Genomic DNA, 287,142 nt, shown 5'->3' with positions numbered 1-287,142 from the left:
TATTTTAGAGAGGACAGAAAACCTCCTGAACCTATTGGAACAGGCTCTGGGCAGTCTCTGCTATGTGAAGAGAAGTTTCTGCTAGCTACAGAGAGGAATTCTGATCCTAGACAGGTTTTCTAACTCCTTTTAGAATCAAGAGTTTTACAGAGTGACTAATTCACCACTTCTTTCTGGAAATAAGCATAGTCTAAGTTTTGCAAGGTTCCAAGGACAAAACTGTGAGATACTTGATAAATATTTACTTCCAACAGTGAGAAAAGGGTTTAGAAATGAAGATTCCCAGGAGGTGTAATTTCACAAAGCCACATAAGACACATATTTCAGTTCCTGAGTGAATCTCAGCTCCCAGAGCAGGAAGGGTGAGAAGAGTCAAAGAGGAAATACACTTGGACCTTAAGGAAGGGTGTTCCTTGCAACAATGACCCTTCTTCCCAATCCAGGAGCAATGGTGACTAATGGAAAGAACTGACCTTATAACAGAACCATAGGAGTTGTAAAACAAAGAGAAAACACAGGGTGGGAGGTACAAAGAAAGCTCTAAGACCAGCTACCACACCCTTAACCTATAAGGCCAGGAGGAGAGGAAATGCCAGGGCCTTCGTGGGAACCTCTCCATGGAAAGTTCAGGATGTTGGACTGAGTGTGAATAGGTGCCTTTTGTTTCCAGTATGCATAAGCGAGGGCATATGCCAGTACCCTCTGTGAAAACCAGCCTGAAGCTGGGCTCCCATGCCCTGTTTTTCACAGGTAAAAAGACCTGGGAGAGGAACAGGATTTGAAAAAGTACATGAATGAGCTGTCCAGAATTCTCCTACTTAACCTGACTGACTGGGTCCCCTCCCACAGCAGGGCTGATAAGAGACACAACAGAAAGAAGGAACTATTTTCTTGAATAAAGGGAGAATAAGAGAAATGAGAATAGGTAAAACTGCATAAATGTAAAAACACGGAACAATCACGTTTCAGCTTCCGATATTTTAAAAGAATTTTGTTTGCTGGCATTAGCATGTTTTTTGATCTGCAGCAAAGCCCATTCCCTGTTTTCATCTATACATCATCTTCAGTGGGCAGATGCTCATTTTTTCACTGACATCTGCCTTGCCAAGGCCATCAGTGATACAAGTTGTACTCACTACCATCAGATGAAGAAACCCTACAGATTAAAGAGCTTCTTAACTGGAAGATAAACACAGTGCCAGGTGATGCTGAATTGTTCTCTTCTCAGTAACCAGGGCAGGGAATCCTTAGACAAACCAATAATGCTCAGATAATCAGTGATAAAACTCAGGAGAAATTCCAGAACTTCATGGGTTTGCAAGGTTTTTGAGCAACTGAATATCTGGGCATTATCATTCCTAGTTCTGGATGAATACTAATCATCAAAACAACTCTGATAATTCTGTTATTGTGACAGTGCTAATCCTGTTTTGCAGATGAATAAACTGAGGGAGAAAGTTTAATGACAACAGTCAAAGTCAACAACAGAGCTGGGATTAAATTCAGAAGAATCATGGTTTTTAACAAAGTTAACAGAATTAACACACACAGATAAGGATCACAACTGGCTACCACTTCCACAGGAATGCTCCAGACACTACTGGCTTTCCAAAGATCACAGGGATCCCACTCCACCAACAAACATCAGGGTACTGTCACACTTGTCCCATACTGTGATTTCATCTGATCCAGAAACCAGCCTTGGTCTGTGCCTCTTTGCAGACATTCTCAAGGCATCTTGAAGAGACTTTCTGCTCTTTCATGAAGCCAGACATTCTCTGCTCACTACTCTTTATCAAGCTACTCAGAAGTTACTCTTTCAAATTTCTCATATTTTCAATTATGCAGCTAAAATTAAATTTCATATGTATCAGTGGATTGATAGTCTACACACCTCACCCATAATTCAGCTGGTGCTATCTTTATCCGGACTTACTGGTTCACACTCAGGACACAGCATTAATGCTTTAGGACACAGAAGCATATATCATATATAACTGGAAATACCCCTGTCTATTTACACAGGTTGGATATGAATAATGCACCCAATGTAGACAAGGTAATGACAGAGGCAGCCTCCTCAAAAAAAATACAGAGGTAGCCTGACATTACATTTTTGCAAATTATCCCTTTGCTTAATAAGAATTGCACATGTCTGTATTTGAAGATCAATATCTCAATGGAATTTGTTGAAAATATTGTGCTATTTGTAGAAAAAACACATGATCTTTACAATAAGGAAGGATCTTCCTTCAGATCATCAGTTTCGGGTTGTTTAGGATTTTTTTGCTCCAAATCAGTTTTATGCCATGTACACCTTGATTCTCCAGACAGGAGAATTACTCTGGCTTTTCAACCCCACAACTTCTTAGTGGCTAGAGAGATGTACAGTCCTGAAGATTCATAAGCAGAGATGTTGTTTGCTGTTATCTCCCACTTGATCTAAACATGTTTTTCTAACAAATCAAGGATGGAAAAAGCCAGGACTTAATCAAACAGACTTTTCTGCTTTGTTCCCACTATCCTACAACTAAAACAAGGATGGGGAATTCACTGCCTACATCAATGCTGCAGGTGGTCACTAATGAACATATTTAAACAATGAAATGTGCCATGTAAGTTGATGGCAACTACATAACCTCAAGTTTTATTGATTGCAATTTAGGGATATTGTCTCCTCAGCTTGTAACCAAATATTGCCCCAAAAATTCCCATCAATCTGATATCCAGTTGACCAGGACTAATAAGGTTTCTTATATACCACTATATTTGTAACAAGTTAATAGGATTCCTATGGATTATACTGGCTTTAGAGCCTTGAGACTCCCAAAGTCGCTGCCTGTATTTTAAATGCTGGAAAGAGGATGAATGGGGATCCCATATCTATAAAAAGGGATTTAAATTATCCTCTGTCTAGACAATAGAGTGTGACCACAAATCTTACCTGTAGGTTTCAATTTCAAGGATGAGGCCTGCTTTCACCTGCAGGAGTTCTTGGTAGTCCCTCAGGTAATCTGTGATTGACATAGTCAGGAACTGCTTTTCTTCTTCCAGGGCATCAATTATTCTCTGAACAGAAACAAATTATTTTTAGTTTTGAAAGAACATAAAAATCTGTACACTTGAATGCCTTGAAACACAAAATTTGTAGTTAAAAAAAATCTGATACAAAAATACGTCAATGTTCTATCACTTCAGAAGAAATCAGCTCTACGACCGCCCCATATAAAATACATTGTTCCTGAAGCAAGTTCTATGCTAAGTTCATTTTATGCCTTACTAAGCTGGTTAAATGTTTCAGAAAACCTATTCAGAGGCCCTGTACAAAATTACTAAGCACACATAGCAAGGAAAATACACTTCTTTATAAATGCGGCTTGAATGTCACTCATTTGGTCATTTTAAGACAAGCTTAAACCACACTTGAAATCAGAAATTCCAGCAACTGCTTTGCCTTGGAAAGCTTTTCAGTATTTCCAGTTCCACAGAGGGGTGGGTCCAAACCAGTTTTGGAATTGGAGCATCTGAAGATACTCACAGTGCCCATAAGGTGAAGGATGAACATCCAGTGCTTCCTTAACTTTCCACAGTATTTGGATACCTGCTTTTAGGTCCACCCAGCTCTGTCCAATTGCTGCTCAGAAGATTGATAAGAGATTGCTCATTTTCATCTCAATAACTAAATATGACCTTATACAATACAACTTAATATATAAAGTTGTATATATTTACACTAAATGGTATAAGGAAGAAAAGAACAGAGTAAAAAGTGCTTTAATCACTGGTGTTACTTCTCACATGAAGGGTAAATTGTCATTTGTATATATATTTGTATTAAATCTAACCTTGCTAACTAAAATGCTATAGATTTCACTTTGTTCTGGGGGATGGGAAGACAGAAATTAAGTATCAACAAAGACTCAATTCTGTTTTGTTCACATCACCCTGCACTATGCAGAGACTCTGAAACGTCATTTACAAAGCAAAATCTCATACACATGTACAACACTGAACAGGAATTCACAACAGTGTATTTTTGATTGCATCCTAACAACTGCTTTGCAATCAAACTGGAAAATCAAGGCACTGATAGTCTAATTTTTAAAAATTCAAACTATATCACTTACATGCAGCAAGTGCTCCAGTATTACAGTATGAGCAACAGCATAAAAATGAAGATACAGCAGGGGACTCTGCTGTTAATGCCAGCATGATGTGCTAGGCAGAAGTAAGAACTAAGAATATAAAGTGCTGGTATGTCAAACATTAATAGTTTTGGGTTTTTTTAAGTAAAACTAAAAAGAAAGCTCTTGGAAGGAAGCTGCCTGTTATTTGCCTATACATGTGGGTACAGTTCTCTATATAACACATTAATCTTTCTTCATTTGCCTTTGCAGCTCTTGTTAAATTATTACACTGATGTTTTCCTTGACATGACTATCCTTGCCCACAGCCTTCAGTGTACTTCAGATTGCCTTTTCATGGCAGAAGACAAATCATATCTGAAACAGCACCACAAACCACCCAACAGCCTCCTGTAGACCCCAGCGGAGGTACCATCCTATGGCCATGCAGACCTTTAGCAGCTCTGAAGTAACAATCCTGTTCAAGAACAGCACAGACACAAAGGAAAATTCCAAGGTGAGAAGGGAAGAAAAGTACAAGGCCTTGCTTTTAAAAGGAAAAGTCTATCCAGAAAGAATGGCTGGGGTGCAACAGAACCAGGAGTCAACAAAAGATGCAGAAGAAAACCAATCCCTCTAAGAGCTCTGATACAAAAATTAAATTATTCAGATGTTTCTTGCCTCCCCAATTAAATACAGAATAACCTATACATGTGCATGCATTTCTTAAAAAGATTTTTATAATGCTGCAGTCCCAGAAAAATCCGTACAGTGTGGGGAGCTCTGAAAGACTGGGGCTGTTCAGACCTATCTAAAAACACAGGAGCTTCAGTCCCTCACACCCAAGTTCTCTAGTCTGGGTTTGAAAAGCCACCTAGATTCTACCCACTGGGTTTGGAGAGCACTGGGAATCCGAGAGTTTGAGTTAATGATTACCATAAGGGGCCACATAACTCAGCCAGCTGTGCAGTAATTCCAAAGGACTTCATTCCAGCGGGAACAGACACTCTATAGACTGGAAGGCAGACAGCCAGTCATCCAGCCCTCCATCACTGATGCTCAAACACAAAAGAGGACAACTGGCCTCAAGTCCTGTCTCCAAGCATGCCCAAAAGCACATAAACCAATCCATCAAAGTTCAGGAGATTAAAAGCCAACAAACCCATTTTGCAAATGTAACCTGTACTTGGCAAATCTTGTGTTTTCTTCACACAGGACTCTTTTGGAAAGATCTGTTTCCCAGACACATCAACCACATGCCCCCAAATCCCAGTGATGTCCTACTAGGACTAAGTAACAGAATTGAAACTGTTCTCTCACCCTTCATATGTTCCTTTCCAGGCAGCACTGGGAAATTTTAGAAGGACAGTAGAGGGGAAAGAATTTACTTGGGTTGTCCAAGCTGTACCTACTGAGGGAATAAAGAGAGGATTCCAGGCCCCAGCCCTTTCCATCTAGTACTCTTTACTGATCCCACAGCTCATTCAGTGGCTCAGCAGGGGAGGAACGCACACTGAACTTGGCTGGCTCGAAACTGGTATACAGAAAAAGGCACACGACATATCAACATTAAATGTTCATTTGACAAGATGTTTTCTCCTTCTCTGGAGCTCCCAACACTGACACAGGAACTGATCCTAAACCCACTCTTATCAGTGAAAAATATCTGCCTTGCTTCAGAGCAGCAGGATGGGCCATGGATGGTTTTACATCCAAATAATACAGGGTTTTCAAATCACCAGCAGTTTTTGCATCAGTATTCTCATAGCACACAGCTAAAATTATGGAAGTAAGAGACCTACTGAGTTCATCCCTTTAACACTCAGGACCAGTGAAAATTTTCCAGTGTATGATTTACTGCTTGCCTGGTTCAGCTACATTACAATTCCAAATACTTATTTCTATTTAACATTGCTGAAAGCTTCACTGAGGATAAGGGCAGTTCAGGAGGCAAAGATGAACATATAAGGCAACTGGATGATATATGGAAAATGTGAATAAATCTAATTACCATTGCAGCTGCAATGAACAATAATAACTTGACTTTAATCTGTACATACATATCATTTCTACATGACACTCTACAATAAATAAGGATGGAATTGATGCTCTTTAAAGAGTAGTTTAAAACCCATGTTGAACATACTTTAACCAGTAAAAGAAACGAGTGAGAAAAAAAAAAGCTTCGATCACAAGAACAAAACCTGAAACAGCTGCTCCTACATATTCTAAAATTTTTCTTCCTGGATATAAGCAAAACATTTTATTTCTTACAGCAGAAGACTGGCAACTGCAAAAAGGCCTTTCTCAAACCCAAACATAAGACCATTCAGAATTAATAAACCTTATGATATCTTTGAATATATATCTAGTAATATTTAATCTCTGGTGATAATGGTCAGACATTTTCAACACTTTTTTCTTCTTCTTGTATTACTAAGATTTGAAACTACTTTTCCTGTAAAATCTAAAAATGCCAAATGCTCATGAGAGTAATAGAGAAGTCTGTGATGTTGGTATCAAAATAATCCATTCTGGAGCATTGCATCAGGACAATTCAAGGGCATCCATTGATTTTGATTATCTGACTTCAGCAACAGATTGTTGTCATCTACAATGGGTTGCTCCAATTGCTCTTCTAAATAAAATTCTTTAAAAATACAACCAGATACAGAGATAACTGGTTTAAAAACACCTTGCTGAGCTGAAAAAGTTAAATAAAAGCCATTTTAACTGGCTTTAGAAGAAAAACTTGGGCATGGATAGCAAGATATACAAAATGCTCTCTTTACTCCATATTTAGATGTTTTCAGTTTGAGCAATTATGACTTTCATTATAAATCCCTAGTAAAAATATAGACAGCAAGGACAACGTATTTTGGAAACCAAAGAAAACTTTAAATATAAAATGGAAAAAATGAAGATGTTTCTTTCTTCTTTACATTTTCACCTGGTTTTGACTGTTGGATAGATTAATGAGAGATTTACATATGACATCTTCTAAAGCTTTGGAAATGTTTATATATGTGATTGGAAGAATGAATTGTCCTGTCAAAAATGGAAAAAAAAAATATTTAAAAGTTAAGAGCCTTTCTGATTCCTTCTTACATACCTAATCTGTCTCAGTTCACAGCATCTGCAAACTATGCAACTTCCAAACAATCTAGCAGAGTACGAAAACCAGACACACACACAGCAACAGGTCCCAGTCCCTTCCAGTTGCCAACATCTCCATAATCTACCAGGGCTGCGGAACACAAAGCTGGACAAAGCACACAGGGTTCAGGCACACACCGAGCTCCAGCAGGGTGTTAATAAAGGGTCTAATAATGAACAAAAGAAATGCTGCCCTCAGGAAATGGACCGATGGGCTGCATGATCTAATATGCGCTCTCCACTCCGAGCTGGATGAGCGGATACTCTGCTGTTCCGGCAGGAGCTGATCCCTTCCCACGGACAGGGGGATTGCACATTACACCAAACATCATCCTGACAGCAAACAAATCCTCAGCTGCAGATGCTGTAACCCTCTGTTTGACAACACCAACATCCACCTCCAACACCTTCTTGCCATTAAAACCACTCAAAGTTTTCTTAACTACGCCGGGAACCACAAGCTCTTCCCGAGGCTCAAGGAATGTGTGTAAAACAAGAAGAAATTTCGGATTAGTTCTCTGATTGGGACAGGCCACCCTCAAAGCCTCAGGCTGGAGGGGATGAGCTGAGTCCCACGGCCTCGGGACTCGGTTCATTTGCTCCCAGGGACTGCTCCGTGTCCCAAGCGCTCCTGTCAACCCTGCCAGGAGCCCTGGCAAGCCCGTGCGCCAGCTCCATGCTCTTGGGCACTTGCCCAAGGGCAGGAGCAGGTTGGGAAGGGAGCACCTGTCACCGGGATGATGTCCTCAGGGTCAGGGTCTCCCTTCTGATTCACACCATTCGCACCCACCTCTCCCCAGACTCCCCGCCCCACACAGAGAAGGGCTCGGCAGCAAAAGGCTCCTGCTGGGCCACCTCCTCTTCCAGCCTGCGGAAAACCCACAGCCAGGAGGCAAAGTGGCAAGCCCTGGACCACGAGTCAGAGGGGCTTTAGCACCGCCCGGAGCAGAGGGAGGAGGAGAGATGGGGAAACTGGGCTCACATCGCGCGATGGACCACAGCTGAAGGGAAAACGCGAGTGGCAGGAGTCTCGGGAGCCCCAAAACAGGCGTCGCAGGGCAGGAAGGCAGCGGGAGAGTCCCGGGACCGGGGGACATGTGCCACCCACCTGGTACTCCTCCAGCTCGGCGCCGTGGCGGTCCTGCAGGGCCAGCAGCTCCTGCTCCAGCCGCTCCCGCAGCGCGCACAGCTCCTGGCCCTGGCGGTGGAGATCCTCCAGGTGCTGCCGGCACTGCCGGCTCTCCTCCCGCAGCAGCTCTAGGTTCTCACGGTTGCGCTGCGCCTCCTGCTCCTGCAGCACCTGGATCTGCTCCTGGTAGCGCAGCAGGGTCTCCCGGCAGCTCTGGCTGAGCAGCATCTCGTAGGTCTCCTCCAGCTCCTCCAGGCTCAGCCCGGCCAAGGGGGGCGGCAAGGCTGCCAAGTTCAGCCGCAGCTCCCGCATCTCCACCGCCTCCCGCCGCTGCCGCTCCGCCATATGCCCGTGCTCGGCCTGCAGCTCCAGCAGCAGCTCCTCCAGGGCCACGCACTCGCCCCGCAGCCGCTCCAGCAGCGCCTGCTGCCCGGCCAGCTCGGGCTCCAGGCGCCGCCGCATCCCCAGCACCTCCGCGCCCAGCGCCCGCAGCTCCTCCAGCTCCCGCCGCAGCCCGTCCCGCTCCAGCTCCGCTTCCAGCTTCGCCCGGCTCAGCTCCTCCAGCTGCATCCGCAGCCAGGCCAGCTCCTGCTCCGGCACCCGGAGCCCGATCAACTCCTGCTCCCGCAGCTCCGCCAGTTCCCGCGCCAGAAAGCGGTTCTCCTCCTCCAGCTCCCGCACGCGGGTCACGAAGACCCGCAGGCGGGAGTTGAGCTCCTGCAGCTCCCTCTTCTCGTCCCATCCCGCTTCCCAGCGCCGCCACATCTTGCCGGGACCGCGGGGTCGGGGCACAGCAGCCCCGGAGCTGCGGGCGCTGCGCGGGTGCTGCGGGATGTGCGCGGCACCGGGACGGGCCCCGCCCCTCAGCCCCGGCCCGGCCCCGGGCACGCGGCCCCGCCCCGCTCCGCCCCGCGCCGGTGCGCTGCGGCGCCCCCTGCTGGGCTCCTGGCGGCTCCCGCCAAATTCCTGCGCGGGAATCGGAGCCCGCCTCAGGGAGCAAAGCCCGCCTTAAGGAGCCAAGTCCCGCCCGGGGAGCAAAGCCGGGCTCGGGGAGCAAAGCCTCGTTCAGAGAGCGAAGCCCTACTCAGGGAACAAAGCCGCGCTCGGGAAGCAAAGCCGGGCTCAGGGAACGAAGCCAAGCTCGGGGAGCTGAGTCTCGCTCAGGGAGCAAAGCCAGGCTTGGGAAGTAAAGTCAAGCTCAGGGAGCCAAATCCTGCTCGGAGAACAAAGCTCCGTTTAGTGGGGAGCCAAGCCCCGCTTAGGGAGCTCCCAGCATTACTCTCCTGATCCCCCTTCCTTTGGCATCCTCGTCCTACTCCCGGCTGGGACCGCGATGCTGGGGCTCATCCCGCGCTCTCAGCACAGCCCCGGGCACTTTGCTCCCCACAAGGCATTTCTGGATTTACCGTGTCTGCCATCACCTGCTGCTGTTACCGCACCATGGCTGGCCTTGTGTTTATAGAAAGTGTCGAATGCCACTTCATAACACTATTTTTGAGTGGAACACCTCCAATTTTGTCCTCGTGTCACAACTCATAAACCTTTGCCCAGCAGAAGAACATCTCACCTCAGGGCTGAGGCGCCCACAGCCTGCGTGTCCCTGTGCCCGCTTCTCCCGGCCTCATTTTGCACCATATAAGGGCTGGATCCAGCTGGATCCTTTCATTGACTGCCTGGAACTCAGCGAGGAGGCAGTGAAGCATCACACCCTGTATTATCTACCAAATTAGACAAAAAAGACGAGGAGTGACTCATTTCAGCCTTTCTCATCTCCCCAGGCATTCTTCTCTCCCTCTCCCTCCCTGACACGCACATTTATATTTCACCCAGTGCTGCAGCACTGGGAGTTTTGCAGAGATTTGCTGCTTCACATAAGGCAGCACAGCTCCCACCTCTGTGTTTGCCCCTCAGGACTACTCCCAGCCAAAGCTCTTGCATGGGAAGGACTGGAATTTGGCACAAGCCCCACAAAGCTGGGATCAGGGCACAGATGCACTACACTGACCTGCTCTGGGCACTGCAATCCCTTCGCTGCTCTGTCTCACCCTTCCCAAAGCCTTCCCACAGCACCACACCTCCCTGCCCTCAGAAAGGCCAAATTTTGGCTGCTACTTTGCTCTCTGCTGAGTAAGTTTTCTTCTAATCTCAATAAAGCCTCCAGGACTTGAGCCTAACCAACACAGATAAATCATTGGCTTTGGCCTAAAAGTCAGCCAGTTTAGCCTTGGCAGATTTGCTTTGTCAGAGGTCACTGAGAAGCTGAGATTTACTAAAGGCACTTAACGTTTTCTTGGCTTTGTGGTCAAAGTCAAGTCCCTTGGTGACACTCTAACACCTGCTGTTCTTTTATGAGGGAAACCACTATGCTTCTGGGAAGAGGTACCTTCCTGTGGTTTACGAGGCTTTTTTTTCCTTCTGATGTCACTGTTGTCCTAAAAACCCTGAGCGACACTGATGTCCACACAGAGCAGCACTGCTGCACCGGCTGGAGCCAGGCGGCCGGACTAAACAAACTCCCAGGGGTCCACTGCGGGTGTCCAGCCAAATGTCCAGCTCTCAGTGCCTTGTCATCTCTTACTGACAATTTGACTGCTTTCTTGCTGCAACTGCATTCATAAATTTTTATTATTTCATCATTGAGAACAGTAGATGCTGAATCTCTGCTTTTAACTTTCTTGAAAAAACACCATAAATAAATCTCTCTAGATGTGGGACAGCTTTCCAGGCTGGGGGATCTACTTGTCCATCGACTGTGTATGGTGTCTGGTAATCCTGGGCCTGGATCTGCAATTGAGCAAGGAATTTGTGGACTAGGGCAGGGAATGTGTAAAGGGGCAAAGTTTAGGCAAGTAGTTTCTGAGACAGATCTTGAAGTTTTGTTACTGGGTTCCAGCATTCAGTGGACCATCGAGAATCACCTGATTGGTGCAAATATGTGAACACCTGAAATGCCCAATGAATCACTGCAGTCCTTCTTCCTGAAAATTTTAATGAATTCATTTGCACCTGCAGCAAAAGGGAAAGAAACTTGACCTAATCAACCAATGGTGGGCAAATTAAAAATTGCTAAAGGCTTTTTCTTCCACAGTTATTTCTCCTTCTCTGTGGGAAGAAACATGTTGGAGACCTTGATAGAAGGGAAAGTGAAGACCTTCAGCACTTCCAAGGTGGAGGCGTGGAGCATCCCTCTTCTCCAGGTAAGTCCCTGGTGCAAGGGGCCACATCCTGCCCCTAGGAATTAACCTGTAATGCACAGGTAATATTATCAAAGACCTGGGGAGCAGGAATTTACAATCTTCTTTGCCACTTAAGTGACAACTGAGGCAAATTGGGTCTCTGTGTTGCTTCAGCTCCAGTGAAGGTCTTGTGCCTTTGTGAGTCTCCTTGTCAGCATCCTCCAAACTACAAAGTGTCACCCTGGTAACTCTTAATCCTGCCTCAGCACAGCCTGTTCCGCGTGCTCTCTCATCTGTAGAGTTTAAAGGATGAAGCTGTCACTGGGGAAATGTTCTGATTCCGACATTCCTGAGATGGATTGACGCGAAGAAAACAGGGTTCATTAAAATGGTGCAAGATGTTGTGATTGCTATTTATATGGGAGTTTCAAAACAGGTTTTTGTTTACAGATAGTTCCTGCAATTAGATCAGTGGAGGAATATTCTGCTGTGGTGGGTGGGAGGGAGTGTGAAGCGCAGTATTTCCCATCCTCACCTTCTGGCTTTCATGGCCACTCTGCTTTATAACAGAGAAAATAAAGCAAACACCAGCGATTCCTTATTTAGTGAATACCAGCTACATCCCCAATACCAGGAAAAGCTGGACTTCAGGTCTCTGCATCCTCTTTCTGGGGCTCTGCAAAGCCTGGAGACTCTCAAAAACTGGCTGAAATATCACCAGGGCAGGGAATGATTCTCCATGGGCTGGAACTGAGGCTCCTATCTGCTTCCAGACCAGGGGAATGCCTTGCCACTCCCACAATCCCTGCAGCACCTACACGATCCTTTCTGACTTCATTGGGAGTTTTGCAGTTTATGGATTTATTCTTTTAGGAAGATCAGTTCCCTATACACCATCCTATCATATTTGCACCCCTTTGGATAAATCTTTGTAGAGCTATAACCTGAAAGAAAGAGCGTGTCGCCAGAGGCATCTGTGCATCCCTACCTGCCACAGCCCCCAGAGCAAAGCGCGTCCTCCTGTGACCTTCAGATATTCGAGGCACGAGCAGTGACCTGGTTTTCTTTCTGAAAGGCCTTTGAAAATAGGAACCTTATTTGACTTGGTGCAGAAGGGCCTTTTTTTAGAAATTCCATCGGAAATATTCATTTCAAAGAGTGCAGAGATTCTGATTAAGGCACTTTGTTGGTTCTGTCAAGGTGATTTTCCTTCTCGGTGAGCGGTTTAGTCACTTCTGCCTGCATTTTATTGAGGAGCACTTGCAGAAGCGGTGGCCACCTCTAGATGGTGCATTTTACTCAGGAGAACTTTGTGCCCGGCCCTTTACATAACTTTTGCTCCTTGTCTGGGGTTGCAGACACTCTCCAACCAAACCACACAGATTTTAGTATTTCCTTGTTTTCTTAACTTGAGAACCTGGCTGCAGTAGTGCAAAAATAATAAAAACATATGCCTTAGCTACTTAAAAAAAGGTGTATTATGTGGCACATTTGGTTGGACATGTGAGGTATCTACTATGTGGCATATCTGCTACTTAACTGTTGGCATTCCCTGTCTTCTGGGTTCATTCCTGTGCTAATTAAATTAAAACAGAATCTAATTTTTTTTTTTTAATACAAAACTCTGCTCTTGTACTTGAATGCAAAGAAAGACGGAAGGAACAAAGTTGGGTAAATACCACAGAGATAAAATGATGGTGATGTTGCAATAACTTACTCCATCTATGGTATTTATGCTTCTTTTCTCTGGACAGCATTTCCCTGCTTGAAGGAACAACACAAGATAATTTAACTGCCCCAGTTTTGGCCACTTTAGAAAAGTCATGAGGAAGACATAGAGAATTAATGTAACTAGTTTGGGGCTGAGGATTAAGGCCATTTGGTTTTGCTGCTTTTTGTTGTGGGTATTTTATTTTATTTTACTTTATTTTATTTTTATTTAATTTATTTTCTTTTACTTTTAAGAAATTGAAAGAGCATGTAGTTGTCTTCAGTGTTCTTAGGCATAGGAATGGTACAGTTAAATTGTCCAGGAGCAGAAAAGACACCAACCTGCTTGCACTGTCCAACTCTACAGAAAGTAAGCAAAATGGAATAAATGATAAAAAACAAATTAGATCAAAAAATCTGCTGGGCTTTCATAAGCTAAGATGTTCTTCATAACACAGGTAAGGAAATTGGTTGTGCCAAATTCAATGGGTCCCAGGTTTTCTCCATGATTTCTAACCTGAAATTGCTGCTTTAGAAGCTTATGAAGATGCCATGTATGGAATAAACTCTTCCAGTGCATTATGAGTAATATCTACTGCTCCTGTTTTACATCTCAGCCTAGCGACAGAACTTTCTTGTAAATAAGGGTTATTTCCACTAAAAGGCTATTATGAAATTATCTTTGATGCCGAGGCTACAGTCTCAGCTCCCAAGCGTAAAAGAACACTTTAGGATATAAATAGCTTTGTTCCACCTGCTTAAATACCCTGTTTTCCCCAGGAGCAGCCCGGGGAGGAGCGAGGACGCAACCTGGGCTGCTTGGCTGCTGCGTGCGACATTCCACGCTGCCCCGGCAGCTCCCCGACAAAAGGCCACCGGGCAGGACCCGGGCTTTCATGTGGTTATCGCAGGGTGTTGCTACAGGGTTTCACTGGGCTTTACGAGGAGATTGCTCCTCCTGATAGCCGAGAGGCCCATAAATGCCATCAGAAGCACCTCTCCCGGCAGCCCCTCTCCAGTTTTGTTTGATGTCACTGGGACTGAGCAGCATCGTGGCTGTTGCTGGGTCCTGATCTAATGTGATGCTCTCCTTCACTGGTTTTCGATGCTGGAGGTGGGAGTTGAGATTCATTCTTACATCGTTTGAGTTTTTTCTTTTTTTTTTTTTTTTTCTGATTTATATCCCCCAGTTTTAGTGTGGATGACGGATACTCCTTGCTGTAACACAGGAGCCATTGGGAAAATATGGCACTTGCAGCCTTCTTGGAGGACACTTCTGTCCCCCTCCCACTTCTTTTTGGTCTCCTGGTCTTCTTCAACTTCCCACCCTCTGCCAGCGTCTCACTCTTCCCGACTTCCCACTACTTTTGGGTCTCCCATTCACTCTCCTTGGAACCCCAACCCCTCCTGGTCTCCAATTGTTTTGCAAACTCCCACTGCCTCCAGGCCTCCCACTATTTTTTGGCCTCTCACCCATCTTTGGTCCCCTGGTGTCCCACCCTCCCATTCTGGCCTCCCACCCCACTATTCAGCCTCCCACCCACCACTAGCTTCCAACCCCTTTTCTGCATCACAACCCTTCCTAAACTCCCACTTCTCTTTTTGGCCTGACACTCTCATTTTTGGTCTGACACCCCCTTTTACAGCTGGACACTCCTCTTACACCCCTTTTTGAACCTCCCATCATTTTTTAACCTCCCTCCCCTTCTGGGACTGCAGTCCTGTTTTCCTTTTGCTGTCTTTTTTTTTTCTGCCTGCAACCCTGTTTTTAGCCTGGCACCCTATTTCAGCTGTTTTTCATCCTCTCACCCCTTTTTAGCCTTCTACACTGTTTTGGCCTCCAGCCTTCTCCTCCTGTCCTCCCACCTATGTTTTGGCTGCCCCAGTTTGGGGGTTGGTGAAGGGCAGCACTGCATCTGGGCTATTTTAGATTCTGGAAAACACACCTGAGAGGCTGTTGATCACATTTTTTAACAGCAGGTTGTTTGCAAGGAAACTGCTGAGAGCATTTGCACTTGGAATTTAATCAGTCCCAAAATATTCAGAGGAGCCTCAGCAACAGCGCTGCTCTTCTGCTGTCTGTCAGCCAGGCGTCTGTGCAGGGAGAAGTGGTAGATCTGCTCACACAGATGCACCACCTCTGACTTCAGCTGTATCATCCTGTTTTTCCTGTGTCCCCATGATCTTCTGGCTGTGTGTAACCATCAGCTATAATTCTTGTTTAAGGTTGAAAGCCCATGTACTCCTGGGAGAGGGTGGTAGCTCTGAGGTGGTGGTCCTGCCTCAGCTGGAGCGGTGGCACAGGGACAGGAGAGCCTGGTAAGGGCATCTCACAGAGGTCAGGGTGGTCTCTCATCTCTTCTTAGCCTTGGCAGCTTGAGTTAAACCTTCAAAATGGAAGTTTCCAGCCCATATGTTGATACAACATCTTCCCCAAATTTTCCACACGCCATTCCACCCTCCGTGTCATTCTGGTTGGGAACACACTGGCTGTTTCCACATAGAAAACATGTTTTAAAGCTCTTCATGCACAAGCAAATGCATTTCTCAAGCTGTGCAGTGATTTTCAGTGTTTTATAAAGCAGTGCTAGAACAAGACTTCTCAAATTTATCCCAGTTTTATCTCAGACTTGTCTAAACTTCAAGCAATTGGATTGGCAGGACAAATCTTAGTGCTCCTCCTCCCACGCCCTTGCCCATTTTGATGGTCAGCTAAGGGAGATGAGTTTAATTTGTTATTCCAGTCATACTGACCATTAACCCATCCTCATTTAGGAAAATATTTAATCACAAGCTCAAAAAGCCTTGAAAGGAGTAATTTTTATAAATGATAGTCTGAGCCATTTGTCCTGCTCAAGGCCTTGAGGGTTAACAACAGGAACATCTGCAAGGCAGTTATTGTGGCAATCAGTCCCAAAATACAAATAACTCAATAATTTATAACAGACCCCCACCATTAAATTGTACTGCGCTATTTTCATTTATCTCAGTGCTTATTATGGTGTTACACTGATTTTTAATAATCTCTCTGGCCTTTTCATTTGCCTGCTGGTGCTCATCAGATTCAGCTCTGGTTTGGTATTGGAGAGCCTGTGAGCCAGGCTGGATCTACCATTTTAATTATTCCAATTCAGTGGATGAAACAAATCCGAATTAGGAAGTAACATTTAGCCATGTCAGAGTGATGAATTCTTGTCATTCAGAGGAACAAATACATGCAGTTATTTTGTCTTTTCAGGGTTCGGAGTTCCAGTCCAAATATTAATTTTTGCCCCCATTTTCTACCTTATTAAGTCAGTCTCAGAGAAGAAAGTCACCTGGTCGTTACCTCACCTTTGCTAGCACCTCTGAAGCAGCACTTTTTTGGTGCATTCAGAACCAAAACAATGATCACCTGGCTCCTGCTCTGAGATCTTTTATAACACCAAAGCTCTCAACATTCCTGTGCCCTGCACACAGCCTCAGCTCTCTAGTGAAATCTTCTGCTCTGTGGTTGGAGGGTGCAGAACTGGAAACTCAGAAACTCAGCCCTGTGCAGCGGGTGCGAGGATAAGCAGACAGGAAAGAGGCACCAAGATACTGTGATTTTTGGGCACTGATGCAGTTCCTCTACAGCCTGAGGGCATCTGCATCCTTAGTCATGCAGCAGAGGTGGCTTGTGCAGGGAACATGGTTCCTGTATTTCCCTGTGTTGGGGTTCTGTCAGGTTTTCCTCGCTAGACAACATCAAAATGAGGCAGGCGTAGGGTAAAAGCCCTGGGACAAACGTGTCATGTGGTGCCAGAGGTTTCACAGGTGACACTTGTTATTTCTGAGTGAGAGCAGAGGCGGTGTTGGGAAGGGTGTTGTGTTGTGCTGGCTGGGGTGAGTTGGGAAAACGAGGTCATTGGGGATGTTGTGCAGCACCAGGAAGGTTTTACAGTTCAGTCGGGTGTGCAGCTCCGCAGCCTCGCCTGGGCTTTTTGGCTCTTACAGATTAAGAAGCTTCATGCAAACTCTCATTTCCCAGAGGATTCAGATCAGGTGCTTGCTCAGGAGGATTCAGTGATTTGGTTTTTAGCCATCTTTCACGAGAGTTATACAAATCCAGTTTTTAGAAGGGAGGTCTTTTCGCAGACAGACTTCCTCATACTCTCCCCGGTTTCCATCTCCCAGCAGTCAAGGCTGTGCTCCTGCTCCCTTGGCATTTTGGAGGGGTGGGCTAATCCCCGCCGCTGTTCGAGGAGAGGGCTGCGCTTCAGTCCCCATGGAAACAATTTGGAGAGTTTTCCAGCTTGTGTAGCATCGCTGAGCAGTGTTTTGCCTTCCTTTTCATTTCCATCAGGAGGGCGGCAAAGCTTTAACGAATTCATGTTTGAAAAGCACTTTGAGGTGCTTGAAGAAGGCGCTACAGAGGAGCGAAGTGTTATTATCTAGATTAACTGTTTCTGTTTTGCCCTGGAGTCACAGCTGTGAGTGTTGCCTGTGCCCGGTGGAAGCAGCATAAGGGAGTGAGGTCGTCGTGTACCCATGGCCTTCTGGAGAGCTCTTCTGCAGAGTCACCCTGACACCAGTGGAAGGCTGAGCAGAACTTCCACAGCTGCAGTCAGGCAGGGAATACATTCTGGAAAGCTCAATGGCCTGATTTACACAGGCAAAATGGAGGGAATTCATCACAAGAAATGGCTCCACATTTTTCAGGTGCAACAGGAGCGCAGACCAGGCGAGAGCTCACAGCAGGGGAAACTGGGGATCCAGTGCTGCCTTGGATGTGAGGGGCCCCCCCAAAGCTCTATTAGGAGACACTATTTATGCTGTTAAAATACTCACATCAGGGGTGTTTATCCACTCCAGGCAGCTGCAGCTAGGCCAGTTCCTGCTCCTGAGTGTGTGAGTGCGGAGCGCTCTGGGACTGCTCCAAGCAGGCTGCACCCCGATGCTGTGGCGGGGTAAAACCACATACTTGTCTGGAACTCAGGAATGTAACATGCTATGGCCTAAGGGATTTTACATTTCTATTCCCTACCAAGTACCTCAGCACCTTCCAAGTATCTGATGCACTCCAGACACATCTAAACTCTGCTAAACCCCTCTGTACTTGGGAATCACTGCACAGCTCTGGCCACTTCTGCATCTTTTAACTGGGCTCGTTTCCCCATCCCTCACTCCTCTACCTGCTTCCTATAGGGTGGGTCCCCTGCAAAATCCTCTCCAGTTTCTAGGCACACTGGCCCTCCCAGCTCTGGAAGAGGAGCCTGGGGCTGATGACAAGGATTCCTGAGGATCCTGCCAAGGAGTATTTTGTCTGGGCTGCCTTTTTCCTCCCCTTCTTCAATTCAGGTTTGGTTTTGTCATTTTTGAGGGGGAGGGGGGGTGCTTGGTGGTTGTTTGCATTTTTCTAAATTATTTTTCTAAACCTATTATTTGTAACTTCCTGAAAAACAACATTATTGACAAACACCAGCTGAATCTACACTGCCTGCCTTGTGAAGGGCACAGTGAGCTGGGACCACATTACCCCATCTCTGCTCTTAGTTCCAGCAACCATTAAAAAATCCAGTTATAAACTGCTTGTTTTAACATTTAGAACAAACCTTTTTCCATACATGCCCTCTCCAGTTCAGTGTCATCAGCTGAAAACAAACCATACAAAAAAGGGGTTGATTTCCATCTGTCAGGTCCTCACCTGCCAGGCTGCCCAAACCCTTAGAAGGGAAAGGCCATGGGACACACAGAGTGAGTGCAGCCAGAAGGGGCTCTTTCTGTCGCAGCAAGCTTTAGTCAGCTTGAGCCACCCGCGAGTACACCCTCACTTCATTCTCATCTTCCCTGGAAAAGCCCTGTCCCCTTCCAGCTTCTCCCCTTCCTCCTGGCCCTCAGTGGTGCCAGGAGCTCCTGGCCCTCAGGGTGCTGGCTGCTCCCTCTGCCTGACCTGCCTCAGTTCCCCTTCCCCCTTCCATACGTCCTCTCTGCGCTGTTGCTGTGATTCATTAACGCTTCAGAGACACCAATCTGAATGGAAAAAACCCAACCAAGCACCAGGTTGTGCCTCTCTGTACATTTTCTATAGTGACTCACAAGCCTGACCAGGTAACTCCCCTTCCCTCTCACTTAGTCACTCTCTCCCTCCCGGATAGGCTGGTCTGACTCCTCACTTCACTTATTGCTCTGTTTTCTTTGCTCTTCCCTCCCCAGCCCATGCTCTACGTGTGAGCTTGAGGATGGGAAGTTCTCCCTCGCTGACCCGTGGCACACAATGAAGTGCAAAGGAAAACACTGACTGCAGCAACTTTGCCTCTGGAGGGACCATACAGCAGAACTGCCCCCTGGCCCCCCCTTACCCACTTGGGCTACGCACAAATTACTTTGTCATTGTGGCGAAACAAATAAGGCTTCATTCTCATTACCATCCTGATGGGAGTAAACAAGTTTATTTACACTTGAGCACTGCTGAAGAATAAAGTCATAGAGAAAAGTTCAGGGTAGGTGGCCTGTCTTTGTCATTAGGGCCAGCTTTTACAAAATCACTGCCCACTCGGCCAGACAGGCTGCTATTCAGGCAGGCCCGGGTTAATGAAAGTACGGTGTGTGCTTGTTAAAAGGAGGACTACAACACTTGTAATCATGGGTGGTCACATTTTTATTTAATGATACGTATCTTTCCTTTCTCCAGCCTTCCCTTGTAACCCTTTGCCTCCCACTCCCCTATCCTTCTGCAGTGACTAATTATGAATTACCAACTAAAATCTGATACCAGGGCCACAACCAGCTAAACACATGTAACAAGTGATTTTTATTTTAAAATAATCTTTCCATTAACAGCCCTGGGATTTTGTCAAAGCAAAAAGCCCTCAAAGCATGAGGGGCCCCACATGTGTAATCGCTAAGATAATAATAAAAGGACAACTGCAAACAAACTTTCGGGAAGAAAGGGCTGCGAAACAGAACTGCTTCCTTTCTTTCAAGGCCTTCGTGTGGCCCCGGTGATAAATCTGTTGGGACAAGGATACTTCAAAGCCAGAGGTCGAACTCTGCTCTCATTTGTGCAAGTCTCACAACTCGTGTCAATGGAGTTTCACCCAGGCAGGAGGCTCAGGCCTGCTGTTCTGCTCTCATGAATGCAGTGAAAGGCAAAGCCAGCCATGATGAGGAAAAATACTTACTTATCTATAATATGACCTTACTGAAGTGCTAGGTACCATCAAGCTACACTAAAAACCTCCCAACATCTCCCAACTTTCCTGCTATTTCTAAAGACTAACAGTCTGAAGTGCTCATGTCTGGGCTGAGGAGCAGTTCAAGCTCAAATATGTTTTTGTGGCATCTCCTGGGTGTATTACGAGCCACACAGAAGGATGTGCTCACACAAAGGCATCACTTACCCAGCATCATCACCTGCCTGTTACAGGCTGTTGCTTCTTTCTGTGGTTGTGGATGGAAAGTTTGTCTGCCTATACCCCACAGTCATTCTTGAACTTCACAGTCATTTTTGACAGAGGAGCAGAGATGTGAAGACACTAAATTTTTCCAATTTTTAGAAAAGCTGCAGCTGTGTGAGAAGCTGATGCTTTGGTAAATGTAAATTCCCACTGTCACTTGGGTATCTTATTCACAGACATTTTCCACTGCAGCTTAGGAATCTAAAAACCCAAATTACAGGCAGTTTTGGGAATGGGGAAGGGTCCCTCCTCAGTCAGACTTTCCATCTGCTGGTCACTCCCATCCACTGAGGACAGGGAGAGCAAAATGCTTAAGACAAAGTGTGGTGCAATGATGTTACTGAGCTACAGCCCATCCCTTGTCTTTAGGAGGTAGGGAAGGACCTTCTCACCATGGTTCATGCCCTACCTCATGTTTCCCTCACTAAGGAGGGGCCAAAATGTCAGTCCTCACATCCCCATCTGAGGCCTGGGGCAGCACTCGAGCGGGAAGAGCTGCCTCTGATACAGAGAGGAGAAGGAGCAACACAAACGTGTCACTGCCTGCCCCAGTGCTCCCAGCACTCCCTGGCCCTATTTTAACCTCTGTTTCAAGGCATGTTTATTATTTGAGAGGAAACAGCCTTTTGGCTCTATAAGTTATGATAAGAGGGTGAAGGAAGGACTTCCAAACTTGGGTCAGCCTGAGCCTCAGCCTATTTCAGGTTCATCAAGGAAACCTCAGGTGACTGAAGGTACAATTCAGTAGTGTTGCCACAAGTCAGTGGGAATTAACTCCAGCAAGGTTCCCATTATGTTCCAAAGAGCTCAGGAACACTGTCAGTGATGAGCATCATCCAGGGTGGAGGTGGTGAGGCTGTGCCTGTGTCCCAGGCAGGACAGGGAAGGAGAGCACTGCTGAGGCTGCAGGTGACAAACAGGGCAGTGTGGCCTCTGGAGTAGTGCACACTGATATAGGTATGCTGAGATAACAGGCAATGCTGAAACAATGTGCATAACTAATACTAGTGGCTTGAAAATCATCAACCTCCTCAAGTGCTTTGCACATACTAGTGAGCAACCCGTGCAGCACCACTGCTCTCCCCAGTGGGAGGCAAACTGAGATCCAGAGGGTGAAGGATTCCATTCCCTGATGATGTCCCTCAGTCTGGGAGCCCAATATGAGCCCCTTTAAACACAAGGAAATGCTTTAAAAACAGGAGATGAGAACAAGGGGCTTAATGTGGAGTGACAGCAGCTGTGTCTCTGCATTCGCAACAGGGGTTAATTTGGGTGAAGACATTTCAAAGTGATAACGTGAACCTCTCCCTTTATTTTTTCTGCTTCATGCTCAGAGACGGAAACAAACCCAAGCAGGGAATCAGGAATAGCCAAGCCAAGGCCAGGTTGGATGGGGCTTTGGGCACCCTGGTCTAGTGGAATGTGATCCTGCCCATGACAGGGGTGTGGAACGAGATGATCTTTAAGGTCCCTCCCATCCCAAACCAGTCTAGAATTCCATGATTCTATGATTCAAAGCCCTCCCCCGAGCTCTGCAGCTACTAAAGGCATCTCTGAGTGTTTTCCTTCACCTTTTCTTTCTTATTCCCTGTCCTTTTCCTTGTCGTTTACAGAAAACTTTACCGGTGGTGCGAGGGTTAATGAACGCTCGCACCTTGCTACAGCAAGGCAAAAACTTATGAGTCTTCATGTCATCATGAAGGTATTGCTGAGCTTACGCTGCATGAAATATCCCAGAACTCCTGCAAACTGTGGGATTTAAATTCACAGGCTATAATTACAGAGTCTCCGGCACCCTCCCACACTTTGCAATGCCTTCACAAGCGGGAGCAGCAGGAACACCTGTCCTGGGCTCCTGTGGGCTTGTAGGTCCTTGCCCACAGCCAGGCAGGGCTTACTCCCTGGCAGGAGGTTCCCAGCAAAGTCTCCTGCCACACTGGGGTGATGGGCTGGGAGTCTGAACTCTCCCGGGTGCGTCTAGGGAACACCCCAAATCAGAGTCAGCATGGTCACGTTTGCAAACAGGTGCTCACAGCCAGGTTAATTCGATGCCATTTCATAGTCAGCTTGATGACAGGCTTAAACACAAGGTTTGGAGTATTTAGAGAAGCAAGGAAAGGAAAACAGCTTTCCTGGGATTGCTGCTTCCCAAGCGAGCCTGGGGAACATCACAGGTGTGAACCCCAGCAAGGCTCCCGAGACTCTTGGGGCTCCCCCAGAGCAGAATCAGCACACCAGATATGGTACTAAACTGGTTCCCAGGGTGGGGATCAGTTCTGGTCATGGATGCTGTGGTGTAAATCAGGTGCACATAGAAGGGGCAGGTTCACTGGGGGGTGAGAGAATAGTTAAATTGGTATAAAATTCCCATTTACCAAAAATGCTGTCCTGAGGTGATCTTAGCCTTTGTTAGGCCAGTACTGCTTGAGGTGGGGATCACCTCCATGCACAGAGCAGCATCTCCTGTGCCCTGGCAGGGATCTGGGTGGTAGACAGAGTCCCAGGGGTTCTGGGGACGGAGCAGAGAGTCCCTCTGAGGTTCCAGGCTGTCTGGTTTGCAGTGTGGATCCACCACAGCCAGAGCAGGTTCCCTCCATGGCGTACAGCAGGGTCTCCTCACAGTGTTGTGGAGCTGGTTGGGAGCTGATGTCATGAGGGCTCTGCCCGGACTGGCACAGGCAGGCTTTGCACAGAGGTGGTTCTCTCTGCCTCCAGGGCACTTTTGGAGAGCCTTCCACAGCATCCTCCCCTCCCTGCCCCCCCAGCCAAGCAGCAAGGCAAGGAGGAGAGCTTCCCAGGGCCACCTCAGGAACGTGGCTACAGCCTTACCCAACAAATCCTCCTGCCAAGTGGGTAAATGTAGAGGCTGGAACTGCCAAGGATATCCACAGCCACCAGCCAAAATGCAGCAGCTCTGGTGATGGTGGAGCCTTGGGTTGTGTGGGGACAGGGACACCCCCATTGCGTGGGGTAAGTGCATTCATGCTGAAAAATCTCCTCAGTTCCTTCTCTATCCTTATGTGCTTAATTTTTTTTTATCCTGTGCTGATGCTTATCTCATCCCATAGTGATACGGGAGGGTATTTCTCTCCATAATGAGTTTGAGAATTAATATTGGGTCCTCCTTTGTGGCAGAAGGTGCCTTTAGTGCAGCCTTGCAGCAATTCCTGTCCCTGCATCTGTGTTTGCCTTCCCCCTCCACCCCTTGTCCCCTGCTGCAGCCCATCCTGCCAGGACCTCTACATCTGGGATGAGCCTGTTACTCCTCAACCTTCAGCCCACCTCTGCCCACAGCCATCTGCTCTCCCACCCCCTGGCTGCTCTAGCAACGAGTCTTGGAGCTGCAGGAAGGACCCGTTCAACCCCTCTGACACCCATATGCACAAACATCCTCTGCATCCCAGAGGAGCAGAACTGACGTGGAGCCTCCTCAGTGGGAGCAAGGGTCCTCTGTGGCCTCTGCTCCAGCTTGTCCTGGTGGGACACGTGCTGTGTCATCACAGTGGCTGACTGCAACCCTTGAGCAGCTCTTGCTCAGTCTGTGCTGGCGTGACCCTGCCTGCCTGAGCTTTCCACCACTTGTGTCTCTGAGTCCTCTCTGCCCAGATTTGGGCTGACACAGAATACCCCAAACACAACTCTCATTTACTGGCATCCGTTATCACTGGAGCTTATTAGCCCTTAGCAGTTGCTCCTCTGTGGTCTCACTCCGAGGTGGCTGATGCAGAATCTGATAAAGGGCACCTGATATCACTGTGAATAACTGATGTAAACTTAGTAGACAGTCCTTTGACACATCATGTGGGCAAATTAATAAACCCCTTCCCAATAAATTCAGCATATGTCCTATAATCCCAGTTCAAGGGCATCTCTTATGTCAACATTACTAAGTTAGCTACTCTGCTCCCCTGGGAATGCAGCACCGGGACTTTTCTGGTCAGAGGAATTCCCCCTCTTGCTGCCACAACCACAGAACAGCAGCTCTGGCTGCTGTGGGAGTCAGGTTTGTGCTGGGAGATTGGATAGCTCAGGGATGGAGGACAGGGACCCTGTCAGGGACAGGGGTCTGGTTCCTGCAGGATAAGTGTTGCATTGCTGGGCTAAGACCCCAGCAGCACGTGGGACACCAGAGTCCCCACCTGCCAGTGGGGTGTTCAGGGGAATGGCACCGTTGGGACCAGCATTTCCCACTGGTTTCTCATCCCTATTGCTGAGGTTCCATCCTGCAGAGCTCCCATGCTGCCACCAAGGTGGCTGAGACCCCAATGACCTCAAGTGCTCTGGGGGTTTCCCAACAGGATCCCTGCGTGGCCTGGGTGCTGCTGCTGCGAGACGGTGACCCCAGCCCCACTGGACTGCTCAGGGTCTGCTCTGAGCACCCAGTGCCTCAGCTGTGCTTTTCTGTGGAAATCACATCCAATCCTCTGTGTGCTGGAGCAATGGGCAGCATCCCTCACATGCCAGACATCAGACATGCTCCCCCTTCAAAGAGGGCTTGTTCTGCCCCCACATTCCCTTTGAGATCAACATACTGTGGCTCCTCAAATGAGCTATTTCAGTGATTACTTTGCCCTTGCCCAAACAAAAAAGGGACCAGAGGGATATGAAAAAGGCAGAAATAGTGTTTTGTTTTTCAGAGTCCTCAGATGATCTGATTGAGGAACCAAAACATTTAAAGGAGGACTCTAACCCATTCACTTGGCTCTGCATTTCTCACAGGACCGAGACATCGTTTGTTACGCTGCTCCAAATCGCCCTCCCATCAGCCAGCAGCTCTCCCGGGAAGCAGCACAACGCGGCATGGGGGCAACCCCACGGGGGCCAAGGGCCACCCACGGAGCCTCCGCCTGCGTCATGCTCGCTCCAGAGGGCTGAGCCCAGCCCTGGGTGTCCCATCTAAGCTCCTTCAGGAGCAGCTCTGAGGTCCAAGGCTCTCTGCAAAGCACGACCATGGTCCCTGCTCAGCCCTCACATCCTCCCCTGTGCTCTGAGATCCTCCCTCAGCCCTGTTTGCTCTCCAGGACCTCCTTCTGTAACCACACCACCCCCAGTAATCCTTCCCTGCACACTCCGCTTGCTCCTCTGCATTGTTCCCCAGTGCATATTTATTTGAAGGGTTTCATTAAATTATCGCACAACATCACTTGGTACACAACTACAAATTAATTTAGTCAGTTTGCATTTGGCTGACCTAATATTCATTATATTCCAGTCAAGTGGATGTGTTTGCTATTTGACGGGTTGTTCCACGATAAGATACGTGGTCCAAAGTACCATACTTAGAACTAGAGGTAATATTTACAGACACTCCATGCAAAAACTGCAATTACCTGATTAATTATAGCCCTTCTGTTTGGTTCTGCAGATCAACTCTTATCCCTCCATTCCCCATTGCCATATTTGTCTATAGTATGTGGGAATAGTCTTTAGATCTATACAAAGCAAAACTGGCTGTTTTTTAAAGCCTAAACACTCTGTGGTCACTCCGAGCCCTCCTCTCCCCAGTGCTACGCCCGTCTGCAGTGGTTTGTTGTGGGTGGAATCCATGGAGCATTACCAGTGGTGCATCTTAATAACAATCTCAGTCCAGGAGATTGGAAATTGGAATCTAAACACAGCCCTGAAGAAGGATGAAAAAGGAAGTCAAGAGGGACTTGGAAATAGTGTTAAACATGCGGGAGTGCCGTAACTGCAGCTCTCCTTAACTGCGGGAATAAACACACTCAGACCATGCTCTGGAGATGGACAGACAGACAGATATACAAAGAAGTGTTACTGTTATACAGCACTTTTCATCCTGGGATCAAAAACACTTTAAAAATTCTGTGTAATTGAGCAAAATGCAGCTGCTGCAGTCACCTGTCCCTGCAGCAAACGCAGGGACTGGTCACACCAGCCCAGCACACATTATCAGCTGGTGCATCTGCCCATGGTTTAATTTTTTTTTTAATTTAAGGTTAATTAGAGGGAAAGATTCAGGCATCAACATTTGGCTTCATTCTTGTCTGACACTCTGTTTTGCCCTTCCAATGTCAATGAAGTAATTCCTGATGGAGTGGAGTCACTCCTCCAGTTTAGGAGGGCCTGGAGATGGGTGTTTTTGGCAACCCAAGCAAAGGCAGAGATGTTTTCTCTGGCTCAGGGGGGCAGATGGGACTACCCCACATTCCGCTGATGTTCTTCACGGGGCAGGCTGGGCAGAGGTGATCACCTTGACCCAGTGGAGGAACCCAAAGCAGAGTAGTGGGATGGAGCTCTGCCCCGAGCAGTGGCCAGTGGCACTTGGCACATCACCATTCCAGTAAAACCCTGTGTAGCTCAAGAGCTGTAACTGCTCCGAGGTCCGACATTCCCTATCCATTCTCCTCAGAGCACAGTGTGACACTGGGGCAGAACAGAGGGGAACTGTGCCCCTGGTTTGGTCACGTTTCCAAATCCCTTTTCTTCATGGGAGAGCCACAGCACCTCTGTCCACTTAAGAAAAAAGGTGATGGGAAGGGCTGGAGGACTGGAAACTGCTCCCAGCTTGATGGCAATGGCACAGGAGTGGGATTTGCTTAGGAGATGTCCACTTGAAAAAAGGAAGCAATGGAAAGGAGCACTTGAGCTCAAACTGGCTCCATCACTCGGCTCAGTCTTTTAATTACCTTTGTAGCATCACCTCATCCTCCCTCTGCCACTTCATCATCCCCTTGCCCAACTGGGACTAGGCACCATCAGCCTCTGCTCTTTTTCACCTGCTTGCAGATACAACTTTTTCCCTGCTACCTGTTCCTGTGATCCCTGCCCGGTGCCGGGCTTCCTGCCTCCTGCCAGGAGGTTTCCTAGGGGCTTCCTTTTGTGCTTAAGCACCTTGCAGTCAGGGACCCTACAGCAATGCAGTCTCATTATCTGCCTGCCAAACCCATCAATGACAGGATCTCCAAGGTGAAATAAAACCATGCATTACAAATGAAATGCTCTGTTGCTCTCCTTTGCCTCCTGCCATCACCGGAGATCTTTGTGGTTAGTCTGCAAGACAGCTCTTCCCTGCTAATTAACATTTAAAAGTCTTCCTCTCTCACCCTGCCACCATGACACAGGGGCTGCTATCACCCAGGTTGTTCCTTGAAATAATTCATCACTTGGGAAACATCAGAGGCTCATTGTAATCCCACAGACCTGGCCTAAAACCAAATATCTCCTCCTTCGTTCCATACTATAGTCTGTGCAAGGACTGGCTTTGGGTGTCAACCAGATTTCATTCTCAGAAAACACCTTTCCCAATTGTGTGTGTCTGATTTTACAAGCAGGATTTTGTTTTTCACACCAGTAAATAGTCTGAGCAAAAAACCACTCTGGTGTGTGTGTGACCTGTGAGAAATCACCAAATATATGCGTTTCCACCTCCCTGTTGCAATTCCCCCCTTTTTTTTGTAGCCGGGGAGAGAAACTGCCCTTTACTTTGCATATTTGTAGTGCAAGGGCCTAATTCCTCAAAGCTTGTCCTAAAAATCACATCAAGTATAATCTACCTACATCTGCAGCTCTCATAGAAGGGCACAGGAACCTGGGGGATAAAGGGACTTGCTGAGTCCCCATTTCTGTGGGGCTGTGCTGCTGCTGTCAGGTCGTGGTGTGCATTGCAAAAGGGCCCTCATGCCCCACTGGGCACCAACATCAGAGGCTCACCTTGTCCCCATCCTGGTACAAACCTGCAGAATCAGGGAAAACCCAATCTCTCCAGCTCAGCTCCCATATCCTCAGTGCCTCAAACCAAGCTGACAGATGCTCCTGTTCTCTCTGTTCATGGACTCTTGCAGCAGCAATGAACTCTGCAGGTCTTAACAGTTCTGGTCCTGCCTCTTTCTTTTCCTTCCAGTGATATTCCCGCTGCCAGATGGAGAACAGATTGGTTTTCAGTGTAACCCAGCCATTACCCACCAACCGCTCCTGCCACGGAGCTGGTTGTGCTCAGGCTTTGTGCAAACACCTCTGAGGCTTTTATCAGCAGACACCAGGGGATTTTGTACTTGGACCTGTGCTTCATTTAGTTAGGGAAAAAACAAGAGTGGATATACACAGCACTGGCTCAGCCTTGGAAGGTAGAGGAAAAGTATTAAATCAATGCTTGTCAATGTCTCTGGCCTAAAGCAGCAATCCCCAAACTCACTTTGCTAAGGGACTATTGACATGACAGCAGGGGTGCTCTGGGGTTTGCTCCAGCCATGCACCTCTGTTGATTTGCCATGGGATGTGATGTGAGGATCTGCAGGCAGGACCACGCATGGGTCTGACAGAGCAGGGTGTCTGTGCCACAGCATGTGCCAAGGGTGGGCAACTGTCACCTCAGGAACAGCCTTGCAAGGAAGCCTCTCTTGTTTTTTATGTTCTTCAGCCTGGTTTTGGTCTTGCAGTGCTGGCCTACAGCAAGAGCCCTTGAAGACTACTGGAAATAATCTCATAAATAGTGCAGTAGCCTCCAGCAACGTCCGCCTGGCTCCCCTCAGGCACAGCAAGCCCCATGGCTGCTTTCATGGGATGTGCTGCTTGGACCAACAACCCTGTCTGAGAAGAAGGATCTTGCATCTACATGTGGTGCACAGGAGCCAAAATCTGGGCTGTCCCACCAGGAGCTGCCTCTTGCTCCCCTTAACACACTGGGAAGCCGGGTTTCATCCAAACCAGCCACACCTGTAAAGATCCTGTTCATGATCTAAGATGTAAAGGGCCAAGCCTTGATCATTACTTGTATCCCTGGAAATGTGAGCCTTGGAGAAAGAGTCACGGTTTTGGGAGCGGATGATGACAGAACGGTAAATTACATAATGTCCCATAAATGGAGCCCATTCGTAGCCCAATTACCCGTCCCAGCAGCCCCATGCAGTTGATTGCAGAATTATATAAAGGGCTTTTCATTAGTCAGAGAGTCACAAAGGGAGCTCTTTCCACGTCCTCCTTAGGATTACTTAACCATCACTCTGGACAAGACCAGCAGAGCATTATTTGGATGTGCCAGAACAATATCCACCAACCTTTCCTCAAGCACGTCCGCTCCACTCAAGCATCATCCCGCAGAGGGTACAGGGACATGGTGGTGTGCTTCAAGACAGGGTTGCCCACACACCGTGTCCTGGGATGGAGGGAGGTATGCTGTGCCTCTGCCAGGGCAAGACATCTCCAGCTTGGAGCACCTGGAACACTGCTGTGGGCAGAGCAAGGGCAGTGAAACCCATCCTGCACCCAAAAACTGCCCCCCATGCGTTAGCGAGCTGGTGGAGCTCCTCTACTGTCACAGCCAAACAAATGCAGTGGCAGCACTTTGCAGATATCCCTCCCTTGTTCCCGCAACCCAGAGATTGACAGGCTTTTCCAATTTCCCCTGACCTGGTGTATATAATAAAGATGCAGAGCACTTGTGACAGCAGCACTGGAATCATGGTGCTGTCACCACACTGGAGGATGTGGCCAAGGCAGCAGGTCCTAATCACGTCCTTATCACTGCCTGCTGATGTGACCTTAGAGAAGTTGCCTAATATAGCTCGTCCGCATTTCCCTCTCTCTGTGGCAGAGATAATAACAGTTCCTGGGTGTTGCAGAACTCATTCATTCCCATTTGTTTCTGGTATCTCAGATTATCAAAGAGCAGTCAGGAGGAAGACTGGCAAAGAACGAGCTCTTATTCACTTGTCAGTTAGAAACAGTAACCTATTTTAGACTAAAAAAGGGGAAAAAAATAATCCTGAGAGGTTGTTCCTTGGCTTTTCCTGCCACTCAATTTAAAATCTCCCCCAGCCTCCACCCTGCCATGGCTGGGGTGAAATGTTGACCATTTCACAGAGCACCAAATTGGTGTCCTCCCTCCCCTGGCAGGAATGACAATGCAAACAAAAATAGATAATGCATTTAAAAAATCTCCAGTGGATTGTCATGGCGATAAATAATTGTAGCATGTTGCCATAGTAACTCTGGCTGTAATAAAGAGAGGCCTATCTGCAGCTTAGCTAAATTTAGTTGTTCCAAACTATTAAAAATATTTTCAAATACTCTGGTAACTCTTTTAAACATTTTCTGGGGTTGGAAGCAAGAGTTAATCTTCATTCATGCCTTTGTGTTGTCTCCATATTCCAAATACACTTCATCACTGAAATAATCAATGCCATCCAATTAAAAAGTTGTTAAACTGAGGAGATTGCTGAGGATTTTTCTGTTTCCCACCTTGTCAAGCCTTTTCACCTGGAAATGTAAAACCTGTCCATAGGAGATTCCCATTCTGCCAGGCCTGGCAGGAGCCCAGGATCCAGCCCCAGCATGTACTGGTGGGCACTGGGAGATGAGAGGGGAAAGAGCTTGTGTATGGGGTTTTTGGGGGGGAAATGGATTTGGGGGCCTCAGCCAGCATGGAGAAGTGCGGGGGTGCTGTGCAAACAGATGGGATCTCTCCAGCCCCAAACTGGGCTTGGTGTAACTTTCCCAGTTACCCGTCTTGTTTAAAACAAAGCCACATCTGATGAGATTTAAACACTGCTCAGATGTCCCAAATCCCTCCTTGCCTCCCTCAGCTCACTGCCTCTTTGCACGGGCAGCTACATCCTGTCTGGAAACCCTTCCTCTGCCAAATGGGCTTTATTTTACTAGAAGGGAGCCTTAGCACCTGTAATTCCTATTTTTTTCAGGCTTTGACACAAGTTGGTCTCTTCCAACTGCATCTCTCTGGAAGGAGGAATGGCAACACCCTGCCTGGGATATTAAATTTATTCATTTTCTTGGTGGTGCTACCTTTGCGCTGAAAAATCCCGAGTTCCCCCTCAGCCCCATTGTTCTGCTCCTCCTCAGCGGAAAGGAGCTTCACCACTTGTCCCCAGGGACAGGGTTTCCAGGTTGCCAGCTCTCAAAGGCACTTACTGGCTGTCTGATTCTGACTCCTTGGCTTCATGTTTCTGAGCGCATCTGGCTCCATGACAGCAAAACTTCCGGAACTGGAGACTTTAATGCGAGCGCTCGATAACCGGCGCTGCGGTTTCCCCAAAAGCCATCGGCAAAGCCACGTGGGACTGAGAGCCACAGCTTGAGGGATGGGGCCTCCTCCCCACCTCCCACTGGGGACCCTCCGCTGCAGCTTTTTGCAGGGTCAGGTTGCTGGAGCTATCTGAGATTTCCTCATTCCTCAGTGAAAAGGTGGTTTCCAGCTGCACTAATGTAGGTTTTTCCTGCAGAGGATGCATTTAAGCCTCATGTCTGACATGTCTGCAGAGCAGCAAGGGAGTCTGTGCCGTGGCCTGGGCTCTGTCCTGCACGTCCTGGCAGCAGATCTCCCTCGTGGTGGTGGGACCTGCTGGGTTGCCCAGGACATCTCTCTGTCCACCCCAGGAAGGTTAAAATCAGCCCCTGCTGTTTTTCTTGGATTTTCTAAGCCACAGAATCATAGAATCCCAGAATGGTTTATGTTGGAAGGGACCTCAAAGCTCATCTCTAATCCCCTGCCACGGGCAGGGACACCTTCCCCTAGACCAGCGTGTTTAAAGCCTCATCCAGCCTGGCCTTGAAACATGTTAGACCCTCTTCCACAAGCAAAGCCATGTTTCTAAAAGGCACTTTGTAGTGCACTAGTATCATGTTCTGTGTCTGAAAAGAAACAAAAGCAAGTCATTCCGTTGTTTTCTTACTGAAAAGAGACTGCAGCCTATGGCTCAAAAACAACACAGCATAAAAACAGGATGAGCAGCTCTGTAGGCAGAAACACTTAAATTCCAAATAACCGCATGATTTAGGAAAAAAGAAACTATGCATGCCTGCTTGCTCCGGTGCAAAAACAGAGGAAAGCATTTGGAGTGCTCTTAACACATCAGTGCTTGTAATTATGGAAGTTTTCCTCCCCGAGTGCACTAAAAATCCACTGAAGTCGAGGAGAGGGCAGGAAATGCAGCCGCCAGCTCAAGGCAGGGAGAAGTGCAGGTGATCACGGTGCTGAACAGCCCCAGAGGTTTGTTCAACCTTTATCTTGGACTTTTAGTAGGACCTTGGGGAAAATCACCTGTCAATGTGCTGCTGCTGCTGCCAAGCTGCAGAACAAGACTAATGCATTTCTCTCTCATCCTTCGGGGTCCCTGAGAGTGTCAGTGCAGCAGGGGTGGTGTGGGCTGGTGCCTTTGTTCACCCAGCCCAGGCTCCAGCCAAGCCTCGGCCACACCGTAAGGGACAGTTAATGACAACTCTTGGGTCCTGTTTTCCCTGGGCTGTGCAACAGCATCGTTTTCCCCATCAGGATCCTGCTGACTTCCTGCTCCAAGCACCCACAGGCTTTGGGGAAATTATTGGGATGTGTGTCTAAGCACTTGTCTGAACTAAAAAATGGCAACATTTGCTGCTGCGTGAAGCAGTCCCGGGGTTGGAGCCTTCACCCTTTGGCAGGTGTTGCTCATTCCCATGTGCCCACAGCCACGGGGAGCTCCCTGGAAGTGCAGGCTCATCCCTCCCAACCTCTGTGTTATCACTTCCCCCTCCTTGTCCTTCCCCTCCTCTCCTCGCGTGCAGTGACACCCCAGCAGCGACATCCCACCTTCCTCGTGGTGCTGCCAGGAGCTCCCAGGGCTGGACCCCAAATCCCTTGTGAGGGAGCAGGAAGGGATGCACTGCCTTTACCGTGGGACAAGGTCAATTTTTAGGAACAAGCCAGAACGCGGCACATGGATGTAAAGGCTCTGCCCTGGGCAGGGCAGGAAAATCTGTTGCTGTGGGAGTCGTTGGGGATGACACAATGGAACCACCTGCAATGTGGGCAAGACAAAGGCTGGCGGCTCCCTCTTCTCAGCCCTGCCCAGCGGGGCTCCCGGTGCCCTCATTTCCATGAAAAACTATGGAGAAGGGAGCATAATCCTGCCTCATTCATGCTCTGTTGTGACTGATATTTTGGATACCAGCTCTAAATTAGATTTTAAAAATAGACCAGTGGTCTTTTTTTTTTTTTTTTTCTTTCTTGTTATAAACAGAAATTCTTCTCTCATGGAAACATTTAACCTCAAATGGAACCTCATCTAATTTTTGCTGTGTTTATTATAGCCTGTGAAATAGGAATGAGCATCACTGATAGAACTCCATATGATTATGGAGCTGCAATGGGGCAGCTGGAAAAGCCTCGGCTGTTCAGATAAAGAACTGAAAGTTTTGATACTATCCTGATCTTTATTTGAGTGATCCCAACCTCTGAGGCAGAGAATATTGGCTCAGAAAGCTCTGGGAATTGTCCCTTCTCGTTGAATTTTATTGTTTCTGACCCTGGTCATGGCTACAATCAGGAAACACAAGTGTCAATGGGAAAAATGCATGGCAGGTTGAAAAGTTCCTAATTTACTTGCAAAAAAACCCCCCAAAAAAGCTAATCAAAAATCATTAGGTTTACACTTTTTTTTCAGATTATTAAAAATTTCTGTAATGCAGTGTGTTGGAGTTCATATTTCCCGTTTTGATGCAACTCTAAGTAATATATTTACTATTATATTATATAAATATTTATTTATAATATGATATACTGAATATATGAAGTAGATAATAAATATTCCACATTAAATTGAATGTGGGTCCCTTCCAACTCAGGGTATGCTATGACTCTGTGAATACAGACAACATATAAAATACATAAAACTGCAATGGGAAAATGTTGCCTGATCCTACAGAAAAGTATGATTTTGTTTTCCTTTCATTTGAGTCAGTAGTTTTGACATTATAAATTTAAAATCAAAATAATACTTTAAGCAAATCTTACCAATCCTGCAAACAGTTCCTGAAAACCACTGTGACTTAATCAGGTTGGGGAATTCAAGGATTATCTTTTTGGCTCTGGATCTCTTCAGCTCCTGCGACACTGGCATCACATTTCATAGCTGGGTTTTCCAGACATTATTCTAAGAATCATCGAATCAGGGACTCGTGTAGGTTGGAAAAGACCTCTAAGATCTTTAATCCCAATGATCATAATCCTAACCAAGGCTGTTAGTGCTATGTAAGGACAGTACTGAGCTATCAGAAAGGAGGAAAAGAAGTTTTTAAGAAGTTTTTTTAATTTTTAAGGCTCTTTAAACTTTGAAGAATTTTTTAAGACTCCTCACTTACATCTACAAATCAGTTTATGCAACTGGGAAAAAAAAGGTGTGTTAATAAAACTGTACAAAGTCTGCCACATATTCCTTTAATTTTTTTTAGGTGGAACAGGCAAAGACTGTGCCATAGGATCAACTCCAATATCCAGAGGCTAGGACAGACCCTGCCACCATGAGAGCCACCACTGCTCCTCTACAACTCATATTTTGGTTACTCCTTGTGCCATGTGTTCCAAATCACTCCGAGTTTTTTACCATAGCCCTGGTCACCCATGGGATAGACACAGAGGGACAGAATCTACCTCCTTTAAAAACAGCCCCAGCACCACTGTGGGGAATGTCCCAGGAGTGGGTGCTGGTTGGAAATTTGGAGGCTGCAAATAGCAGGGAGGTTTTAAAAATAAAGGGGTACAAATTCCAGGGAGTGAATCAGAGAAAATCAGTTTTCCAGTTGGATTGCTGTTAAGAAAACTGCACTTCTGATGCACTCACCCTCCAGTGTTCCTTGCAGTGACTTTACACAAACACAACCCCACTGGGTGCAGCAGTTACACCTGATTTACTCTCGTAGTATGAGGTGGAAATTGGATCTATCTCAAGACAAAGTCTGATGCCTATTTTCAGATAAATTCCTTTACACTCAGAGGAAAACTAACTTTGTGAACAATCCATGTACAGGATACATTTTCACAAAGCCTCTGCAGAAGCCTATTGGAAAATGTAATAGGTTTAATTCCACTTACTGGATATTCCCTTAAAAATCCTCAATCGGAAAACCCCAGGATTTTTCTAAAGGAAGAAGAGAAAACACCAAAATATCCTGTTAGTCTGAAAAACAAAAAAAGAATGATCAGTACAGTTCTCTGGTCAATTGACTGGTGCATCCTTTGTAACATGGTTTCACTATAGAAATTGATGGTAGTCCTGGTAAGTTTTACATTAAATCTGTGTTTTAAATAATTCAACTTCTAAAAGAAAATATTAAAGTAAGTTACTATTATTAAAAATGTTTAAATAGTTACAATTAATTCCTCTTCATGAAATGAACAGATAAATATTTCCATTGAAAATGGCAAAACTCTTCTGAAGCATAAATAAAACATTGCAAATAAAAGACCAGTTCTATTGGTTTCTTTCCATTGGAGTTTTCCTACTTTTACATATGGTACTTTTAGGGTAGAAATAATGAAACTTAATTTCAGCAATGCATTAAAAAAAATTAATTTCATTTGTTGGCAAGGTGTTTTAATATGGAAATAACTAAATAAAATTGTGTTGGTTTTTTTTTTTTCAAGCATGAAAATACAACATTTGAATAATCAAAAAGCTACATATGATGAAAACAGAGATAATTCTGTGGGACATCCTTATTATTAATGTTATTTAATAATTATATTGCTTTTTAGGTGCCCAGCATTTAATTTTTGAGTGGTATGTTCTCTGCTTAGCTAAATAGAGATTAATTTATATTCCACAATAAAATGTTATCTACTATCATGGGGGTTTTTATTGTCTGTTTAAAATCACCCAGAGATGAGAAATCGCTCAGTGTCTCATGTTCATTTAACACAGCATATAATTTAAAGTACATGCAGGGGCTGAGCTCTCTTTGTAGGTTCCCAAATACCCAATACCCATGATTACTTTGAGGTAATAATAATAAAAAATTGCCATTAAGCCATTTGGATGCCAGAATCATCCTGTGAGGGAAATGATTCTACACACCCGTGGGGAGGGGAGCAGCCTTTGGGGTGACACCACCCCTGGTTTCTTCAGGCAGTCTCCAGTCTCTTTTTCCTCTTGGCATCTTGAATCTCCATCCCAATAGTCCCGTATTTTCCTGGATCTCCCCTATGGTGCCTCACAGGCTCAGCAGGACCAAGAAGTCATTGCTGCCTCTCCAGGGAGTGGGGAAGAGCAGCAGAGTTTTCACGTACAGATAGACAGGAAAGGGTTAATGATGAGAAGCATGTGCTTGATCTTCCTGTCCTCAGAGCTAAAAAAAAATTGAAAAGTAAAAAAAGAGGTTTATGAGCAATTACAGAATTGCAGAATTGTTAAGGTTATTTCATCAAGTTTAAGTTCATTAAGTTTATCAAGTCCAACCATGAAATGCTGCTCAGAGCTCTCAGGTCCCCCTGGCTAAACCAGGGAGAGGGTGAGCACGATTTGAGAAGGGGATGAAGACAGCAAGAACAAAATTTAAAGCACCCACATGGTGTGTGACTGGTCTGTGCCCTGTTAAAAATATAAATTTTATTTTGTGAGCATCCCAGGCTGCAGAGGTGAGCAAGGTACCGAGGGGCAGAGTTGAGAGAGCAGCTGAGGGAGTACAGAGCTGGTGTTCAGGAAAAGCTGCCTCCACCCCAACCTCATTCACATCAGAAGACATGCAGAGTGGCTTTGAACATGCCCTGTACCTCCAGGGCTCCTGGAAATTTGCCAGCATTTGTCTTGATGTCAGAAATCGTGAGTGCTACATCATAAAAATAGCAGAATCATTGAATCATTAGAGTCAGAAAAGACCCCCAAATCATCAATTCCAGCCTTCGATCTGATGTAGGAAGCAATCCAGCTAAAGTAAAATGTAAAAAGAGAATGGTTTTTAGATTTCTTTTTTTCATCAGCCTGATGCAGAAAAATTTAAGAAAGAAACAAACTTTGGGTCACCCCCAGAGACAGCTCCAGATGAAAGGAAGTCTGGGCTATACCGAAGTATAAGCTCTGGCTCATGGTAGCTGTAGGAAAGAGGTGAGGAGGAGCACAGGGAGTGAGCTGCTACCTGCAGCAAGTGATAATCAATGATAAACAGCGTCTTGCTGATCCCCACATTTAATTTGGGAGGATCCCTTACAGGCAGTGGGAGGCTCAGATGCAGAGGGAACCTGCTTTCCAGTGCTGCCAGTACAGTATTCATAAGGCAGTGCTGATGGCCCAGTATTTAAACATTTCATTGATGGTCTTTTAATTAAGAAGGAGAGGGTGGAGGCTGGGCTGCCCCGGGCTCTTCGTCCCAGGCTCTTCCCTGGATTTGCCAAGCACTTGAGCATTTGCTGACTTCCCTTATGGGGTTAGGGAAGGTGGAGGCACCGAAAGAGCCTCATTGACTCATTATATTTTTCCAGCCTGGCTTGTTTGTTTTCATTGTGCACACAAGTCCTGTTTACCTGGATCAAAGATGGCAAAAACAACAACAACACTATGCAGACAGGGACTTGCAAAATTCCTACCAAAGGCATGACTGTGCCCAGACCTGCAGCTCCTGCTCTTCCCCCCATCCTCTCTCTTTCTGCCATCGCATCGTTTCTGCCTCACCCAGCCCTCACTGAGCCCTGTCTGCCAGGAAGGCCCCCCCCAGCCTCCAGCTGTTTTTCTCAAGAGTGACAAAATGAAATCCAAATTTCCCTGGCAGGACCAGCAGCAGGAGATGGGAAGCAGGAGGTGCACAGGCATTGCAAGCTCCTGTTGCCCTGCTCATGGTGTACCTGCTCCTCTCACCCCTCTGGACTCGGCAGCCACCACTGGACTTTCAGCCTTGCAGTAACACCTCCTTGTCATGATTTATGGAATGAGGCGGCCACAGGAGTGTATTCCCCACTAAGGGGCTCCCCTGGCAAAGCACACAGCTGGCAGCCTGCCTTCCCTACTTTGGGGTCTGCTCAGCTTTTGGGGATCAGGGAAAAGCAGAAATTAATCAGGGCAGTCCTGAAACTGCAAGCTTACAATTGGTCCCAAGCAAGTTTCTGCACAGCCCCAGAGCACAAACCCTTCACCACCCAGATTAGGATCTTCTGTCTGCTCCAGCCTCTGGAAAGCTTGCTCGTGTACTCCCTGGAGGAGCCATCACAGACAACCAGAGCATGGGGTAACAACAGAATTACAAGTGGAGAGTTGTGCAAAATCCATCCGCAGCTCACAGCTGTGATGCAATGGTGCAGCCTCGAGCAGCTCTTGCACAGGTTTGTGCAGTGGTTGCAATTCCAAGGACCCAACCTTGGGCAACGTGAGCAGCCTAAAGCAGCTCTGCCAGCCCTCAGAGAGAAGGCAGAAGGAAAAAAAGTCTTTTTGTAAAAAAAATTCGTTGCTCCCTAGGCTCAATTTTAATTGTTTAAAGGCCAACTAATACTTTAGTCTAGGTTCCCTCTGTCCAGCTGAAACCTGTGGCAGCTTCTCCATCTGATCACAAGGGTGATTTGTATGGGAAAGGCATTGGGAAAAGTCGTGCTCATGCTAAGGAAGACTTTTTGAAGAGGATGCCCACCTGTGGTCTTGTCTCAAGACTTTACAACTCTGAATAATTCACACCGTATACCTTTCATTTCGTTTCCCCTCAGCATCCCATCTTGGAAGATTTTATCAATAATTCCACATCTCAAAGCAAAACAAAGGGACCAAGGCAGAGGCTGCTGGCATCAGCATCCAGGGCAGAACTCTCCCGCTCCGGAGGAATTGGCTGCAATAAATCGGTATAAGATAAGCAGCACCTCTTTGCAGCGGAGCAGAGCCTGGGTTGTTTGGGTTTTTTGCCTCTCTTCGCTCGGAATGAATGAGTTTCCCGGTGAGGCTCCAGGTTTCCCCCATCAGAGTCCACCCCGCGTCTTGGCGCGAGCCCCCGCCGCATGTAATGGGCAAAGTATGCGGCGCCCCAAAAACCGGAGCGGATCTCGCCCGTGGGATCGGGACCTGGCGGGAGCAGCCGGGGGCAGTCCTGGGGCAGGGAGCCGGGGGAGCCACCCAGGAGCATCCCAACATCCCGGCATCCCGCTCCCGACGGAGCTGCGGGCGCCTCTCGCAGCCCCCCGAGCACCGGCTTGGCCTGCGCTGGTGGTGCCCCCACACTCGGAGCGCCGGGCAGACACGCTCAGACGCACACACACATGCGAGCAAAATGATTTCCATGCTTCCACGGCTCCCATCGGATGTGGGTGGTCCCGGCGTCAGGAATGCGAACGATGGGATTAGCGTAGCACCGCGCTGGGATCCTTCTGGAGGCGACTGACCCCGGAGCATCCCGGCTCCGGCGCGTTTTCCACACGCTTCTGATCAAATTGATTTCTCCCAAAGTAAACATCCTAAAATCACAACAGAGAGGTGTTTTGGGGCTTTTTGCGGCCCCCACACCAACAAAAAAGACGGAAAGAATAAAGCGTGGCGAACCCCCCCCCCCCCGGTGCCTCCCCACGACACAGATTTACATCTCTGAGTCAGATCTCTGCAGCTCCCTGCATATGGTCCGCATGAGATGCAGTTCCTGGCTAGTGACTCACTCAATACCAATAGAAAGGAACCGTTTCAGACGGAGCAAGCAAACATCCCGAATTTTGCCATCTGAGGCTCCGCGGGATGAGGGACGCAGCCCGAGCCGGTCCAGCCCGACCCAGCCTCTCCTGGGATGAGTCAGGAGCGGCTCCGCCTGAGTCCTCTCACAGCTCTTGAAGAGTTTCTTAAAATCGCCTTTCTGCCTGATTTTTGCTGTCGTCAAAACTGATGTCTAAGGCTACAAAAATTGAAAGAGATAAGAAGAATGGGTTTATCTCTTTCTTTGCAGGTTGTTTACTTGGTTCATTCGATATCACTTTGCGGAGAGGGTGTTTGGTTTCAGTGTTTCCACTGTGTGGTCACTCGGGGAGTTTCCTTTTGTTCTTCGTCTGGTTTTTTGGTTTGTTTTTTTTTTTCATAGTGATGTAAAGAGAGTGAGAGGGAAAAGCCTTTTAAATCTGGTGGTTAAAGCCACAAAAACTGGCAGGTGGACTCACAGAAACCAAATCCAATCATGTACTCATTAATAAAATAAGAATTTATTAAATTTCCGGTGGACATTATGCTAGATGAGCTCAGGGTCAGATCTGTGGTGTCAGGTTTGCAGGACAGTTAGACTGCATTTTTTTTTTTTTTTTTTTTGGCAGGGGGTAGTTTTGAAAGTTTTAAGTCACTTTAAATACACACAATTCAACTGTCCTTATAAAAGAAAAATAATCATGGTAGGGAAAATTGCTGAAATCACGTCATCTAGAATTTTTCACAAAGATGGTTATCAGAAACCCCACAGAAAATTGTCTCTTGATTTTGTGGGCTGTGCTGGTTCCCTGCACTTTTTCCCTTTGTACACTCAAGAATTCCAAATTCAGAACCTGGAAATAATCCTCTGTAACTGAGCAAACAGACTGAAAAAAAGTCTCAAGAATCCCAGAATTAATTCACGAAGCTGTCTTTAACCTCTTTTTATTTAAAAGAGTAATATGAGATCCAAAGCCATTTAATTAATTGAAAATTGTTACACTTAAGCTTGTAGAAAAGAGGGATCAAAAGGGATGCCACAGCCATTAAATAATCAAATACAATACCATTAAGTAAGTGATTAGTATGTGCAATAAATGGCCAGACTGTGCTAATGAGATCTCCCATATATCCTAAATCGGGTCTGATCCTTTGCACAGGAAAGATCACCTCGTATGTTGATTCTCTGTTGAGGGATGAGAGCATTTCCTTTCCTTTTCCAAGATGTGGAAAACATCTTCTATCCAGCCTCAAGTCCCAGCATTTGCATTCTCAGCTGTCCTTTGTCTAGGAAAGACACCCAGAAAGTTCCTGGGGATTCTGACTGGGAAGAAAATCTGGATCCTTTTTGTCTAAGATAATTCAGGGATGAAGCACTACCATACTCCTGGATGGTGGGCAGGTGATTTCTGTATTCAAGTCCCGAGCCAGTGACTGGTACTGAAGAAACAGAATATCTTCACTCCCCTGATGGCTCTTCCATAGCCATGTGCAGGAAAAGCCGTAGGAATAACAGCTGATGACATAAGCAGGTGTGATAGATTAGGTGAATAAAGGAACATAAAAATAAAAGAGATGAAAAGCACACGGTGATTTTGACCATAAGATCTTTGGAAGAATTCCTGGCAGTGTTAAGAGGAGGATGCTTCGAACTGTGCCCAGATGAGACGGTCCTGGAACCTCCTCAGACTTGGTTCCATGTGCTTGTACCCCCTGAGCTGCAGCAGCACCTCGGTATGCCTGGCTCCTGTACAGGTTAGTACACCTGCGGAGCCCCAGGACCAGGAAAATGAAGTTTAGAGAGTAGGAGCAAGGACAGGAGAAGTGTCTTGGCTAAGGTTGCCAGACAGGTCCAAAATGAGCTTAACAGAAAACCCCAGGACTTTGAAATCCTCCTCTGGAGATGGTTCCTTGGACCACACTGCTTTCACATAAACAGCCCCACAGACAGAGGATAAATGACAATTTTTCGTATAAAAAACCTGGACCCCATGATAATGCAGGCACAGCTGTTATTGGACAGAACCAGTTCTTTTCTGCTCACCAGTAAAAAAGCCCTCAGGAAAAGAGATTTAAAAGCAACCCAACTCCCCTTACAAGTGATTTCCTGATCTTGCCTGCTTACAGTCTGCCACCCTGGCTCTGGAAAAGTTAATCCAGGCTATGCACATTCCTGGGAGTGGATCCCACCAGACAATGTAACACTCTAATTAGTACCAAGGCAACTGTTTACAAGTCTGTTCCAAATGCCTCCCTTGCGTTTGCACCCTCCTACTACACCAGCAATATTTAGTAGAAGCGTCCTAGGTATAACTCTCCTGGGGCTTATTCACATGTCAGTCAGCTCAGCACAAGTACACTGTGAAAATGGATGAAAACAAAAGAGGATGAGTTTTTGCCTTCCTTGGGAAGTAGCGGGTTTGTTGGGAGAAGGTTTTGGATGCATCAGTGAATGTTCTCTAGCAGAGGTTGCCAGAAATAGAACAGGAGCCCATCATGGGAAGGGCTGCCCTGAAACCTGAATTTGTTGCCCAGGCCATATTCCCAGTGAATACTCACATCCCTGTCCCACCAGTCCCTTCCTACCGTGGCTGCTTGGTTGTAACACTGCATAAAAGAGGATAGGAAAGCACAGCCACTCTCTCCAATGTTTCCTCTATAGCCACGATGCATCGGCTTTTCTTGCTTTTGGAAGTGGGTTCTACTGAGCTGGGACTGAAATGAAGCAGAAGATGGGATGTCTGAGCTGCTTGAGGGACACTGAGAGTGCTCCTGTCACTGCACATCCCGGCAAGGAGGAGTTGGTGAGAGATGGAGAGACAGGAAAATGCTGCTCTGGGAGGCTCAGGGTGTGATGGATGAGGCTCTGCTGTGGCTGCCTGCAATACTCTCCTTTTCATCCACCTCACACCATATGCTCTTGGCAAAATAGCTGTGATATAAAGGAATCACTTCACTTCCATTGAAATGCAGCTGCATTAGACTACTCAGCTGTAATCAATGGAAGAAAAATACCCAGTGCCTTTTAAGCTGTAAGGGGAATTTACAGAGGCATAATGAAATTATTCAGTATGAATTCAGCTGGGCTGCAAGTATGGGCAAAAGCTTTCCCTTCCAAATCAGAAAGCAAAACTTTATCCAGGAGTTACTTTGGTTTTTGTGATCACCAGAAGGAAAATGACACTAAAAGGTCACGGATATTTCTGAGCTGATATGACTAGGTCTGACTCAGACCAGTGGAAATTACAGGATATTGTCTTGGAGGGCTCTTGTGAGTTAATATAAAGTTTCCTGGAATGATTTACAAATCTGAATTGCACAAAGGGATACAATGAAGGGAAATGGGGAAACTCAGGTTACACAAAGCACTGCAGAACATTTGTGAAAGTCATTTTCTAACAGTCATGAGTAAAGAGTGGAAGTCTATGAGTTTCTGGCATTTTGTACACTGCTAAGTACTTATTTACCTTAATATGTAACATTTTGTTACTAAAATAAGTACTTTCACCTCTCAAGTTTGGTTTGGCTGGTTTGTTTTTTTTTTTTAAAGGAGCTTTCTTAAATGTGTTTCCAACTGAACCAGCTTGTGCTTCATTGTCAGGCTGGTGCATTCTTTTAGAGAAGAGGGTTGGATTAGAACTGCAGGGCTCGCCTTGAAAATAAGTTGACCCTCAAACACTTGTTTGGGTAAGGCATGGAATAGCTGAGGAGGTAATGGAGGGCTGGAAGAAAAGCCTGGTTGGTAGAATCTTCAAGGAATAACAGAATAATGATCCTAACATCTGGCTTGCAACTCTAATGCAAATAGCATGACAATAAAACATGTCGTTAAGTTTTTACAATGGAATATCCAGGAAGATCATCAGACAGGTGACTTCAATGGATCTCTGATGGGTTATGACAGCTGGGAAGCTCCTCTTACTTGTAGCACAGGGAGAGGTTTGTGAAGAGAACGTGCAGGTGTGGAGGGTTTGCAGCAATCCCAGCCAGAGGGACGAGCAGCGGGAAATGAGTTTACCTCTGTATGGGAAAGGAACGGAGCAGGGGGTGTTTCTCTCTAGGACCAAAATGTGAGGAGTACAGAGGACATCTAAAGTGACAATTATTGGTTCAGAGTGAATGTGAATAGCAGCTGAGAGCCCAGAGGCTGACAGTGATGGGGTAGGATGCCGCCGGTGGGATAGGGCTGGCAGGTAACATAAAGCTGCACCTTTCCCCCAGCATGTCTGCAATTATTTTGTTTAACTTCCCATGGGAGGCCCCTGAAAACTGCTGTTAGGCTGCTACCGGTGAGGTTTCACTGGGAGGAACTGGGCTCATGGAGTTTCTTGTGGCTGAAATGGCCTCAAAAGCTCCTGCTACCTCCTCTGCATTTGGGAAGGTGTATCCCAGCTGTTCACTCAATCTCTACAGAAGACTTGTGTGTGTTTTCTTCTCCTTTTCTAATCACTCGAATTCAATAACAGTCAGATAATAGCTGTAAAATATTAACCTGTTATACAACATGCTCTGTGGCAGTCAGTCCTGGTATGAAGGGAATTTCTTCAGTGTTACACACTGGTGAGAAACACCAGGCTTACAATTAAGAGGAAAAAACGACTGAAAGAATGGAGTAACACAGCTGGATATTCCTCTTTTTATTTAGAAGTAGGCAGCTAACATTGGACTATTCAGGATTCTGGCATTACTATAGAAAAGCCCTAATTAATATGCATGAAAGTTTTTTCATGGGTTTGTGGTGACAAATTTATATAAGTTTATCTAGAAGATTTCTAAAACTAATAGCATTTGTCGTATGAATATTATACAATTAATGTCTAGCTGAAATACCAGCAGTCTACTATTAATTTTAACATAAGAATGGAAACGTTAACATTATCTGAATTCCAATTAGTGTGGGAAGGAGCAAAATACCATTAATGGGGAGAAAACCTGGTCTCTACTATTCCCTTCTGTCCTGTGCTCACTGCTTAGGTGCTGGGACATGTCTGCTGCCAGGGAGCTGCTTCAAGACACTGGGAAATCAAAATGAAAAAGAGTTTTTGAACAGGATGATCTCAATTTGAAAATGTGATGACATTTGGTGTATCACAGACTTAATTTGTGTTAGCCCTGCATATGTGACAGTTTATTACCAGTACCCAAATTTTACAAAGTGCCAATGCATTGTACAAACACTGTTCCTGTCATTTTCCACTGCTGTTCACACACCTCTTACTGATGGCAAATAAGGGATGCATTGCAGTCACAGTGCTGCTTCTTGCTCAGTCATCCTTCCAAAAAAAAATCTGGGAAAAAGAGTAATTTAACCCCCACTTTTCCTAAGTGCAGGAACATCCCATAAAACCACATGGGCAATGCAAGCTGAGCTTGGTCCTACCCTCCAGTAGTGACCTCAGAAACCTTCTCCAGCTGTTTTTTTTGGGGGGTTGTTTAGTTTTGGGTGTTTCTAGATTGGTTTAGGGGTTTTTTGCGAGTCATTCCACAGGAATGGAATGTCAGGAAAATATTTCAGGCACACCAGCCTGTGATCAGCTGCTAAGGCTTGTGTAGTGCCAGGAGGCTGCTCTAGGCATGATGCTCCTGTGACTCCTATAGAGAGGCAGAGGAAAGTAAAGCCCAAAGGCAAGGCAGTTTTTAACCTTAATTTCCAGCTATTTTCAGAGAGCAGATGGGAAGATGGAGACATGTTCTGTTCTCTGGACCCTCACAAGAATCTGGAGGCTGCAGAAGTGCCAAATGCCAGAGCTGAGAAGAGCATCATCCATGTTGAGTGAGGAGAAGGTTGTAATACAGCTAAAACCTTGATTATTCCCTTGCAGGAACATGGACAAGCTGATTTTGAGGAGTGGTCTCATTGGGGCAGAAGGGAAATAAGTTCTCAAGAATGTTGATTTGTGGAAGAACATTGATTTGATCTGGGGTGTTGGGTACACACTGTGGGATGTGCCACACTGGAGGTGGCCTTGAGTCCTGACTTGGGGTTAAAATGTGGAGGAGAGCTTGTTCTTAGAGAAGAAACCTGGATGGGTGCCATGAGCAAAGAAAACTTATTCTTCCTTTGAAAATGTCTCTTCTACTGCAATGTAGGTCATCCCTAGCAGCAAAAAAGCCAAATTCCCATCTTTGGCTACACCTGCACCACTGCAGAAAGCTCCCCCTCAGCTACACTGACACCACTGCAATCCTGAGCAGCACTGCCCAGCTCCCACTGGGGAGGATGACACTGATCCTGGGGACTGGGAGTGCTGGAAATCACTCTCTGGTGTGTGAGAATTCAGGAGTAGCAGCACTGCTCATTATCTGATGCTAATAGTGTGATTTGAAGAGGCCACTGCTGCATTTGGGCTCTGAAGTTATACAGCACCAGAAGCTACTGAACACATAAAAACATATAATCCTTTAAGACCTTGATTGTCCTTAGTTTACTGTGCCTGCCTGCTCCACAGTGCTGGGCTTTACAAGGGACAATATTACAGCACATGGGATAAAACTCCTGTATCATCACTACAGCCAGAGTGGCTCGTGCTGGGCTCTGTGGGGACATGACCATGTGGAGAAACCAGGAGGTTTCAGTGCTTAAATGCCAGGATTAATACCTGGGATCCAGGAGAAAAAAAAGTGACTATATAGACCTGTTCTTGTTCTTCAGGAGCAATGACCCCCCCCACTGAAAGCTGATATTCTTCAAAGCCTCTTCCTGAGGTGTTTCAGGCTTGGTAAAATCAGAAGACGCTTCTCACAGTGATTTATAAAATACTTTTCTCCCCATTCCAGTCTCTGCACAAATATTTTGAGCAAAATCTTTGGTTTGAACTGATGCAGGATGGTGTTTAGGACCATGAGCAGAAAGTTTGAAAGGCTCCTTTATGGACCACATCTTCTGGCATTGCCTGCTCCATCTTTTAACTCAGAAAAGTTACAGCTTTTTTTCCCCATGGCATTTTGTTCATGGTTCTTCTGGCTTTGTTGAAGAAGTTGATATTTCTTTAATATATTTTATCAGTTAAATGGTGTATTTGAGGTGCATGATGCACCAAGTGACACTGCTGAATGACGCAGTCTTGCCCTCTGGTTCCTTGTAGGAAGGTGCTTTGTAGAAATCCCTTTTCCTGCTCCAGGCTCCTTTCTCCTGCTCTCCAAACCTTTGCCATGATTTCCTCTCAACACACTGGGCAGGGATGCAACTTCTATGCATTTGTTCATGGTTCTTGAGACTGTAGAGCTAATGTGTTACACCAGAAATCTGCTCTGAGTGGTCCACCATAAAAGACAATAATCTGTATTAATAGCAATTTAGAAGATCCCACAGTTATGGTGTTTTGTTTGATTTGTGTGCAATGACTGCTACTGTGAGTATTTGGAGTGAAGCAAAAGCCACCACCTAGAAAGAAAAAAAAGGGAGAAAATACCTCGAGTCTCCCTGGCACCCCTGCCATGCATCTCTCTCTGATGGAACTGCCCTGCTGCCTCCTCAGGAAAATTCCTGCAGTTTTGCTTGTTGGAAAGTGAAAATAACATTTCATAAACGTCCATGGGCAGATTTCTGCCAGCTAGAAGCCTACAAGAGGATTTTTCAAAGGCATGTTTGACAGTGAGTGTAGTGGGACTAAACGATGGGAAGAACATTTTGACAACTCCACTTAAGCAGGTAAGGACATGGCCTCGTCTCGGTTATTTCTATCTGGATTGAGAAGGTGGAGAAAGTAGCCAGGCATCCTCCTATCTCACTCAGCAGTTTATCTCGAATTTACATAAACTAATCTATGGCAAACTCCTGTGAGAACAGCCCTCTCTGATAAGATCCTGCCCCTACAATGATGGACATCCCCCTGAAAAATCTGCTCTCACCAGATTTCGCTGACAAATCGGAATCTCATGCCTTAACCCACACATCATTTTGCCTGGAGATTATAATGCTATTTTAATTTTTCTACACTTGCTGTTGCAAATACTACAAAATGCAAATCCTCTGGTATGAAGATACAGTTATGTAAGACCTCATTCAAAGGGTCTTATTTAAGAATGTACTTAAGCATATGTTCAGTTTCAGCGACACATCCTAAAATGTGAGGGTCTTAAAAATGCACCTGAGAGTTTTCCCTCCCCTCTCAGGGATTTAAATAAAGTGTTATCTGATGCTATTTTGCTCTGTAGGATGACTTAGCAGAAAGAGCATTTCTTCAGACAAAATCGCGTTCCTTTTCAAGAGAGATTCTTTCTGAAATTATTTGCATTAGAAGGTTTTTACACCGATGTTTAAAAATCGTTGCATAAGAAATACTGTGTCATAAAGAGAAAAAAAAGACAAAATGAATTCTGCCTTTTAAGCCTCAAATAAAAAAGAAAAGGCATATCTTGGACAGACCATCTTTAAACAAGGGGAAGTGTGAGTTCATGAGAACATGTCAGATATTCACACTGGGGCACAATGGCAAAAGCAGCCCTGCAAGACTGGCAGGTATTTTTTTCTCTACAATCTGTTGAAAAGACAGACTGATTCCTTTCCTAGGGACAGCAGAGAAGTGTATTAAGCTTTGGTTCATTCCCAGCATTCAGTGAAGAGAGTTTTTGGGAAAGGTGCCAGATACTATGGACCAAGTTCAGCTCCAGCCTAAGCAGACAGAATTCCCACTGAAATCAATGGGAGCTGCACCTGCTGACTTTGGAGTTGAATATGGCCCAATATGTGGATACTATAAAGGTTCTGTTTCCAAAGTTTCTTCTGGCTTGTTTTATGGGAATGCAGACCTGGCGCCAGGAACGTCAGAAGACCAATAAATTCACTATGGGAACTTCCAGGCAAATGACAACTCTCCCGCACAAAACAAATCCAGAAGCTCACACGATGCTTGAAGGACAAATTGTCAGTGTTCCCCCAGTTCATTTGCATGAATACCAGTTCCAGAAATGCTGTGAGAGAAGAAAATGGGGAGTGTGTGGCTGGGAGAGATATGAGGGGAAATGCTTTGATTGGTTTGTCCAAATTATTTGGATAAATATTTAAATTATCCCAAATGTTTGTTAACTTGCAGGAAAAGTGGTCCTAAGTCACTAAGGAGGGTACATTATATTTATACAAGCTATTTGATGGCTGGTCTCAAGAGCTGCTATTCTACATCTTCCCAATTTGGATGGAATTCTAGCTGTGACTGTCTCCAAGGGCAGAATAAAACTCCAGACAGGCTAGAGGAGTCCATCCAGAAAAAAAGCAGTAGCCTGAATGTATCCACGTGGCATTGAATACAGAGGAGTTAACAAAGGCATTATGTAAAGGAGCCAGTTTGTCTCTGTTGGGGTTATAATGGGCTGGTAACTGGGATTTAAACAACTGAGATTCAAAGTCCATTTTTTGAGTAATTGCTGTATAATGGAACCAGTCTCCTCGCAAAGCACATGTGTTCTTGGCAAGTGGTTTGTAGGTAGTGGAAGCACAGGAAGAGAAAGTTAAAAGCACAACACAAGAAATAATCTTGGAGCCCCTGCATTAAAAAATAGTCAGTTTTAATTCTTTTAAAATTCTAAATAAAACCAGCATTAGATCCACAGCCTGTATTCTGATTTAACCTAAAGTTTGAAAGTGTTTGAAGTTGGTATTTCTAGTCCAAGTTCATTGCCTTGATACACAAACCAAGAATCTTCTATATTTGACTAGTTTATTTAAATGCAGTAGTTTTCTAAACAAGGTATGGAGAAGGAGACATTTCATTTCACGGGCACTGTGCCCACTCTGAACACTCACATGGGAAAAGGGCAAAGGCAGAGGAAGGGGCTAAAGGCAGCAAGTGCACAGGTGCTGATCTGATGGAAACCCATCTTTCAAAAGAATATTGTGACTTCTTGGATTTGGCATGTCCTGGAAAAAAACTGTTTTAAGCTTCCTTTCCCAAGCTGCTTATGATTAACAACCTTCTTTCCATGTCCTCCATCTCTAGACCAATATTCCTTCTTCTACCACTAAACCCATATGAGTCATCCGTTTTAAAATCCGTGGTGGTCACACAGTGAACTCACAGACACACACAGAGCAAATTAGGGGAAAATTGATGTCAAGACCTATTGAGTATGAAGGGCCTTTTAAAACCAACCTTCAGAATGTGCTAATATTTACACATTCCCAAACCACCTGGAAATATGTTCCAACAGCTTTAAAGCGTTTGCAGTACCATTTAGATGTATATGCAGCCATTCAGGGTTGCACATTAATTTACCCTAAAATCCAATATGATCCAATTCATAATTTGATGTCTTTGAAAAAATACTTGCCTAACCCTGGATTTTATAGGAAGTCAAAAATCTCATTTCAGCTAAGAAGGAGTCAGGGGCTTTTTTTCTTCAACAATTTTCAGATTTTTTTTTTCTTTTTATGCTGCAGATACAATTTATTAGTCTTAAGGCTGTGCTTTTCCATAATGTTTTCGAAAAAACTTTTTCTTTCTTCTTGTAAATATGAGATAGTTTGGAGTTCCTTAGGTTTGAAGGAATTTTGATGATAGCATGTTACTGTATTGATGGAAATGTGGATAAATAAAAACATATAATTTTGTATGCATTGTGCTCATATAACGTTTAGGTCCTTTTATTCTGTATAGAACTCTATCAAACATTTGATATAAATGGATATCTACAGTCTATAATTCCATTGTTTAATCCTATTTAATCCTCTATTTACTTTATTTTGGGTTCCATTTACATGTTCTGCCAAACTACAACAAATAATCTTATCTTTCATATATTCAGCTCCATCTTGAGTCAACTGCAAATGCAGAGACAAACAAGAAGTTTATTTTGAAATCTGTCATAAATAAATGATTGTATACCTGAGGTTTAATAAAAACCCCAAACACCGCCCCCCTCCCCCCCCCCCCCACCAAAACAGAAGCACGTTGGGCCCTTTTAATTCTCCTGCAGATAAAAGGGGTGAGCTTAAAGTCACTGGGGTCAATCTGCACCTGTGTTTTCTTCTTCACAGCAGCAATAATTATTCTTACGAATGAACGGTGACATTTAATTGCCTATAAACACATTTTAAGATCTAGTGATGATGTTACTAATCAATTGGAAAATGCAGCAAGCTTCTTCCAGATATTGATATGATTAGAGCACGTCCCTCTTGCTGCTGTGGGTCAGCATCACATCATCCATCACATTACAGAATCCTGGAATGGTTTGTGTTGGAAGGGACTTTAAACATCATCTCTTTCCTACCTTTTGCCATGGGCTGTGACACCTTCCACTAGACCAGGTTGCTTCATGTTCCATAGGGTTCATGGACGTCCATATTTAAGTTTAAGATGTGAAAAGCCGAAGTGGTCAATGCAAATATCACATAATATAGTAGGGACAGATCCTTTCTGCACAGTACATGGGGCAAAAATCAGATTCCTCTCCTGGTTAGCTTGGTGGAATTCTTGCTGGTGATGTTAAAGTTCAAATAAAGTTGCTTTGAAAGAGTTAATAATACAAGATTAATAGCTGTTATAAGCACGTTGCAGATATCAGGAGTTAGTGCTATAAAATGTAATAAGCACATCAACAGATGGCCTGGTGGATGGTCATAAGCCACGGTTACAAGCACGTGATTGACCTGTTGGACTCTGCACCAATCTCCACAACCAACTGGCCACGTCTTCCAACACCTCCCAGCCACTCATTAACTCTTTGTAAACTATTTACACACACGCTGTTAACATGTAGCGTGATCTCCTCGCCACTGCCTGCAACAGGAGCAATTACTTGCAACAGTTTATTAATACAATTAATGGGAGGCAGGTTCTGACAGCCGGAGTGGAGAACCAGCAGGCGCTGGACGCAGCTGTTCCCCGGCACCTCTGGCTCACTGCTCACCTTCGAGGTGCCTTTTGTCACTAATTATTCACACCCAGAAGCACAAGAGGGAACCCAGACACAGGGTTTGGTAGGGAAGGGGTTTGGCCGCTGTGCCACACCACGAAGGCTCAGCGTGGTTGCAGAGTGCATCGACAGCCCTTTAAAACCCTGTCAAAAAGGCACAAACATCAGCATAATTTATCGGTGGCTATTTTAGGCAGGTGCACGGGAACTCTAAATATATGGCATTCACTGCTTGCTGCAGTTGCTATGGATATGATATCTCAGGCCTGTAACTAGGGTTATAAATGCTGTTGTGTGCTTATTATTGTTGTTGTTATTAAAACATGAATTTTATAGTTATTCCTGCTCAGCTGCTGCTCTTAAATCATCCATGTAACTGCTTATTCTTTGTTTGAAGGAAGGATGTGTATAGGAAAGAGGTAATAAACAATACCCTTTCTTCCTTCTGCTTTTTCTTTGCTCCAGAAGGGAACAATCTTCAGCTCCTGTTTGCAGCAGTATTAGGGCCAGGAGAAATAGAAATCACTCAGAGCCAAAGAAATGTCCTTCATGTGAATCTATCTGATTAGCACTCTGATAGTTAAATCTTGCACACATCAAATGTGTCCAATTGGGTTTTTTTCCTTCTCTTTGTCTGAAGAGGTTGTTCTCCTGCAGCTGCAGAATTCTGCACAGCCCTCTCAATATTACAGTGTGATGGTCACTTCTACCCAAATCCTGCAGATCTAGGAAAGAGAAGATGGTCAGAGGCCAGAGAGGCTCTACAGAGAGAGGAGTTAATGTCAACCTGCCCACCCAGTGTCCATCTGAGGTGTGCTGTGCTCCTGTCCGTTTGCCACGATGAGACTGAGCATCCTCCTGCAGTCGGGAGCCTGTGAAGGTCATTGATATAGGGTGCAATTCAGTGCAGAGCAAAAACTGGCAAAAAGTGAAAAACGTGGTAAAAATGGGCAACCCACATTTTGCCTGGCTTGTTACGAGTCTATACAATACAGCTTATAAGGGGAGATTTGGAGGGGAAAAAGAGTGAATTCCAAGGATTTCAGTTTGTCTTTCAGGTGTACAAAACCCACTCACCCAGGCTGTGTAAAAGATGTATCCCTCACCCAGGCATGATTCCCACCTGGAACTCTTACCTACCCACACCTCCTCACAACGAGAACGTTCAGCCTGAAGCAGAGGCTGAACAAAGCGAGCTGGCAGCACCAGCAGCCCCTGGAGCAGAGGAGGTGGCTGCAGTGGGTGCTCTCAGCTGCTGGACCGTGGCAAAGGCCGCACCAGGAGCTGCAGAGACCTTCCAAAAAGCAGCCCCTCAAGCAGACACAGGCAGTGCTCTGTGATGGCTGACCTTTGTCCCCGGGAGCTGACATGGCTGGAGAAGGCAGCAGAATAAATTTCAGCAGTTCCCTTCTGCCGGTAATACAAAATGTTCAGATGCATAAAGGTTATGACAAGCGAGCATCTGGTAAAGAGGTCAGGCTGCCCTGAACGTGCTACAGAAGCCAAAATAAAGTCTAGGCAAGCCTATACAGAGTCCGAGCACCGAGGCAGGGGAATGAGTGAGGCCTCTTCCTCCCCAGTGGTGGCCCCAGAAAGCAGTGGTGAGGCTGCCGTTAAAACTAAAGTACGGCTGAGTATATTTGCCTTGGGCAGATATATGTTTTGGGAGACCGGGGTCAGTGGCTGTTTTAACCGCGTTGTTTCATCCCCACTGCCACACTTCCTGAGTTTTCCACTTAAGCGGCATTTTAAGCAGGACACAGGTATGCTGGTGGCATTCAGCATCACACTCCAGAGGGTAAAATGTGTGTGTGTGTGTAACCAGGTGTTTCTTTTTGCCCATCTATCTCAAGGACCACAAACCAGCAGTGGAAAAAGGGGAAGCATGAAACCCAGTGCTGAATGGAGAGGAGGAATGACAGGAGAACCAACAGGACAGAGAAGAAGAGCCATCATGTCATGATTTCATCACGAAGCACAATGTTATGAAAATTAACTTTAATTTGTCCAAACTATAACTTTAATTTTGCACATGGTACAAGTACAGTGTGCTTGAGGTTTTCATTGTCAAAGATATGACCATGGTGTGCTTGTACATGTTGAAAAATCCTGATTTAAATATCTCCACTGAAAATGACAGGAGCCCTCCTGGAGAAAGACGACAACATACAGGAGCCAAATCTGATTAAAAGGGAGCACTGAAGCCGAGCACGTGCATGTGCATGGCTGGCACTGGAAGCTGCTGAACATGGGAAAGCACGAGGAAAGCTGAACACTGGGCACAGCTCTCCTCTTAAGAAGTTAAGAGAACAGAGCTATGGGCATCTTGGCATTCACAGAAAAAGGGATTCCTCCCACGTACCTCCACAGAATAAAAGGTAATGACAGCCTGGCAGAATCCAGTCAGATAATTACAAATTATGAATTTCACATCAGCAGCTCAGGAGGACGGAGAGCACTGCAAATGCCTCCTGTTCAACAGTGTGCTGTTATTACCATATTTTTAAAAAAAACTTTTAAAAAGAACCTGACAGATTGCAGAAACAAACTACGTTACGACACCTATAGGACTGTTTATATGAGACTGGAAGCTCTTTGGAGGCACAGCACATCTTTCTGCTCTCTGCCTGTACCAGTGCAAACCCAGTGCAACGGGCTTGTCCATGACTTACCCTATTTGCCAAAGTAATGAAAGAAAGACTATTTGACAAAAATAAAAGTTCTTTATGACAGCAAAATGATGAACGATAAACATGCAGTTTCCACTTCAGCTCTGCCTTTACACAACAATACGTTAATTGGTAAATAAGACATTACAATTTATGCTGCATCAATGCCATGACACACAGAGAAAGGACACTTGTTCTGCTCTGAACCGGCGTCTGTAGCAGCCACAGCTGTACCCAGCAACAGTAAAAATTTACGGAACATGAAGATCTCTCTGGTTCAATTTGAGGACATGAAAGCCTGTGTGTGGTTGATAAAATCTACAGTAGACACACACATGGCAGTCCAGGATGGTTTCATGTGTAAATGCCTGATTTTCCTGCAGGGAATCTCAGAAGGGTTGTGCTTCCACCCAAATGGGCACAGACCCGTACTTTGAGTTATTCTTGAATTATTGACAGAGTCCTGCATAGGTATGCATATGTGGCAATTCTGGCCCTGTTGTAGTCAGTGATGATCTTTCCTTCAATTTCTGTGACACAGAATTGAACCTTTCCATCTTTCCTAAGGGGTATAAGAGCCAACAAGTAACTCAGACAACTGGACCATTCTCACAGGGCAAACGGTACAAGAAAGGACAGAGAAACTACAAGAAGAAAAACATGTACAGTACAAGGTTGTGGGAAATGATGGGGTAGCATCAATGAAGGATATTGTAATACAAGATGTTCAAGAAGAATTTAGGTTTAAATGTAAAAACTTAATTTTGACATTTGCATTAATAATGTGATATTTTCGAATTTCTTAATGTACTTTTTTTTTTTTTTAACCCCTAGAATATAGCTAATTCTTGCAGATGTCTGCTTTCTTATACTTCAGCATCATTTTTCCATCTCCCCATGCCAAAGTATTGCAACAAATCTGTGATTACTCAGGACACCCATATGCCGTGCAGCATGGCGACTACGAGCTCCGGCGAAACAGCGGGAACACGGCCCACGTCTTCCGATTCTGAAAAGCCCAAACCTTTTCTGCTTCAACTCATCCCATGTCCCCACCATTTGGGGCTCGGCTGTCCAATGTCATTGAGGGATATGAGCGAACAGCTCAGAAACAGAATGACAATGTTGGAGTGTTGGATGGGGACGATAAGTGCGCAAGGGGAGGGCGTTGAGTGTGGATGGGGACGTGTTCTACTGTGGTTTGTCCTCTGCACTGAGCCAAGCCTTGGCACCCCTGTCCCTCGCTCCTGACCTGCATCCCTGGGAGCAGCGCTCCAGAGTTGGCCCTTGGCCCTGTTCTCAGTGTGAAACTGAGGAGCAGCTTCCATTAAATGCCTTAAATAAATAAACACGCCATGCAAAAATCGCAGATACGGACTTCTCCTTTCTCCTAACCCCATCCCAGCCTTTTTTATATGTTTTATTTTATTTATTTATTTGTTTGTCAGGAACACAGCGGTGTTTCCACTAGCAGTGCTTGCTCGTGGGCTCTCGCACCGCCCCGCAGGAAGCTCGCTGCACATCCATCAGGTCTCCTTCTCCCTTTTCCTCGTTAGGGAAGGCCAGGGCAGAGGCAGGAGCGGCGGCGGCGGCCCCGCAGCATCCCGGGGTGCAGCATCCTCCCGGTCCCGCTCCCGTCCCGGTCCGCTCCGGGTTTTTCCCGGCGCCCGCTCGCGCTGCCGCCGCCTCCGCGCGCGCCGCCGGCGCCGCCGCCTGGGCGAGGGGAGCCCGCGGCGGGGGGGGAGCGGGAGCGCGCGCGCGGGAGGGAAGGGAAGGGAAGGAGAGGGAAGGGAGGGAAAGGAAAGGAAGGGAAGGGAAGGGAGGAAAGGGAAGAGAGGGAAGGGGAGGGCGGGCGCGAGCCCCGTCCCCGCGCGGCCGCAGAGCGGAGAAGCGGCGGCGGAGCGACGCCGGGCTCTTGTTTACCAGCGCTCACTCTCCGTCGTGCACAGGGAGCCAGCGCGGAGGAGGAGGAGGATAAGGGGGGGGGGGGGCGGCAGACGCGGCAGCAGAGTGCTGCGAGCCCCGCTGCAAGCCAGCGGCGAATTAATCGGGAGGAGCAGCAGAGCAGCAGACCCTTCCCTCCCCCCCCCTCCCTCCCCGCCCCGTTCCCTCCCCGGAGGAATTACAGACCCTTCGCAACAAGCTCCTGGGCTTTGACCTTCAGCAAACCGGATCGCCTTCCTCGCCCCCCGCAGCCCCCCCTGCTCACACACACACACCCCCCCACACACACACCTCTCCCGGATCCCCCTCCCCCTGCCTTGGGCTGGGCAGCGCCGGGGGAAGGTTCGCAGCGCGCGCGCACCCAGAGGAGGAGGGAAAAGAGGAGGAAAGGAAGGAAAAAAAAAAGAAAAAAAAAAAAAGGAAAAGGATTTACAAATTCGCTGGGTGGTTTTTGTTGTTGTTGTTGTTGTCGTCGTCCTCCTCCCCCCCGCCCCCGCCGCGATGGCAAGGCGGCTCGGAGGGATGCGAGGAGAGCTGCGGGGGGAGGAGGCGGGGTGCTGAGCGCTCCGCTCGCCCCGCTGCTGCTGCTGCTGCTGCTGCTGCTGCTTTGTGTGTGTGTCCTGGATTCGGCTTTTTTTTTTTTTTTTTTTTTTTTTTTTTTTTTTTTTTTTTGGAGAAGGAGCTTGTGGCAGCCGCGCCGAGGAGAGGAAGAGGAGGAGTAGGGGGGAAGCCTTTTTAATTCATTTTCGATACAAATTCTGCATTTCGAGCCTCTGCAGGCAGCCGGACTCGTGGTGGCGGCGGCGGTGTTGTTGTGGGTGGTGGTTGTGCGTGGGGTGTCCCCTCCACCCTCCCCGGTGGAGCGGGGAGCGGAGCCGCGGGGATCCCGCCGGGGCAGCCCCGTCCCCGCGCGGGGGGACGGCGGAGCTGTTGTTGTTTTGTAATAGGATTGTCTGGGTCGCGCCCCCCCCCCCCCTTCCCCTCCCTCCGCGGCCCTCCCAGTTTTTGTCTCTCTGTGTGTGTGCGTGTGTGCGGTGTTTGAAAATGGAGGTTGAAGATGCCGACTGCCAGCCCCGATGTGCCTCGTGTTTGCGGCTCCTGTGCACGATGTACCACCGCAGCCAGCGCTGAGGGGAGACGGCGGCGCCCCCCGCCCGCCGCCCCGAGCCCGCCCCGCCGCCCCGGAGACAGCGTCGCCCCGGGGCTTCCATGCCTTGTTGTTGTTGCCGTTAATACATCGTGAATATCTGTGTATTTTTGGTGTGGTTGCTCCGGAAGATCAACACCCAGGGACCTCAACAACCCTCCGGTTTGCCGCTCCGAAGGGTCTCGTGTTTTGGTTTTTTTTTTCCTTCATTTCTTGAGGCAACGTGGATTTATTTACCCTGCCCCGCTTCTCCTCCGCCGCTCGTTATTTTTAGAGGACGGGGAGAGGAAAGAAAGCGAACAATTTTGGACTTTTTTTTGTTTTGTTTTGTTTTCGGAAAGGGGGTTTTTGTCCAATTAAAGAAAGAGGAATGAAGTCTGGCGCTGGAGGAGGGTCCCTCGCCGTCGTCTGGGGGTTCCTGCTCGTCTTCGCCGCACTTTGTCTGTGGCCAACAAATGGGGAAAGTGAGTACAGTGCTTGCCGGGGGGGCGGTGAGGGAGCCCCCGAGTGAGGGGCTGCCGGGGAGGGGGCGAGGGCGGCGGCTGTGTTTGGGGGGGCGTGAGGGGGTCCCTGTGTTTGTGTGTGTGAGGGGGGGTTCCCTGTGTGTGTGTGTGAGTCCCTCCGTGATCGTACGTGTGTGTGTTTATGTGGGTGTTGTGTGTGTGTGTCGAGGGGTCCCTGTATGAACGTGTGTGAGTGGGTTGGTGGTGCGGGGGGCTCCCTGCGTGTGTTTGGATGCTAGAGAGGCTCCCTGTCTTTGGAGGTGTGTGTGTGAGGGGCTCCCTGTGTGTGTGCGGGGGCTGCCGGGGGTGTTCCCCGCGTGTGTGAGGGGGTTCCCTCTGTGTGTGAGGGGTTCCCTGTGCGAGGGGCTCCCTCGCCGTGTGTGCGTGTGAGGGGCTTCCCTGCGTGTCTGGGGTGTATGCGAGGGGCTCCCTGTCCTTGGGGGTGTGGTATGAGGGGTCCCTGTGCGTACCCGGGGTCCGTGTGAGGGGCTCCCTGCCCGGGGATGTGAGAGGGGCTCCCGGGGCTCGCGCCGTTTCCCGCCGCGGCGCCGAGCGGGTGTCGCCCCTGCCCGCGGGGCTCTGCGTGTTTTCCTCCTGTTACGCGTCTGCTTCTCGAGCACGTTTAACAACCCGGGGCTGCGCGTCTCCCTCCCTGCCATGCCCGCCTTCCTTCCCCGGGGGCGGCTGCCTGGTTGTACACACGGATCGGCACCGCCGCAGCCCCGAGCTCGGCGGAGGGGGCCGTGCCCCTCCTTTGTGTCCCCCCCGAGCGCGGGGCAGCGCTCAGACGCCGCAGCCAGGGCTGCGAGCTGCGTAGTAAACACTCGCAGACTGGGAAGGACTCCGCTCGCTTTCCCCGCATGGAAGGAGCTTGATCTCTGTCAATATTTAGAGGCTGTATGCAATAACCTGCTATAGTGAGTGAGGAATTCCTGGAAATGAGCGCCTTGCCTTTTATTGCCGCTTTACCGCCGAGGAGGGGTTTCACTCGCTGTGCGCGGGGTGCGGAATTACGGCGGCATCCCGTAATCTAAAGGTCATGGGCTGCCGTTCACTTAAAAAAAAAAAAAAAATCGCACATTGACACTTTACATTTGTGCTAAATAGAAAGATTTGATGGCCGAACGGGCAGCGATCTTAAAGGTGATGCATTTTTCTAAGCGGCCGTGTTGCACCTAGCGCCGAGGTTTGAGCAGCGTGCGAGCCGCTTCCCCGGGAGCACCGGGAGAACGGAGATGGTGGTGCGGGGCCCGGGCCCGTCCTGCCGCGGACCTTCAGCCCATCCCCACGGCCGCCCGCCTCGCTCGGGAACTGCCAGAGCCCCGACTTTGTTTTTGTGCGTTTCCAACCTGTGATTGTGTTGCAGTGCCCGCCCCTCTCGGGCGCAGGGGGAATCGAGGGGGCAGGGAGGGCTGCGCTGCCATTGATTACACTGCAATCATCGCCGGATTAATCCCGGGGCTGATCGGTTTTCTCCTGGTATGTCGGGCTCACGCTGGATTGAGGATCTCTTGCATGAAATTAGCCTTCCCTTGTTTCCTCGAGTATCTCTGTAGACCGGGAGATGGTAAATGTGCCTTGGAGCCCAACCATTTTAAACAGTGCTCCCTCTCCTTCAGCGTCTGCAGAAACAGGGATGTTCCTGTACTGCATCCTGATGCTTTAATTTCTTCCGCCGTGTGTTTTTCAGCACACTCCTGGAGCTGTTGTTGTGTGCCTCTCCCTTTCAGAAAGATACGCGTTGTTGGAGGGAAGGAACGAGGAGATCAAATTTCTCCATTTTAAATGTAAAGGGAAAGAATTTAGGAGGCAGGAAGGCTTTTCTAGAAGTAGTGGTTTCAGATTGAAAAGAAAAGGAAGTTCTTTGGATGCACTGGCGTTGAGGCTAAGTACACAAAAAAAGATAAGTGAGCAAGAAGCAAGCACATAGATAGAGCCTGTAATGCATGTTGAGTAGTAATTATATTTTGTTAGGCAGTAAATGCCTGTTAACTCCTTGCAAATTAAGGCCCAGTTTAGGCTTTTGGGCCAGCTAGGGCTGGAGGGCTGCAGTCTTACTTCCATGAGTTGAACTTTCTGGCTAGAGCTGTTTTCAAGAGGGACGATTAATCTTTAAGTTTAAAAACAAAACCTCCGTGCCCTTCTTCAGGGAAGGGCTTACAAAGGATCCAGTAGCGTGGAGAAACAGAACAGGAGGAGGAGGAGGAGATCTGGTGTGTTCTCAAACTGCTAGGATACACATTTAGAATTGTTTTCCTTGTCTTACCTGGTACAAAGTACCTTGAAATAAAAATGCTCATCCAGCTCTGGCAATGAAGTAGTGCAGGAAGAGTATGTTAGGATTTTAGGTTCTAGTCCTCTCAAGTGTTTGTGGTTACCACTTACCTAAAATGAGCATCCCAAATGAAATATCTTCTGAAGAAGATCCAGGCATTTAAATATGGGAAGATATGCTGAAAAACTTGTCTTAGCGGAATACTGCCTCTAATCGATTGTCTTTGTAGTTTGCAGTTTAATAGCCTTTGTTTTCACGAGTTATTGCTGAAAGAATTTTGCTGTTAGGGGGAAAAATGATCTCCAGAGCAGATGTTTTACATCTCTTCATATTCTTCTCTCTCCCCACAATAGTGGAAGGAAGATTAATCTTAATTTTTATTTGTTTTTCATATATACTGTGTCATAGCTAAAAGGCACTTCCATTTTCGGTCAAACAAGCAAGGCATTCCTAAATAGGAATACAAAGGAGTTACAACTGGAGGGGAGAGACCCATCCCTTTAATGCTAAATTATATAAAATGTGTTTGTGGTTATGTGACAGAAACTTCTTTAAAATGCAGGTAGCTTCAGTGGAGAGCTTCTGATTTAGAAAAAGTCATTAAAAAATGCTGAGAATTCCCTGAGATTGTGTTAGAACGGCACAAAAATGGAAATGAGAAGACCTTCCATTAAAAAAGAGTTTGTGGTGGTGTACCCGTGCGTTTGATGTGTAAAGCTACAACTGTTGGAGGCTGTTTGATGCTGGGGGTGGGTTTAACATGAGGAGTAAACATGGTGTTTTCTTCCTTTTCTCCCTTGAGCACGATGGGGTTTTGATTTTCAGCCTTTTGTGTATTTACAGAGGGAATGTCTAGGAGGGAATGGGTTAAACAGTTAGAAGAAAAATAATAGTTTTAGGTGTGATAATACTTCAGATTGATGGATATCTTGATGGGTTTGCTCATGTTAGCACCGAGCTTTTGTTTGTCTGTCCAGGCTGGATGTTGTGTTTCTGATAATGAACAGTAGCTCATGTTGATGCTTAATCTCTCACAGGTTGCTTAGTAAAAGCCCTCATGACCTGCTGAGTGTCGGCGTTACACACACCTCGCTTTTGCATCAGCATTTTCCGGTACGCCCAGTGGTTAGGGAATGTTGGTAACTGGGAGTTGGATAATTCCTGCTGTAATTGAGGTTGTGAATAGAAAATGCCAGAGCCAGTAAGGAATTGGCGTCAGGCGGGTTCAGCAGAAAGGGGAGAGGAGGGAAGTGTGCAGGGAGTGATGGTGCCTGGAGTTCGGGGGGAAGGAGAGTGAGTCCTACTTGGACTTTTTTTTGATTGTGTGGGGTTGGACTTCTGGTTTGCAAAGCAGAACTGGAGCAAAGGCTTGTGTGAGTCAGAAACTGAGAGGGTTAGGAAATGGAAGTGACTTAGCTAATATCAGGCAAAATGTGTTGAGAATGTGAGGAAGCAAAGGGATGGATGGGTGTGGAAAAAAAAGGTGTGTTCGAAGTTTCAGTGTTGAACCAACATTTGAGAGGGAAACACTGGGGTTTTTGTGTGTGTGTGAAGTTCTTATGTTCTGAGAAGTGAGGGAAGGAAGGGGCTGCAGAGAGCAAGAAGACAGATCAATTAGTTTGACTTCAGCACAACAGAAGACATGATTTATTTGGTTTAATGGGGAAATTGCTCAGATTTGATCAACTGCTGTGTTAATTTTTGTGTCAGCTTTTCCCTGACGTGTTGCTCCTCCAAACTAATTCTAGGGTATAGTTAAAGCACACGTCAGTGATGCTGAAATTGTTTTCATCTTGAAAGATACACACAAAATCTAGTGTTAAAGATCATCCATGTGATGAGTTTTGAATCTATCTTCATTGGTAAATAATTCATTTCTATCAGTATGTGTTACCATGGGAAAAGTTGTTTCAAATCCTGTTTAATTTTCTGCTAAACTGGCATTTACTAAGGAAATCTTGGAGGAGAAATTTTTTTAAGCATCTAACATGTAAAATTAAAATCCATTAAGATCCACTATTAGCTTTAAAGGACAATTTCAGTTCATGTCTAACCAATGCTTTTTCTCTTCCCCAGTAATTTTTGTTTTCTTTTTACTCTGAAGAAGATTTTACCAGTGATCACTGGAACGATTATCTCAGTGAGAGCAGAAGAGGCAGTTTTGTTAAATGATTAATTATGTTGTGTGTATATTCCATCTGTGTGAATTGTGAGCTACTGCAAACTTCATTGTAGAGAAGTTTGTTTATGGTCCTGAACTTTGAGAGAGAGAGAGAGAGAGAGAGAAAGGCAATAATATATGCAGGAAACCTGTTTTTCTCACAGTGGATGTTAACTTTGTGATCCCACACAGCAAACAAGTTATCTAGCTCATCATCTGTAATGGCTCTAAAGTTCATAACTTACAAAATGTGCTGAATTAAATTATTTTTAAGAAGTTAGTGTATTTATCTGAATTATCTGTAGTTAAATTAATAAACTTCATGAGAATTATTGTACTTGAAAAGCTGATGGCAACTTGCTGAAAAATTCCTGAAACTTTGGTTTATGAAATTAAATGCATTCTTACTTGAATTTTAGTGTAGAGCTTTCACATTTGGAAATGCTTTTGGATGTTATCAAGTAGCAGCTGTTTTTTATTTATGTGTGAATGTGTACATAGGAATGGGTAAACTGCAGTTTATTATTGAAAACTATTGTGGATGCTAAATTTTTTAAAAAGCTGCTGTTTAAGTAATTGTCTCGGGAGTCTCATAATTAAAGTTTTTGCAGATTTGTAGTTGCAGTTGAATTCGGATCTTCCTGAAAGAGCTGAGCTTTTGAGGTTTCTGGGCTTTGGTGCTAATGGAACGTGCTGCTTTTAAGAGTTTGTGTGCAGAAAGACTTTGGGAATGCAGTGATGTGTTTGAAAGGTAGAAATACTGTTTTAGTATTTTGATCTATTTGACATGTATAATTTTTCTATCACTGTAAATTGTATAGACAGCTTCTTTGTGTAGGTTAGTTGGATTAGTTTTTATGATTTATGAAAGCCACTTTAAAAAGAATAGTTTCACATTTTTTTTTTATTGTACAAAAGCAGAACTCAACAAACAGCAGTTGATGAAGACACATTGGTGGTTGTTAGCCAGCCTGTCTTGTGTGTGGTTTTTTTGGGCTGCTTTTTTTCCCTCTTAGCCAAGTCATGACAGGTACAATCTGGACTGATTTCTGGAGTACTATATTTGTCTTTTTTTGTGTCCAGAACTGTCTGAGAGAAACTTTGAGGACCGGCAAACGATCAGCAACACACAGTGTTCATTCATATGTTTCTGTGCTCTGAAACAGAGCTGTACCAAGTCCTCAAACTCAAAGATAGGCTCTGGTTCCTTTAGACAGGACTTGTTAGTTTTGATCACTAAGTTTGATAATAGTTTGCTTTATTAATTAATTAAGGAGATGCATTCTGGCAAGCCCGGGTGTGTTGTGAAGATTTAACTTGCCCTTATCGCTGAAAGTTTTGCTTTCTAACCTTTGCAAATGCAAAACATGAGCCGTTCCCTTAGGATATCTTGTAGGACACTAATTAACTTCTTCAGTGTTGATATCCTCAAGAAGTTGCTGTTGTGGCACAAGATTGTTTAAAATGTGCTGAAAAGCAAAATTGTTGTTTCTATATTTACAGATTGGTTTGCATATGACTCCTAAGCTTTAATGTAACAGAACTTTATTTATTCATTTGTTTTTGAATATCCAGACCTGTACATTTCTGGTTAGTCTGTTTCTTTCTTGGTAAACTTGATGGTATGAGCAGAAACAAACATCTGTATATTTCAGTATATTCACAGATAATTTTTTCAATGAGATTGTTACCTTTGACCTATCTGAGAGAAGTGATCTCACACCCCAATAAAGTACTAAGATTAGTCCTTTAGAGGACCAAATCCACTAGTAAATAATTGAGTAGAACATCAAATGTACACTTTTGCAGCAGCACAAAGTCATTTTAATAATAACTTAGAGCAATAATTCCTGTTGTCACTGAAGTGCTGACCAGGTTAGGTTTTAAGACTTATATTGTTGTACATGATGCAAATAAATCTTTTAAAGCAGGAAATAGGCAAATGTGCTTTACTGTCATAATTCATAAATTCGGTGTGCGTGTCCTGCTTTTGTGAATACTTGGTTTGTGAAGGTGTATGTTTGGGGCAGGTCCCCTGACTGAATGAGTTTGTTTGCCTGTGTTGCCAGCGAGGCACATGTTGCTGCAATAGCTCTGTGACCGGTCAGGGAATTTTATCTCCAACCCCTTATTGGTGCCATTACATGCTGTAAAGATAGCTCTGTTTACTTGGAAGTGTGAGCATCAACTGATCAAAACACTTTCTCTTAACAGGTGGGCTCTTTTTGGAGTTCTTTGTCGAACATCCCTTCTGCCTGTGCTGGGAGCAGTGCCAGAATGTGACAACATCAGGCAGATGCAGGAAATATTAAGAGTTTTTAATGACAGAGGCAAACTTTGCACAAGTGGTTTTCCCCTGCTGTTGAATTGGTGATGGGTCATTCTTACTGACTGTTTCCAGCAGCTTTGTAGTTTTTTTCCTTTAATACGAACAGTTTGCAAATTATTACACTGCTCATTTAAGTGAGCTCCTTACACAATACTGTTCAAATAGCAGAGGGTTTGATTGGAGGCAGGAAAGAAAAAATTTTTGAAGTTCAGAATGCATGAAATGAATACATGCTGAAGTAGTCAAAGATCCCTTGTACTTTATCAGAGAGCAGTCTGCTTGAATGAAAGGTACTGTACCTGCTGTTAAGTTTATAAACTTGGTTTATACAGATTACTTTTTAAATTATTCATGATGCTACATTACAAGTATATCTGACAGGTTTAAAATAAATGGCTTGATGGTAAGAGGGAGCATGCATAAATTAGAGCTGGGATAATGTGCTCTTTGAAGTATCTCTCCCATTTGTTACTACTGGAATACAGTAGGTAGCTGCAGCTGAGTGTGTGATTCTCAAGTGAGAGTACATCATTATCTTCAAACTGTGGTGTAGTGGCAATTCTTATGTAAGACAGATGAGACGAAGCGGCAGGGAGGACCAAGGTGCTCGCTTTGTTTTTAGTTAACAGACATTTCTGCTGAACCAGGGAGAGAGAGCATTTATGGGATGAAGAGTTGTAAGCACAGCAGTTGAAAGGGTCTGCTGGTAGCTGTGTGTTGCTAAGGTTAGGGTGGCGTTGCTTTGTTTTATTTACTCTTCTCTGTTAGCATTGCTGTGGGTTTGTAAGAGGTGTTTTAGCAAGGTGCTTGTACTTAAAGGGATGCTGTGTCTGATTTGCATATGGATCGTGGTACTCAGCTTGAAAAGTCTTCCTGGGATGTGTGCACGGGAAAACTTTGCAAGAGCCGAGCTGTTGTGTTTGGAGAGGGTTATTGGTGGGGAAAGAGAATTCCAGATCTCTTGGATGCAGAAACAGCTTCCCCAAACACAAATTGACATCGTGCTGATTTTCCTGATTCTGTTGACAGGCACTCATTATATTTGAGAAGCAAGGTCCTGAAGGAATTTATGGGATAGGGGAAAAAACCCCCAGAATGATGTGTGAAAGAGCAGCCATAAAAATGATCACAAGTTTCTCTGAAAGTGGAAGGTCTTCTTGTAGACAGGGATAGTTCAAATCTTAAGCCTTAGTCAAAGTGATAACAGCATTTTGGAGAAAGATCTGGTGACAGCTTCCCCTGGAAACTTGTCTATAACCAACCTTCTACGAGAGAATTGGCTTGTGCTTGCAGGGAAGGGCTTTATCCCTGGATTCACTGGGGCTGGTTTCCTTATTATTCCATTGGCTTCAGTTTAGAGTTGCCTCCACATTTTGACCTTCTACGAGTAGTACTTTTTACTTTCCTGCTGCTCTTCTCACATCCCCTTGGGTCTGTCTGTGTGAGAGTCGCCTTGAAAGGCTTGGGAAGTGCACTCTGTTCATGTTGGGCAGGGAGCGAGGAGCCAGCCCTGCACGGTAGGAATGGACACGTGTTTGCTCAGCTCAGCTGACCTTAGAGTAACACTTGGCTGAAGTGTGAAGAGTTGAAATGGCAATGGAAATTCCTTGTTTGTCCTGTCCCCATGCTCTTTTCCAGGACAGAAATTAGTTTTATTGTGGTCTTTTTTGCTCTTTCCTGGGATTTTTGATGTGTAATTAAATTGTTGTCTTCCCTAGTCAAATTTCATGTGTCCCGCTGGGGATTTGGTTTGTTCTCCAAAATACTGTTGGGCTTACATAGCATGGATTGTTCTTTTTAAGCTTTCAGGTGGTTCTACCTTTCTATTAGCTGAGAACCAACTTAAGAGAGACTCAGCAGGGTGATGATACAAACTTAAAGAGTTCAGAGTTCCACTGGGATTAGAAGAGGGAGCCCGCTGGAATTGCCATGGTGCCTGATTTCCACTACTGGATTAGCTGTTGCTTCTTTCTGGTTGTTCTGAACCCCAGCATATGGAAGCAGCTTGTGATGCAGTTAACATCATCTTTCAGTTCATTGTGGCTGAAGCTTTTGTCTTGTTGTTTGTTTGTGAGATTAATGTAAATTTATCGGTTTCTTGCAAGCACTGTGTCTCCTGGGATGTATGGAATGAGTGAATATCCAGCTGTGTTAAGAGATACATGTAAGTCACTTATTGTTACTCTGTGCACTTTGCTTCTCTTCCTCAGACCTGCGAGATGGGAGACTGGGGAAAGCTGCAAACTAGAAGGATGTATGGCCAGTTGTATGTGGAAGAGGATGCAAAAAGTCCAAGGGTCTGTTAGTTCTGTCGCTTGTGCACCTTGGATGTGGAGATGTTTTATTAAGTGATGTTGATATTCCCTGCAGCTCTTCCAGCGGCTATGCCTGTGATGGAGCTGGAGTCTCTGCAGTTGTCCCTGCAGAAAAGAGCAGAAATAAGGTGTAAGAAAAGCACGTTTGTTGTTTCAAACTTGAGACTTGGCTTGGTTAGAGACTGACTTGAGCCTGCCAGGGTCCTGCCTGGGAGTGACTGAAGGCTTGTTTCTTTTTTTCTGTGAGCTCTAATAAAATGTTTATCTTTTTGTCACATTGGAGTAGGCTGACTATGTGGACAAATATTTTCATTGATACTATGTCTCAACAAAAGGCATGACGTATGTATTAAATATTTAAATTCTGGTATGAGAGTCTCTTTTAAGATTCAAGCTTAGATATTCTTAGATGGGTTGTGGTTCTGAAGTGGCCGGTGAAGGAACAAAGACCCTTCCAAGTCGGTGCAGTTGTTGTCCTGCAGAAATCAGGCACAGAGAAGTGCAGTGGAGTGTGGGTGGTGGAGGTTCTGGGCTGCAGCAGGGCACACATGAAACACACATCTGTTTGTACACGGGCTGTGCAGCTCTTTGGGTAGTTCATTGTTTAAATAAACATGTTGCATTAGCTGTGAGGCTTCAGTGCCAAATGCCCACTGATGAGATGTATGAGGGTTTTGTTGTTCCCAAGCCGCACTGAGGAACACAACAGTTTTATAATTCAACACGTTTGAGGAAGATTACAAAAAGAATTTGGGGTGGATCGCAATCAGCACTTCAAAAGCAACAGCTTTAGAGTAACTCCGCTACAGCACAGCCTATGGAAAAACACTGTCATCTTAACAGATGCAGTGTTATTTTGGAGATTCCACTGTATAAATACATGGACTGTGGTTAAATTGTGATGGCAACAGATGCAATCTCAGTTCTCAAATCTTTCATCTCTTTAATATTTAAAAATACCCCACAAAGTAAAAAAAAACCCAGCCAACATCAAGGCTGAGAATATTCCTTCTCTACATTGCTGGGGCTGTACCTTTTGGGCCCGATATCAGTTTGGGTATGTCAGTGCAGATGAAACTTGGGCAGAGTAACTGTTCATCTCTGTGAGGGAGCTGCAAATGCTGCTACTCACGACTTATTGTACCATTTGCATATGAATGGAATTATTCAGCTGTACTTAAGAAATGTCAGTGAGATTGAAGTCAGAGTTGGTTAACCTGGCAAAAAGATATTTCCAGTATTTTTCATGAAAGAAGGTGATAGTATGTAGACAAGAATTACACATTTCACTGGCTAAGCCAACACCATCTGAGGATTTTCTTGGTGTCTTTGTAGTTGATATCAGTGACTTTATTTTTAAATTTGTCTGTAATACATTGCAGTGTTGAAGAGCAAGAGAGTTGGAATGTGGGAATCAGATGCTGTATCTTAATCCTGCACTGTTGTGTTCACATTTGTTTTTCTTTCCAGATTTTATTTTGTTTAAATACTGATTTGAAAAACATAAATTCAGAGCAAGGGTCTTCTTTTTAATGAAGAACAAATAAAGCATAGCAAGATGTTTTTACTAGTGCATTCACCTTTATCCATCCACTAGTTGGATAGAAAAGCCTCAAGTTAAATACTGTAATTTTAAATACGGGATTTTAAAAGGAACCAGATAATTTGTGTGAGCATTTGTAGTCACGCATGCTAAAATAGGGAGTGATCACATCTCGTGCTTCAGGAGCTGCCAGTATTGAAGGGTTGGGAAGAAATTGTATTCCTCCTCCGGGTGTCTGTATTTCCCTCTCCATTTGTAAAATACAGAAAGTGCTGTGCTTGGGGGGTGTTTAAAGGCTTAGTTTTTGCAGCACGGACGTGACTTGGGATGCTCGTGTGACTCTGTCATCCAGGTGACAGCACTTTCACTGGGAAGCTGCTCCTTGCCAGGCGTTGGATGACTGTACTCTGAACAGAAGTGTGAGGATGGGGGTGTTGGCATCAGCTGACTGATAAGGAGATAGTATATTACACTAAAAATAAACCCAGATCTTCACAGGCAACTGTGAACATTACCTGGTGTCACGTGCAGCTAGAATGAAACAGAAGTTGAGGTGGGTTGAGCGTGGCTTGGCCTCCCTGGGAGGATGTGTTGGGATGTTCTCTGTTTGTTCCATAGGGCTTCTCTCTCTTCAGGAGCAGCTGCTCACAGAAGTGTGCAGCTATTCAGTGTTCGTGCTTGTTGCACATGTGGCCACAGCCCTTGTTCACTGCAGTATCAAAAAACTGCTCTGAGCTCGGGATGACTGTCCCTGCTCCCAGTGTCTCATGACTTGAGTTTGTGTTTAATGCCCTTGCAGCTTCTCCCAGAGCTGGTGACATGGGAAGAGGTGAACCCTGTGTAATGGGGAGAAGGGGAGAGTGGAGGGGCTGAGGATATAATTGTCATGTTTACTGATTTTTGCAGGGGGGGGGAGGAATGCTCCATTTAGGATGTCTGCACGCTCTGGTTGTGTGCATTCCCCTCTGTTCTTCCTCTCCATCAATATTACACCTTCCAGTGGTGTCACACACTCGCCTTGTGGCTCCTTGATGTCTTGGTTGGCTTTGCTGGTGTCAAGCCTGGTGCTCAGAACATGAACGCGTAGTTCGAAGTTCATTTCTTCCTTAGTATGAAGGCCTCAGAGCACTACTAGTATAACATTTTTTTCTTTTATTGAGATGAAGGATTTTCATAGTGACTTACAACAGCAAGGAGGAAGAGCTTGCTCCAAATACCCAGTTTTAATCTCATTTTGCATATTTTTAGTTGGATTTTTTTAATGACTGACAGCTGTTAGAACTGATTCACAAACAAACCTTTTTGAAAGTGCAGACCTCTTTGCTAGTGAATAGCAATGTCTTTCTACAAGTTCATGTAAATAATTAGATGCCTTGGATGCATTGGCTCAGATCTTTAATTTTCACATTTTTAAGTGACAAAATGGCAAATGATGTATTTTCTGGTAGATTACTTCTCATTTGTGTTATTTTTTTATTTGGATGGAAAATGGAATTTTAATTGAAATGCAGAAGATCTGAGTTTTGAGACTTAATTAAAACTCCAAGTGTGAAGGAGAGGCATGATTTAAAAAAAAAATAAACAGAAAAAATAGTTTGTCATTGTTTCTCAAAAGTTTAGAGTTCACAGATCTTGCCCACTGACTGTTTCACAGGTTTCTATGCAGGAGTCCTTTTTAATTTGGGATTAAGAGCTTGTTGAACCGAACCATTTGAGTAAACTGAAATGAGGCACTGCAGAAGTAGCTGTTGAATCTAAAAGCTCTCTGAGCATTTCATCAAAGGGTGGCTCCAAGAGAGCACTGAACAGCAAATTCACCAGTCCCAACTTTTTTTTGGTGTAAATTATATCTTACTATTTTTATTTTATTTAAATTACAGTAGGCATTTGCCCTAATATATGCTGTTACAATTTCATGTTAGATTTGTAATTAAGTTTATTTTTAGAAGAATGCATTAAAGTGATTTATATAAAATGATTTTCTATTTTTGTAAATGAAATAATTGTTTTTTATTGACTTTCGATTTCATGCAAATGCGGGGTTTTTTTTTTGCCTTGAAGGTTGTGTAAGCAGAAAGAAATTAATGATTTGAGAGTATTTTCATAATACAAAGAGTAGAGGATTCGTTGTCAGTAGCCAGGGACATTGACAGGCAGAGTTAACTCTTATTTAGACGTTCAAATTGAGTGATGGATGTTAGAGGGTGTGGTCCAGTGGGTTTATATAATAAATTTTCCTATTGATTGTTTTTCCTGCTTGAGTTGGGAAAGGCAGATTGTGAGTGCATTTGGCATCTGACGCAAGATGGTCAGAATGTCGCAATCCTGAAAATGTCGCAATCCGGGGCAAATCTGATGGACAAGTGAGTGTTAATTGTGAGCAAGCCAGTTTTGTTATTTTTAATTTGGCCTTGCTATCACGTCTCTTCACAGATAAATTTGAAGGCTACAGGGAGTTGAATGATGAGTCACTATTGAGTTAGTAAAATCACAATTGATCTCCATTTCCTGTTGATTCCAAAATTACTGAAGTGTGAAAGCCGAGAGTGACTGATCACTTCTTGGAGGGGAGTTTGAGGGTGGAATGTGGAAGTGATTCTCTCTGAAGTAACTCAACGCTGCCCTGGGTTTCAGGACAGGGATGTCTGCAGTGAGAACAGGTGTGTGTGTGGTGGTCTGGCCGGCTGAGTTTCCTCCAAGGAATGATAATCCGCACACTAAAATACGCTCACTCTGCAGCAAGGTGGAGGGAAGAGGTGCTTTAAGTGGCTAATGATAGAAGCTGAAGATTAAACTTTTCATTAGTCTGCTTGGTACTGGAGTTCTTTCTGATTGACCTGTGTTTCTGTTGCTTAGCTCAGGCCATTCTCTCCTGAAATCCCCATGCTCCCAGTTCTGTTTGCTGTGGCAGTGCCCTGCTCCTCTGCAGCGAGGCTGCAGCACGAGCTCTGCACAGTGGCAGAGGGGAGGATGCAGGGGCAGTGGTGGGGCGGGACATAGAACATTTTGTGTGTCTGTTGTTGTTTGCACTTACCTTTTGATGAATGGCAAATCGTCTGTCATTCTGCAGCTTTGTTCTTTTCTTGTGATGGAGATGCTCTTTTGACATATTAATTAGAAACACTGTGGTAATGTGGAGGTAAGATTTAAAATTTCTTTTTTTCCTTCCTAGAACTTACTGTTAGCAAAACCTTTTTTTTTTTTTTTAGATAGAAGCTATTAAGTCACTTTACTAGACTCTGCCCACGTTGCATATGTCAGAGTAAATTCTGCTGAAAGGGGATTTATTGGAAGAAATTAAAGGGAGGGATGTACACTGCTCTGAGTTATATTGGAAGCAAGTATAAAGGAACCTTGAAGTATCACTTCAGGAAGAGAGAACTTCATTTAGTTCCTTGGAGGACCAAGAGGAGGTGGGAGGATGCTACTCTGCTGCATCCTTCACAAAATTCTGATTTTAAAGAATTTTTCTGAAGGGGTAGTCTCAAAGAGGATGTAACAACCTTCTGTTGTTCTGCCTTACAACTGTTCAGATGGTCTTTGAACCATTGAAACTTGTCCTGGCTGTACTCTCTGATACACTGTGTTAAAACAGAAATAAAGAACTAGGAGAAGGAGAAATACAATTTTGACTTGGAAAACATGTAGAGGTTTTCCCCAATGTTGCCACAATTAGGATTGTAGAAAACTGGGAAGGGAGGGAAAAAGAGATGGCTGATCGTGCTGTCTGAGAATAGCTCAGTTTTCGAATTTGTAAACAAAACAGGAATAAAATTCCTGCAAGCTTCCTGACAGTCAGGGTGTGCAGTTTTCAGTCAGAGGAGCTGATTCAGTTGGTCTGGCTTCTGCAAGAGAACAACGAGAGGAATAAATTGCTCTGTGAGGGTGTAAAGAACTTTCCTTTCCTCTAGAAAAAGTTGAGCAAACATGGAGCACTGAGTTGCATGGTTGAAATTTCGTGAGGCGTGGAAAGGACACTGGTTTTCAGCAACATATGATGTTTGTTCAGGGTGTTGTGAATTCAGGAGTAAGAGTTGCCACACTTAAAAGACACCTCTCAGTCATACTGAGGTTTAAAGGAGCTGCAAGAAGCTTTATGAGGAGGCATCTTGGCAGTTCTCAATGCTGTCGCTTGCAGAGAATCTTCAACGCTGCGCTTGCAGAGAATCTTCAAATACTTACAGCCACACCTTGATAACTTATATCTTGTCTTGTAGGATCTCTGTTGATGTGCCCCACTACAAGAGCACTTTGTTAGACCAATTAAATGTATAATATTCTTATAATACTTGTGTTTTGGAAAAATCAATATGACCAGTTTCCCTTTGAAATGACAAGAAGCCTGTTGTGCTGACAGAGTAGAACGCATTAGGAAGTGGTGCTTTGTATCCTCTCAAGTGTAATGTGCTCTTGTTTTCTCTTAATCAGCAGGATGTTCTCCTGTATGTCAGATGTCTTAGTTGTTTTTGTGATCTCTATCAGAGAAGAGTGAAGGGGGGAAAAATGTCAGAGGAACAGGATAGGTTTAAAAGCTTTATCGCAGAGAAAGCCTGCAGCCCTGCATTTCTGTTTTAGTAAAAGTGGTAATCACCACCTTAGGGTTGGACACTTTGTGTTTATGTTTGTGCTTTAAACAATAAATAAAAGAACAACTTGCCCTTCAGAAGAACATAATGCGTAGCCTACTGAAATACTCTGGAGCATAAGGGATATAATTAACCCTTTTCCCTTCAGCTTGGTTGTGTTTCAGAAGCAAGATGTCTAACACATCTGAAATTGCTTATTTGCCAGTTCACTGAAGTAAGGATTTTTCAAGTTGATTGTCTGAAAATCAGACCTCTTCTTCCTCCCTCCATTGCCTTCTCCTCCTTCCCTATTTTCTGAGCTGCAGTTTCCAAATTCGTAGTAGATCTAGTAGTGGTTGCCTTTTTTTTTTTTTTTTTTTTAAACTTAAAAGTAGCCATTGAGAAGGAAAGCTTATTTCCCATCACTCTTGCTCAAGGCTATAGAGAATAGATCTTGGAAGTTCAGGCACCTGTCCAGGCTTTTCAGAGGAATTTTTAAGAGATGCTTTTGATGCAGTGGAAGGAAGGGCAAAGACTTGAAAGGACTGACAGCACAACCAGGATTTGGCTCAATGCATGAATGAAATCTCTTCCTGTGATCCTTGAATATTTTGCTTTACTGATCAGGTCTTGGGTAGCACAAATCAATTCTGAACTGTTCCCTCAGATAGTTTTGGTATGATTCAGTGAAAATGGGCTGAAAGGAGACAGAACCTGAAATGCTTCCAACTCTTTTTTTCCCATCTTGACTCTCCTTGAAGTATGTGAATTAGTGTGAGAAAGTGTCTGTAGCTCCCACTGGGTCAAACGGAGGTTGAGATAAAAATACTCATCTCTGTGTGTATTGTAATATTGATCGTAGTGTGGTAAGTAATTCCTTGGCAGCAGGATTGCCAAGTCTGATGTTTTACACTTTTATTTGTAAGTTTTGGTGCAGTCTTGCTCCTGGCTCTGTGCTTAAACCTGCCTTTTGTTCTTTGATGGATATCTGCTTCATTACTTCCTTTTGACCAGCCTTTCCTTTCTGATAAAACATCATCCTTTGGATTGGTTTAGCTGCCCAGAGCTCACTGGCTCTGTTCACAGCTACTCTCTTTTCGTTGTGGCATTTTAGTAAATTAACGGTCTCCATGAAGACCCATTTCTGTTTCTCACCTCTCCCAGCATGGGTGTGCACCAGTTCACATCAAAACAAAGATTGCTTCCCGGTCTCTTTCTTTGAATTTCTTTGTTTTTATCTGTTCCATTGTACATGTCTTTACATAGTGTTACCCAACACAGTCATTCCTGTCACTTGAGGACCTCCTTCTTTGGGCACTTACGTTTTCCAAAGCGGACTAGGAAGTTTTCTGTTAAAAGGCCGTGTGGCACTTTCACAGACCTGGAGGCGGTTCGCAAGTTCAGGACTTTCTCTGTGTCCTAAATTGCTGGTTAACTGTGGAGGCAATAAGGAGACTGAGTCCTGGTTTCTGACTCTGAAGCTGAATGAAGCTGGCATGTGGTAAAGCAAAGCGCTGTCGGCTCAGATGTGTTTTCTTAACATGGAACCAACTAGCCTTGCACAAATACCGTGGTTTTCTTTCACAACAGTGGAGCGAGGCCGGCAGAGCTGTCAGACGGGTGAGGCGAGGCCGAGGGCTGTCCGTCACCTCTGCTCCCGCACCAGCTCACCTTCAAGCTGGCAGCTGGAGAGTGTTCGTGTCCAAAGCCTTTTTACCTGTGTTCTTTTCCCTTCTGTTACTTTATGTTTTTCTTTCTCTGACTTGGTTTAAAGCTTTGTGTTTGGATGTGGACGTGACACCGTTAGCCAGCGCAGTTGCGCCACTGAACACCCGTCCCGGCGGCACAGCTTGTGTTGGCAGGAGCTGTTTGGCTGATGGGACTTAATGTTGTTTGGGCAGGCAAATCATAACTACAGGCAGAAGAATGCCTTTTTTGGGGTGGCTGTAGTGGCACTGTGAAGATTAGATTCTTCTTTCACCTCACACATTGGCAGCTGGTTTTGCTGTTGATGATGGTGGGGAAGGATGTGGGGTGCTATAATTAGTTGTGGGATTTCAGAGCTTGGTGAAACCTTCCTTGTGTCCGAAGGGAACAGTCTCACCAAAACTTTTTTGAATGTGGTCTGGGTCCAGAGAGAGGTTTGCTTTGGTGCAGTCATGTAGCCTAATTCTAAAGTCTTGTGAGCAGCTTCTGCCTGTGCACCCGTTTCCTTCTCATGAGGAGATGTGCAGAATTATATTTTTGGATGGTCCCTCTGTTTGAGAGATGGTGGCTATTGAGCATGAGCTAATATTTTTTTGTCTATCTTGAAGAATGTTAAGTGTCTGTATTGTTGTCATGATAAAAGGGTTTCTGAAGGCAATGAAACTAAAGAATATGTCATTTAGGTTTATGTATTTAGGAGTGTATTACAGGGTTCATGTGGTTTCTCTTGCTTCCCTTTGTCTAGTTCCTCTTTTATTTGTTGCAGTGGATAAAGTTCACTGTTTAATTTTTAATCAAAGTTCTCTAAGGAAAGATTTCTTATCATAGGTTAATTATAAATATATTTTCTATAATAATTTAAATATTAAGTAGTACCCATTTGTTAACTCTTTGCTGAAGAAACACACCTGCTTACAGGCTGAGGTTCCAGGTGTTCTAGTACTAAACCACCTTTTGACAGCAGTTGCCCACGCCACAGTTCCTCCAGGGAGGATATTTTTATTTTAATTCTGTCAGCCAGGTCCTGGCAGTTAAGTTCCATTGCAGTTAAGAAAATTTGAGTCTAAAAACTTTCAGTGTGTCGTGCCCCCCGCCCAAGATGAAAATTGATTTTTAAGAGGATGACATCTTTTAAGATAGCGATCTTTCCAAAAATTGTGCTTTGCAAGAGTCAGTTCAGGTTAAACCTAGAAAAGCATGTTTAGATCCACTTTTTCCTGGTGAATGTAACAAGCTAATTTTAAAAATGACTTTAAAGTTGTGTGTCTAAGTTAAAATCTTGTTTAGTACATCTGTAGATACCCCCTATAAAAAGAAAGCAAAACTTTCACTTGGTCGTTTTTCTCTCCTTGATGTTATCCATCTTTTTGACTCACATTTTTTCTAATTTCTTACTCTATCTTCATGACCAGAACAAATTGTGAAATAGTATCAGGGAGCTGGCTAAAGTCAGGTTAAGTGGTTGTTCTTCATCTATGCCTTTAGGTAGCACTGGAGTGTGTATACAAGGTAAAGGGTAAAAACAATGAGCAAGACTGAGCTCTCCATCTTGGGCTTGCCTTGATTTACCTTCTGGAATAAATATATGCTGCTGCAGATCCCAGTGAGGGGAGGTTCCTGAAGTTGGGAGTGTCTAGAGCAGCATCTGGGTTTGATGTTGCTGCTTGATTTGCCCGAGTCCCATCTCCTGTAACTTCCTGCATCCTCTTCACTCCCAAAGTCTTGCAACAGCCTTCTTGCAACACTCTTCCCCCCAGTTTTGGCTGAGAAGGGGGGTGGAGTAGGTAATCCCTGATGAGGAGCTGCTGAATGAAAGGTGCCATGGATTTATTTGTCTTGCCCAGTTGGACCCAGTGCTTTCTCACGGGGGGAATTTGTTAGAAATGCGTCGGGGTAACCCGTTGCACCCCAGGCTCTCCAGAAGTACCTAGCAAAGGGTGAACAGTAATTCTCCTGCTTGCTCTGCCATTCCAGTGCTCTTCTGATAAAAGTGGATATTGTGACAGGAATTGCAGTTGCCAAGCAATAGAACTTAGCAGAGCCTGGCTGGTTAAACACCCAAACTGCTCTGCTCACCAGAATTGCAGCATCATGGATCACCCACAGCGCTTCTATGCAGTGTCAAAAAACTCTGTATGAGGTTGGAAATCCCATGTCTCGGGCAGTATGTGAATGTAAAATAGTACGGGCTGAAATCTCACCTTGAATGTAAGTGTGGAAAGCGGCTGGGAGTAAGTCACTGTTGGCCCTTCTCTTTTTAACAAGGTATATATATTTAGGTTTTTTAATTTTATTTTTTATTTTTACTGTTTTACTGTAAGGTTCAATTAATTGTTAATTAGAACATCTGCATAGATACGTTGAAAATCCTATACTCAGGCTTTCCTTGTATTTTCAGATAAATGAAACTCCTGGACTTCCAGCTGTCGACTGTGCCTAAAGAGCTCTAGTTTCCCATGCTTAACCCTGTTTATCTGGTAGCTTCTCACCTGTGTGCATTAAGGGTGCTTTGTCTGAGGAGAGACTCACCTTGCGTGGTATCACAGAGGTGTTTGGTTCTCTTTTTCTGTGGTTATTGTGCTGTGATGCCTCTGAGACAATAAATACCGTGTGAATGCTACCCTTGTGGTATAAAGGACACTTCCCTTGGTTGGGCTGTGTTTGTGATATTAAAAGCGAGTCAGAAGCATCTGATTCACCAGAAAAGTGAGTTCACGTCAGAAGTCCTCCTGGTATAGCTGCTTTGGTTTATATTTGCCTTAAATTGTGTTCTGGTGCAAGTGTTTTTGGTTGATAAGGCCTGAACTACGTTACCTTGTCTCTGGTGCCAGCCCACGTGTTTTACCTTGTATTTGGAGAGGAAGGTTCTTTTTTCAATCTAGTTAGCTCATGGCTGGAAAGCCCCACAGCACCTGCATATATGTAATTTAATACCTTTAAAGCCCTTTTTGAGGATTGCAAGCTGGTCGTATTTTAACTGCCTTGAGAAAGCAGGTTACGGCATGACCTTTGTGATTTTTAAGCTCTGTAGCTGCCGTGTGAAGGGAGGAGTGGGAGGGCTCCCTGTTGTGTTAAATGAAGTTTGATAGCGTTAACTTTTTCTTCTGTTCAGTTAGATCATTATTTTTTTTTTAGCACTGTTAAATTTCCGTTTTGGAGAAATACAGGACTAATGGAAGTCTTAGTTCAGTTTGTTAAAACAGAAACATCGCTGTGGAAGGCCAGAGAACGTGGGATTTCTGTTTGATTGCTTAAGAGCTGGTTAGCACAGCATAGTAGGGCCCTGTGTTGCATATTGTTAAGAGTAATTGCATCAGACTTGTAATTTTTCCGTGGATCTATGACTCATTATTAAATCCTTTGCTGACCATTATGGATGCAATTGTATGTTATGATACTATTTTGTCAGTTTGCTTCTAATGAAGTATGAATGATCTGTCCTGATTAGCTAGCCATTTTTGGAAAATAGTAATACAAAAAAAATTCCCCAAAAGCTTTTAAAGAGTGACAGGTTTCCTAGATTACTGCAGGGTGGCAACCTGGCAGGCAGCAAAGAGCATGGTAAAGTCTTCCGAAGTGTGAGTTGCTGAGTCCAGCCACATGATGAATTTTCATTCTGGAAGAATTTGGCTGCTTATCCCGGCTACCTAAGTGTATATCCCATAGGTTTCTGTCAGCCAATTGCTGAGTCACTTGGATGTGCAGACAACTGTTTTAAAAACAAATAAATAAAATCATGCGCACAACTATTTTTTTTTAAAGGTGGAAAGAACAGTCCCCAGGAGAGACAATTTTTGCTAAGCTCTATTGTCATCACAGATTGTGAAACATAAATTCAGTGTTATAAACAGCTTGTAATTTCAGTCTTCCATTTTTGCTTTAGCAGGCATTAGACTGAAGCTGCTGGCATTGGGTTTAAACATTATTAACACCGTTAAAAAAATGTTTTACTCTCATCGTTATTGATCATAACATGCCACCTACTCACTTGTACGTTACATGTTTTGTGTAGAATGGCACGTGCTCATTTTGTGGTGCTGTCAGGGAAGTTACAGTGTGGGATAAGAAAGCATGCAGAAGTTTTAAAGTCTGTCGCCTGTGAGGAGAGGGCTCATCTTTAGTGATTTAGGCATTACCTGCTTTCTTCTGCAGGTTTTTTTGTTGTTTGAGGCTTTTCTCACAAGCTGGCAAACTCGACCAGGCTGTGACTCTGCAGTGTTGCAGGGAATTATCCTGGAATTGCATTCAGCTGGTGCTTCTAACAGCTTTCCCTTCCACGTAAATGCACAGGAGCACCGTGCCAGAGGTTTGAGCCTTCAGCTTCAGCCACGGTAAGGTTCAAACAATGGCTTTCAGTGTTTGACACCTACCGGGTGTTAATGGGTGAGGAATTTGCTGGTGAGGTTCATCTTCTAGTTAGCTCTTTGTCTTCTTTTCTTCTTTGGCAGAGAGTTTTACAGGCATTGCTCATAACCTGGGCACTACAGATCAGGGTTGAAAGTTCGGTGCTTGTTTTTCTGGATTTGATAGCTGGGGCTTCTGGACTGGATGTTTTCCTTCCTCCATTCCTGCCCTGTGCACCCATGAGGATGAGCAGGAATCCATGCCAGCTGAGCCACTGATGTGCTATTTCAGCAGCAGGAGGTAATGGATGTGGCTTCACTGGAACCCCTGAGGGTGTTCAGTGTAGTGGTGTATCAGTGTAGTGGTGTATCAGTGTAGTCTTGGTCAGAGAGGATTAATTTGAGGATGACTTGTCATGAGGATGCTTTCACGTGAGCTGGGCTAATTCTAGACCTACATGCTCGGGTGAGCTGTGTAGAGAAGGCATCAATCAGTATTATTAAAGGGATTCAGTTCATCTTGTTGGCTCCATTTTTGCTAAACTGCTGTTCCTGTTGACATTCAAAGTAAAATGTTGGCAGAGAGAAAGCAAGAGAGATGAGGGACAAAAACGTGATTTATTCTGAAATTTTATTTGTGTAAACTTATGGGGAAGTTGGAGGAAGTTCATGGAAAGTAACAATGCCAGGGATATCTTTAGCCAATGACAGCTGAAAATTGCAAGAACAAAAAGGCAGAGACAGTTTGAGTTTGTGATGTGGGTTGTAGCCCTTTTGTGTGTTATTTTTGTGAATGTTTTGGTTTGGTCAGCGTGGTAACACAGTGGCCCTTGGATTTGGAATATATAGTTAGTAGAGTGGCAGAAGAGAAAATTAAAGTAGGATGTGTTTTTTTTTTTCTAAGGGCTGTGGGAGACAAGGAGAATGTGGAGAAGGGGAATCTAGTTGCTTTTTAAAGTATTTGCACCAAATTTGATTAGCCTCCTGTGACACCACTTTTTCCTTCCAAATCTGGGTGAAAATAACTCTGTAAAAGGTTGATAGGAGTGATGAGTGGCACGAGGTAAATGAATGATAATAGACTATGTTTCTCAGAAATTACAAGCTACGTTGCAATATAATCTCCAATCCCATGAGTGTTTTGAAGATCGTAGTGGTCTGGCTTTGTCCTCCAAAGCTTAACTTGTAATTAAATGAAAAAAAAAACCCCAAGCCCTCCTTCTTGGCCTCAGATATGTTATCAAGAAAGTTCTCAGGACTTACATTCAAGTGGAAACAGTGGGGTTTTGTTTGGGTTTGAGTATTCCCTTTCATGTTTTGAGAGCCAAAGATGGCAGCGTTGTGCTAGTGCTGGAAATACAGAGGTTGAAATTCAATTATGGACTTGCTTAGCAAAATCTAAAATGATTGACATTTCCTGGATTGTGGGGTGCCTTTTATCTATCTCCTCCCCACCCTGAGAGATGTAGCTTCATAAAATCTTGGTAAATGTAAAGAGATTTATGTAGCATATTCAGTGAAGAGAAATAGTTCAGTGGGTAGGGAAGCAGCTTGAATCGTGATGTAGATTTAGTTCCCTCCTTGTTACTGGTTCTGACATCCCAAGAGGTAACACAGAAGCTGGCTTCCCTGGGAAGAGATCTAGTGATTGATGTGACACATACAGGATAGGTGAGCTTAGAGAGTACAGAAATTTTGTGGGAGGTTGTGTAAGTACATTAAAGACACTAAAATATATATCTCATTCATAGTGTCACTACGGAGGCAAAACCAAGAGCTCAGTGGGTGGTGGAATCCTGTGTTAATGTAAAGTGTCATAAGCAATCTCTCCAACCACTGATTTCTGTGAACTCCACATTTAATTTCTTTGCAGAGTATGCAATTAAAGAATCCTGAGACTTCAGTAGTAATTTTTTTTCCCTTACGTCTGCAAATGGTGCAACTGTACTGAAACTTTTCATGGGCTCGCAGGGAAATTGTGGTTGCTAAGCTGTTCCTTCTCAGACTTCCTACCTTTGCCTTCCATGTCATTGAAGCTACAGGAGCAAAGAAGGCTTAGGCCCAGGCCGTGGACTGTAGTGACTCTGTTCAGTGATGACTGAATAACACTTAAAAGTTTTTTCTTTAGGGCTTTATGATAGTTTCCTCAAAACATGCACAATTCTTAGGAGTAAGAATGAAAAGAGAGATTAAGGTCAAGTTATATTTTCCCCTGTTTATAGTCTGTATGGGCATCACGTTTTCTGACTGTTCCTTCTGTTTTCACTGATGTGTCCTTCTGTACTCTTCGGAGCAATTACAGTCGTGTAAGAGGCTCCTTTTAAACCTGCTGATTTGCTTTATCCTAAGTTGAGTTCCTTTTTCCTATGATTCAACCTTTTAGTGTCTTCAAGGAATTTTTTTGGAGCCCTAGGGTTTTTCCCAATGTGCCAGACAACCCCTCCATTGAGTCGATCCAGTAGATAGTAAACATGTCAATATGCAGGCCATGATACATTATGCAGATCTAAATCCACCCAGTGCAATAAACATGTTTTGTTGTTGTGAGAGAGGGATGGGAACTCTGGAGATGCTTGCCTGAAAAAGGATGCTGCATGCTGGGAATCTGGGATGAGGGCAGCTGGACTGCAGCCACATTCAGTAGCTGTTTTGGACTCTTTCTTTATAAGGACCTGCCATAGATTAAAACTAAAAAGCACATGATGAAAAGGAAGTGGCTCCATTGGGAATAAATAACAGCACTGTTCAGAAGATGTGCTGATCTCCCAGAAAGACCCACAGCTCTGAGCTGACATTAGTGAGGGGTGATGTGGTCAGGCCTCTTTCATTAGAGCAGTTTGGGAGAGAGCAGTGTTCCCGTGCTCAGTAACATCAGCTCTCTGCTGACCAGAGAGCAGCAGTAGCTGTCTGGGGAAGCCGACCTCTCCTTGGAGTGGAGTGTGCTCAGAAAAGCCATTATTGGCAAAGTGAGCTGTGGTGGTGTGAGCAAGCTACTCTCTAAAAGTAGAACCAGCCACAATTGTGTTTTTGTATTAAGCCTTGTAGTTCTTTCTTTGTGTGGGAATTCATCCAGCACCGATGGTAACACACTGTGCTTGTTACCAACTGTGCAGAATTTCAGGGTAGATGAGAAGTTGAGCAACCTCATACCCTCCCTTAAAAAAGAACCCTTTGGAACCTTGTAGATCTTGTTTCCCTGGACAGGAAAACAGTATGGATTTAAAACAATTTCTGCACCTTTAGTGCTTTTTTTCAGCAACCAGTGTAAGGGGATGCTCTTTGTAAAACTGAAACACTGAAGGTACCCTCATTTATGATAAACTTTGCATTTCTACTGTGAAATAAAGGAAACAGTTCTCACAGAAGGGAAGTCAGAAGAGGGGAAACAAAGGGAGGGCAGGAAAAAGGTGAGTGTGAGTTGACATTGAGGTTGCTGGTGAGATGCTCATGGCAGGCTGTCTATCCTCATTCTCGTTTCAGAGATGTGACTGCTCACGCTGAACAAGTGTCTGTTGCTAGGGAAAGCCTAACCCAGCTGGAGTAGACCTGTGTTGAAGAGGGTTCAGGATTGTGAAAGGGATGTACTGGATTGACTCGGTGACTCAGAGCTGCCTTGGTGCTGCTTTGTCTGAGACCTTTTGGTGTTGAGAGAGCCAGATAATGGTGATTGCTCTGTCTTTAACTTCTGGTTATTTGAGAGGATATTGAGACTGTGCAGTGTAATACAGCCTTTTAATGTCATCCAAAAAAGTAAAGGGTCAAAGGCAAGGCTTAAAATGTCGAGGAGTGTGGGTTTTTTCAAGAAAAACATATGTAGTTACATTTCCTTAGAACTCCTAATGGAGCAACCTGGAGGAATACAAAATTTGTAACTACACCATGATGAAATAACTTCTTGTAGGAAATGAATCCTTCTCTTACTAAAACCAGTGAATGTGTGAGCTGTCAATGCTGCCCCTAACACCTTGGCATTGATAGTGAATTAGCTGTGCTGAATTTATGTCCAGCTGGGATGTGGTGTAGCAAGCAGAAGCTGTAGTGTAGGGTGAATGTTGAACAGAAAGCCTTCTGCTGCTTTGTCTGTGCTAGCATGAGATTTTGCAGAAAGGAGGAAAGTGTTCCTTCCAAACACTGACGGGCAACGTCCAAGTCCTTTTAGGAGTCACCAGTGACCTGAAGTAACTGGTAGATATAAGAAAAGAGTGAGGAGCTGCTGTGTGGAGTAAATGACTTTGTAAATAGATGGTGATGAGATAGCAGGTGTTTCTCAAGGTGACAAGGCAGTTCTCCATGGCAGAATGGTTTTAATGATTCCAGTAAGCTTTGGCAAATCATAGTTAAGGTCGAGAGGAATCTGCTGGATTGCTGCACTCTGTGACACAGCTTGTTTGGAGCCTGCCCAGCCTGTGTCCTCAGCAGTGGTGCAGTGTGTGTGTGTGTGTGTGTGTGTGTTCACAGCCCCAGCTCTGCTCCGTGGTGTCCCAGCCAGAGCACCACTTAGACAGAGACCTGCCAGGAGGCTCTGCCAGATCAAGGAGCATTAATTACTCTCATATGAACCTGTTATGTGCAATCACTTTTCCTGGTAGTTCATTGACCCCATCTCAGTTACATGAGTAGGCTTGGATCTATCCTCTGACTAGGAATGGGCTGCAGGTTGTTTGGGAGACTGCAGTGTGGAGTGGGTATTTCTATTCCCTTTGGAAGTTTACATGCCCTGCAGCTTGCCAATGGGATGCTTCCAGAAAAAAAGAGCACAAGTGGGCTTCTTGTTGAATACCAGGTGGAGCTCAGGACTTCTGGCCTAAAGAGCTGTTTCCAGGGAGGCATTTGTGTTTGTCTAGGTAAAGAGTGCAGTGCTTCTCTTCAGTATTTTACCATATTGGGGAATTATCTTTTAAACAAATAAATACATTTGTCTTTAAAGAACAAATTTCTGACTCTGAATTAGGTACTTGGTTTAGGCTGAGTCTGATAATGATAGGCAGTTTAAGGAAAGGCTTGGAAATCTGTAGGCAGCTGAATGAAAACAGCATGAATCTGACTATTGGTAATTATCCTGGGCGTTTATAATCTACCCAGAGCTAGTGAGGCAGGGTAATAAACAGCTGTTGCATTTTTATGTTCTGTTAGTGAGCAAAATAAATACATAATAGTTAATTTCCAATTCTGAATTGAACGTGAAACAAAGGCAAGTTATCCTAGTCATATTTAAGAAATTCTCTGAACTGGAATGTCCAAAACTGTTAAATGGAGTATAAGTGCTCTAAAGAGCATTTTCTGTGCACTTCATTGTGTCTGACAGACCAGTTTATATTGTTAGTCCATATATGCTTTCTCTCAAATGGGATCCAAAGAAAACACAGCACAGCCAGATGGAAATTGGAGTTGACTTTGAGCTCTGATTAATTTGTTTTTCATATAATCCTTTTCAGGGCAGCAAGAAAAACGTGAGAAAAAGATGATGTATTGTGGTATAATTAAGTCTGGTGAACAATGTGAACTTAAAAAGAAATTTCTTTTAAAAAAGAATCTGCTTTAATGGGAACTGTTTTTTCCAAGTGTCAGGATGGCCTACCATGCTTGTTCTATTTCCCATTTGTGTCTCTGCAGTTCTCATTATATGTGTGAAGTTTTGCAAAGCGTAACTCACTAGATGAACTAATAAGTTCCTAAATCAAAAATGTCAACAGCCACTCATCTGTCATCAGTTTCTAATGTGGGACCCCACTGGACTTCATCCTTTTCCATATTAAGAGGATGATGTTTCATAACTGAGGCAAATGAGTGCATACTTTTGCCATAAAGCTCTAGAAATTTCATTGATTTATAAAAGCATTAAATATCTAAAATTAAGTAACTTTCAAGCTGAAACAAACATAAAACTAAAAGCAATACGACTTTGAAAGCCCAGCCTCAAACAGAGACATGAACAGATATATAATGCTTTAGTTAACGGTTGCTGCCATTTCTCTTACAAATTGTTCTTTGGGGTATTGTAACTCAGCTGTTTTTAAACCCATCACTCTGGAACCTTGCCTGCAAAATGTCAGCGCAAGTGCAAATTTTATTTCTTTAACAAAATAAAGGGCTTGGAGCAGTTAGGCTTTCTAAACTTTTATGGCAGGAAAATAAATTCTGCGACTTTTGCTTTGCCATAGCAGGAGCCATACTGTTCACCTTGGCCTGCCAGGAGGCAGAGATAGAAACCAAAAGGCTTTAATGGGAAACACTCTGTGTGTTCTGACTTGCTTTTCAAAACAAGAGAAGCCCAGTGTCAAGAGTGTAAATACCCTTTGGGCAGAGGGCACAGTCCCTAGGGTGGATGGAGGGATGGTGGCTTTAGAAGATGATTTCTGAAGTTGAAAGCAAGATGTGGGTACCAGCTCATTAAAGGAATTTAATAGAGCTTGAGGTTGTCTTTCCTACAGGTTCAGGGGAGAACCCCTCACTTCTTCTGCACTAACCAGTGCATCTCTTACCAGATCTACTATCTTGGAGTTCTTTAACATTCCCCCTCTTCCGTCTGGCTTCTAAAGCTGGGTAGTGCCAACCCATTCACCCTTTTTAATGTCTTCCTGAAGTTCAAGCCTCGACACATGTTCCAGCAGTAGTGACCAATTTTCCTGGAGTCAGTATGTATGAAAATGGGGATTTACTGTCTCACTGCTCATGAGGACCAAGTGTTCCTGGTGGTACATTAGTCTTGGTGTTTATTATTTTTTTTGAAGGTCTAGGGAATGAACTTTCTTGCACATAGCTACTTCAGTGCAGCGAGTCAGATTTAATAGCCTTTGCTTTCAGCTTGAATCTTCACAGAAAGAAGATTAGGTAATAGTTTGTGTAGGAACATCTGTTTCCTAACAGAGTTCTCGCCCTATTTTATTTTTTTATGCTGTCCCTCTAACCAGAAAGTCCTTTAGTCTTTTTAAGACTTAGAAGTCTTTAAGTCCTTGTTGGGTATTAGAGTTGCTGTGGTTTTAGCATGCTCATGCTCTGGATCCTTTGTTAGCTTAAGTTATTAGCCTTAGATAAGTGTTGTGGGATGGAAAGACTGCTTTCTATTGTCAGTGCAATTTCTGAATCTCTGGACAATTTGTCTGGGTTAGAATTTAAGTTTTTTGGCTCCAGTGCTTGTTTAGACCTTTCCCTTATCTGAGGAAAAGATGTTGTTAAAATAATTAAGCCTAGCATGCATTAAAAGAGAACCTTTCCACAAAATTGAATTACTTGGGGTTTATTTGAGTTTTGGGTTGCTTAAATAAATAGGCATTTTGCTTTGTTTGCTTACAAGCAACTTAGTATCTCTTATGGGGAATCTTTTTTCCATGTTTTCCAAAGAAGACCAGCTCTGAGGGTTTTGAAGAACAGCAGCTCTCTACACTCTGTAGTTCTTTGTTTTGCATCCAAGTGGATTGTGTGTGTCTAAATATTACATTATTAACACACCTCTTCCAGCCCCTTTAACCAGCCATTGTTATTGTGATATGTCTCTAATATGGAAAGACTTAATACATAGATTTATTAGGGGATAATCATTTTGGTCATTGTTTTCTTGAGAGTTCATAGAGTTCAATCTGCTGTTTTCAAGGAAAGATTCTTCACTGTGATGGTGTGTGTTCTTGTAAATAAATTTATCCTGTGTTTCTTAGAACTCAAGAGACTTTTTTATATCTTGGTGCCAAAATTAGTGAAACTTGGTTTACTGGAACATGCAAACAGGAATTCAGTGCTGTAAGTCCAAGCACTTTGTTTTCTTCCCAGTCACAGAGCAGGAAGTGCTTACCAGCTTTCTGTGGATTTAGTGTTATTGCTGACCTACTGCAAGACTAGTATTCCAAGAATTAAAGCTTGTTTGGCATGTGACCCTGGAAAGAAAGAGTGATTTGAGGCCAAAGTTGTAATTTTCTGGGAAGTGCCCTCTTTGTGTGCATGTGTCTTAAGCAGGGTGGGGAGTGAATTAGTAACGTAATGACCAGTGGATCCCTTCTGTGTTACCTGACTGGTCTGAAGTGATGGGGCTCAAGCCCTGCTCTGGGCACACACATCAGGATCTAATTTGAAGCAGGGTGTGCAAATGCATTTGGTTTATCTTTGTATTCCTCAGTGTAGTCGAGCTCTTGTCATCAGCAGTAATAAACCAACATTTCTTTGTGTGCTGCAGAATAGAGAGAGAGCTGCCATCCCATGCTGCTCCTGGTAGTGCTCAGGGTGATAGGTTAAATGAAATGAATATTCCATGTAGGTGTAAATTAAGCACTCTTTTTCTATTTTAACACTGCAACCTAATTAAAAGTTAAAAATTTTATGGCCATCAAAATATCCTTCTTGTGTTCCAGTTTCAAAAGGCTTAGGAATGCCTTATTTACTAACTTTTCTTCCTCCTTTTCCATTTCAGTTTGCGGGCCAAATGTCGACATTCGCAATGATATCCATGAGCTGAAGCGCTTGGAGAACTGCACGGTGATCGAGGGTTTCCTGCAGATCCTGCTCATCTCCAAAGCAGAGGATTACCGCAACTTCCGCTTCCCAAAGCTCACTGTCATCACCGACTATTTGCTGCTGTTCCGTGTGGCAGGCTTGGAAAGCCTCAGTGATCTCTTCCCCAACCTCACAGTCATTCGTGGAAGAAACCTCTTCTACAACTATGCCTTGGTTATCTTTGAAATGACAAATCTTAAAGAGATTGGGCTTCACAACTTGAGGAACATCACCCGTGGGGCCATACGGATCGAGAAGAACTCTGACCTGTGTTACCTCTCCACGGTGGACTGGTCTCTCATCCTAGATGCAGTGTCCAATAACTACATCGTTGGGAATAAACCTCCAAAGGAATGTGGGGACTTGTGTCCAGGAACAATGGAAGAGAAGCCGTTGTGTGAGAAGACATCTATTAACAATGAGTACAACTACCGCTGCTGGACCACCAACCACTGCCAGAAAAGTAAGACTTGAGTAGATATCTTGTTTTTGTTACTTCTTTTGGAAGTAAAGATTTAATTTTGTGGTTTTATTTTAAGCTCTTCAGCAACTGAAACTTTTATTCTAGTTGTTTATAGTTTACATGAGTTACCCAGTTGCCACACAAATAGATTCTTCCCCAATCAGTAAAGGTTCATCTCACTTAAATTAAAAAACAAAAAAGAGAAACCAACAAATCAACAACTGTGAAACAAAACCCAATGAACTCCCTGAGTTACTTCCCCATGGAAAAGGTGGAAAATATAAGTGTGGAACCAATGCCATTATAACAAAGCTGGAGGCAGCTTTACCTCCCTTGAGGACTTTGGCAGGAGGTGGCCATCGAATGCCGTCTGCTCCTTGCTGAAGTGACATTACGTGTGTGCCAGAGCTGTTGCCTTGCTGAAGCTGTTAACTGGACTTTGTTTTTTGCTTCCCTTGGCATGCACCTCCAGACATTCCTGTAATGGTAAATTCTGTACATAAGGACTTGTTTATTGACATGAATTTTCACAGTGCAGTCTGTAGAGTTGAAGAGTCCATGGATATCTTGACTCCTGATGAAGTTATCTTTGTCTGTTTTGTTCTTATCTGGCAGATTTATGTCTTTCTGGTAGCAAGTATTAGCAAAAACAAAACCTGATCTCTCCTCACTTTTTAAAAATAGAGTAAACAAACACATAGTTTACTCAGGTAACATGATTACATGGCAGGCTTTTTGAGTTCATCCTGTAACTTTACGAAAGCTGAGCCCTGCAGTATCAGTAGGACTTAATTACAAGCAGTCATCACTGGGAGGAACAGTTCCTAAATTCCACATGCAGTCTTGACCAAAGCTGCTGTAATGATAGGAAACACCACAGTGTGAGAGAAATCAGGACTACATTCAGGTTACCTTCATCTGGGGATGTTTATTCTAAAGTGGCTCGTCAGTTGCTTGTGGAGCCCTCCTGTTCAATTAGAACTGCAATTAAAGTAGCTCGTGGGGCAGTTTCAGTCAACACATGCCAAAAATACCTCTGCAAAAAGGCATTTGGAGTATGTGCTTTTATCAATACTTACAGGAAATAAAGTTCATTTTTTAAACAAAGCAAAGAAACCCCCTCAGCCTGTTACTGGGAGACTTTGTGCTTTGCCCAGGGCGAGGGGAGTGTTGCTATGAGTCCTGCAGGCCAAATTTATGTCTTCATTAACAGAGTGTAACTCTGTTGTCTAGAGAGGGTGACCAGGGTGATTCCTGTGCAACCTCATTGCCCTCAGTGGTTTGAATGGATGTAGCGAGAGTGTATTTAATAAGATATAACAACTTACTTGCTTTTTGTTGTGTGCTCTGCCTATTTGGAGTAGACAAAGGTAATGTGCAAAAAACTTTTTTTTGGCATCTAAGGGACTGTTAAAATAATTTGGATCCCAAATACACATGAGAAAAGATTTGTTTAAATAAAATGAGGTCATAGTTAGACTGCGATAGTAGGACTTTGAAGGCAAGGGTGTAGGTAATGGGGTTGTTTTTCCATATATGCTTTCATCTCCTTTCATGGGAGATTTTGGAGAAGAAAGCAAGTATTGGAAAAGAGCCTTGAAAGGCTTGTTAAGAGCATTACAGTGTGGAAAAACAATTAGGTTTAGAGTATTTTAGGATGCAGAGCATATAAAGAAATTATCAAGTTCTAATCAATAAAAAGAGTGAGAACGTTGGACCTGTTTTAATCTGTTTGTTGTGATAAGCCACTGACTTGAAGTGAGATGACTTTAAATTTGTGGGCCATTCGTCTAAAGAGAAAACAACCCTGAAGTACTCCTGCTCTGAAGAAAAACAAGCGAGGTATAAAAGTGCAGTTGTTCCAAAGGAAGCTTTTTGTCTCCCCTGCTAGATTGCTCAGGCACTTTGGCAATGAACTCCTGATCAGGAGAGGACTCTTGCAGTACAGAATCACACAAGACATGAAAAAGAATAGAAGCAAGGACTTTTCAGTTACTGAGTGTTTCAGTTGGCATTTTCCTACCAGTAGAGATACGACACCTATGTTATTTTCCAGGGAATATTTTTCTAGTGCAGTATCTGATTTAACCCTGACATTCTCCTTGTGCGTCACAGTAATGTTAAACTGAAAATGCTCTCTATCATTCAGGATTTCTTTGTGCCTTTTTATTTTTCTTGCTCTGGCTCTGTGGAGGAGTGTGTATTAAATCTCTCTTGTCCTTGTTTAGGTTTTACGCTGAAAGATCTGAAGTTGGTGGGTAAATGTTGTGTGGGAACACTTGGTACTTTAAGTAGCCTGGCTTCTGTTTAGTTTTGCTGTTGAGTGGAAGTTGTTTTTTTCCTCCTTTTTCTTTCTCACAAAAAAAGGAAGAAGCTTGTGCTTCCTTCAATATAACTTGTGCAGGAACAATGCTGAAGGAGGAGGGAGGGAAGCGTATGCTGTGTCTGACTTAGAATAATCCATGGACATTTCTATAGAAGAGCAAGCTACAAAGAAACTGTAACTTCTAAATTTTTTTGGGTATTTTTAAGGTTCAGCGTAAAGCGTCAGCAGTTCTCCTGCCAGTTTGGTTGCCCTGGTTTCTGTGTAGTGTACATTCCTTTACCTTTGAGTGCCCCAAGGCAGCAGCAATACTAGTTTGCTCTCTTTGGAGCTGCAGCATGTTGTGTTGGGCTTGGCATGCTCTCTTCTCTCTGACTTGCACCTACTTTTATGTTAGTGTATTAAATGCCAGCTGTGCCTCACTGGGGTTGCAGATTTAGTAGAAGAATCCTTCGAGATAAAAGGAGAGTACTGAAGCTGTTTGTTTCTATCAGTGCTTGTGCTTTGGGGCACAGGTAGAGATGGAAAAGATAAAAACTGAGTGTCCAGACATACAAATAAGACTATGGCCTTCTGTGTTTTTCTTTTTTTCTGGCAGTTGTGACTGCTGGAAAGGTTTATGGAAGCTGCCTGCATCTCCCTCAGAAATTGATGTGAGAACCAGAAAAACTGTTCCTGCTGTACCCCTTGCAAGACTTGTGTCTGATGACACACTTGCTCTGCCTGTCCAGTGATCTGCTCTAAAGAAAACTTTGGTTGTTTTCTATATTCCTCGTGCTGATGACTAACTTTTGAGGTCTGCTGCCTTAGTCACTAGACCTTTCCAAGCCTGCAGAAACCAAATGTAAAGTACACCCTTGAAAGCCTGCCTGAAAGTTCAGGATCCCTTGTCTGCCATAACCTTTGTGTTCTTTTTCAGGCAAGTCCAGCTAATGCTTCCTAAGACACTTTTGCTATTGCTGGGGCCATAAGAAATGAACTGGGCAAACTATTCGGCAAAGTAATAGCAAAACTGGCAGTGATCTGTATATGAGACCTATGGTGCCCTGTTGGGTTTTTTCTCCCTATCTTAATTATTTGTCTTCTTTCCCTCAATTAAACTGGAGATGCTCAGTGTCAAATATTAGCTGAAACTTTTCCTACTCAGAAAAGAGACAAGGATCTGGTTATGGGGGAGACAGGCTGTTAGTGTCTGTGGGGAAAGGGGTGTTGGCTTCAGCTGCTGCTACTGTGGGACAGGATGAGAGCACAGTCTGGGTCCTCCCCTTGTGAGAGAGTGAATTAGAGCTCCAATATTTCCCAAATGTGGTGGAATAGCTATGCTTCCCATAAAAACAATGATGGGGAGTATCGGAAGTGCATGAGGGAGCTTTAAGATTAGAGTTTAGGCATTAAAAAAAGGATGTGTAAGCTGGCATTGTAGAGAGGACACAGGTTAGGGCTGTAAGCATTAAGCACTTGGTTCAAAAGAGGTGAATTTGACATGAAACAATATTTCATGTAGACCTCACTGCACGATACAACAGGAGAAAACTTTCAGCTTCTGAATGTGTGAAACTGAGGACCACAGAAAAGGCATGTGAGGATTTGGAGGCCGATGAAGCAGATGGCAGCTAAGCACAAAATGTTTTTAATGAAAATGTATCCTTATTCGTTTTTGAATTGGTTTGACAATGGCCCGAAAAGATACGGTGTATGAGGATCAGGAGAGAGAGAATGACAGTGAGTGGGAAGAGTGGTCCATATGTGCCTTCTACTAAAATGTTTAAACATATGGAGACAGTAACATGATGTATTCTCACAAATATTCGGAATCTGCTCCTGTTTGTTTACACGGAGCTCAGAAGATAATGCAGTTGAGTGGTATCATTTGACATGGCTCCATTGACTTGTGCAGTGCTTACAGTGTGCACCAGCTGGGAATCTGCTCCCTGTTGATTCAGCAGAGTAGTGCTGAAGACCATGTGCTGCACTTTTTTCCCCCCCCCCTTTTCTCTCCTTATCTTCCCTTCTCTGAGGAATATTCACTGTATTCCCCTGTCCTTTAGAAATAGCGAACATACGTGAACTATGTAGGCAGGAAGAGAGTGGAAGAAGTTGGGAGCCAGAGATGCTGAATCAAATTACTTTTTTGCTTTAAATTATGTTTGCATGCTTTTTTCTGAAACACTGAAATATAGTTGATATTACATGTGTCAGCAGAGGACAACATGTTTTAAGTTTTACTCTTGCAGTAAGCAAATTAGATGTGGTATAATGTTAAGTGAAGCTGGTCTATGTAACACTAATCCTACCTTTGTTGGTTTAAAAAAAAATTAGGTATAAACCTGAGCATATTTTGAAATGGACAGGTTGTTTGTTGGTTGTATTTGCTTGGTATGTAAACTCTCCAGGAAATAAACATCTTCTGAAAGGAATAAACAGACAAAAAAATAATAATTGTAAAAGGCACAGTTGGTGTCACTGAGTTAGAAAAATCTGGAGCATGTTAAAAAAAATTTATTAGTGTTTTCCTTCTGAATGAAGTTTTTTGCTGACTTTCGCTCCCCTCCTGAGAAGTTTGCTCTCCAGCCAGAGGTTTCCTAGAATTTTTATTATGGCTGTGAGAGCATATTTAATTAGTAAGCTGGAATGGCCGCAGAGCAGTTTAGGCCAATCTGCAGTTAATTACTGTAGCAGTGGTTTATATTCTGAGAAAAGGGCTAAAATTAAACAAATGTATACTTGCCATTTTTCTTTGTTCTATTATAAAATGGCATAACCTGGGAAGAATCTTGCAGCCAATGCTAGCCACCAAAAACTTTGTGATAATGTTAAGTACTCATCGTGGCTTCCTAGTTTCTTTTGGCACAAAGGTTTGTAGAGGACTGTTTGTTTTGAGAGGTCTTTAAATTTGGGAGTTTCGTTTTCCAGTATGAAAAGACAATGCAGTGAGCTCAGTCCATCACTTTGCTACGTGTTTCAAAAAAAGGGAAACAATGAACTTTTAAAAATACTCTGAAAAGATTTAGAACTTTTCCCCACATTTTGGAATAAAGAATGAAAAAAAGTTTGAATTTTTTGAAAAGACTCCTTGTCTTTTCTACTTACACTTTCATCTTCTGAAGACATCGCGTTTTACACTTGCTTCAACTTGCTTTATCTGTCAGTCCAAAGGTGTGTTTATGGTCACCAAGTGATGTGTAGCCACATTTTAATGGCCATCCATGCTGTTGGAGAATGGAGAATTTTTTTTTTTTTTTTTTTTTTTTTTTTTTTTTTTTTAGTGTTGTTTGAGATGATGGGAAGGGATAATCTGTGTATTGTGAAATGACACAGTTAATGTCACCATGATTTCAGTGGCACTACAATTCCTTGTAAGTGGTGGGGTGATTAAATATATGTGCCCAGTTACTCTGAGTAATATAAACTCTGTTTTACATAGAGATCATTCTAATGGATTTTCTTGAATTGTCTTGTGCCAAGAAACTGTTTCATTGTCAGAAAAATGTCCTGTAGAAATGCAGTTGGAGGTCACTGATAGGAAATGGTAATTCCCTGGTTTTCTGGGTTGTGTGTGTGTTCATTCCTCAGTTTGGTTTCTCTGATGCTGTGTGGTAAAGGCTGGGGAAGAAAAGAGTGCCAGTTCTTCCTTACAGGAGAATACAAAAGCATCACCAGATTGCACACTGTGTGCCTGACGACCTTCTAACAGGGAGTGCTTGAAAGGAAGTCCTGGTCTAACCTCACATTATGTGGAAGCTCATGGGAGAAGGGAATGACTGCAGCCCAAAGGGCCGGAGGCTGTGGAGCAGAGGGGGAGAGGGAAATGATGGCTATGATCACATTCAATGAGGATTTCTGAGATGTTGTTTATTTATTTTGAACTTAAGACAAATAAAAGGAAGTGCTTGAAAACTTCAGTAACATCCTAAATTTACTTTTAGAGGTACTGTGTGTTAGTGATGTTTCAGAAATCTGATAGTCTGGTGCTAGCTAGGGCTGGAAGTGGAATGCTTTTGGTTTTATTTGCAACACTTTGCTGTTCTTAGCAATATGCTTTCATCCTGGAGCAGACTGAGGGTGATGCCTTGTTTAGAGAATTTTTTGGTTTACTTTCCTGTGCAGCAGTGCCACATTAAATCTGCAATTAAATACCCATCTAAACTTGAACCAAATCTTCCGTTAACATGCTTAACATGGATTTCCAGGCCCCACTGATACATCTATTAGACAAATGTTTGTTAATAGAATAGACAATTGTATTGGATAGTTAATTAGATGTAATGTAAGGCTTTAATTTTATGATGAATTTGCAAAACAACTGGGAGCTGGGAATAGCTAGCAGTGTTATAGGGAAAATGTCAGGGAAATGTCAAGTGTAAAACTAAAAGAAAGCTGTGTTTTTGCTGTGTTCTTGCAGATGTTGCAGGGACAAGGCAAACTCAGCCTGGCTTAGCATTTTCTGCAGTTCTCTGTGGCTCTTACCCATGCAATGAGTCCAGCTTGGAGTGGGTTGCTAGTTTTCCTAGGGATTTCAGTTTTCACAGGTAATGCTTGTATGGATGTCAGACAAGGGGTGAACTTGAGCTGCAGTCTTCTTATTTTGGTGGGGAGCCCTAAAATGATCTGTCCTTCACCTGTCCAGTTGTCCAATTTTCATGGAATGCATAGAAATACATCTTTTGTGATGATTGATCTGCAATTAAATTTGAAATGGGCTGAAGGGAAACTTAGGCTCAATCCTGCATAGGAATCATGATGTTCTCTAAAAATTTTGAATAGGAGGAACCATTTTCTTATTTTTCCTTTCCTAAACACACATGAATGTAGGAATGAATTGTCCTCAAGCATTTTTGTAAATCGTTTTTATGTGGCGAACAAGTTTTTCAGTGTTTAACAGTCATGAAGCAGCCTTTGTTTAGCTGTCTTTCTCACTAATAGTGGGATTTCCTTCTCAAGTCTGTTTATGACTCTGAGACCTAACTTCTAATAAAAAGATGCGCGGATAATAATATGTTAATACAGATTGTTGAACTGCCTTTTTCTTCTGAGGTGAGCTCAGCCTTGTTCAGTTGTCCACTCTCTTCCTCCCCCTCCTTTTGAGCATTGGGAATGGAATGTGCATGTGCTATCAGCCAAGCGCTAAAAATTATTTAGCAACAAGTTTGCCCACCATAAAGTGGGGAGGGTCTGAGGTGTCCCAGAGCCTGGCTTTTTAAAGCTGGAAAGCATGTGCCATTCTCTCCTTTTTTTTTTTTTTCTTTTTTTTTTTGTTTGTTTGTTTACTGTTTCTTGCTGGGCAAAGTGAACATGTAGTTACCTGCCCAAAGCACAGTTCTGTATGCCCAGGCTAATTATTAAATGTATTTGTGTAGCCCTTGACAGTATAGGCGAGAATGAATTCAGCACATGACTCTTGGGAAAGACTGGTGGTTTTTTTGGAATTCGGTTGCTGAGAGGGGTTTGAGGGGCAACTCAGAAGTTCTCAGTTGTTGCTAGTTAAAGCTCAGCTTATGCTCATAGGTGGATCAACACCTTCTACTTTGTATGCCAGTGTAACCCTCCTGATGTGTTTTTCCCTGGTTGCAACATCTTGGGTTTATAGGCACTTAACTCTTCCCTCCTTAATAAACAGTGCTCCATAGCTGTCCGGCTCATCTCTTCCCAGCGCAGTCATCTTCCCCCATTAATGGCTTCTCTAGCTTTTCACTCAATTATGGGGTCAGTTTGTCTTTTTTTTTTTTTTTTTTCCTGGTTGATGTGCAAGGGATATAGATGGATGATTAAAGGTTATAGTTTTGGGAAATGATGCCATTTAGGAAGCATGTTTGAAGTGTTGGGCGCGCAGAGAAAGTCTTTTATATCAACACAGGCCTTGGGAGGAGGAGATGTTTTTCTATGTATAGAAACTTCCCGTATAGGATAGCAAGGGAAGGTTGCAGGGGGGTTGCCTGTCTCTTTAAGTGGGTTTATAATTGGCTAGGAATTTTTGTCAGCTTAGTCACTGCAGCATTCAGCGGATGAGGGAAAAAAACCACAGGCCCCAACCGTTAGGGCCGTGGATAGGCTCTGTCATCCCAAAGGAATGCATGTGAACAAAACACTTTGTGCGGTGCAACCGTTGGCCTAAACAGTATTGCATTCTTAAAGCAGGCTCTGAGTCACATGGAGCAGATGGATTGTTTCACTAAAATGGAAGTTATGTATCACTGAGCGCTCCGATAGAGCTTTCAAGTGTGCTTCCAATAGGTCACGATAGGCGAGGGTGATGAAAGGGTAAAAAAAATTAGCTCCTTCTTGTGTGGTTGAAATAGTTTCTGTGGCGTTGAAAAGGTAAGAAAGTGTTTCACTTTGTTAATTACTGGGCTGGCACACCGGCCTCAAGGTTTTGTCCTAGATTTCAGACCAGCATGGTCTTAATTCTGAGGCACTTTTTTTTCCTGCTGCCCAAACTAATCTGAAGAAACTCCCTGCTTTGAGGGGCACAAGGAGAGGAGAAAAACCCCAAACTAAGCCCCAAACCTATTGGCTCTTCTCCCAATGCAACCAGCTGCTCTGCTCTGCCCCACCCTGACAGCCTTTTGCCCCGAAATACTTCTTGAAGCCGTTCTCTCTAGAGCCCAGAGTATACTGATCAGTGTGGGAGTAGCTCTCTTCTCTGAGGATGCCCTATCCCTTTATTTGGTTTTATCTCTTCCCTTTGAGGGATTTGAAAGGATCTGATAGGAGCGTTTCCAGTCTCCAGCCTTCAAAGTGTGCAGGGGAGGAGCTGTGACTTCTGACTAAACAAATTCAGAGCTGTCAAGTAGGGTGTTTTTTCTATTTTTTTTCCCTTCCTGTTTTGTGGGGAATCCTCTTTAAAGAGTGCTCTAGGATTTAGCGGAAAACCCGACTTCCAGTTGGTCGATATTGACAACTGTTGTCATTTGGCAGGCTGGCACTGGTAGGAGTGCAGCAAGTTTGGAGGTCTTAATCCAGTTATCACGAAGGCAGGTGTTTTGGAATTAGTGCCTCCTCGTGTTGTATTAATTGAATCTTAAATCATTACAGCACAAAGGGGAAACATTGACTAAATTCCCTTCCATCTCTGGAGCTTTCCTCATGAAGTCAGCATATGAATAGGCACTCTTTCTTAGAGAAGCTGGTTTACTTTGAGTGCCTGTGAAGGGTGTTTGGCAGAATCAGAATTGACTGGTCCACGTGAAGCGCTACATGCAGAACTGAAATTGCAGTGAGTCACTGTCTGCTCTGTCTTTTGTGATCTGAGAGTCTGGGATAAAGTACTGCAGTGGGTGTTACAGATAAAACCAGTACGCAAATTCCTAATTCAGAGATGAAGCCTTCTTCCTCTTCTGCTCACTGCAGTTGTTTGTCTGTGTGCATCCATTTCTCTTCTGTAGAAAAGAAATTAAAATAATCAGTAATACCTTGCACCAGGAGATGAAGAGAGTAGTGGCAGGGAAAATAAATACTGCTTCCAGCAAACCAGCTGTAGAGAGATTTTAAATTCAAGGGCTGCTTTAGGATCAAGTGGTTTACAGGAGAATGAATATAAGTAATTGGAATTTATCTTACAGATGAAAAAAATCATAGTCTTCCTAGGCAAAAATTTTATTCTTTTCTACCCTTAGGATGCTTCTTTGAATGGTTAGAGTTATCTGCACCTGTCAGATGATCTTTTTAGGAGAAGAGGTGTGAGAGAGGGCGAGGGCATTTTTGGAGTGGAGAATGCAGTGGAAATATTTCAGCATGTTCCTGGTGACAGTGGGAGGCCCCTGAAGTCTGTGATGATCACAGGTCCCAGTCTCCAGCTTCTTGCCTTGTCTAAAATGAACATTTTGCTCTGTGAACTGGCATTGCTGTTTTAATCATGGCACTGTTTTAATGGTACTCAGGTCAGTGTGCTGTACCTGTCCTGTGCTGTTCATGCTCTGGGTTCTGGATACAGTGTCCATATGCTTTCCAGGAGATAAATTCAACATCATGTGTGTAGTACCTGAAAACCTCAAGCTGTGAAGCTTTCTCGGTTTTCTTGTCTACTTATTAAATATTTATTGAAATGGTAGCTGGCGTGGGATGACGGAGGAGGAAATGTTGTTCAACAACACGGGGCTCACCCATCACCATAAATGGTGCAAAGCTCTGTTTACATTAAGTGTGTTGTAATGGGGTTACTTCAAGGAAATTGCATAGCAAGAAGTAAAAACTTTTGCTTTTCTATGTGTGCTGAGTGGGCTGCATGATCTGACCTGTATGTGAGGGTGCTGTCTGGACAAAGAATGTCATGAGCAAGTGGACAGCTATTTTGCAATGTTATCCTACTCATTCTTCTAGTATCCAGGAGACACTGGAATTGCTGTGAGTAACTGTGCCGTGCCTGGTTAAACACAATGCCCTAAAGAAGGAGTTAAAAAAACCCTAAAGGATGACATCCCCACCCCCAAATCTTATAGCAGAGGGAAGGGAGAGTTTCCTCCCAGCTTGTGTTCCCACAACAGCAGCAAGTGTGGCACTAACTTGCCTGGGTTCTCGTGAGCTGTCTTTCTTTTCAAACCTCTGCTTTTCCATCCTCCCTTCCCCATATGTATTTGGGAAACTGGGAGCCTTCTTTTTCTTCCCTTCTCTGTTCTCTGCAGCAGCAGCACAGAAATGATGTGCTTGTCCAGTTCATTCTGCTGCTGCTTGGTAAACTAATGAGCAGAGGCACTGCAGCTGCCAGGAGGAATTCCTTTCCAGCAGTTTTGCGAGAAAAGTCAGCCAGATTAGGGCCTGGTTCAAACTTGATTGTTCAGCATATCTGCTATGCAAACCATTTGGATGAGGGAGAGAGCAACCAGAGTGGCAACCAACTTTGCTTGAGGCAGAAACGAACTGTGGGAACAAGGAGGAGACTGTCTTGTTCTCTATAAACCATAGTCTGCTTAGAGCATTTTGGTGTGCTTGAGTACAGACATATATATGTGTGTGTATATATACATATATATATGTACTTTTTTCTTCTCTGCAATAACACCCCAAGTTAGTGTCTATTCTGGCTTAGAGGAAACAATTATTTCAAAACCTTTCTTAATAGCTTTCTTAATCGCCTTTTGAGCTGCTCTCATGTTTTGCTACTTGGATGTGCCCGCTCGTGCCAGATCGTGCACTGGATCTCACAGTTCTGGAGCACCTACTTAGTTATCTATCTAGGCAGGGAATATTGGGGCACCTCCCAGGTATTTAAAAATAGAAATAAACATCTCATGCTTGCTCTTCCTTCCTTGATTAAATTTATAGGGTTTGTGCTGGGCTTGTTTTCCTTTGTGTGGGTGAGTGGGTGTGTCTTGTGGATGAAAAATTAGTTGCGAGAGAGCTGGAGTCAAAGGAATATGTTTGTACATTAGTTTGGAAGCTGTAAGGTCTTTGGTCATTTTGCTTTCTGGAGTCAGTTTACATGAAGGTTCCACTTTCTATGCTTTTAAGTTTATTCTGGGGTTTTTTTTTGATTCCCAGTGACTATCTAGTGAAATGCTGCTGCTGTGGGAGGCTGCAGTCCCAGCAGTGAGTGGTGATCTCTTGGGTAACTTGAGCCATTTCCATGAAGCATTTGAAGTATCTGGAGAGAGACTTTGAACTGTATTACCTGGAGCTGCAGGTACAGAAGGTTGATTTTGTCGCCATACTGTTGGAAAGATAGTCTGGAAACAGGAACTTCCTGGGATATGATAGCTGAAATGTAGTAACTGCAGTGGGAACAGAGGAAGAGTCTACAGATGTGATTACAGTAATGTGTTCTTGAGTGGAATTAGGTGAAGGAGGTATTCAACTCAGTTAATTTTCCTGTTAAGTGCTTTGTTGGGCTAGTAATTTTTTTTCCCCATTCTTGTGAAGCAGGTGTGGTTTAACCTACCCACATGTTGGAGTAACAAACACTTAGTGTTGTATGTAATACATGGAAAATAAGATTAGCAGAAATAATGAAAACACAGTGTTTGTGCTGCTGCAGATGTGAGAGCTAATGGGACAGCCAGGGGCAAGTGATGAACCAGTTAAACAGGGACCAGGAACTCTGGTTTAGCAAGCCCTTCTCCTCAGAACACAAACATGGATACAAGTTACACTCCGATTGCAAACTTGTTTGTTTGACTTTGCGTCTCTGCTCCCTGAGCCAAGCTGCTTTAATTATACGAGGGAATTGCTTCTCAAAATGACTTCCAGATAAATCATTATCTGTACTTGAATGACTCTTACATCTGTAGCAGTCTTGTCTCCAGGTGAGGAAAGCATTCCTGAGGGTCTGTTCTAAGTGCATTTCCTTTGGAAGGCTTCTACTGGCGTGCTTTAGTCTGTTTCCTCACTGCCTCTAGTGTAGGACTAGGCAAGAAAATAGTAATTGTAGAGAAAAATATTCTGGGCCAGATGGTTTGCTTTGTAGCATGGAGTATAGAGAGCTGCTTTATTTCTTGCATCTTTTACTCGTGCTACTTTGGGCTGTGCCTTGGGTGGAGAAACTCTGCTAGCTTGAGCCACAGTGGTGCAGGTATCGGCAGCTTCAGGTAAAGCCTAGACTGGGGTGAGTTTTAGAGGCCTGTCCTGATCAAGTGAACTTTGATTAAGGAATCATCTCATGTTCTTACTCTCTGGATATTCTGTCAAAATGGGTTTGCAAACCAGGGCTTCTAAATTAAAGCTGAGTATTTCTCTGTGAGTGCATCACTCCATCCTAAGGCTATATTGATAAAATAAAGCGTCCTCCAATTTATAGGAAGGATTTTTGTATATATTAGCTTTCTGTCACTGATAGAACTGTGCTACAGCCTTGCCACTGATTTCTTATCTTGTTCCGTATTCCTTATGTCATCAGTGTAGTTTTTTTCTATGAAGCAGTGGCATCATATTCTAACATAATGTCTGGATTCTTATTTTAACAATTCACATGCATTATCAACATTTTCTGTGAATGAAAAAGAAAAAAAGGTGAAATTTGGTGATGTCAGCGAGATACCCTGATTGATTAACAGGTTTTATTTCTCTTAAGAAGTGTTCTGGTCCACAGCTCTCTAGTGGGTGGTCTCACAAATCAAATGTAAGGTGCCTGAAACCAGTAGTCCTATTTGAAAATCTAGGCCAGAGGATTTTGCCAAGTGTAAACATTGTCTCATGGTGTGAAAAACAACCAAACAATTTTGGTTCATTAATATAATTTACTTGAAGACAGACAATGCACTTGACATGGCTGTTTATACCCAGTCTTTTATGCCATTCATATATCTGATGGGTTTTTAAATTGGTTGGTTTAGAGCAGGCCAACCAGAAGTGGCTTTTTTAATCCATGGTAGTAATTTCTAGATTCTGCAATTACACTGGATTTATTTATTTAAGAAGGCACCTTATAATTAATCTTCTAGCTGGCTCTGACAGCAATTTTACTGGGTCTTTCCATTGCTTTTTTTTCTAAGCCTGGAAGTCAGAGAGCCTTTGATTATTGCAGCTATTTCTGTAGGTAGCTACAAAAAAATCCCCAGCTTAGCTGTGGAATTGGGTTCCATTCCATTCCTGTTGGAGCCAGTGGTGGGCACTCATGATTTCACTGTGCTTCATGGGAGAAGCTCCAAACCCAGCATTTGCATCTCGATGATCTGCCCTGGAAGCACAGAGAGATGGGAAAGATGCTGCATGTGTGTCCCAGCATGGGGAAATCTCCATTCCTCCCACCTCCCACATCAGCCTGGTTGGTGACAGAGCAGCACACCTGGGCCGTGTCTGTCTTGTGCTCCATTCACAGAAAGGAGGTGGAAATGCCAGGCTGTTGCCGTGTCTCTTCCTGTGGGTGAATCCCCATGGATTTTGTGGGCTCGAGATCAATTTCACCCCGCGTGGATCACGTGGCTCTAATTGGGTTGGTGGAATCTCCACAGTCCTGTGTGTTCCCCAGGGTTTGTTGTTGTCAGACCTCATTTTACCCCCCACACCCTTCATCCTCTTTTGTTAATCCATGAGTTTGGGAATGTCTGAATAGTGTTTATTACTTTTATTGTTTGGGTGGGAAAATGGCCATGGAGTTTTGATTGTTTTATGGCAGGAGAAAGGCCTCGTGGAACCCCAGGCACTTTGTTGTTTTTGTTTTGTTTTTGTTTTTGTTTTTTTTTTTTATTTAACCCTAACAAGGAGTGCAGAAAAGTAACCAGTAATTTAATTGTAAGTGAAGAATTTCTTGCTGGTTATAGCCTAGGGACATGTTTTATTTGAATTCAAAAATCAACCAGAAAATAAATTTAATTACTTTCTAATATGTCTTGTTAAAGCATGGATCAGTCTGTGCTGCAAATGAGCTTTGGAGGTTCTGGTGAGAGAGAATGCAGACTACAGTTTTGCTGGTAGATTAAATGCTGGATGTCAGCGCTTTCTCTGATAACAATGTTGTTGAGAGCTGCTCTGGCACACCAGATTTCCCTGAATGCCTGTAGTTAACTCAGGACTTCAGCTTGTTCTGTCATGCTCCATTTGGAAAGTTTGGATTTTAGAAGGGGGAAAATAATGCTGCCTGCTTTTAGTATCTAAAACAAAAGTGTAGAAAGCTGGAGCAGCTGATTTGAAGCGTGTGAAAGAAGCCTTACATATCTTTCTTCAAAGAATAACTTAGTTTTATCTTGTATCTTTCAAAAGCTCAATCATTAGATCATTGGTATCATTAAAATATCAACAGATAAATGATGAATGTCTTGTCTTGCAGTATTTTTATTGAGTTGTTTATTTTAGGTTTGTTCTTTTTTTAAGATATTTTTCTGCAATATGAAGCCATTTCTCCCAGCATATATGACGTGTATTAAATATATTAATTTTAGGAAGATGCTGAGCAGTGGTTCTTATGCTCTGTGTTTTCCTTTTACTGTGGGCAAAGAGAAAAAAAAATATTTACTGTGTTCTAAGCAGTTTAAATGTTTGTAGACGCTTTGTGTCTTTGTCAATTTACATGCTGAACTCTGTTGATAATGATGGGAAACAGTCAGTTGAATGTTTCCTGTATACAGAAATTTACATGGTTAGGGGTTTAAAATTGTTGTGACTACTCCTAGTAAGAGAAGTAAGGTAATTGCTCTCTTTGTAAAATACATTGAAAAATCCTTAAACTGATTTTTTGTTCTCTTTTTCAGTATTTTTAAATCTTCAATTATAATCTCTCACATATCTAAATTTTGAAGGACTTTGCGTGATGCTTTGTGTCTGTGTCTGCCTGTGTTACATGTCTGTGTGGGCAGCTCTTTAAAATGGTTTTGCATTTTAAGGTGTTAGATTTGACTTGGTTTATACCTCTCCCCTGTGCTTGTTTTATGGGACAGTCACATAAGTTGTAGTGCTCCATCAGTCCCTCAAGGAGGATAATCTTATTTAACATGAGTATTGTGGTGCACCAGTGTTTGTGAGTGGCTGCAGGTACCTTTTATCTACAACATAAGAATTAATGAACATCTTGCTTGGAAATCTTGTTAAAGGCATTTTTGTTACTATGTAACCCTCTTTTCTTGCATTTCCCTGGACCAGTGATGTATAGAACTATATATTGCATATTTCAGCTTGCTCCTTCTGGAAAAGAAATTTGTTTGGGTGGGTATGCTGGAGTTGTTTTGGAAGCACATGTAAAGCACATTAAGCAAAACAGACTTAAATTCATCACTTGAGTATAAATATCCAACAGGACAGCTTACAGATTTTTCTTCCAGCTTGCTGCCTAGGGAGTTGAGGTGTTGTAGAAGAAGGAAACGTACACAAGAAGGAATACCCATTTCTTTTTTAATTTTTAAGTTCTTTTTTTTATGTCTCTACTCATATATATATATATATATAGCAAGAACAAAATGCATCGAGTTTTTTTAAAGTAAGGGAAAAACCAGTCTTTTTAGAGAATATTCTGATTATCATATTAATTGTTCTGTCACTACTGATGGAGAAGTAGCTAATAAGAATTAACTATATGAGCTCTGGAAGGCCTGATTTATTTTAAAAGTGTTTTAAAATGCATCTCAGTGAGAGAAGCCAATATTATCTATTAGCAGCTTGAATGAAACACTGAAACTCTCGCTCTTTTAAAAGATTGAAAATAAGTGAAATATTTTATAATTCATTCATGATTCAGCTCTATTATGAAATTACCTGTTTTACTTAATTGTGTCTGCATTAAGAACAAGACAAATTTCAGACCCTTTTCTCATCTCTAAGCCCAGTCTAGTTAGGCCTAAAAGGAGTGTAAGCACTGTGAACCTAGAACTGTGTAGTCAAGGTGAATGGGAAGGTGAAATCCATTATCTGCTGAAATGCTGGTGCAGGTATGTCTTTGGGAACACGAACTGCTGCGCTGATATTTGCTAAGAAGCCTGCAGTGTGTGTGCATCCTGACACTGCTTTTCCTCCTCGTGAGGGAGAATAGACATTTCAAAAATAACATCTGCCATGACAGCCTGAAAACCCATGTAGATGAACCCTCTTTTTTGAATTTGTAGTTGAAATATCTCATGGATTTTTTTACTTCTGTTTACAGAAGTGTAAAAACTGTTCGTCTCCTTTTAGCATCTTTCTGCAGCCAAGTTTAGTTACAAAGGAATAATGTATATTTGGCCTAGGAAAATAGGTCAGTTCTGTACTTAAGTGTGTGCATAAGTGGTAGTTAGTGGGTAGCCTGTAGAAAGCAAGAGTGACTTTGTTTTGTTTATTGATAAACATGTCAGCCATGGCACGGCCCTGCCTGGCCGTCTGATCTGGCCTCTCTTGAGGCCACTCCAGGCAGCACAAGAAAAGCATCATTGCATGTGAAATGACAAGTGTGGTCAGATTAGTTTGGTCCAGGTATCACTCAGCAATATGTTATGTATAAGGTTTTATTCCATATTTATTTTCATTTTCAAGGAGCAAAACAACACTGATGTATCTTTTTATAGTCAACTCAAGTCACCTGGTATCTAGAACTGTTCTTTTGAGCCTTCTAGGAGCATGACTGTTCTTTGCAACATAGAAGAAATTGGAAAGGTTTTCCTGTAATAAAATAAACCTTTAGCAAGCAGAAATTTTACAAAGAGGAGATTTTGTTTGTTTTAAATGGATCGAGTTTCCTCAGGAATAACTGGTTGGTGGGTAGCAAATACAGAAATTTGAATGTTGTGGTGGGAGAATGTTGGAAAGAAAGAAGTTTATGTCCATTTCTGTGAGTGAACCAAAAGCTCTTCCTGGAGGATCCTTTCTCAGAAGGTAAGGCATGGCTTGGAAAGATAAAGGTCAAGCCAGCTCGAGTGAGAGAGGCTTAGATGTACGCATCCGGGAGAACATCCCGATCCTGAGAAGCTTTGGCTGTGGGATAATGCTATCGGAGGGGCAGGGCGCAAGTTATGCTCATGTATGGGGAAAATAAGATGCAGAACACTTAAATGGCTTGATGAGATGCACGTGCCTAAGAAGGTGGGAGTGGAAGGAGGGTCACGTGCTGCTCGTGTGGTAATCCAGCGAGGAGGTTGTGCCTCACCAGCTTAGTGGCAATAAGGACATGATGTTCAGTGAGAGTTCCCTCCATGAACTTGCTATGCTATGTGGATTTTTAAACTAAAAGAAGCCCCTTGTGCATTTGTTTTATGTGTAACCACAGTCCACAGACTAACAGGAGATGGTGGCATGAGTTTGTTTTTCTTGCTCTTTTATTCACCTGTTGGATTTGGGGATTTACTGGAGTGTGGATGGATAGTGAGCATTTAATTTGTTGCAGCTAGAAGAAAGATGCAGCAAACTTTAATTCTGAAGAAGCTCAAGCTTTTCAAAGAAATCCTCCTGGGAGTCATCCCTGTGAACTGCATTGACTGAGAAGCATTGACTTGGTCAGGTTATGTTTGTAGCAACAAACCTGTTTTCCAAGCCCCTCGTTACAATTACAAATGTTTGTTTCTAGAGGCCCTTGTCCCTGGGAGTTGGCTGGGGCGCTGTCAGTGCTCTCTGTGCTCTGTTTGGATTCCCCGTAGCTGGGATGTATGGCTGGAGAGCACATGGCTTTTGTGTGGCTCATAATCCTCTGTCTGAGCATCATCCTCCAGCTCAGCGCAGAGAGCGCCGGCGGAAGCCGCAGAGGAGTTCAGCCGGCAGCGTTTTTATCAATGCGCTTTTATCAAGTGAATCCAAGCAAGCAGAAGAACAGTGAGATTTTTTGTAGCTCATAGGTGGCAAACAGCTCTGGTTGCTGTGGATGGGGAGTCGGGATTGCTGTTCCTGGGTTGTAGCTTGGGGTTTTCTTCTTGGCTCACACCTATGGACTAAGCTCTTTGTCTAGCCTGCTTTGCCAAAGTCTAGGGCTGGACAGTATTGAACTGTGACCTGCAAAAGTTTACTTAGTAATCTTCCATGTCCCTGTTTTACATGGAAGATTCTCCTGGAAGTGCCCACGGGAAAAAGAGGTTGGAGGGGCTGGTTGTTGAAAGCAGTCAAGTTGTAGTAAAACTGGGCCAATTTGAGAGTTACTGGCACAGTTACGTGAATTTATTCATTACATTTGGCTTGTTTTGCTTTTTGGATGAGACTTACATGAAAGGAAGACTTGAGATAGTGAGAAAGAAATTACTACTTCAGTTGTTCCTCCTTGCTCTAAAGCAAGTAGGGTGATGTTACCATTACCATGCGCCAGCAACGTGAACGTGGCAAACTTCTTCAGGCAACACTTGCAGAATTGTATGTAAGACAATTAAATTCCCCTAAATTCCCTGCCAAAAATAGTAAACCTTGAAAAATATGCAAAGCATTCCAAAGCTTGTAAGTACCAGCTTGCTGAACTACAAAGTTTCTGCATTTTTAGAGTCCCATTTTAGATGCACTGGACATATTTGTGTTCTCGTGGTGCAGGCTACCCTGGGCTTGCTGCCTTGTCAGATCTGGTACACACAGGAGGATCAGAACTACTCAGTCCTGGAAGGGAGAACTTCAGAGAAAGCTTCAACCTTGGAAGAGCTTGACTGATTGGAATTAAGATCCTATTTTTAATTACCAATGCTGCAGTTTAATACTGGAGACGTTGTTGTGTTCCAAATAGTGGTTTTTACCATGTTCAGTGCAGATCTTCACTGCTTGATTCAGCACTTAGCAAAGGTACTTCTCTAGAATGATGGGAGCTGTGTCAGTAGTTCAGAGTACACAGCTATTTGGTGTTTTCCTTGCTTTTCAATTTGATATTGTCATTGTGGCTTTGTGGACTTAAGTGTGATGCACTATTAATCACTTTCAGAGCAGCTGCTCCCAAAGTGAGTGAAAACAGGATACTGATTGCAAAGCATGTTGAGTTGTTTTGAACTAAAAAGCACTTAATCAACATTATTTAGATCAGACAATTTTTTATTAAGTATTTGAGCCCTGTGCTACAGGATGATGCTCTGAGACAAGACAGTTTTGCATTAAAAAAAAAGTATTATCCACATCACATAATATTCAACAATTTAATGCTGGAGTGTGCTTTTATGTGAGGATCTTGTTAAAATTCTGCAAGAGATTACTTTTGCATTTTGCCTGATCTGAAACCCTGAAATGCTTGATGTTGAATCTATGAAGTTTGGGGTTTTTTAAATTTAAAAAAGTCATGGCTAATCAAACAAGTAAAAGGACGAAAACTGGCCATGCTTACATGCATTTAAGTAGATGTGTGACGTATTTGGATTTCGTATTTGCACAAAACCAATACATTTTTTCAGACAATTAAATATTTTGGAGATTAGTCACACTTAAACTGGCAATTTTTTTGAAGTAACCATAAAAGCATTTACTGAGCTAAAAAAGTCTTTTGTTGCTTCAGCTCTAATCCACATTAATTTTTTATAATTCATCTACCCGTTGTTGCCTTTAAAATTTCTTGTTCTTTGAAATGCACAAATAAGTTTCATCCTTGTATTTGGGAGCAATTTTATTAAAAAAAATTTTAAAAACCCTCACCATTGTTTTTTCAATTTTGCCACACCCACCACAAGATAAATTCCTTAATTTTGTGCTGGGTTGCAGGGTAATCACAGGGAATGGTGCTCCAGCAGCTGCGTGTGTTCAGCTGCTGTTTGTGACCACACCTACGTAAATCAGCACTGAATGTGGATTTTTGGGATTGTGTTGGAAGTAAGAAAACTTCATGTGGGCATTATCTTTAGCTGTAACGTGCTGAATTACTGAAAGCTGCAAGCCTCTCTTGCTACACACAAATCTACTCTGTAAGTACCAGTGCAGTCAGGCACAAGATTAGAAATATTAAAAAAGTAAGGCAAAGCACTTGGAGTTTGTAGGAGTGAAGACGTGTAGTGTTATGTCTCTATTTGGAGAACCATGATCTAATCTTATTTTTAAGTATCAAATGAAGAAGGAAAATAGACTTTCCTTGTGTGCTCAGCATCAGCACCTACAAAGAGATGGCCCTTATTTCCTTTAAAACAAAATAATCTCCATGAAAAAGGCTGATTGGAGGCACTCAGTGGTGATTTATGTTCTTGCTGACATATTTCTTTATTGGTCTAGGTTTGAAACTGAAAGCACTTTAGGCTTGTGGCTGCTGACTTCGGTATCAAGTAAAGGCCATACTTGCATCAGTACCTCCTTGTTGAAGCTGATTTTCCTCTCCATAGCTGGGCAGGAGGACATGAGCTGGTGATTCCCAGCGTGGGGCTTGGATGGGTTTCCCATCTGTTGTGCAGAGTCAGGCTGACACACAAAAAATCCTTCAGCTGTTACCACTGTGAAGAAAACCTTCAGGTGGTGGGGAAATGAAAACCTGTGGAGTCAGAAATAAGTCTTGATGAGTGGGTGGGGTTTTTTCTGTGTGTCTTTGAACTTTTGGGGGAGTTTTTTGGTTGTGTTTTTTTCCTCCTTGGGTCCCAGTTTGAATTCTAGGAATCTCACCTTAAATAGAGCCACAAGGGTTAATGATGATGGGAGAGGAGTGGATGTTCAGAGGGGTGTAGGGTTGGGAGAACCCTGGATGGCTTTTTAGAATGTAAGGATTGTTTGTGGATTGCTGTAGTGGCAATGAAATTGATATTTCGTAGGTATTAAAGGAAAATACCTTGAAGATGCCAGTCATCAATCCCAAGCACAGCTGTGCTTTTTTTTTTTTTTTATTTTTTATTCCCCCCCTCTCAGTAGCATGGCTGGCTTAAATGCTTCCTTGCCCTGTACCAACCTCTGTGCTGGTACAATTGCTTATGAACTCAAGCAGTGACTGGGAGCAGAGAACTCCATCTGGGTTAAAAATAACTTGGACCCAGAAAATAAACTGTATTTTTAACCTGGATCAAGTTTCCTGGTCCAGAACACTCTGCAGCCCTGCAAACACTTGCAGTGACACAAGTGCAAAGGTGCTGCACCGGTTCTTGGAGCAACTGGTGCACTGTAAGCCAGGTTTTATGTTTTATCCCAGTTGCAGTAAGCTTGGCAAGCAGACATGGGGGGAACCATTTTCAGCTGTATCCCAAGACTGCAGTGGGGGGATGTGTTTTGTGGGTGTTTGGGGCCTTTTTGAGTTCTAAGTATTGTGTTAAAAAACCAGCAGTTTTTTGTTGTTGTTTAACCAATCAGGCATAATTTTCAACAATAATAATAGCTAAAAAACCCTCCATCCATTTAATACTGAAGTGTTTTAGTGGAATGGCCTGGGGAGCATCTGCTATGTGACGAGAGAGAGAAATGGTGAATTCTAGAGGCTCACAAAGTGTAGTTCTGTAGGTTCTGTCCTCCTGGGTACTTGGTGGGGCTCAGCTACAAAGGTAGGATGGTGTTGGGGGCCTGTCATGTGGGGACAGAATGTCATCCATACTTTGAGATGTCCAGGGGCTGCCAGGGATCCACGTGGCACTCAGAGAGACCTTTGGTACAAGCGCGTGTCATCCACTTGATGGGATGTGCCAGTTCACTAGTTGTCTGTCTGCTGTCTCCTGTCACCCTCCCTCGGTGGCCTCTTTCTCACATGTCTTCCAATGCCTAGAAAAACATGTACTGAGCCATCTTCTAGTCCCAGCAGTGTCATAGAAACAACCCAGGTCTGTGGGACTTGCTTTTAGCAGGTAAAAATTGGAATATTTCTGAAGCAAAACCATTCCTTTTTTCAATTCTAGCAAAAAGCAAAGCCCTGGGTACCTTCCACTTGGATAGAAATGAAAATGCAGTTGCTAAGGAGTGAGCACATCCTGCCTTTTACGTGTGAAGTTTGCCAGAAGGCTCAGTCTCCTTCTAAATGTGGATCTTAATTTCAGGCTTCTCCTCAGGACAGCAAAAAATTGGGTGTGGGGAGGAGTGTGGGTGCACCCCATGGGCCTGGGGATTTTGATCTTGACCATGTATCTGGTTGAGATAACTCTGTGTGCCTTGGGTCAGTCTCCTGCCCTCTTGGGACTTCGCTTCTGCCTGAGTATCGTGATGGAGAGCTGGGTGTGGAGAAGTGAGGATCATCTCACAACTGAGCCATCAGTGTTTTGGGAACAATGGATCCATGTATGATGTGGGGTTGGGGGAAAAGTTGGTATGTGGGTTGTTGTTGGTTGTGGTTTGTTTTCATTTTTTTTTAGAATGCGATTTAAAAGTATTAGGAAATGGAGTGAAACCACCTTTTTGTTTGTTTGTTTTTATTTCCTTGCACTTCAGAAAACTCCTTTAGTATGGTGAATCTACTTTATTGAGGGATGTAGCAGCGAGATGCCTTGGTTCCTAATATGGCAGATACTACATCTGCTTCCTGTGTGTTATCAGACGTGTTTTTAGGTCTGGGTTGTAATCTGCAAAGCTCTTGTGGAACTGGCCCTGGTTATTTTAGAGGCCTTTTCAGTCTGTGGCCTAGAATAACACAGTAATCAGGGGCTCCAAGTGGACAGGGTTTAAAGTGATACTATCTGGGGCGATGAGGAGCTTTCCTGGCAGCACTCAGCGTGGAACTCTGTTGTGTGTGATACCAGCCCGAGCCTGGAATTCACTGGTTTTAGGGTGAGACGTGAGAAGATGGGTTTTACAGTAGGCTTATCTGTGCTGGTAGCTAGGAGGATGCTCCAAGTGAGAGACCTTCTAAGAGAGCTTCTCTGTGCCAGTGCCTGAAGATCATGCCTGAAGTTCTTCAGGGTTTTAATTTTGTTGACGTAATGACCATGTTTTTCTATGCCTGATTTTTTTCATCTTGTAAAGAAATATCTTCTATTTTGCTATAGTAAAAGAATACCTCTTTTTTTGCCTGTCATGAGCATAAGTTTAAGGAATTGCTTGTGAGAAATGCTGACTTAATCTTCTAGCTTGAGAGATGTGTGTGATTTTCAGAGATATCCCTATTTCACACTCCCTTTGGATTTTTTTAGGTGAGAAGAAATAAATTCCAATTCCTGAAAATTCTCATGTATAAAAATCCAAACTATTTGTGGATGTCTGCTGCGGAATGAAAATGTGTTGGCTATCGGACGCTAAGATGTTTGACAAAAGACTTCAGAGTGGCAGGAGTGGAGGCAGTGGGGAGAATAATGTTTGTTTGAAGATCAGTGCACCCTGGAGAAGAAATTTATTATGATAGTATCAGAGTAAATAAAGTCCTCCTTTGGTGTAGTTTTGTTTGTGTCTTTCTAATTAGCATGATTCCTTGGGGACTGCTGGAGATTGACCTGTGTGGGTTTATGATAAGGATGCGTAAGAAATTTTTTTGTGTTTTGTTCTAAGTAAGGAGTTTTTTTGTTTTTTTTAGATGTGTGGGGTTTTTTTTTCCTTTCTCTACAACTGATGGTTGTAGCTTTGGTTACGAGTAACAAAGGAGAAAATTTCTTCTTAATCATTCTGTTCTAGTGGGTGGGAATTATCCCAGGTTTAGTGTTCCTGGTACTATGTCTGCCATGAAAAGAGAAAAGGCAGTAAATGCAAGCTCGACTTATGAGTTCTGTTTTCTTTGTTCTGCATTCTGAGGTCAGCATCAGCCACGAGAGAAATGGGACTAATCCCGGACTTTCTCAGTTGTGGCAGGTATTTTATGTTAGGAGAAGCATATTTCATGTCAGGAACTGACTGTAATTGGCATTGCAGATGGAAGGCATTGCACTCAGGTAAATGCTTACTTTTGCTTATGAATAAAGCCAGAATCTGTGAACTCTGGCGATGTTTTGAGGGCATAGCATGTTCAGAAATGTGTGACTTTGTTTTGTGCAGCAGCTTCTTCCCCGTCATTGGCTTCAACTGCTGATCATTGCCTTTCCCTGCTGTGCATGAACCTTGTAATGTCCCCTGGAGTCACCCAGGTCTGAGAAGCTCCTTAGAATGTTGCTGAGGCAGACAACCACAGCCCAAGGTGCTGAGCGGATCTTTGGCACCCAGCTCCCTCTTCCAGGCACAGGGGACATGGGACATTGCTCTGGGGAGTAGGCAGAGCTCCCTGTGTGTCAGGCAGGGAAGGTGGGAGGACACTGGCAAGGCTTTGCCTGCTCTCCTGCAGTACCCAGTGCCACCTGTCACATGCCAGCCAGGGAAGGAGCCTTGCTGCCTGTCCCATGCTCCAGGGCTGCTTGTCCTGCCTGCTGCAGGGCTGCCTTTCTTTCCTCAGCCTGGATTTATAGGGTTAGACTGTGCACCAATTATCTACTGGTGTATTTTTATGAAGAATTGAAGCGAATTGCTTTCCCACTCATGCATTTTTACAGCTAGAGGAGTAGTTTTTCTCATAATTCAATTAGCTATTGATTACTCTGGGCTTCCTTTCCATCTCAGATCGTGCTGCTGCAAAGGTAGAGATGTCCCTGCTCTCCAGCATCCCTGATCTGGTGGCAGGGAGGGGACTTCATCAAGTTCAGTGTTAGAGTGAGCTAACAGTGAGATAGCAGAAGCCCTGTGAGACACCAGGGGTACTTCAGCTCCAGTAATCACCACTTCACAAGAAAAGTGTCTCTGGTTAGCAGCAGATCTGTGGTAACACAGGTCACTGTGGCGTTCTTTTACCTTGAAGAAAGCAGCGTGGTTGGAGAGTTGTGTAATGTGTGTGTGTATTCTCATGTCCCCATCCCTGGGACTTAGACTGCAGTAAGAAGTTTTCTAAAGTTTCCAGTGTTTTTCTTTTTTACTTATAATAAATGGATAGAAAAAAACCCTGTCATATGGTATTGGCATGATGTACTCTGCTTAGAAAATAGGGTGTTGCAGTTTCCCTAGACAGCAGGATTTAGAGCAGAGACACGTGGAATTTTCTGTCTTGGAGATGAACTTGTTGTATGTGCTGCTCTCAGCTGAAACATCACCATTTTATCTGTGACCTGAACCCATGGTTTGGGTTTTTTTCCTTATTTATAAGAACTGAGCACTGCTTTCTTGCAGGACTGCCATGCCTGTAGTCGACATTGCAGTGGCCCTTTTCTCTCCTGTCCAGAAGTGCACTCAGCATGTGGCGTGTTCTGCTGTGGGACTGCAGGTCAGGCACTGTGCAAATGCCCTAGTGTTGATGGAGAGGCTGTAGAAATACCCATAATGTTGCTGCTGCTCTAATCCTGCCCTTGAAAGCAAGAATGTTGATGGAATCTTGGTCGTATTCTTTAGGTCTTGCATTCCTCAGCAAATAACAGGATTTGACTGTAAAATGCCGTTTGGGGTTTGAGTAAGGAAATGCATGAGAGGCCCAAATGCAGTCGGGATGATCTTGGTCTGTGCCTTCTGAGCAGGAAGAACAGGATGTGGAGTCAGTTTGTGAGGCTGTACTTCAGCTCTTTGCTAAAAAAGCTTGAGATTTATATTGTCTTTCCTCTGGAAAAGAAACACCCCCCTGTCCTTACTCTTTTCATGCAGAATTAAAGGAGGTAAATCTGGGATTTTTATCTGCTGAGGTAGAGGCTTGGTGTTCTGCAGTGTAATGCTCTCTGTAAGAAATGCACTGAGGCTGATCCTTTCTCCCCTCTGACAGTAATGAGGGGGGTTGACTTGAGGCAGGAAGCATCTTCCCATCCTACTCTGATAATCTAGGCAGCCTGGAAAAGCTTAATCAATGTGGGCTGGTTTACAGTGTTTACTGTGTGCGGCAAAAAAGAACTGCAGCACTTATCACCCCTCCTGCTTTTCCTGTCTCTAGAAGCTTAAAACTGTCACTCCTCAGGAATTCCTCATGCTGCAAATCGCCATTTCTCTGGTGTGCTTGTGTTTCCTAAATGACCCTTATCTGTAGTGACAGGGCTTTAGTGACCAGTCGATGTGGATCTGGGTGGCCACTCTGTCTTATCTTGCCACACTGACTTTATTTTGAGAGCGAATTTTGCCGGTCATAAATGGAAATTACTGCAGTTCTTGCTGACTCTCTGGCAGTTCAAATCCTGCTTTAGAAGCTGGATAAGAGTTTTTAGATAAGAACCCTTAAAAAAAGTAGAAAAGTAAAAAAGATTTTGGCTTTTGAGACTGTGCCTTTCTGATGGTTGAATGTGGGACTGGTAAACAGCTCCGCCATTACCAGCAACGTAAATTCCAGCATATCCAGTATCCTGTGGTGGCTGTGCTGACTTAAATTATATTAGTCAGTGCAGAGGGCACAGTCAACTGATGCTGGTGTCATTCAGGCAGTTGCCTTTGGTAGCTTTGTTCGCCACTTCCTTTTAATCACACAAAATTCCAAAGGCAACACTTTTTTCTTTTTTTTTTTTCAGTTGATTGCTTTAATAGAACAGGTAGAACCAGTGTGGACAAGGTCCATCCTGTAAGGTCAGGCACAGAGGCCGTGGTGTCCTACAGCTGGGTTGGGTGACTTCCCCCATCACTTAGAATAAGAGACCCAGTATTAAGTGGTTTTGAAAATCCAGCAGCAAAGAGCTCATTCTGCTCTCTGACCTACACCAGAATCTTCTGGGGAGGCAGAAGGAAAATGAAGAGCACACCAGTGTGGTTTTGGTGGGTTTTTTTTGTTGGAAAACATCTCTGTTTGAAGGCTCTGGTTGCACAAACTCAAAAGGGAAAGCGAGGCTTTGCCGGCAACTCTTTGTCCCTGTGGATCTTTGGAGTTTTGTACAATTAGTACTGTATCAGTGTCAAACACATTTGAAATCTCTCCAAGGCTTATAGCTTATGTCGAAGTCACGTCAGTATTTTTCCATGTTAGAAGGATCCCTCTGGTTCAAACGAGATGCACGTGTGAGGACAAAAGCTGCCTGTGCCTGCCAGGCTGTTAGGTCAAGCAGGTAGCAGGAAACTCTGGTCTTCCATGCCCATTGGTTTAATTTTTAGCCCATTGGGGTCCAGATGTGTTGCCTTCCCTTCCCAGCACAGCATAAACATCCAGCATGTCTTCAGAGCACAGAGACTTCCCTTGCTTCCTGGATGACCTTAAAAGGCATCTGTCAAGGATTTCTGGTATTGAAAGACATATGGCTTTTTATGAGTAGTTCACCATCCAAGCTTAAAACTCTCTATCATGGTCTTCAGGAGAGTCCAGCATGTGCAGTTACTCCATAAATGCCTTTGCAGGCCATACATGGTAGCTCAGGACCCTCCTTAGCATGTGTTGCTGGGTTGTCCTACCAGAATAAAATCTCCTGGAGCATCCCAGTAAGCAGCTGCAGACAGGAAACCTCCATCTCACTGAGGCGAGTGTTACTGGCTCTTGCAGGGACCTCAGTGATACCATTTTTCTCTATCTTAATGAAGCATTACGGTTAGTTTACATAGTGATAAATATAATAATTATTGTAGCGATGGCTGTGTGCCCAAGATGCCTAGAAAGCTGAACATGAAATCTTTTTAATGGCATCATAATGGTCTTTGTAAGTGTTACAGATTTCCTAGTGTTACATATAATAAATAATGCACATTATTTTCTGGTGAACTTGTACAGCTCAACAGTGTGTACACACAGAAAAGACTTTATCTTGAGAAATTTCATTATTTCTGTGGCAACTTTTTCTGGTTAGACAGTGCTCTGCATTGGAAATGCACAAGTTAAGCAAACTTATTTCGTTAGGCCAACGTGTGTTTGTGAAACTAGGGGGAGAGGAGATGGAAAAATATCAGGCTTCGGAGAGCAAGTTCTGTGTCTCCTTCTCTTCACTAATACATTTTCGTGCATTAATTTCTAATTTGTAAATAATGCGTTTCACGGATCACCCAGCACTACCCCAGTATGCCTTCCCTCCCTTCTCCCTCTTAAATCTCTCAAAGGAAACAATCTGTAGCCAGTGTGAGATGCTTGTTTGTGGATTCTGCTTCACTTGGCAAACTACGACTCTTTTCACTTTAGGTCCTATTCCTGGCAAGGGTCAACCGTTTAACTACAGAAACCAGTAGGAAGCTGTTGGACCAAGATGCATCAGGCCAGAGAAAAGCTGTTTGTACTTTTTTTTTTTTGGTTCTTCCGGCAGATTTGAATAAAAAGTATGTGGAAAAGCGTTAGGGCCTTGAATTTTTAATACTGGAGTGTATTCCTTCCTCATATTTAAAATTCTGTGCTAAGAGTGTCTGCACCACAATAATCTGTTGAAGATGAACCATGAATTTTCAGAATTAGTGCTGAATCCTGTATGGCTCCACCTTCCCTTATGCCTAAGGACCAGGGTTTCCAGCAGCTTCACGTTTTTAGGATGCGTGAGTTGAGAGTTAACAGTCAAACTATTAATGCAGAATAGAACAAAATACTGCATCCATGGCAACTACAAATGAGACAGTACTAAAATCAGTGGTTTTTTAAAAATGCCATATTTGTAGTGTTCTGTGAAAAGCAAAATGGGAACAACTAATAAGATGAGAACATATTTCTGTCTCTGGTGACTTGCAGAGCCATGGTTTATTACTTTGACCAGTCTTGGTAATTTCAGTTATTGCTTGTAGAGAGCTAAGTATCAGAAGCATCTGGCACGGTGGTGTTGTGCAAATACTTGATTAACTTAGTGTTTGTGACCTATTTTTCCTGTGATTTTGATGCTTTGGCAGGAAATAGAATGAAAAAGAGATGAGACAAAAAAGGTGGGTAGTGAATAAAATATATAGCCTTTTCCTTTAGGAATACAACATACGCGGTCTGTCTCTCAGAGAAGGGTTTTTTGAAGTCTTCATTCCAGTGAGTTCAAGCAGAAATAAGAAGGGTCTTTTAAAATTCTGGTTTCATTATGAATCTTGTCCAGCAGGGCCTTTCCTGCATATCCAAATTCTTCATTGGCCCTGTGGTTGTCATATTCCAGTACTGCCTTTGAACGGGGGCCTCAGGGTATGTCCCCAGTTGCACCTGTGGCTGAGGAACGAGGCCCACCTGGCATCTCTTCTAGTGCACAGCATTTCCCTTCTGTAGACCCAGTGCAACCTTCTAAGAATGAAGAATTTTGGCATACCTTGGGGAGCTCTCCACAGACTTAAACTCATGGTCTTGGAGGTCCCATGCTCTGGGTACGAGGGGTTTGTTTGCAGGGGGTAATGTATGCAGGGCTCTTTTGCATACTCAAAAAGAAATAGACATATAATATGCACACAAATTTAAATATTCTTATATCATGTGCAAGGTGATTATTCTAGTGAATCTTTCTTATTTTAATTACCCTCTCTCACCCTACAGACTACCAATTTAGGGAGCTGAGCAGTTCCAGACTAGTAGTCATCAATCTTACCTGATGTTACTCTGTTTGAATTGTTGCTTATATTTAATTTCTGTCTTAACCGGAGACTTCTCTGGTCAGCCCACAATGCTCAGATGCTGTTCATTTGCAGTGGCCAGTATGTTGAAATACTGTGGTGGATGTGGAAGTCTCTTGTCTTTTCCAAGGTGACTGGAAGTGCCGGTTGTATATTCAATCACTTTACACTGAGTGCTGCTCCAGACTGTGAGCTCTTTCCTCCTCCATATGACTGTAAATAAATGGGTTTGCTTTGCCCTTTTGGACAACAAGCTGATATGCTGGAAGATGTTGCCAATACCTGTTTTTCCTAATGGCTTAAAAAGCTCATTAAGTCTTGCTTGCTGGAATTGCCAGTGAGCTCCTTCACACCATGTTAAGTGTTCCCTTGTTTCTCTTCTTGGGTCCTGGGCGGCTGCTGGTTGCAAGAGAGAGCCTGACAGTGAGGGTTTGGTGCCTCAGGCTGGTGCATGGCTAAAAGATGTGCTTTGAGAAGGAGACATGATGTCTCCCTGGCTGTGGAAAGCCAATTACTGTGGGGCTGTGCAGTGTTAGAGTTAACCTTAGCACTGTGGTGAGTGTTGAGGGCAAATGTGCAGCTGTGAAGATGCTTCCTCAGAGCTCGTGTTGGCCCAAGGAATAGGAATAGAGGCGGCCACAGCCCCTAAATCTGCCCTGCTGAAATGCAGGAGCAAGTATGCACAATGATTGGCAGCGCTGGGAAGGGAAACAGGGAGGAAGATGTCCTTTGGTGCAGCAGCGCGCAGAAAGCCGGAGGGGTCTGCTGGCTCAAGCTCAGGGCTGGAGGTTACCTCGTTCAGAGCTCGCATTCAGGACAGACAATATACTTCCTCTGACCTCGAGTCAATCACTTAATCTGAGTAATCTTACTTTGTGGTTTGTGTTCCTGTTTAAGGTAGGAGTGATAGTGTTAGCGGCTGCTGCCTGTCTCAGGTGTGCTGGGATTAGCGGGTTAAATTTAGTTAAGACATGTCAGGCAGAAGTAGGACATACGTGTAGCAAAAATGCTGTTGTTATTGAAATACCATCTAGGAGTAATCTTGTAACACTTCCCAAGCACAAGTCTGCTTTGGACAGGGCATTTCAGAGTTTGAACTGTGGAAGGCAGAACAATACTCCAATATTGGAAGCTTCAAAATCATGCTGAGGTGGGATTATTATTGTCATGTTGTCTCTTATAACCAGTAAACCATTTTGTTCACATAGAAAATCAGTTATATACAGCAAATGAAGCTGTTACTTTAAGTCTTCCTGCAGCATGTTAAAATGACGATTGTGTTGTGGGGGTCAAGTAGGTGTGCTGGTGAAAAGGATGACAGGTTGCAGCTGAGCTGGAGGAAATTCAAGTTGTCTCAGCTTGTTCTCACTGAGATGGACTGTACGCCCATCTTGGATTACCTCTGCAACTCCTGCTGTCTGGCACAGATATTGTTTCCCTCCAAAGGCTGTGGAAGTGAGGGTTAACTATCAATGGAAATTTCAGCTGCCTAAATTGGCTACTTCTGAATTGGCTAAGCAAGATAATGAGTTACTTCTCCCTGATGTAATAACTTAATAGCTTATGGGGTGTTTAAAGCCTTTTAAATAAGTCCTTCTTAGGAAGTAGTATGGAGGGAATTGCCAACTCATTTATTTATTTATTTATTTATTTATTTATTCATTTATTTATTAAATTCCCCTCTCACCCCCCCTTGGAGAAACCCTAAACCTGCCTTGAGTCTGTAAGAGGGGATTTTGGGGGATTGGGTGGGAGGAGCTGCAGAAGGGGAGGGTATTGGATGGTTTGCTTCTCCCTTGGCTGGAATGGTTGAGATTGAGTAACCAGGGTATCGTCTGGCATATCTGAGGCCAGGGCTAAAGCTTACAAAAGAGCTTAAGTCATTTCAGTAAATGAATTTAGCTGTTGTCCATCTACATCCTGTGCTTGTTGAGACTTTGCTGATTCCCAGCTGTTTTCTATTGCTCCTGTGCCAGCAGTTGCTCCACCTCCTCTCGAGAGCTGGTGGAATAATTGGAGTGCTAATTTCCTCCAGGCAAAGTCAGTCAGGTTTGCCTAAACCTCCCAAGTGATGGGAAGAGCGGGGCTGGCTCAGGCTTCTTCAGTGGATTGGGAATGCTCCTGCAGCTCCTCCATCATCTGTGCACTCGGGGTGGCAGTGGCTTCTGCCTTTGCCTTTAACTGCATTTGGAGAACTGATTTTGATATCCTTGGGAGCCTTTATCTTTTGTATACGCTGGGTTGTGCCGGTTCTAGTGCTGCAGCAGCTTGTTGGAGTAGAGGAGGAGGAGGAGGGAAGCTGTAGGAATGCTTTCTACAAATTGCTCAGATTTCCTGGAGGCAGTAAGGGACAAGAATGCCGTGGTAATGTTTAAATCTATGTGAAGCAGGGCCTTTGCATGTACTCGTAGGAAGACTGTCAATAGTAAAAGAGTAGGAGATTAAACATGTGTTTTTCCTAGAGGGTGCGAATTTCCAGAAAAGAGGAAAGATAGTTGAGGTTTCTGATCTCCTTTTCTATGCTGGCTGTACCATCCAGGTTAAGGTTCTCTGTCCCATCATATCTGTAGAGGAGGACGACTGGAGCATTGTAGACAACAGCCCATAATCCCAGTGAGGATTTCTGTAGTCAACTTGGTCCTATAGGATTGGTACAATACAGAATGTATTCAGGCTTCTTTTTCAAAGAACAGGAAAAGGGTGATCTTCTTTTCCCACAAATTATTTGTTGTGGGCTAAAAAGCCAGTTTTTCCTTTTCAGTCATTTTGTCCCTCCGATTCAGTAAAAATCTTGTCGTGGAGGCTTTCTGAAGACAGAATGTTTTTGTTAATTTGGAGGTAGTCAAAGTACATGACAAAATCCCTAGAAAGTTCTTTCAGTGCTCCGATTTTTAACAAACACAGCCTTGGGAAACTCTTAAGTATTTAGAGGATTATGTTATGATTTACTTTGAAACACAGGGAAATGAGAGACAGGGCCGAAACCTGGTCTGCAGCTCTGAATGTTTGGAGGTCTTAAGCTCTCTGTATGTGCCTCTTTTTTTTGCCTGGAGTGAAGTCTCTAAGTCTGCATTCAGTTAATGTTGGCTGGGTGATAGGGAACATGGAATAGATTTGTCCTGATTGTAACCTGGGAGCCTGGAAATCATTTTAAATTGAGAAAGTGATCCAAATTTGTGCTTTTGTTACTGAAAACAGCCATCCTTGGAGCATCTTCCTATCCATCCGTCTGTATCAGTCATGAAATACTACAGGATCTGCTGGGATGAGAGGGGCATAAAGCTAGAAGTATAAGTCAGAAATCTCCTGGAATACTGAATATTTTTCTGAGTATTGGAGGAAAACTTGAGAAAAAATTAAATTTTTAATACTTTTCCTCTCTCCAAACAAATCTACCTCTTCAAACAGCTGTAATTTTAGTAACACAGGTTAAGACTCATGGCACTGATTTCAGTGTAGCTTCTGCCACTCTGTGGACAGAGGAGCTTGTTGTGTGTGGTCTGTCTCCATGTTTTCTTCTCTCCCCTCTCTCTTCCCCTGCTTGTTCTGGAATACTGGGATCCTGCAGTTTTTTCAGTTGTAGTAGTTGCTCAGTGGGAGTGTGAGAACTTGTGATGTAAAGCTCAGTTCTCACTTTCAAATTCCTTAGTAATTGGTACAGGAAAATAGACCACTGCAGAACAGCACTCACTGGCTAGTCAATAAATGTAGTTACAGAACTCCTCAAAATAAGAAAAAAAAAAAAAAATCTATAAATGGTATCACTCTCTTCATTCTGGTAGTCTCATTCTTGGGGCACCTCTCAGCTCTGTAAATGTTCTTACTAAATTAAAAAAAAAAATGAAAATACTCTTTATTAAGCTTTGACTAAGTAGGGCAAAACTTCAACAAAACTTAACCAGACTTACTGCAAAAAGCCCTTTTAAAATGAAGTGACTGAAATAATTTTAAAAGATTAATAAGCTTGATTAGTTTAATGTGAACTGAACATCTAAAATTAGCAGTGTTTTGCATTGGGTCATGTTCTTGCATATATTTCGCTCTCAGTTATGAAGGTTATGTTTTCTGAACAGGGATTAGGAGTGTGGAACAAGCTATGGATACTTAACTTGGCAAATAAATCTGTCCGCACCTTATTTTCCTTCTGGGAGATTTGCTGGGAGTGAGGTGGTATGAAAGCAAGAAAGGAAGATGTGGAACTTGTGGGGAAGTCACAGACGTTGTCAGATCACCCACCAAAACAGCTTCCTAAGACTGAGCTGCTGCTGGCACTTGTTCCCAGCAGTGCTGTGTAAAAACTGAAATATCAAAGGGTCTGAGGGGCTGCTGAAGGGGCTGGGGGTTTCAGGTGAAGAGGCGGAGATGGATTTCAGAATGTGTGTCACTGGCTGGGATACGTTTATACAAAGCTGGGGTTCTGGGGCTCAGTGATCAGGTTTTCCAGCTGCAAACAAAAGGTGTTGCTTTTGGAGGTGAACCCTTCCTCACTGTGATAGTGAGAGCACAAGGAGAGACCGTCAAAGCCGAGATGGTTAATGTTCTACTGCAGGGAATAATCCAGTGGTTTTTATCCAAAGATGCTGTTTCTTCAGAGTTTCTCAGCCAGAGATGCTGTATCTGAAAGCTGTTGGTGTCATGAAGGTGGAAGGAGAGTTGGGATTAAAATTACTTGATGCCTGGTTTGTGCTATAGATAGCTGTGAAATAGCGCAGTTTGTTCGGGGACATCTTTGCTACCTGGAAATAGAAAATAATCCTGGAGGGAAGCTGTGTCCTGCCATGCAAATTTGGTAAATGAAGGAACCTTGTCTGGAATGACAGGTGAACCCACCCAAGTCTGTGTGCTGTCAGAGGTGTGTGATCACAGCCCTGTTGTTACGACGAGCGTTCTCTGCGCTTTTGTGGTTAAAATGAAATCAAAATTGTGGATTGATTGGGGGGATCAAATAAAATTGCATGTTGGATAAACGATCTTTAAACTTGCTTCTAATGATTTGACAGCTCCAATGTACATAGTGTAAAGGGGCTGAGACAAACCCCTCTAAGAATTAAGTATCTGTCTGCCAGTGTGCTGCCAGCAGATCAGCAGTGACATTCTGTGGTTAACTGGGATGCTGAATAATATTTTTCCATCATTGAAACCTACTGTTTCCTTTTGAATTTATGGATGTTCTTTTTCTGGAAAAAGAGTGTTTGCTTTACCTCGTGTTCCTGATAAAGATGTGGAGTTCAAACCAGAACAGTTCATTGAAATTTATTTTTGTAATGAAGTATTAATTTATTTGTCCAGTGGTCAGTTAGCCAGAATCTAAACTTTGAACTGGCACTGGACTGTAAAGCACTTAAAGTACTGTTGTTATAACAGGGTCACTGTCAACTTCGTTTTAGCTCTAAATTTAAGTCCTGTTAATTTTAAGAAAAGAAACAAGGCAGTGGAATGGCCTGATATGAGTAAGAATGTTTTATATTTTAATCAAAAATGGTTAGTTTATGTCCTCATCCCTGGAGGGATCAGCCCCAGCGCAGAGCACTGTTCTGGGATGCTTTTGCAACTGGAAGGGGAAACCAAGAAGTGTGACTTTTCAGGGTGGGGAAAGTTTCACTTCACTGAAAGGCAGGAGGAAAAAATAGTCATGAAACAAAGCCACAAAATGCTTTTTAAGTTGATGTCAGTTGTGATGATTGATTAAAAATAGGTAAATAACTACAAACAACAGTTCTTAATCCTAGCATTTATAAATGCAGTATTTTATAGCGATGAGCCTTGTAAATTTTCATTGTCCTAGGATAAAGCATCCATTTGAGATAAGAAAAGAAGTATTCTAGAGAATGATTAATCCAGTACTTGAAAACATGCCTTTCTGCTGAATAACCCCTTGCTTCTAAAAGGATTAAGCATCACAACTCCTCCTTGCTCAGTGGAGTCTGTACCTTAACAGCTGGCGAAGTGAGTTGTTCAAGGTCACAGTCCCTGGCATGGCTTGAAATAGAGGTGGGATGCCAGACTTGCTGTCCTCTGACTTAACCACCAGACACGCTCTCCCCGAGTGCATCCTGGAGCTGTGACTGCTCCGAACCTGAGAGCACGAGAGAGCTCTGGAGAAGTAACAACTGAGGTTTCCCCAGCCTTGGTTTTACTTTGTGCACGCACAGAGTATGATCTGAGTGTGAGGAGGCAGTGTGCAATCAGGTGATGGCACTGGAATTACAGGATATCTGCAGAGAACACAGCTGGCATTAAAAGAGTCAGTTTGCTTCATGCAGTGCAGCAGGGTTTTCATTAGAAAAAGGCTGAAAAAAAAGTGAATGTAAACAGTTAAATATTTCTGTTATCATTTTCCTTGACTTTTTCATCTATCAAGCAGGTATCCCTCAAATTCCTTCTGCTCTTGATGAATTACTTGAATAAACATAGACTTTATCAAGGATTTATTCTGGTGTCTGGGTGTCTGGTAGTCTGCCTACTGGTTTTTCTCATCATGGTGTTGCAAACCTTTTTTTCCTCTTTGCTTGCCTAAAACTAAAATCTGCAACTACAGAAATAATTTGCACCATTTGAATAGAAGAAATGGAAAAGCATTTATTTGCAATGCATAGATATGTTTTCCACTGACTCCTAAAGTCAGCCTAGTCTTTAGGCATCAAAGATGCTGCTACCAGAATTTGAATATGTTGCTAAGAGTTAAGGTTAAAGAGTAAATTTTCGTTGCTATATGGACAGCTTGTAACAGAGCTCATGAAAAGCTAATGCACGAGATGAATATAAACCTTTTTTCTTTATTTTTTTTTTTCCCCCTTACTGAGTGTACAGAAGATTTGCAGTTCATTTTGGGAAAAGGATGCAGTGAGAGGAACAGAGGAGGAGGGATTCAGTTCCAGTTTTAGAGGTTCACAGAAATGCTGGTACTTCAGGCAGCTTGGTAACCCCGTGGAGTGCTGCAAGGTGCTGAGGTTCAGAGGCTGGGATGTGGGGATGGTGCAGCTTCCTGGGTAGCTTTTGCATCTGGAGTTTTCCCCAAGAACTGGAGTTTGGTTTGTGGCTGTAACAGAAGCAGATCCTTTGTCAGATTTATGGAGCTATGTAATGATCTCAGTGCTTGTCTTCCAGGCTTGTATTACTGAGTTACACTAATTTTGATAGACTGTCCTTTAAATTTCTTCAAATCCCGACACAATGAGCAGCAGTATAGTGTACTGTGATACTGGTTCATTGCCAGGGTAGACCAAAAATGGGTGATTTCTTAAAAAACATACCCAGCTCTCAGCCTGTTTCCATAGCAGAGCTTCTCCCTCTTTTGGAGCATCTTTGTGGCTTCCTCTGGACTTGCTCCAGCAGCTCCATATCTTCCTGATGTTTGGGACCCCAGAGCTGGAGGCAGCACAGCAGGTGGGGTCACACCAGAGCAGAGCAGAGGATGAAAATTCCCTTCCTCAAGCTGCTGGGGATCAGCCCAGAACAGGGTTTTAATATTTTGGTCTTTTCTAAATTTTTTCGTGAATCAGTGATATGTATATACACATCAATAGCAAATCAACCTGAAAATGGGCTTGAATGTTTTAAAAATAAAGGTGTTGATGCAATTACTTAGTGTTTTTCAGGTTTAAAGAGCTGTGCTGCAGGTCTGCTGCCTGCAAAAGGCTGCTGAGACGGTTCACTTGCCTTTGTGCCTTGTTCGCTGGTGTCTTGATTCTACCCAAAACTTGTGTGTGTGAAACCCAGCACTCTGCATTTAGAGTGGTGAGGTCGGTTTGGTTTATTCCCAGAGCCTGCTAAGTGTCTCTGAATGTGTCAGATGCCATCTCAGCCCTTTGCCAGAGCAGCAGTTGGAGCAACAGTTGGCGATGCTTGGAAGCACTACCTGATGGCTTCAGTCATCCCAATGCTGTGTTTTTTGTCAGTGCTGCTGGAGAGGTGAGTGCAGGGTTTGGGTGGCTCAAAAGCTATGCAGTACCTGAGCAGAGGTTTTGAGTTTCCCTTAAGGCCACAGCAGACTTGTGAAAACCACACAACAAAATATATTAATGTTTTGTGCACTTTATTGAAAGCTTTTGCTCGCTATTGGAATAGACTGCGTCTCATGTTACCAAAAGAGATGGAAATAGACTGTAAATGTGATATTTTATTTTTCCCCCTCAAGTTTGATTCCTTTGTATGTTGGCTAAGATTGTTGTCTGTAATCAGTGGCAGGTTTTTGCCTTTGGCCAAATCAGCCTGTTGAGAGGGGATGGAGTGCATCCCACATGGTGAAGCCTCTTTATTGCTCCCTGGAGGGAAGAAGGCTTCAGATCTACCACCTGGACCCCTGCCCCTCGCTGCTTAGACCTCACTTGGCTGCTGGATCTCTGCTGGCAGCCACGGCTGGCCAGGGAAGCCTTTCATTGCTTCCTGGAGTGCTTCCTGAAAAGTCTGTAGGGGCTTAGTGAGATAAACCTGCTCGTTTCCTCTAGCGTTTCCTGATGACTGGTCTGCAGTACAACTTTTCCTGTTTCTAAGGTGGGGGGAAGTTTTTCTTCCCACCACCTGACTGGCCAGTCACAGTTATGGTATATTGGCTTGTCCATCCTTTAGCTGTAGCTCTGTTTTACCTTTCTTGTGTTAGTTTATTGTTTTTTCCTCATCCAGACAGTTCAAAGTGAACTGTTTGAATTTTGCCAAACCTCTGATTACTCAAACATGCTGCAAACTGGGGTCAAACACAGAACTGGTGAGTCCTTTCCTGCCATTGCAAATCAGTGCTGCATGTGGGGAATTTTTGCTGACCTTGAATCTACCTGATAAGCTATTTTGTAGGAGCCATTTCAACTACTGCCATCCAGGGAAGGGTTTGTTTTGTTTGGGTGTTTCCCCCCCCCAAAGCAGATTTCTCTCTGGGATCCTTCTCATTGCTAAAAGAGCAGTTGGCATTTGCACTCTTCAGCTTTTAACCTCAGTACTTTTCTAATTGTTGAAACTTATGAATTTTCTGTTGCATTTGGTAGGTTCTCTGATAATTTGTGATCAGAGCTTTCCCCTCAGCTGAGTGAAAACAACTTCGCCTTTGGTGGTCTCATTGGTGCTCTGTGTGTTGCTGACCAGTTCAAAATACAAGTTACTGCATTAATTTAATTTGCAGATTGAATATATTGTGATAATGTATGAGTGTCTGTAGTATATTCTGTATATGTGCAATGTTACATATAAATGAATAACGCATTTGTTCTCTGTAAGTAGTTTGTTCCTGGCTCCTTCAGAAAGGAGATAAAAAAAAGAGAAAAGAGAAAAAAGTGGATAGATACATGTTTTCTGCTGGGTCTAGTTGCAGTCTGTCATCGCTTTCTTATTGTCTAGTTATCATACAGTCAAGTATTTTAACTGCAACTCCCAACTGATTTATGGTAGTTATTTTTTACACTAAAAATAATTTCTGCTACTTTAAAATAGGCAAATGTAGTCAGGGAACTAAGAATGCAAACGTAAACTTTGTTTTGGGTGGGAGAAGAGCCAGAACTGAGTAGAAGTTAACTTGCAGTGGTGGCTCAGGTTGTAATTAGAGCTAAGAAACTGGAAGTGCTATTAACTGCAATATATTTCGCGCTTCTGAATTTCCAGAGCTTTGAGGTGAAGAATAATAAAGTGTAGCATGTGGAAAAAATTTTCAGGACAGTCAAATCTGTTATTTGTGAATAAATCTTAAATTAAAAATAGTGCCACAGCTCACAGCAGTCTAGATGGTAGTTCAAGAATGAACTACCACACCTTGCACTTTAGGAAAAGCAGACCTTTAACTGCATCTTTCGCCTAATTGGCTGCAGGAAATAATGTCAAATTTTAGCTGTTTCAAACTTGATTTGCAGTGCAGGACTGGAAGCTCTGATTGCCAAGCTGCTTTGTTTCCACTTACTGAGAGCAGTTCCTTTTCCATGCCCACCCTTGCACAAGTCTGTGTTAGGAATGCCATCCCTGCAGAACTGGCAGTGGGCTTATGAATCCTTTTAATTTAGGGATCATTGATGGTACAGAGGCAACCTGTGTTTCGCTATGTATGAAATCACACACAGGCAGCGTGTGTGTCATGAGCCAGCAGTGCTGGTACTTTGGATATGGGATCAATGTGTTTCCTACCTGTTAGGCAAGTTACTGATTCCCATCTCTTGTCGTACACAGAAGTGCCTTTGAAAGGCTGAGACCTGAGCTCGGGTTGGCTTTGGCTTTTGAAAAGCTTGAACACATGGCTGTGCATCTTGAAGCCACTGGTTGCTCTAAACTTGTATTGCTCTGTATTAGTTCCCTCTCCCATGAACAAGTTCTTTCTGTAGCTGAAATGAACAGGTAGTCTGATAGTTTATATTATCTGGTGGTGAGACCATTTTCTCTGACTTTCTGTAGTTCATACAAGTCCTTACTGGTACGAACTTGTGGCAGAAGAGGAGGGGAAGATGAGTGCTGTAATGGCAGCTTGTCAGTTAAATTAGGTTTTTTCCTAGTAGTATTGTATTCATTTGGGGGGAACTGAACCTGTTTTTCATAATCTCGGCATGGTGAGGAGCAGCAAAGCCAACAGCTGGGAGTGTCCGCTCAACGGGGACCTGCTGCTGTCAGAAATTGAACTGATAATGATGAGCAGCTCATAGTGTAATTAAGGTCACATTAACTCAAACATCTCCTCCTACCTTAAACACAGAAATCCAGAAAGCCCCTCAAGCAGGAGAGCAGTCAGGAGTCGGTCCTGTTGGGTAGAGGCAGCTCTAAATCCATGTGTTGAAAAACAAAGGGAAGTTCAAAGAAATCAAAGTTCATCATAGAGGAATGTTTGATACAAATATCCTACAGTTTCAGGACAGTTTCCACGTCACATTGCTGCAGATCCTTTCTCAGCATTCCGCCCCTGACACGCACCACTCCGTGCTCTACTGGAGGATTCCTGAGAGTAGTTGGAAAGGTTTTGTTGCTTCCAAAGCTGGAGGAAGGTGATGTATAGGCTGTCATTTAGTCTGTGCTCTGGCGGGGACAGTCAGTGAGTGAGCAAGACTTGGAGATCAGGATGACCAAGGAATGGTCCCAGGGGATGGTTCGTCACAGTCTGCCAACATCTCATTGTGTTGCAAGGGCAAATGACGAGTTCCTCTCTGAAAATCCTCCTCGTGTAGCCCCTGAGCAGAGGGCTCTGCTGCTTACCGTTCTCTATACAGGGACCCAAGCATAGCTGTAAGGAGTAGCTGTGTGTTTTTCAGTGGATATTAAAATTCAAGAATCCTTTAGAAGAGCAGCCAAGTGGAGTTGAAATGGATTTGTACCCCATAGAGGAATGGTGTGCTTCTGCTGTATTTGCTGTGCGGATTTTAAAGCAAGGGCAAAATGCTAGGAAACGTATGTTTCTAGTGACTTTACAGAAGTATAGAAGTATTGAATGTATGTGAGTAAGTTTGAATAACTCTTTTTTGAAAATGTGTCCTGTCATGAGGTGCTCAGTTCTGAAGCTTGTGTGTTCAGCATGCAGCAGGGAATGACCAGCTGCTCTGAGGAATGAGGCTGGCATGACAGGGCATCAAAGCTTTGTAAGGTGCTTTTCCTCAGTCTAATCAATAATTAAACAAACACCCGGAAATCTGTCTTTCCTCTTTCCCGTTTCTGAAACTAAATTGGCCATCTCAGGAGTGTTTTGAAATCTCGCACACAGAAAACACTTTAAAGTTCTCAGAAAAAGCTGTGGTCTGTGCTTCATTTGCAGTCTCAATTAGTTAGAAAGGAGAGAGACAATGTTGACTGAAAGTCTTTAATGCTTTGGACAACAGGTTTCTGTGATTGTGGGTTTTGTACAATATTTTCTTGCACTTTTGGGAAACATCAACATTCCTTTTGCATAAAGACTGATGAGTGTTGCCTCTAAAACGCTTGTAATGTCTCTCCAGAGTTGCCACTTTCATGTGTACATGGGGCGGATTCCTGCTCCTTGTTACTGGGAATCTGGAAGTGCCTTTCCTGCTCCAGGTGCCTGACTGAGATGTTGGGCTCTGTGCTGCAGCTCTCTGGGTAGAGGTGGTGCTTTGCCGTACCAGAGGATTTTTCGGTGCCCGGGATGTGTTTATCCAAGTAATGCATGCATGTCAATCATCCTGTGTTTATGATTTTTTTATTCCACGGTGCGGTTGTAGCAGGCTGGCGCTTTCTGTACTCCGAGTCAGGAAAACAAGCAGCAACAACAGGAGGGGTGAAGTAGAGGAAGAGCTGAGCAGACACGGAGTGTGGGATGAGGGAGGGTAGCTCGGTGCCTCCTCCTCCCGTCTTTTTGAGGCCCTGTGTCTGTTTTAAGCTGCTCCAGGCACTGCAGCCTCATCTGAGGGAGCGTGAGGCGCCTGGAAAGGGAAGACGAGAGGGTGGCCTGGTTCTGCCCTTTGAGTTTGTGTGTGTGGGAAGAGGAATGATACGGAGTTTGGCTTTCCACACAGCTTTTAAAACCCATAGCCTCCCCAGGCTTCAACTGAGGATGCTTGTTTGCCTTGAGACCAGAGGTTTTATTGTTGCTTGTATCCCAGAAAGAGGTTTCTGCTGGCTCTATTTAGAGGCAGTGCTGTTTGAGCTGGCTGTGATTGGGAGGAAGGAGGGAGGCAGTAAGTGTTGTGCCCTCTTGTTTTTCTCTTGTACAGGAAGAAAAAAGCTGAGGAGCCTGTCCTCCTCCTCTGAGTCAGCTGTGGTTACCGTTTGCTGAGTAGGCGTGCGTGTTTGGAAGGGAAAAGTATCTTCAAATTAAGTCAGCTAAATACTGTACCCAAATAAGTTTGGGGAGGTTTCCCCGCCTTGGACAAACTCTTGCTAGAGCTGACAGCTTGTAGTAAAACTGGTTTATGATAATTATTAAAACTATTGTGTGCACTGGCTAATTCTTGAGCTAAACAGGAAAACAGGTTCTGTGCTCTGGTGAGGTTTCCATTTTGGTGGCTGTTATTACCACAGCACATTGAGGTGCAAGTCCACGTTAGGAGTAAATATGGCACCAGATTATGATCTCCCTCCTGTAGGTGCATCCAGATCTCGGTAGAGCATCAGGGGTGAACTGTCTGCACATGTACTGTGTGTGTCACATTGGGTGACTTGTGGGCAACGTGGAAAAAGAGGGTCTGGAAGAGGACTTGCTAAAATTAGAAGGTAACTGGGGAGGCAGAAGTGAGCATCTTCCATCTGGTAGAAGAACAAATGAAAGGATATCCAAGGAGTTCCTGTAGGAATCTGACAGCACAAAAAAAGTAATCTGGAAATTGATAGGTAAATGTAATCATGATACGAAGCAGCTCTCTGACAGTATTAGAAAACTACACAGAGAGAGAGGGGAACCCCCACTGTTGTGTTTGGTCTGTCAGTGTCATACACAGCAAAACCATTTTGTGGAGAACCTCAATTAAGAAAAAAAATAACTGATGAATGTTTGTCTTCAGCAAATGCTTTAAGACTATACTGCACTTCAAACTTGTGAATAGTCCTGTTGATGCTGGTTGAGTACTCCAGGGAAGTGAGAACTAACTTAAGTCAGCACTAGATCTTTCCATATGAGAACAAATGTGTGCTCTGTAAGGCGTCCTGCTTCTCTTTCCAGTATCAACTGTGGAAAGTACTGGGACACTCTTGAATTTTTAGCTGAGCCACACAGAGATGGTTTTAGATCAAGTGGTGACACGTGCAGTCCCAATTATCGGTACAGTGCTGAAATATTGGCTGGAGGTGATGAGGAGTGGACTGACAGGTGAGTGAAAAAATGGGAAGTACAAGAATATCAGTTTCCACACAGCAATAAAATGGGTGACCTGGTGCTGAGATAAAATGAAGATAAGTGAAGTTCCTGCTCCAGTGGTGACTCAAGGACTGTGCTCTGGGGTTGGGACACAGGGAGTAGTTGTCCTGGCTTGACTCTTGCATGTGATCTCTCCAGTATTTTGCATGACAGCCTGGCTCCAAGCCATACACCTCCTGATGGTGATTGCTAGTGTAGGGGAAATGTTAATTCTTTACTTTTGTCTCCAATTGCTTTATCCTTGCTAACGTAAATGGTCTGTTCTTGTTTGGTGACAGAGATAGAAACTCACTTGGTCTGCTTGTTTTTGTGTATCTTATCTTTTTTTCCTGCTGGTATGATTTGTACTGGTTATTTTTTGGACAAACTGATCTGAAATAGAACGTAAATGATACTGTGTGTTTTGCCAGCACAACTGAAGTTCTGAGTATACATCCTGTTTGTCAGTTTGTTTTGCTGTTTTGTGAGGACTTTGATCATGGTGAAGTTGCAGGAAAGTACATAATGATGTTTAAGTGGGAAAGGAGCGTATAAAAGCTGTTTTACTAGTCATAAGCCAGTGCTCAGCCTGTGTAAGAGACTTTGAGCTGACACCCCCAGGAAAAAAATAGAAAAATATGTGGGCTTTCTGGCTGGCTGCAAAAGTAATGGTTTTGATGTATATTAAGTACTAAGCTGTCTCTACTCTAGAGTTTCTCATTTAAGTTGAACAAGTTAGTTCCGTCACTTAATGTTGTGCTAGGTCTTGGTAGGTTGTTGAGATCTGAGACCAAGTTTCCTCTTTCAAGATATGATCGCTGGCACTTGCAGTTTGTGGCTTCTGGTTTTGTCCCAGAAGCTTTACTTTAGATATAGAGTATTGGGGTGTGTCTTGTGGCTCATGATGTTTGGATACAGGTGACATGGATATTTGTGGACAAAAAGCATATCTCTGCTGCTTGAGGTCATGGAGGATTGAGGTTAAGACAGAGAACACCTAGTTTAGCGTGTCACGTTCGCCATACAAGAAGATCTAATTCACAAACAGGAGGAAGAGCTGTGGTTTATAGGCTGCAAAAACAACCAAATGTGTTGTTTATCTGCAAAACTTGATCTGCTTTTGATACAGAACAGCAGGGTGTTGCAGAGCTTTAAAGGATACCATAATCCAAAGTTTGGATTGGGTTTTGGGTTTTTTTTATTGTTTTTATTGAAGGGGCTATTTCCCTTGCTTCTGAAGCTGTCCAGGGACTTTCTATCATCACATAATACCTCTGCAAAACATGTACTTTAAGGGCATAGCCACAAAATTTAAGAGAAATTGAGGAACTTCCTTCCCTCTGGGTTGTTTCCTGGAATGCTGTGCTATGAAGCAGGCTAAGGTAACTATATAATGTCTGTGTATGTATTTTATATGTATGTGTACATAAATAAATATAAGTAAGAATGCTCATGGTAGTTAGTCCTTTTGAAATGTGGTCAATGCAGTGGCTCGGTGCATATGGCCTTGTGCATTGGGAATGTGTAACTGTTTGGTGTGTGTCCTGGCCAAACAAAAAGTTCCTTCTAGATGATTTGGGCCAAACAAGCAGCTGAATGGGTGTTGCCCTCTAATTTACCTGTCCTGCAGGAGGCACAGATGATGAACATGAGAGTTTGGTGTTACAGATCTGCTGTAAAAGTTTTCTGTCCTTGCGAGTGCTGTTTTAGTGAAAATGGTTCCACCAGTGTTAATGGAAATGACATCCATAAAAAATTGGTGCTGATGTGTTCCTGTTCTCCTGCAGGGCTTGTGGGTTCAGCTCTTTTTTTGGGAGTAGAAAATCTCCGATGATCACACCTGTGGGGAGCTACATATTCATCAAATGCCAGTGGGAATTTCTCTCCAGAAGTATGCTTTAGACTTAGACAACTTGTAAAATATTTCACAAATAGTTCTTCTGGGGAGAAGTGCCAGCTGTGGTTTGCCTTTGGCTCTGGTAACAGTACCTGTTCTTCAGAAGCCACAACTATGGGTTTAAAAATTGACTTACAGGCTTCACAGATGTGTGACAGGAGGGGATGGAACCTGAGGGGTGCTGTGGGGTGGGAGCAGGGTGGACACCGCCTGCATTTTTTGAGTGCTTTTTGAATCTTAGATGGTTGATGCATGTGTGGAGTAAACTCTCCTTTTGGTAACTGCAGATGTCCAGGTGGGTCAGGTGTGGGAGACTGGAAATTCTCTTTTGAAATGCCTGTGAGATGATGGATCGGTGCTGAGGATCTTGCACCATCTCACAGTATTCTGTGGGCACTTTTATGAAACATTGACATGGAAATATCTGCATCTCTAATCTGTTTGATTCAAGTTTGAGCTTGTGTTAATCCAAGGCCTTTATTTTTTTATTTTATTCTGGTCTAAAGAGAAAACTGTTTTGGTGATAAAAGATGTAGCTGGAATCTTGAGTTAGTTCTGGAAGACCTTTTTTTTTTCACTACTGTAAATGTGATCCTTCCTTTCTTCCTACCCAGTGTAAAACGAAAAGGACGAGGGCAGGCTGCCTTTTCCTGTTGGTGAGCTGGGCAGATGTCTGCTCCCACTTGCCTGCTGTTTGGGCTGGGGCCCCTCTGGAGGGTTAGCAGAACGGAAGAGAGATGTTATTTGTCATCTTTTACATTGTCAAATTATTCTAATTTTGGAATAAGAAATTGCTTTCTTAAGGGAATTACTTATCTTCTTGGAAAGTTGGCTGTAAAAGTAAGTCTGTTATTAAATGGCTTTGTAAGAAGTGGATTAAACTCCTGGTTTATTGTTTAGCAGGAGAATTGCTCATTGTTCAGCAGGAATTTATGTTTGTTTACCAGGAGAATCAGAAATAAGTAACTCAGACTGATGGTGACAATTTCAGTAAGTTAATTTATTTTCTGATAATGAAATAAGGTCCTTGGTCCCTTGGTCAGGCCTTGGCTTCCTTCACTATCTATCATTAATTATTCCTTTTTTGGGCAGTGCCTAGAAACATTTTTCTTAATATTCTTGTATCTGTGCAAGTCCTGAGCATAACAGGTGGGTTCTTTACCCTCCTTCTGCCTCACTCCTGTGCACATTTTCTTTCATTTTCCCTTTTTTTTTTTTTTTTTTTTTTTTGTGAAAAAGGCATTTTGGAAATTCCCTTTTGTAGCTACAAACAGTAGGATACTGTACAGCCCATGATTTATTAGTACTGATACTGTTATGGCACGTTTGAGTCTTGTTCTACCTAATTAAAATGTTCTGAAGGAATTCTTAGCTGCAAATAACATGAAGACAAAATACAGGGAACACCAGAGTTACCTACATTCACCTAAGCTGGGCATGCAAAGGAAAGCAGTTTCATTGCTTTTAACAAGATTGGGGTGATGATTTCTTCTTGGAATCTTGCCTTACTTGTTTCTCTATGCGCATACATCTGGTTGGATTCCATGATCCCGACGGGTCCCTTGCAGCTCAGCATACTCTGTGATGCCGTGATTCTGTGATGTACAGATTCTTTTCTTAGCAGCCTCCTCCACAGCGGGAGGACAAAGGCGAGCTTTGAGGAGCCTGGCTGGCAGGAGAGGTGCCGAGCGTCTGGAATTGCTCTGCTCCGAGGCGCAGGCACCTCCATCGCGGGGACGGCCGCTGTGCAGCCATTCCTGCTGAACAAGCCTCCCCGAAGTCTTCCTGCCGTCCCCGATTCCAGGCTGAGGGAAATGTTTGAGAGCAGGGAGAGTCGGTGTCTGTGGAGGAGCCGTGAGGCGCTCGCAGGCCGGGCTGCGGGACCGTGCCCTGCGCACGCCGGGCCCGGCTGTGCCGCCAGCCCCAGCAGCCATTTATGAATGAGGCACCAGAAGGGGAGGAGGGACTGCAGCTACAATAGCAGCCTGCGCTGCCTTTCATTCACTCGCTGCCTTTCAGCAATACTATGTCCTATTTTTTAAAAAAACAAGTTACATTCCTTCTTTTTTCTCACTGAATCTGCTGTGTGGCTCTCTTCGCTTCCATGCTGTTGCCTTCCTGCCCCTCTTTGCCTTTCCCCCCTGAAGCCCACCCAGACACTAAAGCTCATGGCTCCTGGTTTTGCATTTTCTCTAAACCAACCCACCCAGCCACCCCGTTTCCCTTCTGCCCCGTGGGAAGCGTGGGCAGAGCTGCGTCCCCTCCGCGTCCTCGGCTCGGTGCAGCCGTGGTGGCAGCTCCCTGTCCTGCCTCCCAGCCCCTGGCACGGCCCTTGGCACAGGCAGCCTGGTTGGAGGGCCAGGAGACGGGGGACTGTGGCTAGTGCAGAGCTCCGTCTCCTTCCTTCTCCCGGATACTTTAGGTAGCCCATTATTTTCGGCACTTCAGAGCCCTTTGTTGTGACTGCATTGAAGCCGGGTGACAATGGCACCCTTGCTTCCTATTCACCCAAAATGAAGAGACAGGCCATTGTCCTGAGCATAATTGAGCTTCTTTCAAAACAAACCCACAAAGAGACGGGCAACTCAGTTAAAGCTGCTGGTTTGAGCTGTAACAGTGGAGGCAGTTTAGGACTAGAAACCTGATTGCCAACAGTGACCTTTCTAAAGCCAGGGCAGCATTGCTTTTGAATTTAGGGTGTGCAAGTTAAATTTTCTTTTCAAGATACTGACTGTTATTTACAAGTCATGACATTGCTCATGATACCTCAGAAAACGTCTGCTTCCCAAATTTGATTTATTATTTGCAACCCTAATCAGGTCCATGAGAGATCACAAGTTCCAGCATCAAGAATATGTCCTCAGCTAAGCCAGAAGTTTCAAAAACTATTTAAGCAGCATGTACTGGGTCAAGTTTATATTCCCTTGCAGTTTCAACTTGCACGAGTGAAGTTCTGGTGTTAGCACTGGTTCATCCTGTGTTTTGAAGTCTCAAAAATCATTGCCCAGAGAAGTTGTGGCTGCTGCATCCCTGGAAGTGTTCAAGGCTAGGTTGGATGGGGCTTGGAGCAACCTGGTTTAGTGGAAGGTGTCCCTGCCCATCGCAGGGGGTTGAAATAAGATAAGGTTCAAGGTGCCTTCCAACCCAAACTATTCTGGGATTCCATGACAATTACTCATTTCCCACTTCATTCACATGAGTGCATCATTTTTCTGTAATTGGTCTCATCAGAATTTCCAGAAATACCCTATTTGTAAATTAATTTTCCTAGCCTAGATGGGAAGCTTTGCAAGTCACTTCCACTGCTGTGGTCATTACTTGGATGTAGGAGAATTGTCTCAGGGGTGGGGCAGGTGGGTTCATCCTGCTTGTTTCCTGTTAATATTAGGATTCTGAAATAATTTTTAAACTGGGTGGCCACTTTACCTGTGCATTTACATTCCACTCCCCATGTGTGTAGGCGGGCAGAGTTGAGCAGAGCTTTGCTCACCTCCTCAAAGTAAATTCTAGCCAGACTAGCTTGCATTCTGGTGATATCAAAGTAAGCAGTGATGAACTCCTAATGATACAAAATCTGGTTCCCTCAGATCCATCTCCTTTTTAGTGTTGGCGTTAAGGGCCACTTGGTGACTCGTATCCATTAGTGCAGACTCCTCTCTGAAGAAAAGCCCTGAGGGATGAGTAAGCTGAGATGACTTGAGAGACCTGTGGGCTACAGAAGGCTGGCTCACAGCAACTGGAATGAGGCTTCAGGTTGCTGCAAAAGATGTCTGCAGATGATGTTAGTTTTTTGATGACGAGCAATACACAGATAATGGACTACAGTGCAGAACTAAGTTTTCCTGTGAAGAGTTAAGTACTCAGGGCAGAGTTTGGGCATAGGAGTTGCATCTTCAAGACCCAGCTGACGGAAGGCTTTTGAGCAGTAGAATCAGGCAGACATGGCTGTTCTTCCACCCAGACTGCACAGTCTTATTTCCATTTGTTTTCCCTGAGAGTCAACCAAACCAACATGTTGTTTCTGTGTGAGTGTAGGCTGCAGACATGTTTAGTATGACCCCACCAAAGTGGTGCAGAGGCATCTGCAAATTCCTGCTCTTAATGTGTCAGGAAATGTGTTTGGGACAGTTTTAAAGTTTTCTATAAACAAGGAAGATACTGGAATACTTCGGGTATCTTTTCTGGAAGGACCTTGTCAGTCTCTCTCTGCAGTTCTGTATCAATTATTTTGGTAGGATGGTCAACAAAGTACCGACTAAACTATTTTGTAAGATTGTTGGCTCATCATGTTTAGTTCGGTAGATACCCTTGATCCTGGAACTTGTGATCTCTTGTGGACCTGGCTCATAAAAAAAATCACATTTTGGGAGGTAGAGGGTTTGTGGGTTGTCATCAGTGATATCACTACTTGTAAATTCTTGCCGAGCTATTTTTTTATGTTTGGAAACGTGCAAACCTGTCAGTGTGCCAGTTTTTAGAACTGTGGAAGAAAGTGTAGGAAAGAGCTCATCTTGTACCACATAAGTGAGCTCTTCCTGTGGAGGTTAAGTAAGCGGACTCTGAACTCGGCGGATCAAAGGCAGGCGTACTTCGCAACGAGGAACTTTAGAGGTTTAGCTCCAGGCAACGTTCAGTGGTTGCCCTCCAATTCTGAGCCCTCTGCTAATAAAACTCCTTTCTCCTTCCCTGAGCTTTACCTAGTTGCACATTAGGGACTAGGACTTGGGAAGTGGAGAGGGATGTGTTTGTGGCTTTGCAGTTTCAGACATGTTCTTTGGGGGTTTTATAAGCTATTTAGTGAAACTGAGCTGAAACAAAGAAGGAAAATACCTCTTAGTTTCCTCATATTAATATATTATTAAACAAACAAGCCCATAACAATTGTCAGTTACTTTTAGTGTGTGGAAAATATGTATTATTTTATTTTGTGGTTATCTTTTCTTGAAATTAAATTCATTTGTTGACAATGGTAGGCTGAAAGGAGATGGGGAAATCCTGGATTTTTTAATCTTTATATCTAGCATGAGCTAAGCCTCTATTCTGTGCTTGTTAGGTGATTTCCATTTGAGCAGCTTGAACATAACAAAATTAAAGATTTAAAGTGAGCCCGTGGGGTAAACTGATGGACTGTTCCCATTTTCCGAGAGAAGCCACGTGGAGAGAGCCAAGGCGGGCTGTGTGCAGAGTTCTGTGTAGGTACATGGAGCTGTGACCTTGCTGCAGGTTAAAATCGTGCACAAACAACTGGCTTGGATACACTTTTCAGTTCACACATGTGAGAAGAAACTCTGTCCTCCTGCATCTTGGCTGCATCTGGTTTTAAAACATCCGTGTGATCTCCATGGGAATTGTTTTTCCTGTAGGATACACCCTTACTGCAGTGCTCCAGACCAGTTGGGTGTTTTGAACCCAAAGAACACATTATCTGTATCTCTGCCTGTCTCACTGATTTCTTCCTTGCAGAGCTTTTCTTGCATGACGTAAATTTGCCTTTGCTTATTTATGTCTGGGGCAGAAACTTTTTTATCTGTGGTTCATGAGCAATGGGCTGATAAATAAGGTGATAGATACTGTGATGTTATTACAGATTGTTCTGGGCTCTAGTTGATTCTAAGCTACTGCAGGAATTTTTTTAAACAAATTAAAAAACAAACCCCAACCCCACCACCAAAGCAAAACATTGCCCTTCTGTGTTTTTGTGTGCTGGAATCTTTGCCTTGGAGGTAATTAAAAATATAGCTGTTCTCCTTAGTGCGATTTCTACACAGCTGTACTTTTTACCAAGCATGTCTGTGTGCAGCTGGTTGAACAGAAGAAACACAACAAACACGAGAAATGGCTGGCGTTGTACTTAGGTTTTTAAATATGTGTGTGTTATATATTTATTTAAGAGCAGATCCTGCAGAGCAGCTTGAGTTACACAGAGTAGCCTGGAGAGCTTTTTGAAGTGACCTTGGGAAGGGCAGGTGCAGCTACAGGGTGCAGGTTTGGCTGGTACATCTCTGTCCTCTGGCCATGCAGATGTACAGACTGTGTTGTACTTGCTAAGGGAGGTGCAGTGGAGAGGGGGTTATTATTTCTTGTGTGTTTTGTTTCTTTTTGTTTTATTCAGCTCTTTGTTTTGTTTCTGTTTTTTAGACTACTGCAGCTTGACTCCATGCTCTGTGTCTCCAACAAATAAAAAGATGAGCTTGGATGTAGGTCAGAACTGTAATTCCTTACCATTGGGGGTGACTTGCTTTGAAACTGGCCCTGTCTATGATAACCTTGCAGTTTGTCCTTCTCAAATCAAACTGTGTACTGGGGACTTGACATCTCATGGCCAGAGATGAAAGTCTTTTATCATAATTTGAGCACCCTGACTTCATTGAAAGACTGAACTCCACAAAGCACACTCAGGGGAAGGGTGGTACAAAGTGCCTTGGCAACCTTGGATTGTACAGTTCACATAGTTTTTCAGTGTTGTTTTAGGTGTTTGCTCCTGTAAGGTGGTTTCGAAGGAGTCCTGTTTAGAAATAAATGGATTTTGTTTTCAGCAGTTCATGGCAGTTTTGTGTTCCTTGTATGTCTCCTGCCTCCATAGTCTAAGCATATGCAGCTCACAGCTGGCAGCTCTGCCTCTATGTGTGTTGCTATCCCTGCCATGGGGGTGCAAAATACCTTCACATTTCAGTTCTCCAGGTACAGGTTCAGACCTATTCCATTTTTCTTATGTAGTAATTCTGACCTGTGGATTAAGACATGCTTTTTTCTGCTGCCTTTGCTCCCTGCCATTTTTCAGTTAGGTACTGATGTGCCTCCGCCTCTGGAACTGACAACCATGGGGGCCCAGGAATAGAACCTGTGGGTGCCTGACCTCCTCCCTGGTGGAATGGGACAAACAGGTTAGACAGTGTTTGTCAGCACAGCTTTTACCAGGGTGGTGAGGCTGGGAATGTAAAGAAAAATGCAGGATCACCAGCCTTTACCTTAAAGGCAATGCATTGCCTCTGAAAGCCTTGGCTTGTAGTCTGGGAAATTTAAGCAAAACAAAAAAGCAATGATTGTGGTGATAGCAGAGAAGGTTGTTGACCAGCGATATTTTGGTTGCTTGGCAGGACTGGGAGACTGTGTCTGCCGCTTCTCAGAAAACACAGAGCTCTGAAGTGCAGCCTTGGAAAACAACAAACAACCCAACAAAATCCCCCAAACAACCAGCCCCACCACAGAAGCAAACTTTGTTCAGCCTTGGGTGTTTGCAAGTGCTGTGTTAGTACTGCAGGGCTGACCTGCTGCAGGCTTGCTTCCATGGATTCTGTGTGGGGCAAGGAACTCGGGCTGGTGGCCAGGTCGTGTTCAAAGTCTCTCCTTACTGGGCTGGCCTGCTGAAACAGAGACCAGTAAATATAAAACTAAATATTATGTGTTGAGCCCTTGATGATGCTACTGTTCATAAATAGGGAACCAAGTAACATGCACGTGGAAGTTGTCTCCTGGTTTCTTCTGATGTACTGGAGTACTGAATGTACCCTATCAAGTTATTACATGCTGCTTTCTTTCCATTGCCATCTGTTATCTCTCTTCTGGTCCTTATCTTTAACTCTGCAAATCCTCTTAGAAATTTCTTGAAAAACTGAGAGGGGAAGCTGACTGTTAGGTAATGCTTTTATTCATAGAGTATTTGTTTTTGTTTGCACCACCCTCTTTATTTCATCCTGGTATCTTTTTATGTATTTTGATGTGCAAGACTAGTGATCTAACTTGTTGATTCCAGTAATATCATGTCATGTAATTTAAGAAAGAAGCACTGGAAATCCTAGGTTCTGTAAGCTTGTCCCTCAAAGTAAAAAATAAATAGTATTAGATGCACCAGCCTTTTCCATCTGACAAACAGCCAGTGTATAAGCAATTTATTTTCATACTCACAGAAGCTTTTCCTTCCCAATCTCAAATTTTAGAAACCCTGAGAGTGAGCTCCTGCTACACATAAAACCTCACGTTTTGTGTTGTTGCAGGGATTTAGTTCAAATTTGGAAGGTCAGTGTGAGTTCCCAAGGATTCTCTTTGTGTGTGATACTGATGCTCCGTGTTTTAAAATTCTCACACTAAAGTCTGCTGATCTAAAGAATAAGGGGAAATAAAAGGGAAATGGGCAATAAGATGCTAATGATGTTTATGACATTTGGGGTGTGAAAGCAAGGAGAGTGTATGTGAGGAGCATTCGGTTATGTATGTGCTTGGATTTTTTTTAGGATAAGAAAACTACTATCTTGAAATGCTGCAAGTCCTTATGGCTGCAGAGCTGCTTTCGAGTATTGAGAAGTTTCAAAACAGGGTAACAGAAGGATTGTTCTGTTTGTGAGGGTGGGAAAGACCTTTCCCCCCTTCTTTCAGTAACTCAGAATCCTTTGGTTTTCTCGCTCTCAAAATGAAGGCAGTCACAAGCGATAGCTGAATATGATACTGTTTGTTCCGTTTATATAAATTTTGCTTTGAGTTGAGTTCTGGCAGCTTTGCTGAGTGGGAAGCTGATATGTTTGGCCTCTGTAATGGCTGTGTGGGCTGTCATTAGGAGGTGTTTTGCAGAAGTTGCTGTATCTTACCTTCTCACTTCGTTATAAAGCTTCAACATGCGATCTGCCCTCTCCCAGCTGGCACTGAATTTGTGGGTCTGAAGTGGTTTTGAAATCCTTGGGTTGCCAGGCTTGCACAGAACGGAGCTCGTGTTGCAGATTGGGTGGGAGCTGCTGCGCTGCCTTTCTGGTTTTGTACCCTGAGTATTTTTACTAGCAAGATACCTGCCTCGCTGTGTAATTATGGAATACTACCTTGCATTACAAAGCAGGGTTTCCACATTCAGATAAGCCTAAACACATGATCCTAACCTAGGATAATACTATATCTTGTTGTTGGAAGTTGGAAGGTGTTTTAGTAAAGCAAAATGGGATGAACTGGGAAAAAACCAATGAGGACCAAGAGGGAAAGATAAAGTTCCCCAGGTGAAACAGCACTACATAAGGGGCTGTGCTTGATTGAGGATGGTGAGAGCCTCCTTGCTTTGTTAAGTAAATAGCTCATCCTACAAGATCACAGAAATAAATTATGCCAAAAAATAAGCTTTTTAAAAGTCAAACTAAAAAAATGAAGTTACAGAGGAAAATCACCTCTTTTTCTGGCAAGTTGTGCATGTGGCTTAATGGCAGACTTCATGGAGACCCTGACACTGGTCGTGTGGATATGTAGGAGACTCTTGTCAGTGCTGTCAAAGACTGCACCACATATAAAGAAGGCAAATGTAGTTCCCAGAAAAACACGGGAGATTACCCTCTAAATTATCTCTGTGTGTGGAGGAATTTTAACTTGCATAGCCATGAAATTATCTTTAGAGTTTAGGCAAACATTCATTGTGGAGCCCTACAAAACATCAAGGCAGAAATGAGAAGAACAGCTAGCAGATAAGCATTGCAAATGCTCAGATACTTATCTGAATCTTTTTGGTTTAGAAATTGGGTTTGGGAATCTTGAGAGAGCCTGTTCTCACGATAAGGTGCCTTGTAAAGCCCGGGCTCCCACTATCAAGAATAGCACAGGTTTAGCCTTTCATTTAGAGGATTGAATCCCAGTGCTGAACCGAAGTTGGGTAAGATGTGCCTCACATCTAAATATTACAGTTTGGCCCTCAGGATAAAAGTTTTTGGGGGCTATGAAATTTGGTATTAGAAACAAATGTTTTGTTAACTAACTAACTGCTTTTCTTAAAGTTCTCATGTTTTTCATCAATGTGTAAAAAAACAGTAGGAATAGGTATAAATGTCCTTTTCTGGTGCTTGGCTCTGATGATCCACTCAAGGCCTGGATCTCCCAAGCCCTCAGTAAACCAGAATGTAGCTCTACCAGTGATTCACCACTCTCCCAAAATGGTCCATGGTCTGAGCTGAGGGATTTACTGAGCCCAGGCTGGAGATTGTTAGGACAGAGGCTGGATGAAGTCTGTTGTGGAATGAGCTTCTAAAGCAGTTTTGGACTAATTTGATTTATACTCAGGTTTTTCACTCTCTGTAATATATACATGATGTTATTGTGTCTCTCAAATACATTTCCACATGTTCCAACTTCAGTCAGAACCTTCTGTTATCTGAGAAGAGGAAAACACATAACCACTGTAACCCCAGACGAAGCTCTTACAGATATGTATTGTGGAAATGTTAGTTGATGGGTGGTGGCTTAAATCTCTTTGCAAATTATCAGCAATGAGTCTGCAGGTAAGAATAGGTACATATGTGTAGAGAGGTAGGGCAAATACTTCTGACAAAAAAAAAAAATCAAAGTTGCTTCATTAATTTTATTCTTTTTTACACGCCTTAGTGAAGTTTGGTTGAGTCTCTGTTAGTTTACTTGGTCAGTGCTGATGCCTTGAGGTGGACAGTCAGAGGAGTTGAAGGGGCTCCAAAGTGCAGAAGAGCCAGTGTGGCCCTGCCGGGCTGGGGCTGGCAGAGGTGAAGTCACACAGCTCTGATTTGGGGCAGGGAGGGACACTTCAGCCTTCAGATGTCCAGATGTGTTCTGTGGCTATCGAATGACTTAAAGAAATTCTCCTTTTGTAGAAAAGGAGAACATCGTTGAAATGCACTCTCATGTCTCAAAGCACATTTTTAAAAGCATGACCAGGTAAGGTCAATGATAAGGTGATTTTGCTCCATTAGCTTTTCCCCATTTTCTGTGTGCCTCTTTATGCCTTAGCCTATAGAAAAACAGGCAGTGTCTCCCTCTGTAGATGGACCTTGGAAAGTTTTTTGACCATATATTTTCCTTCTATATTCTGGGGTTTTTTCTGCCAGTTTTGCAGCAGGTGCTTTTCATAAATTTGTCATAAATTTGGTTTAATTTCTGTGGCCAGCACATGTCCCTTGTTTTCTGTACACCTGACATGGTTGGTGTTTTGAAGTGTGGTTCAGATCATTTTACCTGCACTGATGCATTTATTGACGTCTTTTTGCTGCACTTCAAAGACCAAACAAAACAACCTGGTTTATTGCAAACTTGGCACAACTACCCATGCTCTTGCAACTGGCCATGTGTCCTCTGCTTGTTTCTGTTGTAAAGAAGAGTCTATTTGGTCTCACAGCTGACTTCATGCTGTTTTAGTTGGTTTACACAGAATAATATATTAAGTTATATATAAACAGTATATTACAGTAAACAGTTTGGCTTTGGGGAGATGACTGGTACAAGTACAGTCAGCTCTACTAAGGAGAATTAATGCATATTTTGGGCAGGCAGGGTTGGGCACTCCTGTTACTGTGGCTTTTCCCAGCCTGAGTACTTCCTCATGCAGGTGATTAAAAAAAAAAAAAAAAAAAAAAAAAAAAAAATCTATATATCTCTATATATATATATATAAAATTTTGACTGTGCTTATCTCCAAGGTGGGGCAGGCAGCTTGAATCATCTGTTTGGAAGAAGTGTTTTGCACAGAGCCCAGGACAGGCAAAGCTGTTGCTGGTTTGGGTTCCAGGCTGGCTGCGTCCCTGTGGTGCTGCCTGCCACATGAAAGGCAAGGAGTGCCTGCCATGGCTGGCTGGGGATTGGGGAGCACTGGGGCTCCTTTGATGTTGCCAGGGCAGTTCGTTTTCTAGTTCTGAACGTGAAGGAGGAAGGTGAATCAGTCCGGGAATTACAGTGCTCAGCTTTCCTGACTCAAATGGGCGACTCAAAACACCTTATAGGCAGGAAAGGTCTTCCCATTGTTTTTTTTTTCATATCTCCAGCTCAGCTCTGCCCTCAGACAGCTTGACCTGAGACCCAGCGAGAGGCCAGGCTCCTTTGGGGACATTCAATGGGCCGGGGGAGCAGTGTGACCAGTGGGTGCACCCCATGGCTCTCACTGGTCACCCATGGCTCTCACTGGTCACTGGCACTCCCAGATCTCTTCCGCAGGGTTCCCTCCTGGGGAAGGAAGAGGTGTTGCTCCATGTGAGGTCTGTGGTAGGGCCAGAGGGGCTTTTTAACTTCTGTTTGTTTGCTTTTGCTGCTTGTTTTTGTGTGTGTGTGTAGCAGGAGTCTCCGATGGCCGCTGCTCCCCAGTCCCAGCGACAGCCAGTACGGGAAGGCGAAGGAGTAGGAAGGGAGCAAGGCTGTCGGAGCAGGAGCGAGAGGCCCCAAGCCCTGAAAGCCAGCCTTTGTGTCCCCCCTCCCCCTGGGCCCCGCCTGGGGCAAAACATTACACAATCCAGCTATTGTCTGCTTGGAAAAGTCTACGGCATCCTATTGCAATTATTTATGAAAGGAAATATTTGATGTTTTTGTGGAAGGTGGGTGGGGGAAGCTGAGTTTACCTCTCTTCTTGTTTGGAGCTTAGTATTTCTTGCTTTTGTTCTTCCTGTCCAGTTGTTCCAAATTTTTTCTGAGCAGCAGAGAGTGCCCATGCCTGCAGTCTGTGCTGCAGGGAAAAGTCCTGCTGTGAAAACAGCCTCCCCCCACTCCCAATTCTACAGAATTTCATTCAGTGTTATAAATAAAAGATACCCACAAGCTCCTTCTTGGGATTTGGTTCATGTCCTTCACGTTTTGTCTAGTATGTTTTTTATATGTGGCAGCATTTGGAGGTGTTAGATTTTCCTTAGTTTTCCCTGTAAGTGTAGGCGTAGTGAGAGAAGGAAGGAGCTAGGGAGGATCCAGAAGCTGATCCTGATGGAGAGGCTCAAAATAAATGGCATCACTTGAACCTGTTTTTCTCAGCTTGAGCCCTCTCTGCAGGTGACATAGAAGGCATCGGAAGTGTAGTTTCTTGCTAATAAATACAAGCCTTTCCACATTTGCAAAAGAGAACTAAAGTAGAAAATACTAAAAGTAATGAGTAAATGCCCAACAGGCGTAATACCTCACACTTTGTGCCAGTACTGTGCAAAATGAATCTCAGAACCACTTTCTTAAAGGCCAGGTTGTCCCAGGTTGTTTAAATTGATCATGAAAAACTCTGTTTTAGGTGACCAGTGGTTGTTCTAACATGATTTCTGAAAGAAATCTACCTGAGAATGATGATCGTTAGTATTATTTCATCAAGGGGGAGCTTGCTTTCTTTTTATCTTTGGGGAGATATTTCACTGGATTTGGGAACTTCCATGCTTGCTGGCTTTGATTCATCTATAGGAACTGTTTCATAATGCCTTGTCTTGCATGTTCTTGCCACTGGCTTGTGATGGAAGAGCTCTCTTGCAGTGGTGACTCTTCCAGTCTTCCTCTTTGGATCATTTTCAGGCTGATACTTCTGGTTGGTTGGTTGAAGGAATGTTAGGAAGGCTCATTGAAGGCTGTGGTGGTTAGGGGGAAAGGTCTGGAAACCTTCCCAGTGTCGTAGCCAAAATCAGAGTGAGGACAACTCAACTTCGTAGTTCTTTGAAAAAATCGTGTTAGACCCGCCAGTGAACATTTTCCTTTTGCCAAAGGAGCTAAAGAAGTGCCATTTCCCTGGAAACTAGGACAGTTTCCCCAGGGCCACTCCTGCTTCAAGGTATGCTCAGGTGCAGTGTTGGGTGCTCTTGCTGAGTTGTATGGAGGAAGAACGTGTGTTCTTGTGAGTGATGAGAATGCACTGCTTTGTGCAAAATGGATTGCTTGGGGTTTTAGAGCATTCTGGAAAGTGTGTGATAAATGAAGAGGTTGTTACATGTCCTGCTTACTGCAGCCTGTTTTGCTGAAGTCAGGGAAAGCTTTCTGAGCCAGAAGTCTCAGTGTGGTGCTCCAAGCATGACCTGCTCCCTTGTGATGGTAACAAAGAGCAGATCTGTCTTCCAGCGGCTCTCTGTGGCTGCTGCGGAAGAGACTGAGCTGTACCTGCGTTGTCCCTGAGCCACGGGGACTTTACCCTGTTAACCCAGATCCACATGCGTTGAGGAGAACAAATTCTGCATTTTCAAGTTTTTTCTCGCACGGCAGGAAGGAAACTTTGATCGCTGACATCATGGTTGGTGGAAAATACCCCTGTGAAATCCCATATTCCAAACCACACATGGTAAACAAAAGAAAATCTCACTCTGTATTTTCTTAATGTCACCGGTGGTTTTCCCCCATCTTGTTGCTGTCTAGGAGTTGAAGCCAGAAGAGTTTTATAGCATTTTTATTTCATTTGCACATAAAAGCATTCTGTTTCCTTGGGTCTAAAGAAGGCTGAATTACTGTCCTGGTAAAACATACCAAGGAAGGAATGTAATGAATGAGTGTTTTAAGGTTGCTGGTAGGGGGATGGGGGATGCACCACCACAAGGAAGCAGTATATATTAAATTTAAATTAAGATGCAGTCTTAAAAGTAGTTTTGGAGTTTGGGGGGATACGTTTTAAAATAAAACTAAACACATTGACTTAGTGTCCTGAAATACTGATGTTCTCTTAATATAGAAGAAACAGTGGCATTATAAGCTGTAAAAGTGATGTAGGGTAGTGATGCTATATGTGAATTAAGGTAGAACTTGAAGTTATGTTGGCTTGAATTTGTACGGTGGTTTGTGGTACTGCCTGTTGTGCACAAGAAGCTTTTCTCAGTAGGCTGTGTTGGGGTAGCAGTGCAGCCTGTCTGAGGTACACTCCTGCATGGCAAGGTGCCTGTCCATATCCCTGGGAATGGGTCAGAGGATCGGGATTTGCTGGATGGCTATCCTTCAGGGTTGTGCTCTTTCTGTGGGATGGTGTGGGCTGTGGGATGCACACTTCAAACGCATGCTGCTGGGAGTGAGCAGAAAATGCATTTTGTAGATAAACTAGTTTTGAGAGCATGATTGTATTTGTTTAATTGATTTTGTGTAAATTGCTCATAAAACATTTCTAAGTTGCAGGCTCTGTAGGTACTTTTGGATCCATGAGCAGGCAGGTGCAGTACACTGTGTCTGAGCAGTCACTCAAGCTCAGCATTAACTTGGTGTTTTTGTACTTGCTGGAAACGGATCTTTTGCCTGATTGATCTGTGTTTGTGTGCACATGAATAATTCACAGGTATATGCATTTGGATATACACACACACGTCCTGGTGTGTGCTGAACAGAAAACGTATGGGGCAGTAGGTACCCAGAGGCAGAGCAGCCCTTTCTTCAGTTTATTTTCCCAAAGTGTTGTTGTAGACCAGATATATTTTTCTACTCTTGCATGTGCTATAAAATAATATTTTTCGAGATGGGAAAAATATCAAGTTACTTCCATTCTGTGCTTTTACAAAAATCACTTGAGAAATTAACATTCTTGTGTATCAGGTTACAGGCATCCGAGTTCGGGAGGGGCGAGTGTGTAAGGGGAAGCAGGATGTGAGCTAGGAACAAAGGCAGCCTCGTGTTGTGGAGGGGTAAACAGGGATGATGCCGCTTTGTGGTGGATCCCTTATGGGTGTTAACAAAAGTGTGGATACTGTTGATGAGCAGTCTTTGCACTGTTTCCGTACACACTGTTATATCCATGTGCAATTCCGCCTGTGTGCATGGTGTTGTTAACTCTGCTCTTGCGTTGCATGTGGTTTCCATTTGCCAGTCTTCAGGTCTTTTTCTGCAACAAATTTCTTAAGAATTTTGCTTTAACTCTTGCTGTAAGCCCATGACCCCTGGTTGGCGTCCCAGCACCATCGCCTTTCCCAGCTCCAGAACAACCAGAGAGGCCTGTTCTCCTCTGGTGGTTCTGGAGCCTGAGGTGGGTACAGTGGCTCGGACATGCTGCCTCGCTCCTCTCAGCTCTGAGGAGCTGTGTGAGGTCCGGAGGTCCCTGGAAGGGGGAAGCTGAAATGCAAACATGAAGCTGAATAATAAAATGATGTCACTGGCAGCCAATCCGGAAGGGTGATGTCACATGCCTGGCAGCCCCCGCGCTCTCAGCACCAGCAGCCCCCTCTTGCCACTTGTCCCTTTCTCACCGCCAGGAACTTCTGAGGAGCAAACCTTCTGAAGTTCATTATTGCAGAGTTAAGTGCACGTAAAACACAATTCATCACTCCTGCAGTTCGTGAGATTCTAAAGTTTCCCAAGACTGTAGAGCTGGGTGGGAGCTCTTATAGCTCTTCCATGGAGCACATTACAAGCAGGCAAAGCGATTTTCTTTAGGGTTTTTTTCTTCACAGCACTTGCTGTTCTGCCCTGTGACTGCTGGGTAGGATACGTGTTGGTATGTGTTTGTTACTTTTGATGTGTATTGTACACTATTTTTATTTCCTTATTTATTTTGTGTTATACATTTAGGTCTTAGATTAGCAAATCCCAGAGATAAGCTCTAAATTACTCATGTTGTTTCTGTCTTCTCCTATCCACTTAGCAGAGGCTGTGTTGAGCATCTTGGCTGTTCAAGCTGTTGGAGGCTGTAAGAGCTGTTTATTATTTCTGAGCGAAATTTAATAGGTTTTCAAACCAGAGAGCTGAGGCACCCTTTCTGATATTCAAAACAATGACTGTATCTACAGTTTGAGGTAGATATAAAAGAAATAAATAATTTTACTCTATGAGGTCATTGTTGATGCCAGGAAAGAAAGATATGAGCAAAGAGATCTCAAACAAAAATCTAGTTTTAGAGGATGGACAAGGTCCTCTATTATGCTTTGTAGTACTTCCTTCTTTTATTTTTTTAAATGTTTTTTCTCCAGAAGCAAAAACGGTGAGGAGGAGGATGTAAGGAGGAAGGAAGGCTGTAAGTTTTGTTACACAGACTTCATCTGCATTTGGGATAAGGAGAAGTTGTGTCAGAGGGCTCTGATGGTTTTAGCTTTTCAACGACAGATATTCATTTTCAGTCCAGGTACTGGAATTTCTTTCCTATTTTAGTCTACACTGGATTATACATGACATATACAAGAGATGTTTGATCAACTTTAAGGACAGCCATGTGACCCAATCTGGGATTCCTGAAACTATTGCTGGAATGAGAGCCAAGCACGGGGCTTGGGTGAGGTGGTGTTAAGTGTGTTTGGGATCCCTTCTGTGAGGCGTGAGAAGGTAGAAGGAGGTGTGTTTTCTTTATAAACTGAGAAATGGTCAGATTAAAGCAGGTGATTCCTCCTGACCTCGGGCTCCTGAGTTGCAGCTGCTGCAGGCAGGGAGTGAGGCAGAGGAGCAGCCTGCGTGTCCTGTACAAACCGTTCATATCATAACCCAAATTATAGGTTTTTGTTTTCATAGTGCATTGTAAAAGTGATTTAATGTTTTGTAATTGTTTTCTTGGAGGAAAAACCAAGAAATTTATGTGAGCTTCAGTTAAAGATGCAGCTACTGTAATTCATCTCTGAAGGAGCTGGAATACTTTTAAAATGCATGCAGCAGTCTAAGATAGCTGTATTATTGAGAAACCACACTGGAGCTATAAATCAAAAGGCATCTTGGAATTTATTTTTTTCATTGCCAGGTATATGGAGAACTGTACCATTAGGCCAACTGGAGAAAAGATTTAAGATTTTAGTCCTCCTCGCAGTTTTATTCTTTTCTTGTAAAGAATCCTGCTGTAATGACAAGCATTGACATCAAAATAAGATGCTTTAGAAAAATAATTAAAATAACATGATGCATTTAAGTTCATCTTGGGTGGTTTAGCAGCATTGATGCTGAGCTTAGGAAGGCATTTTCCATATTTTACAGCTATCAGTGTGTTCCAAAACAGCAAAAGAGACTGTAAAATATTCCAGTTGATGAATGCCTGTTGGTGTGGATTCTTGTATGCGCATAGAGATACAGAGTGTGGATTCAAATGAAAATGGAATGAGCCAAAGGCATGTGAAGAGTTTCACATGAGATAAGCAGAGGAAGATGCTCCGAGAGGAACCATCACCACTGTGCTGCTCACACATTTCCCATGCTCGTGGTAAACTTGGATTGCTGCCTTAGGGCTTCTGTAACAAGGGAGGTGAAGCCCAAGCAGATCCATATCCCTTTTAAACAGGCAAGTTACAGCTTTCTGTACTGGACAGCCACTTGTTATAGGGCAACTAATTCTTTTTTCAATCTCAGTTTATAGGACATTTTTCATACGTGGTTTCCTAGAGGGGCATTTGTTAGTTGAAAGCAAAGCCTGTAAAACTTAAGTGCTTCCATTAATAGCCTGTTTAATTCTGGAAAAGTCTTATATAGCCGAGTTGAAAACTGATGACTAGACATAAGGATCCTTTTCCTACCGGCAGCTGGGACTCACATCAATTCCTGATGCATTAAAATGGTAAATTTTGTAGTGGAACAAAAACTGAAAATGTTTGTGGGGCTGAGTTTGCCAGCAAAATGATGATAGAATAGGCTATTTGGTAAAGTGTGATATAAAAATGCAGCAGCCTGCACAATCAGTAAGTGTAGGTGCATCCTTGTTCCTTCTGCAGTTGTAAACAGTGCACAGTTGTGACTGTTTGTGGTAATAGAAATAATGACCTGACATAGGAGATTGCTCATCTCTGAAGTAAACCTGATGAAATTGTAATATGCAGAGCTTTTACCAAACTGTTGAAGTTCTTTAATACAGTTTTATGTTCCTATGTTGGATTTGTGAGCCGTGTGGATTGGGAAGTGCATCGGCAGTGCTCTAAGTCTGCGTTAAGTTCTAGGCTGGCCTTTTGGGTCCTGTCTCAGGAAATTCTGAACTACTGCTGACGTGTTTTACTTGTGCTGACTTGCTTCATGGCCTGGTTCTCTTCTGGTAGTTCAGTGTGGTGAGTTGTGAAGATTTCCCGCTGTAGCATCAAGGTTGGAGGATGTGGTGATAATTGGTGGTGGTGATGACTCCAGTTTTGCCAGATGACTTGGACATTCTTCCCTCTCCACCCTTTGCACTTCGCCTTGAGCAGCCCCTTCTTTGCCAGCAGGATGCTTGGACAGAAGAATGAGGTAGTGGTGACATTTTTCTCCTCTTGAAACCTGGACGGGCATTTAAAAGGCTGGATAAAGGAGCTGGGGGTCAAACTGTAGGCGGTTGGTTAAAAAATGTTGGCTGGCACTACTGGAAGAGTTGAAATCATACAGCTTCCCTTTCCATAAGAGCCTTCTATTGCATGAACTTTAATTTTGTATGTCAGTTATTTGAACAAAGCTTCAGTCTGAGGTTGGACTCGCTTTGAGTAAGCTGATACTAAGTTTAAATTGATAGACAGAGTTACCCAGAGGGCATGGATGTATTTGTGCTCTTTGTTCTCTCCTTCCTCTTTCCCACTTCTCTATTGTTGGTGGCTGAAATGACATTCCTGGAGACATCTCCACGGAGCTGCCCCACCCAAGCTCTCTGTGTCTTACCTGAGTGCTGCAGGGTGGCTCAGCAGCCTCTGAGCCTCAGGTTGTTCTGATTGCTTCCAAACAGTTGGAAAGAGCAGTGAGCAGGATTCTGGTGTTGCACTTTGGGATTCTTGCCTGTAGAGGGATGATGGCTGCTCTAATTCAGTTTGTTTCTCTAGGAAGTAGACTGAAGAACATTGGAGTTATTTTGTCCCAAGAGAGCATCGTCCTAGTTACTCCAGGCTGTTTTGGAACATTTTGTGGCTTTTAAACCTTATAACATGTACCAGTTATAACCTGAAAAGAGGGTGGCTGTATTGGCATTAGTCTATTGGAAATTTTTTCCTGGACATGATCAAGCTGGAGACCAAAACCATTTCAAATGGAGAAGAAATGACACCAGGCCATTTACGACCTTAGCATGGCTCAATGAAGCTCAGTGTTGATACTCTGTTTTCACCACCCTTTTTGGTGGAAAAATAGGTGTTTCTTGTTTTAATATGAGCATTTGGTAATTTTGCTCTGTTGAGACTTTCAGCCATTTCATTTCTGACTGCACCTTCGGGAGAAAACAATCACAGCTGATGCCCTTCCTCTACATCCAAATGAATCTTTGAAGTAGTAAGACTAACAAAATAATGTAGAAAACCATTAAACTAGAATAAAAGTTTATGGAAGCAGCTTTTTAATGAACTAAAAAAGCAAGTGAGTGATCTGTACCCAGGATTTCCTAATGCATTTATACATGGGCCTTCATCAACATGATCTGTCCTGGAACAATGGATTCTCAATCTGGGATGTGAATTCTGGGTATTTTTTGGCATTGGAGCCTGTTGAGTGTGGAATAAAATATGCTTTTATAACATCAAATGGGAGTGTAGAATCTTGAGGCCAGTTTTGGACTGGAGAGATTCTTGTTTTGCAGAACTGTCTTGTTGTACAGTTTTTAGTAGCAGTACACAGGATGCAGTGGGGCATCAGGAGAGTTTCTTGAATTAGAGGGGTAAATTGTACAATCTAGCTTCCATGTAGAGGTACTCACAGTATACAAGTCCACCTTATTTATACAAATCTACCATGAAAATTTGAAATTCATGAGTGGTCACATGGTGTAGGAGTGGTTTATTTATTTGGAAATAATAACTTCAGATTTCTCTGACATGTGACATCTTATGCCTTAGCTTAGACAGAATCTTTTAATCAAGTTATGAACTGTTGAGGAAAATGAGTTATTAATGGGAACACAAGCAGGTAACACCAGTGTAGTGAGCAGTGGTGGTGAAATGTCTCTCTGGAGAGAAATGTAGCATCTCAAGGTAGAAAAACATTTTTTTAAAGAAGGCACTATTTCAAAGGCTGAGGGTTTTTGGAAACAATTTGGTGCCAAAAGCTTAACCTGTTTTTCATAAACATGGTTGATGGTTGGAGCCAAAATAAACAATTAAGGTCCTTAAATGAACCGAAGTGAGGAATCATAGCTGCCCCAGCAGGCTGCTAAAAATTGTAAGTGCGGCTACGTGTGAGTCAGGGAGGACAGTCAGGAGCAGGGACCTGGGGATGGGCTGGGTTTCCTGGTCACTTCTTCCTTGGTGCTGCTTTTCTTGGAGGAGTACAGGAAAGATGTGAGCGAGAAATGGTGGTTGTGCCCTAGTCTAGAGACCAAGGTGGCTGTAACTTGACAGAAGAGCAAGGCCATTACAGACTGTGGTGCATGTGAGCCAGAGGTATTACTGTGCTGAGTATTTTTTATTCATTATCTTTTCTCTCTCTCCTTTTTGCCTCCTGCAGCACCTCTTGCCAAAGGTTTCATTTACGTAGTGCAGTACCTGTGTCACAGGTCAGCCTCTGCCTGGCTGGGCTGACACCCACTAAGCTTTGTTGGAAGATGTCCCCACTTCCCATGGCCTTTGGAGTCGAGCAGCTCTCTGTTGAGGGGTGGATGCCTCTGAGGTGCTGAGGGAACTTGTGCACGTACAGGGGGATCAGGACAGGCAGGAGGAGCTGGACGTGTCTTCACTCTGAGCACTCAGTGGCTGCAAGATGCAATCACAACATGTTATTTTCAGCAGTTTTAAAAGCAACCCTCCCGTACCACCTTCCAGAATATTATTATTATTTGAAATTTTGTGGAATGGGTGTAGAGCATGGGAAGGCTCTGGCATCTGTGGGGATCTTAGGCAAGGCTGGCTGTGCTCGTGCTTTGATTTTCTTTTCTAAACCACCTTTATAAAGATCTACAGGAGAAATCTACATGTTTTACTAGACTGTAGAATTGTAGATACCTGTTGGGAGATGTACTGGATGGTCTTCAAATGGCTTCAGCTGTCCAAAAAACTTGAACAACTTTTGGAGAGATACGATTGCTAACCATCTAAGCAATTGAATTTAATCTGCTTTTTTACATTTCTGCTTGGGAATTAGTTCCAATCTATTCCAGAAAGTAGAAGCCTGAATTAAGCAAGATCCCTTTCTCATGGACAAATATTCTGATTTTGAGAGACACTGTGTAGTGGCAGCATTTAACTTCACCTGTTTGTTCTTCCTCTGGCAGGTTAGAGAAACTGGCAGGGAGGGTTAAGCTCTAGGAAGCTGTAAAAATACATTTTTCTCATACGTTCCTTTATAGTCACAAGTATGGAAAGGACATGCAGAGGTGAGGATTATTCACAACCATAAAATGAAATGGAGTTTGAAGTTAATTTTAAATTTACCTGCATAAACAAAGCATGGGTATTACATTTTTTTCCTTCTTTTAACTGTGTCTGTGAGAGAAGTGTCAAACGGTGCATTATTTACGAGCTGTTGCAGATACTGGACTTCTGCATGACATCCTCACCTCATAAATGCCTTGGTGGAGAAAGAAGAATAGCTGGTGTGTCTCATTTTCCAGTCCTCCAACTCCACAGATACCCTGGTTATCTGTGGGACTGTGTGGCAGCCTTTGGCTGTCTGGAGATTTTTGCCAAGTGAACTTGCAGGAAGTACTCAGAGATCAGCTGGATGTGTGCTCAGTTCACTATAAACAAAATATTTGTCCTTAAGCATAAACCAAAAAAGAAATGAAGCAAAGAGATGTTAGTATCCTCCTTAAGGAGTGTAAGTAACGATGTCAGTGTTAATTCTTTAAAAAAAAAAAAAAGCTCTGCCTGTTAAAATGCTTTTCTGGTGAATGCAGAGTTTTCTCAAAGGCAACAGAATTCCTGTCTCCTACAGAGATACTTGCTGGTTGTTGGAATAGCATGGCTCTGACATTTTTAACATTTCCTCAAATTTAGGAGCTAAGTCACAGCTTCAGGACCTACATATTACTGGAGGAATTGCTGGAAGAGAGCAGGTAAAGCACTCTGGGATGGTGGAACAGGGACACTCCTAAACAGGATTTGAGCAGTGCTGCCCAAGAGCTGCACACTGCCAGTGCCTAGTTCCTGCTCAGCTGCAGGTGGGTCCTGAGCAAGACTAAGTAATTCTGGCCTGATCAACAGGTGGATCCTAGAGGTTCCCTTAGCTAGAGGTGGGCATGTTCTTGGTGTGCTGCAAGTTTGTGTTAAAACTCAAACCTTCAATGTAGTCATTGGAAAGAACCTGTGGCCTTGGACTGGGACTTCAGCTAACATGGGAGCTCTGCTGACATACTTGTAGTGTTGGGTTTTTCTGTGTGTATATTCTTACCAAAAATCAACAAGATTTTTCTTGTTGAAACCAATTAAGAACTCAAATCTGCTTTTGTAAATGTTCCCTGTTGCAATAGCCAAGTGATAGAACCTTTTTTAATAGTTTTAGTGAGAAGTCAGATGTCAGAACTGCTGAGAGCAGTGATTTAGTAAAGTACTTATAACTAAAGGAGAATAAACCTTGATTAGTGGAGATAAATCTCAAATACTTAAAGGCACTTGGACAGAGCTTTTAACTAGCTGTTGCATGAGTAAATAATGTGCAGGCAGAAGCTGAAATTAGTATCAGTGTGAATTACATGTTGGGCAGCTTCTGCAGTTAGTGCAGAATCACAAAATATCCTGTTTCTTCTCTTGTCACCCCAAACCAACAGATGTTGCCCTGGTTGCAGGGGTAGAGCCCTGTGAGCAACGGAGGGATATTTGGCAGAGCACAAACAAATTCTTGAAATACTTGAGAACTTCTTTGGAAAGCAGCTTTGAATCTTTGTTATTGCTTTGTTGCAGAAATAAATGTTAGGCTCCTTAGCAGGCAGAAACGCATCATGAGCCTAATGCTGGACTTTTTGCAGCCATGGCTGTAGTAGGTGGGGATTCTTTTCCCTCTCCAAAGGAAGGGCTTCTCTCTTTGTTTGTGGCTTTTGGCACACGTTAGCAAAACATTTGCAGTGCAGTAATGTGTGTTTTTTTCATCTGGAAAGTGGGAAATAAACCATATTTGTTCCTATGTGTGAATACTCTTTCCCCACAAAAAACAATGTTTGCTTTGTAAATCCAGCCTGCTTCTCCCCTCAGAGTGTGAATTCCTGTGATCTGCGTTTCGGGGAGCAGGCACGTGCACTTCCAGGTTATCACTGAAATAAAGGGGGCTCACAGCTCTCCCCTTCATGTTTGCAGGAATAGGTGAGACTTCTTAAAGGAAGGACCCTCGAGTGGTGGTTAAAGTGACCTTCTTAGGTCACTTAGGAAATGCCATTCGTGCCAGAGCACATAACCTTCCTCCCCATCTCTTCCCCTGCATAGGAGGGGTTGTGGGATACAAAGCAGCCTAGGAAACGGAATGCACGTTCTTCTGTACAAAGGAAGCTCAGAATCTCATGGTATATACATAGGTCTCTCTGTCTTCCCCCTTAAAAATGTTTTTTCTTTACCCTGTAATCAGAGAAATTTTTCCTTATTAATTTTCCTTTGGGTGGAGAGAAAAGGAAAAGATCTATTGTTGGGATGGAAGTTGCTGCCGGGGGCAACAATTGGGCTATTCTTGGGCTGCAATTCTAGTCTGGGGGCTCTGAAGGGTGGTGGAAAAGAGGAAGAGGAATATGAGCAAAACCAAGTATTAACTCTGTAATAAACTCATGTTGTTTACCTGAGCCAGGATAGCCAGAGGTTTGGTCTTGTTTTTTCCTGAAGGCTGATGAAACATGGTGTTATTACCGCTGGTGATGCTGCTCTCCCGTGAACATCTGGGAGAGGGGGAAGGAGGGAACTTTTTTTCCCTCCAGCTGAGGACATGCAATTATTTTTCTAAAGCCCAAATCAAAACTGTTAGCTGAAGGCAGAAACAGGCCTCAGGAAATGCTGTTTCTTCTGGCAGCAAGAGACAAAGATCCTTGTTCTTGAGACCAGTCTTTGTATAGTTCAGAACAATAATAATTTTTAAAAAATGTCTGATAAAGAACAAGTACTTATTATCATAATGTGTTAACAGAGCTATAATTAAGATTGTTCTTGTCACTTTTTTTTTTAATATTCTGTCTTCCTTTGGGAGTTCTTAATTGTTGAAAAAAATGAGTGTGTATTTACATTTGGTAAAAAGAGGTTTGGGGACTGAATATTTTAGAGCAGCCCTGTTTGCTTTTCTGGGCTCTTACCATGAATATGAGAGACAGACACTTTGAGAAAGGAATGAAAAGATCCTGTGGATTAACTCAGGTGTTGCTCAGGCTCCATCCAGAAGAGGAAGCAGCCACTTCACCACTGGCTTCTTAAAGACTTACTGCCTTTCTGATGTTTCTGGATCTCCCCAAATATCCTGGGATTGCTTTGGCATCACTCCCCCCCACTCCATTCCTCCCAAGGACATGCTGTCAAGGCTTTTACACCACCAAACTGCCATATATGCTTTTGTTTTAAAACAGAGAGACTCCTTTCAAGGTTAGATAACCTCTTTTATTATTTTAATTACAGCTAGAAATGTTGATCCTTGTTGGTTTTTTTTATTTTATTACACTGATTGATCTTAGTGATCTTAGACTTATTGATCTCTAGTGCTGCCTGCTTCTAAATGCTGGCACTCCCCTGGACTTCGATCCCTTGATGGAGAAGTCACATGTGCTCCAATGAAGACTTGAATATTCAGTTTTCATTAAAACTGTGATTTCCTCATCAGTGAGACATGGGATTTTAATGCTGTTTTCACATGTGGCCCTGCCAGCTCACAGTGCTGGGCAGGGAGGGACCTGGAGGTACCTGAGGTTTGTTCACCTTCAGCTTTGACAGCTGGCTGCCTGCCAGACATAGGGAAGGTTGTCATTAATGCTCTTAATTTTTATGAGCGTTTGAGATTTAAAGTGTTTACTCTATGTTGTCGGTTGTAGAGCCTTTGTATTTAAAATAAATAATCTTGTTTTAAATTAGTGTTTCCTGGAGGAAGCTATCTGGCTATTGTAAAGTGCTCTGTCAACAGAGCTGCATCCTCATACCAGCAGAAGAGGAAGGATCTTGTGTCGATACACAGAGCTTGGGAGAGCTGACACAGAAAAAATTCCCATGGACAGGGCTTTCTGCTTCCTACTTTTTTTGCACAGATGGGTCTCTTTGTTTTTGATTAAACATTAATCAAAAATCAATTTATGACTCCATGTAAGTGGTATTAGATAAGTCTCTGTTTATCCATGGTAAATAAAAACATTGTTCAGACATGAACAAACAACAGTCCTAGTTTGGTTTGAGTTTCTAAGTAGATGGGGATAGAAAATTGTAATTAAAATTGCAGATTTCATAATTGAATGTGTTCTTTTTAAATGAGAACATTTAGTTTAACTGTAGCAGGATAAAAAAACATGATTGAACTAAACATCTGAATGTTTTGCAAAAGAACATGAAAATAGGATTTGAGAGATCCTTCAGTGGAAAAAGGTAATCTTATGGGTAAAGAGGAGACTTCTGAGGAGGTGAGGTGTAACCTTGAGAATACTGGACAATTTGGGCAGCCCACAAGATTTTGGGGTCTGAATACTCTGATTTGCTTCAAAGGCAGAATTAATTTTTGTACATTAATGGTATCTCTGGGTAGTAGAAGGAATGTGGAGGAGCAGTCCAGGTATTCATAGGAATTGAATGTGGGTTTAAGCATTTTACTTGCAATTGCTCTGACAATAACTGGTGGTTTTTAATTATTTTTTTTTCTTCAGGCTGAAATACTGAAGACAAGTCTTTGTTTTCATGCATGTGTGAATAGTTCTGGGTCTTCGTCATGCTGCTTTGTGCCTTTTCTAGTTTTCTTCCATCCTTTCTGAGCTGAAGGGCTCAGAGTTGCAGTCTGTATTTGAGATGTGAGCAACCTGCACTTTCACAGTGTTAGAATGATTTTTTTTTTTTTTTTTTGTTTAGCATTTCAAAAAAGTATCTGCAATTCACAGTCCTCCCTCGGGTGGGTTTTGGTGAGGTCACCCCTCTGGGACCCAAAGGGAAAGATGCAACTGTTGGAAGGATGAGGAGACGTGATCTGGGGGGCCTCAGCGCTGCAGCTTCCTGTTACGTGATAGAAAATGCTGGATGGAGCATTTGTTGTGCATGAATGATGTAGTAGTTGGAAAAACTTTTTGGCCAGCTTTGACTTGTTCTGTTTGTTCGTTTTGTTTGCACCCAGAGTGCAGGGAAGAGGATTGAATTAAGCTTTAGCATCCTCTCAGTTATTGGGCCAAATGCCACTACTTTCACTGCCAATACAGCCTACGGAAGATGTGTAGGCATGGAGAGTGTGGGAGTTTCAGAATACACAGCATCTTTTAATTGACACGGGATTTGTAAAGTGCAGCTTGTATAACTGGTGATACCTAATCTCCCTTGTCCCTTCCAAGAGGCACGTTGATGATCCATATGCTTGATGGAGGTGTTGCTTTGTCTACAGGAGATAAGAACTGCATACTTGATCAGAGATGTCTTGCCTTTGATTTGCCTGCAGGCATGCAAATTTAAGCCATAAATTCTGAATATTCTCTTGCCTAAGTGAAGGTTTTATCTTTTAAATTTTTTAAAGTTTTCCTCTTTCCAAGGGAGACTTTCTGCCCCTTTAAAAAGGGGAAAAGGAGGTGTGGGGATGAGGGAGGGACCTGCAGTGTTCCATGTGAGGTGCATAATGAAAGGTTACACCTTTCAAAGTCAGGTGCTGGGTGTTGCTGGCAACCAGGTGGATTCAGGAAACACTGCTTTGCAGGTATTTTGTTACTTGCCACAGTGTCACTCCTCCCGAGTGACTCGGCATGTCTAACCTTGCCTGATCCTCAGGAACTGTCATCCTGCTTTCCCAAGGTTCCTTGTGGAGGAACCTGTTAGGACAGCGGCTACAGCAGCTTTGGCCCTTGGGAATAGAAGGTGATGGCTCACACAGAGGGTGCTGTAGGGACTCAGGAGAGTGTCTCCAGGAAACAAGAGATACCTGAGTTGTGAACTCATTTAGGTTGGAAAAGACCTTTAAGGTCGTTGAATCCAACCATAAACCGAACACTGCCAAGTCGAGCAAAAGTCAGGCTTAAGCAGCTGAAAGTGAGTTCTCAGAGAATGTATGTCCAACAGAGCAGAGGAAACTGGGAGAGGGAAGAAAGGAGAATGATCCATAAATATTTTATTACTAGGTATAGAAACAAGGTGTGCTGACATCTGTTTTTCTTTCCCAGTGCAGCTGTTACTGTGTAGTGTGTGTGGAAGAGCTTCAGCTTTCCTGGTGGCACCGTCCTCCTTAAAAATCAAATCAAGCACACACAAAACCCCCACAACACAGAGGAAGTGCAAACTCTACTAAGCCTACTGACAGTAAGCTAGCTGTTGTTGAGTATTAAGACTACTTTTCACCAGAGCCTCTGCATTCCAGGCTGAGATTCCCTGCTCTGGGGGGTTTGGGGCATCCACTGTGGTCAGTGTGGCAGCCTGGGGCCTTGGGCTTTGTCGGGCAAGATCCTGAAGTTACTTCCTAATTTTAAGCACAGGTAAAGCTGTGAGATTTAATGTAGATTCTTCATAGTCTTCAAGTCAGTTAGGGGTTTTCTTGTCATCACTACATCAGGAATTTAATGGCACAACATGAAAGTGGGTACTGGGTGGATTGCAGTTCCTGCTTACTTTGCAGATGCTTTTACAGCAGGTCTTTTGTCCCTCCTCCTAAGCCCTTCTGTTTTGAATCTCAGCACCCTGACAATCCCCATGTCTCTTCATTTTCTACTGTGTATTTGGACAAAAGAATCAGTAGTGAGGAGCTGGGCACACATCTGAGAGCGTTTTCTCCCTCCCTGCACCACCCCCTTCCTTTTTTTTTAATACAGAGATCTTGAGTGTTGTGAAAGGGTTCAGTTTGGTTATTCTCTGTTTTGAGAAGATGGAAACAAAATGTCAATGATGTTTCATTTGAATTTGTGTTTAATTTAGTGTTTCTTGATGTGTGATATGTAGGCAGTGGTGGTAGGGATGTCTGCATCCAGCTGTGCAAAAATTAGGGAATGCTGTGTTCTAGAGGAGTAAATTGAGGCCAAATTTGTGTTCCCTTATGATGCTCTGTGTTGCTGTTGTCTGTAGAACAGTGAGGTGTTTTTGATTAGTGTAGTTGTGCAGTGACAGCAAGAAGGACAACTTCTCATTGTGATCTGATTTTTAGATTTATTTCAGTTTTTATTTACTGCTGCTGCACTTTTCCCTTTTTTTGCTTTCAACATTTCCTTCAGTGCAGGTTGCTTTTAGAACACGATGCTGAGACCGTCGTGTCTAAAATACTCCAAATGTTTTCAGAGCTGGCTGGTTCCAGCCCCAACACACACAACTCTGTGCCTCCCAAAAATAGTCACCTGAAGAGAAAGACAGAGGCTGAAATGGAGCTGCTGAGCCTCGGCCTGCCCTGGGCTGTGCTCGCATTCCTCCGGCAGGGCCTGGGCCTCTTTTGAAAGCAACCTTTCAGCTCATGGAGCTGCATTGTGTAAACATCTTCAGCAATAATTTATTCTCTTGAAAGAGGCCAAACTAATCCCCCCATCCTGGTTAGAGCTGCCTTAGATGTTACTCTGAGCGGCACATTTTCTGTCTTGCAACAAGCGTGACATCACTCGAATATAGCAACAGAATGTGGTCAGATAGCATTTTAAACAAATTTTAAAATCCTCCCCTGTGGGGCGGATTTATTGGGAATGTTGTTCCTTCATCTGTATGTTATCAAGCTAAATACCAAGCCTTGGTTTTGCTAGAATGTTTCTGTATGTGTAGGAAAACCCGCGGCTGATTTGACTGCATTGATATTTTCCTCCCCAGTTTGTTTTCTGTCTTGGAAAAAAGAGTAAGTGTTTGTAAAAGGGGGAGAAAGATATTTATAAAATCTGCCTGGATAGAAAATAAGTCATATTATTTTCTGAGTTTCAGAGCATTCGTGAACATAGTTTGTCGTAAACAAACTCATAAAATCCTCTGGAGAAACAGATGACTTTGATTTCATTTTTTTTTTCCTCTTATAGGAGCAGCATTCTTAACTTTTGCCTTACATTTTTTTAGCAGAGCCTGAAAAGCTCCATGTTGTTTTTCTCCTGTAATAGCAGTCGCCCCAGCAAGGACATGGCATCTTTGGGGTTTACCTCTGTCTCCAGCCCCTGGGAGGTTGTTTACTACTTTCAGCCTGGAATAACAGGCTAGTCCCAGGGATCCTCCCTGGGGAGCCGGATTATTGGCATCTGCCAAAATACCACTTCTGTGCTGGGCCGGGCGGCGGCGGGATGCTGCCCTGGGGATGCTGGGATGGGGGTGCGGTGACCGTGGGGCAGCGGGATGCTGCATTCCCGTGGGGATGCTGCGGTGGGATGCAGGATGCTGCTGAGCTGCGGGGCAGGCACAGCCCCCGGCACTGTGAGCTGAGCCCATGGCTCCTCTCAGGGCGGGAGGGAAACAGTGAGACCCTTTTCACGAGTGAGGTGTGTTGGAGCCTATATTTGGATGCTGCGCCTCTTCTAAATTTGGTTTTCTTCTCATTAATACAGGAGCTGTTTTAATCTCCCTGTAGGGAAAAACATGGGGTTGCTTTAAGGGTGGGTTATTCTGGGGGTTCTTTCCACCCTTTATGAAAGGCCGAGGTCTGTTTTGGAGGGCTGGAGGCGAGGGAAGGTGGAGGAAGGGGTGGAGGGCGGAGGGGAGGGTCTGCTGCTCTGAGCTCCTTTGTGTGGGAGCACCGCGCTCGCCGCTCACCTCCCGCCGGCTGGGGAGGGGACACTGGAATGGGGCAGCTCCTCTGCCTGCTAATGAAGGCCCTGGGTCGGACACGGCTGCGGAGAGAAGCAGAGTGGCTCTGCTGTGGAAGGGGAATCCAGATGATGATGTTTCCATCTCCCTTTTCCCCGTCACAGGCAGCCTTGGGGCTTTCTGCAGGGAGGTGCTTGTCCTCCCCGTCTCGGGGGAGTGTGGAGAAGGAAGCGTGGCAGCATCGTGTTAAAATAAGCGGATTTCTACCTTTTGCCGTGACCTGAACCAGGTCTCCCCCGTTGCAGCAGCACGAAGAGCTCGCAGTGGGTGTGATGGAGGAGTAGTGGATGGGAATTACTCGTGTCGGGGCTGCTGGCAACCGTGGAGTGGAGCTGTGCGTGGGAACGGACGGCGAAGGCAGCCAAGCTGCCATGCTGTCACTCCGTGCTGGGACACGGCCTTGTGCTGGCCCTGTCACACGCCTGGAGACCTCCCCTGGGGTGCCGGAGGTGTTTGTGACCCAGCTCCGTCTGTGGCAGGGTTACAGGGATGTGGATGCCGTGGGTCACGTTTTGGCATGGATTGGTCAGGCAGGCCGGAGGGCCTGGTGGTTTGTTCTGCCAGCCGTGTCCCCCTGGCCTGGGCGTCTGCTCACGTCCAGCTTTGGTGCAGTGTCCGGCAGAGCCTCCACATCCGTGTGGTTGATGATCCTCACTAATTTCAGGCGTGGCAGCATCCCCGAGTGTGGCTGCATCCTGCCCTTACTTAGGGACATGGTTTAGTGATGGCCTTGGCATCACTGTGTTAATGCTTGGACTCTATCTCAGATATCTTTTCCAACATAAACAACTCTGTTCTTTAGGTACCTCTGTGCAGGTCCTGATGGAAATAAAGTTTTAGAGGAGATGTTGATAAATATAAACAATATGAAAGAGATTTAGGCTCCCACAAAATGTGTAAAAGTAAAAGTCCATCAGGTTATTGCAATAAAAGCATAAAGGACTTTGGGTACTAAGCTTAAAAGTCCAGACAACCCAAGGAAATATAACAAAATTGAGTTAGTTGCAGGAATTATTTCATTTTTTTGTAACTCCTGCTATTAATCATTTAAATGACCTGGGATGGAAATTCCAATTATAATAGTTACTTTTTGCAGTATTTCAGGGTACTCTGCACTCCAATAATTTGACCTAGTTTATTGGTGGTTTAATTCCACTCTCATTTTGAGCACTTTATTCTTTACCAGCTTCATCAGGTCTTCTAAATATTTTACTGTCTGCTCCGTTCCAGAGTCAAATGGGTCAAGCATCAACTTCTGGCTAGAGAAAAACTGTGTAGAAAACCAGTACTAGTGAAATCCCTTAATGGAACAGATGCATTTGACCTGAGAAATTACATGTACGCTCCAAAATTTGCTTCCCTCCTCCTTCTGCAAGAGTATCTATTGAAAGATTTTTCTACTGTAAAAATCCCTTGTCTGTATCCTTAGACCATTCAAGTTTCCAAACCCTGCAGCTAACCACCTTTCTAAACATATTTGCTCAAGTAAGGGCTTTTTTTTCCTGCTTTGCTCTTCTAGTAGTCTTCCGTAGTGAAGATTAACTTCACAACTAGGATTTGCTTTTCGAAAAACGATGTTTGCCTTTTGTGAAACTTGTATCGAGTTCCTGCTGGAATTATTTGTTCTCTCTGAATTTCATCGTGTTGCAGAAAAGATGCACGTGCTCCAGGGGAAGCAGCAGATTCCGGAGGCAATGTGTGTATGGAGAAATCTTACTTTGTTGTGATAGCTCTCATTTCTAGGACAGATGTACTTAACTAATTTTTTAAATTAAATTCAAATCATGGGTAGCGTGAGGTGGCAGTTTACCAATGGCTTTTGAAACGTGTTTTTCTGTGAGGAGTGAAATGTGTGGCTTGGAGCAGCAGGCAGGGTATGAAGAGTTCCTTCACATGTTTATCGAGGAGCAAACCTGACAGGTCCTTAGATAAAAGCTGAAGAATTATGTTAGTGTTTATCCCTTTGACTTGTGCTCTAATATATTTTGTAACAGACCTCTTCAAATGTGTAGAGTATTGTTCATCTGATAAAATCCTTCTAAGGAATTAGGCCCAACTTGTAACAAGTTAAGTGTAGCAATTAATATTTCTACTGAGTGAATTTTGCAAGCAGTATTAAATCACTGAGGTTAATCTCCTGACTTCTTTCCCAAGCTCTCTTCTGATCAAAGAATTTAGGTATGTAATTTCTTCTTTCATAAGAAAAATGGTTTTCCTGTGCTGTATGGTGCATGTATGTAAAGTGTCACATTCCTGCAGTGATTGTGAAGAGGCACAGTGTTCGTCTGTGGTCATATTTCTGGCTTTCAAAATCAACAGTAAAAGTTTTGCAGAAAAAATTTCCGTTCAATTCTTATCTCTTATTCTTGTGCAAAAGTAGACAGAGCATTTCCGTCCCAGGTGACCATCCTAATTTCCATGGTTTCTAACCCAAACTTTTTTTTTACTTTTGAGAAGTCAGGAATGGAGTGCTGCTTTAAAAAAAGTTAAAGAAAAGCTTAAAAATGTTTTCTGCTTTGTGTTACTGAACTGTGTGGGCTGATGGGCTTCCTGTTCCCTTCAGAGCTTAGCAGACTTGGGATTTTGTGAGCTTGGGAATGAGTCCCTTTATACCTGTGCAGGCTCCAGGCTGTGATCTGCATCTTCAGGTTTGTCGTCTCCTCACTGTGCCAGAAAGGGGAGAAGTCACATCACTCCACAGGCTGATGTTTGTTCCTAGCTGGTGACACAACCCAAGCGAAGCAAATGCAAACTTTGAGAGTACCGGAGTAGCTGCTACCTGTGTCTCTTTGGGTTTCCTGGCCCAGAGCAGGAGGCCACGGTGCCTGGTGCTCCTGAATCACTCACAGGGACCTGGGCTGCTCAGGTGATTTCAAAAACAAAGCCAAATGCCTGAAGTCCATCACCTCAAGATCAGCTCTGAAAAGCATTACGATAAATTATTTTTCAGTGCATTCAAAATAAGAGTGAATCTAAAGCCCATGGGATTTGCTACCTGCGTCTCCAGATCAGTGAGATGTCTGTTCAGTGAAAGAAACAACCACCGAGGGGTGATGGATGGGGGATGGCCTTTGCAGCAAATCACAACAGGGTGGGAAGTGAGGGGTGGATGTGAATGACTGATAAGTAACACTTATTATAAGGAGCTTAAAAATAAAGGAATAATCTGAGAGCAGCTACAACGTGCAGGAATTTGGGATGTCTCACTTGTGGCTGTGCTGAAATCTCTATTGCAGCTCTTCTTTTTATATCCTTTGTCCTTTGAAATACCTCGCTGTTAGGGTTGGGCTCTTATTTATTTATTTCTTCCGCTCGGCAGCTGCAGTGCTCAGACTGGGAGGCTGAGGTGCTCACAATGCGCTGCCTGCTGCCAAGAAAGGAGGTATTTGCATTCATTTTCACATTCTTATTCTGAATACAGAAAACAAATAATGCTGCCCCCCCCCCCCCCCCCCCCGCCCCCCCCCCAGTCCTACTGAATCCTGCCTCCCCTAAACTGTAAATACATGTGCAGATACATGATTTGGAGGATTTAGAGGGGGTGTGGTACCATCCACTGGCTTACCAGGCAGGTAATAGGAGTGTCTGTATTCAGCGAACAAAGAAGTCTTACAGTAATCCAGAGTAGCCGTATTTAAAAAAAAAAGTGTAAAAAATATCAGTAATAGGTTTCATAGCAGTTATTTAACAGATTCTAAGCCTAATACTTTATTCACATTACTTTTTCTGAATTATTTTTTTCTCAAAATTGCAAGTTGTTCATACTGATCCTATCAGGAGTAATCTGTGCTCAAAAGGAGGAAATTGTTCCCCTTTTTCGCTCTTAAGTAATTCTGACAACGATGCAAGAAGGAGAAATCAGACATTTGTGTGAGGTGCAGCTTTTGAGGTGCAGAGCTGGGTGTTGGGGTGACACCCATATGGATTGGAGGCTTTCAGGATATGTGAGGGAGGCCGTGCCGTGCCTCTCGCTCCCTCTCACTGGCAGTCTTACGACTGGGAAACAAATGGGATCGTAACCTTTCTGAATGTGGAGTTTGGGATGTGCTGACTGGATTATGAAGGCAGCAGTTTAACTAAAGGGACATAATTTAGGGGCGGAGGCTCAGAGAAACCCAGAGATTGAGACTCCAGATTTTTATATTGTGACGTATTGACTAAAACAGATGTAAAAAATAACCCTATTGCCACGACATTTGTTTTTGTGTGTCTGCTCAGGTTTTAACACGCCTCTCGTTATGATTCAGAGCACAGCATAGAAATCCACTGTGCCATCTTTTTTTAATGCATTGAATGATCTGTAATGTGTTTCTTTTGTGGTGAAACCCCACTGCCTCAGCATGAAGAGCGTACATGTGTATTTTGTTTAATTCAACATGTTTTCCTCTCTCAGTACTGGAAATAGAACATTTCAGTTCTCCAGTCACCACTGCAGCAAAGCAGTGCATTTTGTGCAGTTTGTGTTTGGTTTTTCTTTTCCACCTGAAACATCGGTGTGAAAACTAAGAGGGCTAAAGGGAAAAAGCCAATCTGCTGCTGGTACTTGTTTAGAAATATCAAATAACCTCCAGTGTGGGGTTTTTATCTCACTGTCTTTGTGGTAAGAGTGGTAGAGAAAAAGGCACGTGAAAGCCTGTGACAGCGTAGCCTGTAGCAGCTTTGCAGATTGATTCAGATGTTACATTCAGAGTAGAGATTTTATACACAGTAATGAAATCAAACGGCTTAAAATCATCTTCTATTGATTTTCATGAAGAGAAATCTATACCTGCAGAATCAGACTGAGGTTATGATAAGCTCTGTCTTTAAATTTTTCTTTGTTTTGTGCATGTGAGCTTTTAAAAGAGCTTTTTTTCTGTGCTTTGAATGGCTGCTGCTCCTGCTTCCCTTTAATTTTAAGCCTGGAGTCAAGAGCTGTGTACTGAATGCTGCGGCGTAGGAACGCTCCATGCACGGGGTGCATGTGCCGAGTTAGGAAGGGATATTTTTATGGATATTTTTATGTGGCTGGGGTTGCTGTGGCGTGGGGGTGGTCGCTGTCCCTGCCCGTGGAGTGGGTCCTGTGGGGCAGCGCCTCGTGATGCTGCTCCAGACTCATAAACAAACCATCACGTGGGTGTGCAGTCCTGCAGAGCGGCGTGCGGGCACGGATAGACAGCCCCAGCATTATCCTTATTGGATTTCCCCGCCGTGCTGGGGCTGATTTGAATGTTTTGGAATGAGTGGTGAATGAAACAACACAAGGCGCTTTTTTTCTCTTCCCTTCTTTTCCTGTTTATATTTTTTTTTTTCTTTTCAGTTGTGGGATTTAGGATGCACAAAGAGTCATTGAACCTGTAAGAAGCCTCTGTAATGCAGGTGTTTGCAGTGCATCCTGATCTTCTTTGTTGACAAAAATACATTAACATGAGCAAGCACCACACACTTACTGTCATGTGAGAGGTTGTAGAGGTGCAGATAAAATAATAATTATACTTGAGGATTTAAAGAATTTTGTTCTATGCATCTTTTTTTTCCTATTTAACCAATAGTGTTTTTATTAAAAATGGATTTTTCTGGCATGTAGTTCCTTAGACCCAGTGTGTACCCAGTGGAAGGCACAGCGCTCTGGAATGTGACATGATTCTTCGGACTGGTCTGTTGAGCCTTGTTTGGGAGTGATTAGACTTCAAAAGCATTCAGTTCTAAATGTGATTGTAGCTCAATTATTGAGTCTTTTGATTGGCAGCATGCACATTATAAATGAGTAGGATGCTGTCCATGAAGCAATATACGCTGCAGGACTTCACTAAGAAAATAACTTGGATCATGAGATTAGACTTAGAGCTGCTGAATACTTCTTAGTTGTGATCTTCATCCTTAGATACAGGGGCTCAGCTGTAATTTGTTGGGTGCATGTCAACATTGTTGTTTGATCAAGGTAACCCTGATTTAAATCAACAAATACTAGATTCACAATTGCATCAACTTTGTAGCTTCTGGTTGTTGATAGGGTTCCCAGTAGGCTGTATGGATGTTTGGGAAGTACCAGGCTCATGAGGATACTTTTTTAATGCTTTGTAGGTAATAGCTCCCGAGGTTGCATTTTTAGTAGTCTGGATAGGAGCAAGGCTTGAGGAGTGATGTAAGAGCTCAAGGAGCAGCCTGCCGAGTGTGCAAGCTCCTGAAGGATAATTTAGGCCAACAGGGGGGCAGGGGAAAAGCTAATGTGGAGCAGGAGATGGCATAGTGAACAGGATGCCGTGTTCATTTATCCAGGGATGAGACAGATGTGAGCAAAGCTGTGCACTGCCATGCAGGTGAAGTGAAATCTGAGGGAGCGAGAAGCTGGCCAAGGGGCTTGTGGCCTTGTAGAGTTTCTTTTAAGTGTAGCTTGGCAGATTTCAAACTGCATTTTAAAGATTTTGGTTTCCACAGACATTGCTATTAAGTTATTTGTTCTGAGCCTATTCGGTTTTTGTTACCCATGGCACCAACAGCCACAAAATGCTTTTAAAATTGTCTTTTCTCAGAGACAGTGCTCAGGAACACGTTGACCTGGTACTGTCATTCTCTAAATGATAATTTTAAAGCCAGACACATTTGTTAAACTTAAAAATGCTCCAAACTGTCTATCTCCCAGGTTCAGATGCAGATAGTTTGGACCATGTCCCAAGTTGTGCAGCTGTGGGCAGCTCATGGAGACTTCCGGTTCCATCTTTGTGCCGTGGGTGAAATCCTGTCATATCCCCACTGGTGTGTTGTTAAATCCAACTGTGACTGCAGCCTACTGGAACTGTTGGTGGCTGAGAAAATCCAGTTGTGATTGACACTGGTTGTGTAGTAGAGGTTCCATCAGACATTGGACAGTCAAGTGGGGACCAGAGATAGAAAGATGGGACTTCTGTGTGTCTGGAAGAGGCTGAACTCTGTCCATGTGTGTCTGTCCCTCAATGGGAGAAGTCACCATCTCTCTTCAGTGAGCAAGGAAAGAATTAGATTAACTTTTCTCAAGTGACAAATTTGGCAGTGTTATCTCTTAAAAACAATTATTGGCATGAAGTTAATTCAAAGACACTTAATGATGTAAACGTGTAAACTTTCCCAGGTGGCACCATCTTGCATATGTGATTAAAAAACTGAGAATGACAAACCAAAGAAAACAATGTATTTTAAAAAGTGAAATTAATTTGTAAAGCCATTTGGCTTATTAATTAGAAAACCTTCAAAAACCAAAACATTCTTGAGTTAAGACATCTAAGATCTTCTTCTTGGAGAAGATACCTTGTGCACATTTTCTTTAGAAGAATCCCAAGATTTTGCTTTATATTCTTTACCCTACTGTAGTTTATAATGAGCATTTCAGCTAAATTTTACTGTTAACTGACATGGTGTTGACTTGTCTGGATCAAATAAGCCCTGTGAGGAGCAGCTGAGGGAGCTGAGGGTGTTCAGCCTGGATAAAAGGAGGCTCAGGGGTGGCCTTATCGCTCTCTACAACTCCCTGACACGAGGGAGTCGGGCTCTTGTCTCAGGCAGCCAGCAACAGGACAAGGGAAACCGCCTCAGGTTGTGCCAGGAGAGGTTCAGGTTGGACATCAGGAAGAATTTCTTCACTGAGACTGGTCAGGCGTTGGAAGGGGCTGCCCAGGGAGTTGATGGAGTCCCCATCCCTGAAGGTGTTCCAGAAATGACTAGACATAGCACTCAGTGCTCTGGTTTAGTTGACAAGGTGGTGAGGGTTGGATTTGATGATCTTGGAGGTCTTTTCCAACCTTTATTTTTTATGATACTGTAATCTGTCATGTGTCACTTTAAAACCTTTGACTCAATACTCTTTGGTCAGACAAGCCTCACTTCTTTCCATGCTGAAGATGGTGACATTTGTTGTCATCCTTTAAAGCCTGCAGAATCTTCACCAGAGTGTCTTTGTCCCAAAAGACCCAAGTCTGATATTGCAAAGGTATTTTACATTTTGGACTAGGCTGTGATCCACTGTTAGAGTGAAATACCAGGGGTTTTGTGGCTACTGACATATTCACTGGTAGAATTTTTTACAAATACTCCGAAAGCAAGCTGATTTCTAAAACAATTTTTAAAAGATCATCTGGCTTTTGCTTGGTCTTTTCTTTATTATGTGCTAACTGCCTGACAAGAAAATACTTGAGCCCCAGGTCCTCTGAATAGTGTTCTGTAATCGTGTGCTGAAGTCTGTAATTCAGGGCTGGTTACATTTTAAAAGAAAATTATTACGGTCATGTAGTGTCAGAGGCTTTTGCATATCAAGGCAAACGGCTTCTTGTGTTACTAAATCTTCTGCCTTTTGCTGTAACATGGAGTAACTCATCTTTTTTTTATTGCATTTATCCCCCCAAACCCCGCATCAAAACCAGCCACTTGATTAGATTTCATACTTTGTAAAGCATTTTGAGAACTGCTGATTAAAAAGCACTGTATGAATGTGAAGTATATATTTTTCTGTTACTAAGCATTCATCAAGTTTAATTTGTGGGAACCAAGGCCAAGAAGCTGATGTTGGTATGAACAAGCTCTTCAAAACCTGGGAAAGGGAGGCAGAAGCTTTGTCAGATGAACTGCTGGTTGAAAAACGCTGCCCAGGAAAGGTATAAATGGATTAAAAGTTTCCTACGTGCGGAAGGACATGATGTGGGGAGGAAGGAGTAATTAGTCAGTTTGGAGATCCTTCTGTAGCAGTTAATCCTCCAGTGGCAGCGTGGCCACCAGCGGATGCTGCATCCTTAGGGATGATCTAGGAGAAGCTGCTTTACTTTCTGTCATCACTTTAACGAGCCACGGTGCCTGGATAAAGTGCATCAAATGAATCTGAGAACTATTTAAGCTGAAATAGGTATTAAGGGTAGTAGCTGGCCCAACCCCTTAAGTTTTCCTCACGTCATTCCTAATTCATAAAAACAAACCATAGAACAGCCTTGAACTTTGTGCAAAAATCTGTTGCTCTGTAATTTGCAATTTAAATGATTCTTCTCTGTATTTGACTGCAGGCAAGATCAGCTATTCTATTCCCATCCAATTTAATGCTTTTAGTTTTGGGTGTGTGCGTGGGACATCCTGGAATACTAATTATTTTTCTCCCCTCCCTGTTTCTTGTTCCAGAGCCATCAACAAGCAGGATCTGCTGTTTTTGGTAGTTCCCTTTCATTGTTTTTCAGTGAAGGTTCTGTCTGCAAATTTGTTTGTTTGTCTGGGTTTTGTTTGTTTTTTAACCAGTGTGATTTTTAAACAGTGTGTTCTGGGTAGTGTTGGCATAATTTACAGGAAACTTCATTTAATGGGTATGGAAGTTGAGGTTCATATAACTGCAGAGAAGGCAGGGCCTGCCCTGCTTGAAATAGAGACAGATCTATTTGTTGTTTCATGTTGCAGTCGTAAACATTGGAAGAGAAATACCATTTCTAATGATGGAATAGGAAATTGTTTCTCAAATTAAGTGATGGCAATACAGCCCTGTCCCCTTCCAGCTGGCCAGAACCAGCCACTGGTCCCCTTTTATAGTAAGGACCAGCTGGACCAGAGGGGGTACATAGCTCTCACAACATTTCTCAGCATCAGCACCAAAAGTTTGTGGGGGTGATATGATATTGATAACTGCAGCATGGCCAGAAATACTTTTTTCTTGGCTTGTTTTGTGTACTGTAAATATATACCTGGAGAACTTAGCGAATGGCATGGCTGGTGTGTTCAGAATAGATCCGTACAAGGAGGAGGATGTACCTCTGAATAGTAAAAACACAGTGTAGTATCATGAGGAGGTGGAAAATGGGAAATGTGGTGATGCTTTCACCCCTCTGACCTCTATAACCAAAGATATCTGCAGTTATTGGCTCAAGGAGACCCATAACTGGAAGAAAAGATAATTGCAGTCTTGTTACTACAGTATTATTGAGAAATAAAGCTTAGAATTCAATAAATTTTCCATTTGTTAGGTGTTTGTAGGTGTCCTATAAATCCAATAATTTCTGGGGTAAACGAGGTTGTGGAAAGTTTCATGGTCTGTCTGAAGTCTGCACATTCTGCATGAAGAAGCTGTAAATACTGATATTACTGAATTGTAGAGCTTGTTAGTTTTGGGAATCTGGGTTTTCTCTTGTAACTAATACTAACCCTCTTCAGAATTAATGAAATACTTAGTGGAATTTTAACATTAAAAGAGAATTTCTAAAAGCTGTAGAAAAGGGTCTGTCAGATTATCACATGTTGTGGAAAAACATCATTGCTGTACTGCAGCATAAACATTTTTAAAAATTATGTAATATTATGAAACTTAATTTTTTTTTTTTTAATGGTAATACTAAGTTTTGCTGTATTTAGTTCTTCAAATACCTTTTAATGATTTTTCTCTGTGGTCTAAATGGATGAAAACATAATCCAGATTTAAATCCTTTTCTCATAGTGTAGCGAACTTCAGCTCCTTAGATAAATTTAGATAATTTTTCTTCTTGCTAAGCTGGAGGAGTGTTTAATAGTTCTTAAAAGTTTGTGTAGTGTGGCAAGTGATGGAAAACAATTCTACCAGTAGCATTGCTGTAGAGATGGGGAGAGGTACAGATCATGTTTTCTCTTTGAACATCTGACTCACCAGAGCTGCCTGTTAATCCTGACAGCTTTATTGCAAAGCAAAGAAAGCGGCTGAATAAATTCAAGGGGAAAAAAAATTGTGGCACCACTGCCTACCCACAGCAGAGACAGTGGCCCTGGGATTAAAGGGAAGGAGAGGCAGGTGTTCTTGGTTTGCCTTATGGGAGGATTTAGGTGCTGTCACTCTTTCTCAGCTAGAATATTCTAAGGAAACATTTTGGTAGGGGAAAACATTCTCAGTTCAGTTACACAAAGTTGGCAATACTCACCACTTGCTTTCCTGGTCTTTTTTTTTTTTTTTTTTTTTTTTTTTTTTTTTTTTTTTGTTAGTAGGTATGGAGGCTTAAACTTTGTAAACATAGTCCAGATCTTGCCTTGCTTTTGTATGTGAAGCATTTAGACCCCTGTGTAAATTCTTCTGAACTTATTTTTCTTCAAAGCCTCTTAGGAAGAGTTGTGGGTTTCTCGCTTTTTGTGGGTTTTTTATAGCTCTAGTACTCTGATGAATCAGAGAATCCTAGAATGTCAGGGGTTGGAAGGGACCTTAAAGCCCATCTAGTCCAAAACCCTCTGCCATGGGCAGGGACACCTTGTACTGGACCAGGTTACTCAAGGCTTTATCCATCCTGGCCTTGTAATGAATCCATCTCCATGAGCGCTAGACCCTAATCCCAGCCACCAACAACATATTTTGAATTTGAAAAATGTCTCTCTCTGTATGTCCCTCTGCTTTTTGGATAAATACTTACTTATATTGAGCTTATATAGGAACCATGAATTAGAAAAGGCTTTGTGCCCCATAGGTGCCTGGCATGAGTTAAAAATGCGTCAATTATGAGGCACCTCTATCACGACAAAACCTCAGATTTCTTCCTGGGATTTTTGAGCTAGCAAAGTGATTTTGTTCAAAAGATGGCATATGGTTGCATGAGTCTTGGGCATTCATATGGATAAAGAATGTCACCCAACCCAAACTTCATTACAGTATGAAATCCAGTTTTCCCTTATTTTGCTTCATTTTAGATACCTGATAGAGTCTCTTTCCCTGCCAGCCACTGGAGGTCTGTAGTGGGCCAGCATCAGTGAACACACCGAGGTCTCAAGGGGGTTTTGGATAAAATTTGAGGGTTTTGCTTCCTTTGGATTTTGAGAGGCCAATGAGTCTGTCACGCTTGGATTTGCCTGGTGCCTGTGGTGTGTCTGTGCTGTAGGTGACTGAGGAGCTGCTCAGCGAAGCCTTGGAGCGCTGAGATCACTGGGGCGAGTGTGTAGGAATCCCAGAGGGTTTGTGCTGCAGACAGAGCATCGATCCCCAGCCCGGTGCCAGCTTGGCGTGTCATTGCCCAGACATGGCCTCTAACACCAGCTTGAAGAAGAGCTGCCAAAACCACAGTGCTCAAGGCCTCTCCCTCTGAGTTCGGCCAACGCTCGAACGAAACAGCCCCCAGCTTGTTCCTCCGGGACACAGGCCTGCCTTGTTAGGAAATCGGTGAAGTTTGGGAACCCACAATACCTCACATAGCTCTGTGTACAGTAACGGAGGGTGGAAATAGGGCCATAGGCATGAGCAACCAGACGAGTTATAAATATAGAATACTCTCTCAATTCCAGTTTCGTTAGTCATGGGAGGACAGTGAGAGTTTTATAAACTTATAAGGAATATACAAACAGTTCTGAATTTAAAATAACTCTGTATAATTTTTTTAGTGTGTGAAAAGAATATTCTTTTTTGAGACCATCCATGTAAGTATCTGCTATACCCAGCGCGTAAGGATCTGCGTATTTATATGTTCATGTGAATGTGACTTGAGATGACAAAAAAAGGTACCAGAGAAGAAAAGCGTAGCTCAAACGTGCCAAACTCAAGCAAAAACAGAGTGGGAAGCAGCGTGCTTCCTACTTTGTGCCAATATCAAAAACACGAATCCACTCTTTTTCTTTAATAAGTGCTGTCTGATGCTGTCTCCAGCTTCAGAGCAGCCAGGCAGTGTCTCTGAGCTGGCTTTGCTGCAGCCTGGAGCCCCTGTCAGACCCAGGGATACAGCTCACCTTGGCTGTCTTTCCTAAAAATAAATAAATAAACCTCTGGTACTCCCTAATCTGATCACAAATCCTTACTACAGGGAAGGATTTAGGAAGTCCGAAGCAATGTCATTGTTTTTTCCCAGTCATGCTAGCAGGAATTCCTCAAAAGCATGTGAAGTGTATCAGCAGAGACAACTCGAGCATCCAAGTCTTAGCTGTGTGTGAGTACATGGCCGGCAGCGCTGTGTGTGCTCTTTGTCCCGTGAGTATATTCTGTGTGTTTGCAGTTTCTGGGGGATGTCACAGTCAAACAGTTTATTTATCAAACTGTTGAAGAACTGAAATAGTTCAGTCTCACAGTGGAGGAGGTTTTTAAAGATACTGAGCTAAGTACAGGCAGGACGACACTGTCATCCTTCAGCTGGGTTAGCAGGAAACACTGAGCACTCCCAGCTGCTGCTGTTCCATTCTGTGCTCTTCACTGACCCAAGGCACTTTTTCTCACTGGCTTATGGCTCAGGTGTTTGAGTCCTTTGCCTGGGCTGTCTGGGGATTCAGAGCTGCTGAATTTGCAGCAGTTCACTTGGGGCCTCCTTTGGGTTTGTGGTCATGTCCAGTGCCACAGTCGACTGGGAGCATCCTTGCACTTCCCCAAAGCAGGTTCCGCAGCCCAGCTCCAGCTTTTCTGTCTACACACAGAGCTGGTCAGGAACCCACAAGCAAACAGGCGACTGTTGCAGCAGTTCTGTTGTTTGGAGATCAAACCATGGAGGATGGAGTTAAAAGTTCAGGTCCAGATAGTTCAGGATGATTTACAGACTATGAAAGCAATTTGCATCAAGTCTAAAAAGATAATTCAACATTTTCCCATTTTCCTTGGAAATGCTTCTGTCCATGGTTGTGGTATATGAGAAGAAACTAATTCTAATACACCTTAAAGTCAGCTGTATCCTTCCCACTGCCAGTGTTGCCTGTAAATTTGTTTAAATGAGTTAAGACATGGATAAATGCACAATCTTCCTGTCTGCTTTTAGGTCTTAGAAATTCTGGCACTTTTTGTATTCCCTCTGCGTTTATAATAGAGGAAGATTTAGAAAGAAAAATATATTCCGTGATTATTAAAACCAAGGAGAGAGCTCACCCTTTGATTGTTGTGGATCTCTAGAGCACAATCTTCAGTTGCTGTCAGATTTGCTTACACTCTTGTATTTCTGGAAGTCCTGAAGGAAATACTTAATTTGATCGTTTTAGCATAATTGCCTTAATATTGTTTGGAGCATCGTTGCTGCTGTTGTTAACAGGGTGCCTTTCGGTTGCAATGTACAAATATCATAAGTGATGTCGTACTCCCAGATTTAGTAGTTTGCGATTTAAAACAAAAGCACCAGGTGTCTCTGATAACTTTGCAGACCATCAGCATTCTTGCAACTTGTTCTGCCCTTCCATTATCATCCTCCTCTTTTCTCGGGGTCCTGAACATCTGGATCTTAATCCTGGTTTTAGTGGCCTATCTCACTAACAGGTGAACAGCTTGAAAAGTCTTGCTCTGTAGTAAAACAGTTTGAATGTTCTTGGTCTTTCTGGCTGTTTCCTTGAATTTTCATCTTTCTAATGTTCAGAACTCTACAGGTTTTGTCATTGTCATCTTAGTTGGAGATGAACAAAAACTTTCTAGGTTTGCCCCACTGTGTGTATTATGAACAGTTTTCTGGAAGTTTTTTTTTTCCCTTTAATTTTAGTGCAATTAGCCCTCGGCTGGAGCAGTGTTGATTCAGCCTCCAAGACGAACATTCTGTATCACTGCTGGTGCCAGAATGGTTGAGCTGTTGATGGGTGTAAGGCATGAATGCAAAGGGCATTCCTGGAATGGAGCAGGAGCTGAATCCCTCGTAACCAGTGACTCTTGTTCGCCCTGGATTAAACTGCCGTGATCCTTCGACATTAGGACAGCTACATAATTTAGGCCAGTGTGATAATGTTATCAGGCTGTCTTCCTCCTTTAGAATAAATCTGGAATGTGAATAGTAGTCCTCCTCCAGCTGGGCTTTTGCCAGGAGATGGCTGACCCGCACTCCTTGCTTGCAGTATATTAATTAAATCCCGTAAAGCTTATTGCCTTACACTTGCAGCATTTGGAAGACAGGCAGATTAAATCTAGCTTTAAGCAAGAACAAGCAAAACCCCAATATATCGCTCGTAATCTGCAGCAAAAAGACAAATAATTTGCCTCAGAGCTGCAGCTTTGCTTTTCTTATCTGTTACTGCAGAGTTCAGGAACTTCAGTTTTCCCTTTAGGAATGTGGACAAATATGTGACAGTGAGTGGTGAGGGATGGCAGTGGATGGGGAGCAGCTTTCACCACCGCAGGGGGACCCTCATGTTCCTGCCTTCATCCCCACTCTGATCAATGCTACCGTTCTGATTTGCATCTTCCAGTGGGAAATTTCCCTGTCCATAGAGGAAATGTTTTTGGAACAGTGCGGTACTGATGGTAAAACGTTCCTGACCAGTTTGTTTACCCAGTGTTGAAGATAGAGTGCAACTGACCCAAACTCCCCAGAGATGGTTGTGTATCTGCTTCTGTGGGGTTTGTTTATGTACTGAATTCATACTGGCGTGGAAGGGACTAAACGGACTTGTTTTTTTCCTCATTCTCTCGAGTGCCAGCTGCAATGATGCCAGTCTGGGCTGTGCTGGGCAACATAAACTGTTTTGAAAGAGAATGCAATTCATGCTGCCTGGGTTTGTCAATAAGTCGTGTTTGTTTTCACCTTCCTGGGCCGTAGTTTTACGCACTTGGGAGCAAATGCACACTACCTGTGCTATCCATGAGTTCCTGTTGACTGTGGGATGAGGTGGTTGTTTTCTTCACTCAGGTTTCCATTTGTTCTCATTTTGGTGTGATGGGAGTTCCTGTAACGCTCCTGGAGCATTTAGCAGGGTTGATTGCTTCATTTGCAGAAACCTGAAGGGATGGGAGTTTTACAGTGCCAAAGAGTGTCCCCAGGTCCTCTAGTCTGAATAAAATGGATCTGGCACACACGTTGTTTTGTATCACAGCTGGGACGCCTGGAAGCTGTTTTGGTATAACTTCTAGGGTAAGGAATGAGTGAGAGGTGGCTAAAAGAGGGATGTGTGGGGTCATCAAACTCCAGTGTATCCAGCTGAAATACACTCACTGAATGACGAATATTTCCTCTCTGCCTTTTAGACCTCATTGCATCTGGTGGAATCTGAGAGTCTCCAGGTGCTGGATGGTGCTGGACTTTTCTTAACCTGTCACCCACTCCTTTCTTCCACTTCCTTGGTTCCAGAATCATCTACATGTGCTTCCATCTGAGCAGTTGGCTCCAACTGTTGCACAACTGTGTATTGTTTTTCACCCATAAAATCCTGAGGAAGAGGATGCGAGAAACTATTCTGTGATCAATCTTTCATATGATTAAAAATTGGGCAGTTAGTGGGCTGATAGCTGATACCAGGCTGGGAAAATCCATTGAGGTTATTTTGAGGTTCTGGATGTTTCATAACACCTACTCCTTCATGAAGGGATAAAGGCATAATACAGCATCTGTGACAAACAGAAATACCGAGAAGCGAGAGACCAGAAAGCTTTGTGTGGAGGCTGACCAGGTGTAGTGGGAAGAAAATAATTCACTGAGCCACTTCAGAATTATTTCAGGATCCTTGGAAAGGTCTCAGGGATAAAAATGGGTTGGTAGCGACTAGGATTTAAAGATGGAAACGCATGACTGGTGAAATGATCTCGAGTCAGACATAGCTTGTGGGCTGTAGACTTAATGCTGTCTTGGTATAAGTTTGTATAGACCTGTCCAAGTATTTTGCTGGTGGACATGACTGTACATACTGGAGGTTTAAAGAAGGAGGAGATGATCTCTTTTATGTCCTAGATCAGTGCTGGGTTGAACTGAACCTTTGAGATCTGGCAGTTAATGTCAAAAGCTGCCAGACTTCATGCCTTAACTATCAGAGAGTAGTTCAACATGGCAGCATTTTTTGCCTTCAGGATTTTCACTGAATGTGAGATGACCAGTTTTGGAGAAGGGGAAACAGAAAAGACAAAAAATACACCACTGTTGATATGCTGCTAATACCTGTTTCTGTGGTAATATAAAGATTTACACGACTGCTCTGAATGGCCTCTTCAGTGCCTTGGAGATGACTTTTACCCATATTTCTGTGATCAGAACACGCTACTGCATGTATTTAATATGTGTATTTCCTTTTATTCTGTAGTTTTTGATTCCAGCCCTGACCATGAATCACTGGAACTGGATTTTCTGAGTAATGTCTCTCCAGTCTCTCTATTCTCACAGAATATTGGGCAAAAGAAATCAGGTCTTGTATAGGCTGTTTGAGCATTTGAAGTCAGCTGTTTGAAAGGCTGTACCAAAGTTTAGCCCATTAAAATGCAATATTTTTTAAATTCTGTCATATAGAAGGATTAACATTCCAAAAGTGACCGTATTTTTCTGTCTTTGTGGATGAATTTAGACAGCTAATTTTTTCAGTAGTTGGCTAGGAGGAAGCACTCCCTTCCTCCTCTGGTTTCTGCTCAAAACAAGGCACTTTTTTTCTCCCCTATTTTTTTTCTGAAACATTATTTTATCTGAAGGATGCTCTAAAAAGCCGAAAGAATATATTAAAAAAAACCAAAACAACTCAAAGAAGGATCAAATATCTTTTTACAAGGAGAGAAAGAATCTTTAAAAAATATTTATCCCACACTTGGCAACATTTTGCTTGCCCGCATGTGACTGGCACGGTGCCATCCTTGGCCAAGGCCGGCGCCTTCCCTTGCCAGGAGTCTTCCTCCTCTGGCTGCATTTTCACTCCCTGTGACTGATTGTTTATTCACCTGATTTTTCTGCTCCAGCATTGCTGAAGTCATGGCGTCTTGGAGATGATAAGAACACTTTGTCTGTCCAAACTGTACGATAGCCATGATGTCAATGCGGGCTGTTTGCAGCGAGCCCTGGCGTGGTGCACACTTCACATAGCAGGGAGGATTAGATGTCAGACAAACTTACTGCCACCTCCTTAGCCTGAGCCTGTCCAAAAGAGAACTGTCGTAAATACAGGCAGATGATTTGTTTCTTGCTTTTAAAATCTTCTTTCCCCAGAGCTGTGTTTGAGGATTTTCAAACCTTGCTTTGTGTTTGCAGTTCTAGTTTAGCATCTTGGGGGTTTTAATTGAGGATAATGAGTCTCTGAGTCAGATTCTGTTGGGGCTTCTCGTGTTTCTGAGATACTTGCATTTAGTTTTAAGGTATCTCCTTGCTGTATGTCAGGTCTGAATCTGATTTGCAAATGTAAAACAGGCATCTTGGAATGAAATATTTTGACCTTTTTTTTTTTTTTTTTTTTTTGTCAGTGATTATAGTATCTTAATAGTATTTGGAAAATCTCCTAAATTTTTTGTTGACAGGGAAAACTTTTCTGAAGAAATCAGAGGGGAGGTGAATCATGGATGGATAAAAAAAGTTCTGTTGTTGGTTTTGCTCCAGTAGATTTGATAGGTGGCTACTGGTATTCTTCTGCTGTCTTTCTCTGAAGATCTGATCATCTGACACTACTTTCACTCACTAAATGTAAATGGATGCTGGTCTGTTCAGGCCTCCATCATCTCTTTATTAAACTGCTTAAGGGTCTGCCCTTCTCCATGTCTTGCTTTGACTTCCTTCTCCCATGGCTGCCCTCCAAAGTCTCTGAAATTTTCCATTATTTTGGTATCTCCATGTGATGACAATTAAGCATTTTTTGCCCTTGGGCTTGTCAGCAAGGATTTGTTCAGGGGTTGTTTTTTTTGTATATTGTCATCAGCCTTCATGTTCCAAGGCACTGTTGTACCTGGCTGATAAATTCTGTCCCCAAATGTCAGCCCACTGTTTGCTCGTGTTTGTGTCTCTAATGTTCTTGAAGAATAAAGTCAACAAGTTACTGAGTGTATTGCAGGGCGCTTTTCCTGGCCAAAGTATTTTGGAACCTGCATTTTACATGTTTGGTACAAATCTAAGAGCCCAAGTAGCACAGTTTGGGAGGGTGGGGGGAGGATAGATGGGTCCGGACTGTGAGGTCAGCTGGTGTTGTTTAGTAAGGTTTTTAGAACAGGGATATCTGAGGGAACTGGCGTGTAAGGCAGATAAGGCTTTTTTGTTGTTGATAATGTGTCCTACAGACACACACAGAAGTTCTTGTTCTGCCTCTTCAAAGAAACAGGATACCCGTATTGTCTCCAGGCTGAAAACCCTGCCAATGTTAGCAAGAACAAGCAGAAGATAGGACTGAGGAAAAAGCGAGCTTGCTGAGCTTTTAAAAAATTATCTTTATAAAGTTTTCAAGAGTTCATGTTAAAATGGTTGTGATTAAAATAGTATAGTTTTGAAAACCTGTTTCACTGATTGCCTTTTTCATGTGAACTTGTGTATCATTCTGTGCTCCAATTTATATTTCTGTAGACCAGAGTCAGCAGATTTACCAGGAGATGCAGGGAATCCTGTTTATATAGCAGATTGCTCATGAATGGCAGAGGCATTAAGGGAATACAGGAGTCTTTCCCAGGAATGAAATAAACTCTGTTTATCCCAATACTTAGTACAGCAGTGCTTGTTTTCCAGCACATTGTTCAGATGAAAACAAAAAATGATGTATTTAATCAATACATCCAGCAATGAACTTCGTGGAGGCATGGGTTGGGAGGGTGTGTGTGGTTTTTTTAGTAGGGCTTTGAACTGGAAATATAGCTACCATGTGAAATCTGAGTTCTGGCACCCACTCAGCACGGCAGTCCATCTGCTAGCAAGGCACACTGATTTATTTTTTTTTTAATCCCTTGGTAGTGCCAGATGCAAGTCCTGTGTACCTTAAGGTGAAAGGTAATTCGTGATGCCTTACTAAGGTGGCAAGTGCGCAGACTTCTGTTGCACTGGTGCAGATTACAGTCAGAAAGAACAGACACCTGTATACGTATTTTCTTTTGGGATAAAGGTTTGGTGTGTATGGTTTGTTTCCTTTTCAAGGAAAAAATCATCCAGCACCTTCAGACAACTCAGTATTTAGCAGTGATTGCCTCTGCATTCCTGCTCTCTGTAGTCTTACAGGCTCTGTTAAAATTTTCTCAGTTTGGTTTGCATGTGATAGCTGTGATACTTGTGGTACCTGGGCAGGCACCGGCCGTGCTCATGGGGTCCCACCTCCTTGTTCTCATAGTCTTTCCCCTCCATCCATTTAAAAAAGGAGATTAAAATTAATCACAGTGAGTATAGAATCATTTTGATAAGAAATGCAAAATTCTTTGATAGCATTTTGACAAGTCCTTTTCAAGGTGGGCACTACTTAAAGCTATCAGAAAATGGCTCTTCATAATCAAGTCAGTGGAAGATGTCAACATCCTTGATGCAGAGCTATGAGCAGTGGGGGTTTTTGGGGTTTTTGGTTTGTTTGTGGGGGAATTGTTGTTGTTGTTGTTACTGTTGTTATTGCTTAACAGCAGTCTCAAGCATTTTCTCCTGTGTCAGGATGGTGGAGTTCTGCTGAATGGGACTGTGAAAACTGGAAAGCCTGGACCTCCTTATGGGAAGAGGAGGGCACTAAGATTTTAGGGTGTTTAGTCCTGCATTAAAACAACACCATGGCTGCAAACTGGGAGATAAATCATAATGCTGAACTAGTGTGGAGTTTCATCAACTGCTTCCATGGTCATTTTGGGATGTTAACTTCTCTCCTGATTCTCTGCTTTCTGCTGAAATCATTCCATTTAAATGTCTGTGGTGCTCTGTTTGGATCTCTCTGTAGTGGCACCACTGAAATCGAGTTTTCTGCTGTTGTTACTGATACAGTGTTTTAGCTAAGTTAGAAAGGGGCAAAGAGTTACTTAATGCAAACCAGATTTGCAATCTGTGTGTTTCCAGAGCCTCTGGCACATGGCTTGTGTGGCTAAAAGGCCATAGAGTGCTGTAATCAAAATGCTGTTGTTACATAAATATAATGCTGCCACTTCTTTTGATCTGGCAGTGGTGAGCTCAGCTGCTGAGGATTCTGTTCTTTGTTCATGTCTTCCAAGCTGAAATGCTTTCACATAAAACGAGTGTCTCCATAAATTTGCACCCCATTTTTTTTCTCCCTTTCATATTTTGTTCTCTGAACCCAGAATTTGAGGATAAGGCAGAATTCTGTTATGCTCTTCAGGGGAAAATAGTAGCTCCGTAATTCCTTGGTATTTGATGTGGATGATGATTTGATACTTTATTAAACCACATTTTGCACACATAAGCAACATTGGGATGCTACACTGGGGTCAGCCCAACCATGTGTGCTGCAGTAGAGCAGTGCTTCCTTCTACAAGTGTAATTAAGTTGTTTTGAAGGAAGCTTGTTTTCTTGCCAATAAAAGACCAATTTGAAGTACAAACAGGAAAGACAAGGAATGCTTAGAAAGACAATAAGTCAGCATGCCAAAAAAAAAATTATCCGTAATACTAGGGCTATGGAATAGGTTCCAGTACTGCCTGTTTCCATTATCCTTATGTTGATCTTGCTTTCAGCAGTTTTCTTTATTACTTACTTGGTTCATGTCATAAATTTGATCTGAGAAAAAGATACTTTCGGGCAACTAAAGCTGAGAAAACCAGAACTTTTTACAGTAGTGGGTTGGGTTGTTTTTCAGAGATGCTCTTGAGTGCAGGGACTGAATTGCTATAGAGTTGCACAGAGCAGGGTTTTTCCTTCAGTGCCACTTACCTCAGCAGCTGTTGCTCATGCTCCCTTGCTTTGTGTCCTTGCAGTGTGCCCTAGCTCATGTGGGAAGAGAGCCTGCACAGACCAAAACGAGTGTTGCCATCCCGAGTGCCTGGGGAGCTGCACGGCGCCCGACAACAACACGGCGTGCGTGGCCTGCCGCAACTACTACTACGAGGGCGTGTGCCTGCCCACCTGCCCCCCCAACACGTACAAGTTTGAGGGCTGGCGCTGCGTCACCAGAGAGTTCTGCTCCAAAGTCCCCGCCACGGACGCCAGCGAATACGAGAAGTTTGTGATTCACAACGACGAGTGCATGGCCGAGTGTCCCTCGGGCTTCATCCGCAATGGGAGCCAAAGGTAAGGCAGCTTCTGTCTGGGTTGTCCTATTTGGGTTTGCCAGTCCCTGTTCAAGGGCAGATTGGGGTGCAAATTACTTGGGGTAGAAGGGAGGACACAGGAGGGGGAATTGCAGTGGGGGATTGCATGGCTTCCTGGTAGAAGCTGACTTGATGAATCTTGATAGACCTTCCATGATGAATCCACCTGATGCGTGTGTGTGGTCCTGTGCAGCATCAGTGGGCTCTGGTTCTTCAGCAGGGCTAGAGGAGGTCATGCAATGCAGAACCAGGTCTTCAAGTAGAGAGTAATAAAATGAAAGTTAAGCCCAAGGCTGGAGTTGACTGATGACCATTATCACACAGAACAAACCATAGGAGTTACCTTGCCTTGCGTGTTATTTGCTTTATGTGTGCCTGCATTTTAGACACATGTATTCTTCAGTGTATTTAATTTAATTTCCCTTTTCTCACTATTTCCAGGAGATAACAATGGTGTTTTAGAAGGAAGTAATCATATAGATGGTATGCAGCAGCCAACAATATTATACAGAATAATTTCTTCCAAGATTGTTACTCTCCTCTTGTTATTTAATTCTAACAGTTGGAGCAATGGTTGCTTGTGATTTTTGTCATTTGCCAGTGGTTTAAGCAAGAAGCCTTCATTGCCTACTGACCCTTGGAAGTCATGGAGTTTGAGTGAAGGATAGTCAGTGTGCTAAAATTTGTAGTGCTTCAGTATTATGCTAAAAAGGTGTCTTTGTAGGCTGCTGTGTTTTTTGGAAAGGTGATTGTGGTGATGCAGCAGTTGTGTGTCTGTGTATGTGTGTCATCCATCCATTCCAGGCACTCTCCAGTTGGCATTTGGATACAAGCAACTTAACACAGCCTTTCCCCAAATCCAGGTATTCACCTGAGAAGTGCAGCTTTTGTTATTTCCTGGAGCTTGTAGTAGCAGCAGTTTGAGCCGCTTACGCTGGAGTGCGAGGCCATCCTGTCTTATCTCAGTGTTGTGTTCTCTGCAGAGATTGAAAGGAGCTGTAATTCAAGGCTAGTGAATGTTCTGTTCCCCAGAGGTGCTGTTAACAAATAGTTGCAAATGGAAAGCATTTCCAGCATTCTTTGTACAGTTAGTTGAAGCCTCTTTCTTGTGTCTGCAGCTTTTAGTGGTTTGTGGCATGTTCTAGACCAGGATTTTGAAATAGGAGCTTACTACTAAGAAAAGGAGCTTCTTTCTGTTATGGTTCATGCGTGAAAAACTGTTATCAATTTACATGTTTCTTTAAGCCTCAGAGGAAAGTGGGTTCAGTTTCTTTTAAAAAAAATAAATAGTAAGTCCATGTCCATCAGTATTGTCAGTAGAAACCTTTGTCTTTGGATCTGGGTTTGGGATTTTTTCATTTTTATTTTTTTCTCTCTGAAGTGATAAGGTGGAGTAAGTAATCATGAAATACCAAGAAAAGTGCAAGAATAAATTGAAAAATAAAAATTACCTTGAATCAGGAAGGACATTTACCAGGAGGAGTGATCAGAGGGCCTGTGTTGTGCACAGTGTCCAACTTTGAGATGAATGTGTAGGGAATACAACATGGAGCCTTTAAAAACCTGCTGTAGTCAAAGGCTGGTCTACCCTGAGTTCTTGTTGCTTGAGTTTGGCTGCTAAAAATGCTTCTGACTGCCTGTGAGTAGAAGCAGCAGAAATGAGCGTGTGCTTCAGTGTTGCCTCCCAGCTTCTGGCAATCTGGTTTCTCTGAGTTTGGGGCTGTGTCTTGATGTTTCCATCTGTATCACCCATTTTGAACCTGCTTAGACTTCTGGCCTTCCTCTCTGAATTCCTGTTGCCAATTAGTTGTCCTTGCATCAAGATACAACCTTCTGTTTCCTTAAACTTGCTGCTTTAATGCCTCTTAAGCTGTAAGAAGTAGTGACTAATTGACTGCTCACTTTCTCCACATCCCTCCTAACTGTGTGCCCCCACAGTTGTCTTTCTGAGTTAAACGGCCAGAAGCATGGAATTCCCTAATGCTGAGCTTTAAATATTGGTTTAAGGACATGGACACAGACAACTTTATAAGAATGTGAACAGTATTTTCCCATCTCCAGTTCTTGGCTGGCCTGTTTTGTGAGGTTGGTCCTGGATTAGCACGAAACCTCATTGCACTCTGAGGCTGCCTGCGTAAATGGGAAGGGAGGGGTTTCTGGGTACAATTCAATAAACACACAGTTGCAAGGGCACTGGGTTTTACCTGAGGTTCCTTTGACTTTGGAAGGACCACAGAGCCTTCCAGAAGCTGGCAGACTGTGGGTATGGGTCCATTCAGTCACTGTAGGAGGTACAATGCTCCAGCCTCTCTGGAGTGCAGCAGGCAAGTATATCCTGAACAAGCATGGCAGCTTTCATTCTAGCCTGGATGATTTGCCTAAGCTTTAGAGGGAAATGTCTTCCAAAATTCAACTCAAAGCAGTCTGTTTACTCAGAGTTGCATATCACTGTCTATTTTCAATATCCCCCTCTTTCCTCACAGCATGTTCTGCAGCCCTTGCGAGGGGCCTTGCCCCAAAATTTGTGAGGATGGGAAAACGAAGACCATTGACTCTGTCACATCAGCACAAATGTTGCAGGGATGCACAATTCTCAAGGGAAATCTGCTGATCAACATCCGGCGTGGAAGTAAGTGATCGCCCTCGCTTTTGGAACCCCTGATAAGGCTGCTTTTCACATTTTTCCTTCTGTCGTCAGCATAACGATAAGAACATTAAAAACTCAGCAAACTGTTTGCTTTCCAGGCCCAGAGCAGTGCTCCTGTTTGATTTGGCCCACTGCAGCGCCATCCTGCCTCACACGGGTGGAATAGGTATTCAGCTCGCTGGGAAAGCTGGTATTTTTGTTAGCTTTTTTGGCAGGACAAGGAGCCAGGATTAGGCAGTTAGACAAGCAGTGGTCCCAAAGGAGTAATAAAGGCCCAAAAAGGTGGAAAAGTTGAAAATCCTTGCATTTGGGTAGGTAAATAGCTTGTCACATGGCACTGTAAGACTGCAGATCCTCACTTTTTAAGGCAAGGTGTGGTGTTTTGCTAGAACATGGAATCCAGAGTGCTGAGAACTCGTATAAAGCCTAACACTGTGCTGCTGGATGGTCAGCATTAGTGAGCTGGCCACCTCTGTCACATGTCTTGAACAAGCGCTGGATTAAATTTGTCAGAGCAGTGATTCATCAGCCAGGGAGGTGTTGACAGCTGATGAGCTCTTAAAAGCAGAGTAAAAATTGCTGTTAGTTTTTATTGGACTTGTATGTCCTTATGGAAGGTCCCTTTTGGTTTCATTAATAAGGTTGAAAGATTGAGATCTGTTTGATTCCCTACCTCGTGCTGAATGAAAGTTCCAGGGGTTTAGTTACAGCAGCATGTGAATTTTTTTACTTTTGGTCCCACTGCTACAGGTACAATCTTCCCATATGGGATACGTTCCAGTTACCTGTGGCAAGCGTGAGGGAGTTTTTAAATTTTATTTAAGCATTGTTTTAGAGTGCTGAAGAGCATCTGATTATTTGGTATGGGAACCAACCATTGGTATTTGGTCTTCCGAGCCATCTGTTAGGACTTTGGTGTGTTTATGGCAACAAACACGCCCCATAGCAGCTTCTCCCAAGTCCTTAAAAACTTCCCCTTGGAGCTGCGGCTTAATTAACTTGGCAAGGTGGTGACACCAGGCAATGGGATTGGGCCAGGGGTTGCTGGAGGTAAGGACAGCAAAGCTTGAGCTTGTGAAGGATGGGGTGTTGAAGACCTGTGCAGGGACAGCTCATAGAGGGGAGGCAGTTCTGAAGAGTGGAGCTTCCTCTGCAGTCATTTTAATAATTTCTAATAGAAAATCGGCTTCAGTAAGTTGTGTGGAACGTGCTCCATGGCAGGAGGGCTTGCTTATGCTTTTATCTTTGCTGTTTCATCAACTGGTTCAGTTTTGTAGCCAGAGCTTTTCAGGTCATGGAAAGCAATGCTCTGTGGCCCAGAGCAGACCAGGAACACACCCTTTCCTCTCCATCTTCAGTCTCATTCTCTGTTTTCCACTGGAGCTTTCTGCCTGAGCTTTGCTCCATACCAAAATAACAGTTCCATCTCATGATGTGTACATTTACACAAGGGTCTTTTCATCCCTGCCAGAATGCTGGCTCACCATTTGGTGCTGGCTTTAGAGGTCAATGCCCATGGAAAAATCAGATATTCGAGTATGGAAAAGCAAGACTGGTTTCCCACTGTTACTCTGTGGCTTTTTTTTGCCCTTCAACCATCTGGCTGCACAGGCAACTGTTCCTGGGGGAGGAAAACCAGTGTCTCTCATTTTCAAAAGCAACAAGTACAAACATTTTCTTTTACTGAGCTAATACTGCATTGAGCAGAATATTAGTCAAAGCTGTGAATTCTGTTATGATAATGATTATCTTTTTCTTACTGTAGATAACATTGCTTCAGAACTGGAGAATTTTATGGGTCTGATTGAGACAGTAACGGGGTATGTGAAGATTCGTCATTCCCATGCATTGGTCTCCCTGTCTTTTCTGAAGAACCTGCGATACATTCTGGGAGAGGAGCAGGTGGACGGGTAAGTGTTCAGATATTTGCAAATGCAATTTCACTTTAATACAAAGCTCTGGAATAAGTCTCCTAAAAACCATTCACTTGTCATTTATGGAATCTCCTCTTCCACTAATACGCAGCGTTTTTCTCCTCATGAACACCTCTGCACAGCATTGCTCATTTGCATTACTGCCCAAATCAGCATATTAAATGGAGTATATTACAAGTATTTTATGGTACCCTTGCTGTTGCTTTTCACTTTAGGTTTTCCTAGTAGATTCTTTACATCAATAAAGTGGTTTTGTTTGTTCTTTTTGCTCTATTTGAGAAAAGAGCATCTTCAGAAACAGTTGGATTTTCTTGCAGTTCTTTACTGTTGGCTTTTAGCAGAGTTTTATGGAGAAGTCAGCTGAAAGGAAATGCGCATTTTACTGACCAGGGAGTGCAACTGGAAGTGACCCAGCTAATGTTAAACAGTGCAAGTTGCTATTGTTTGCAGCTCCTTGAAATGTTAGCATTACATGGATTATCTACTGAGCACGCAAAAGACCGGTCAGGAAAAGTTGATCCCTTGAAATGTTTGCTGTGGATTATATTGCTTCTATAATTACTCACCATGTGATACTTCTTGCTGTACATAACTTGTGTTTTCCTATGATGGTAAAAGACTGTCAAGGCAAAAGTTTTTATCCCTGCAGAGCATGTGATGCTGAAGTGTGGTGAGGGTCCTTCATCAAACTGTCTTGCTCTTTCTCATCCCAAATCAAGTAGCCATCCCAGTTAAAACCAGTGTTCTGTGGAAGAAATCAGTCGCCCTCCATATTGACAGAACTGTTAAATGAAGAATTTGAGGAATTTGTAGAAGAAAAGGTGGTAGGAGGGTCATTGGAAAGGTTGTTTGTGTCTTATTTATTTGCCCTAACTTTATGAAGTTAAAACATGAGGGATTCTTCACAGCCTCCCTCTTTCTCTCAGGCTGGTCTTTGGTCAGCCCTAAATTCTTAAAATTCCACCATCTGACAGAGTGAGTGCAAGGGCAACTCTCCCTCCTGCCCTTGCAGAGCATGCTGTCTGCTCAGGAAGAGCACTGGCTCTGTGGAGAAGCTTGTTTCCACCTGCAAATCCCAGAGGATTGTCAGTGCCGAGCATGGGCTCGTTCAGCTGCTCCCGGCAGGCTGTGCTCTCAGACACTCCAATTATCAATTTGTCTTTGCTTCTCTCCCCTCTTCCCTCAACCTCTTTGAATTTGAGTTTAGGTTTGTGTCTCAGGAAGTAATTATGTTTATGGTACCTTGTCTGTCAGCAAGCAGAGCTGAAATGGGGGGAAACAGGAGATTTATCAGTCAGATTCCCAAACAGAGAAGTAAACAGGTGTAGCTTTGAGGAAGAAAACAGGACTGAGTGGGGAGATAAAACAGATCTATAGTAAAGAGCTGCTTGTGCTAAAATTCCCCTATGTTAGGAAATGACTGCAGTTACATACTAAGGGGCAGGGGCAGCCTCTTTGCTTGGAAAACATCTGGCATAATTTAGGCATTACCACAGTCTAAATAACATGTCCAAAAATAGTTAGGTGGAAGTAGGCACCTGACAAGGAAGGACTGAGCTTGAACAATTACTTGGGCAGAATTATGAACAACAGGGAGTGGGATCTTAACCTGGGAAGCAGTGTGCTGCTCTTTGTGCCAGCAGTGCCTTGAGGAGGAGTGAGAGGGAGGGTAACTGAAAGCCCATTATGATCGTTGTTCATTACATGACTGACCCCACTGCCACTGTCCTTTTATTTATTGAACTGGACTAACGAAACAGCACTTCAGAACTTCCTTGTTCCTTATTCAGTTGCTGGTGCTTGCCTTGGTTATCACAGAAAGTGGAAAGTTTAAAGGGAATCTACTTTGTTTGTTTTTAGAGTTTTCATTGCCTCTTTTGAAAACCATGTCTGTAGTGAATGTGCTCACACAGCAAGAAAATAATTTCTCCTTGCAAATAGGGAAACTGAGATGGAGATGTGCTAGAGAGGTCTCGGCGCCTGTTGCAGGGTTTTGTTTCCTCGTCTGGTGCTGACTCTTGCAGGTCCCTCCATCCTCTGCTGGGGTCTGTGTGGTCACTGCTGTGTGCATAGATGGTATGTAGGTAGCGCTTCCCAGAGCATCCCAGTTTGGGTACCTGGCAAATGAGCAGTTTGTGGCCCTCAGGAGCAGCCGAGAAGATGGTGACTGAGGAGGAATTTCAGTTGTGGCACTGGCCTGCTCTGATGTTGTGTTTCAACTTCTGCAGCAAACTGGGGGACAGTCTGTAAAATCAAAACAACCTCCCCCCTGTTTTCTACACCATTTTGAGGCAGAGGCATCAGCTGTCAGGCCTGTTGGAAGGTGTACACAGGATCTCTAGCTGTTGTGTGGTTCCTCACTGAGGAATTTACGGTTTGTTTTCCTGGGGTCATTATTGTCAGGGTGTGGTGAATTCACAGTCGGCAGAAGAGCAGCAAGGCCTGATCTAACCACAGCATTCCAGCAGAGCAGGCACCCTGTGCTGAGGGCGTCTGGAGAATGAATGACGCCTTCCAAACCTTTGGTGACACCTGGCTGCAGTGCAGGCTCCCATGCTCCTCAGCTTGGTCCTGGTTTTGGGGGAGTTTCTGTTTCTCAGCTGCCCATGTGTGAGTGAAGTTTGAAAAAGTGAGCTGGGGAGTTTGTATGTGGAGGTGTGAGGCTGAGTTTGTGTGGAGGTTTCAGAAGCTCGTAAGTTTAGCTTTTCAAACCAGAAAGAAAACACGGAACTTTAGTAAGGTGCAGTACTTTCAAATCAACACAGGATTTGGTGATGTCTTTCAAATCCCACAGGCAGTTCAGCATCCTTGTTCTCTCCTGGCAGAATGCATTTAAAGCACAAACATGTCTCTGCTCCCTTGTTAATTGAGCACATTCTTCTCAGCATCTGTGTGAAGTGGTACTAGGTGTATCAACTTCATTAGAAATCAGGTCCTGGGTAGTTAGGGGACAGGTGGAAATATGAGAAACAACTTGTCTTTCACATGGTTCTGAAAATATGCTCTACATCACAGGAAATGGCAAATCTGTGCAGACTGGAACCAGAATGCACGGTTTTTGTTTCAGGTTGGGTGAGGGAGAAATTAGTGCTAAATTTTAAATGAAGTAATTGAAGGAAAACCATAAATTAGTAGTATAGCAGCTTTTTATGAGCCCTATGGTTTGTCTGCCACATTTCCCTGCAGAAACTCTGTAGTTAGAAGGGTTTGCAGAAAGCCCAGTGTAGCTCTGTTGACAAGGGCTTAGCAGTGCAAGATGGGCTTCGCTGTGTTAATAATGGATTTTGTGTTGCTGTAGTTAATGGGGGGGGGGGACTTCCCACCAGAGTGAAATAAATACTGCTGTGACGAGTTGGCTTGATTTAGGTTCATCAGCCACACAGACCTTTATCTCATTTCCCGATGGTGCATTCCTGTCCCTACTATTCTGAAATGTCAGTGTCCTTGCAGGCGTTGTCTTGCTGCTGATGTAGAGCCTATAATCTTGCTTCTGTAGCACGTGTGTCTTTTCCTTCTGTCCAGTTGAGTAGTACCGGGAATTTCTTCATAATATTTAATAGGCCTTTTGCACAGAACTTTTATACAGTATCTGTGGAAATAAAGGATGTGCATGTTATTCCAGGGCTGTGCTTAGGGAGTGGGCTCGGCACAGCTGCCTGTGTTTAGTTCTGTGCTCTGAAGTGTGGATCCTGTGCAGTCAGTACAACTGTTTGCTGTTGGGTTTCGATGTACAGGTGCAACTGTTCTTGGCACAATGTAGGAAATCTTTATTGGGCCAAGAGGTAAACTAAGAGAGGCTAGGAAACCTCTCTGTGCAAACTCTTAGAGCTGCTTTTGTAAACATAAGCAAGAGTTGTGCTGATGACTGTGTTTTATTGTCAGAACTCCAGAAGCCTTTTCCTCCCATGAGGTATCTAAGGTTACTGCTTCCCATTTGCCACCAAATGGAAAATCCAATGTAGAGACCTGCTGTTCAGAGGATATGAATTTATATTCCTCATAGCAGCTCCTATACAATTACTAGAACACATGTTAGAGTGGGCTGTAGACGGTGTGGTGTCACCCTTGGAATCCTTTGTCACACTCATTTCCCTGCCCCCTAAACATTCATTGCTTCATGGGAGAGAAGAAAGCCCTTTGCTGAACACCAATTTAAAGTAAGAGGGAACAGCACAGTATTTTAAAGTTTTCTTTTATTAAGGTATTCTTCGCTGGAATGGGCTGTGAATTAAAACAAGTATTTTCTTCTTCAAAAACTTCCTTGTAGGAATTATTCCTTCTATGTGCTCGACAACCACAATCTTCAGCAGCTGTGGGACTGGAACCATCATAACTTGACAATCAGTGAGGGGAAAATGTACTTTGCATTTAATCCTAAACTGTGTGTTTCTGAGATTTACCGTATGGAGGAAGTTTCAGGAACCAAGGGACGACAGAGCAAAGGAGATATAAATCCAAGGAACAATGGGGAGAGAGCCTCTTGTAAGTAAACAAACAAAAAAAATCTCAATGCCAGCTGCACAGGAGGGTATCACAAGAACAAACCCAACATGCTGACATGTTGCTGACCATTGCAATATTTAGAATTTAGGATTTGCAGGAGGCTTTCAGCCCTTCTGCTTGTTCAGGCTTTAAACTGTAGCTGTGGAGGTACCTTTGCATGGGTGGAAAATGATGTGGTTACACTGTCCCTATCTCATCTGTAAAACCCACTTGTAGAAGATGACTGCTTCCCAAATCCCCTGTTTTGTGACAGCAGCAGCAGATAACAATAGGAGCATACCTGGGAAATGAGAAATGAAATCCAGTAGTTTGGTGTATCCAACAAGGAGCAATTTCTCAGTCTCCTTTGTAACTGTGCATCATTATAGGTGTTTTCCTCTCTCAGATACTTACTTTTTCTTGATACTGAGGATGCTGCTGAATAACAATTTCATAGACACCAAAGCAAACTGTTTCTGTTACGTTCAGCTTCTTTTAAGCTTCTGCCAAATATTGTACCTGGTTGCTAGAAAATAGTAGTTGTAAACTTAGTTTTCTCTGCTTTGTTTTTGAAGTATTTGCTTTTGAATTGAGAACACTTTTTAATGTTCTGCAGTATTCCTAAGCCTGAGTGTCTCTGCATTTAATTTTGGATTCTGCAATGGTCAGAGTTATTGGAAAGTCCTCTCTTGGCTTTGGTGGTCTGCACATCAGGTCTCCAGGTGTAACAGCACGTTTAAAAGCAATTTCTCATCTAGGAATTAAGAACGCCTACGAGTTTCACCTCAAAGCCTTAAAACTGACAATGCATTTTTCCCTTGGTTGGTTTGTGGTGTTTTTGGAACTGAGTAAACTTAAATGGATCTTGTGTATAAGTCAAGCCCCCTTGTTGTGGATGGGGTTTACAAAACTAGGACACGTAGTCTGCTGAATGTCTCTTTAGGCATGATGCAGACGCGCAGATGGCCCAGATCCTTGTTGTAAGCACCCTCCATTCTTTGCACATTCAATAGAGCAAAGCCTTGCAGTCCTGGAGGAGTTACAGACACACAGCCAGGCCTTACTACCACTGAGTCCAGTGCCAGCCGCTGCCTGCTTTTTTAAGAAACCAGTACAGAAAGCTTTCTGACTCTGAGAAGAGCAAAAGAATCAACAAAAGCTCAACTGCCTTTGCAAAGATAGCACCAACAGTGCCAGTGTACACGAGGGTGAAAACCTCTTTATTTTCAGAGCTTCTATGGAACATTAGAAACTAGCTCGCAGTTGACAGAACACAATTTCTTCATCCAAGAATTAAGTTTTTAAAATGCTATTTTGTTTTGGGTTGGAAAGCTCAGTGATTTGGTAGTGGGAAGCCATTCATTTCAAAGCTGTGGGCTTCCATCCAGCTCTGTTCAGAAGAGTAGCTGGAAGTTGCTGCCATCAAATGGTTGTGCTGTATATGAACTGAGCTTTGGAGTTCTTGGTCCAGCCTCTGATGAATAGGAATGTAAACTCCTTTGTCTTTTCTATGTTGTTCACTCTCCAGGAAAAACAAATGGTAGTTGTCAAAAGTTGTCCTGGAGAGTGAGCACACAGAGGCCGGTGACTGCTCCACGCGTGCTTTGGAGGCAGATGATGAATTTAGTGCTTCCTAACCAGTCCTGTGGATAAACAGCGCTTCCATTCCTCGCTCAGGGAGAGTCTGAAGTAGTTTTCAAGAGCTTTCTGATGATGCATTAAAAGAAAATCTGCTTCAAAAAAATTAATAACAAGTAGCTCAAGCATATTTTAAACTGATTGCCAAGGTCACTGCTTACCCTTAAGCACTCAAATGTAGTAGGAGGAAAGAGGAAGCTCTGCAGAGACAAAGGCTGTTGGTATTCTGTGGTGTCATAGGTGTTACTGGAACGGCTCATTAGCTAAAACTGATACCTAAGAAACAAAAAACACTGACAGGTGATGTGATGCCAACTCCTGTATGTCCTATCCTTTTGTATTGCAGGTGAAAGCAAAATTCTGCATTTTGTTTCCAACATGACGCTCAAGAATCGGATTAAACTGACATGGGAGCGGTATCGCCCTCCCGATTACAGAGACCTCATTAGCTTCACTGTTTACTACAAAGAGGCGTAAGTAGATGTCGTCAGAGGTTAATCAGGGCAGTCCAAGGGAGGGCAGACAGTTCTGTTCCTAGTGCTGGATGGCTCATTCAGTTTGTGTATTTCACCCTCAAGTCCTGCTTTTGTTCTAATTCTTTTCTTGGTGGAGCACAAGTCTCCTTTAAAAAGAGGATTGGTTTGAGTCCTACAAATGGATTGTAAATCCATCAGGAAGTTTTAAATTTGAAAAGAGAGAAAGGTGGATGTCTTGGCTCTTCTCAGGGGTCTGATTTGGAGCTCTTCCTAAGTCATCATGTTGACTGAGATATTTTCCTTCTTTAGTCAAAGTACTGACTAGAGAGCGTCACAGGTCAGGAGTTTGCCCTGTCACCTTGACGACTTGTCTGCTCAGGGTTTGGGGTTATTTAGACTATCCAGCTTTGGTCATTTTCTGCATTAGTATGTCTTGATAATAGAGGATAGTGGGGCAGTTACTGGAGAAATCCAGATTACTTGGAAGATGCCTCTGCCTTTGCACATCCTTGTAACGGTTTAAAGTTTAAAGTAATTAAAGAACCAGATGAGCACAAAAATAACTCTCCAAGCAGTCTTGGAGGTGTCAAAGGGAGGTTTGGAATGCTGGTAATGATACATGGAGCAAAGATGTGACACATGGAAGCACAAATGGTTTGTGTCCAGCATCACTTGAAAAAGAACATCGTTGTGATGTTCTACAATGAAGCCAGTGTTGGCAAGTCTGCAGATATTAATAACAAGAGTTTGTATGCTCTTGCACCAGTGTTACAACTTCTGAAAAGTAGAACTCTTTGACTATATAAATGTGTTTGTATTGTGTGGAAATAAAGGGGTAAAAAGCCCATTGGACTGGTCAGGGCCAGTCTTGGAATTTTGGGTTCTTCATGGTAAAAAACATGGCCACTCTCAATAACTGTTTTGAGTTTCTTCTGTTTAGTATACGTTTATTTAAAGTCTAAGTATGTCTGAAGCATTTCAGTGCCTGTTTTGGGTAAAAAAAAAAACCAGATAAATATAGTGTTTTCTCGGAGAATGTTGCTTTTGCTCATGACTAAAACTGAACTCTGAATTTTGTACTGCTTGGAAATACAGATTTTTTTTTTCTGGTTTATTCTGCTGTGGAAAGCAAGTAAGCTTTATTTGTTTCATTGGGCAACTTTGAAGTGAGACACTCTCATACCTATATGACAATATTTGGAAGAAAATAAATATTTGTGCTTTTTTCTTTGAATATTTCAGACCATTCAAAAATGTGACAGAGTATGATGGGCAAGATGCGTGTGGCTCCAATAGCTGGAACATGGTTGATGTTGACCTGCCCCCGAACAAAGAGAACAATCCTGGAATTCTGCTGCAGGGATTGAAACCTTGGACTCAATATGCCATTTATGTCAAGGCTGTTACCCTCACAATGATGGAAAACCATCATATTCATGGAGCAAAAAGTGAAATTATATATATTCGAACCAATGCTGCAGGTGAGACGCTGGGCTCTGGGGTGAGAGGGTGATAATGCTGCAGGTGTGATTAGTGTATTATTGTGCAAGTTCTGTTGATGTGCATAGTGCTAGCAGTTTCAGTAATTATGTAAGCAGCATTAAAATTTGAATTAAAACTCTGGTTTTGCAGATATTACTTTCATTAGGAGCTATTGGAGCTTCTTGGAATTAGAATTTTAGGCTTTGTTCCATTAGTGAAGGTGAATTTTAAGTACAACTTTGGGTGGGACTGTACATGGTTGCAGTTGAACCCCTATGTTAGTGGGGCATAAGTGGAAAATCCTTTCTTTGAAATAAGAGGGTGTTTTTTCCTTGCAGTAGAGAAATGCATTAGGATTCACTCAAAAGCTTGCATGGAAATACATCATAGAGTGCTCTAGATTTAAATACCTTTCTTTTTTCTTTGTTTTTCCTTCTCTAGTGCCATCCATTCCCCTGGATGTTATTTCAGCATCCAACTCCTCATCCCAACTGATTGTGAAATGGAATCCTCCCTCTTTTCCCAACGGGAACCTCTCCTACTACATCGTGCGCTGGCAGCAGCAGCCTCAGGACAGTTACTTGTACAGACACAATTACTGCTCCAAAGGTAGGAGAACTAAATGCTCTTGTGTTGAAATGCTTGGGACTCTGCCTGCCAGGGCACTTCACTGGCAAGAGCTAAGTAGCAGCAAGTAGAGGGAATGGGAATGGGTAAACATGGATTGTTGCTGGATCCATGACTGGAGAGAAGAGAAACCAGCTCTGTTCTTTTCTTTCAAGATAAAGTCCCAATTCGAAGATATGCTGATGGGACCATTGATACAGAAGAAGCCACTGAACCCACCAAGCCAGAGGGCTGTGGGGGAGAAAAAGGACCTTGTTGTGCTTGTCCCAAGACAGAGGCAGAAAAGCAAGCGGAGAAGGAGGAAGCAGAGTACCGGAAAGTGTTTGAGAACTTCCTCCACAACTCCATTTTTGTCCCCAGGTAATGGATTTTAGACACTTCTTTGGAAGTAGGGCTGATAATTCAATTTTTTAACACTTCCTACAACTAAGATTTCCTGGATGTGAAAGCACACATAGAAACACTAAACATTACCTTTCCTTTCCTGTGAGACAATCCACAGCCTTACTTTGCAGTTTCTCTTATTTGCCAATTTTCATGTCTTTCTTTCAATTCTAGCCCATAGTAAGGGTTCTTACCAGTATTGATCAAGGATTTCAGTGATGGTTTCTTTTCAGACTCAAGAGTCACTTAAGGAGCTCATTGTCTATAAGGGTTTCGGAGATGAGCAACCTGAGGCAGACAAAGGGTTTCAGATGTGATTTTTCTCTAAATAACCATTTAAGTGCTTGTGTTCCTAATCTGAAGATTTATCTTGGAAATTAAGGGCAGAGTCACCTCACAGAATTGAAACTGGTCTTCTTTTCTCACCGCACTAATTGCAAAGGGCCTGTTGGTTTCCTGGGTCATTGCTGCAGAGAAGTATTAAATATTTCCACTCTCCCATGATAAACACCTGCTTACATGTTAAGTGGAATTGTAATGATTCTGTGCTGCAACACAGAGTAGATACTACTGAATTAATTGGTGATTTTGATCCTTGAGTTTCCAATTTATCCTTCAGGTAAGCTGTTGTTACTTTGGGTAATTGGGTGCTGGGGCAGGGCACACAGTGTACAGCTGTTGTGTTACAGTCTTTAATACGCTGTCAGATCTCAGCGGTGCACCCTGTCTCATTCTTTCTCCTGGCAGGGGAAGTCCATGGTCAAATCCCGTGTTTGAGAACTCTAAAAGTGTGGCATTGCTGCTCATTGATGCTGGTTCATATCATTCTCCATTTTGATTTTTTTGACCTTTATTCAAGGATGTGTTGAAGGGACTTGTTGGGGTTGAGACTTTGATATTTGCAATGCTTCTTAGCTTTATCCAAAAATGAGGAACTAAATGCTGCCTCTCTTGAGAGATGTGGAGTATCTTACCTGAGCTGTTAGGGTCACACTGAGCATTTGTGCAGTGTTTCCCCAGTGATGGTGAGAACCAGCAGCCAGGATCAGGTACAGGGAAGTTACAGACTCCATGTCTGATCATGATGTAATTCCTGAGCCATGGGAAATCTTAAGATCTGATTTTGGACTTCATGAAATAGCACAGCAAAGAGTTTTGAAAGCCACGTGTCAAGTCTAAACTACTTGAAAGTCTGTTGCAAAGGAGTTTTTTCTATTTCCCCAAACATTTGTAATTTAAAATGCGTTTTCTTCTCACAAATTTTCTTGCAGTCCTGCCCCCTTCCAAGAAAACTCATAGGACCTTGAACTCAGTAACAAATAAGCCAGTTCACAGAGAACTTCCTGAAAGCTTGTCCTTTTCTCTTAAATTACTGCCATTAGGGTGTTTTGTAACAGCAGGGGCAGATAAGGGACAATGCTCAGCAATAGTTGCATAGCCAAGCAACTTTTAAGAGACTGTATGTCAGGGAAATTAAAGTTTACGAGCTGGTGAGACGTCTCCATGGGACAAATCTAAGCAGCTTATTACTTGATGTCGATTTTTTTTCTTCCTTTCCCAAGGGAGAAGTTAATTAATGTGTTAATGCAAGCCTCAATAGTAGTATTTGTTTCCAGTGTTCTACCTGTCTCCAGGTTATTATGAAAGAGTTGCAGCATGTAATACAGCATGAAAGTATTTGACTGGGTGGTTTTAAGATTAAGAAGTCTGTTGATCTAATCTCCTGTGCAACTTCTGGATGACCCCATGTGTATTAGTGCCATGGTGGATTTCAAAAACAGGACTCTGCTTAGTCTTGAAGAGACACTCACAACCAGAGGAGAATAAGTTTATTCTTCAAGGTTTTTGTTTCTCTAATGAGCAGGATGGGACAGGCTCTGTGTGTAGTCTGAGCAGTAACATTAAAATTGCCATGACGTAGGAGAACAGTGAGCTTTGCTGTTAATAGCCCAAGTTTTTAAAATCTTTTTGATTTGATTTGATTTGATTTTTTATAGTGTTATTTTTAATTTTTCTCTTGCATTTCTTTTCCTTCCTCTCCCTCAATGGAATAGATGATTTTTCAAGTTTTTATCTCTAGAGTTTTCCTTATTTCCTTGGATGCTTGTTTTTTGCCTTTATCTCTGCGTTTCATGAATGCAGGAAGCCTCTTGACCGAAAAGCACTGTTATCAAATCTCATGATGTTTTAATTACATTTGCCGTGTGGTTATCCTACAGCTCTTTTCTCTTCCTGGCACAACTGTAGTTTTCACCAACAAGTTTTGTGTTCCACTTTTTCCCCAAAGACAAGGTAGGGCTGTACTCCCCCCCCACCCCCCGATATCACCAAAGAATTGAAGCTCCATGCATCCCATAAAAACAGTGATAAAGTCAGGCCTTTTGGGTTCTTGCATTGGCACATGCTTTTGTGGTTGATTGAAAATGAACTTTTTATTTTCACTGCTTTAACCACAGAATCTGTGCAAATGTTCGTTGGTTCAGGGCTAGGCATCCAATGTTTTACTGATGAAAAGTTTGTTCTTTCCACTGAGCTACAGCAGTAAATCAATACTCATCCTAAGCAGGGTGAATAGGTTTAGTAACTTCCATAGATACCAGTGTAGACGAGGCACAAATGCTTATATCTCCTATGAAATTGCCTTAACCGATGAGATACTCACTTGTGTGTTGCTTAAAACAATTTGTTGCTAACTTAGGAAATTCTTTCTTGCCTGTTTATTTCTGTGACGTGGTTTACGTGGTGGTTAGAGTGTCAAAACGACTACTCACCATGTAGTAAAGGGATTTTGGAAATTTTTGTAGTGAACTCCTAAAGAAAAAAATTCATCCAACCTCTGCCAGAAGGTTTCAAAACTGAGTGAGCCTGTTCTTGGCTCTCTCTGCAGCGTGCTGCTCTGTGGCTGTGTGTACTCAGATGATATATTTGACAGTGAATTAAGTTCTCCTGTTGAGTCGTCTTTCCTCCTGTTGTGTGTTCGAGGGAGGCCTCATTTGCCTGGTTTGTAACTTGCTCTCTGCTAGGGCTGTTGGACTTCATGTCCCTGGTACCTGTTGCACTGGCCAGGTGCTCCATGGGCATTGGTGAAGTCATTTCAGGGATAGGACTAAAGCCTAAATTGGTTTTGTAAGGTAACTCTTCTTACATTCTCCTTTACCTCCCCTGGGGCGTTGCTTTCCAAGTGTGAGCATTCCTGCAGCCCTTGGAGACAGAAGAGCAGGAGCAGTAAAGCCACACTGCCTGTAGTAGTTGGTGGTCCTATGCAGAACAGCCTCGGATCTGGGACAGGACCACGGGACAGGCACAGCATGTGGCTGTAGGGTGTTGGTTACCTGATCCGCATGGTCCTAAGAGTATCTTGATCCTTGTCCTGTCGCTCGGGGCTGTCCACTACAGCAGTTCCCCGGGCTTGAGAAAGCAATGGTGTGGCTGTAAATCCTCAACTTTTCAACTCTGCTTAAATTTCACCCAGATGCCTGTAAGGCAGAGCTGTTCATTGAACTTTTGGCTCTACACAATATTAGTGCTGAATTTTCTCACATAGGAGAATTGTTCCTTTGCAGAGCTTTTGTGTGGGTGAGAGAAGTAGAGATACATAGATGACCACTCGAGTGGTGGTGAACATTCATGGCCTTCAGCCTGCCTTCCAAGGTTTCTCCTCTCAGTGCAATACATTCTCATTTCATCACAACTGCAAAGCTAACTCTCAGTAGGCTCAGCTTCCTTTGCTAATCCAGCAAACTTCAAAACAGTTTTTCCCCACCTAACCTTTTCAACCCTTAGCATCTGATTTTTATTTTAAGCATCAACATTACTGTCATGAAACACAAATCCATGATGCTTACTGAGTAACAGTGGAGCCATTTTTTGCTGTTTGGTTTATTGTGTGAGGTCAGAAGTTTGCACATTCATCTTGGGGCGCAGTGTGAGCTTCAGAGTTTTGGTTGGTTCCCGACCAAAAGAGAGAGAAATGAGATGCACTGACATGTGGCAGGTTCAGATTAAGGGAAAGTTTTCCTCTTGTTTTGCAGTTTTATTTATTTAGCTTTTTTATTAGTTGTTGCCTGTTTTGCTGGGTTGTTTGGCACAGTCTTCCCGAAGCTAGAGAAGTGGGTTTTCTCTAAAGAACCCTTTTCTGTACCTGTGTCTGCTCCTCAGGCCCGACCGGAAGCGGAGGGACGTGTTCCGAATCGCCAATGCCACCTTGGCCACTCGCAACAGGAACGTGACCGGGACCGACCACTTCACCAATGCCTCTGACGCAGAGGAGAGTGAGGTGGAATATCCCTTCTTTGAGACCAAGGTGGATGGCAAGGAGAGAACTGTGATCTCCCATCTCCAGCCTTTCACTCTTTACCGCATCGATATTCACAGCTGCAACCACGAGGCTGACACGCTCGGCTGCAGCGCATCCAACTTCGTGTTTGCCAGAACCATGCCTTCAGGTATGCTCACACAGGGCTCCAGCCCTGCCTTTACTGGGCAGAGATCAAGCTCAGGGGGGACAAGCTCTCCCAAACCAGTTAGAATTACACTGGGGTATAGTAAAAAAAATTCTATGCAGTAGGATAAATTGGAACTACATAGATTTTTTTCTTTCAAGTCCTTGACTGGTGTGTTGTGTGTACTGAGTGATGTGTTTGAGCCTGTGCTGGGAGCTGGAGAAAGGGAGAAGTTGACTGCAGGATAATTAGGAGAGACTTTGTTTCCCAGCAATAGAAGTGAGACCCCCAGACATGGTGGGCTGAAAGGTTTTGTTCCTCGGCTCTGTGTGCTGAATAGAGCCACAGCAACGTTTCTCTGCTAATGTTTGGTTTTGCTGCGTTCACTCGGAACTGTTTGCAGATGTTGGAGTTCTGCTGGTGGGAATGTTTGCCAAATGTTTCTTCTGTCACAGAACGACCATGCATTTGTCCAGCCTGGGAACAGGAGGAATACTGTCTTTCTTTTGTGCCCAATTCCTGGCCTCTAGACTACTTCAAATAGGAAGCATTGAATGCTGTACTTGTCTTTGGGACTTCTGCGGATTGTACTTTTGAGAAGAATAGAGATGATTTTAGTGTAAGCTCATATGCATCCAGCAATGAGCTTCTGACTCCAGCAGATGTCTGGGGATATTGGATGCAGAATGGTAGCAATTTTGTTTTGTTTCTGGAAGGGAAGGCTATCATAATCCAGATCCAGCTGTGTCAGTAAAAAAAAGCAAAAACTATTGCTTTCTCAAGGAAAGAAGGAAGTCTGTGAGATCAGGGAAAAGGAAAGAAGTTTTCCCGGATTTTTAACACATGCCTCTGGAAATTAAAGGCTAAACAATCCTGTGTTCTTCTGTGTCTTTGAGAAGGTGGTCTTTTTTCAGCCCAGACTGACACAGGCTTCACATTCCTGTTAAGTTTTGAATAAGCCACATAAAATTATTAGGAACTATATAAGGATAAAGCAGTTCCTGAATTGCCAATGACACGCTGTTTTAAATGGGACAGATCTCCTGTGACTGTTTTAAGAAGGGGCTGTCAGTGGGGCAGATGTTGTGTGTTTACAGCTGTTTGCAGCCATTTGGTGGGAGTAGCTCCCTGCACTGTTTCGGTGTTGGGGAGAGTTGGGAAGGAAGAATTTGGTGCTCATAAACAGGGGGTTTTTGGCACACAGAGCCCATGCCCGGTGGAGCTGTATGCTCTGCACTGGTTTTCTGGGAACCAGTAGTTCAGACTGAGCTAATCTCCAGCAGGCCTTGGCCAATGGAGTTTGTTCCCTGGATTTGAGTGGCTCTTGCTGCAGAGCTTCTGCACCTGAAGAATATAATGAATCTTCCATTTTCCTCAACTCTTGCCTCAAGTTCCTGTTTCAGTCATAGTGTTCTTCTCACATCACCTGTAAATATTTTACAGAGGGAGCAGATAACATTCCAGGAACGGTATCATGGGAAGCAAAAGAGGAAAATACCGTCTACCTGAAGTGGTTGGAGCCTACAAATCCAAATGGGCTGATCCTGATGTATGAAATCAAATATGGGCAGCACGGCGAGGTGAGGATTTGACACTACTGCTCATAACTCTTCATTTATACACAAAAAAGGATCTTTCTTAACATGCTTCTGCGCAGTGCAACACAAACAGAAATTGTGGTTTCAGACACTCAGCACCTGCCAGCATGTCATTACCTTATTTCCTTTATTTTGAGTTCTTAAATTTCACATACCTCCTTCTGGTGTTTGAAGTAAAACTGATCAGGTGGGGCTTTTAGTTATAAAAATGAGCTTGTCCTGCAGCTATATTGCTTTCTTCAGAATGTGAAGACATTAACATGTGTTAATTGCTTTTTTCTTCTAGGAGAAGCGGGAATGTGTTTCCAGACAGGAATACAAGAAGCTTGGAGGAGCTAAACTAACTCACCTGAACCCTGGAAACTATTCTGCCAGAGTTCAGGCCACTTCCTTAGCTGGGAATGGGTCCTGGACTGAGCCCATCTCTTTCTATGTGCAGCCCAAATGTAAGACAAATGTTTGTTGTCTGTGTTGAATTGGGGGATTATTATCTTTTTAATAATTCCTGACGTTCATGTGACTGGTTGTCTGAGGTCCTTGCCTGTGCTCTGAACACTCCTCTTTCTGATGGTTCTTTGAGAACTCTTTTCTGGTCCATTTTTTTGGCAAGTGTTGACAGCCAGGAGGGGTATCTGAGGTGTGGTCCTTTCCTTGCAGCTTTGGGTATCTGTGAGAGGTGCAGCCAGGTGTGGGTGTGGAGAACACCCTGCTGTGGCTTCCTGGGATGTGCAGCTATGTTGGGAATGTGATGTTAGCCATAACAACATGGAGCTGGCGTGTACGAAACCTGTGGCAACAAGGCAAACCTGCTTTAAAAATTGCAAAATAATAGGAGAAACAAATCATTTGTGTAGATTTTTGGCTGGCAGGTTGACCTGTTCTGAGTGACATTTGATGAAAAAAATGTCCTGATTAAAGGGTGATGCTGGTCCTGACAATGGGAGTCATTTATATTTTGGAAGAACATGACCACAGAAACCCTCTTCAAGAAATTCTGTATCTAGTTGTAGAGCAGATATATCCCCAGAAAACTGCAACTCCATCTTTTATCCCTTTTTGGTTTCCTCGTTGCTGAACTTTAAACAATTTGAAGGAAAGAGCAGTGCATGTATGTTCTGACTGTAAGCAGCTGCAAGGTGAACAAAAGGTGGAAAAAAAGGTGAATGTGCAAGTGAACAATTGGGTATTGTTCACTGAGGAATGCAGGTCCTTTAAGCATAACTTGTGAAAACAAAACCCAGACAGACACTGTTCTGTACAAAATTAATGCCTTTCAGTGTCTGCTTTCTTGTTTCACTCATCTGCAGTCAGGGAGGGTTTCTGAGTGTATTTTTCCACATCAGACAAGAAAATGAGAACTTTGATTTCTTCCCTGTATGGAAATACACTGAGTGGGTTTTGAATGTTTCTTTGTTAACAGAGGTTTTATAGAAACCCTGATACAATTGTTTTCTTGTTGGTTGCAGCAGCAAACTATGGAAACTTCCTGCACTTGGTAATTGTGCTCCCTATTGCTCTGCTGCTCATCCTTGGGGGATTGCTGGTAATGCTCTATGTCTTTAACAAAAAGAGGTGAGTTCTATGTGCTGGTGCCTAAGCCTGCAGGAGGGGAATTGTTTATTTTCAAATCTGCACCCATGGAGCAAGTTAGAAACTAAAAAGAGAAATGGCATTCAGAGGAGTCGAGAGGCTGAAGTAGATTCTGCCTTGGTGTGGAAAAGGAGGTGGTTTAGAGTTACCAGCATCTGGCTGCTGCTGCTGCTGGAGATATGAAGAGGCTTTTTATTGCAGTATCATGTTTGAATGGGAGGAGGAAGGCTTGTGAGGAACATATCAGTGGGGCAGTGATGGCACACACCGGACTTTTATAATCAGAAGATTTGGCTGAAATACGGGTCAATATAAATCAAGAAAACTTAGTTCCATTTAGGTTACTCTGATTTTTTTTCAAATTCTAGAGGGTTTTTTGAAGACTTTACATCCACTTAAAAAATTATATCCTATGCTGGCCAAGAGCAGTCATTGGGACTGTTCTGTTAATTTGTTTTCCTCAGTTTTGGTTTTTTTGTAACTAGTGATTTATTTTTTTTATCTCATTGAAATACATAACGAGAACTTAATGGCAGTACAAATGTTCAGTCTTGCAACTTTCTAGTTATGGAGGTTTTTTTATTAGTCTCTCATTAATTATGCTCATTGAGTATCCCATGATTTCCAGCTCTAATTCACTGGTAGCACTGCACACAGTGGTACCAGTTCTGCTCAAGCTCTCCAGAAAGGACTTTGTCTCTGGTGATTACAATACCTGCTTTGCCTTCCTGAGGCTCTCCTACATGAAATTCCTGAAAATTTTTCCTTCTTCAAACTGTTGTTTTAGCACAAGAATGTTTGTGAGCCTGTCTCCTGCAAAATCTCTCAAGGTGCATTTATTATGTTTCTTGTTCTGAAAATCATCCCAGTAAAACTGGGAGATGTGGTTTTAAATAAAAAAATAGAACCACTTAGGAAATAGTTGAATGGAATCCCCCATTAAAAAGAGTCTTGTCTTTTGCTAAAAAACATCTCTCCCACAGCAGAGCTGATGATGGTAAAGTGCATTCTCAGCCACACGTCTCCTGGTTGTATAAAAATATAGCTGCCTTTCTTAAAAACAAGTTTACCCAGCAGCTAAAAGTACCTTGTGTTTACATTTTCCTGGTGCTGATTTGGTAGAGTCCAGAATTCCTGGGAAGCTATTTTGGACTGTGTTCCCATTGATTATGTGAGGTAGATAAGATTTCAGTTTGTCCCCTTTGTCTGAAAAACTCCACATATAGTAAATAATATTCTGTGTTTGAACAAGCAGTGGAAAAGCTGTAGAAGAGATGGTCTGAAATATACTCAGACTTAAAGATTAAAGAAATCAAACTCAATGTTTCCACAGGAACAGTGACAGACTGGGCAATGGAGTACTTTATGCTTCTGTGAACCCCGAGTACTTCAGTGCCTCAGACGGTGAGTGTAACCTTCTACTTGTGTGCTCCTACTGTCATGTGTTCTGTTGGTGTCTGACTTTGGAAAGGTATGAAACTCTAAAAGGCATGTTGTAAAACCACTTCCTCTGTTTTATTAGCACATCCCTGGAATCCACAATTGCTAATATGTAAATGCCACTTGTCTATTGAAACCAGGGAGTTTTTGAATTGTTTTCCTGTCGTTTTATCTACCTGAGTCTAATTCAAATTCACTAGTTTCACTTTCAGATTGTCACCTACTTTTCCAGTGATGTTTTCGCTGGAATGAAGGAAGAATGAATGAATTTGTGGTCTTTCATATTTGCCATCTTAAGCTCTGTTTTGCCCTGTTGAAACAAACTCACTACTTGAAGAAATCAGAACATCAGACAAATTTCCTTGAGGTCCCAGTTTTTCTGTTTATGGGTTAGGTTGGTGCTGCTGTTGTAGAATTCTTGCTGGAATAGTGTTTCCAGAAGCCCCCAGGAGACCAGTGGGTTTACCCAGAGTGGCAGTGGACTATTTTACTGTTATTTTTTATAGCAACACCATTAGGGTTAAAGGTCTGTCAGTGTTCATGCTATAATCCTCTATTTTCATCCTGTCACTTCACCCATGCAGAGCATGTGACACAACTGTCCCCTCCTTTGGTGACTGGCAGGCAGCAGCATCAGTGAGTACCTGGATGTCTTCTTGCCTGAGGCAGTCCTGCCTCCTGGCAGTCACCTTCTGAGAGCTCTCTTCTGCCTAAGATCAAAGACCTGCAGCAGCAGCAGCAAGTTCTGCCTTTGCTGGTGCAACGGTGTGTGTGCAAGGGATCAGAATAGTACCATGCAAAGAGCTGCTGGATCAGAGTCTGCTTGTCATAAAATCAGTCTGTTAATAGAGAATGCAGCAGACACTAAACTGATGCAGATGATCGAGTGTGTTTGATGCTGTCTGGGAGAATTAGGAGAGCAAGCATTCCAAGAAAAGATTTAACCTAAAGCATTTATTTGAGCTTCTTCTCACCCTGGTTTTGTGCTTTGAGGTTCCTTATTTCTATCCCAGTATGTTAGTACTGTAGTGAGGCTGCTTTAAGTCCATGTACACCTTTCTTGCAGATTTATTTGTATGCCATCGTTCCCCTTCCTCTGTATGGGAAAGACCCTGGACTGTTCGCACATGTGGTGCAAGGTCTCAGCATTCTGTGTAGGGTTTGAACGCTAAAATTGTAGGGGCAGTTGCTGTTGTGGAGCAGGGAGTGATCACAGCAGGGGCAGCAGTGGAACATCACGGCCTGTTCTCTCTCCCCTCAGTGTATGTTCCAGATGAATGGGAGGTGCCCCGGGAGAAGATCACCATGTGTCGGGAGCTTGGGCAAGGCTCCTTTGGAATGGTGTACGAGGGAATAGCCAAGGGAGTGGTGAAGGATGAGCCAGAGACCAGGGTGGCCATCAAGACAGTCAATGAGTCCGCGAGCATGCGCGAGAGGATTGAGTTCCTGAACGAGGCCTCGGTGATGAAGGAGTTCAACTGTCACCATGTGGTGAGTCCTGAAGATGTGACGAGGCTGTGACTCATCCAGCCCTGGTGCTTACTGACGTGAGGCTGTTCTGGGCATGTCTGCCCTGAAGTGGGAATTTGGCTTTTTAGCTTCAATTCTGTGCAGCTTTGTAATATTATTGTGAAACCTCAGTCAGAAAGTGGAACCAAATCTACATTCAGACCTTTCCCACAGGTTCCCACAGGGCTACCTATCAACATGAAAAAATGATAATTAGCTGTACTTGTACTGAACATTTGTTTTTCCTCTGCCAGGTTCGGCTGCTTGGTGTTGTTTCTCAGGGCCAGCCTACGCTGGTTATCATGGAGCTGATGACACGTGGCGACCTCAAAAGTTACCTGAGATCATTGAGGCCAGACACAGAGGTGAGTCATGAGTTGCTGGATGTTTGTTTCTTCAGTTTGAATCATCTTGAACAAGACAGCCTCACGTTAGAAGCAGCAGGCAATTAGCCTTTCCTGCCCTTCTCCTTCAGTCTAAGGACAAAACATGAGCTATTGTGTGATCTCCAACAGCTCTTTCATGAGGCAGTGCAGAGTGCCACATGGGATAGGTTCCTTCTTGTGTCACTGAGTCCTCTTTTCCAGATTTACATTAGATCTCTTGTCTGATCTACTTTCTCATCAAGATGTTACAGAAATTGGCTGGTTTAAGAACATGTGTTAGGATAATTGTTTCATGTTGTGTGTCCTGCCCATTGCCCCTGCTGGAAAGTAAATATCTGTTATCTTAGCTCCTGTGCAAAGTGTCATGCATAGGCCATCAGTCTAACAGCTAGAATTGTCACACATGATACAGGGTCTGAAGGATAAAGATGACACACAGGTCACTTGCCACTGAAATCACAGCAGCCTATGCAGAAAATGAGCTCAGCAGCTTTTGCCCTTGATCTAGAAATTCCGATGTGGATAAATTAAAGGAGCAGAACATGAGGACAGTATGTGCACAAGAGAATGAACGTGGTCTGTTAATTTTTTTGATCTTCATCTTTCTCAGAACAACCCTGGGCAGGCTCCCCCGACCCTGAAGAAGATGATCCAGATGGCGGGAGAGATCGCCGACGGCATGGCCTATCTCAATGCCAACAAGTTCGTACACAGGGACCTCGCCGCCAGGAACTGCATGGTGGCTGAGGACTTCACAGTCAAAATTGGAGGTGGGCTGCCCTGACTCTTACACAGGTCATAGAATCATCCCGGAAAATCAGTGTCTTAGAAGGCTTTTAATTTACTTTTTTTTTTTTTTTTAACTGAGCTCTAGTTTAAATGTCTGCAGAATGAAATATGTTCCTTGTGAAGACTTGCAGTGATTTAAGACCTGTGAGAAGTTAACACTGAGTTAACCTCTGGAATACCTCTGCTTGCTGTTGTTCCAGTGAGGCAATAGTATAGCATGCGGGTTTAAAAAGAGCTGGTGAGGCAGTGATTTAGGTGCAGGTACTGCAGACGTCTGGGTGGATGGTGTAGTTACCACTGGTGTGTCATTCACATCTCTGTTAATGGACAAAAATAATTCTACCTTCTGTTTATTGATTCAAGAATGAGAATTTTAGGATTATTTTAAATCATAATCTGAGTTGGAAGTGGAATGACTTCAGCTGGGTGCTTTCCAGTCTAAACTGGAGTTCTGCTTCCCAGACAGCTGAATGGCTTTTCTTCTGCTCTGCTGTTAGATCACCAATTTTTTTTTCCTTTTACCATCCCTCCAAAATAGTGTCAGCTGAGTTTTTTCAGTCTTCTCTCCAGAGAGTGTGATTTTAAGCTGTTGGCTGTTTTTGAGTTGTGCATATTAAAATAACGTGTATAGCAACAGCCTTTTGCTGTAGGAAACTAATTCTTTTTCTCTGAGCTTAACTCAGCTATTTTGATAATTTGTGTAAGTAATCCTGTCATTTGGGAGAAAGAAAAAATGATTTCATTTTGAGTCAGTTAATTAGGAAATAAGATCTTTTGGGGATTTTGTGTATTTTCTGCAGGTTCGTGGGAAGTCAGCCTAAATCCTTCCCATTCCAGTTTTCTCCTCCTGCCTCCATCAGCTTGTTTTACAATTCTTTAAACTGAAGATATGGTGCATTTCTTCCCTTTAACATGTTCTTGGTTACCCCAGAAGCATTTTGTAAATGTGCTGCATTGCTCTTGTTTATGTACCAGCATTAAAAATCCCCTCATGCAGAAACAGTTTAGGAGCATCTTGGCTGGAACACGCCAACTCAGACTGTTCAGATCTCAGAGGAAGAGCTTTATGCCACACTACCCTGTGCTCACTGCGTGTCTGTTTCTTATTTGCATTACATTTTGAAAGAATCTTCCGTTCAGCCGGGATAAAGTCACCCTGGTGTGTGGGAGTGATGGAAGAGCTGCACAGATGGGCTTTTTAGTCATAATCGCTGAGGGTACCGGTGTCCCTGGTACGCAGGGAACGTTGTGCTTGGTCACTCACCACAGACTGGTGATAACTGAGAGAGCTGGGGGAGTTCTGTACACGTTTCCTGGGGGGAAAAACGGGGCAGTTACAGGTCTGTGTTGGTAAAATGGATTTTGCCCTCTGTGTCATCAGACAGCATTTAATATCAGTCAGAGGTCTGATGATCCCTGATTTATTAACTTTTTGGTTGGTATCTGAGAACACTGTAACTGGTTTCAATAGACAAGAGTGAGACCCAGCAGTTCTGTCTCAGGCTGATTGTACAGAAAAAAACACTGGAATAAATTTGAGTTACAGTCAAGGGGATGAACATTTTTAGATGCAAGTCTTGAAAATGCTTACAAATTTACAGCTAAGCATGGATATAACCGGAAGTATGTCTTTAATATTTGTGTGTGTTAATCGCAAATGAGCAGCGTAATCCTCTGTAGCGCCTGAAATAGAATATTGTACAGAAACTGGGAATTACCTTTGGAAATAGGAAAAAGAAAACCAAGGGAAATATTTCTTTCAACATGTGAGGTTCTTCAGTTAAACACACTAGTTATAAGTACTAAAGGAGTTTCTTACACTCCTTAAAAAAACAAAAGAAAATCACTGAATTTGGGGAACAATTCGTGAATTATATGACCTTCAAAAGACTCATCTTACTGCAAAGCTTGAGCATAAATGCTGTAACTTTTCACATTCCTATATTTAAACCATTCAGACTTGTCAGTGGCACAGTCTGTTGGTGGTGTTGGGAGGGAAGGTCACCAGCCCTGAGGCAGCAGCTGAAGTGTCTGCAAAGTCAAGTGTCACGGGAACACAGTGCAGACTCCTCACACCCGAGTGTGATTCTCTGGCTTGTAGGAAGGGGAAATGTTCATCATTTTCTCACACAAATTCAAGGTATTTCTACCTTCTAGATTTTGGCATGACGAGAGATATCTACGAGACAGATTATTACCGGAAAGGAGGGAAGGGTTTGCTGCCTGTCCGCTGGATGTCCCCGGAATCACTGAAAGATGGAGTCTTCACAACACACTCCGACGTCTGGTAACAAAAAAGGGCTCTGAAAAACTGCTTTAACCCCCTTCTTCCTAGCCTCTCTTCTTGTCTTAGTAGACTTAATTAAGTATACTGCTTCTCCTGCCCATTCAGAGGTAACCCTCTTGTTCCACAAGTTCATGTTTCAGCAAGAACTCTTGAGATTAAATTTTGCTCTCAGGGAGAGCAGAATTAAATGGATTTCCAAAACTGGAGGTGGCAGCATGTTTCCTGCTGTTAGTTGTAAAATCAGTTGTGCAGTGAAAAACATTACCTTCACCTGGAAGAGCAAATTGTCATTTTTTAAATTGCCCTCCTTCAAGAAAAGCATTACAAGTTGCCAGGAATATGGAAAGGTTCTTAGTGCTGACCTCCTTTTCCATCAAAACCTTCTGTGTAAATGACTCCACTTTCCCCCAGATGAGTTGTGTACTCTTGCAGGCTTTTTGGGGGAGTTCTCCCTTGTGCATATCCCTCTCCATTTGGAGCTTCGTTTGCTTGTTTTATATACTGCAAGATGTAGAAATAGGGTTTTCTTTCAAAGCACACTGCATGCTTGCTGTATCTGTGCAGTTATTAATAGAGGCATGTACTTGGGAGAAGTAATCCCCTGGAACAATTCCGCACACACCCCCCAGCTTTTGGAGATAGGTAAGGAGGACTTGGCAGAAGATGGTTGTGTACTCGCAAAACCTCTTCTCTTTATGGTTTCTCGGCCTTCCTAACAAGATGTTTTTACTGCTGATCTGTTAAAGAATTGGCAGCTGATTGCCTCCAAATGTCTAGAAGTCAGTAGGAATGGTGTTTGAGGAGTAAACTGCATTTTCCTTGAGCAGGTTGAGGAGTTTGGAGTCAGTGGTCTGTAGTTCACAGCACCAGCTCTGAACGAAAAGTTCCTAAGAGGAATTCAAGTGAAAAAGCAGAGCACCAGAATGATGCTTAAATTTTATTTTACATATGGCTAGTAACTTACTTTTGAATCCAGTAACCCTCAGACTTGGAAGCAGATGAAAACAGCCACGTTGAGTTGAAGGGAAGCCCTGTATCAGCCATTTATCTGATGGAACAGTGCAGGCATGCTTTTGGCAGTCCCCCCAGTAAAAGAATTTTGGGACTTGTAATGGCTTCACAAAGCAGACAGAAATTTGGACTGTGTCACTAGAAAATCCACAGATGCAGAACTGACCAAGTCTGGAGTGAAGAGCTGGCAGAGCTGTCTGTTCTTACCACACAACAGGAATTTTCAGGTTCAGCTGTTGCCTCCAAAGGGTTCGGCCGCAGATCAGGGTGAGCAGTGGGGATGTCCCATGTGTGTTCCACACCTGCTTTCCTTTAGCCTGGGACTGTTAATGTGATGTTACTCTTCAAACATAACTCAAATTCCAAACAAAAACCCCCCAGGTGTGATGCCAAATCAAGCGTCAGAAGTAAATTAGCGCTGTAGTTGTTGCAGGAAGGACGTAAGCGCTTCCCTAAAAAGGAAGAGAGGAGGTTTAGATGGGATATTAGGAAGAAATTCTTCCTTGTGAGGGTGGTGAGGCCCCAGCACAGGTTGCCCAGAGAAGCTGTGGCTGCCCCTGAATCCCTGGAAGTGTCCAAGGCCAGGTTGGATGGGGTTTGGAGCAACCTGGGATAGTGGAAGGGGTCCCTGCCCATGGCAGGAGGTGGAACAAGATAAGCTTTAAGGTCCCTTCCCGCCCAAACCATCCTGGGATTCCGTGATTTGGCATTCGTTGGTCTGTCAGTCCAAAGCAGGATTGTGCAAACAATATTGCAGTTCATCAGTGGGACAGTCTGACTGAATATCCTGGCCTGGAAAGTAGTTTACTGGTTACAGGATTGGAAAGTTGAAGAGGAGGAGCAGTAAAATCTTGACAGATTTTTACTTGAAAGCATAGAGGAAAAAAATTGCTTTATGGAGAGGAGGCCCACAGTACTCGTGGGTATTTCAGAGAGTTTCTCCTTGGGATGGTTTGGCATCTTAATTGTTAGGAGTGATTTACTCTGAAATTTGGTTCACAGGGATGTACTTGTCTGGAGGCACAAAAAAATGGGCTCAACATGAGAAATTTGCTGTTTGTTTAGAACATGTATCCACAGCGACAGAGAAATTTCAATCTAAATTCCAAATGTAGTGGAGCTTGACTTAGCACTGTCATGAAATACTGTCTATTTATTTGATCTGCTTATGGCTAAAAGGATCATTCCTTCTCAGTGACTTTTACTACAGGCACTATACATTGGAGGTCTCTTCATGCCAGGAAAAACTTCTTCAATCCTTCTATTGGTTCAGATTTGAAGTTGCTCAGTGTAAACTGTGGAGCTTAGCTGTTTTGGGGGCCGTTTATTTGCATCAAACAGTAAACAAAAGGGTTTTCATGCCTTTCTGGGCAGATACTGTGACGTGTAGTTCCATGTTGTTCGAGATCAGTTTCAGAAGCCAAGATGTCAAAAAGACAAAACCCTGTCGAGTGGTTAGAGTCTAGGATTTATAAGCTGTAAGGTGAAATGGCAACTGCAAGAAGAGCATCTGGAGGTTTGAAGGGTGGAGCTTTATTTTAGCAACTCATTCTTTTATTGCTTTTCAGGCTGAAGAATGAGGTAATTAGACGGGGCTGGGTTTTTTTGTAGTTAGGGAAGGAGGACATTTTAAAATTAATGTAATACTGTTCAGGGTGAGGGTGGATTTCTATAAATAAATCCTCAGCATCTTGCATTCTTTCAGGGCTGGTAGTTGCCTGGAAGGAGCAACCTGAGTTTATTTGTTAGGATAATCTGATGAATAGGTGTGCAAGACTTGTCCTCGTTATCCCTGCGGTGATCAAAGAAGCTTCAAAGGCACCCAAATGTTGAGTTGACCCCCTGTCCCTCCCTCCCCTGAAAGGAAAACAATTGCAAGGCAGTTTGTGGCTTCTGGCTCCAGATGCAAACCAGTTTAGATCCCAGGGATAGCTGAAAGATAAAACCACTCAGCCATAACCAGCTAATGACACTGGACTCCTGTTTTCATAACAGCCCCCCCGGTGGAACTGCATGTTTTTCACTCAGCTTGACTCAGCATTTTACCACACAAGTCAGACAGCATTGAGATTTTCCTTCTTTGCCCAGCAGCTCTAAAAGTAGATGACTCTTCTGTGCAGGGCAGACAATTTGAGCTGTGTCTGCTCAATAAACTAATTTTAAATTGAGATATTTTTAGAAAGTGTCAATACTTACATCCAAGCTACCCAATTATGTAACTATGCTTATCTTCCTTCGCCCGTAATCAATTCCTATTATTACACAAACTGCTTTTTTCACTAACACTGTCCTTTGTAGTTATCTGGAAGGAGCTGGAAGCTCTGTTTCAAGAACATAGTTACATGCATGTTTCAAAGGGGTAACTTGAGTTTTTCTCACCTGAGCCCTTTTCTCACCAGAGTAGGTGTGCTTGAAGTCAGCAGTCTCTTGAGGGAGGTGATGTGACTGTCACCACAGGCACTTTTTTTGAGCAACTGGAATTCTTTGTTAAAAGAAAATACCCATGGACACCCACTACTCAGCATCTTGTAAGAAATACACCCTTGTAAAGATGGCTAGGACCCCTAAAAATGTGATCTTCCCTGCAGGTCCTTCGGAGTGGTGCTGTGGGAGATCGCAACGCTGGCGGAGCAGCCATACCAGGGCATGACCAACGAGCAGGTGCTGCGCTTCGTCATGGAAGGGGGGCTGCTGGAAAAGCCAGACAATTGTCCTGACATGCTGTAAGTGCCACCACTGCCCTGTGGGCACAGCTTGTGCTTCCTGACCCCTGCAGTGTCTGCTCTTCCCACCTACCACAGGAGGGGCTGTTAGAGAGTGACAGTCGTGGGAGGGGCTGCTCAAACAGTCTCTGTCAATCCAGTATTTTATGGTAGTGAGACATTCTAGAAAACAACTTTGCTTGTGGCCAGAATCTCAGAATCTCACCTTGGGCTATCTGTCTCCTAATAAGCAAACAAAACCCAAGCTTTGTGCTACTGAATAAAATTAGACTTAATAAAAACCCGTAAGTGGCACTTGCTACAGCAGGAGGCTCTGTGCCTAAATCATGTCTCTCCTGCTTAAAGTAATTCTGTTGAGCATAAAGCGAAAAAAGAGCAGGGGACAAGCTGAAATGTGTGTAAACACTGGAATTCAACTTCATAGTTCAGCATACAGATAAATTAAAGTATCTGAAGCTGGGTTGGATGTGCTGTTTCAGTCAAAGCACTCATCCCATTGGGATAAATAAATCCCCCCTGCTAACAGTTTCCTTCCCTGCAAGCACAGGGAGAGGTTTCCACAGAAAAACCTCTCCCTTACCCCAGGATCGACCCAAAGCCTCACAGCAGCAGAGGGTGTGCAGTGCAGCAGCTTCAGTTTTTAGCTTTACATTGCTGAAATACTTCTGCTGGCCTTTGTGTACAGCAGTTTCAGTTGTTCAGACTTTATTGCTTTGATATACTTCCCAAACTGACTTTTGGGAAGGAAATACTGTGTCTTGCAGTTATTGAAATTTGTTGGAGGCCCACAGAAGGGATACAATCACTTAAGGGCCTCAGCTGCTTGGGATTCTTAGGAAAATAGCTTTTTTGGCTGGAGCCTGGCTGTGGTTTCAGATGACAGGCAGTGTTGTTTTGTTGTTTGAGGGGGGTGGGTGGTATATGCAGGAGGAGGTGTAGCTGCCATGTGATTCCTTGGTTTCACATTCCTTCCCTTTTGGGATGCTGTGGAGAATTCCTGGCAGTCGGATTGAGTGGACATTGTTTAACATGGTCAGAACTGTGTAATGGGGATGGGCACAAATGGGGAAGAACAGGGATGTGACGAGTTCAGCTCCCTGAGTTCACAGGAAAAAAGTACCTCTGCAGTGAGAAAAAACTCACTGGGAAGAGATCCAGGATTAGAATTCCCATTAACCTGGGGCCTGTGTGATATGGGCAGGGGTGGGAGGGGAGTCAGGCCAGAAGTTCTCTCTGCTGCAGCCCACCCAGTTCTCCTTCCTCCCCCTCCTCAGGGAATCTCCTGTGCTCCAGGGCTGTTGCTACTGGATGAATTCACTTCCAAGGTCCAGGCTTGTGAGCGGGGAGACCTTGGTTAAAGTCTGGCAGAGCAAATCTTTGCACCAGTGTGTAACAGCCAAGGCCGTTCTTGTGCTGCTCCTCATGGAGAAGCTGTTCACACGTTGGTTCTGCCCAGCAGGATTCAGCCTGACAGTGCAGAGGTGCAGAATAAAAAAACTCTGCATTTGAATTGTGCTGCTTTGCTCTGTCAGAAAAATGAGGCTGAACTCAGACCTAAGGCACATCCACTTTAGTAGTGATTTTTTGGTTTGCTTTTTTTCAGTGATAAAGTTGAGTATAAAACATCCTGGCTTTATCCCAAATGTAAAAAAAAAAGAATGTATTGACCTTGCTGTGACTTGCTTTTGCTCCCTTTCAGCTTGTTTTGTCTTTGTTGTAGTACAGACACCCAAATCTGCTGAAATTCAAATAGGCAGTTGTAGGAATAACAGTAGGGAGTTCCAGGAATAACCTTCACCTTTGTTCCCTGCACATGCACTTGGCCATTAAAAAACCTCTTATGTTCCTGTGGTGCTTTATTCTTTGCATGTTTTCACTTCTTTCTCTGCCCAGGATGCTGAGACAGTGCTGTGCCACCCTTGGTGACCTCCCCTCTGCTCCCAGTCCTCACTCACACACTGTAGCTGCTGGCAGGATCAGAGACCTGGTCTGTAGGCACAGGTCCTCTCCAGGGCCCAGTAACCTCAGCCGGGGACCTACAGGAAAACTAGGACATGGGCAGAAGAGTGTTTCTAACAGTTTCCAAGAGCCCTGAATTTGCATATGGATCTTACCCTGCATCCCAGCATGTTCCAGGCCACTGCTTTCTCCAGTGCTTTATGAAACCCTTTGTAAACCAAGGGATCCTCTTTTTTGTGGAGATTGTGAAAAGATTTTGTTTAAAGACAGGGTCTTTGGCATATCTGTGCTAGTGAGAGGTATTTTTTAGGCAGCACAAATTCTTGCTGGTGGACACTGGTCTGTGATATTTTGGTATTGGTTCCCAATATTAACTCAAGATGTCCCAAAAGCAAAGCCCGGCACCAGGGAGGTCACTTGGGCTTGGTGCTGCCTGGAAGCAGGTGAGAAGGGGAGCTCTGTCCTCCTGTGTCTCACGTGGTAGCTACAAATGCACAGGGACTTTGTTCTTGAAATTAGTTTGACTTGGAAGCAACTGAAATTCTGGTCAGAATATCAGTGGACCTGTCTGTGGAGAGAGGGGAGTGTGCTGATGGAGAGAAGCCTCCAGAACAGGTGGAGGAGGTAACTGCTGTGGGGAAGTGTAGATGAGAACAGAGAGAAGAATCCTGCTGTCACCAAATTGGCTATTTTTAGCCGTGCGGGTGATGTGATGTTGACACAGCCCTGCACCCTCCAGCCATGGAGCAGGAGCTCCCCTCAGAACCTTGTGTTCCCCCCCATGAATTCTGCATGGTGCAGGTGGGCTGGGACACTGTGTCTCCATCCCTGCTGTACTGGTCGTGCTCATCAGTGCCTGTGCTCCCCTGACCCTGGTAGCAGTGGGTCAGTAGCTTTTAGCTGGAGCTGCAGAAGTTCCGTTCTGCAGCGTGGCTGTGTCGGATGCTTGGGCAAAGGGGGATTTTACAGGGGGTTGTCCTGTGGCTGGGAGGTGGTGAATCCCTGTGAAAGGGCAAAGCACAAAGGGGAGGGTATTTCTGGAGGCTCTTTACTCTAGCACAGGGTGAAACAAGCCTCAGTTGTGTTTATGCTACACCCTCTTGGCATAGTTCGCGTGGCTTTGCAGACAGAACCATGCAGTAAGACAGATGGTTCAGTAAGGCGGTGCCAGGAGAAGCTTTGCTGTTTTTCTCCTCTTCCTGTGCACTCAGTGATGTTTTTATGTCCTCCCATTGTTATGGCATCGCTCATCAGGTGACGGCTGCGTGGCACCAAGCTTTGGTACAGCTGAAGCTCTCAGACAGTGTGTTCCCATGGGGCTTTTAAAAGTTGTGGAGGCTGGAATTCCACTCTGTTTTTGAAGCAGGATTGCTTCCCCCACATGCATTGTAGACTATTTATGCAGTGCTGATTTCCCTTTGTTCCTGCTTAGAACCCGGGGTCTGCTCTGCAGAGGCACTGGCAGCACATGGCACCACCAGGGGAGGAGAGGTCCTTTTGCTTTTCCCCACCAAATCAAGTGTATTGCAAAGCACAAATGGAATGCAGCTTCTATAGGAACTTTCCACTTTCTGTTTTTTTTATTGTCTCAGTGCAAAACAGAACTCAATTTCTGCTCAGTTCCTTGAGCAAAAGATGCACAGAGGGATGCTAGCTATTCCCCTCTCCCATGATGCTGCCTCCAGCTCCCTGGAGCTCGCTTGCCAGCAGTCAGGAACGTACTTCATAAATCTGCTCAGGTTGTATTAACAGCCTGTAAATTCCTCCATTGTCTATTGGAAAGGTTTTTATTTTGTTTAAGATAATGTAAACAAGGTCTGTGAACACACAGAGTTAAAAAGGAAAAAAAATCCTTTTATGGGAACTCTGTAGGGTTTTTAAATCTGGAATGGCTTAAAAGAAACATCACATGTCCTTGTTTGTGCTGATGTCACATGCATTACTCCGCTGCTTGTGGTATCTCCTTAGCATTGCCCTTAGGCCTTGGGGCACAGCGCCAGCAAATATCCAGAGTTCCTGGCTCCAGCCAAGCTTCTATTCAGGGACACAGCAGTCAGCTGGAAGGGAAACAGCAATGAAGTAACAGAAATGGATTTTATATATTTATGTCTCAAGCTTTCCTCCCTGCTTGTGGGTGAGGGTACGGTGCAGTTTTATAGTCTGGCTCCGCTTTTGCTCTGAAAGGCTTTTTACAGACTCAAAAACAAGCAGGAGTTGGGCAGTGTTTACGTGTCTACGTGCGGTTACAATGCAGCATTGAGTACCCGGGGAGTTCTCCCAGCACAGACTGGTTTTGCCAGCTCTTGTTGGGTGTCACAAGGCCATGCTCAGGTGGCTGACGTTTGTTCACGCGGAGCGGTGCCAGTGGAGCTCTGGCAGGGATAGTGGGCACTTTAGATGCACTTCAGTGAAGATTGCTTTGGGTTTGGTTGAAGCACTCAGCAGTGTTTGCAGCCCAAACACAGCCACTTCCCCTCTCTGCTGGTTTATGTCAGCTGAGAACACAGTGGAGGTGCAACAGTATTTCCCAATTTCCTGAGTTTCTGGAGAGGGGCTTTCTTTGCTGGGGTTTTGCTTCAGGCCAGGGTTCCCGAACTCTCTCCAGACCCACCATGGGCTGCAGAGCACAGGGTTTTCCAGCTCAGTGTCAGTCCTGTTGGAAGGTTTGTTCTAGAGCAGGCACATTACTCTAGGATGGACTTCGGTCATATTCAAAAAGAGTGATTTTTTTTTTTTAGTTTGTTTTCGTCTTTTTAACTTAAAAATAAAATAAAATCTTTCCACGCTGATGCAGAGATCTGGTAAACTGAGGGAACAAAGTAGCAAGAGCTAATGAAAAGATCAAATAGAATTGCTCGTTTGAGCTCTGAAAGTCTGTGGAAGTTGGAAATATGGTATTGTTGTTGTCTAGAATTAAAGCTTAAAGCTTAAGTGACCTGGCTTAAGGGAAGGCTGGCAGAGGTGGGAAATAAACCCTGGCAAGCCAAGGGGGTCTGACTGGAGCTGCAGGTCCCAGTGCTGGCAGGTGAGTCAGAAACATGAAGGATTCTCCAATGCATCACCTTAACTGAGGGATTTCTTGGCTTTATTTTATTTTTAGATCCATTCTTACTCTAGCAGAGAGTAGTAGTTTTGGCCAGCAGTGACTTCCTCCACACACAGCGTGTTCCTCTGAGCACTGTGTACACAGAGGATTGGCTCGAAGAATTAATGCTAATCTTTCTTTTCTTACTTAAATTTGTCCTATTACTGCACTGTGTTAACAGAAGACATCCCTATTCCACCTTCACAGACGGTGAAATCCTTTCTTGTGTTATGTTTAAAGCTCAGGGCAATCTCCTGGGAATATCCAATTTTGCTGTGTCATGAAAATGCTGTTTTCATTATGTCTGTATTACTGTTTCATTTTGTGGTTTTGTTTTGCCAGCATGGGACATTGTACAGATCTAATCATGGATGTGCTTAAACAGATGATCTCACACTCCGTAAAATATTAATGCATCCCTGGCTGTAAATGAAAACAACCTAATTTTAAAATAAAAAGATTAGAGAATGTCTTTGAGATTGGCAAATGTCCACTGGGGATTACAGTTAATGTAATTTTCTTCTTTCAGGGGAAAAAGGCAGTGCTTTACCTTGTGTGTGTTTCCTATTTTAATTTTTTTTCAAGCCAGTATTGATGGGGTGGGATGAGTTGTTTGAAAAAGATACTCCAAGAGGCGCAATCATGTAACTTACGGCTGAGTAAGCACAGGGTAATTCAGAGGAAAAAGAGAAATACCAAGTTGGAATAGAAGTATGAAATAGTTCTGAATGTCAGGAACCTGTAAGACACGAGATGTGGGCAGGTGTGTGGGAGGGAGCGGAAAAAGTGAGCTAGGAGGTATAGGAGTAAATGGGTGATGAGAAGGAAGGTGGAAATGTGACACAGGCATTCACAGAATGTTTTGAGTTGGAGGGAGCCCACCAGGATCATCAAGTCCAACTCTTAAGTAAATTGCATGTTATGGGTATTGACCCCACAACCCTGAGGATCTCAGCCTGTGAAAGTTCTGTCACTTTGGCTTCCAAGGGAGTGGAATGATTCTCTAAAGCGCGTGGTCCAACTCAATCCTGGCTCTAAAACACCTCAGTAAATGTTTTTCCTGTGTGTTCCCTGCCCAGGTTTGAACTGATGCGCATGTGCTGGCAGTACAACCCGAAGATGAGACCCTCCTTCCTGGAAATCATCGGTAGCATCAAAGATGAGCTGGATCCAGCCTTCAAAGAGGTCTCCTTCTTCTACAGTGAAGAGAACAAGCCTCCGGACACAGAGGAACTTGACCTGGAGACTGAAAACATGGAGAGCATTCCTTTAGACCCCTCCTCCACCCTCCAACCCACTGACAAGCACTCAGGACACAAGGCCGAGAACGGCCCCGGCGTGGTGGTCCTTCGGGCCAGCTTTGAGGAGCGACAGCCGTACGCGCACATGAACGGGGGCCGCAAGAACGAGAGGGCCCTGCCGCTGCCCCAGTCCTCGGCCTGCTGATCCTCGGAGCCAGAGCCTCACAGAAACAAAACACACACAAACACAGGCATTGGGGGAAGAAAGAAAGAAAATCACAATATATTCAAAAGCCTACTGTACCTCAGTGGATCTTCAGAACTGCCATAGCTGCACTTGGGAGAACCCTTTTTTCAGTAAACAAGTTACCGTATTTTTCTTTTTTTTCAATATGCAAGCAGATGTTTGTTTCAGTCAAGGACTCCAGTCATGGGGCACACAGTTGGCCTTTTAAAACTCTTAATGTTAACACTTAATAGCAACAGAAAACTTGAGATCTGATGTCTCTCTCTCTCCTCTCTCCTCTCTCTTCTTTCTCTTTCTTTCTGTCTCTCTTCTTGCTTCATAATGGGAAACATATCTGCGTGCAAGTTCAACCGTACAGCACTTTCATCAGATCAAAGATATCGCAGGCCAGGTGGTTCCCGGTACCCCTGCAAGCACCTGCCTAACACTGTAGGTCTTTATAAAAAAAACCACAAACAAACAAAAAAAAACCCCCACAAAAAAACCCCTAAACTAAAAAAGACTGGATTTTTAATGTTGCTCTTTAATCTTTTTAGGAACGTGTAAAAGAATAAAAAAGGGCCATCATTCGTCCAAGGCTGTTACCATTTTCAACGCTGCCAAATTTTGCCAAAAAAAATGAACTCTTTGTTTTTTGTTTTCATTTGTTTTTTTGGTTTCCTTTTTTTTTTTTTTTTTTTTGTAGAAATGGAAGGAGCACAGTAATCAACTGCTCTGTTCAAAACAGATCCTGACCAATATGTTCTATTCAGTCATGCACTGGTATTTAAAAAAAAACCTAAAAAACTCAAATTGTCTAGATCTTTTTTCAAAACTGGACAAAATGTGATGATTTTTTTTTCTTGTGATGGAGAAGATAAAAGGGATGGGGTAAAAAACCAGCCCTCCCTCCACCCCTGTCCCCATCCCAGTGAATTCTGGACAAACCTGGCAGTGGTGAGCTAAACAAATGTACATTTCATACAAAAAATGTCAACCGCCCGCCAAAAGTGAGTTACGAAAAACCTGAAAATAAGCGGCCGAGATCTCCATCGTTGCAGCCTGCCTTCCTTCACAGGCTTGCAAGGAAAAAACACCTAGAAACATAAATTGGAGAAGACAAAAAAAAGCAGTAACCGGATTCAAGTATATGATGCTTTGTTGACCTTTTCTCTTTATTATTAAGACTTCTCGAAGGGTCTTGCAGTTCTATGTTAGACCATGGATCATTTGCATACACATTGTCTTTTGTGTCACTTTTATAACTTTTTTACGGTTCAGATACTCATCTATATGTCTGTACAGAAAAAAGCTGCTATTTTTTTTGTTCTTTATCTTTGTGGATTTAATCTATGAAAACCTTCAGGTCTGCCCTCCTTCCCTTCCCTTCCACTTCAACAAATTTTCTTATGCTTTGTACTATAGTGTGTAACTTTTACTTCCTCCTTCCCAGTAACTGATACCTTTCATATGATTTGCCATGAACTGTTTAATGCCTTTTTATAAATACATTTCCTCCTCTTTTATTTTTACCCCTCCCCCCCCCCCCCCATTAGTTGTTTTACATCATCTTGGCTGTGTGGGCTACAGGGCTTTGGAGGGGGACAAGGAGAAAGAAGGGACACCCTGCACGGGAACACTCTGGCAGTGCTGTGGTGTGGTGTTTTTAAGCCCCAGTTTTCCTTTCTTCCCACTAACCTCTGCCCAGACAGCACGCGAGTCTCTTACAGTGCAAGGCGTGATACAAACTCAGGTCAGAAACAAAAGGTTAACTATTTAGTACATTCTTGTTCAGTGTTTATATTCATTGTTGTACAAGGGTCCTACCCCTCCTGCCCTCCCCGCTTGTTCTGGTCGTGGCACACATTCACCCACCCATTCCCACACAGACACACAACCGTACATGTATTCTTTTTAAATTATTAGTTGGGTACAACAGCAGACATTAGGCTTTTGGGTCACTGATCCTTAAAAAGACTCTTTTAACCCTTCTACCCTCTGAACAAGAGCTGTGCCAGGTGCAGCTGGCGATGCCAGGCATTCCTAGGGTGGCCATCGATCACCTGGCTCCAGCCAACCCCAGCTCTTCACCTTCCTGATGGGGAAGCCCTTGTGGAGAAAAGCCCTCCTGGAGGGCACCTGGGCTGCACTTCACACCTCTGGTGAAGAAAACCACCCCCAACCAAAGGGAAGCCCCCGTGCTGTTTCTGTGGGTCTGGTGGGAAGCTGGGAGCTGGGGCCGGTGGCTTGGCAGGCAAACAGTGAAGCGTTGGCAGCTATGGAAACCTGTACAAGTCCAGGCTTGTGGCTGAAATCATAGACCAAACCTCAGAACAAAAGAAGGAGTGAGCTTGTTTGTTCAGTTGCAGAAGCCTTGGTGAGAGGGGAAGGAGGGACCATCAGGAAGTCGACACCCAAGGAGTCGTACCAGTTGCTCATCTTACCTTAGTTCCAGTCTAGGCCTTTGTTTAGCACTGATCCAACCAAACGATGGCAGGAAGAGGTGGTTCTGGGATGGAAATGTTTAAATCTTTTGAGTAAGAACAATGAATTAAAATATACTGATTGCTAGTTTTGACTGGAGATTTTTAAAAGTTTGTAGTGCTTTTTGCTTGTGTAGTTTAGGTCCCATTATCTTCTCTTGCCTCTGTCCCATAGTTATTTCTCCCTTTTGAAAATGAAAAAGACAAAAAAGTTAATTAAGAAGGTATTCTATGTAGGATTTTTTATTTATTTTTGTGATATCAGTTTAAATCACTGTAGAGATGCCCCATAATGAATTTAAATACTGAGATAAGGGTTTTAGAGTATGACAGGGGGACAGTTTTTGATTTTTTTTTTTCAAACATTTATCTACCTCACTCTTATTTTTTTATATGTGTGTATATAAAAAAAATACATCTCACATTTCTCAGCAGCCAATAAATGCCGTTGATACTGGTAACCTCTCACTCCATATACCACATGCTCTAGGTTCTGGAGGGGAAGAGTCACTGCCTGTCACAGAGGGTCACCTCAGAATATTTGCCTCAATTCCAAGGGGTTTCTCCCAGTTTTTTCAGATTTGTTGTTGTGAGGAGAAATCCAAGAGTTGTCTGACTTAGGGTGACCATTCTTTAAGGAAACACAGAGGCTTTCTAATGTGCTGTCACAGCAGCCCTTGGGTCAGCAGCAAAATGCTGCATGTTTGGATGAGTGGAAACGCAGCTGACCTGATATGGGAACTTCAAATTGTGAGTATTTCCTGATATCTGTTACAGAAAGCAAATGTTTACAATGTTTGAAGGTCTAGAAGAAATACTAAAGGGAATGGTCTTTCTGTTTGTCCTGTAGAATGGGCTAAGTCATTCCTGCCAGTTCTTGCTCAGATGTCACAAGCATCAGAAAGATACTTGGCTGAATCAGAACACAAAAATAAATTGGCTCATACATGATGGCATTGCTTTTTTGACCAAAACCTGTCACAGGCTGCCGATGATAATACTACATCAAATTTACAGCTTTGGTCTTTGCTGCTTCTGTTTGATGAGAGCACTGATTTTTTTTTTTTTTTTTCCTTCAAAACTAACATTGAACTGATTTCTTTTAATGTGCCAGTAAAAAGTCAGTTCCCTTTTCTTCCCCTGTTTATACGCATTGTAGCTGTGGATTCTGATGGACCAGCCATCAAATTTTAATTGCCCTCTGACGGCGTGTAACTGGTTTACAAGCACACAGGACTAACAGGAGCTTGCCATCAACTTGATGTATAATGTTTCCTTTTTTCCAGCTCTGGCAGCTGTTTGTGCAGGTGTTGGTTGTGGTATCTGAGTAATGTGGTGCTTGGCTACTTGGAGTTGTACGCGGCCTCTTGGACACACAGCACTGTGGTTAATTACTACAGTTTGTCTTTGGAGGGAGCATTTCTCCCTAGTCCTGAGAAACCAGCAAAATTGGAAGTTTTCACTAGATTGGTTTTGTTTTCCATGTTTGATGATGTTCCAGTGACCTTTGGGTGCAGTGGCTGTTCCCCTTCCTTGCACATATTGATTACCACAACTGGAGATCCTCAGATCTTTCAGCTGGCTAGGAGGGTTTTGTTAAAACTGTCCAAGTTACTGGTTTGTAGAATTGTACATAGGTGGTTTTACAATGCATTAGGAAGAAACACTAATGACGTAGCATCACGAGAAGCATTTCAAAAAACACTTCAGTAGAAGACAGCCACGAGGCCTCGCGTCCGTGTGCGTGATGGCAGTCAGCTCTCCTGGACCAAACCACCTTCATGATACCATTGCGTTCTGTGTTTGCAATTCAAGCTTAATTCCTTTTTTCGTTCTGTTTGTTTCCATAGCTTTTTTTGTTGTGTTTTGTGCATTTTGAATAGCTTTATTCACATGGGTTTTCATGCAGACTTCCCTTGGACAGTAAATCGAGTTGTTTGTGCATGTGAACAACTGAGAATTAATGTTGGCTTGATAGAGTCATAATATGGTTTGTAATGTTGTTCTTCCCTGAGACCACTGGCTTGTCTGGTATGGAAAATTTATTTAGAACTTCAGCTATGTTTGAATAAAGTTAAAGTAATCCAGTTTGTTTATAAATTAAACACAAAAGCCCACCCAGCCCTGAAAACCAGCATTTTGACGAATGGCACCATGATGTTTCAATGCAGTGGGATAACGAGTTGGCATTGCCAAGGGGAGCAGGCGGCTGGGATTGCAGGGCTCGGCTCCGGGTCGCTCCTCACTGGCATTTCAGAGTGCCCGTGGCAGAGGAGGTGGTTTGGTTGCAAGGGAACACGATTCCTGTGCAAACACAGCTGTGGCACTAAATCAGGTGCTCCTTGGGGGGATGATAAACCAGAGGCAGCAGCCGAGCGCGGTGCAAAGTGTGGAGCCACCCTGTATTACGCCCCTGCTCCTCCTAGCTGGTGCCAAGTACTGTGTGGTTCCAGGTGTGGCCGCACTGATGCTCCTCTTGGTTTTTTAAAGGAAAGAAAGCCCAGTTTGCCCAGGACAACTGGTGACCAGAGGGAGCTGCTGTCAGGCCCTCTGGGAGCTGCTGAGGGGTGTTCGGTACAATCCAAGTCTAAGTGAACACTCCTATTATTGGTGTAACTCCATACATATATATCTATATATACATATATATATCTGCATATGTATATCTATAATATAGATATATATATTTAAACCCTTTTCATTCCATTAGTACAAGTAACACTTGTTTCCTGTTATTTTGTTTGTCAACCGTGTATTCAATCACTGGGCTGAACAACAGTGGAGGAAGGTGCAAGGGATCCACTCCTTACTAACCAGTGATAAAGCCAGATATTGCAACTTAACCCGTGAGTAGATGTGCAGACAAGGATTGAAGAATGGTGTGTAGAAACAACAAAAGTGGCCAGGGGTGCTGAAGATACAGAACTCAAGTAGGCAGGAGGGCTTCGAAGGACACCTCGGTTCAGAACTGGTTGCTCAGAGGTGCTGAACAGCCTCTGACATGGAGCAGCCGGGTCAGTCAGCATGGAGGAGTTTGTGGGGAGACACCTGAAAACAAAGGATGCAGCAATGGGGATTTACAGAGACACAGGGCTTGGCAGAAGTTTGAGGTAGTATCCTGAGCTTAATCTGTGGGACAGCATCAGTGCTCAGGTGTCACAATTCTCATCGTTGGTACTTGTGAATAAATCTCTGGACTTTGCAGCTGGAGCGGTAAATTCCTTACCAGAAACGTGACAGTGGTTGGTCATCGGCCTGTGCAGATCTGTCTCACCTACAGTCGGCCTGTTTTGCAAGTACCTTAGGACTTCACTAGTTTGTGTGTGTGCATATGCGTGTGTGCTCATATATTTTTTTTGGGTATGCGTTCCGTTGATTAGTAACCATTAATTAGCATTTTCAATAGGGCTTTAAGTCCAGTAGATTACGGGTAGTCAGTTGACAAAGATCTGGTTTACAAGAACTAATTAAATGTTTCATTGCATTTTGTAAGTACATAGAATAATTTTATAAAATGTTTGTAGTTTATAAATGCCTAAAATATAATTTAAAGGCACTTTTCTGTGTCTGTGTGTGGGTGTGTCTGTCTGTGATCAGTTTTTCCATGGTACCAGTTACTAGTTAGCTTTACAATATGCCAAAAAGGAATTGCTGACTTGTCCAATTCATGGCTTGTCCCTCTCCCCCGTCCCGCCCAAGCTTTGTGACCCAGTATACAGCGAGTGAGAAAAGGAATTGGGAAAATGTTCTGTATCTTCAGTATCCTGGTCTTCCAGAGCCCTCTGGTTGGGGTGGGATCATCTTACCTGGTCATTTCACTTCACTGTCTAGGGCAGTTACCTTCATGGATTACAAGAACCTCACTGGTCAGGGAAACAGAGCAGGGTTTGCTCCTCCCCAGGCTCTCCGGGGCCGCTCAGCACCTGTGCCACGGGGGCCTTGTGCTTTGAAGGATGCGACTGCATAAGGGAAAGAGGGAAGATGGTTTTCGTAACTGCTATTAAAGAACTCTTTGCAAATTTCTTATCTCTTTAAATGTTTGTATGCGGCCTCTAAAGCTGTTGAGTACCATTGGAAGCTTTGTTGAAATGAGCAAGGCAGGGTCCCTATTTATTGTTATTTAAGAATATTGAAGATCCAACCCCTCTGCTATGGACAGGGACACCTTTTTCACTTCTTCTGTTTTCTGAACCAGTGAGGTTTGAGATGAAAGGATTGGCCAGAGTTTGTCTACCTCTGGGACAAAAGCAAAACTAGAAAGTGCTAAGGAATGGATGCAGTTGCAAATACATTTTCCAATTTTTCTTGTTTAAATTTTTTTAAGAGAAAATTAAACAATAACATGGCCAATTTATTACATAAAAAGACTTGCTGTGTATAAATTATTCCTAAAGAAATTCCTGTGTTTATATTAAAATGAATCAGTAGATTAAAAAATTTCAAAATGTTTTTGTATATTCTGTTGTAAGAATTTATTCCTGTTACTGCGATATACTCGGGATTCTTTACATTATGAAAAGAAGAAACTTTGTCTATTTTGAATGGCTGAAGCTAAGGCTCCTTTAGTTTCTCTTACTCTGCTTTTTTCTAGTAGTTTCAGTACTACATGATTTAAGTTAAATAAAAGAATTCTGTATGCATTTGCCTGTTTGTGATTTTGTTGCTCCTTATGCAAAGCAAGCACAGGTTAGAAAACTCAGAGTAAAGCTGCTCTGGTTTTCCTCTGCCCTTTCTGGCTGCATTTAATTGAGCTGCTCTCAAAAGGGGTCAGTACTGCCATTGTTTGGTTGAAATCAAAAGCATTTTCATCCAGAGACACCGAGCTTTTGGATCCTTTCTGGCTGAGATTTCAGCAGTTTTGCACAAAGCGGTTCCTGTGAATAAGGTGAGCATTGTTAGTTACTTATTTACCTGCACAGCAATCCCCATGTGAGGCATTCAGCCAGACAGCACCTGGTTATCAGCTTTCTGTAACACTGGAAAAGACAGGCAAGAAAATCAGCCTTATCTTGGTGTTGCCAGATCCTCAGACCTTGTCTTCAGTGTGTTGACTGAAGCAAGGCTCGATGGTGGCCCAAAGCCCCATCAGCTGCCTGTGCTGTTGTGTTTGTCTCTTGTCCTTTTTACTGATGGTGCTTGAGGAACAGGCTTTTGTTTCCCTCAAGAAATCCCAGGTGTCCAGATTAAGCTGCTGCTGTGCTGTTCTTCTGACTGATTTCATCTTCTCCTTGTGTTCTGGCAGCAGGATTACAGAGAGTGTGGACGTTCTCTGTGTGCTAAAGGGCAGTGCTGTGACCCTCTGTGGTACCCAGCACTTCTGTATGGTGCTGTTTGGGATGTGGAGGAGCCTGATCCCATGTTTTACAGTGTGGGATCTCCTTTGGTTCCCATTCTGTAGCTACCATCACATGCCCTGACCCTTCCCACAGTGCAGTGCTTCAGGATTGCCTCTCTTGGGACAGGTTAGCTGTTGGATGTGCCTTTGGGCTGTGCTCTGTGGAAGGGCTATGGTGTTTTCTTGGGACAGGCACTGAGAACTTGGGGAAAGTGGTGGTTTTGGGTTGAAACCCATTACCAAGAGCATTATAGATCCTGCTGGATTCCAGTTTTCTCTGTACTCTGAAGTCACTCTGGGTCAGAGCCCATTGCTGATGTGGAAAGTGGCATCTACAGCAGGCCAGTAAAAGAGAATTGTAAAACTTCACATACCAGAATCCCCAAGTGTGTTTTGGTGCCTCCCATACCCATGTTTTTTGTGGGCTGAACTCTCTGGACTCAGACAGGGGCTGAGGGGGATCTCTGTTAACATCCATCCTGTGCTGCATCCTTAGAGCTGTGAACATCCATCTGGGGTCAGCAAGTCTTTATTAATGTCTTCCTAACCAATAGAACCAGAATTAAGCATGTAAAATGTTGTCAATTCAGTTTCACACTTTCTGAAATCTGAACAACTTTATTGTTAGCAATATGAACTGCCAATCATTTGGGTTTTTTCCCTCAAGCCTCTTCTAAGAGATGCAAACGGTTGGTTGGGTTTTGCAAGGAAATTTCACTGAAAATAACATGGGCTATAAAATCCTTTGTGTGTGGGTTTTTAATAATCTTTAGATCTGTTTCATTTCAGAGGTAAGGAATTACATTCTTAGAAATCATTATTTTTTTCTTACATGATCCATCTCTCTTTGTTCCACACACTGTTCTAACATTGCTAAGATAATGGTCTGTAATGCTTTTCCTAGAAATTCTGCTGTTACCGATTCAGATAATGGAGGGACGTGGATGAAAGCAGCTCTTCCATTGCCATTATACAGAGAAGTGTAGTAGGTGTAATCACAGATGTACCTGCAATATTAAGAACAAAACAAAACAAGAAACCTAAATTAAGGGCTCAGTAAACTTTGATTAAATTTAAATATTCTAAGTAGCCAAACCAGATCTGGTTTATGAAATTATTAAGAACATATTTGCTTAGTGAATAAAGGAAATGCTGAAATAAACCAAGTTTGTGAAACAAATGTTGCTTATCTGATGGTTTGGTTTCTCAGACACCCACCCACAAAGAACTTTAAATAAAAAAAAAATATCACAAGACAGGCATTCTTGTGGGGTGGGAAGGGTAACACACCCTGCTGGAAACTACAGCCATGTAACACAGTTTATGCCTAAGTCATAAAATCTCCCTGTCTGAAGGGGTTTTTTCTTATCATTCTACCTCTTAAAATGCAGGTGCAAATCCTGAATTTAAGGGCTAAGACTAGCTGGTTCTTATTTAAAATAAAATAAAAATTTCGGTTTTGTTTTCCTTTCCAGTGAAGATTAGCATAGTAGAAAATTGCTTCAAGTTCTACTGGAACACATAATGAAATCACAGACCTGGTTCTAACAGTACCTGTAATTGCTGTTCTCCTGTGTATCTATTTACATTTTGTATCCCTCCCAGTTGAGAAAAATAGATTAAAATCTGCTACTAGTCGGTGTTGCTTTCAGACTCTCTTAATAGCTGAGGTTTACTGGGGTTGTTCATCATAGGGTGTGCTGTGTTGGAACTTGTTTTGTTTGGAATTTACAAATCTATGGAAAAATATTTACTGGCTGTAGTTTTTCATGACGGCTGCTTTACATAAAATTTAAATTCATCCCAGTCTCATACTTGTGCCTCTGAAGACTTTGCTTCAGAGTGATTTTGGTTGGACAGAAGGTCAGGGCAAAGATTCCCCAAGGTTAAATGAGTGGATTGAGCTGTTTCTGTGAGCCCCTGATACGCGATGTTTACCTTCCCGCGTCTCTGGACAGGATGATATCAATCCCTTCCACTGAGATGTTTTTCCAGAGAGTCTTCATATTAATTGTAGATTCAATCTTTTCTGGGCCATCTAGCACGCAGCAGGCACCTTCTGGGTGAAAACCACAAGCATCCCTCTCCTGGTAGCCTTTGTTCTTCCCACACTGCTCCAGGATGATGAGCGCTGTGGCGGATGAAGCCAGCCCAACGTGAACTGTAAGCTGGTTTTTCCCACCAGAGTGAGTAACAGGAAATTTAAAATGAGACCTGTTTTTTAAAAACATGTGATGCAAAAGGGCCAAGCATTATGTGAATTACTGGCTTCAAGGTGGAGAGTCTTGCTCATGTCTAAAGAAAACTTCGATAAGGGATTATAAATGAGAACCAAATTAGGCTGTAGTTTTTGTTGTGTCTAGTCAGAGCTGCAGCACCTTTTTTGCAGTTTATGGTAGATTTTTTCTTTGCCTTTGTTCAGCATCAGTTATGCTGTTTAAATAGCATGGGGTTAAACCAGCATACTAATTAGTGTGTGCTCCAAATTTCAGCTTGGAACCTTGATCACAGTTTCAATAGTCACTTTCCAGAGTTGTTTGATGTTTTGCAATACTCTCTTAGAGATTTTTTTCATTGTATTCAGGGGAGGGGAGGAAATTGTGTAACATTGTCATTACCCACCAGTGGCTGAAGAGTTGTCCATATCTTGCAGACTTGCTCCTTGGCTTTTTGGTAAACCACTGGCAGCTGCATGATCTGGAGATTGATGTTTTCACCAAGGCCTCTCTTGGACAGCTCCTGTGTTTACAAAAAAGCCACTGAGGACTTGAAGGAGCATTGGATTTCTGACTGTGATAAAGAAACTGGGCTGATTCAACTGAGAAAACACCTGAAAGAGCTACACCTAAGCCCATGGTTCCTGAACATTGGTCTGCAATGAAATTTGTTTTGTGGTTGATCCCTCTCTTTTAACTGGAAGAGACTAAAATGTGCTAAACAGTTTCCTAATGTCACGTCCGTTCGTGTGGAGCCATTGTTGCGTTTTCCAAAGAGATGCTCAGTCTCCAGTGGGTGGGAGGGTTATTGCTTAGGGACTGGTCCCTGGGGAACCATGAGACAGCGTTTCTCAGAAAAGCTCCACACATGAAAGCATTTGCTGTAGGTGAGAGCTGTTTCTCTGAAAGATCTGGTAGAAAAAGTGCACTGCCAAGAGACAAAAACAATGAGAATTCACGTTAAGCATGACTTTTTCACTCCAGGGACATGAGATCTGCTGGCTTGACCAGGTTCAGGTAACCTATGCTGAAGGTCACTGTCAATATGAGGAAGTCGCATTTAGAATGAGTTTAATCTAATTTTTTGGTCTAGAATGTTTCTCTAGTAAAAGGAAATGTCACTGAGATGTTACTTCTCTGTCAATTATGTACAGTTGAATTTCCACACAGGACCAATTCTCCCTAAGAAAACAATTATGCCCAGAATTGAGGTGAATGGAACACAGGCACCCTTCAAAGTAGCAGGTTGGCCAGGTGGTTGGAAGATGGTCTGGAGAATAAATGTCCCATGGAAGTGACTTGAAATGATTTTGTCAGTGGAACAGGGCTAACAAACAAGGCATTGGCCTCAGTAGAAGGTAAGCAGCTGCAGTGGCAGGATGCAGAAGGAATTCATCTGAGGTGGAAAGCTTTGTCCCAGAAGAGGAAAATGGTGGTTGAAAATCTGTGTTCCATTTGAGTAAGCTGCTACCAAAGGATGGTACACATGAAGTTTTTTAGGGGGAGCAGGCAAATGTGGAGGTGTCTGATTAGCCCAAGAAACCTGTAACTCTATTCAGTGTCATTGTCTTCTCAGGTTCTCATTTCTCACTCAGGATAGCCCTGCGGATGAGGCCCACAGTTCTGGGAAATTTGCCCTTCAACACTCGCTTCCTATATAAACTGTTCCAATTTTCTTGTCAGCGGAAGCATTGATTAGCTGTGCTCAATAAACTATTTGACACAAGCAAGGAAACAATGCCTGCAGGGAAGTAAACACATTTGGAGAACAGTGCCAGCCTTTTTTCCTGTGGGCGCTGACAGTCTTTGAGAGCCCATTGCATCATCTCGCTGAAGAATGCTGTACTGTGCCTAAGCCTCCACACAAGAAAACCCCAGCTGGTTCACAATTAGCATTTTCTTTTCCAAAGCATTTTTAATTTTTACATTTAATGAGATTCCTTCTTTTCAACTGTGAGGCTTAGAGGACTTGACTACCCTGAACTTTGGTGCAGAACATGGAGACCCAAAGCCAGCTGTAATGCTGTTCTCCTCTCGTGCTCTCTGGGTCAAGACATTCTGTTGTCACCAGTTGTCATGGCTGAAACACACAGAAATACTTTTGTGCAGGACAAAACTGAAGCTGGCCAATAGCAAAGGGCTGAGAACTGGTGTCAAAGGAAGATGGTTCTCTATGTCTGAAGCAATTTCAGTGTGTTGTCAATAATGTGTATTAGTGTGTTGTCTAAAACTCCCAGCCATGGGCTTACACCCTGATAGACCAGATGCTGTGTAAACATGGAGCAAAATAAAAAAGGTTGTTCCTTGTCTCAGCTTTAACCAGAACCAATTTTGCATTTAAGGTGGGAGACTGAAAATGGTTAGAGAAGGGTAACTGCACCTGGAAACTAGAGCTCACACTGGTGAGTAGGTTCAGTACACAAGTGCCTGTCTTTTGTAGTTGAAACAGGAAAGGAAATTTCAAAGGAGGAGAAAAGTTTTGGAGGACTGTTTTGTGGGAAAAGTGGTTCAAAAGAATACATGAAGATTCTTTTTTAGGAAGTTCTTCTAGAAAGGAGAAGAAATCCAGCATTATCAGCTGCTGACCTTGAGCTGTTGGTGAGCTCTGGTCATAGTCCTGGTCCACTGGTGTTCCAGCCCAAAGAGAAGTGATTTGCACAGCACTGTGCTCAGGTTGGTGCTGGGTATCTCACTGCATGTTGGAAACAGCTTGAGCATCTAGAAAACTCCAGGAAATATCACTGATTTTGCCTGAGTTCTCACTGATTTGGGTTGCTGGGAAGCCAGTTGTGTGTGTTAATTTTGTGAACTGCTTGTGTTGGTGCAGAAAGGAAACCAGAAGTTTTCAGTTGCCCCAGCCAGACCGCAAGTACATTGCAAACAAAGGTGTTTTGTGTGGCTGGTTTGTGGGGTTTTGTTTGTGTGTTTGGTTCAGGCTTTTTGTTGTTTTGGGTTGGTTTTTTTCTAACCCTGTAGATACCTTCTTAAAGCTTTCAAGAAAGTTCCAAAACATAAATGAAAGCACTAAATAGGAATGTCTTAGTTTCACAGATGATGAAACTAAAGCAGAGAGGGAGAGAGACAGATTAAATGACAGATTTCCAAAGACCACATGGTCAGTGGCAGGATAAAAAGCTGCACTGGGAGATCTGATCCTCATCTCCTGATAGCAGACACAGTTCCCAGAAGCAGTTGGAAATGTGACCTGTTCTTTGCACTAACAGTTTAATTACTATGAATGTTGTCACTCAATTTATATTTGTGCCCTATTAACTGGGGACTTTGACCTTGATGGTGGACTGCCCTGACAGGTTATTTTGCTGCCAAGCTGCAGACAGGACCTTCTGGAGGAGACACAGAAACACGGCTGGATCAAGGGTTATTAGGTGGGACAATCAATCTGTAGTATGGAATAAATAAATCAGGGGATCTGGGATTCTGAAGGTCCCATGTGGTGCTGCAGCACTAACACACTGTGCTAACTCAGTGTGATCTGTCAGCAAATGCAGAGTAAATACCTGGTGGTGTTTTCCTTTAGTGAGAATGTCCTGCACTTCCAGAGTTAAAAGTGTTGCTGGCAGAGCTTTCGTGCATATTTTAAGAGGGTATTTCAGGTGAATGAAGTTATGAGAACCATGAAAAACTTAGTGAGACAGGTTTCTAAAAGACAAGCTGTCTTTCTAGTGCTAGACAACCATGTTGGGCCATGTGATGGTGTCTGGAAGAGCTCTGAAGCTTTTCTCCATGACCCTGAATTGACAGGTTTGCCTGTACTTTCAGATCCATTTGATCCCCTTTTCCCTGAACACTTGAGGAGTACCTGCTGAGAAGCAAAAATTCCATGGATGATGAATGCAATGCTGATGAAGGCCTTGTGTGAGAGTCTTGTGCTGTGATGAGAACTTGGGTCCATGCAAAAACAATGGGGTATTCCTCATGTTGTTGGAAAATTATATCTTCATATTATAAAAGAGGCAATTCAGGACAAATACTCTTTTTAAACCAGCAGATATAGAGATTTGCAGAGTTTTACCAAGATTTATCATTGGATTTAGGAGGGCTTCAAGGAAAATTGGCTTATTCACCAAAAAGGTAGTAGTAGTAGTAAACAGTTAATTTTTAAGAGAAACAATATTTTCCTGAGTGTCCAGTAAGAACATAGAAGGGATGTGGCTATTGGAATGGGCTGTGTGCTCACTGGATCAATCTCTGATCATTCCCACAGCAAGAAGAGAGGTTCAGGAGAACAGTTGATCCCATCAGCAACATCTTGTGGAGGAGCTGGTAACAGGGATTTTAAGGAAGCAGTTGTGAGTAAGAGCAAGTATTGCTCACAGAAGGGCAGCCATTGCTCTTTGGCAAAGGATCCATTTCAAAAGCACGAAGAGTGAGGCTATGCTTTGGAATTAGGAGACTGGAACTGTTAAATGTATTTTTACAGGATTTCAGATGCTTTTGAGGACCCTTCTGGGATGTGAACTTTTAAGACTGCATATATCAGCATTACATCATCACTGAGGGTGCTGTGGTATCCAGGCTTTTGATAAGCACCTACTTCATTTTGGTGTAATAATGAGGATAGTTCTGGGTAATCCTACAAAGGCATTAAGCCTGATCAGTCATATTTAGTAGGTCTGTTCTGGCTGCTCAGCAGGTTTCCGAGGATGAATCTGAGTGCACACTTGCGTGGTTCACAGCAAAGAGGGTTTTGGCAGGAGGGTTTTATGTCACTCCAGTGATCCACACAGATACCCCAAGCCAAGACAGGATTACTTCCAGATGTAAATACTAAATTTTGCTATCTTTAATATATGTGCATAAGCTTCCCAAAGATCATAGGGCTACTCCTATGAATGAGGCCAATGGAACAATACTATGAGATTGCTATTTAGTGTGGAGAAGCCTATCAAAATTCAAAGTACTTCCAGATTTGCAGCAGATTTCTCTGAATTGCCTGAATTAACCACCTTTGCCAGGGAATAGGAAACCAAAACAGCATCCCCAGTCAGAATACAAATTAATTCCACATAGAGGGTGCCACATCAGAGGGAAATGGATTTGTTCTCCTCCATACACAAGGACTGACATCTGTTTTGTTATGGAATGCTGTGGCCCTTGTTACGTAACTCCCTGGCGTAGCCAGCTCATGGCATTGTTACAGAAAACTCATCCCATCGGTGCCTTCTCGCTTGAGGCTGTTTTGCTTGCAGATAAAGAACATGCTCTCTTTTCAGTCAGAAGAGGATGATCTTGCACCCAAAATTAGAACCAATAGGAATCAGGAAATAATGAGCAAGAACGCTGTCAACTGACAAATATTTATGGTTTAGGGCACATGTCACGCTGGAGTTAAGATAATTTATGTGTCTCCTGTCATGACTGGGGTGTGGAAAGGTATCACAGAAGTATTTTTGTTTCTTGTTAGCCTACAGGGATAACATCCCTTATGACTTGGAGGGGGCAATAGATTTATTCTACCAAACGCCAAGCTGCACTCAGCATTCTTCACCCTACAAAGCTAGGATAGAAAAGATGTATGTGTTGGTGGAATTGCTGTAGCTTTGGTCTTTGGAAAAACATACCGGCTCCTTGTTTTACTTGGCTTGAGTGCACTTCGTTTTCAAAACAGATATTCAGTAGCTGTTACCAAAATTTGTACTATGGTTATAGTCCTGTAGGGCCATCACCTTTCTATCATTACTAACACTTTCCTATAGTTGCCTTTCTCATTTCAGTGTCCAAAAGAATTTAAAAAATGTATGGACTTGTTTCAGTCTTCATAATAGAACACAGTCCCTTTGGTTTGTTTTACCAGTATTATCTGTCATTTCTTGCACATTTTGGACCAACGCTCCAATTCAATTTTACTACTTTGACTGTTTCCCCACTAGTTTCAGATTTCATTCTGTAACCTTCTTTCTACCTTGGGATTGCTAAAAACTTATGTGGAAGATCCTCTCACAATAACACTGTTCATAGGTACCTTATGAGAGTAACTGGACTCCAGGAAAGGCCATTTTCTATGACAGGGAGAATGAATCAGTTGATGCTGAAAGCCAGGTATCCAAACCTTGTCTTTGTATCCCCCAGCTAATTTTGTTCTAATACACAGATTTAGGAAACAAGCAGGAATTTTCCAGACAGCATTTGAGACTCGTTACTGCTAGACAAGGTGTGTGGAGGGAAAAAACCTCAGAATGACCTTGTTTTCAGTGTGACTGTAGACTTCACTGTCATTTGAAAGTGGAAGCCAAAGCCGAAATGTGAACTCACACTTAGAACTGGCACAGTTTAGGTTCTGCGTTCCTGAAGCAGGCAGTGAGAACCCAATAGGCTACATGTGTGTGAGAAGGAAACCACCTCACACAGATATGATAAAATGAACTGTGGTGGGAGAGATGATTGGTTTACTGAAGACAGACACAACCTGTGGCATATGTAATAGTTGTAGAGAAGGCACCCTGGGTAAAATTCTGTTTAATGAGTCAATTTAAGGGAATGGAAAGCCTAAAACCAGTTTGTGTTGAGATCCCTAAAAAATAAAGCCTCCCTCCTTTTTTTTTAAAATGCTTACCTTCACTGCTTCCCAGCTAGAATTGAGCAGGTATTGTCTGAAGGGACCAAAACCTGAAAAGAAAGAAAGAAAGGTGGTTTTAACCTGTGCTTACTCTGCTATTGCAGATTGGGTGCTGATATGTCTGCACACACGTATTTGTTCTTTATCTTCCTATTTTTGGTTATGGAGGTTGAGTTTTTTAGATAGGATTTAGCCTTTATAACACTTAAGGGAATAGTATTTTCATTTTGTATCTTCACTGATAGAAGAACTAATCCTGCAATCTTCATTCATGTCAAGGCTTTCTTATGAGAGAGCCTTAACTAAAGCTGGTAAATGTAGTGGAACCAATAGGACAGATCATGTAAATGATGGTTTTGGGGAAGGATCATCATCCATAGAAATACCACTATTAAAAGTTATGGTTTTAAATACTCCCAGGTCACAGTTAATGTATCATTCTTATTGTTAAAGCTCATGAAGATGAAGATAAGCATATTTAATGAAAATGTTTGAAATAGCAATGTTTATTTAATTTGTAATTTATTTGAATCCCAAGTAATGAAAACTTAGAGTTTTCTATCAGGGAAAGTGTGCTTTTTTGTGATGCTGGGAAAAATCTTATTTCACTTTTTCCCCCAGGAAAAGAGAGGAGAAAAGGGGAAAGAACACTTTGACTCTGAAGTATTACATTCAATTTTATGCATCCTTTTTTGTGAAAGATTTTTTTTTTTTAAATAAAAAGGAAAGAAAACTAATTTTGAGCAGATGGGCATTTTGTCATTAAAATGTTTGATGGAGAACTCCCACTATCTTTATTAATCTCAATTACTGTTCTCAATCCAGACTGTTGCCAAGTCCTAGATACTGGGTGTCAGGAAAATGAGTTTGTGAAATGGTTTTAATGCTAAAACTCTTAAATATTTAAAATCCTTAAATGGACAAATAAATACTTGACAGCATATGATTGCTATTTTGCACAGTGAAAGCTACTTGTATGTGGAGACAATTAAGCCTAAATGCAGGCTTGTGACAGCTTAATTAGCGCTAGACTTTAAGAATTTCTTAATTTGTTAATACTTATTTCATAACTGCTCCATCTTTTCTCTTTAATGTTATGAAAAGCACGATGGTACTAATATTTTTGACAATGTTTTCTCCAGATTTGAGTTTCTACTATGGGGAGGGAAGAAAGAAAATGGTGCTCATTTCACATTTACAGGGAACATAAAACCCCATTAGTCCCACTCTGCTTTGAGAGCAACATTAGGGTGGCACCTGCTCCATTTTGGAGCTGTAGTTGTACAAGTTTCTGTACCTGTGTGTGCGGAACTGCAGAATTATAATGAAGTTATTAGGTAGCTCACAATGAAACACATGTGTCAGTGGTGGCCCTAAGAAACTACTGCTTAGGATAAATTGTTCTATGAAAAATGACTAAATATATGAGAGTTTTACTGCAATGCCTGCAGCAATGTGGAGAGGTAACTGGCTGAATGTTATTGGGCACCATATAATTAACTGGGCTCCCTGCCAGCAGGTTTATATTCTGAGCAGGTGAAAATGTGACAGAGACATGCTGTGATAATCTCTGTAGTAGATTAAAGATGCACTTGTGTCTTAACTAGTCTAAAACTTTTTGACCAAGTAGATTTCTGGACATAAATGGTGATCTAAAGGGAGAAAAAACTAACAGGGTGCTAAGAAGTGTTCCCAACAAGGGTATGTGCCATAAATATCATAGGAGAGAACCAGACTGTCAGCCTTTTAGGAGGTTAGCAAATACCTCATGCCCTCCCTCTCCTGCACTCCCATCCAGCTCATCTGCAGTTATGTCTGGAGCAAGCCAGACTAGTTCTGCCCATCTTGCAGCTATTAAAAAAAAAAAAAAAAAAAGTGTTTAATTGAAAACAGCAAGATGCAAATCTCTTTGATGTAGCTTCACCCTCGTTCCTATGTCCTCAGATGACCTGCAGTGGAAAATTATCCAGCAACTCACATGTCAAGATATGTGTAATGATTGCCCTTAGATGAGCCAGTGGCAACAAGAGGAACAGCAAGCAGCTGCATTCCTTAGGAGCTTTAACCTTTTAAAGCTCAGCACTCTCTGAGCTGGTGGTTCTGCCTCTGTGATGCTGTAGTAGTTGGAGCCAGCAAGAGAAACTCCAAATTTGGTCCCTCGTGCTGCATGTTCAGGCATGTTCCTTTGGTATATTTAAATGGAATGGTTTAGTTTAGCAGTGATGAGGCAGCATCTTCTGATTAAAACTCCCTTACCTTGCCATGAAACTGAGCCCCTGAAAGTTGCCATGTGCTGCTCTAATTCTGGACACTGACTGTATGACATTGTGATGCAACCTGGTTTTCTTGCTTCAGAGCTTCTTTTGGGTAAGCTTTATCTAATAGTAGCCTACACTGCCTTGAGCTATGTGGTTTGGATCAGAGAGAATGTCAACAAAGATTAAAACATGGAGAGAATGAACAACAAACCAAACTGGATGGCAGTAAAAAGGGCAGACTGCAGTCTGTTTCCTCTGACATGCATCTGATTTTTCTTAGGAAGGCAAAGCAAGTTATTTTCCATTTGGAAATGTTAGTATGACCATTTGCTACTGTTTTTCCCTCCAGGAAATTGTTTATGACAAAGATCAAGCATGCGTGCATACCATCTCTGGCTCAAAGAATAAAATAAAAATCTTACCAGTCACCACCACAGTGTTGGAATCTGAATCCATGAAATCTATGCTCCAGAAGGTGGAATCTTCTTGTCTTTCAGTTCCAAACAGTATTATAATTCAGGTATCTGTGGCAAACATCATTTGGAGCACCTTTTTTCTTCCAACTGTGATGAGTCTGGCTTCACATGACAGGGATGATTTGTGACTCATGTAACTTTTAAAGCAAAAATTATTACGCCTCTATTAAAGATAGAAGTCTGACTGACTGGCTGACTGGGACTGCCCTGAATTCTTTCCTTTCCCAGGCATGGAGTATTTAGGAAGAAGAGGAAAAGCCTAAAGAAATTTCTTGCAAAATATCCAGCAATATTTTTCATCACTTGTTTATGTGCAAGTAAACAGAAAATTCATTGAATCAGTTTTATTATATTTCTGTGGGTATTCTGGTTTTAGCAGTTGGAATTCACTTCAATGGTGAGGAATGACAACTACAAAAACTTGTCTGTCCATTTCCACTGTTCTTGGACTTTTTGTTACTAACTTAAACTCAGGGGTAACTTTGCTGTTCCTCTTCACAGCACTTACCTGATTTACTACTCTTGATCTTTATCTCCGGCTTGTTATGAAGGAGTCCAAGCACTGTACACTTTTAAAACCAAACACCAAAAGGAAAATGTGTGTATTTGCTAAACCAAAACATTTACTCAGTAATATTCTTTAACAGGCAACATGTTAGAAAATCTCACTCCAACTTGCAAGGTCAGAGGAACTCTAGAAGCTGGGTTATAGCTTGCTGAAACTGGTGAGTTTAAGAGCTGATCTGTCTTCATTAAAGTGGAGCCTGAGAGCCAGTGGGGGGGGGCCTGAAATCAAAACATATGCACATTGTCACTGCCCAAAACAAAAGCATATGCAAGTTCTCTTGGGAATTATAACTATGTGGGCAGAGGGTTTCACTGGGTCTTGTTTTGAGTAGGAAGTGTATGTGTGTGTGTGAGAGAGAGAGAGAGGGAGGGGAGAAATAAGCTAAGAATAGAAAGCCACTATATTATCTCAGGAGAGCTCGTAATTGTGAGACCTTAGGGGGGAAAAAAAATCTCTGAAGAAATCCCTTGGGTTGGGTGGTGGCTGAATGAGGTTTGGAGCTATGACCTGTGTCTGTCATTTAAACAGTCCTGTGCTGAGACACAAAAAAAATTTGTGGATTCTCTTTATTTAAAAGACTCTGACTCCACCATCCATTTCTTTCCCCGACTAACACAACTTGCAGAATTAACTTTTGCTGGCTGCTGGGGGCTGAGGAGTTTCTAATACAAGAAGCAGAGCTTTCTGCAGCTTTAAATAAGGTGAAATCTGCCACTGGTAGCACTGAATTACTTTTAAAATCCTACAGTACTTCATACTCCTATGTCAAGATTTTTATCCATTAATTTTTCTGCCTGACCAGTCATTAAAACACTTCCTATGATTCTGAACAGGGCAATGACATACCAGTCTTCTCATAGTTATTTTTGATTTGTGCTGGATTTTTTTTTTTTTTTTTTTAAAGCTAAGTACAGGGTGGTCTAATGAACAAAGCAGTTGTAAGGAATAAAGCAAGATTTAAGGCCTATAGTTGCTTAATTAATTTCCTGAATGAGAAACTGTGTTTTCTTTGGGACATGATAGCTGCTTTATACATATATATATATGAAGGCTATTGCTTGACTGCTGTAAAGTATTAGGTATTTCATTAGATATTCTTCCAAAGGGGAGATGTAAGTCTATTAGGTCCATGCATTTTGAAACAACTGATATGATCTGTTTGGAACGTAGTACTAGTTCTTAAAGTTTTTACAGCTGGCAAAAGGGAGTAGAAAAAAAAATACAGAGTAGCAAAGATTAATTCACTAAGCCTTTATGAAGAAGCTGATAGAATTTTGGAGGGGGGAAGTATTGTCTTTAGTAGTTAAGTTAGTCCCTTTTCATCAGCAGAGGTTTGTTGAATTGGAAGTAAAGATTCTTTTCAGTGTTGGTAAATGCTTGTGCAAGTGTGGGAGGAATGCCAGTGGTTTAAATAAACCAGGAATTTGACAGAGACCACTGAAATTAATTTTTGCACTGATTTAATTGATTGATCATGTTCCCAAGCTTTGTGTGTGTGGTAGTATACTTGGAGGAATAATGCATTTATTGCAGCTGTGCCACACAGCTCAAAAAAGAATTGAAAATTTTGAATTAGGCATTAGTTCTACTCAGAAATTATTCAGAAATGAAACCTTTTCTTTCTTCTAACATTTCTACAGCTGAAGTTGAAGCTACCCTTGAAATTTTTGTTAAAGCATGACTGTAGCTTTAATATTAGCACTCCCATGTGTATCTGTTCCCAAAACAATGGATTTGAGGGTCACTGGATATTTGAGGTCTGCGCAAATTAATCTCCCCATCCATAATTAAGAATCCAAGCCCTTGCTCTCTGAAGGCAAGTCACAGACACAGCTGACTCAGCTAAACACTGGTTGTTTTTCTTCTTGCTACACACAGATGTGATTGGCACGGCACTCACTGAGAAGTAAAGAAGAAATGGAAGTAACTCAACTATGAAAATCCTGGTTATCACCTTGAATATTTTTCTGCTCAACTGTCTGATACTTTCAAAAATTATTTGAACTGCTGAGTAAGAGAAAAATATATTTTCTGCAAATGCATTCTGACCACACTGCAGAGCTGCCAGCATGCTGCTTGAGTAGCTTTTTAGTAGATGGCAAGAAGAACAGAATATGGCCCTTCATTTAGAAACAGCTTTTTAATTTTTATCTCTTTTATTATTACTTATACATATTTCTTTTATTTCTTATTATTGGCAGGCAATGACCAGTGTTTTAAACTGTTAAGTGGAAGTGTTCAATATATTCCAATTTTTATCTCAGCTATTCAACACTTAATGAGAGAAGGGAGAAATCAAGCTGTTATGCTATTTAACACTAAACTATAATGGGACTTTAAATAGAAATTTCAAGATCTAACACTCTATATTTCTTTTTCATTCTAATAAAAATAAATGATCCTCAGGAAAGAATGAAGCTGGTTTCTATGTACATGGAAAGCAATGTCATAAAAAGAGAGGAGATAAACATTTTATCATAAAGCTCACTGTTCCCTGTGGAACGGGGCCTCTTCTACAACAAAATCCATAGAAATGGTAAATGGAAAAATATAATGGCAAAGGACTTAGCAGGGCACATGCAACCCATGACCAACAGGTTGCTTTTTTCAGGTGTTATTACCTGCACAAAGAAACTCTGCAAGCAGGATACACACAATTTAAGTAATTCTTTATCAGCTAATATGCAAAATAGATAGCTAAAACTAATGGGTTACTGGGCTGAACAGCAACATGATTACCACTGCTGATAAGAAAATGGATGAGTTTTAGCTGGCCAGGAAGTTTCTAATAGGCTGGGGAAAGTCAGTCTCTGACATTTATCGATATGGGCTGATGCTCAGCATCACTGAGTTAACACCATGTTTTCTGCCTTTTTTTTTTTTTTTTCTTCTGTACCTTTTCCTTGAATCTTTCACCAGATAACCACTGCCATCCCCCCAATAGCACTTGTGTGACTTCAGCTTCCCATCTTTCCTGCTACATCAAACTAGACTTTGGACCGCAGCAGGGCCAAACCTCTGGGCTGTGGGTGACACAGGGAGAGCTGGAAGGTACAAAGCTTCAAGGGATCATGAGCATGTGCTGAAATCCATTACCGAGAGTCTGTAAGGTGTGGTGATGTGACATCTGCTCTTTGGAGTGTCAGTGTATGGGCTGAAATTGCTTTGGCCTGTACAGAAAAAACAAACCAAACCAACGAATTTACTTTACTGTGTGTTTTAAAGCATTTGAAAGGAGGAGAAATGCCAAGTTGTTTTTGGTCACTGTGCTGACAGGCAATGGAGTTCCTAATGAGTTGGGTCTCCAGGCCACAGCAGTGTACCTGGCTACTCCGAGTGCAAAGATGAGTTTATTTCTTTGCAAACATACTGTTATTTCCATGTGTTTTAGACCTCTATGACTTTGATACTTGTATCTATTATTGCGAATATAATTGAGTGACCGTACTATGGGGGTATGAAGGCTGCCCTGGGTCACCTCCTGAATTCTACTTTTAATTTTGGCAGCTGTGTATTGGTTTTAGCCCCTATACCTCAGTTTTATGGTTTGTGTAATGAACAGCAGGCAGCTGCTTAAGTTTTCCAAAAGCCTCTTTCAGATTGACAGTGGTCACTGAAGAATGCTATAAAAATGTCATTTTTGTACTTATTTTTCCTCGTAACCATTCTGCTTCATGCCACCCGCGTTAAAGCAAACAGGCGTCAGGTTTATGGTTTGTCATCCTGTACCTTTTAAATAAATAATTTGGGATTTGTGTCGGAGTTTTGTGAGTTCAGATGCAGCGGGGGCTGGCCCTCGCCCAAGGCCCTGCCTTGATGGCGGGGGCTGAGGGCATTCCTTGAGCCTGCAGCCGGCCTCGCCAGCCTCCCCTCGCTTCCCCGGGCACGGCCCCCGCTGCTCCCCGCCCTTCGCCGTCCTCCAGCGTCCTCCGGCCCCTGAGCCGCCATCCCGGGCCCGGCCCGCCCTCAGGGCTGCCCGCGCCGCCCCGCAGGAAGTGATGGCGGCCGAGGGAGGAGGAAGAGCCGCCGCGGGTAAGAGGGAGGAGGCGGCTCGGGGTGGCCACGGGTGGCCGAAACGCCGCAAAACACTCGGAGCTTTGGAGGGAACCTGTTCCCGGTCGTCTGCGGCCGTGCCCCGGCGAGCCCGGGCCCCTCAGGGCCGCGCTCCCGGCAGTGCCTGAGGGAGGCGGGCAGCCCGACTCCTGCGCACAGGCTCAGCCAGAGCAGGTGCTGCAGGGTTTATTTTCCCATTTCCCAGCGTACCGGTCACTTTTCCAGGTGTTCGGCTAGTCCAAGCCCGCCCAGAGACAGCCGGCCTGGTGATTCCTGTCCGCTGTGGTTCGGCAGGTGATGCTGGGGAGAGGCTGATCTCCAAACCCCTGTCTGCAGTGTGTGTTTGGGGTCTCAGCACAAGCGGATGAGTCAAGACTTCAGTAGATCTCAAGTACTCAGCTATTAAAGAGCATTGGAAACACTGCATAAAAATACCCATTTTCAAAGGCACCATCGGCAGTTACCCAAACTGAGCAAAAACCACGGTTTAACAAAAGCAGCAGGGTTTAACAGGGACAAAAGGAGCAGTAAACACGTTGGTTCTTGTCCACACCAAAATAACTAGTTGGACTATTTTCATGTTGAGATGATATATAAAAGGCTTTATAACTGCAGAGTATTGTACAAAGTATGTTATACGAGTATATTATTATATACATAAAGTATATAGTACCCTTCCTTTAAAAAGTATTCAGTAAACCTTTTCTTTGCTGTTGACAAGGTGACTGTAGAACAAGAAGCACATGGAAATACAGGATGAACTTCTTTGTGAAACAGCTCATCTCCGCTCATCTCCTTTCAGCAGGAGTTGATTTGCTGTTGTTTCTGGCAGTGGGTGAAGAGGTGCTCTGCCCAGCAGAACTCAGCCCTTCAGTACCTGGTGGACTGCTTTGAAATGAACAAACATTGTGTCAGTTCCCAAATGGCCAAGCTCCCAGTGCTTGGTAAAGGACATGATTTTAGCATAGGTGGGACTTCTGCACATGCTCCACCATGGATTTCCATGGGAGTCTGGCATGTGCAGTGTTCTGGGTTTGTGTTTAACTAGGAGGAGTTCCAAGAATCTCTGTTCACTCACTTGTTTGGATAAGGACCCATTGCATCACCTCAGTTAGCTTTTGCACTGCTTTCCCTCCTGCTCTGTTTTTATACTCTTCTTTCTTAATTTGTCACGCTAGCAGGTAAATGGAGAGAAAGTGAATTTATCTTCTGAAACACATTTTAAGTTGCTGCCATTTATCTAAAGCACCTACTTCATCCCCTTCAGTAAAATAATGATGATGTTCATTAGTTCCTCTGGCTGCTCATGGCTAAATGCACTGCAGTCAGATTGCTCTATTTTTCCCCTCCTATCAACCACTTACGGAAGTCAAACATTTGTAATAATGCTATTTTTTCTTTTTTTTTGAAGACTCTCAATTCTACTGATGTTCTTAAATATCTCTAGATGACTAGAACTTGGGTTTTCGTGTCCAAGGAGCATTGTGGTGTTGGGCAGTTCAACTGATGCCTACGTTTTTCCCTGACTTTTTCATCACCCTCAGATTGAATGTTCAGAATAGTTGTTCTTCCATCCCCTTCCTCTTTTGGGACAGCTGATGATGTTTTTAGGTATTGTCTGAGTTTTGGCGTAGTTATTTAGTTGGAGAGATCTATGTTTAAAATAATTATGGGGCAGTTGGCAATAAGCAAGCTGAGTATGCAGTACACTTTAAGAGCACATAGAGTCAGCCATTAGCTCTTGTGCAAATGCTGCTTTCCAGTTCATGTTGTGCTGTAATTGAGATGCTATAACTCAGTCTTGAGGGCTGTTCCTATAACTGTTTCTCACAGGGAAAGATTGTTTACACGTCAGGTTTCTAAACCTCTTTACAGGTCCTAGGCAAACCTTGCTGTTGAGAAGCAGGCCAGCTGTTGACCTAGAACTTGTGGTTCTTGTTTTAACTTCAGCCTTCTTGCAAATTCATTTTGATTATAGAACACCTTGAAAGTCAGATTTGTCTGTGTTAACCACCTAACAGAAACAGTGAGCAACCATGTATATACAGCTCTGGAGCCTGAGAAATAGTTACTGGATGAGAAACCTGTATATCTAGTTTGGCAATTGCATTAATGAAGCCTTAAATTTCCATCTGTCTCTCTAGGAAGATGGAAATCTCCCTGCCCTCCATGAAATCTGTGTTAATCAGTTTATAGGAAGGAGGTAAACAGCCTGGAAGGTGGAACCACAAAATTCAGGTAGAGTATAGGCACTATCAGGAATGTGGCCTCTGCATCTAGAAAAGCTTCTCAGAGCTCTTAAGATGAGGGTGATTAACAACCAAACTCCTACACTGGAACTAAAATATCATATAGAACAGGTAGAATTTTACTCAGACTGTGTATATATGCAAGGGGTAAGGGCTGTCATAGCATTGCCACAGCTAAGGCAAGTTGTTGAAACCTTGCTTTCTTTAACCTAAATATGTAGTTACAGTCTAGAAAGAAAAGAAATAAGGAAACAAAATGCTAAATAACTCCCTCAAAGGAAAACTACAGCCCAAACCCCAGCAAACAAACCAGAGTCCCTTAACATAGTAGCATTTCAGTGAACACACTCCTTCCCTTGAGGGAAAGTTTGGGACAACAAACAGCACAGGAGAAAGTCTAGCCAGTTTCAGTTTGCAAGTAGGAGGTGTGCAGGCATTATGGCTGAGAGTGTGTTATAGGAACCTACGTGATGAGGCTGGTATGTATTTGCCACATTGTGTAAAGGTCGCATACTGAGAGACTTCCAAACGCCTCGCCTGGCAATTCCCAGCTCTGGCATGTTGTCTTTGCAAAATGATTGGCAGACCCCCAAGTCGCACATATCTGAAGGAAACTGTGTCCTGCTCAGTTACCCAGAGGTCTGGGGATGCTTAAAAACGTTGTGTTTGTAACCTTTGAAACTGCTGTCTGGTGGCTGGGCTTTATAGTATTACTGACAACAGATGGTAAATGGCTCCGCTGATGTAATTCTTGCTGGTGTTTCATTCCTGTGAAGTTGCACAGTTTCAAAATCTCAGAAAGTGCCTCCATATTTTTCCTGCATAATGATTTCAAGCCAAACTAAATAAAAACATTTTCTATTATTCAGATTCCCATGGTGTCATGTGACATTGTGGTAACTGCCTTGCAGCAGTTTCAGATAAGTGCACGTTTGGTAGCAATTTTAAGGCCTGTGTCCTTTAAGTAATGCTTATTAGTACGTAACAGATGTCGTTTAGAAACATTATGCCTTTTAATAGGCTCTGCTTTTAGCCTACGTGTTCCCATTCCAGGCAGACTGTGGATCAGGCAGGCTTGGAGGTATGCTGTCATTTATGCAAAGCCTAAGTCAATTTTCTGCTCTGAAGTCGAGCCATGTGTTTCTCCTTGTTTCTTCCATTCTGGTCATAGCTGCTTTGCTGTGTTTTTCCCACTAGTCATATCTTTGGCTGATTGTCAAGCAATTGCAATCAAAACCTTTTGCATTTTTAACCACCAGCAGTGGTTTCTTTTGTCCTTACAGAAGAGCCTGTGTAAACTGAATTTGAACACGCTCAGCCTCCCTGTCAAGAGCACAGCAAGCACAGAGTTAGCCCTCTGTTGCCAGCCTGTCTTTTCCTTATCTGGTTTTTCCTCCTCCCAAAAGGAGAAAAAGGGAAAAGCAGAGCCATGCTGGTTTTGGAGCACCTTCAAAGACAAGTAGAATAGCTGACACAATGGCACAGAGAAGCAAGAGAGATGTTTCCATATTTCCTCCACTACTGGCAGCTGTTTATTAAAGCAAGTTCTGAGACTGCCTTGTGATAGCTGGTGCAGGTGACATATTAATTTGCAGCCGTGTAATAAATTTAGCAAAGTGGAAATTACTGGGGGAAAGGATATTTTTTTGTTGTTTCTTTCGTTCCCCCCTCCTCCCAATCCAAATTAATTGCTTTTTTTTGAGATTATTCTGGCTGTGCAAATTGCTCCTTGCAAGTAATTTGGAGAAAGGCTGCTGGGCTTTCTTAGGCAGACATGCTCTCTGCTGGTGGGAGCAGTAGGCCTGTCACATGTAAAGCATTTTCAACTCAAATTATGTGGTATTTGAAGCTGGTATCTCTGAAAATCCAGACAGTTGTCTCAGATTTTCATCACTACTTCTTTTTTTGGGGGAATACTGTCCTTTCTGATAGCAAAGCAGGGCTTTCAGGTACTGCTGGTGTGCCACATGGTGCTGTAGTTCGTATGAGGTGATGTTAAGGGCTGTGTGTGGTGTGACTTTAGGTTTCTCACACTTCCTTTGGATGATGGTAGTAATGGGGAAATGTATTTGATGTGGTACTTAAATCCTAGCCCTGGTGCCAGGTTGTAACAGTGTGTGTTTCAGTAATAAGTTTTAATTACTTAAATACAGCCATTTTCTGAGACTGTCCTGTCAGTCTGTCTGGCTTCTCCCCATGGGATGAATTCACCTCTGTGCTAGACCATTTGTCATACTCAGTTGTCATTTCCTGCCATTTCACTATTCCTTGTTTATCACGATGGGAGTAATTGTTTTCCTCCTTTCCCTTAAGTTACAGGTTGACTTTGGACCAATGCATCCTCCTTTCTACCTTCCATCTTGGTAAAGGATTGAGTTGCCACTGTCTACATTTGCACTTGTGCTTCATAAAAGCTCTGCTACTGTTCACAGACTCTTTCCTGTCATTCTCCTTTCAAATCAGCCTCTTTCCAGTTGTTCTGGAAAACTTGTATATTTTATTGTTTAGGGGATAGACAAATAATTAAGTTGACAAATTTTGATTTTTTTATGCTGCCAAATGCAAGAAAAGACAAGTTTGAAGCCAGAGAAGCTGTGGCTGCCCCATCCCTGGAAGTGTCCAAGGCCAGTTTGGAACAGGGCTTGGAGCAACCTGGGATAGTGGAAGGTGTCCCTGTCCATGGCAGGGAATTGATGATCTTTAAGGTCCCTTCACACCTGAACCATTTTATGATTCCAAAATCCATATCTCTGCCTGAAAAGTCAAAGTTAGACTGTTCCTGGGACACTTCTGCCCATTTCTTGATTGTATGAAAGTATTTATTAAGAACTTGATGCTGATGTTTACAAGTTCAGAGGTATTAGCAGCAATCCCACTGAATTGATAGAATTTCCTTGGAAAACCTGATGTGAATATGAACCTTAAAGCCTTAATTAATGACAATCCTAAATCTCCCTTTTCTCCAGCATTGTATTTTTTCCCTGAATTATTCTGTAAGCTGCCTGTTTCTTTTTACATCTAAGCTCTGTGAAAAACAAAGTTAAATGTGCAGAAGTATGAATTCTGATATGTCATAGCTACAGCTGGTAGCACTTCCATGGTTTAACAGTATGGTGCAGTTTTTGTTTGTAAAGTCTGTTTCTGTGCTGTAATACCTCAGCTTTTTTCAATTACATTAGGTTAAAACTTTTTGCTAGACATGCCAGTCCAGATGTGCATTGTGTGTGTAATAGGACAGGGGTAGCCTGTTTACACAGATGTATTTCAGTTTATTTGTACTATGAGTTGGATGTGGCTTTATATTTGTAAGTATAACACTGCTAAAGATCCATCTGAGGAAAAATAGATAAAGTTGAAACCTATTTGATGGAACTTCCATTATGGGAGTAGTGCAGGTTAAAGTGGAGGAAATATCCCTTCAATATGCACTCACCATTTTGTGACTTCCCTCAATATACACTTGCTTTTTGAGCCTTCAAAACATTTTAATTAATGTGGTTTCAGCTAAGTATTTTTATTTAAAAAAGCTAAATAATTAAATCAATTATTTAATTTCCTTGTCTGTTTTTTTTTTTCCATTTCAAAAATTGTGGGTTACCTTAAGTTTTGGAAAATGAATAACATGTGTATTGTAGACCTGGTAATAGAAGATTCTGAAGGCCTTCAGAGCTCATGGAAGTGTGTGAAAATGGAAGGTGTTTGACATTTTTTAGAGCCTTTTCTCATCTACAGCCAACTAAATATATGCGTATACCTAAAGCTTTTTTCTTCTCTTTTTTGAAATCTCTAGTAAAAATATGTTTGTGGGAACAGCATAGCTAGCAGGATAGCAGCCTGTGTTTGGAATACCTAACATTTGGTCTGCCCTCCATTTGAGTGACAAAATTTGTAGCAATGACATGTATAGCTGAACTCATCTAATTAATCAAACAGGTTTCTTGATTGGGAGTGGTATTAGGATTATTTTTTCCCCTCTGCCTTCAGTTATGGATTCCACAGTTGAAGATTATTTACAGAGAGAAACTTTTATTTAGTTTGTCTCCTGAAGCCCTTTTTGCCATTTGAGTTGTGATGGAATAGTGATATATGAATGGAATTTTGGGATTGAAACATACAAACCTGTTAGTGCCAATGCAACTTTTGCATCCTGAATATTCCAAGAGTTCTTGTTCTGTTAGTAATGAGGGAAAGCAGTGCAGTGGAAGGACACTGTTTTCATGGATGATGTGCAGCACGTGGTGCAGAGCTGCCTTGCAGTGCTGGACAGATACCGCACCATGGCATTTACCCGCTGGCTCCGCTGCCACCACATGTTGTTATGATACTGCAGTTTCACTTACACCAGAATTTGGGTTTTTGACATGTATTTGCTCAATTAAATTCAGGATGTGAGAGTCAGGTTCTGCGTGTACTCCCGGGAGTGTGCCAAAGACCTCTTCCTTCCTTTGAAAGGTTAAACAAATATGGTTGTCTAACGATAACCACATGCCTGGAGTTGTTCAGGCTCATGGGAAGGGAAGGAGAAGAGTTGATGTGAAGCCCTGCTGTTTATCACAGAGCTCCTGCTCCTGTGAGAGGGTGAGGGACAGCACTTCAATCATGTGTGTGTGGTTTAGAAGGGCAAAAAAAATAGTTATTCAATAGACACTGTCCTGGCTGTGCTTCCGTAGTATGACAGTGACAGTCCACGGGAGAACTGAGAACAATTTATGTTATGTGACTTCTCAGTCTTTTTACATCGTGGCTTCAGAGGCACTGATAAGGAAAACATCACACCCTTCTGAAGTGGTAGATAAGATGTACACTTAACTGATAAGAAACCAGTCAGAAGATGCAGTGATTTGTTAGGGGCCACACCTGTGTTAAGAATAAATCATAGGAGTTCTAGTCTCAGTTGCATGGTTTAGTTACAACAACACTTCCTCCTATATATTGACATGATATACTGTCATTTTGTTTTGGTGCATGTTTGTCTCATATTGAAAAGTGGGTTTTGATTTTAAAAGAAAAAAAAGGAAGATACTTCTTGGACAAAACCCTTCAGAATATCATCAGAAACACTTAAAACCTGCTGAAGTTGTTTTTTTTGTGGTTGTGTTTTTTTGTTTTTGTGAAATATATTAACATTAAAATAAAGCCAATAAACAAAGCCAGTGCTGCTATTGCAAGCATTAGAAATGGCAAAACTGAATTAAAAAAAAGAAACTTGAAAATTGGAGATGTTAAGTCCTTTTTATCTCTCTTGTTCCTACAGCACTAGAAATTGGAGGTATTTTTCATATTTTTACATGTAAAATTATGCACAAATTTGCCCAAATGTACAAAATCCAGATACAAATCCTGTGGTGACTGATGGCTCTTCTGTAAACATACAGTTCTTAATGGATGCATGTAGTATCCTTCTCTGTGTTTGTAGAACATGAAAAAGTAGTTGTAGGATAAATGATTAATTCACTTCAGACATAACACTTTTCATGCTTCATCTACAGCGAGGTTGATGTATTTTGCTTTACAATCTGGCTGTATTCTAAATGCCCTTACAAATCTCTGAAACGGGCATTTCAACAAGTCTGACTTTCCTGGGAGGACCAGCAATACCTCAATGCATCTTAATCAAGACAGTGGTGTGTCTAGTCTGAAACAAAACTGCATCACCAACTTTGTTGGCTTAAGGGAACAGTATTCATTAGCTACACGTGAATGTAGGAATAGAAGATTCTTAACAATGAAAGCAAATATCCCCCATCCCTGGAAGTGTTCAAGGCCAGGTTGGACAGGGCTTGGAGCAACGTGGGATAATGGAAGGTGTCCCTGCCCATGGCAGGGGGTTGGAATGAGATGCTCTTTACAGTCACTTTCTACCCAAACCATGCCATGGTTCTAGGAAATAGCTCTTGTTTAGTAAATTGTGTATTGGCTTCATGGTCAAAAATAACTTTTCAATGAAGCTTCAGAATATCTGATTAGATGGAAGTATCTCCTTTACCTTTGGACATTACAACAGTCTGTAGTTTCACTTCTGGAATTTCACATATGACTGTATGCACCATGTGTTTTCTGTTGTATTGAGAATAAATTCTTTTGCCCATGGAAAAATATTTCCTGCTTACTTTACCTGATAGAATGAAATTCTTGCTGAATCTGTAATGATGGGGGTCTGTCTCTAATTCACAAAAATTAATTCTAGTTTAGGGTAGAATACTGTCTCCCATTTTGTGATTGCATTTATCTACCTGATGCAGAACATATGTGTGCTGATGAGATATCTGGATTCCCACATAGTGATCTTTGTGGGTCCTAAGTGAAGTAAAATTTGTGTGACTTTTACCTTTCGAGGAGTATATTTGTCCACTTGATGAAACCCCCATGAAATCCAGTTCTCTCTTCTGGAGGAGACAAGGGGTGCAATAGCAGTGGGAGTAGAAAAATATGAGCTTAGGGGTCTACACTGAAGCAGGGGCCTTGGTTTATTCCTTTTTGTCAGAGTTAGACAATGTTTTAGGCTGAGGTTCTGGAAGGTAGGATCTCCTAAAGATGACTGAGCTGTATGGGCAGTGCCTGCTGGTATTTATAGCTGGTTTTAGCTGTAGCTTTTCACTTTAAAAAAATCAGATTCTTAGTGCAAATTGATGACAGATCACCAGAGTGAGAGGAGATGTACTTGCACATCCTCACTTGAGAATGTGGCCCAGACTGCTCCATGGAAACAAAAGAGAGAAGCAGATGCGCTGCTAGTTTTTGCTTTAAAATCTATTCTGTATGCCTGAAATGGAAATGTGCTCATTGGGTTTCTCATTTATTTGTCTCTGGATAAGTTTTTCCCTGTGGAATTGCAAAGCTTCCATGTCCTTTGCCCTGAATGCCCATGCCCTGCAGAAGACAAAGGCTGGTACCTGTCTGTCCTGCCACTGCTGCTCCACCATCCACCTCGATGGTGCCTTGACCTTGTTTAGCAGCTTTGGCTGTTTAAGATGTCAGCCCCAATGTCAGGAATCCCTCTAGTGCAGGAGGCCTCCCGTTCTAAATTTACTCTCCTGGTTTATGGTCCCTCCTCTGTGGCTACAGCAGGAGGCCCCCTTTTGTGACTCGGGTAACCCTTTGAGCACAGAGCCCCTCACAGGAGCTGCTGGCAGGGTCCTGGCAGACTGGCTGCCACCACGTGCTCTTTTGTTGCTGCTAGGTAAGATCAAATTCAAATAAAATCCTGTAATTCCAATTAGGTCAAAAGTCCTTGGAACTTCATAATTTTGATATCCCAAGATGCTGATTGGGCCTCAGACTGAAGCACTCCTGGGAGAACAGCACTGCTTTTATTTTAAAGCAAAGTTAGGTTATTTTGCATTTGATTTAGCAACCTTTATAATATCCTGTTAGCCAGTGGTAATTAATTGATTTAGTTGAATGCCTAATAACAATAGTTACGGACTTTGAGGGGTTTTTTTCTTGTGTCTGTATACAAAAGAAGTGTAAAAGGGACATATACAGCTGGGCAAATGTTATTTTGTCACTTTGTACTGGGAAAAACTTGGAAATACATCAGTTAACATAAAAAGAAATCCAGACAACTGATTTTTCCCCTGCCTATGGCAGCTGAGCAGTATGAGTGGTATGTGCATGCGTGTGCACATTTTGGGGAGGTGTTCACAAAAGCCAGCCCTAGCACCACTGACTTCTTGAGGCCATTCCAGAGTACCCTAAAGTGACGCTTCTGTTCCATGTTGTTCCTAAAGGAACCTCGCTCTCTCTACCCCCTCGACATTTTTTTTCTTCATGAAAAATTTTTGGATTTTGCTTTTGTTGGAATATGTGCTCTTACCTCACTTGGGCCTTTTCAGTGTATTGCACAGGAAAGACATGTTCACTGGAAATCTATAAGTATTTCTTAGAGGAAGAGAGTAGTTTTGTGCAAAGCTGTATTGATGGAAAGTTGATCAGAAGTTTTCTCTAGTGCCTCATTATCTAATCTGTGACTTTATTTCGTCCTTCAAGTGGGCCTTGTTACCTTAGAGTACAAGCTTATTATGTAGCAGAAAGTTAATTGCTTTGTTCAGTGAGGAGAAAACACGACTGTGCTGTTAAGTTGCATTGGCTGCACTGTGGCAGGACGGAGCCTTGTAAGCAGCACCTCATGAACAGTATTTATTAGCTTAGCAAATATTTTTCTTTGTGCTAAACTCAAGTCTTACATGCTGCTCTTTTGTAAAGGATTAATTTACTAGTAAATTTACTTTTGTGAATTACCAAAGTTTTGAATAATAATCTTTAATTTCTCTCCTGACATAACTTCTTTGCTTCGATGGTGTTTAAGTACTGCCTGGGATTTTATACTGTGACTCGACTTGCCAGTGTTGCAAAGCTCTTTTCTCTCCCATTTTGTCACATACGAACATGCTATGAAACCCATTTACAGAGCAGCTTCTCTTCAGCATTCTGAGTACACAGCTTTGCTGCCAAGCCTCAGGATGGAAGCTGGTTGCCTGCAAAGGGCAGGAAAATAGTGTTTAAAGCATTTTAAGCATTTTAATTTTCTTATCATTTTGCTGAGGAATCAGATACTGATCACTGCTGGAAGCAGAATGGTGGGACCATGGGTGAATAGTCTGACCTGCTAATACAAATCCCATGCTCCTACTTTTATGTGGAAAGGTATCATTTTCAATATGTATATAGGTACCTGTATGATTCATAGTTTGTTAATCTTAGTATAGACAGGTCTTGCACTGGTCCTTTTAAGACTCTTCATTGACTCAGCCATTTACTTTACTATCAGTGCAGTTATTTCACGTTTAACTTACCACGGGAGCTGCCATGTGAGACCAAACCATGATTAAAAATGTAGGATTCAGAGCTAAGATACCAGCTACAGCTGTGTGGTAGAAGATTTGGTCCTTAGTTAGGGGCTTACAAGAGTTGCAGGTGTAGCTTGATTGAAAGCCCCTTAAATTGAAGCTATTGAGTTCCTGTGATAGAAGAGTTGTAGGATATTGTTTGGGCTGTTAACACATTTCCTGTTGTGTTCTTGGGCTGGTGCTGAGCCACCAGAGAGTCTGGTTTGTTATATCAGGAGGAGGTTATTGCTTCTTGAGGAACACCAAGTTGAACTTTGCATTTAGGTAACAAGCATCAGATATATGTAATTTTTGTTTGCATGCAGTTAACAAATACCCTCCAGCACTGAGTTGCCTTGATTCAAAGTTAAGTTGCATAAAAGATGATGTTACTATTTTAGAAAGTCTTTTGTAGGTAAATTTTTTATATTATTTCATTGTTGTGAAAATGCCCATCTGATGTTACTCAAAAAAGAGAAGGAAAAAGTTAATGACAAACAACAGATCGTAGACTGACCCAAAAAGGGGCTGTCTTCCAAGAAAGAATGGAAGCTTTGGAATTCTTTCCTTGTTATGTTTCTGGACAGTGCTAAACTCAGGCTGTATTTTGAAGAATTTTTTTTTTCTCTTCCAGCCGTAAAGCAATTTACTTACACCTAGAGAAATTTGAGACTGTGCTTGTTGAATTCAAAGGAGACAAGTGTGATTTGGTGCTGTCATGGTTCTGCTTTGTAAAATTGCATGTCAAGAGGTAAATAACATATAGATAAATAGCATACAGATAGGTTTTTATGAGCCTTACTATTTTAGGCTAGGATTATACAGAAGGCTCTAATGAGATCATTAAGGCCCAGCCACGCTAAGCAGCTGCTGGGAAAACTGAGGTTTTAAGACTTATGTTTCTTAGTTAATTTAAAAAGTAAAAGTATCTTGTGTTTTATTTTAATCACAGGGCAGCTTTACTTGGTTGATACAGTAGCAGGAGATCCAGAGGCTCTGCAAGCAGATGCTGAAACATACTATGAAAAACTCGTGAAGAAATCATTGTCCACTCCTGATGTTTTTTCCATCCCGGGAGGAGGAGAGGTAGTAGGCTGATGTTTCTCGTGCTGCAAGTTAGATATTTGCAAATTAATTGATTGGTTGTGCTCATGGTCTGTTAATAGGGGTAAACTGGTGTGGCTGGATTGCAGATCTCTTAAAATAATCCTGCATTATTTCAAATAGTTTGCGTGCTGTAAATGAGAGATAAACTTAAATCCCAAATCTAAAACCCTCTGAGTGTGGAAGAGGGTTTGAAGCACTTTGATGAACTTTGTGTCTTGACCTGCCTCCGTACAGGACTGAATCAAAAGTGAATTTTATAGATTTATGCTATGGTGCTGCTCTGTACTCTGCTTCTACTGTGCAGTTTACACAGGCATTGTGACAACAGTCTATCTTTTGTTTCCATTCTTTCCAATACTTATATTGGTAATTTTGAGTGTGGATTTCTCCCAAAGGAATTCTGTTCCTAAGACACCTGGGTGGAATAGAGATGGCTGAACAGGCCTATTAAAATTTTTTACTTCAGTCAACCTATGAAACCTTTAATTCTTAGCACTTTGTAGATCATAAAAGGTGTGCTGAGGTACCTGTTATTGTACTATCAAAGCAGAAATTGGATTAGTTAAAATGAATGTTTAGAATACGGTAGCCTTTCTGCAATTTAGGAAAATAATGTGCAGTAGTTTCTAGAAAAATGCTCTTCCAGGTGGATTCAACTTCGGCTTTGAGCCGGGAATGTAACTGGGTTTAAATACTCTTTTAATGCCCTCTAGTGGAGCCTGTAGGGTTAAATACAAACAGACTGAACATGCAGAGATCCCCCAGTTTAGGCCTTCTGTGTCCTTACCTTTCATGCCTGGTTGTACTTTCAGAGGTTCATTTGCTGTTCCAGTAGAAGGGACGAGAGGTTAAAATCCCAGGTAGTGCTGAGTGTATTCCTGCAATAGCCACTCACACTGAGATCAGTTAAAGGTGGACTTCTGGCTTTTGATTCACAACTGTCTTGATTTTGTGGCTTGTCACCAGCCCTTAAATATATCACATGACTGATTTGAGTCTCATAGCAACACATTTCTCTTTGCCTTCATTTAATTCAGGTCTAATCTAATCTGCAGTCATCCAGCCAGTCAAGGGCATAAGTAATGGTAGTGTTCTTGCTGTATTGCCTTTTTCCTTATGCTCTATAATAAATAGCTCAAAGAATGGTGATGTTTTGTAATTAAAAATAATTTAAATGTAATAAAGCAAAACTCCTATTCCCAGTGAACATCCCAGCTAACAATCTCTGTTACATACCTATAACCTGAAGGACAGGGGTTAGGTGTTTGGATAATGGCTGCATTACCAAGCATTCTTTCCCCTTCTGCATCTGAATTAAAGCAGGTTTCAAGTGGCAGGACAGGCAACAGTGAATAATTATTTCACAGGAGTTAAGTGGCTGTCAGCCCACTTGCTGGGGTCACAGAACTTCTTTTTGGTATGGCTTGGTCAAGCACCCAGCACACAAATAGCAAGGATTACTGCGAGTCAGGATGGAAGCCTGTTGGCAGTGGCCACGCACAAAGCTATGCTTGGCTCGTGCTGCTCTTGTTAACACCTGTGAAAGTGCACATTACCTTATCAAACAAAATAACAATCATGGCACTATTGGAAGTAGTCCTGGCTTTTTCATTATGGAAATGCTCCCAGGTGCCATTATGACATCGATGCTGTTATGTTTGAAGCATGCAAATAACGACTGAATCCCCAGAACAGACTGAGATTTAGGCAAGCTCATGAATACAGATTTCAAGCAGTTTTCAAGGTTTTCTTTCCTGGAGTCCAGTGTTTCCATAGATGCTTCCAGGATTCTGGCAGTCATCAACTAGTGAACGCTGGTTCACTGGTTTCAGCTTAGAGTTGTTATCCTGAACAATCCATATTCATATTTCTTCCATGTACCAAGAAATATTAAATGTAACACGTGACTGATTTGAGTTTCTTAGCAAACTGACAAATGGGTGCAATTAGAGAGAGAGGCACACCCACACATACACAATGGACCAGATTTTGGAAAGTACAGTACATACTGTGCTAAGTCATGCACGCTCTTTGCCTGTACCTAAACTTACATGACAGCATTTGCAATATTCATATGGAAATCGTCATTTCCATGCATATAGAGCTGTTTGAGCACAGTAATTTTGTGTTTGTGTGTCATATCATTTAGAAGTTTAGTCTAAGAGCAAAAGCTTGAGAGCTGCATTTTGATTTTAGCTTTGCCTTCAACTCAACCACCTTGTGCCAATTATCTACCCTTGCTATGCCTCAAAGATAAACTGCCCAGGCACTGCCCTAATGCTTTGATACTCCCTGTACCCTGAGGCTTAATTCATTGTTTGCAAAACACCACAAGTCCTCAGCTGGAGGATGCTGTAAGAAGTGCAAGTTGTATTTGTTTTCATTTGATGTGTCTGGTCTTTCATAACACCATTTGTCTGCGTGTGACAGTGTTCAAAGCCAGGTTATGTACTCACCAGGGCAAGTCAGCCTTAAGGTCTTCACTAGCTTCAGTAGCTTGATTTCTTTTAAATTAACTTTCCTTATGGCTAATATTAGAATATTATGTATATTTTGGTGCCTTGAAGTTAAGGATTGAGAGGGTGTTGTGCTAAGCTTGTACCATGCATGTCAGTAAAGCATGTCAATAAAACATGTCATAAGTGCATCTGATACATGAAGTACTTCTTGTGAGCTCTGCAGTACAAAGAGCTACAGGGCTTGTTTGTTTTTTAGGTTAAACTTGAAGATTCCTGTGTGTGTTTTGTCCCTCTCTACCGAAATAATCCTGCTTGCAAACTGTTGCTGTTAACTGATCCAAAGGATAAGGAGACAGGTTAGAATTGGTCAAAATATTTTGAAATTTGAGTAGTTGTAATTTCTTAACCTTTAAGATGGCCTGCTTGTTTATGTATTTAAATATTCTGGGTTTTGTTTTGGATATGAAGTGGTTTCAGTTTATCTATTAAGGATTTGTGTCAGTGGGCTGCTGATTAGATGGAAGAATTGACAATCAGGGCTTTTAAATTCTATGCATAAATTTTCTGCTGGTAGCTGAAAAATCACCTTGGGTAAATCTGTTATTCTTTCTGGCTTTATTCGACAGGATAATATTTTTTCTAATTCAGAATGATGTAAAATTTAACACATTATAGTTTGGATAGAATCCTGAAATCCTTAAAAAATAAAATACAGGTATGAAATTGTATTGCTTCTTACTGATTCTTATTCATATTCTTTTTTTACTTTATGACTTTTTTTTCAGCCCTAGGTTTAATTGCCTTTTATTTCCAGTACTGGTGTGTGAGGGTTATCTGCTGGTGTGTAGATTAAATGAGGAGTCTTGGTGTTGTGAAGCAATGGGCTGTAGAATTTTTGGAGTATCTACAATGAGGACATGAACTTTTGCATTGACTCACTGTGTCACTTAGGAAATACAGAACACATGAAACCTCTAAAGCTTCCAGCTTCCAAATGTGGCAGCAAACTGATGACATCTGTCATTAAGAGTGTACTTTTTAAAAAGGATAAGCTATAAATTATGCCTGAAAGGCTTTAATAGTCAGTATTCTTAATAGTACAGCAAAGGCAAAGCAAAATTCTTGGTTCAGTTCTGAAGTGTGTCAGGTAATGATCTTGCACTCCTAGAACAGGTTCTGTTAGTGTAAGTGTTCATTGTTCAGTCCTACCCTGTAACCAGGAAATTTCTTCAGAAGAACAAAAAGCAGATTAAAATCACCTGTGGTTAGAGGTGAACTCTGCAGTTTTCCAGCTCCTTCTACGTCGGATTTCAGTTGGACCTTTGCTAATGGGCTGTGATTCACAGTAGAAGGTAGGAGACCTTTCCAAGTTCCAAGGGTAGTCAAAAGACTTTCTGGTCCCTCTAAAACTATTGATGTAGAATTACTTTCCTGACACTAATTTATATATTCCATTAATGTTTTTCCAAAGAGAGGTAGTCACTGGTGTGATAAAGGAGAGAAGCATCTACACCAGATCCTCTTAGTGCAGTTGTGCTCACCTCCTGACTCATGTTCAAAGGAACGGAGCTGAAAACAGCATTGAGTTAGCTTAGGTTGCACAAGAGGAATTTGGATCTGTAACTACAAAGCAGAAATAAAGAATTATTAAATAGATGCAGGTGAAAGTGCATTTAGCACAGCTCTTCAGTTAAATGATCTCACAGTATTAGGAACAAGAAGTATTAATGAGATATGTGCACACAAGAAAAAATGATTTCTCACAAGAACAAGTCAAACAAGTCCAATTGGAGCCTTAATTACATGATAGCTATCTTCATTAAAAACAAACCTAGCAGAATAAACACCTTATTATATTATAAACAGCAGCCTGACTGACTGCTGTGACCCCCCCCCTTGCAAAATTTCAGCTTAAGTTACCAGTCCAGAGTCAGAGGAACAGAGAAATCAGGAAGTCTGGTTATTTAAATAAGGCCTACATCACCTGGCCTTTGATACTTCCTTCCAAAAGTATGATTTAAAGGATTTTACTGGAAGTTCTTTGTTTCTGTATTTTATATACTATAAACATGTGACCAGTCTTCCTGCACACATCAGATTTGACTGATGCGACTTTTTTTCTTTAGATGAGTTTTAATAAATTTTCGTTAGTTCTTTAAAGCCTGCTGGGGTGTGTGTGCATACCTATACATATGGATGTATACATTTGAAGTATTTTGTCCTAAAATTTTTCCCACAGCTCAGCAGATTTGGATTTGAGTCTTAGGGTGGCAGACTCTGCTAATGTGGCAACTCCACCTGTAGGTTTGCTCACCTACATGACCTTTTGTTCTGACCAATGAACAGATCAAATTGATTCAAAACCCAATTCCTTCAGAGACAGGCAATATATTTTAACTTAGTCTTTGTTACTTTAAGAACATTTTACGGGCAGAAAATGAAAACATTTAACAAGTTACATAACTTTCTTTTCCTCACTTGAGTTTTACACTTTTCTTGTGAAACAAGTTTCATCCAGATGGACGAGGGAAACAATCTTGCTGTAGTTGATCTCTTCTTTTTCCCTACCTGTCCACTGCATTTTAGTTTTTTTCCCCAGCCGGGGAGCTCTTAGAAGCAAATTTCCTGCTTGTCCCCACATACAGTGCTTCAGTTTGATGGCATTTAACTATTGAAAATTGGTTTAAAGAGGGGTGGATTCCACCACTGAGATTTATTTCTGATCATCGTGATAAGATGGGTTGTCGAGAAGCAATGTGTACCTTGTAGTTTGAAATGATCTGCATATTTCAAAGAGAAAATGGGTATGGCAGCTTTTCTGTAGGACTTGGTCTTGGTTGGAAGCATTTTTAATTTATTTTTGATGGGCTAAGTGTTGTGTTCTGTTAGTATATCTGTACAGATATTTTTATGAGAATGTAAATTGCATTGTAAGGGCTTACGGAGCATAACATGGGTGATTAACGTCTTTATAACACTAAATAAACATACCTTATTGTGGCATTTTCTCTATGCTGCATATAATAATTCACAATAACTGTGAGATGCCTTGGAACATTTATCACAAGACATTTGCAACAAATCACTGAGTGAAGCTTTGACTTATAGAAGAAAATTGTAACTGGTTGCAGGAAAGATCTACCTAGGTACTTGAATGGCTGCCATTCTAGCAGGAATCTGCCTGCCTCCCAAGCCTTAATGTATATTTTTTTTGGATAAAATTCCTAGAAAAGACTGAGAAATGCTCTTATTCCATTTTAAAGATGGGGAACTTGGGGACCCAGCTAGTCAGGGTATGTCAGTGCTGCAGAATGCAGTTCAGTGTGGGATTTCTGAGCTTGCTCCAGTATCAGAGTATTTCCATAGTGGAAGTCTTGCAAAAGCAACCTCTTTAAGCATGTCATCAATCTGAAATAGTGACAGAATTAAAGATGACTTTACAGAATATACCCCTTCTTTATCTTAGATATGCATTAAACAAACTCTAATTACATCTCATATGTAACATCACCTTTATTTGGTTTGTGACTGAGGGATGTGTTTCTGCAATTTAGATAAGGCAGGGGAAAAAGAGGGGCCAAGCTTGGATGTTGCTTTATTTTTTCTTCTTTGCTTTGTGTGTAGAGTCCTGATGTGCACATTTCATTTAAATAGTTGCACACCAGTGTGGGAACATTTGGCCAGCATAGCCTAGGAAGTAAAAATATAATCTAGGCCTGAGTTGGGAAGGGATCCATGTTTGCCCAGCAAAAGTAGACATTTCATAATCACAATTGCATTACGCTTGGTGCCTAATTCATCTCAGTCCTGGATTCCAAACACCTGTGTGCTGTGGAATCCTGTGCTCCACTGCCTGTCAGCTTCTTGCAACACTCTGTTTGTCTGACTGCAGGTGATGAAAGTACTGAGGTTTAGCAAGCTGGTGCTTACAGGGCAAACCACCCACTTGAGCATGTATAAACCTCATTAACTGTGACCTGAAATGCATTTCACCTGGTCTTGCAACTACAAGATCAAGCACATCAAGTCTTGCAGTTGCAAGGTCATTGTAGTCACACACATTGTGATTCACAGGGTTCCGTGATGTGTGTTGGCAATAACTCCATCTCTTATGATCAGGTCAACTTAACTGAATGTCTTGGAAAGAACAGCAAGACTGGGAAGGGAGAGAGAAGGAACATGTGGTCTCACAAATCATGTTTGCATTTGAAATAGTGTTCCTCAAAGTTGATTATAGAATGAAAATGAGAATATGGGGAAGCATGGACGGATTTAACTGCGGACCAGATGTTGACTTGAAAAATGATAACAAAAAGCAAAGTACATATGTTTGTGTGAAATCTGGAGAAATGTTTTTCCTTCAAGGAAGGCATCCATATAGATAAGGTTGCTCAAATAATGCGATGTGACAGTTGCTATGTCAACTAGTGTTCCCTTCCACACATTTAAATTATTGAATAGCACAGTAAATGTTCTATAAAAGCAACTCCTTCCAACATGGTTATGCATCTTCCTATTTTCCTCAAAGCTTTTAAAAACTTTTCTGGCCTTTACTATGTGTCTTGTATGTCTGAACTGTGTGCCAAACCTCACTGCAGCTCTTATTAAAGTCAGCATTTGGCCCACTATGTCCCCTTTGTGTGACTCAGCTCCCTTTGTAGCTGCATGTTTCATGGATGTGTAATGGAGCAGTGGCTGCTGCATTTGAAAGCAGAGGGAAGGGTTTGAGGGAACAGATTGAATCCATCACAGAAAGAGTATGAAACTCCCATGCAAGTAAGTGCATAATATTTAATGAATTGAGTCTGGTGCTATAAACAGGCATCTGCCCTTGCGTGCAATACTTCTTCCTTGTTAACCCAGCACTCAAAGTGTAATGCTGCCTGGCACATGCTTTAATAATTTATTGGGAATATAAGTTAGCTAAGCGGAATCTCCAGCCTTAAAGCCAGCAGGAGTGATAGAGTCTGAAGCAAAAAGGGAAATTAGCCTGTGTGCATCAGTGACATTTGTATAACCTGAGGCTAAAACAGGTAAATGATCAATCCTGTCCTTAAAGTAATTTTGTTTCCTCGTGTGTGAATTTGTTTCTAACACAGAGATGGTTTTGAACTTTCTTACATTTGTCTCTAGCTGGGTAGTTTAGAGCCAGTTGTTGTAGCACTCTCTTAGGACTCAAAACATGTGAACTCTGTGCTGTTCTTTGCAACATTCTTCCTGTATTATATTTTGTTTTATCTTTCTATATAAAAATAGACGTGGTAGCTGCCCTATTTGAAAATATTAAAGATACTGGTGTTCTTGAGCAATCCTGAAGTCGTGGCCATGTACTTTAGGTTAATGTCACCACTGTACAGACACTAAAAGTTCTTTTGGCTGAAATATTTGCTGTTTGATGTGTTTGTGGTCATAAATGATCAGATTTCTGTGTTTATTCCAAAACCTCATCTAAACCCTTAAAATTTATTCTCTATCCTTTGAAATGACCCCATGTCAAAACTTTTCTTTCTGAACAAGGCTTGGAAGTAATTTCAGTGTCACTGTTGCTGCTTCAAGTCTTTTCCTTGTAAATCTATTGGCAGGCAATGAATTCTGGAGATGAACATGTAGGAGTAGGGTTTAAATACTTGTTCCTGCATATGTGAAAAATTGAGGAAGATAGGAAGAAGTGGGGTGCAAGTTTTGCATCACACCTACATGAGGACTTGACTTACGTGGGTTGCTGATACACTTTGCCCTGAAGCAGAAGTGTATCTTATTATGTGTGTCTATGTCTGTCTTTTGTTGATAGAAACTTCTCTGTGTGCATTTGAACCTTGGAGAATATCTGTCCATCCTGAGATTTAGGAGTTTGTACTCTAAAGGTACCCATAGATAGAAATTCAATCACAGAGAGAGCTGAAAAGCTGTTTGATAACGCAGATAGGAGAATTTTTGTGTTTGACTTGCATGAGTGCAAATATGTGCACTCAAATATATGCAAATATGTGTGTGGGGGCAGGGGATAGCTTGAAAGAAACTTGAAAACTGTAATCTTTATCCAGGTAGCTCTTCTGTCCCAAATGCCACTCACACCTACTCTGCTACTGAACTTACTATTACGCAGGAAGTGCTTTATTCATATGGAATACAGCCTGTCACACCAAAGTCACATCAATTCCTGAGAAAAATTACCTTCACTTGATGCCTCGTGCAGTACTGAAAATTGGATATCAAGGGACGTGGAGGTGAAATTGGAATACAACTGTTGTTCTGCTGTGAGACAGCAGAACAGACTGGAGTCAGCTGGAGGGAGAAGTAGATCTGAGGCTGCCTGTGGAAAAAATTCAGAACCTACTTTCTATTTGAGGGTAACGTGTTCTCCTGTTTTTGTTTTTGCAGTTTTGGCAGTTTATTTGAGCCAGCGTTGGTGGCCTGTGGAAGATGTTGTGAAGACAGCTGATCCTTCTAGAGATGGGCTCATTTTGGTGAGGATGCTATTTTGAACAGTTGCCTTTACCCTGGATCTTCCCAGCCAGAGCAATGATATGTAATTGTGTCTGGTCTCCTGCAGCTCCTGCTCTGTAACCTGTGGGCCCAAGTGCTTCATGTCTCCATTACACAGTGACATCCACATTAGCCCTCTCTAAACAATTTTGTGCATGCAGTTTATGATTCATCTGTGGGATTTATTTTCTTTTGGTTTTTAGTTTACCCTCACTGCCTACTAAAGGAATAATCATAAATTCAATTACTACATTAGCAATAATTTCTCGCATTAACTGTCTGGTGGGAGGTGTTACTAGCCTTTGGAGCAATGTCTTATCTAGCTAGTTATGATTTTTTTTTCCCTTGGATAATGTTTATATTGTGTTCATTTTATGAAATGGTTGCTATTTAGTGGTTTCTATATCGGTAATTCTTTTTCCAAATAAATTATTTTGGTAAGATAGAACTACTTTTTCATAACTTGGAAGATTTGGGTAGCCTGGAGTCTGTTTGCAGCTAAGAAGTCAGATGCCTGCTGCATGTGAGCTTTCTGCTGCCATGAGGTTATTAAATCAGTTTTATTTCCTACCAAATCCTCTGTATCTTTGGTCCTTAATGATTCCATTTCTTTATCATCTTTTCCTGTCACACATAGAGTTTAATTATTTGCAGAATGAAGTAGGCTTTTTATGGGTAACTGAACTGGAGGGATTTTGAGATACCAATCCTTGCAAGATAGAACTTGGAGCAGGAACACAGGCCTTCAGGCTTTCAAGCATCTCTGTATCAACAGAGAATGAGAATAATGTCTGAAAATAGAATTCTTGTCCCCTCTAGCTCATTGCTAGAAGGTAAATTGCCATTATTTGTGGAAACTAATTTATTTTTCGGCATTCATGTGATGCTTATTGGCACCAGTTTTTACCTTGGTGGCCAGTATGATCTTGTTCCTTTATATTCCTCCATCTCCCTCTCCTGTCTGTTGTCTCCTAAGAATCCCAGCACAGACTAATTGTTTGTTACACTTAGATTATAGCTGGTTGGGACAGACTATTTTCTGGCTTGTATAGTGTCTATCTCAGTAAGGTCCTGGCCCACTAAATTCTTTGATGCTGTGGCAACACAGGTAATAGGGGAGAGGTGACCAGGCCCACACAGTGAATTCTATCTTCATTTCACTTTTGAGTAGGATTAGATTGCCTTGATCCTGGTTCCAAATCTGTGCCTAGTTCACTGTGACTGCAATCAAGATCCTTGTGCTGTTTTAGAATTCCTCTCTGTGACAACAGGAGATATGTCAAGCTTTATAAATAGTTAATAAATTATTCTGTGCCTGCTGGATACAGGGTGAAACACTAGGAGAAACTGTTTTTGTTATTCTAGCTGAACCAATTCAGGAGGTATTTTCCCCAAATTAAGTGTACATGTTTCATGACCTCCTCCTTCCTTTTGATTTTGAAACCATTTATGAAAATACTATTCTCGGGTCATTTTTCTTTGGTCTGTTTTTGTTTGTTCTCTAAGGTCCAGACAGTTGGAGAAAGGATTGTCCTCTTTGTTCTGAACTGCATTATTTTTGGAATGCTGGAAGGGAGTTCAGCTAATGATGCATTCTTTCTACCTCACTCTGCCACCGAGTGTGCCAAGATACTCTGGAGAAACGGCGAGGCTGCTGCCTTTTACTCGATCAAGATGAAAGGTAAGGTCATTTTAGAGACACATTTCCACTGGTTCCTAATAGCTAGAAATGTAATCCTTTTGTTTATCTTTCAGTATAAATAATCCTGGCTCTCATTTACATTTTTATATGAAATCTCCCTCAGAATTAATCTGGGGAACAAACCTTCCCAGAATTTGGAAGCCATCCATGTTACTTTCATTTAAACATGATAGTTCCAAACCCTATTCTGATGTGAGGTACTGGCTTACTCCAATAAAATGTGCTTTAATGCCGCCAAGGAGGAGGTTGTATATCTAGGAAAAAAGAATGTAGGGCCTATCCACAGGATGGAGGCCAGCATCCTGGAAAGACTGATACCTGAAAAAGGAGTGCAGTTCCCAGTGGAAAGACATATTGGGAGTTGGTGGTGGCAAGAAGAGGAAGGATCCTTGGATGTGTAAGGAGCAGTGGCTGTTTTGTGTAGAGGAAGGTGTGTGCACTAGATCAGTCCTGGAATGCTTTGTGCAGTTGTGGTACTCCCAGTTTAAAAGATGATGTTTAATTGATTTTATAATTAATTGATTAACTAGCATAGAAAAGAAACAAAATGTATTTTAATTCTTTAGGGGTACTTGATTAGCTTTAGTAAAGGTCTTTCATTAAACACAGAGATTGTATTAAGGCAAATAATTGCTGTTAACCAGTCTGGAGTGGAAGAGCTTAACTGGAATAACTCCAGGTGTGCGGTTGAGCCTGTGTCCCATGCAGGAGCTGGTTACCAGTCTGTGTTTAAGATACCAGCAGCTTAAACATAGAGAAGGTGAAATCTTTGAAAGTAAAATATTCTTCAGGTCAGCACTCAATAGCCATCCATCCAAACTGGGAGAATAAGAAACAGCTTGAGAGATGGGTTGTTTTGGATTCTAGAGGACAGTCTGAAGGTGCCTTCTCTGCTGCAGTACCAAAGGTCAGCAACAATGAGGTGTTCTCCTCCTTGGGATGGAAAAATCCTAATACACACAGAGGTGTAGCTTGTACAGCAGCGTGTTGGTGCTGCTGCGCCATTAGTGATGAATCAGGACTCAGCCTATGATCAAGGAGCTTTGTCTGTATCTCTGATTATGCTGATGAACTGGTTTGTAATGGCAAACGCATAGTACATTTTCCTTTAAGTCCATAAATATTCCTGAGCAAAGCTTTTGGAAAGAAACACTTGTAGGGGCTGTAATGATTCATGCTTCAGTAAAATAAATGTGCACAGTAGTCTGTCATGGGTGGAGTATTAGCCAAGTTGAAACTGTTTCTGAGTAAGTTGAGAGTCACAGTTTGGTTTTAAACCAGGTCCACATAAAACAGAAATCCTTCAAGTCCAGCTTTGTCAGCATTTGCCTCTTCTTGCCAGTGTTTTTTTTTCTCTGGGCAGCTATATTTGTTAGTTTTTGGCCTGTGTCACAAATTACTGTAGGCTTTTGCCAAAGCCTTTTCGGGAAGCTCGAAACGGATTGTTTTTGCTGCTTTTTTGCTATTTGATGTACGCATTTAGAAAATAATTCCTCTTTCTGAAGTTCTGTGATTTCAATTTCATACCAGCCATGCTGTGGCTGATCCTATTCTCTCTACTTTTTAGAAGAGCCCTGGATTTATTAGGCCCAAAACAGACTAAGATAAATATCTTCACTTAGAAGTTGTATTTCACATGGTTGTTTTGGGTATTTTCATAATTTATTTTTAAAATCATAATGTAAGTTCTTATTCCTTTTGCTGTCCTGGTCAGAACATTTAGGAGAGGCAGCTTTAACTACAGGACTTTATATTGTGCTGGACATCTGCTGCAGCTTCTGGTCCTAGAAAAAAATTATTTTCCTTTGTGTTCACCATGTGATTGTGATTCCCTTTATTTCCATGCTCTGCAATTACCTGAGCATTCTTTCCAGTTTTATTTTCTTCAGTGGGTAATTGAGATTCTCATATTGATGTTGTATTCAACTGTATTTCTCATCTGTGAATTTTCCATTATCTACAGCATGACAAAAACCATGCTTCAGTGAAGCCAAATAAGCCAGAAAAGGTCCGTGGAGCATGGCTCTTTCAAACATAAGTCTTCTGGGTGAATCACAGAAGTGGTGACCAAGGAACAGAGAGTCTTTTCTATCTTTGCCACATATTTAATGTGTCGTTACACAAACTAAATTTTCAGTGGACTTCAGTGATTCCAATTAACTATCTTGGCAATATTGTAAAGTCATTTCCTTTTGCCAGTTCCTAGGTGGCCTGTACAAAGCAAACTTGGTCATTTTGGTCCAGTTCCATGCTTCCATCTATCTTATGACCATCCTTAACTGGATCTCTTTTAGTAGTCCAGTTAAGGAGGGACAGATGGTCTCAAGCACCCGCCTTGCTCAGAGATCCAGTAACTACTGCAAGTCAAGGTTTTGAGACAATTTGACTGCTTCTGGCACTGGCCACCCTGCACCTGTTGCGTAGATAAACACAAGACTCATTCTTCAAGGCTATCACTTTCTGTGACCATTAGACACCTTTAATAAAGCAAAATTTATTCATGACTACACAGATCATCAACTTGGCCTCTCTGGAATGTGCCTATTCCTGTCCAATGACAGGCATGCAGCATTTACCACTGGGTATACTAAAGATTGATGAGATGTACTAAGCCACTAATGAGGCTGATAAGACACTTTGTCACGTGCCAAGATAAATGTCTCCAATTTTATCTATGTCAGCGGCTTCCATATCAGACAGCTGAGCAGTTAGACCTCACTACATGGAGCTACTTAAAGGTACAATAGGAAATGACAGTTCGCTCTTCCTGTGCCTTTCTCTGCAGGCAGCAACCTGAAAATGAAATATTTTGCAGAAAGCCTTCATATAGATACTTGGGGTTTGGGATCTGTTTTATATTATTTGAAGTATTTATTTTGTGCTCTGTGTGAAAACCTCAGAAGGAATGTGTTTTGTTTTGTGATGTAGGATTAATTACCACGGCTACTGACACTTGTTTCTTGTGCAGTGAGACCATGTAATTCTCTGAAAGTTTTTCTTTTTTTGTTTACTTAGGACTAGTAATTACTGAAAATGGACTTTTACCACCTTCACATAAATGCCAGGAGAATGTAGAAGATTCATGATGCAAATCAATCAATAAGGAAGTTGGAGCAGGCAATGAGCCAGGAGTGTCTTAGTGCTTTTAAGAACAAACCAGAACAAAATCTATTTTTATAGACCTCTTTTTTTTTTCCCCCCCCACTGTTATGTATTACTGTCTCTGTAACACATATGAGCTGCCCAGCTGCAGACCAAGCTGTCTGTGTATGAAAAACAAAAGAGTCGGATTATTGAAGCTTGTCCCCTCCCTCCTGACAAATCACAGTAGTAAAAGCGTGGAGTGATGCAAATCAAACCAGCCTTAACCAAATTGAGTCCTCTGAGAAGGCTGTAAAACATACAGGTGTATCAGGAATAGATATATTGTTGGCTTCTCATTCATTCTTTAGAGATGCCTCATCAGTCACAGTTTGGGAACACCTGACTGCAAAAACTCTTATGCTGACATGGAGTAGGCAAAAAGCAGCTCTGGCTCCATCTCTGATTTTTTTTTTCTTTTTTTTTTTCCTACACCAGAGCCTTAGAGATGGTCTTTGGAAGTGGCTTCCTGAGCTAAAATTCATTTCACATCTTTCTTCATATAAGCCTTTGGAAATTTCTTTTGATACTTGTGGCTGAGATGCTCTTCTCTAGAAACAGATCCTTAAAAAGATAACAGGATTTATTTTTCCATTGATTACATACATTTCTTTTAGGAAAAAAAAAAAATCGGCATTGAACTTAACCTGACAGACAATTAGCTGAAATCTTGTTGTATAATTGCTTTGTCTCCCTCTGTTTGCTAGCAGTATTATTTTTAATGTGCATTTCTGCAGCAGATTGAAGGTTTTGGCTGTAATGAAAATGAAATGACTACATACCAGTCCAGACATGAATTCATTTAATTTTATTGAAGCCAGAACCTTTGTTCCTCTTCTCACATACAAACTCACACAATGGGTTGACCTTGGGTTCTGCTCTGCAGAAATATTCCCCACCCTTTACACAAGCACTCAGCCTGCTCGAGGCCTGTCCAAACATGTATGTGCCAAGCCAGCTTGTTCAGCAGGGGAATAGTCAGTGTGCACAACCTTGTTTTGTTTGGGTCTGTTGGATGTGGGGATGGGATTGTTTTTTTTTTTCTGGTTTGTGGCTCTTTGGGAATGCTAATGGCTGTCTGCTTTCCTGCCCTTGTAATATCTGTTTGCCATTTTGCTGGCTCCTAAGTTGATCATTTGGCGCTCGTGACCTAACCAAGGAGATCAAAGGCTTTCTAAGGGCAGACTGCATGAATGCTTCCCTCTCCATCACCAATGTCCTTATTTTCCCTGTCTCCTCCCTCACCTCAAAACTTTGTGTGTTCCAACAATGAAACAAACCTCTCAGCCAAATGTGTGAGAGCCTGGTGGTCACCTCCGGGCCACCGTTAGCATTTGATGGGAAACAGGGACAAAGTGGCCTTTGTTCCAAAGGTTGGTTGGTTTGTTTGTTTATTTTATTTCAAATGCCTGTGGGCTGTGACTCTCCTGATGTGTTTCCCAGGGACAAGGTGAAGAATGGCTTCATGGATTCTTTATTTATAGCGCCTTTAGACATGACAAGTTTTTGTCATCTTCTCAACACAAAATTAGGAGCTCAGACATAAATCACTCAGCTCCTGGGATTGCTGCACAGAACTCTCATCAGGATTTGTAGGAGACAGACTATATGAGATAATAATAACTTAAAAGAACACTTGCAACATGCAGGAATTCTTAAAGACTTCATGAGGAAAAGTTTGTCCCTTAGAACATACGGTGCAACTCTGCAACAATTTGACATCTCTGTTGGGTTGGCAGCTAACAAGGGGACCCGGGGTGTACTCAATTTTTTGGCTCATGACAGAAAGAGTAACTACCCTTCATGTGTTACAAGTATTGAAAGGTTATAAACACCACCACAACCCACCCTTTTCCAACAATGTGCTGGAAGATGTGTTTGAAGTTAAGCATGTACTTTGATTAAGCAGGAGTGAACCAAGCTTAATCAAGATGTAAATGGATGGTTATGTATCTACATACTCTTATTGTATGGCTCAGTCTGTGTGGATTCTTGCTAAATGACGAGCCTACAACCTTGAAAAATCAGGATCTAGAATTAAAAGTAGTCATGTATGCTGTGCTTAATTGGCATCCTGGAAAGGAGGGTGACAGAAGTCATGCCTGTCCAGTATTGACAAAAGATGCTGGATACCAACTGAAGGAACAGAAATAGACCCCCGTTTAAGACAGTGGGAATGTGACAAAGAAAAAATGGACCTGTTAAGTAAAAGTCTTATATTGGAATTTCGGAACAGCCATTCAATAGGAGATTGGTGAAACTGTGAAATGGGTCTTAGTGAAGTGATGAAAGCTCATGTCTCAAAGCGCTGGAAACTAGGCTGAGTCAGGTCCTCTAAGGAAGCAGTAAGAAAGAAACCCAAGAAGGTCTTGTTGAGCTCTAAGCAACAAAGTATGAAAATGTAACCATTTTCTGTTCTAAAGGCCTGGCTATCCATTTGTATTTAACCTGCCCTGTACTCAGAAGCAGCATAAAATCTTCATAAATATTTTCTAAAAATTAAAATAAATCAGTGAGATTTTTCTGTGGGGACCTTATCCTATGTGTAGGTGGTTGATGAACTGATTCATTCATTTCAGGACTGAGTGCTTATGCTGTAAAGTAGTTTGAAGTTCTGTTTTCATGGTATTCTGCACTGAATGGAAGTGCAGCAATAGGACCCCAGGTTGGTTACGATGAACATCAAAATTTTGGATGCTGAATGTCTGTTCTTAATAAATTTTCTCTTGACTCCAGTTTGAGTTTACCATTTGTGATTTCAAAATAAATCCCTTGGTTCTGTGTTTTGGGGTTTTTTTGGACAATTTTCACTGAGAACTAGTTTTATTAGTTTGGAGGCTTATACCTGAGTCTGTATTTTGTCCACATGTAGAGCATTATGACCCTGTCATTTCAGTCAACTGACTTAAAGTGCTTATTAGCAAGGACCGTCCTTGAGTGGAACCCCTGGTTTAACAATGATAGTGGTAGTTGAAGTGATGGACTAGAAGCACCTACATGTGTGATAAATTATCACTCAGTAGAAACTGAGTGACTTACAAAGGAGCTCTTGCAGTGCTTTCTTGAAATGCACCACTCAGTTCTTTATTTAAAGGAATATACTGACATTACAGTCAGAATATTTATATCTCTTTGGTTATAGACCATTTACATCTTTTCAGTGAGCTTTCCTGTATACATTGCCTGTGTACCAAGATGGTGTGACTATGAAGAATCAGAGTCTGGAAAATACTCTGGTAAGACCTGTCAGCCATGTGTTAGGTAGGTCCTTGCCATTTCATGGCACAAATCATTCTCCTGGAAAGTGTTTTACTGTCTATGTAAATACACTTCAGCTGGGATCATCCTCACAGCCTGTGGAAAGGTACCAGGGCAGTGTGTGTGGCTGAAATCACACAGCAGTTAGTGCAGCAATACTAATTTTGTTTGCAAATTGATGTATTTTTCCCTATCTGTTTTCAGGGAGCTTGTGTGATGGTACAACCAGTCAGTGTTACCTGTTGCCAGTTTTGGATACTATATTCGTCCGGAGAAAGTACAGAAGAGGTGGCCTAGGGATGAAAATGTTGCATGATTTCTGTCAGTCTTTCCTGGCTGAGGATGCCTTGGGGATCAGCTGCCCTATTTCTGCTGCCATGTATCAAGGTAAACTGTTTGATGTGGACACGTTAGGTAAGGGTCATGTATAATGCATAATTTTCAATATGGTCTTGGTAAGATTGTCTTCACTGTGTAAGAGTTCAGTGCCCTTGTCTGAACTGAACCGTTGTTAGCCTGAAACTGGTTACTTTTCCAGAGACATCTAGAATTTCCTGTGGAAAGGTAGGCTAATATTTATGTAAGACAATGAGAAGCACAAAACTCATGGTGTCTGTTTGACATTTTGTGTTTCTTGAACTGTCCTCTCTTAAAACTATGTCATTGCCCTAGACAGGGACTTACACATTTTATTTGACATCAGAGGCAAAAGAATCATAAGATCTTGTGAAGCCCACACTATGCACATAATGCTTTGGTAGATACTGCATTTTTAAGAAATTACATTTAGTAAGCCAAGTACCCGGGCTCTACTCAGTCATCCAGTTACATCAGTACTTGTATTGTATCAACTGTCTTTGAACATTTGTCACTTTTAAAAGATCACAAAGTAGTCATATATCTTCTCTGTCTTCAGGTGAAAGCTCTAGTTTTGTTAATAAAATTCACAGAAAATATCTGTGCTCACGTTATTCATAAAATTGTCTTCTTTAGAAAAGTATTTTTTTTCTGAGATTGTTCTCTGTGTGGTGCAGTCTTCACCATCATTTTTGAGATGTTTTGATTGACTTACAGCTTTCCAGCTATTTCCTAATAAATGTCAACAAAATTTTGGCCACAACTGTTCTTTTTCTTGGTTGTTATGTGCCATTGAATGTGTACAAAGGCACCGAGCAGGTACTGCTGCTTCTAAATTCAGGAGGGAATAGTATTGACAGCATTCCTTCTCTTCTCCCAGTAATATCCATTTTTCCTTTCGTAGATGTCAGGGCTTTAGACACCCTGGATGAGAAAGCTGCATTTCTTATGTGTTAACACTAGCAATATGGGAAGACTGTGCTTTTGTCTCAATTAAGTTTAGAGCTAATAGTGAGTAAATTTGACTTGCATCATGTTTTAATTAGGTTTTCTTTTATAAAAATACCAATACTGTAAGTTAAATTTTGAGCTAATGGAAGTCACTGTCTGTTTTTAATTTCATTGGAACCACATTTTCATACTTTTACAAATGAATGCAGCCTTTTACTCTAAATATCTGTACTGAAATCTCTGAAGCTGTGGACAGTTTATTTAACATGGACATGGTATTTAAGCTGCTGTAGAGGCCTAAAAGGAAGTAAAAAGCTGTTTAGCAGATACCTGGATTCTGGTATATATGTTAGTTTTAGTAGCTTTTATTGGAATGTTTAATTTAGGCTGGATATCCTTGGATAAAATTAATGTCCACGATCTGCTCATTACTGTGAGGCAAACATTTACATACCCGAATTAGGGTTTTTCTTTTGACATCCCATTGTTAAACTCAACTGAATGTTGAAGATAAATTACCCAGTTCATGTATGATGAACTACAGTGGACAGAGTAAGACAGTAATTTTGTTGTTTACAGATTGCTATCTTAGTGTAGTTGATGCAACTGATAGGATGGCGGTTAAGGGAAGTTTTAAAATCCCTTTTAAATCTTTTGAACTGTTTGTTCTACAGCATGTGCCTTCTCTTGACACTGCACACTCCTAAGGATACCACTAAACAGAACGTACTTCAGTTTGATAACATAAGCAGACCTAGATTTGATTGTCTATCCAAATGTTATGGATGGTCAGTGTGTACTGACAGTGATATGAATCTGTGGCAATATGACTGTTAAAGGTGATTGTACATGTCACAGGTGTCCTGTAATTTTTTCTGTTGGTTCTTCCCATTTCTTTTCTTCTACATCTGAAGAAATAAATGAACTTAGCAATGGGGCATAGGGTAACAGTAGTGAAAAGGAGGGTGGTTTTGGCCCAAAACCAAGCTGAAGCAGAACTTTTCTTTATAAATAGAAATTAGAGTAGCATTCTGAATGGTTAAAGCTGGAAGATAGAGGAACACCTTTTCTTTCAGAGTAGTGAGGGTAAAAAACCCCACACTGCTGTTAGTTTGAAACCTGCTGAGTGTCTGGATATTGTTCTGTGCTGCAGTGCCAGATGAAAGTGCTCAGCAAATAATTTCAAGTCCTTTATTTCTGCACTCACAAGGAAATAATCTAGACTGAAGCAGATGGACAGGATTCACTCATGACTCTTTAGGCAATTCCACGTAGCCTTTTACGAAAAGTCCCAGCTGAAACAAAGAGGAGGAAGATGAGAGGGGAGAAGAAAGATTTCCAAAGGAACTAATGAAAGTAGGTCTGAGAGAGTTTCTGGGGTAGAACATGCTCCCTCTTCCACTGTACTTTTCGCTCATTCATACTTTTCCCCCTTGTTTTTTCCTATTCAGTTTGCCAGAAATTCCTGCAGGCTCATCTTGAGGAGCAGAAGCGGCTATGGGAGGTGGAAGCACCAGGAGATTGGAGCCAGCGAGTGAATATCTGGTTAAAAATTCAGATGGAGTCACCCCCTTCCAGAAGTGAGTTAAAACAGTGTGAACTTGTCTGTGTTACAGTTCTATAAAGATAAGAAATGTAATCAAGTGTTAGGTAGTGATCATGGAGAGGTGGTGTCTCTGTTGTTTGTACATGGAGAAACTCCTGAGTGTGCAGTCCAGTTCCCTCATCTTTTCACAGTAAACAGGACAATTCTTAGAAGTTATGAGGTAATGAAATGGAACCACAGAGCATCTGAGAGATCCTGAACAAAGCACAGCCTTGTCATAAAGTGGCTGTAACTCCTGTTGCAGTGCACTTAGAGCAGGGTAGAAGTTAGCACAAAAAACTCCTGTTGCACAACACATTGTCTGGGTTACAGACAGGGGTTTGGTTCTCTGAAATTGTTACAAAGAAGAAATTTGTATGGCCAATGGGCAGTGTGTTTAATTACCTTCAGTTGCTGCCAATACCGTTCTTGGATGGAAACACAAAGGTTTTCATTATGGGTTTTGGAAGATTCCATGTACTATCCTGCAGGGTAAATCCTTTTTGCTGGGAGCATATTCTGCCTACTTCACAAAAGATAGCAACAGAGTAGGGAAACCTTTTGACAGTTCATATGGGGATCTTGTTGATGTAATCTGTTCAGCTGGTTGGAGGACCCAGACAGGCCCCTCTGCTGCATGCACATAAGCTGTGATAAGCACTAGGTTCCAAAAGAAGGGCACACATTGTCTCTTTCTGGAAGTGCAGCAAGGAGTGCTCCAGAGCAAATTGCTCCCATGCCTTCCCACATCCATCCTGCTCTGTTTTGGCTCGGGAACCTTCTGTTGAGACACCGCGTTTCATCTTGTCTGCAGCACCCACAGGAGAGTTAAGTCAGACTTTAGCCCTAGGCTGGGTTCCTCTGAAGCCATTATATCTGTGTTCCTCATGCTTTAAACCAGCAAAACCTGGTGTTGCTCTTGCCTTTAATCTTGCTAAGTGAAGTTTACTAATGGCAACTGAACAGAACTATGATCAGATCAAAACCCTGCCGATCCTGGGGGAGAGGACGCTTTCTTTTTTCTTTCTTCTTTTTGCCATCTTCTAGAAAAACAAACAAACAGATGAATGACCCAAAGAATGGGGAAGTATCCTTCCACCAGAATTGCTGTCAGTGAAAAATAAACATGAGGCTGGGGAACTGCCTTGATTGCAGCTTTCCACTACCTAAAGGGGGACAGTAAGAAAGATGGAGATAAAGTTTTTAGCTGGACCAGTTGCAACAGGACAAGGGATAATGATTTTAAACTAGAAGAAGATAGATTTAGGCTAGATATAAGGAAAAAAAATTTTACTGTGAGGGTGTTGAGGCCCTGGTACAGGTTGCCCAGAGAAGCTGTGGCAGCCCCATCCCTGGAAGTGTCTAGGTCCAGGTTGGAAGGGGCTTGGAGCACCCTGGTCTTGTTGAAGATGTCTCTGCTCATTGCTGGGGGTTGGATTAGATGACTTTTAAAGGTCTCTTCCAATCCAAATTATTGTATGATTCCATGATTCTATCTTTAGGGGGTCTCATGGGAACAAGGGCTTCATTCTGCCTTTCTCTGTTATGCAGAAAGCAAAACACAATGTAATTCAATATTGTCAGCTCCAATCAAGATCTATGGCAACAACTGTGAAAACAGACAAGTCTTATTCTGCTCTGATTCTGCTCTGATTTCTTAGATTCCTGTTGACATTTGCAATGCTGTGTTTTGGAACAAAATTACTGAGAAGAAAAATTGAGTATTTTGCTCATATTATGTGCCTTTTTTCCCACACCAGTACTCAGTATTGAATACCATTAATGTTCTTGTAAGAATTCTACGGTCATAAATATTCCAAAACAGGTTTCTGTAATCCTGAGGTCAGAATTTTCAATTTTGCAAGGTTGTGTGGCTGCATCTAGTGGCAGTTCATATAAACTGCAGCACTTTGTTTGCTGCAGCTGATACTTCAATTTGGATGTGCACAGATACATAGGCATGCATGCACACATTTCTGTCTGCACATATACATATATCTATAAAAATAAAGCTTTTTAGCATGTCACACATAGCTGCAATCATTCATTTTGAATTAATTCTTATTGTTTGAAAAACGTAGGTGATTTAGTTTCAGCAAATAGCCTCAGTAACAGGAACATGGTGACATTTCTCTTCTGGGGCTGGTTGGAGGAGCAGAAATCATTTCACATGGTTTGGTTGTGGTTGCTAAATCTACCAGGCAGTGAACTAAGCTGTTTTGAAGTATTTTAGTAATATACATAAAGCATGTAAATGTGAAGCTAATGCAAAACCAAGCAGACTGAGAAGAATTAAAATAAATTTCAAATGATTGCTTATAAACCTTTATCTGAGTTGGTCGGAATACCTGTATTTTCTGAAAAGGAGAAAGGGATATGGATTTTCTAGGTGTAAAAGGTGAATGAATTATCTATTTATCAGAGCTTTCAAGACCCACAGACGTTTTGTTTCTAGTATAGTTTGTTCACCTTTGTTTTTTGTGGTAGTGTTGTGGGGCACTCTGGTTTGGTTAATTAACAAAAACAAGGCCAGAGGGATTGAAGGTAGCAGTCAGGTGGCTTTTTCTGGTGTTTTTTGGTTTTGGTTTTGTTTTTTTTTTTTTTAATGGAAATAGCCATGGAAGTATGATAATGTTTTTTTTCCTTTTTAATAATCTCTTTCTGGGATGAAATATTCACCTCATTTATCCAGAGGCTGAAGTGGGCTCTTGTATGGAGAAGACTCCAACCGGTAAACCCAGACAATCAGATATGGACCAGATGAATAAGGTACAGTGAGTAATATGCCATTTCATGACTTTGTTTTTCATTGGTGGCTTTTTACTTTTTTGGTAAAGTAGAGAGGTTTAAATATGAAAGATTTCCACAGGTGTGTTTTACTACTGACTCGTGTATCTATGTAGGTAGTCACAGCTATATTTTATATATATATGTACATACACACATATAAATGATATTTATAGTTGATTTATATAGCTGTAATAGTTTGAGAGGCTAAAGAATGCAGAATGGTTTTCACTAAATACTTTAGTTTCATCCTTACTGAGATAAGGGAACTGTAACCAAGCAGGTATATAAATTCCAAGGTTCGCATATGGAATGGCATTTTGAACTCCACTGTGGTCCTTCCTGTGCAGGGGTTTGAGTGTGACTTAAGAATGAATAAGGCAAACTCTTTATGGTCTTAATTATGTTATCTCACTGCTGAGCTGCAGATCTGACTGTGCTTAGCTTTTTGCAGGACCGAGGCCTAAAACAGGCAGTGAGGTTTGAATGAAGCCTAAGCCATGTATCTGAAAAAACAAATCACAGGAATGAAGCTTTTTCAAGTAATAAAGAAAAAGGAGAGACGAGTGGAAGCAAAACAAAGAGCTGCAGGGGTTGTTTCCCCAGCACATTTCGGTTGCCGCACAATTAAATCAGTTTGTTTCCTTCAGCCCTGAGCGTCCCGGGGGAGCTGTGATGGCTCCGGCCCCTGTGGTGCACGCTCTTGTTCTGTGCTGTGGCCATGGCTTCAGAGCCCACCCAGCCAGATCAAGGCTTTCTGTGCTCCCAGTTTTCCTTATGCTGACACTTCTGGGAAGGCAGGCAGAGTAGCAGGAATGAAGCTGTTCTATACAAACAATGCAGCTGAGTTTCTTGCCTTGCATGGTTATGGTGGTCGACAGAGGCATTTGATAATAGGATCAAGTCACAGTTTATCTTGTTTGTGTATAATTTGCTGTTCCTTCTGTCTTGGCTCTAATTTCAGGGTATTGAATGCTTTCCTGGGGTTGGGAAAGTGGCAGGCGTTGCCACAGAGAAAAAAGATGACACAACAGCAGCAAGAACTCTAAACTCACAAGGTCCTGAAGAGGAGGGCTTGGAACAAGGTGCAGGCAGTGCTCAGCAAAATAAAGGACTCAGGAAAAGACCAGGTCCTGGAGACTTAGCTGGAGACAAGGCCACCAAACAATTTAAAGCTACACCATAATTGCTATTTCAAATACCAGCAAAATTCAGTATGATCTTAAAAATTGTAATTGATTGTTCTTGATTTGTAACACTGGAGAGATTTCTTCAGGTAAGATGAAAATTTTTGCAGCACATGCTCTCCATTTTATGTTTTGTTTTAAATAAAGCTTTTATTTACTAAATGTCCTTTCCTTTTTCTTTTCACCAAGCAATTAAGTAGTAGCTGAGCCTAGTTATTTCCCTGCTCTGAAAAGATTTTATTGGATTGCATGAGGTGTCCAAAGGGGAATAATTGGAGGGCTTGTAGGTACTGGTGTAAAAAGATATTTCTATGGAAACCACATCCTGCATTATGGAAGAAAGATACCACAACACACGTTGGTATCAGAATGACAGTTGTAACCTTCCTTTCAGAGTGAACAATTGATCCTCAATTGCTTTCATTTGAGCTTTTCTAGCAGAAAAATCTGCCTTAAACCCTGTGGTGGACAGGATGGCACACAAAGGCCATTCATGCAGAAAAAGTTTGGTGCAGAGAAGAAGAGTGAACAAGCTACAGGCATTAAACTGCCTTTCAGTTCAGGCACTGTGATAATTCTGTGTGCAAGCTCAGGGTGTAGAACTTCATGTAGATTCCATATTGCATGTTTTATTTCCTGTAGGCTCTTTTCTAATGTTTTGCATTCAATTAACTTGGAAATATAGCATATTTCACTAGATTACTCATGTTGTGGCTTGGTAAAGAAATTTTGCTCTTTTACCACAGGCTGGTTCTGTGTTAGAATATTTTAATTTTTTTTTAGTGGGGAATTTCAAAAGCCTGAATGTTGTGTTACTGAATTACAGGTGAAACTGGTAAGATCTAGTCCAGTGGAAGAGAAGGCTTTGCAAAGAGGTGAACAGCAGGAGGGTCTTGATAATCCTGAACAGATCCAGTAGCCTGTAATTCTTAAGTGGCTGCCTCAGAGCAAGGAGAGGTAGTTGTTTCTTTCCAGAAACTAATCCAGTATTACCAGGGAGACAGTTCTGTAGGCAGGCATTGTAGGTACACTGTAGGGATGTATATTTTTCTCCCTGTACAGCATAATTGCTCACACATAGCCCCATCGCCCTGTTTTTGTTTAAGGTTGTGATTTAATGTAGCATTTATTCATGTATCCAAGTAACTCCTTCCCCGTTGAGCTGCTCTGTAAACCATATGCCTGAGATACAGTGAAATCAGACCTTCCTAAGCATCTCTTAAAAGAAAAATAAAAGAAATGCTATAATTGGAACTTACAAGTTTTTGCCAAGAGAATTAAAACACTGGATTGTGTGCCAGCCTTTATCATGTTGCTATGGTTCTCTTGTCACAAAGAAAGTGCATTTAGGACTAACTTCAAAGTCAGTTGATCTTAAGGTTGTTGGAAAGTCACCAAGAGCGTGCTGTAAAGACTGCTAGAAACTCCGTGTCCTCCTGTGCAGCAGCCTATATTGTTAAATGTATGGTTAAATACATACCTTTTTCTTTAAAAAAAAAATACTGTATTTGTGAGGAGTTGCAATACCAGTTGCTTTGAACTATGTTAGAAAATGATTATATCTCTGCTCATGAGAGCTGGTCTGGAGTTGCAGTAGCCTGGCAAGCTGGCCTCATGTCCAGTTTGCACATTATATTATAGCGGCAGATTAAGGAAAACTGGGGTTGTTCCAGCAAGTGAGGAACATTGAGAATTTTAATCTGAATTAGGTCTTTCAACAGAATTTTATCCAAGAAGGCCCCAAGAAACTCTCTGTGAATTTGTATTAGAATAAAGGAGATATATAAGGTACTGTCTACAATGGGAAAATGACTAATTAGATTACATTCATTCTATATCTGGAGACACTTTGAGTTAGAGGATAAAACCATCAATTTTTCAAAATCCCCCGAATGAATTTCTGTTTTACCTATTACCAGTGATCCACAGCTACATTAACAGCCACTTTACTGGCTGTTCTCACAGAAACGTTGCTTCTTTCCTCTGTGTATGAATCTCTTTCCTTGATTTTGTTTAGGTTTTTGTTTTCTAAGTATCTCTTTGTGTTCTAAGTATCAAAAATTCTCATGATGACAACTGGGCATCTCACAGAGGTAAGTAAAGGTGCGTTTGCTGAGGTTGTGGTGGCAGGTTCTTGGTACTCTCTAATCAAAGAGATCATCCTCCTCATCAAAACTTGTGACAGTTAGAGCCAGGAATTCTGAGGTCCTGCTTAAGTGTACTGAAATCCAGGGCTGCAGGTTCCATGAGGACAGAGGCTTGCTCCATGTTATTTCTGACTTACAGAACAATTAGTCTGAATATTGATTTAGGTTGTTTTTGTTGTTGTTGTTTTGGGGTTTGGGTTTTTTTGTGGTTTTTTTTTTGTTGGTTTTTTTTTTGTTGTTGTTGATGTTATATTGGTGCTTTAAGGTATCTGATTAATGCAGAGGCTTGGACCTGCAACTCATTCTTAGCAGTCTGAAGCGCTGCTTAATGAGATGAGAAGAATCCTAAGAAGGTCTGAAGCAGAAACAAATCCAGTATTTTCACTGTCTTAATAGAACGGAGTGGGAAAAATACACCCAACAGCACAAACATATTTTTTTCTCTCAGTGGAAGTTCTTTTCTTTAAAAGAAATCTGCATTTACTTAAGGATAGGATGCTTTCAGAGTGCTGAAAAAGGTTGTCAAAGGCTCGAAAGAGCATTCCAGTTCTTGGAGGGAAGTTTTCAAAACCTCGGATTTAATCTCTTTCTGAATCTACACTTTGGTTGTGATGAGACACAGTGATGTTTCTGCTTAGGAGACAAGGAGGTGAGAGTGTGTCTGTGTGAGAGGGGTGGCAGATCTGCTGAGAGGGAGTTTGTACCTATGGTTCTTACAAGCAGAGACACTTAAGTCTGGCCTGCAAGTAAGATGTTAGACATAAAGATTAGTGTTAGCAGTTATCTGGTGGGTGTGTGCCAACTGAAAAAAGGATTTGATTTGCTCTCAAGACAAATAAACATATGGATTTTAAGACTAGAAATTTCATTACATTAATCTGTCATGATGTTTCACATAATGTAAGCCAGACAATTTCGTGCATGGTTGCTGTGTCAAAAAATCATTGGTTTTGCTTGAAACAGCCCATTTTTTAGAGGGATTGTTTTGATTTGGCAGTTTTT

The 287,142-nt window shown here is 42.8% G+C and overlaps 4 protein-coding genes across 10 annotated transcripts in view; 2 read left to right on the top strand and 2 right to left on the bottom strand.

Moving 5' to 3' along the window:
* SYNM (synemin) overlaps nucleotides 1-9,263 on the bottom strand; it is a 20,925-nt gene extending 11,662 nt beyond the window's left edge. The window contains exons 1-2 of one of the 2 annotated variants that reach the window (XM_048317794.1): nucleotides 8,389-9,263; nucleotides 2,945-3,069 (exon numbers count right to left, since the gene is read on the bottom strand). In XM_048317794.1, coding sequence (XP_048173751.1) covers nucleotides 2,945-3,069; nucleotides 8,389-9,174 — 911 coding nt within the window. In that variant the 5' untranslated portion in view covers nucleotides 9,175-9,263. Of the gene's footprint in view, nucleotides 1-2,944; nucleotides 3,070-8,388 lie in introns of those variants that run through there. The other variant, XM_048317795.1, reaches the window with a different exon arrangement.
* A 47,944-nt stretch (nucleotides 9,264-57,207) lies between these two features.
* Nucleotides 57,208-231,053, top strand: IGF1R (insulin like growth factor 1 receptor). Of its 2 annotated transcripts, none has more exons than XM_048317237.1 (21): nucleotides 57,208-58,142; nucleotides 87,818-88,363; nucleotides 185,642-185,954; nucleotides 188,458-188,603; nucleotides 190,387-190,531; nucleotides 194,823-195,037; nucleotides 197,022-197,148; nucleotides 198,394-198,632; nucleotides 199,075-199,242; nucleotides 199,416-199,620; nucleotides 203,803-204,089; nucleotides 205,530-205,666; nucleotides 205,971-206,130; nucleotides 207,154-207,256; nucleotides 208,608-208,678; nucleotides 209,976-210,205; nucleotides 210,478-210,588; nucleotides 211,220-211,379; nucleotides 213,556-213,685; nucleotides 217,285-217,419; nucleotides 223,543-231,053. In XM_048317237.1, exons 1-21 carry the CDS (start codon nucleotides 58,049-58,051, stop codon nucleotides 223,907-223,909), a joined length of 4,089 nt encoding a protein of 1,362 aa, XP_048173194.1. In that variant the 5' UTR covers nucleotides 57,208-58,048; the 3' UTR covers nucleotides 223,910-231,053. The 2 variants fall into 2 exon arrangements, with proteins under 2 accessions (XP_048173194.1, XP_048173193.1); XM_048317236.1 differs by having other exon boundaries at nucleotides 207,151-207,256.
* A 1,436-nt stretch (nucleotides 231,054-232,489) lies between these two features.
* Nucleotides 232,490-261,037, bottom strand: PGPEP1L (pyroglutamyl-peptidase I like). 4 transcript variants are annotated; one of them, XM_048317241.1, is made up of 7 exons: nucleotides 248,107-248,918; nucleotides 243,784-244,061; nucleotides 243,222-243,377; nucleotides 240,539-240,591; nucleotides 234,371-234,487; nucleotides 233,687-233,916; nucleotides 232,490-232,755 (listed from the first exon to the last, which is right to left on the bottom strand). In XM_048317241.1, the coding sequence occupies exons 3-7, from the start codon at nucleotides 243,253-243,255 to the stop codon at nucleotides 232,566-232,568; spliced, it is 624 nt and encodes a 207-aa protein (XP_048173198.1). In that variant the 5' UTR covers nucleotides 243,256-243,377; nucleotides 243,784-244,061; nucleotides 248,107-248,918; the 3' UTR covers nucleotides 232,490-232,565. The 4 variants fall into 4 exon arrangements, with proteins under 4 accessions (XP_048173198.1, XP_048173199.1, XP_048173197.1 ...); XM_048317242.1 differs by having other exon boundaries at nucleotides 243,222-243,373; XM_048317240.1 differs by lacking the exons at nucleotides 243,784-244,061; nucleotides 248,107-248,918 and adding an exon at nucleotides 260,868-261,037 and having other exon boundaries at nucleotides 243,222-243,373.
* On the top strand, nucleotides 247,783-284,155 carry LOC125332430 (protein FAM169B-like). Of its 2 annotated transcripts, none has more exons than XM_048317239.1 (9): nucleotides 247,783-247,875; nucleotides 259,926-260,059; nucleotides 262,796-262,895; nucleotides 268,921-269,006; nucleotides 270,532-270,706; nucleotides 277,331-277,513; nucleotides 279,886-280,014; nucleotides 282,712-282,788; nucleotides 283,771-284,155. In XM_048317239.1, the coding sequence occupies exons 1-9, from the start codon at nucleotides 247,842-247,844 to the stop codon at nucleotides 283,990-283,992; spliced, it is 1,140 nt and encodes a 379-aa protein (XP_048173196.1). In that variant the 5' UTR covers nucleotides 247,783-247,841; the 3' UTR covers nucleotides 283,993-284,155. The 2 variants fall into 2 exon arrangements, with proteins under 2 accessions (XP_048173196.1, XP_048173195.1); XM_048317238.1 differs by lacking the exon at nucleotides 247,783-247,875 and adding an exon at nucleotides 259,556-259,724 and having other exon boundaries at nucleotides 277,331-277,540.
* The last annotated feature ends 2,987 nt before the right edge of the window (nucleotides 284,156-287,142 follow it).

Source organism: Corvus hawaiiensis, chromosome 13 (genome assembly GCF_020740725.1).
Source record: "Corvus hawaiiensis isolate bCorHaw1 chromosome 13, bCorHaw1.pri.cur, whole genome shotgun sequence".
NCBI classification, from domain to species: Eukaryota; Metazoa; Chordata; class Aves; order Passeriformes; family Corvidae; genus Corvus; species Corvus hawaiiensis.
Note: the sequence above shows the minus strand (reverse complement) of the source record. Positions and strands in the feature narration are given on the sequence as shown.

Excerpts from the sequence above, each read along its gene's own strand:
- IGF1R (XM_048317236.1), top strand. The coding sequence starts at position 58,049 with ATGAAGTCTGGCGCTGGAGGAGGGTCCCTCGCCGTCGTCTGGGGGTTC. Across the intron at positions 197,149-198,393 it reads ACTGTTTACTACAAAGAGGC|ACCATTCAAAAATGTGACAG; the intron begins GTAAGTAGATGT and ends TGAATATTTCAG. Across the intron at positions 210,589-211,219 it reads CATTGAGGCCAGACACAGAG|AACAACCCTGGGCAGGCTCC; the intron begins GTGAGTCATGAG and ends CATCTTTCTCAG.
- PGPEP1L (XM_048317240.1), bottom strand. The coding sequence starts at position 243,255 with ATGGATTCAGATTCCAACACTGTGGTGGTGACTG. Across the intron at positions 240,592-243,221 it reads CAACACTGTGGTGGTGACTG|GTTTTGGTCCCTTCAGACAA; the intron begins GTAAGATTTTTA and ends CTTTCTTTTCAG. Across the intron at positions 234,488-240,538 it reads CTAGCTGGGAAGCAGTGAAG|GAGCTGTCCAAGAGAGGCCT; the intron begins GTAAGCATTTTA and ends TTGTAAACACAG.
- LOC125332430 (XM_048317238.1), top strand. Across the intron at positions 280,015-282,711 it reads GGAGTCACCCCCTTCCAGAA|AGGCTGAAGTGGGCTCTTGT; the intron begins GTGAGTTAAAAC and ends TCATTTATCCAG. Across the intron at positions 282,789-283,770 it reads ATATGGACCAGATGAATAAG|GGTATTGAATGCTTTCCTGG; the intron begins GTACAGTGAGTA and ends CTCTAATTTCAG.